The following is a 252,073-nucleotide window of genomic DNA, read 5'->3' as shown; positions in this document are numbered from 1 at the left end:
TTCACAGCGGCACTTGTCACATTCGATATCGCAGCACTTCTCGGACAAAAATGGGTCTCATATTGATCCAGTGCATATCTGGTGCTCCGTTAATGTATCCTTTACCAAGCCAAGCCAATATCATAATTATAATTTAGGTATTGTTCTAGTGGGTGCTGTAAGGTTGCCAGGGTATGAACCCTATCCATTCAAAGAAACATCCCTTTTGCACAGAACAATACAACAATCAATGGGACTTGACAGCTCTTGGCTTATCTCTCTGGGCCATGCTGGTCAGCCAGCCAGCTTTACCGCTTCAGTCCAATAGACTGCAACCGCACGCACCATTATTTCCCCTGATCCTCAAATGACAGGGCAAATCCTTGCTGTGTCCAGAACCAGGGTTTTTTTTCTCAGGTCCCTGCGATATACCCAGATCCAGCATTTTTCAGACCTCCCTTCCTGACAGATCATCACCTCACGGGTTTGTGCAAGCAAGTGAATTGCATATCACAATAAATAAGTACACGCATATGTACGAGGTGGTATCATATCAAAAGGTTTCGAGACTCGCTCTGTTTACAAGAAAGTACTTTATCTGTTTAAAAACTATCACTTTAAAAAAATAGTCCCCTCTCCCAGCGTTCCTGCCACTTCTGGAATACGTCCTGTCAAACACCCTCTGCGAATTGGCGCCGCATCTCCGCAACGGTGTCAAAAAGACGACGTTTGAGCTGGATTTCATCTTCGGGGAAAGTCCACAGGAGCCAAATCTGGCGAGTAGGGTGGGTGCGGAAGTGCAATCACGTGGCTTGTTCTCCGACGATCATCATGCACAAGTTGCCGAAAGTCTTCCTGATCCCTTGTCGTCTCGCAGCGATGTTCTTCTTAAAATGCCGTACGTCGCGTCAAACGACTCTGCGGCAGATGTGCCCAGTTTCACGCAGTATTTGCTCTTTGTTCTGACTTTCTGTTAATGATATAATCACACTCGTGGTGATGCACATGCACCAGTCTGCACAATTAGTCGAAACTTTTTTGATTCCACCTCATATATATCTGTAAATTGTTGTGGTAGTGGCCACCAATTTTCCCCTGGTAACACTAAAGACCAACTTATTGCTCGCTCATTTTGCCTGTTGATTTACTGGAACAATCTGCTTCGCTCACGATCCGCTCCCCAATCTCCAAACCACAGATGGCTTTTGTGCTGTTTTTCATCTTCTTAAAAAAAAAAAGAAATCTTACTTTATTGCTCCCCTGAAGCCAAATTTCACTGGGCAGTTGACCTTCATCATTCGCATTCATCTCAGCGTCTGGAGCACCTACGGTTTTAAATATTGCCTTTAGGGGGGTTTATGTGATTTCTGTACTGACCCCTGCACTCGTGTCAGGGCTCCATACACGTAACATGCCGCAGAGGCGAATCATTTCATTTAGAGCCGAGAGGAGCCGCTTATAAACAAGCTTGGACACGTCAAGAGAACGCAGGGATTTAGTTCTGCCTTCTGGCAGGGCTATATTTAACTGTGATCATCAGGCCATATGAAATAATAATGGAATCGTATGTAAAAGCACATTATCATTAACGAAGCCCAGGAAGTGAGAAACGCTGAACGATACTGGTCACGTCACGCAGAAGCATCAGAAGAAAGAGACAGAAAACTGAAAACATACACGTATGTATTTTTATCTTTCTGTTAGCCTTTTGAATGCATGCAGGGTGTGTTGGTGGGTGGTGGGGGGCTGCTGGATGCTGGAGTTAGGTGGCTGAGCTTCATGTTGTGTGGGCGAGAAAAGGAGCAGGGAGCTTTATACACCGAGCCCTGCACTGACTCACCCCGGTGGGCGCACATTCACAGAACAGCAGGACACCCACATCCTGGGCCCGACTACAGCTCTTTCTGGCCCCAGAGAGAAACCATACAGAGAGAAATCAAGACAGAAAGAAAGAACGAGAAGATGAAACATAATCACTCCCATAGCTGGGTATAAACAGCTCTCTGCTGGTAACTGCTTCGGATTCAGCAAGATCTCAGATGCTCCTTTTGAAATGTCGTGTATACGTGATATCGATCCCTTCTACAATGCAGGCTTTGCTGGAACGCAATTTTTGCTTTTCGAATGTCACCTTCTGCCAGATATTGACGGTGAGGTAGTGGGGAATTTGAATTGATTTTTGTTGCAGTATAGTAATCTTGGGATAACGCAATGCCAGGTTAGGCCACGTCCCAGGAAATAAGAATCTGCTTCCATTTTCCGTTTAAACACGTTCAGAAAGGAAAACAACTGGAAGAATTTAACAACAGAAATGCAGTACAGGTAGTCCCCGAAGTTTTTTCTTTAAATCTAAAAATATTCGCACTGCGTTTAAATTTCTAGACGATACGGTACGTGTCTCCCACCCTGTGAGATGCCTTACTCTCACCAGAGGTCAACAGAGTTCAGTTGTTTTAGTGTTATGGCGTATATTGTTTGTGTGTTTGGTGTTTCAAAGCCCAATTTTAGCTCGTGTCCTTCTTCTTTTTATCAACATTGTCGGACACTGAAACAGAATGCATCCGGCTCCGTCGTCCACTCGTGAACCGGCGCTCGTCCACACGCCCCATGCCAATAATTCTGTAAAGTTTATACATTACGGTGGTGTAAATTGCTACGTTTGCTAAATTCTTTTTTGTCATTTGTTACATTATTGACAAATTATAGTAAACTACCCCATACTGATCAGCATTCTTGAAAACTCCTGGGTAGCCTAGGTCTCAAATGACCATATTTTCAAGTTACGATGGTGTCATTGTAACGCATCTTGATCGTAACTCGGGGATTAGGTGTATCAGCAAGGAGGAACCCTTAATGGACGGCTAAATGCTTTGCTCTTGTTTTTCTCCCATCCTGTGCTACATTCTCCCCCTTTAGTCCTGGCACTGACAACAGCAAACTGATAATAAACTGGTCCAGTGACAGAAGAGGAGGAGGAGGTGCTGGAGGGGGAGATGCAGCTGCATTCAGAGGCAGACAGCAGAGCGAATACTAAATTGACAGCACATTTGTGGAGGCCAAGCAAGGCAGAAACCAAGCTGCACAGTGGCAATCATCAAGAAGCATATCAGCTCTCACAAAATGGTCCACAAGGTGGGAGAAACAGCAGCAAATGGACTCGTGCTTCGTGTTGACAAAACCCGTCTTCCTTGGCAGCAAAGCGTACAAGTCGCATCCCAAAGGGTCAGTAACAATTAAGGAAGATAATTACCCCCGCCCCCCTCCTCACAAGCGAGATGTTAGCATGGCATTGCTGCCCGTATTTTGTTATGAGGTTAATGGATTGTAACACATCGCGTTAAGATGTCAAAACGAGTTCATAATGGTATCTGGCGGAAATTGGAGTGTGTCAAATTGTTTGTTTATCTGGTGTCACTGTTTAGATTCTGTCAGATGTGTCAACACTGTGGCACCTGATCCTTTGTGAAATGTTATGGCAAAGTATTGAGTTCAACATCAGGAGTATGCTGGACCGGATGCCACTTTTAATTTAGCATCATTAAACCCTCCGGCGCTATTGTCAGACACGCATATGAAACGAGAGCATTTTTCTATCCATTAATTACATGGTTACATCCTTTCGACGCCAAGCAGAATACTCAGCAAGCAAAACAGCCGTCTGCGACTGAGTCACCCAGCAATTGATCTGATCGCTCCATTCTCCTCTACTCGCATAGAGCCAAAAAGGAAACAAGACAATGAACAACCCAGGTGAATAAACAAGGAAATTATTGCTCTTGGTTATGAATTTATCCCCCCCTCGGAGGAGAGGCTAGATTATCAGGTTTAGCTGGCTAGGCTAGCTTCACCAGAAGGGACCTCTCCTCCTGTCAGGTGGCTCGTGTGTTGGGGAGATAACATTTGGAAGTCCTGCATGCTGTTGTCAAGCAACCTCGACCCCAGATCCTGACTGTCTCAGTGGCTCCTGCAGACAGAGATGATTAATGCTTGGGGAGTGAGCCCTGCACCAGTCTCCGTCTCATCCATTGTATGCACACGGCCCGTCGGGGAAAAAGGGAATCTGAGCAATTAAAAAGGGACACCGCTGGCAAGGATCACATTACTCAAAGCCTTCAGCATGTGTAGGGGGGAGGTAGTGTGCTGTCGTAACGGTATTTGTGGGGGTTTTTTTCCCCACTTTTCCATCATCCATCCATCGCCGGTGTTACATCCTGTTGTCTCAGTGCCGTCGGAAGTCGCAAATGGAGCAGTGTCTTGGTAGGATTAGAATGAAAATGGTCAAGGTTATAAGGCAGGCAATGAAAGCCAATAAAAACTTCAGTTATGATTTGCGCTGCCCTGCCAGACACGTAATTGCAGAGTGGTAGGATGAGAAACGGGCTCAGGAAAGCGTTGTTGACAGCGTTCACGGCATGTCAAGTGTCAAGAAAACCTGTTCATACTTCGCTGGTGTTGACTGTAGCAAACTTGCCAGGTTTCCATCTGCAAAAAAAAAAAAAAAAAAAACATGAGATGGGCTGCTTTCGAAATGGATTCCAATTATCTGACTACTGTGATAATGGGTAACAAATCCCAATGATTATTCAACCTCGGCAACAAAGTGTAATTACATTCCATTACTTTTGAATTGCTTTCCATTTAAAAGCAATATGCAGATGTATAATGAAGAAGCATGCCACTTTTTCCATCCAGTGAAACTTTTCACTTAAGTCTACGGTAACAATCGGCTCCTGTTTAAAAAAAAAACCTCTTAAAGCGTAACAGGTTCCTGATTCATTAATATAATAAAACATAAAAGACTGTCAGGGATCCGCTTTGTCTGCATTGGTACTTACCTCCTCTGCCCTGGTGCCTCGGCTGCCTGTGTTTTGGTGTAATTTATAGCGCTGTATTCAGAGCTGGCAAAAAGCTGCTTTAATATTTACCTGAAGATTCTTAAATTATGGCTAAATAAATGCATTCATATAGTGTAAATGATATGCATGTAGTTCACGCTAAAAACATTGGAGACAGGGTTTCTATTAGGCGTGTGCATGTATACAAGTGTGCATTTTATCGAGACGCATCGTTTGTGCTAAACTTTTTATCATTCCGAAAGTAAACAATAATTTGCGACCAATATTTGATATGTAGATTGATTTTTCCCCCACTAAACTGTTTCTCGAGCGCGTTCTCGCAGCGCCATGACGTATGACGTGTCACAACACTACGGAGGCCGAGGCGTGTCCTGGGAGTCACATAGAATACAGATTAACATGGCAGAGGTAGAGCTGCGTCTGCACCTGGAGACAGAACACGAGTCCACAGTAACACGTTTTCGTTTGGAAACGCATATTTCTACCCGTTTTGGCCTCACACACATTTTTTGTAAAAACGCTCTCCAAATTGAAGAAATTTGAAAACGCGTTGAAGCAGAGGTCCAGGTTTGAAGATACTGAGGTAAAATTAACCTTGGGAACCTTGGGTCTTTTCCCATCCTAGTGTGGTCTTCATTATAGCTTGGTTTGCTTGCTTATTTAGAATATTTTTACACAATGGTATACTGTCATATAGCAATTAGAGAGAGCAATAAGAGTCTTCAAAGGCAGTGGAAAACCTGCAGCCACCATGGCATCCCTTGTGTATCTGTAGCATTATATGCCATTTAAACATCCCTGGCTGTTGCCTCTGTTGCTCTGGTCCCTGATTTCTCTCGGTCTCATCACTTTGTCTTCAGGTTTGGCTTGTTTGCCTCCACTTGTCCGGTTTCTATTGTCTCAAGAGCCAGCTGCAACACATGCCACACATCATAAATTCTTCACATTTGCATGTCCATAGTACGCCATGGCACAGCAACAAACCTGCGATCACACATTTTGTTGTTGCCTCCACTGCCAAATTTGGTTGCCTTTCTTGCCAACATAGCAAGTACACTAAAATGCTATTGTTCGAATGCATTCAGAATGATCATTCCACTCAGACAGTTTTTATTCAGCATTCATACCGACTACAATGGGAGAACCTTCAACTTTTTCCTCCTCTGTCTGTGCTTGAACATGAAAGCAAATCAAACTTTGAAGGTTGTTCATTTTTGTGAATATTACCAAAAACAATGGGACCACACTACAACCTCCAGAGAAAACCCCTAATTTTGCAAACATTGGGCAAGCCTTAACACCCACCCAAGAAGTACAATTGTGGGTCTGTCTGCTGGTTCCTTTTCAATGAAACCTCTCCTTGAATTTATATCCATCTCGACTCACCAGCTGTAACAGATGCAAGTGCAGGGAGAAGTTTTATTAAGAACCTACAGGCAGACAGGTCCAAGACTAAATCCCAAAATGTAGTCAAGAAACATGCAAGGTATAGCCAAGGTTCAAACAAGGTACTCTAGGCAAATCCAAAGAATGAAAAAGAAGGGTCAAAAACAGGCCATAAAACAGGGGGATTTGGTTTAGAACTCTGAACATTACTTCACAAAGGACAGGTACAACTAAAGCCCCGTCCACACGAATATGTTTCCATTTGAAAATGCATATTTTTCTCTCCGTTTTTGCCTTCCAGACTGGGACGCCATTTTTAGTCAACGAAAAATAGCTTCTTGAAAACGCCCTCATGATGATTGTCGAAAAAAAAATCCACATGATCTCACCCATCCTACTCTCCAGATTTAGCTCCTGTGGACTTTGCCCTCTTCCTAAAGATGAAGATCCAGCTCAAAGGACGCTGTTTTGCCACCATTGCGGAGATCCAGTGCGAAACGCAGAAGGTGCGGGACACGCTTTAAAAAGAAGACTTCCAGGACACATTTTGTGGCAGAAACACTGGAAGCGCTGTATTGCTATACAAAGGGGATTATTTTAAAGGCGATAGTGTGTAAATGTCAATAAATTAAAATACTAGAATACCCTAAAGTATTCCATAAACATTTTTAAACTCTTGTTGAAAATAGGAAATTTGACAAAATGTTTTGCACAATATGGTAAGAAAAAAGTACATATAAATACAGAAATACGTTGCCATTTTGCACATTTTAAATTGAATTTTGCTACCTCTAGCTTCCATACCATACAACTATCAGTTCTATAAATCTGTGACCCAGGTACCATTGTTATAAAAAAAAAATTAAATTAAAACACCATAGAAATACCCAGAAAAACCTCTACTTCTGCACAAGAAAGTAAAAAAAAAAAACATAGCAACATTCTTAATCTGCAATTCCATTTCTGCCTTCTGCTGCGATAAGTAAAAGAGAGACCAGAAGTAGGCAGTTAGCTGTCAGAAGCTAATCAGGGCTCATCCACATGCACCCTCCCCGTTCCTTTGTCCTGCTGTTGTTTATGTTTGATTAATTGCGGAGGCGTCCGAAAGATGTGGGAGGGGGAAACAGAGGCCTAGCGTCCCTAAAATAGCTTTCGCTAATGCAGCTCGGTGAAAGCTGTTCACTATCCAAACTGATTAATCACGCGGCCCATGGAGGAGTAGTTCCCCCCCCTTTTATTAAGTTAAATCATTCATTAATGTTCAGCCAAAGTCGCGATGTGATTTTCATGAAAGTGGACATGTTCGGCTGTCGTAGACTTCGACTTTGATTAGCGCTCCGTGATCACAGACGACTCCGGTTAATAACGCTCATGCGCCGAAGCTCGAGATAGAAACGTCTCAAGTGTATCTACGTGTTCTTAGGGGTGTTTATTATTGAATTAAAGGTCGGGATTAAAATAATGTCATGTAGTGATGTTTGAAACTAAAATAGTTTTCTTTGAAATAAGATAAAATGCATATTGATGAGCCCTAATGCTTCTGGAAGAACATCCTTTGAATAGATCAGACAAAAACTAGAGCTTTCTGGCACAGAAATAGTGATGTGGTACCTCAACGGTAAAGATGTTGGACTTCAAATTCCAGCACCACAAAGATGCCACTGTTGGGCCCCAACTGAGTCCTGCAAGGAATATTTAGAAAGAACTGCACCAGGGTGTGCCAGATTACACAGCAAAAGAACCGATCAGTTTCTTCCCATGATGGAGGTTAACAACACTTTGTTAAATCCACATGCTGGAGAGATGAAACGGCACAGAATAAAACATTTAAAAAAAGACAAAGTTCAATGTCTGATGTTTGTGTTAAAACCCAAATAAAGAACATTAATGAGACGCTGGAATGGTGAGGACTCGATGTGAGCAAGGTGACATTTTATTCTCCATGGTTCAAGAGCTCGTTCTTGACACAGACTCTCCCTGTCATTTGATTAACCTCGATTAAAATGTTATCTGCCGTTATTTGAAAGACGTGCAAAGTGACAGGAATGAGTGAAGCGGGATTTCGCCGTCGCTAGAATGATTTCTCTGATACATTATATGGACTAAAGTTTGAGTGAAGAGCTCATTCCATATTTATTCTCCATTTACTGTTATATTAAGCTCCGCTTTTCTGGTAAGATTTGTAGAGATTCTTATAGCCACAATATATACAGTATATATACAACTCAAAGCTGGAGCTTATAACCTGTTATACGACACATGGACGAAAAATTCTCCAATCTGATTGGTCAGACGGCTTTGAATAATCGCTTTAAAAATAAAAGAGTTAAATGTACATGTAAAAAAGTAGCAGAAGTACTCCTATCTATGAGCTTTGTCTGACAATATTCTTTGAAAGGAATTTCCAGTATGCAGTGTTTGTGGTTTGACCAGAACATTGGCAAGTCTGTAAGCTTGTGTAAAATTAGTCTACAGATTTCTCTGCTAGTTCGTCAAATATTACCATAACCCCCCTCTCGTCTGCTCATTTTCTTTCAGAAATTGTCCTTAATTTCCCTAGTCGTATGAAGCAAACGTGCATCTCGCCCTTGTGGTTCTCCGAGAACAGAGAGTAGAAGGTCTGACTTTGCACTACCTCTGCGGTCAGATACCCCCCCCATCCACCCCTACACCTTTCCAAAACCACACGCCTTTGCTTTGAGCCCCAGATAAAATAGATGTTGTGTTCCCGCTTACGCAGCACCTCGGTGGCTGTGTGTGGAGAGCACAGTGAATGCCTCCAGGTGCGTCCTCCTACACTGCAGTCAGCACATGCGGTATTCTCACACGCCACACAATGCTCTCAGGACCTGGGCTTAATAATAGGGACTGCCGCAAACACATTAGGGTTGGGATGGGGGGTTAAAACCCTAGGAAGTTATTTAGCATTAGGTATACACTGTTTAATCTATATCAAAGAGAGATTTCACACATACGAGGTTATATAAGTTTATATAAGTTTCGAGACTAGCTCGGTTTACAAGAAAGTACTTTATTTATTTACATTTACACACTATCGCCTTAAAAAAAAAAAAAATCCCCTTGCACAGCAATACAGCGCTCCAGAGCTCCTGCCACTTATGAAATGTGTCCTGGAAGTCTTCTTTTGGAAGTGTGTCAAGCACCTTCTGTGATTCATGCTGAATCTTCATGTTCGGGAAGAGGGCAGAGTCCGCAGGAGAAGCAGAAGTAAGATCCATTTCCGGAGAGAAACTCACGTGTGAGAAAGGCTCAATTACAGGGTGCTCACATGGTCAGAATATCAGACGTGGTAACACGTGGTCAGAATAGCCCCAATTTCACAGCTCCCATTGTACACAGGATGATCTTTCGGTACACTGACTTATGAACGTCGGTGCTTCCGGTGACTGTGCGTGCAGCCTTGTGCTGCCATCTGTTGGTGTGTTACAAAACTAGTCTCGAAACTGTTTGATACCATCTCGTTTACACGACTCTGAGATTCAGTCAGATCTTCATTTAGAAATATAATAATGGGGGACATCGTAGCTTAGATGTTAAGATGTTGGACTTTGGCTCCGAAGGCCATTAGTTCAAATCCCAGCCACACAAAGCTGATACACCTGGGCTCCTGAGCAAGGCCCTTTAACCTCACAGCTGTCAGTTGTATAAATAAAATCAATATAAGTTGCTCTGGATAAGCACTGTAAATGTAAATGTTGAAATTTGGGAACACAAAATAGAGCAAATAATTTTTTTATCAAATAGAGCTCCTTATTAAATAGAGCAGATCCTTCTCCTTCTGACAGGACCCCTCAAGACAGTTTTTGGCAACTTCAACCTCCCATCTGACAAACTTCAGTCATCTTGCTGTCTGACTCTTCTGAATTTTTTTACGATGACTCTTCCTATCCTACCTAAAAACAATTTCCAACATCTCTCTTATCCGTTCTAACCTTCACTCGATCTTTCTCTCCTCTTTAGCTCCCCTTGGACTCTGCCATTGATGCTTTTCTCTCCAAACTTATCCATGGACCTCCTCTGCCCCCAACCACTAAAACCAAGTCTTCTTGTCCCCCCCTTCTGCTTGTCAGAAGATTTGTGCAGCAATCGTAGAGAAGTCCGATCAGCAGAGAGGAAGTGGAAAAAAATCGCAACTTGACGCAGACCTCGACTCTTATTGTGCACTCCTGACCAAATTTCTTTTAAATGTGACTTTTGCTAAGACTGCTTTCTAAAAGGAAAAGCTCAAGGCCTCTGCACAAGATCCTCGTAAGCTCCACATCATCTCTTCACTATTTAACCCCCCTGCTCCACCTGCTCCATCCTCCCTGGCTGCTGAAGACTTTGCCTCTTTTTATGATAAGAAGATTCAAGAAATCTGCCAGACCTTCACTTCCTTCCCAGCAATGACAACACTACACAGCCAGGACACCCCTACTCCTTTGTTGTCAAGCTTCTCAACCATAGCAGAAAAAGAGATACTGCAATTTTCCCATTTTGCAATCCCACCACCTGCTCTCTGAATCCAATTCCTTCAACTACGCTTCAGACCATCTTACAAGACCTTATGTACAAGACCTCATCTACAAAGCCAACTTCATAACGATATGCTTTCCATTGGTTGGAAGTGTGTGGATGACCTCCCATGTGCTATAGAGTTCCAGTCTTAATGGGATGAATGTGAACACTGATTGCGCCCCAGGCCTCCTCACATCAACACCATCAGTACCTGACTTTACTAACACTCTTGTAGCCAAAAAGAGCACCAATCTCCACAAAATCTAGTGGAACATCCTCCCAGAAGATACACTAAATGTGTAAAGAAGTACCGACCAATCCTAGGGTATTGGGTGTCCACAGACTTTTGCGCATAAAACGTATCGACGGTTCAATACACCGCAGATCCAGGAGAGGAATATTTAGCGCGATTAATAATTTAGACCCTGGGACAGCGACTGCTCTTGTTACACCGCACTGTCAAACCAAACCCCCTGGGCGATTTTTTGATGGCTACCGTGTACGTGTGTGTGTGAAGAAATTGTGGTCACTCTAAACACCGAGATCGTACACAGCGTATGTACCGGATATTAAAGCAGACATCTTTTTATGTAGCTCATTGCCTCCCGCCCACAGCCCCAGCGCAAATAATTTTCTAGCGTCGAGAGACAAACAGAGGCAGCGCAACCCCGAAAAACTGCTGACACGCCGGCGTATGAAAGATTGATGCGGTGCGTCCCGAAGCCCGGCCACTTCTGGGAGCTGTTCCGCCACTCCTGAACGACACGGGTACAATCCCCCCGTGCGCTCGCCGACACTCGCTGAATGTTTTATGACTCCGGAGCGCCGGGGGATCGAAAGTACGGCGACGTTCGGTTTCTCTGCCCTCCTGGGGGTGGGGGGATTTGGGGGTTGGGAGTGTAGAGGTGGATTATAAGAGGAACATGTCTGTCAATTGTGGACTTGTCTCTTCTAGTGTCAGTGACAGGAGAGTGTTCGATGGTCTCTGCGATTCTGGCTTAGCCGAAGCTCCCTTTAAATAATTCAGCACCTTTTACGACCTGACTCGTAAAATAAAAAAAATAAAAAAGCATAGCCTGATCCAGCTTCTGACAGAACCCTGAGTTACACAAACTTATCGAGAGTCAAATGAGTTCGAGTCGCTCGTGTTTGTAGAAAGAAATCGGAGAAACTAATGAGTTCTTGTTGTTATTACAGGAAGGAAAAAAAAAAAAAAAAAAGCTCCATCTCGCCGTGGATTTTTAGCAGCAGGCTACGTTGACCTGTCTGTCGCTGCCATGGTAACATCGGAGCAGATCTCTGATGTTGCCTGCCAAGCACTGATATTTATAACAATCTCGAGTTTTTATACTCGATCATAAACGCCGTCTTGCTCCTATAGAAGGTCAGCTTCCAGCGCATGAAGTTCATAGAGGTTATGAAGAATGAGAATACACTTTGTTTTTGTTTTTTTTTTACAAGAAGAAGAGGGGAGGATTCTTCACTGTTCTGCAACAATGGAGAGGCCATGGATTTCAGAACAAATTGTGGGTGTGTTTATATATACATATATATACATATACTTTCTTTTTAACCGATTCACCCCCAAGTTAATAAACATCCTTAATAATAAACTAGTACAATATAAAATTAAATATCAATACTGGACCCTGGAGAAAGCTGTTTAATCACTTGTTTCCAAAAGTATTTGGACACCTGTCTTTTCCAGTCATACGTGATTCCTTAAACTTTTCCCACAAAGTTTTCCTTCATTTGAACCAGAAGACCAAAACCTGTTCCAATGCCAGTGCGCACAAAGCCAGCTCCATGAAGATTATGGTGTACATGAGTTGGAGTGGAAGATCTCCTGCTATCGAGCTCCAACTCTATTGGGGTGAATATGAACGCTGACTGCCCCCCAGGCCTCCTCATCTTCTCACCTACATTACTGAAGCGATCCATCCCTTATTTTTACCACGGTGAGATATAATATCAAAACCAGCTTCTGTGATAGATCAATAGTGAAGAGATCCAGCATAAATGTGTGTGTGTGTGTGTGAGTACGTCGTGAGGCTGGATTTAGATGCCGTGCTATGTTGCAGGCTTTGATGAAAGCAATCAGGCGTCTCCGAAAAATACACGTGGGCAGCACAAAAGCAGCCTCGCAGTAATTGCTAGTTATTAAAGCTGGTAATCACCCCCAGTGTGCAACGAGCTGTAATGAACTTCACTGATGGACCTATCTCAGAGGAACCGAACGTATTGTACATGCAAACGCTGGAGAAGAAGCGCGGGAAGACGGATAGACAGAGAGACAGAGCGAGGAAAGTAGGGAGGGAGGGAGTGGGCTGCGTCTTAATTTGAGAGTGCAGTAACACAGAACTCAAAGTGATCTCTCTGTCAGTCTCACTCTTTCTTCTCAGTTTCTCTCTCAATGTCTCCATCTCTCACTAGGTCTGCCTCATTCAGTCTCTCTCTCACTCTCATTGTGTCGGTCTCACATTCAGTTTTTCACTGTCTCACAGTCTCTCACTCTTTGCCTTCTCACTCTCATGTTGTCTCTTTTTTCTGCTCTCTCTCAATCCGTCTCACTCTCTCTCCCACTTTCACTGTCTCTCTCACTCTAACTGTCTCAAGCTTTAGCTCAGTCTCTTTTTTCACTTTCTCTCTCTTTCGCTCAGTCTCTCTCACTGTCTCTCTCTCGAAGTCTCTTTCTTTCCCAGTTAGTCTCAGTCTCACATTTTGCTCCTTCACTCTGTAACACTCTTTTTCATTCTCTCACACATTCTTTCTTGCTTTCTTTGTCTCTCTTACTCGATTGGGTCTCTGCCTCCGTTTCTCCTTTCTCCCTCGCTCTCCCAGTCTTTCTCTGTCTCACTCTTTCATTCTCATTCTCTGTCTCTCCCACTCTCCCTCCCTTCATGTGTTTGCCTGTTAAGGTCCTTCAGGGAAGTAATCAGGCTTGTAACCCCAGAAGTGTGTTTCCCCTGATTGGCACTTGAAGGGAATCAAGACGTCATTTGGTGTGAAACGCGGCCGCCCATGCGCGTAACGCCCGCGCACACGTCCACCCACGAGTGTCCTCCAAGCCCTGAAACAGCCCCTGGGTACCGATTTGCTCCAAATGATTCGAGAGAGGTTTCACTGCAGTTACAGCCTTATGGGAGAGCATTCGAGGTGAAGAAGAAGCCGTGCTGCATTCGATACTACAAACAAAGGATGTGTTCATGTTGGAGAGGAAGCAGACGTACAAAAACATAAAAATCATGAAATGTGCTCCACTACACCCCTGCAGAGGAAGAAGATGAAGAAGATGAGGAGGAAGTCTTACATTAAAGTGACCTGAGTGTCAGCGGTCATATTAACTCACTTGATTCGTCATTTCAGATTTAATTAACGCCGTCGCAATTCATCAACGTGTTTTTTCTCTCTCTCTCCCCTCCCTCTTTACAATTCCGTCCAGGGAATTCGATGGCTGGAAAACGGTGAAGCCATTTTAATTGCGAACGCGAACGAGCGAAAGCAACACGCCGCCGATTTCACACGTGCGTCAGCGCTTTTACCCCCTCTCACCGCTGCGATTCATAAATGCTGATGCATTCGATATCACCTCTACATTCCTACTCTCAGATTAAGCCATTCTCCGTACACACAATAACGTCTCTTATCGATCGTGTGTACTTCAACATCCTTTGTCCATCATCCTCACACCTAACAACATCCCCCTAATCGATCACGTGTCGAACATTAATCGCACATACCCAATAACGTCTCCTTCGATCTCACGTGTAAATCAACTCTCCATGTTGCCCAGACCAATATATATAAAATTCTCGTGTGCTAATCTGCACGATTTGCGTTGACGCGCTCCATTTAACGAGGCCTTCCATCCTCTTACAGAACACAAGATGGCCGTCGACGTCAAACGCCAGCGATATCAAAACGTCGCACCTCCCGCGTGGAGGCTCAGACCAGTTTGTAGTGAATAAAAATCGCCTTTGAAATGTTAATACATGGCAGAACAAATGAAACACGGCCCCTGTACGGCTGGCGGATCTGAAGCTAGCTTTGTCACAACGTGACGCGTTTTTTTTTTTCCGCGCTTAGCGTTTCTGCAGGGAAGAAAGACACCTGTATTTGCAGACAATTTGCACATGCTAGGAATTGAGTTCCCCCCAAGCCACCACCACCCCCTCACGCCCCCCCCGCCTGCCCCCCGCTCCAGGGCCTGGATACACCACGTGAACGTGCGATTTCATGGGACCGTGTTGATTTCAGAGCAGTTCACACCATCCACCCTTGGACAAGATGGACTAAGGTATATCTTGTTCTTCCTCCTTCCCTCCCTCCCTCCTTCTGTCTCATCCAGAGGAGGAAAAGGCGAAGGAGAGAGGAGGCGGAAAGAAAGCGAAGACAAAAATAGAATCCATTACTCCTTTATTACAGCCTATGGTCTGTTGCTAGGCAATGGTATCAGATTAACACTAATTATCATTTTATCACACTCACCCCACCCACACCACCTCCCTCCCTCCCTCCCTCTCCCCCTCTTTCCTTCCTTCCTTTGCAGACATTCTCTTCTTTCTTTCTCCTTCGTTCTTTCGAATTATCAATTTGACCAATGGCACCGAAGAGACTGTTGAGTACAATAATTAAAATATTTCTTTTATGCACGAAGGACGTGGCGAAGAGTCCCGCGGAACGTAACGCCGGGTTAAAAAGCTAAAAATAGGGGGAAAAAAAACCCTAATTCCTAAACATTGTGTCGTATATTTCCGGAAAGAGCTGCGCTTATAATGAGAGCCGAGCGACGCTTCCCTTTACTTATCGTGGAAAACGAGGCTCAGCGCTAATTAAAGGGGATGTTGGAAGGTGGCATCGACGAGACGTCCTGTATTCAATGTGTGAAGGGAAGAGAGGATGCTGTAGTGCACCTCCTCATCCTCGTCCTCTTCCTTCTCCTGCGCACGGTGTGATTTATTCCTGTGGAACTCTGCGGCGCCGGAGTAGGCCACAGCTCGAGGGCACTCGCGCACATTGTTCCGATCCTGCCCATTGTTTCTCAGTGCAGCCCAGTAATGAGAGTGTGCCGAGGAGCCGAGCGCAGCGCTGCTGTCAGCGTAAAGAATGCCGGCGCAGCAAGACACACACACATACACACACACACACACACACACACACACACACACACACACACACACACGCGCGCAAGCTTTTGTGCTCACACGGACATACAGACACATACACACCCCGAAATGTGCACAATTACACTAGAACAATTAGTGCATTGCTAGTTTCGTGTGTGCGCACACACACACACACACACACACACACACACACACACACACACACACACACACAGCAAATGCATATAAGTGTACACAGATATACTGACTATATTTATTCACTCAGACACAAATAAGCACACACACACACACACACACACACACACACACACACACACACACACACACACACGTGTGTATATAGACAAGGATGCACACACAAATACACTGACAATATAAACCTGGAGTGAGACACAAATGAGGACATTCACACACACACACACACACACACACACATACACACACACACACACACACACACACACACACACACACAGAAGAGAGGTAGAGCATCATCAGGGCACCCACACTGAACATTTCTATTCCACTTCCAGCTCCTTTTTTCAAAAACTGAAGCTTTTCTCTCACACACTAATGGCCGTGTGATCAACATCCGAGTTCAGATCCGTGCTAAACACCACAGCAGAAGGAAAATTGAAGGGAAAATTCAATGCTACTGCATCCAGAGACTTTATATACAATTGTGTGCCTTCAAGTTTGGAGTAACAGTTTGGAGAAGAAGCACATATGGCTGGAAAAGTCAGATGTCCCAATACTTTTGCCATTATAGTGTATAACTGTATGGTTTATGCAGCACCTTGAAGGAAAGTTGTTTAATTTCTTCCATGACTTATGACTTGATTTGGGGGTGAACTGGACAACCGACAAAGGAGGAAACCTGAATGGATATGAAGTAAATATTGACATTTACATTTATAGCATTTGGCAGACGCCCTTATCCACGTAGCGTTATCTCGGTTCTACAGCTGTGCAATCGAGGGTTAATTGCTTAAGGACTCATTAGTGACAGCATGGTAATGCAGGGATTTGAACCCATGACCTTCCAATCAGAAATCTAACTTCTTATTCACTATGTAAACTCTTCATAGGTCCTGACCTGAGCTCCAGGTTGGAACTGGGAACCCTGGAAGCTATAAGTTTGCAACACTCCTATAGTGTATAAGGTACAGAGATTGTCACACACACAAGCGAAATAGTCACAAAAGCAGCGGTGAGGTTTCGCACGCTGAGCGCCATTAAGCGCCATCCAGTCATTCTGCTGTGAGCTTCCTTTAACTCTTGGTCCAATTAGGTTCTAGGGAATGCATCACGGACCCACTAATATGCATGAGTGTTATTAAAACGGCAGCAAGCCGAGATGATTCAACGCTCCGTCACAATTCCGTTGGTTTCCGTTTAGATGATGGATTAAAGAAAACCTGCAGAGTGCAATGCAACCAGACAAATGAGGGCTTCTTAAAGAAAAAAACAAAACCAAACAAAAAAATGCCACCTTAATATCTAGACCTGGACCTGCATTCAAATACAGCAATGTAGAAATGCTTCAATTAGATTTCCCTTATATTAGCAAGTCAGGCTAAATGTGATTACTGTATAAACCGTCCTCTGAAGGTCCTCGATGGCCCAATTCCTGCTTCCGTGCAGCGAATCCCAGACTCTCCAACTTCCCCTCCTCCCTTCTTTTCGGCCGCCCAAAAACTGGGCTGGTGCTCACCTTGAAAATGAGCCGTTCATCTTTGATTTATTGCATCGGAGCAGAGAATTTCCATCTTCGCCCCCTGCAGGTTGTCACGGTTCTATAATTGGCCGAGCCGTGTGACCGACCTAGCCGGTATTTTTGGGCGGCAATGTTTGGGAATCTTTCCTTCATATCGCCGTAGCGCAATATCTGGGGGGGAAAAAAAGAAAAGAAAAAAACTAGGACACTGTACGTCGTCATTAATTGTCTTACCCTTTCTGGCACCCAAATGGTGGATGAGGAAGGAAAGAAGGGTGGTGATGGTAAGGGAGAGGATATGATAGAGAGAATCGAATGAGAACCCAGTGGGAAAGAGGAGCGGCTCAATTCCCTCGTCGCCAAAGAATAGCGAGGGTGAAAGCCTTCACTTTGAGAAAGGTGAGGGAATGGAAATGGTGTGGAACGTGGCGAACACAAGGCTTCGGAGATTTACCGTGAGGTTCCCGCCACGGCTGGCCTCGAAGTGTCACTTGACCGGGCGGCGATTCTTTTATCCTCCCCGCCTCATTGTGTCGCCTCCCCTGTTGCTGTGAAAGAATGTTTCCGAAGCAAATGTCATCCAGGTCTCTGAAGGAACAGGAACGTCGAGCAAACAGTCCATCTTCATAAAGGAATAGAAAAACGAATCGGAGAATATGTTTTTAGATCGAGCCACGCCGGTTTAAATCGCTCTCGGTAGACGGGGAACATGTCCACGTGATGTTGCTTCACAGATCCTCTACGTTCTTTAATCTTACATTTGGTTTATTGACTCTGCCTGGCCGCATCAATATTTCTGCTTCTCTCCAGCACTGTTACTCATTAGTACAGTTGTAGCCTTGTTCAAATGCTCGTTCAGTCACCGCAGGGTGCCCTGGGATCTCTGGGGGGAAAGAAACCAATTAGTTGTGGAGTATTTCGCGTTAATTAGACTCGCTCTCTGCGATTCACACGTCTGTTAGGACTTATATACACTCAAACGTAGACATCCTGAAGATTCCACATGCTCCGTATACGATGCTATTGGGAATGCTATGCTTTCCTGGGCGATCATTTGACGTGGTCATGTGATTCAGGAGATGGGCATTGGATGAAAAGGCCGATTCAATAACAAATAATAAAAATAAACCAACTCAGAGACACCAGGAACATTAACACTGATTAGAACTCAAACCCAGGCATGTGTGGAAGCTTAAAGATACATACAGAGAACCAGAACTAGTGTGGAAACCCCTAGTCTAGTGGTTTTTGAAAAGCACATGCATGTTCCTTTGGTTTCTTTGCACCAAACTCGGTCGTTTAACGCTTTGAAAATTTACTCTGACCAAACAAATCTATCAACATTCAGAGGTTCCCATTTAATGAAAAAATCCTCCCTTAGCATGAATACCAGCTTTACACAGACTCAGCATCCTGACAGTTCGTTTCTACAAACATTGAGCTGAAACACTTTGTTGTAAGACTTACCAAAGATGTTCTTCACTAGTTGGAGATTTTTTTTTTATCATCCCAGAGCAGTTCAATAGGAGTTCGGTGAGGTGACTGGGCAGGCCATTCCATCAGAGATAAGACTCCAGACGACTGTTTGCTCTGTTGCGCTTTAAAAACATAAGACACGGTTGGAGTTGATTAGTGATTAGCGAGGCCACCATGTGACATCCGAGGGCTGACGGGTAATGTAGTTTACTGCTGATTCTAGCCCATTTTTAAAGACAATTTCAACACTATCACTTCAATGATGCAGACGTCTAACCACCAATTGACTTTTATCACAATTTAAATATTTAAATATTAGCCTCATTATTGAAATGTGAAGAAAGATTATTTGGGTATTTGCAGGTAAGGGATCCTTTATGTTTGTCACATGTATTTTTTACAGCAGAGTAAAATTCTTTCTTTGCATATTTGAGCAATGTTATAAAGCTGGGGTCAGCGCACAGGGTCAACCATGAAACAGCACCCCTGGAGCACAGAGGGTTAAAAGCTTTGCTCAAGGGCCCACACAATGGCAGCTTGGCAATAATGTGGCTTGACCCCTCTGACCTTCCTATCAGTAACCCAGAGCCTTAACCACTGAGCTCCCACTGGTGGTGTGGAGTCGATTCTATTTTCATTTGGAGCTGTTCATCTTCACTTCTTGCTTTAGAATATATAAACAAGTCATATATTTAGAGTCTATAATAGTACTCCATATTGTGAAGAAGGAAAATGCATGGGTTCACAGTTGCCTTTCCTGCTGGAAAAAAATAAAGGTTCTCACCTTCACACACAGCCACACAGCTCACTCCCATGTCTGTTGTATAAAGAAAAAACGCTGGTGTGGTGAAGTGGTATAGTGCGAGTGTAGCTGTCGACAACATGCAAACTCGTCGCAAACTTTCTCATCCTTCTGCAGAACTTTTTTTTTTTCCCCTCAAGAGCCATCCGTTATTCTCTGAAGTGGTTTCCATAGCAACCCAGGAAGGCTAAAACATTTCCGTTCGCTGCCTGCTCGCTTCGGGGGAAATAAAAACCCAGAGTTAAACGAAACAAATTTTCTCCCGGGTTTCGATGGGAAGTAGAGAGAGGATTAAGCTACAGGTAATCGCGATATCTCACCTAAACAAGCACCCTTAAACAAACAGCCGAATAAACCTACTGAGCACGAATTAACAGAGGCGAGAGGGAGGTCTGGCGTGACGTACATCGCGGTCGGGCGTGATAAGCCGAGTTAAGGCGAAAACCACGAAAAATAAAAACTGTTTGACCGAACCCTGTCTATTTCTCAGTCCACAGGAGGTTAATGGAAATTTCACCCTCAAACATACTTATCGGCGTTCGCTCCTTCCGTCTGTTTCCTGCTCACCGCCCAGTGGGGGTTCGCGTCCCCTTGCGCCATTCCGGTGCCTCGGTAAGAATCAAACTGCACAAAAAACAGTGTGTGGAGCCAACAGTCAACATTTTCTGCACAAGCAGATGCACACAATGTAGAATTCCCTCGGTTGTCAGTCACAGTGCGAGCGCTGAGCCGCTGTGTCGAGACACGTCACTTCACCTCAGCGCCAGCTGCCTGCAATCATCGCGGACCCGACTCTCCGACACCGCTTAGCTGTTCGGGTGATGTCATGTGAAGCTTGAATGGTGGAGGAGCAAGAAGCAACTTTGAAAACTACTTTATGGATTATACCACAGCAAGGCCAGAATCCTGTATCATCAGCTCAGGAAGTAGTTACATTTCCATTTACAACGTTTTTTAGATGCCCTTATCCAGAGCGACTTACATTAATCTCATTTATACATGGGTTTAAGGGCCTTCCTCAGTGGCCCAGTAGTGGCTTGGTGTGGCTTAAATTCAAACTCAGGACCTTCAGGTCCAAAGGCCAAAGGTATAACCCCAAACTTCAACTCTGACAATCAGATTTATGACGTTACACAGACACAATTAACCAGAGCAATTTATATTAATCTTATTTTTACATGGGGTTAAAGGCCTTGCTTAGGAGCCTAGGAGTGGCAGCTTAGTGTGTCTGAGATTTGAACTTACAAAGTCCGATGCCTTAACCAGTAAGATCCCACTTCCTCGTTGTAGGTGCAAAGAAATCCAGGAACTCCTCTAGTTATAACATTCCAGTATAGACAGTGGAGGAGGTGGTAGCTTAGAGGAACAATGTGTGTCTCTGGTCATATTCTTTTGACAAGCACTGATGACTAACTGGCACATGGCAGAATCAATGTGGAGAAAAATCTCTTCCATCAGAAAAGTTGTAAATCCTTTCTTAGCATATACCAGTGATGTTAGGAAGCTGGGGTTGGAGCACAGGGCCAGGCATGATACAGCACCCCTGAAGCACAAAGGGTTAAATCCCTTGCTCAAGGGCCCAAAGTGGAGGTTGACGATACCAAGGCTTGAATCTCCAACCTTCTGATGAGTAATTGCGAGCCTTAACCACTGAGCTACCACTAGATGTGTAAAGTCTTCGTATTTTGGAGCTGTATATCTTTATGCTGTGGAATATACACCTCCATGTTCCACATGATAGTATAGCCAGGAACTCCTTAGTTATAACATACTAGTGTGGACAGTGGGGGAGGTGGTGGTTTAGTGGTTAAAGCATTGATCTAAAGGTCCTAAGTTCAAATCCAGTAAGCAACTGCAGAGAACTCAGTTGGATGAATGAGGTAATAAGGCATTCTGTATAAGGGGCATCATAAAACGCCATAAATGCCAAAGAAATTGGGACACCTGACATTTCCAGGCATATTTGGTTCAAAAAGTGCTATACAAATCAAATTGGACTGATATGAATGAAAGTGTATAGCTGATAGAGCAATACCCAGGACTCCAAACATAACAATAAACTTGTGGAAGCTAAAAAAACCTTTAGACATCTCAGATGTACACATGGACTATATTCGGCTCCATTCCCTCCCCGAGAACTCGAGGGTTGAGTAATGATTTCGTTTCGGATGTGCTGTATAGAGCCTATAGCCGCCACCTGCACCTGCAAGTGTTAAAGCTTGCCTCAGTGAGCATGTCAGTCTCACAGCTGCCTGTCAGCATCAGATCGCTTGACGGGAGCAGCAGGCAACGCTTTCGGCATGCGCCTCACAAGCACACGTGTGTATGAGCGTGTATGAACGTGTGTCAAAAATGGAAAAAAACAAAAAAACTGCAATGCATCGCTGCTTTCTTGTCGCTCTTCTCAAACTCCCGAGCAAGTGCCTCGTGAAAGGCGAGCCACATATGGCATTATCACTTTTGATTAATTTACACCCTCCCACGCTAGGTAGACATGAGGTTATTTAAAAAAAAATAAAAATAAAAAAAGTGCTAGCACAGGCGTTATGTTTTTTTTTTTTCTCCCACATGCCAGCAAAATGAGTTCATTATCAAACAAGATGGCGTGTGATATTTCATGGGAGCACTTGGGGCACACAATGGTTTGAATCTGAGAGACATGCCAAATGCATTGTGTGGTATTTTTTATTCCTTTGCCGATTCAATTAAAATTCACGAAAAACGACGTGAGAACGGCAGTACAACACGTACTGTGTGGTGTCAGATCGAGGGAAGTCTTATAACAACCCACACGAGTGTCACTAGAGTTAAAAGCACTAGAAGTGATATATGGGTCTATTCACGTTATCGGAGCACACGCCTTTAATAAAACGATCACGTCTGACGTGGAAATAAAGGAAACTTTGAAGGAAGGGAGTCACAAAAAAAACAACCGAGGTGCACTTAATTGATAGCAAAGATCTTTAAAAGATATGGGAAAACAATAGGAAGTTCGGTCGAGCCTGCTAATGAGACAGACGTGGATGAGAATCTGTAGAAATGGATCTTCAATTCACTTTATGTTAGCAGGGAAAGTTCTACACTTGTTGCCCAGCCCTGATTCCGACTTGCTGTTGAGCTGTTGTGAGGACCCGAGGCAATCATTGCCATCTACAATTACCACCACCTGCAATTACAGCCACCTTGCCCGCTTGTCTTAGCCTCACTGGCGATGCACTGATTAACAGAGCCGACTTGGGGGATGTTCACGCAAGCCTTAACCGCGGCTGGTTATGAAGCATGTCAAGCGTGTCAGGATATCGTTCTGTGCAAGAACTCAGCAATTACGGCTCATTCGAGTGCCCGCGCATTGAAGCTCATTCGCACGGACAACGACAAACAGCAGACGTTTAAATTAATTCGTTTTTAAAGACAGGGTGCGAGTCTACAGAAAAACATCACGTGGACAGAATGCAAATGAACGCAAGGAACTTCCAGGAGATGTAAATCAACTCTCGGCTTGTTCATTCGAAATCTTTGGGCTTCCTGCTCGCGTTACTTCCCGTTCCGTTCAAACTGCAGATTCAGAAAACGCTGACAACTTTACCAGGTCTCATTCTTGACGTATAATTTTCACTGAAAAATGTACCACTGCTCCGGTTGTCACCGTTTTATTCGTGTCGCATCACCCACCATCACACACACCTCTTGTTTTGTCTCGGGAGTGAAAAGTGATGGAGGAAAGTCAAGCCTTGAAACGAGAGACGGATGAGACTTGTGTTATTAGCACCATGTGCGTGAGCCTCCTCTCCACAAGGCCTGCTTTGCTCCTCAACTCAGGAAACTAATCTTCTCAACACGCCGTTAATGGCATGCCAGGAAGGTGTGAAAAAAAAAAAAAAAAAAGGTGTCTGTGGCTACGTGCGCAATCACACCTCCCCATGCGAACATTGTCACACTCTTGCATTCCTCACCTCCAATTAGCGGGAAGAGAAGACTAAATATAGCGTCCCCGGCGCTCTTCCAATCAGGTCGGACTGCGTGGCGAGAAACTTGAGTGCAAAGCAGCTTGATTAGTGGAGAACAAGTGTACAGACCGACCCTGGAAAGGTTAGGAAGTTACTTGGACAAGATTGATTCCATTCTGGAGGTAACAGTGTTTATCAATCGATGGGGGAGCTTTGAGCGCAGCGCGCAGCAAATCGTTGACCTGATTATCAATTGTAGGATTGACCGAGACTGAGGTGGTGACAGCGGTCCCAAGCCAGAACCTCTGTATGATACGACCGAGGCTGTGTATGAAACATCTCAAACAAGGTGACTTGCGCTTGCAAGTATCCATGGTGATGGAAGAGTCCGTCCTAGCAACGATGTTCATCTGACCTTAAGGATGACCAATGCTCACTCGAGCTTTGAATGTCTGATGGCATTGTCCCATCGATTCTGAAGCAAGAATGCATCAAGCCATTCATCCGAGTCGAAAATCCCTTCAGCGAGAACGTTGCTATGGGAAACCTCATTCATCAGAGCTTACATCCACCCCGAGAAGGAAAGGATGAAAAAAAAATGTGTTAAACAACTTTCACCTAATCTTACAAGCAAAGGTTCTGCTTTAATCACGGACCTTCCACCTGCACGCCTGGCTATTTAAAAGGAGGGCTATAGAGACGAGGTTCTCGGCTTCATTAGCGCCCTTGGAGGTGTGAACGTCCTTAGCCGTGACTCTGCACCCAGAGAAAGACTTTTTTTGTGCAGATTCAAGTCGATCCTCAATGGACTGAATGGTCACAGTGTATAACACTGGACTGGAGATTTATTCCTGCAGTCTGCATTCAACCCAAGAGAAATGTGTTACACAATGCAATCATTTATAATACGTAATTAATGCATTTTAGACCACAGCACTGCTGCATTCTAATTGTCCAATCACCAATAATCTCCGAAATTATTTGGACACGACCATCACACATCCAAACTGTTGCTACAGAAATACAAGGAAATAAAAGATTCAAAACCTGCTCTAGCATCATGATGGCTTTCTACACAAACTGAGAAGCTCAATGAAACCATGAGGCAGGAATGGAAGAACTCCAGTAAACAAAGCCCTGACCTCTGTGACCTCCTCAAGATCCTCAACCTCAATTGGGAAGAAATGGACCACCAAACGAACCTCAACATCAGTACCAGGACTTACTGATGTTCTTATACTCCATGAATGATCACAGATCCTCACAGCTGCACCCCGAAATCTAATGGAAAGCCTTTCCAGGAGAGTGGAGCTTATTAGAAGAGCAAACAGAGGGTAAATCTGGAATGGGATGTACAACAGGAACATATGGGCAGGATGGTCAGATGGGCATCAACCTGGGAGATGCTCGAGGGTGAGGCTAGTCATTAGAAAAAACTATCGATATAGAACTGTATAAATATCAATAAAAAAATGATTGTATGCAAGATTACATTTTATTCTCAATATCTCAGTATGTAATTAATTAATTATTTAGTTTATATTTTACCAAGCTTTCTGGAATTTTCAAAACAGTAAATAACAAAAAATAATAATAAAAATTAACAATAACAATAATATAAATAGTGATAATTTTAAAAGTAAATTATAATAAAAATGAAAATAATAATTATTATATTAAAATTGTACCAGTGTAAAGCGGACTAGTGATGGTGTAATCGACCTCTAAATCCAACGCCTCAGAGACCTGAGTCTTCTGAATGTGAAAGTGTGAGGGACGAGTAAATGTCTCGCCCTCGGCCTCCATCCTTCACCTGGACGAGTGTGCCAGCACCACACAGTTCTGTCCTGCCATGGTGAGAGGACATCTGCTTGTCCTGCCAGACTCTGGGCTATCTGCCAATCAGTCAAAAGGCAGCTATGGCAACCAGGCTGCAGCTCAGGCAATGTGCGCGCACACACACACACACACACACACACACACACACACACACACACACACACACACACACACACACACACACACTTTCTGAAATAGACTCATGGCTAAGCTTGCAATGCCCTAAATTTAATGACTCCTTATGGGCCATTCTTCAAATTTGCCTTCAGCTAATAAGTGTAATTACACACGATATCCACCTGGAAAAAAGGTATTGAGACACCTGACTTTTTTCCAGCCTTCTGTGGTTCTTCTCCATAAAGTTGAAGCCACACAATTGTATAGATGCAGGAGCATAACATTTTGCCTTCATTTGAACTATGAAACCCAAACCTGTTCCATCACGACAATGCCTCTGTGCACAAAGCCAGCTCAATGAAGGTCTGCTTTATAAGTGTTGGAAGAGGTGAAAGATCTTCTGCTAGAGAGCTCTGAACTCAATTCCATTAAACATTGACTGAATGTGAACGCTGGCTGCACCTCAGGCCTCCTCACCTCCATCAGTACCTACTCAAAAAAAATCCAGTGGAACATCTTCCAGTGTGGAGCTCATCTTAACAGCAAATGGTGACTAAGTGTGGAATAGGATGTTAAAGAAAAACATATCAATCTTATGTTGAGGTGTTCACAAATGTTTCTCCACAAATGATGTAAATTCCTACGTAAATATTTATTTGCGTGTCATTTCTCCATATAAGTAATCTTAATTACAAATTCACCCCCCAACACACCCCCCCCATCCCACACACTGGATTCAGCCGAACTGAAATACGCTGCGAAAGAGGAAGAACATCACCTAATGCAAGCTGCTGTCGCCACATGGTCCACGCTCTTCCTCTTGTACACGACAATCACACCTTTTTCATAATCACAGAGGCTCTGATTTATTCGATGTCAGCCAAGCAGCTAATTCATTATCGTCAGGTAAAGCTTTCGTCTTTCCTTCCTGTCAAAAAAAAAAAAAAAAAAAAAAACATCTGTGGACTTTACTTAGTTACAAAAAATTCTTAAAACACAGATAGCTGGTTTGGAGAGGTGCCTGGATTGATTATTTATTTATTTATTTATTACATTTTTTCTGTGGATTACGGGAAGCAGGTTCCAGTAAATCGACTTACTGAATAACCTGGAAAATCAAAAATGCAAACACAAATCCACTGATGCTCGAGTTTATTAAGATTATGCTGATGTAATCAGAAATTCTGAAATCTGATTGGTGGGAAGGCGTTTATTCAATTATTTCTTAATTAAGAAAACTGACCATACTACTTATTATACACACACACACACACACACACACACACACACACACACACACACACACACACACACACACACTAAGAGCCCTAAGCTATTTTATATATTATATATATATTATATATTAGCTAATATATTAAAATTATTGAGGTGAAACCAGCATATTATATTTTGATCAACATGAACATAAACAACTGACAATGTAGGAAACAGCAGACACTCAAACACAATGAATTAAACGAACGTACCAAAGCGTTTGACCACAGCAACAAGAAATGTTTTTATGATGTGCACATGTGACTAAATGATGTGGAAGCTGAACAAGTAGTTTTGTGAATTTGATCTGAGAAACGCTCCAAAGCAACTGAGAAAATCTGTAATTGAAAATGAAAAGGAAGGAGTCTCCAGTGTCGGTGCTTTGTACTAATGAAAGTTTTCCATCACAGAACAGAGAACTTTGCACCAATGAGACACGGCAAGGGAACAAATGTTGAGGTTGTAATACATTTACAATATATATTTTTCCATTTAATTTTATTTTGACGAATCACACAATCCAGTTATCATCTTCCTTTGACTCCCTCTGCCGTGTTTCATACCGTATACCCCTAACCGTAGAAACCTAGCAACCGCGTGTCGGAGATCTACGACTCGTATTTGCAGAGTGAATTCAATTCCTTTGCGAGATCTCTCACTTTTTCCCTTTTATCTGGTATAATGAAGAAACCAGGACCTGTAGACAGTGTAGCCCTCAGTAAGAGGAACCAGCCAGTCCTTTTTTTTGGTGATATTACAAGCCTCTTGATTTCCCACTGGACATGCCAGGACAGTTATAGTATCATAAAAATGCAGATTCTGACATTCTCTCTGTCTGCAAGAGAGGAAGGAGAGGAAGTAAGTACACAGAGTCTCACCTCGCGAGCTCTCGCTGTGATTAACGATGTGGAATTTATGATTCGGAACCAATAACCAATAAAGGGTACTAATTAGTTTCATATCAGAACCGGACATCATGGCTGATTCGATTTACACCAACTGTGGAGATATAAAGTATTGGGACACCTGATTTTTTCCAGCCATGTGCATTCGTTTGGTGAAACTGTTCCAACAAAATTGGAGAAAAGCATGAAATTTTTTCTTCATTTTAACCAAACCTGTTGCATGACAATGCCCCTGTGCACAAACCCACCTCCATGAAGATACATGGGTTGGAGTGGAAGAATATTTAATAATTCAATCCTATTAAACTCCATTAGGATGAATTGGGACGCAACGTTGAGCGAGTTTGTACCACAGACACAAAATGTGTGGGGTCACGTTGCGTTATAGTGTTTGATTGATTGATTTTTTTATTATATACGATGGCTCATGATCATTTTATTAGATATCAATCAGAATTTGACGAAAGTTCACTACTGAGAGACTCGGATAGTTTTCTTCTCAGCAGGTGTCTCGAATCACTCACTTTGTCTCCTCCTTGTCGTCTTCACACCTCATAGTAAAGACCTCTTCACCTTCTCGCAGGATGAAATCTCACTCCAGACCACTCGAACACGCTACAGTCGGAGTGCTGTTAATTCGCCGAGGCCACAATCACGCATCTGAGAAGATGATCTGAACCTCAGCTGAGGCTGATGCATGCTGGGAAAACAGGCCGTCTTGCTTTTCACTATATAGTGTTTTTTCCCCCCCAATAACTCGACTGCAGTAAAACCAATTCAGAACTTCAGAATAAAGAAAAGCAAAAGGAGAAAAGAAGAATGTGCAAGAATGAATTATTTGTTGCTCTGTTTTCCTCATGGAAATGTTTCATCTTTTAGCTTCATCCCGTTTTATCACCCTGTTAATCCAGAACATCCTCATGCTCGCTAATCATTTTTGATTCTTTAGCAAAAATGTCACAAAAGTTTCCAAACGAGTCCAAGAATGAAAAAAAAGTAAGAAAGGTGATAATAATAATAAAAAAAAAAGCTTACCTTTTCACAAACCAGACTAGGTGACATGCCCAGAACAGCAGAAAGGCACTAAGAACTCGAAGTCTCTCACATGTTCCTTAACAACCTGGCAGCTGGAAGACATCTGATTGGAAACCCATATCGCCGTGGCGACATCAGCGCGGTGTTATATTTTTAACCCTGCGAAAAGACAACGGAGCAGGGGTTCGGTGTCAATCACAAAGTTTTCGCTGGAGGAGTGCTGATGAGGCCTGCGAGTTTCACAGCAGTGACACATCAGCGCCTTGGAGCAGAGGCAAAAGCAAAGTTTTCCATCGCAGATTAAGTCACGTAGCTTCCTAATAGCTTGAGGCTTCCAAGCACGTTCCAGGAGAACGAATGGCACGGCTTCATTTAAACCCATTTGCTGATATAATAACCTCCATTCTTCTGTGAAGATGTTCCACTAGATTTTGTTTTAAAACATTGTGATGTTGGAGCAGGTTTGAGTCTCTAAGTTTAAGTGAAGCATCCAAAAAACGTCCTACATTTACGGCATTTTAGCAGCAAGCCTTCTTCCAGAGCGAAGTAAAAAGTGCTTCCAAGTTCTAATAATAAATAAATCAACACCCGTTCTTTAGATTACTTACATAGTTAACCATCAGCTTACAACTCTGTTAAGAGGATTTAAAAACTAGACAGACAGACAGACAGACAGACAGACAGACAGACAGACAGACAGACAGACAGGGTTGACAGACAGACAGACAGACAGACAGACAGACAGACAGACAGACAGACAGACAGGGTTGACAGACAGACAGACAGACAGACAGACAGACAGACAGACAGACAGACAGACAGACAGACAGACAGGGTTGACAGACAGACAGACAGACAGACAGACAGACAGACAGACAGACAGATAAGGTTGTCAGACAGACAGACAGACAGACAGACAGACAGACAGACAGACAGACAGACAGACAGACAGACAGACAGATAGATAGATAGATAGATAGATAGATAGATAGATATACCAGACAGACAGACAAATTTGATCTACAGTCTCCAGTACACTTACACACTCTGTTCAGGGTGAAATTGAACTAATCTGCAACGTCACAACAGGTGTGTTGTCATATAATTAGTATTTGTATATATATGTATGTGTGTGTGTCTGTGTGTGTGTGTGTGTGTGTGTGTGTGAGTAATTTGTAGTTTTTGTTTGTTGTCGATTTCGGCTCATTACTCTCGAGTGGACAGATGAAGAGCAGGAGACGGCGTAATACAGAAGATTGTTTGTGTGTTTTTTATGTTCAATGGGAAAAAAAGGGTCATGTGTAGATTTATGTCTGTGTGCTGAAGGTTTATCATGAATATTCAACATAACATTTCTATTGATCGATAGCGGCTGGTTCAGCTCCTAACATTTCAGTGAAATAAATAAATAAATACACACAAAAAAGAATTATATATATATATAATAAATAATAAAAAAATACAGGTAAACAAATACATTACATTTCAAAATATAGAAAGAAATAATAATAAAAAAATATATATATATATGTACATAAATAACTAAATAAATGCAAACCCATAGACAGACAGACAGACAGACAGACAGACAGACAGACAGACAGACAGTAAATGAATTACAACAAACACAAATAAATAAAAAAATAGATAAATAGATGATAATTTAAAAAAAATTATAAATAAAATGAAACCACAAAAACAATAAAAATAAATATAGAGCAATAAATAAAAACTGAAATAAATAAATAAAAACAGATAACGGATATTTATTTATTGATAAATAAATATCTACTCTTCCTCGTGTTTTTATCTGCATGTTCAGTCTACATCACATTGTTTCAGCTCCGAGGTGCAGTTGATAAATACCATGTGATCAGACTCTCATTAAAGCTGTTGGAATATCCGAGGCCGGGGTTCATACACAAAACCTAATAACTTCTGCTTTAGTCTTAATTTAACCTCGATTTTTCTTTTTGGAAATGAAAAGGAGAATTGTGCTTTATGCTTTTTTTTTCTTCTCCAATATCCTGAGTCTGATCTGCTGGGATTACCCGTCACATTCTCTGGCAATAAGTGCACAAAGGGCAATTGTATTAATATGCAAATGTCACTGCTTGGATTGTCTCCTGTTATTGCAAATTACAACTCTTTGATACACTATATGGCCGAAAGTATTGGGACTTCAGACCTTTTTCAGTCATACGTCGTTCTTTCCAAAAAACTGTTACTGCAAACGGGACTGTATGATTTAACTTCGTCCAGTGTGTGTGTGAATCTCACTGCTGTTATTACATACCTACATTATACCTTATACACTTTAGCCATCTCACTGCTTCCAGGATTCCCAGTTCCAACCAGGAGCTCAGGTCAGGGTCTGTGCAGATCCATTTAATTTCCATGCGAGTTCCCCCCTGGGTTGCCAGTTTCCTCTAAAAGCTCCCACAAGTCGAATTATAAATTAAACAGATTTCTCCCAAGACCAAAAGTATTGGGACACCTGACTTCTCCAGCCATATGTGGTTCTTTAAACTGTTTCCTTGTTCGAAGTGTGTGGATGTGAAATTTTCCTTCACTAGGAGACCCAAACCTGTTCCAGCATGAGTGTCCCTGTGCACAAAGCCAGCTCTCCATGAAGATCTGCTTTACATAGGTTGGAGTGAAAGATCTCCTGCTATAGAGCTTCAACCCTAATGAATGAATCTAAATGCAGACTGCATGCCAGGTCTCCTCACTTTATCTACATCAGTACCTGAATCTCTACGAATCGCCACAACATCTAGTGGAACATCTTCCCAGAAGAACGTTAAGTGTTCCTATAGTGTATAATACTTTTTTAATTTAAAAAAAGCTTGTGGTGTCACTACGTTCTCATATCTATACATTGTTCATGCAACCTCAGGAATTTGTTCTAGGTGTATTCTCCATCCATTTGCATAATTGACGGTGGTTACAGTCACACTGGGCACTCTGTCTGAACCCCAAGTCTTGTGTGTATATATATCAGTTTGAAAAATGGCCGTAAGTGAGAATTACCGATGGCAAATAGCATTCCTAATATAGAACTGGGATGAGGCATGGACTCTTTCTTTCCCTGACTTATTACTCATTAGAGGGGAAAAAACTGGGTTATAGGAGGCGCTTTATATGCCGTAGACGTAAAGCCCAAAGTCACCTTGGATTAAGTGCTGCTGCCCTGAAGACGAAGGAGTCCACCGGGGAAGCGTGCTCTTCAGCACCGAGAAAAAAAAAAATAAATGAATGCTGGATGTTAAAAAAAAAAAAAAAAAAAAAAAGGATAGAAGGGGTGGATTTCAGAGGTGATGGAGCCCCACTTTTCCCCTCTGCGTTTTCCCATTCAGACAATCTCATTATCAAACAAGGCAAATATCCAGAAACTGGAAACGCACGTGCACCGATCTCATTCAGAGCAATCTCAGCTGCACACTCTACACGCCTAATTCGCTCCATCGCTCATCAATATCATCCTCTCGCTACTATCATAACCTGTCATTATGTGCTGTGTGGGCTCAATAGTGCTCTTAAATTAGACCCGGCTGCCTCTCGAGAGCGGGGGAGGGGACACACTCGAGCCCATGCTGCATCGCCGTGGACGTCTTCATCACTGAGAACGGAGGAAACCTACGTTCAAACGATGACGCTGGAAATGCAACATAACATCTCTATTGATCTATAAACAAATAAATCAACAAATTAAACAAAAATGTATTATAAAATTTACAGAAATACAAATTAAATATATATAAGCAACTACCTAAAGGATGCATGACTAAATCAACACGAATAAAAATGTATAAATATTCATAAGTAACTAAATAATGTAATAAATCAATATAAAAATTACTAGAAATTGAAATTAGCTGCACAAAAACTCCCCCAAAAACTAACCAAATTAATAAATAAAAAATACTACAAATAAATAAAAATAAAAGTAAATAAACAGAAAAATTTTAATTAAAATATAATAAAAATAGAAACATCGATACAAATGAATTAATGTAGAAATAATGTAAAAAATACACACACACACACACACACACACACACACACACCATTTGATAAGCTCAAAAAAAAGATTTTATAAAATTTAAAAAAAGAGGTAATTTTTATTTCCATTAATCAATAAGAGATGGGAAAATAATGTTTTATTTATTACTATTAATAATATTAATATATACTACAGAACCCTGACAAAATAATGTGAAAACTCCAGACATTCAAACAAACAAATATCGAACTCATGAGAACCTTCAATCCTTTCCAATCCGATCCGATCCGATCTCCATTTTTCTTTCTAGCAGCTGTATGATGAGGTCTGAGCAGATGCTGCCACTGAACTGGTATAATGATGTATTCTCCCCAGAACACATTACTAAAAATGTTTTGACAACCATCAGCAATAAAACACACGCACACACACACACACACACACAGTCCAGCAAAATGCCAGCTAATGTCAAGCGGTTAAATATCTATTACCCAACGCGCTATAGACAGAAGCTCATTTACTCGGTAGCTGCAGGCCTACACATTATAGCCAATCCACCTTTTATTTATAGCAGATTATTTCGAGCCGAGAGAAATCATTCTTCCGATGTTTCCGGCTAATGAATCATACTGTATGGAACAACGTGACGAGCAGATACCTGAGCCTTCTGCCTCAAGTCAGACATCAGATTTCACCACATGTGTGATCCACTTGAGCCCCAGGACAATGTCAAACACTGGTTTCTGAATTGTGGGGGTGGAGCTTGTTTGATAAAAAACATACAATTACAGATTTGATAGTCATTACTAAGTCCTTCATTCCGCCTCCTCTTATTAAATTCATTGTTATTTTGATCATGGTCTAATCTCGGATTTATATACCATCATTTTTTGCCAAAACTGAGTGTATAAGTGCGTTTTAATTGCTTTTATGTTACACCATCTTGCAGTCGATATGTAGATATGCAATATGAAGAAAATCTACTGTACCTTATTTCTATCCCTTTCCCCTGCAAACAAGGAGAAGGAGCCGGTTCTGAAATTCAAGCTATGGTCCTTCAAACATTGGTGGACAGCTGAGCATAACAACTTTCAACACCCTGTCCCACATTCAGTGTTATAATAAGCTCCACTCTTCTGGTAAGATGTTCCACAAGGGTGTTCGTAAAGTCAGGTACCGATGTAGGTGAGGTGAGGAGGCCTGAGGTGCCATTCACATTCATCCCGAAGGTGTTCAATGGGGTCTGAACTCTAAAGCAGGAGATTTTCCAACCCATGGAAAGCAGATCTTCATGGAGCCAGACAGGGGCATCATCATGCTGGAGCAGGTTTGGGTCTCGTAGTTCAAGTAAAGGAAAAATTTCATGCTTAAAGAGATACTATACAATTGTTTGGAGAAGAAGCACAAAAGTCTGGTGTCTAAAAATGTAGTGTTTAAAGTGCATCTGGATTTAAAAAGCGTCCAATCCAAACTTTCTTCTGCTGGTGTTGTTTAGTTTTTCACTTTTATGAATCAGAGTATTTAAAGATCAGCCTTTAGCCAGGAAGGGTGTGTTGTAAATACTGGTATTTAACAAGTCTGCAAATGTCATACGGTACGTAGTAAAATACAAGCTTGTGGTTTAAATCGGACGGCTTCCCAGCCCCGTATGTCGACGATGGAACGGATCAGACTGTAACTAGACGTGCAAAACTTTTGTTCAGCACAAGTGAGTTTGGAACAGCCAAAAGAAAGAATTTGCGGTACAGTAAAACCAATACGTAGGCTTATAATTACCCCAATACCATTCAAACCAATCACCGGATGTGATGACTGCCCCCGTGGTTACCAATAGGCAGCAGATCCTAGTGGGTTGAAGGCATCTTTTGGCTTTTGCCAAATATAAAAATGTCCAGAAGCAGGAGAAAGAGGTGATTTAAGCTTCCTGTCAGCAAGCACATTCCGGGCGCTGCAACACCCAGCGAGGAACTTACTCTGTCTCAAGCAGTGAAACAATTCCAACTTTTCTCGAACTTCATGTCGAAGTTTACTGTAGAGGGGAAAAGAAATAGGAAACTCTGCAATATTTTCAACTACGTGCGGAAAAAAGTCAACAAGCTCACACGAATTGACGAACTTCTACACACCTGTTGAAGAGACGAAAGCTTTTCCGAGTTGGAAAACTTCGAAATGGAAATTAAAAGGATGAAATATTTGTCCGAATTAGGATTAAAAATAAATCGAAATAAATAAGTGTACAGATTGAAGATTATGGACACCTCGTTTGCTTCTTTGAACATTTCATTCCACATCCCCCCCCCCCCCCCCCCAATAATAAGCTCCACTCTTCCTTGATGATGTTCTACTAGATTGTGTGGAGATTCGTGGAGATTCATTCAGCCACAAGGGTGTTAGTAAAATTGCGTACTGATGGAGGTGAGGAGGCCTGGGGTGCAGTCACAAGGATCTTAATAGGGTTGAAGCTCCATAGCAGGAGATGTTTCACTCTAATCAATGTAAAGCATACATCTTTGTGCACAGACGTATCGTCATGCAGGAACAGGTTTGGGTCTCCGAGTTCAAATTCATGGTAGAGCATGCAAAGACTGTAAAATTGCGTGCCTTCAATTTCGCGGTAACATTCCGAAGAAGAACCAAATACGGCTGGAAAACGCAGGTGTCCCATAAGTTTTGGTCAAAAAAATTTATATTTATGTAGTTTATATCTAATTACGGTCCTAATAAATACGTTTCTATGCGAAAGAGCGAAATAAGAAACTGCATTGGTGTTATGAGTGACGATCTCCACAATGAAAAACCACGAATAAAGAGGGAACAAAACAGGTGCGAGACCCATTTGTATTTGAATTCAGAACCTCTGCAGCAATTTTGCTGCTTTTGTCTTGCCAAATTAGGAGCAGTTTAAAAAGCTGCCAATGAAGTGGAAGGAAAAAAAAAAGAAAACAGAGAAATGCTAATTATCTAATTGGGCAAAAACACAAGCAGGGTAAGTGAGCATGGGATGACGGTTTCTAGACCATTTGTACATGTAAGATGAGTGGAAAATGAAAAAAATATGGCAGAATGAATAAACATAGATAAAAATAAATGCCTCCACTTTCAGCGATTTTTTTTAATAATTGGGAAGAATAAAATTCAACTACCATCAGTTTTTGCAAGTTTATGCCAGAGGGGGCGCTGCTGTAAAAATGATTACGAGTATAACCTCCGCTGGAAGTAGTAGCAGCGTCAACCGACGTGCGCCTGCGGCCTCAAATCCCAGTATCTCACTGAGGAACAAAATTTCTCCAATCTGGTCAACGTTCAGTGAATCTAGGGTCAATGCTGTGAACAATGGATCCAGGACCATACCCTGGATCAGACACGGGCCCACTCATTAACAATTTTATAGCTATCTGAAGATTTTTGGATTAAAACAAAGAACTGGGAGGAAGTCCAAGTTGGCCAATATGGACACAGGAAGAATTAGCAAAACCCGAATACACACATCTTATTAGCCTTCTAAGCCATTTACATTTACAACATGTGGCTTACCGGGAACTCATTTCTATACATTTGAGCGGTAAAGGGTTAAGGACGTTGCTCAAGGGCACAGCAGTGGCAACTTGGTGGTACTGGGATACACTGAGAATCCCACTTCCTTCTAAACCCTGTAAATCGTAATCACTGTAGGCCTAAACACAGCCTATACAACAGTTACAAACATAGCAGCTTTTCAATTTGTCGTAACCGGTTTGCACGTAATGTTGGGACTGAAATCGTAAGACAAGAAATATTACAATACCGGATTAGCTCGAAGCGAAATCATTTCTTGATTTCGTTTTTTTTCCAAGTCCTGTTCTCGGATGTCACAGATGTTGATTGTGATATCTAGTTTCCCCTTTAATACCTTCTCGGTGGGAGGAAAGAGCATGAAATTGAAGCCGACAATCACGCTAGGTGCTTGCAGGAGAACTAAGGTGTCGTTCTAGTTCGGCAGCTTGAAGATTGCACTTCCTGACTCATTACCCCTGGGTTCTGCAAACCTCTCTATTTTCCTGTACTCGTGCGCTCGACTCAGTCTGAGAACTGTTCTTGCAGAACTGGTCACTAAGACCCATTAGGCACAAAGACGGAGTCTCTCGAAATGTGATTGTTTTCGCTCATACTCGCTGTACCTCTGAAGCGTTACTTTGTAGTGAATTTCTTACAAATTCCTCGTGCAGTATCGTGTCAGTCTCTATGTCTGGCTTTCCTAGTGTTGGATCATCTGTACATTCATGACTAATGTTTATACTGTAACCGCTTTCAGGTAAATCAACCTGCTTCAGCTCCCTGACAAAATTACAACAAACGAAAAGAAAAACAGATGATCGCAACAGAAGATCCTTCTAGACTTGAATTTATAGTGATATTGTCATGGATCAGCTTCAGAAACCTAAACTCCTATACTGGAGTTCTGAGAATGCTATTCTGACCACGTGCGTTACCACGTCTGTGATTTGGAACAAAGAGCAAATGTGAAATTCTGCATGAAACTGGGCGAATCTGCCACAGAAAGATTTGACGTGGCATACGTTTGACATGAGGCGATGCTGCAATTAGTCCTTCGAGGTGTTTGGGTGGCACGAGAGCTTCAAAAGCGCAAGAACATCAACCCGAGAGATCAGGAAAACCTTCAACGATCTCAACCCCTAAAAATGTCTAAACTGTTCGACAACTTGTTGATGATGATCGTTAGAGAACAATCCACACCATTTCATTTCTCCACCCACCCTACTTGGCGCATTTGGCTCCTGCAAGCCTGAAGATGAAGATTTAGTTTAAAGAGTGCCGTATTGACACCACTGTAGAGATCCAGGGCGAATCGCAGAAGGACATGCTTCAAAAAGGAGACTTCCAGGACACACTGCAGAATTGACAGGAACACTAGGAGCGCTGTTTGGCAAGGGGACTATTTTGAAGGTATAGGGTGTAAACATGGATAAATGATGTACTTTCTAACTGCAGGATGGAAGTCCAAATACCTTGGCCTTGCAAGAAAAATCGTAGCTCAGTCCTTTAAAAGAAAGGTCATGAGTTCAAATCCCAGCACCACAAACCTGCAGGGTCTAGGTGAAGATGCAAGTACCATCAACTCAATGGTTATGGTTCCGGACTTCTTAAAGGAAGGTTATGTGGTCAAATCCCAGCACCACAAAGCTGCCCCTGATTGAAAGATGGCCCTTGAGCAAGACTCTCAAATGTTCTTTTCTATAAATGAGATCACTCTGGATAAGTCGCTCTGGAACGAGGTTATTGCGATGACGTGTGTACCATCGGTACTGCAAAACGCATTGAGAAACATATGGACCACTGCAGCACTAACTTAACTTACTTTAGCTCATTTCCACCTGCCATAAGGGTGCTATTAGAAATGATCAAATATATGCAGAAGCAAAGAGCGAGCTGAAATGAAATTTTTCGGAGCAGAATTGATTGCTGCTTTCAAAGTTTGTCATGCTGTAAGGAAATCCTTGTGACACTCTGTCCTCTCGAAATCTGCACACTATGACTTGATTAGCTGGCGGCAGGGAGACAGAAAAACGTCTAATATCGGAAGAGCTGTCCGTTCACCATTCGACTTTAGATATGGCAAGAACTCGAGGTTTTCTCTAAAGGGAAACTCTGGTGACATTTCAAAAATCCATATACATTCTGGCCTTTTGAGAGTCAGACTCTTGGGGAGCTCAAGACAATTAGCAGCAAATCTGCAGTGCAGTGAAGGAAAAAAAAAAAAAGCCAGTGTGAGCCTTTTGTTCCTCCTCTACCTCCATGTGAAGCCTCGACAGAAAAACATTCACAGCTTGAAAAGTTGATGTGTAAGCTTAATGTCGCCGGGGAAAAACCCGGAGATGATTAAATACAACATTAATAAGACCACTAGATACATATGCATATGAGGGCTAATTCATAAACCATACAGTTTCTGAACCAGCAGGGGAGAAACTCCTGGAACAACAATATGAGGGACATATCTTATTTTATCTAGACTGCTACGAAAGGTCCTCAGACATGACCGCTGCAATTACACAACTCTGAACGCAAACTCCCTGAGGGAGCGGTACTCAAAATCATGCCTATAAAGAAGTAATGCTGCTTTCAGAATGGCATGCAACAGGAGATGCAAAGGATTTAGCTCATCTTCAGAGGAGCTCTTTCTCTTTTCTGTAACAGCACATTGGAGGATGGAATAGACATGATCCAGTCTAAATAGTGTGTCATATGGTGTCTACCAGTCATGGCAAGGAGAAAGCTGTGCAGGTTCTCCATCATGGAATGCCGCATGGATCCATTTAAAAAGGTTTGGAAGGAGGATAATAAGTTCCTGGACTCAAGATAGGATTATTACATTTGGAAGCTTGGATGGAAAGTAAAAAAGGATTGATCCCAAAACAAATTACATTTGCACTTGCATAAGATCAAAATTGGGAACTGTATGGGACTGTGGGATAAAGGCAAGAATGATGGAAGACTGTTGAACATCTGGGCCAAGGGACCTTGGACATTAATGTCTACAGCAGATGAGGATACCAAATTTCACTGTCGTTTATGGATAGCTGATCTGCTTCAACTGTCAGGGGGTTCCGTTATAGCAAGAGCATTACTGAATACCAAGATCTTGCCAGGCACCACAAACAGGGCTTTATGTTCTAATTGTTAAATTACATAAAAGCTCTAAAGCATCAACAGAAGAGAAGAAAAGAAACAGCACAATAAAATCTTACTTTCATGATAAGAAGCTGGGGTCAGCCATGATACAGGGTTAAGGGCCTTGCTCAAGAGCCCCAAGAGAGACAGCTTGGTGATACCAGGGCTTGAACCCACTGACCTTTCGTTCAGTAACCAAAACCCTCAACCACTGAGCTACATTCATTCATCCAGTGATCTCCAGTGACCCCAGAAGCAACTCGGCCCTCTCAAATCAAGACTTTGATGACCATTGTCTTTGTTCTTCTGAACAAGAAAGTACATTGAATAGAGGTCCTTGTATTGAGCTGTACAGAAGAAGATGACCACTCTTGACAAAGCTTTCAATAACTTTCTTGAGGCCTTGAATCTAAAAAGCTGGAAGCTGACATTCATATGGATCTATGGAGTTGTCAACCGAGGAGCAACGTTTTTCAGTAAATTGTTCCGTGAGACAAAATGGTAAGCATGGTGTTTAGATCCCACAAGTGGGCGAAGGACACAGCACGGGTATAAAGGTTTGATTCACCTTGCTTATATGGGGACACCTGGGTTTCTTGTGGTCATGTTCAGCCCCACATCCTGGCCTAGATACTGCATTCCTAGAACCGAGGTTCTGCTTTCTCATAGATGTATAAATCAGCTAACAAATCACTAGGGCATGCCAAAGATAACACAATAAGTCATCAGTGCATCTGCTTTCAGCACTTAGACAGCGTGCATCTGGATGTTTCATCTGGTAAGGCCACGTGCAAAAGTGACACAGGCATCAACAGAAAGCAGGCGGTGTGCTTGTGATTCATTCTATTAGCTAGAACGTGTATCACAGAGCTCAGGCGCACACAAGCTGTTTGTCCAAACTACTATTTATAACTCTCAGCCAAATCCCTGCATTGTGGTGGCACAAATTCTTCTTCTACTGGAATCATCGTGCAATTGAGGAATCTGGCAGTAGATACCCTGAGCTAGTCGCCTCACAGTAACTGTAAAGGATGCGATGGAGTCGCTCAGCTTGTGCTGAGAGGACGGAAAGGAAACGATGTCTGTGCTAATTAACACAAACACGTCAATACATGACTCTTTGAAAGATCTCAGCATGCACATATAGGTGTTTCTCATTGCTCTGGGGTGCTTCACAGGGGTGGAACAGAACGACCCTTGATCTCTCCATGAACACGGTTTCAATTTGTTTCATTAACAGCAAAAAAGAAACTCCTCGAGGGCACGTCTCATCGACTGATCTGCTCATTTACATATTATCGTTCCGTTCGAACTGAAAAAAGACGGCGCTTTAGGAATGTAAAGCTGTAGAGTCCTAGCGTCCATTGTCGCACGGAAACACCTGCTCCGTTCGTGGGAGACGGTTTTCCAGCGGTGTGTCAAATTAGGGGTCCTGATCTCTCCAAACACCGTCAAATAAATCTTTAGCTGTGTAGAATTTGCCTGTTTGCTTCCAAGATGAAGGGCAAAAGGGGCTTCTTCGGATGGTTAAGGGTTTTTTTTTAGCTTCTAACAGACAGTACGAGAACTTCCAGGGAAGAATAATGATGATGGAGCCTCCAGGCAGGAGGTAAAGGGAAAGGCCAAGGAGCTGGTTTATGGATGTGGTGAGGAAAGACATGCAGGGGGTTTGGATGAAACTTTTTGTTTCTTTAATCTGTTAATCATCTTCATATCATCTGTGGTAGTCATGTGACAAAAGGACTCTGACTTGGAACAGAGGACTCATGAAATAAACTACTCAACTCTGTTTCCTACATGACTTACAGGATATTTTGTGACGCTTTGCTCATGCGTCTCCAGTAGAAAATAAACAAATCGCTCTTTGAAACGACTCGTTCTTCTAAGTCACATTAAGGACTTGTTAAAAATGAACGACCCATCACTAATACGGAAATCTGCCATGGTGACCCCTAACAGGAGCAGCCAAAAGTACATAATAAAGAAGAAGAGGAGGAAGCCAACAGAAGATGAACCCTCTCGAGGGGGAGGTGGTAGTTTAGTGATTAATGCATTGGATCCAAAGCTTCAGAGTTAAAGTCCCAGCCACACCAAAGTACCACTCTTGGGCCCCTGAGCAAAGCCCTTAGCTGCTCAGCTGTTTCAGATAAATAAGTCACTCTGGATGAGGACATAAATAGCTTTCTGTCTATTTATAAAACCTTCCTGGGATTCCCCAAAATGGCAGGAACAAATGTACCTGGTGGACAGAACATGAATGTATGACGGATGCCCATACAGCCAGGATTTTATGAATTTATTTGATTTAACATGCTACGCATTCTTATACATTGGGTTAGCACAATGAGCTTTGAGGGTCCTAGCAGATATTAGGCAAAACCCTTCACCAGTCATGCAGTAGAACAATTCAAAGCCAGATGGAGTCACGTTACACGTGTGTTACTTACCGGATCAACTGCAGGCTCAGGTTCCTACATAGACCCTGACTGAGACTTTTTGTCAGGAACGCAAGCTCGGCTCTCGACTCCGCTTTAAGTCGTCTGCCGAGAATTGTTTTTTTTCTTTCAACGAGCCCGCAGTCATCTAAAGCTAATTAACGTGTGAGAGCGTACTAGGAATAGTTATAAAGCTGTGATGAATAAACTGGAGCGGGACGCAGAATAAACTGGTTAATAAAGTATTTCTGCAAACAAGGAATAAATGAGGCAAATAAAATGATTGGCAAATTTGAAATGCTTGTTTTTCCAGCACAAGTTCTTCCGTAATTAAGTCTGGATTAGTAGACAGCATCGTGAAGGGGCTATTTTCTCTTCCGGATTGGTCACTACACTCGTAATCCTGGCAGGCGATTTACTCCAAATCAGCTTTACTGCAATCAGGGTTTTTTTTTTCCCCCCAACATTATGTGGTTCTTCCAAATGAAAAAACACCTCCTAATTTTGAAACAATCACTATGCAGTAAGGATGTGCATCTTCATAACTGAGGCCAATGCGATTCACATCTTGACGCATAATCAACGATACATAACCTCTATTTTCACCCCTACCACAAAAGCAGTGCGATCCGATTGCAATTCAAATCTACGCAACTTAACCACACAATTCAATACGGTACAGATTTTTTATTTTTTTATTTATTTTTTTTTTACCTAAGTGCCTTCTAACTTCTAACTGTTTTAAGTACAAAAAAGAAAAGATGAGAAAAAAAAGAAAAGATGTTCTTTTCCTGTTTTGTCTCCTGGAAGATGCAGCTCTACCTCTGCCATGTTAATCTCTATTCTATTTGACTCTCAAAACAAATGTTGTGATACGTCAAATTCACGTATATGTTTTTTTATAGAGACCCAAACCTGTTCCAGTATGACAAAGCCCTTATGCACAATGCCAAATTCAAGATTTGGTTTACATGGATGGGGGGTTGGAATGAAACATCTAGAGAAGTCTGATCGCACCTCAATGTTCAAGAGTTACCCTAAAACCTACATTGCACCTATTTCTGAGGGGAAGTGATTTTGTTTCGTACTGACGACCCCAGGATCTACTGTATGGTGGTCTTCTATCATCAAAATTAGCCACTAATTTGGAATGCTGTTGCGAGACCCAAACCTGTTCCAACATGACGATGCCCCTGTGCACAAACCCACCTCCATGAAGATTGGACCGGAGGATCTTCTGAAAAAGCGCTCTGATATCAACCCTGCTGGAAAGAACTGAAATGCTGACTGCACCCCAGACCTCCTCACCTCACCTACATCTACACCCAAGCTTACTAAAGTACAACTAATAGAACATCTTCCCAAAAGAGTGGCGTTTTTTAAGATTAAGAGGAAACATATGGAACGGGATGTTTAACAGCACAGAGCAATAAACTGCTGCACGTTTCTACTGTTCAGCCAACCCAGGTTTTAGCACACGGTCTAAACGCAGCGAGAAAGAATTAGCCACTATTTACCCCACCTGACTCACATGGTTTCGGGTTAAAAACTCGTCCTAAAAATATTCCACGAAACAGATCTTTTTTTCCATTTGTAACGATGTAATCCATTGTCCGTAATGCACACCCTGGTGTTTGGCTCAAGCTCGGAAAAATAATGGGCGATAAAAACGTCGCTACAGAGAAGTCGATTAGTCTGAACGATTCCGGTGCTATAAATGTTTTTTATAAATGCGGGATTATTATTTCCAAGAGCATGAAAGAACACACTGAGGTTTTCTCGCTCGATGGATTGAAATCCGTATCGATTTATGTATTTAAACAAGTGCTCAAGCATCCAACCGCCAAAGACGGCTTATTATATTTGTGTGTTTGATTGATTTCCCCTCCCCCGACCGATATCGGAGTCAACGTTCAAGCCTGGTCCGGATGTCAGAGATGTTATGATGAATTATTACGGCGTTTAAGCAAAACAAACTGCCTGGGGTGTCACGATCGGTGAAAAGATACCTAGCATACGCTTCGCTAAAGCGCGAGAGCTCTAGGTCATGCAAGGTCGTGTTCTAACGAGCTGCCAGTGTCATGCAGAGTCGGTTTCATCCTCGCGCTGAAGCCCAGAGAAGGTCTGGCGTCAGTTCACACCCTGCAGGTGCACACAGGAGGGGGGGCCGGAGTGAGAGAATGACCACGGCAGACATCCGACACACACACCAACACACACACATTAAATGGAAAAAGGGGAAAAAGGAGCAAGGTTCAGACATTGAGCTGGAAGAACAAGGTCAGTAAAGTGAATAAACAGCGATAGAGGGAGAGATTAAATAGCGATGTCCAGTAGGATTGCTGAAAGATTGAGGTGCGGTGCGTGGGAGGATAAAGCGGGTCATGTCGAATGAATGAGAGTGTCCTTTACGGCATGTAAAGCGCTCGGCGCACAGCTATCAACACTCCAATTAACACCTTCAACTCCCTGCAGATGTCCTCCGAAGTGTCGAGGTTCACTCCTCTTTCTAAAAGAAGCCGAGGCGAGCCAGCCAGGAGGGAGAAGGAAAGAGAAGTGTAAAAAATGGAACGATATTTGACATGGCTTCTATATTTCCTGGCCCTGCCCGTCACTCGCCTCCGCACTCTCCGAGGAAGCCGGAGAGCATTCAGCAGACGGGGTTTAATGGCCACTAATGGCCTGACGACTGGGCTCAGACTCTCTCAAATTACCATGCCTTACTTCAAGCTTCGGGTTTTTATACACGAAGAAGAAAAATCTTTCATACACAAAGTATAGGGTTAATCTTTGAGGCTAGTTAGAGAGAGAGCGAAAAAGAGAGAGAAAAAGAGGGGATAAAGACACAGAAGGATAAACAGATAGATAAAGAGGGACAGAGAGAGAAAGAAAAAGACAGCCAGAGGGACAGAGATACACAAAAGAAAAATTAAAGACAGACAAACAGATAAACAGAAACAAAGCCAACAGAGAGAATGAGAGAGAGAGAGAGAATTAAACCCTGAACTGCATCACTGATTCCCACAGTGCTCTCACAGATCACTACATTCACGTTTAACACAGGAGTTCATTCAGCACTGAGAACTTTCAGATTTTCACTCATCCACCACTGATCATCTACATGTTGTGGTCAGAAGTATTTGAGCGCCTGACCTTTCTAGTTAGATGTGGTTCTTCCCCAAACGGTGACCACAAAGTTGGAGACACACAATCGGATGTGCATCGGAATTTTCCAAATGCTCCCTTCGTTTGAACCAGGAGACCGAAACCTGTTCCAGCACGATGATGCTTTTGTCCACAAAACCAGCTCCATGAAGAAAGGGTTTATATGGGAGTAGAAGATTTCCTGCTATAGAGCTCTAAACCCACTTGAACACCTTTGGAATGAATTTAAAAGTCATGACTACATCAGTACCCGACTTTAGTAACACTCTTGTGGCTGAAAGAGCAAAAATCTCCATAAAATCCAGAGGAACATCTTCCCAGAAGAGTAAGTGGTGCTTAGATAGATAGATTGATATGATATGATGATATGATATATGATATGATATGATATATGATAAAACACTTGTAAACTTGTGAGCACTTGTTTCTATTAACCGTTCCTTCACCTCCTGGAAACAGTTTTCCTCCTAATTTCGGAATTCCTCCAGCTAACACTTCTCTGGCCCACACGTGACTCCGTCTGAGGCTCAGAAAGTCAAAAGCAAGATCCCGTCTCTCATCGTGATTCAGGACGGGGTGCGGTTACGGCTCCATTTAGTGCGTTTTCAAGCGCAGCCGAGGTGAGAACGCTTTGCATAGGAAGAATGTTCAATCATCTGGGTGATCGTCGAGACCAAGTGACAGAGAGGAAGAAAAAACTTTTACAATGAAATGAAAAAAAAAAAAAAACTAAATCCTAGTTGGAGTTCACAGCTGAGGTAAAATGCCAGATCTCTGCCCTGAATGTCAGAATGTCTCAGATGTTCTCCGGCACAAACCGCCTGCTAATGAGCTCCTGCTTTTTTCTAATAACTCAGCTTTATTCTTTTCTTGCGTCAACGCTTTTTTTTTTCCCCCAAACCTTTTTTTTTTTTCAACCAAACAAAACATTTGTCAGAATAAAGTAATGCTAGACTGAATCAAGAAAAGCACCTGCTGTGTGGTGTATTTAATTAGACAAGAACATCTTAACGAGAGACTCGTTAGTCAAGATGTAGCTGTAATACAAGGGAAAAAAAACTTGAAATAAATAAATAAATAAAATAAGAAAGAAATGCGGCAGAAAAACCTACACAATGCTACAGGGTAGAAATCCACCATCCGTTGGTTCAGAAAGGAGCAGCAGGTGGAGAACACACCTGCACCCTGATCTTCATGAAGTAAGTTGGATTTCTGAGAACTGGTAAAGCCGTGGAATACAAGATCCTCAGCTGGTCTTTATGCTCACGGGATCATGGAGCTACTGCACATGGTGAACAAATATACGTACGACGGAAAGGAGCAATTACCTCACAGCTTCTCGCAGCTTCAAGAGAACAAACCAGAACCAGAAGAGTTTTATATCCAAATGCTGTTCTGGCTTTTATAAAGTCTTAATAAGAGCAGCACACAGCAGCTCCGATTCCTTTTCCTTTTCTCCACATAGTTCACACTGTTTAAGGGGCACAAGGACATCTTTTTTGTTTTAGATGGCAGGGTTGTTCTGGGGGACATCAGCGTTCTGTCTGTCTGTCTGTCTGTCTGTCTGTCTGTCTGTCTGTCTGTCTGTCTGTCTGTCTGTCTGTCTGTCTGCAAATCCATTTATCCAGCATATCCATCCACCTATCTATCCATCTATCTGTGCAACCAAAATCTTTCTCTATCCATTATATCTAGTTATCCATCCATTAATCATTTCCATCCATCAGTCCAATGTATCCATCCAACCAATATCTCTCTATCTTTCTCTCTGTCTAATCACCATTTCCATCCATCCATTCATCTATTTATTTATCTATTTACAATTCCATCTATCCATCTGTCCGTCTGTCCATCAATCAAATTTCAACCATACACCATATCTGTCTGCCTGTGTCTAATTCTATATTTATCCATCCATCCACACATTCACCCATCCATCCATCCAACCATCCATCTAACCACCTGTCCATCCATCCATCCATCCTATTTATCTGTCTGCCTGTGTCTAATTACTATATTCGTCCATCCATCCACACATTCACCCCTTCTTCCATCCATCCATCCATCCATCCATCCATCCATCCATCCATCCATCCATCCATCCAACCACCTGTCTATCCATCAGTCCATCCGTCCATCCATCCATTCATCCACCAGATCTATCTGTCTGCCTGTGTCTAATTACTATATTCATCCATCCATCCATCCATCCATTCACTTCTCCATCCATCCATCCAACCACCTGTCCGTCCATCCATCCATCCGTCCATCCATCCTATCTATGTCTGCCTGTGTCTAATTACTATATTCATCCATCCACACATTCACCCCTCTATCCATTGTTGATGTGTTTCTGCTCTATGCTGATGTTAACTCTGTACAGAATGACTAATCTGCAGTGTTGAACAGAAACTCAGAGGCGCTACCCTTACCTGACCCGAGTCTTCCTTTCTCTCTCTCTCTCTCTCTCTCTCTCTCTCTCTCTCTCTCTCTCTCTTCTTTCCTTCCCTCGAGAAATTTCATTATATTCCCACCGTGTCAGACGTGTCCTCATGTTTCACAGCAGGTACGCAACAGAGCAAAGTCACTGCTGCCTATGGACATTCCTGACACAGAGGTTAGACTTAATGACCAGAAGAGACGGACATATGGGGAGACATGAAGGCGTGATCTGCCATGGCTCAGAGCTTCTGAACAGCGCGTTAATGAACAGCAGTGCCTTCGTTTGGCACAGCTCAGCTCATGTCTGCCGTGACAGCCAGCGCACCTCGTTCTGCTGATGCCATGCATCTCCCACGCCCAAAAGTTTCTATAGCAGCTGAGACACTGACAATATCTGTCTCCAAAATAAAAAAAAAAGGGTGCCAGAAAAAGCTAGGTGTCAAAGCACATTCTTGTCCTTTTCTCCTTCCTGTTTTTGTCTATTTTTCACCTTCTTTCTCTCTCTCATAAGAAACGGCCAAGATTTCAGGATCTTGAGTGGGCTTCAACTTTCTGCCCAACTTCTCGCTAGAGAGAACGGGGAAAAAAAAATACACAAGGTTTTAAACGGATTAGAAACACGCGGACGGAAATAACGCCGCACACACGTCGGGCTCGTTTACACGTATGCACGTATGTATGCGCGTCAATTTGCTTTGGGAGGTGATTCAAAAGATCCTTTAATAGCCGGTTGTCCAAATTTGTTTAATCTGCCGCCTTTGGGCAGAAATCTGCCTTATGTGCAGGATTGAAATAAGCTTGGCCTGCTTGAGAGCTTTTTTTATTTATTTTTGCAAAGGAAAACAGTAGCGATGGCACGAAATAAAGACAAAAATCGTCCAATCCGAGATAGCAACCCTTATCAGTAACACCACAAGAGACGGAGCGTCGCCCTCCGACGAAGACGCGCAGAACACACGGCGTCGGATTATGCTAATCCGATAGGCGTTCCGATTCGACACGTTCCCCCTTCCTCTCCTCTGGCATCGGATCTTTTTCAAAAGAGAGCCATTCAGGTTCTTAATGGGATTACGAGAGAGCGACGGAAATCGAGCATTACCAGGGCTCGGGGTTTTTTTTTCCCAGTTTGAGGAGGGTATCAGACTTGTTTATTGCACTAGTTGTCATTCTCATCGATCTGATGTTGCTGACAGTATTATAAAAAAAAGGCTCACTTAATCTCCTTCAAATGACTTCAGCTGGAGGGAGAAGAGCAAAGAGAGACGGCGAGAGAGAAATATAATAAATCGAAGCGTGAGGGTCAGTCGAGGCGGGCGGTGGACGGTATCGACCGGGCGATTTCTATGCAACGGAACGTAGAATGGCTGTTATTTTTGTCCGAGTAAAATTGGGTTTGCACACATGTGGGCGTCAGTGTGTCATTAAGGGGCTGGCTGTTGCTCTCGGCTGCCTACTCGCTATGATATAGCCCTCTGAAGAATGGCGTAATCCTCCCGGGCTAAGCAGAAAAAAGCGGACGGAATGGTGGGAGGATGGATTGAGGAAACAGGATGGGATTGAAGAGTGCACAGAGAAAAAGAGAGAAAGAGAAAGAATGATACGGTTTCACCATGTTTTCTGGAGGGGGAAGGCTGCTCGCGTACTTGGAGGTGGAAGATGCAACTTCGTAAACAAGGTTTTTTCCACTAGGTGCACTGTTTCAGCGCCGAAAATGAATAATCGATGATAAAAAGCAATATGACGACCAAACGAGACGCCAAACTAGAGAACGAGAAATATTGAGAGCACATTTCAACCAATGAGGTTTTTTTATTTAGCATTATTACGAGTGAACTTTTAAGTTTATAAAATAAAAAGAACACATTTCAAGAACGGAAACTGCATTTATTTTCCCAAATCCTCCCCTGCATACACTTATCCCAGCTTTTCATTATTGGCTATCGAAAGATTCGTCAGTGCCTGAACCATATGAAGTCATCGTCATCATTGAACCGAGATCGTGATCGTCAATGACGGCCATCTTTGAAACATTAATGCCGTTCAGATGTCCGGACCGACTCGCGACATGTGCGCCACCTAGCAGTAATAGCCACTTAATAGTGCACGTAGCCACACTAGCAGGCATTTTATATCTGTAACATTAAAAGTCCCGGTTTGAGTAGAACACCCATATTATTATTATTATTATTATTTGTATTATTATAAACATTATTATTATTATTATTAAGATTTTTATTATTATTATTATAATTATTATTATTATTACTATTATTATTATGTTTATTATTATTAATATTATTAACATTATTATTATTAACATTATAATTAATAATTGTATTATTATTATTATTATTATTAATATTATTATTATTATTATTATTATTATTATCATTAATATTATTATTATTATTATTATTATAATAATAATAATAATAATAATAATAATTATTATTATTATTATTATTATTATTATTATTATTATTATTATTATTATTATTATTATTATTATTATTATTATCCCTGCAGCCATGTTTTTTCATTCGTCCCCAGTTTCTAAATATTCAACTTGAACAACGAGACACAGCTTTTTTTTTTTTCTGTAATTTGTCCCACAATCGGTTGAGCACACAGTGACAACTCGAAGAAGACATTTAAACAGTGAAATGTCAGCCTGCGAACAGGGCAAGCGGGTTAATTACCTTATTTGACTGTGCAGAAGAAACCTTGTGATGGCTGGCTAAGGGAAAAGGTATTAACGCTGTGAGCTCTAAAAGTTTTTGGAAGTCGAAAAGGTGTTGCAGAAATTTGTTTAATTATATACACAATGAACAGAAAATCCTTATACATGATATATATTATAAATATTATATACACACACATACATACATATAAAAAGATATACACACATTTCAACAAGGAACATTATGAGGAACTTTATACCTGCTCATTCTTCTCCTTTGCCAATCTGTGTTTGTGTGAGAAGCCTCTCTTTCATAATCTTGCATTGAGGAGTGGAACCTGAGCCGGTCTTCTGCTCTTCTGATCTGGTCCACGTCCCGCTCAGGATTTGACACTTCTGAGATGCTTTTCCACCAATGCTGTGGATAAGCTGACATCTGGAGTATTTATCTATCGTGGAATGGCCCAGTCTCAGCACCTAAATCCTTCTGAACGGCACTGAGATGAACCGGATCACAAAAAAGAAATATTTAACTAACAAACACCACCTTTGGTTCTACAAGTTTTCCAAGAGCCACAGCAAAGTATTTCAGATGAACATCTGGACTGAACTGTTAAATGCGTGAAGCTGTTCTTCATGCTTCTCATTTTAAATCTGAAGATTTCTAGATTTGTTTGGTCAAAGGAAATGTTCTTATTGCATCGAATCAGACAAGGAACATCTCTAGAAAGCTTTTTCGCATGCCCTATACACGTTATTTGGGGTCGCTCAGGACGTAAAGGAGAGCTAACAGGATTATTCATACAAGAGATTTCTATTGAGAAATCCAAGCCCTAGAGCAAAGCCAGAGAAAAGACCATGACTCGTCCGTCGTGTTTGATGAAAATCGCCCAAATTCAATTTACACATTATCCATGTCAGGCCTCTCTCTAATCTTCCAGCCTACCCCCCCGCCCGACCCCCGCGAGCGAAGTCCTACCCCGGGCCAAAGCAAAGGCAATTCTGGCCTTTCATGTGTTTTCTCTTCATCCTCCCAGCACTCAAATGCTCCGTCCCCTTTGAAGAATGAGCATCTCCCTTTCATGAGGTTGCTCTGAAAGAAAGAAAAAAAAAAAACCAACAACATTCAAACAGTCACACGGACATCTGCTTTGATGCGCTTCTTTTTTTCCGGCTACTTTTTCAACCTCGTAACAAAACATTTCCTCGTCGTTGTGTTTTCCATTTCTTTCAAAACGATGCTGTTACAGGAGCCATCAAGAAACTTTTAAAAAGTCTCGGTGTAGAAGTTTTGATCGCTCTTGTTGATCATGTTCCAGCAAAGGGCCATGAAAATGCTCCAGTCACTTTAACTGCTCAGGAACACGTTGATCCAAGTGGCGGACTTTTTTTCTTTTTCTTTTGTCTCCAGGAAGTTACAGCTCTACCTCTGCCATGTTAATCGGTATTCTATGTGACTCTCAGGACACGCCTCGGTCTCAGTAGTGTTATGATAGTGTAATAGATTGTGCGTCACATTCACTATTGACGTAGCAGCAGTATTCTGCCACTCCTGGGCCCCTGAGCAAGGCCCTTAACCCCATAGCTGCTCAGTAGACGAACGAGATAAATATAAGTTGCTCTGCCAAATGCTGTAAATGTACAAACGCACAGGTCTTGTTAACTGCATAGAGAACAATCAGAAGATCACGGAGGTGACTGCAGAACGAACGTCATCTCGACAGACGTCTGGCCATGAATAATAACATACGCAACGCCTGACTCAATACGCCCTTTTCACATAGTAGCCAGAGTGCAATAAGCAGCCCGAAATGATCCTCAATATAGAAGTGTTTGACGAACACGTCTCATATCTCGACGCACAGTTCAATATTGAACTATAATATACTTTAGAGGGATGCGAAGGACCAACATCAGCCCTATTTCTGTTTGCTCTTCCAAGCCTCTGCTGCCACAAAAGATCACATGGGGGCCTGATTACATTTCAAAATAAGACACCAGACAACGTTTATAGAGAAAGAATAGACAGCGTGGTTGTGAGATCGGCTCCACCTACAGCTTGGAGCCTTTCCGAGCCTTTTAGCTTGAATTCTTTCTGGAAGCTCAAGAAACTTTTTCAGCGCTGTAATGAATGTTGGAGAATATCTATACATACGCGATATGGACAAAATGAGATAAAAAAGTTGCAAAAGTTGGCATTTATAACAAGATGCATCGTTTTTTTTTATTTTTGCATCAGCAAAACCAATTTATTTATATAGGATTAGTAGATGTTAGTAGGATTTGCGACCAATCTTTTCTATGTAGATTGATTTCTCCTCGCTAAACTGTTTCTCCTGAGGCGTGTCCTGAGAGTCACATAGAATACAGAATAACATGGCAGAGGTAGAGCTGCATCTTTTTGCACTACAAAAGCGCGTTTGTGAAAGGGCCATGCGTTAGAAGTCCGTCTGAACCGGGGAATCGTATCGCATAGCATCGGTAGCTGCTTCATATGTATCTTTACGTCAACGTATCGTTGAATATTCATCCAAATGCGAATCACATCGGCTTAGGATACGGAGATACACATCCCTATTGTCAGGAATCCTGATTGTTTGCTAGGTGGAAACAAGGCCGAACCAATGTCCGGTGAAAATTCTTAAAAGACAAAAGAGGCAATAATAAATATTGTAAATCAAAGTACAGCATCAAGCAAAAAGCAACAACCGCGGCAAAGGAGAAGAAAATGACTTGCGTCAGAGTCTAAAACCAGTGAAAAATGCAGGTCTTTGCAAGGCTCAGAGTGTGTTTAAGTGGTAAAGAGGTAAATGGCAGGTGGACGCCCTCCTGGGGAACGGTGGTCTAAGTGAAACAATGAGCAGAGCCAGCAGGGGCTCCTGAGAAAGCTGGAACTCTCAGCAGCAATGCAGGTCAATAGGCTCTCACTAGTCTAAGCAAAAGCTGAGTGCAGCTACTGGAACAAAAGGTGCTTCGCAAACAATTCAATACTAACTTTTAGACATTGTTTAAATCAACAAAAACAAAAAAAAAAGGAAAAGGTTTTTTGTTGCTTGTTGTGGGGAGTAATGTAGAGCATCGATGCAGCTCTGTTGCTGCAGGGGGGAAATGAAAGCTTTACACATTTTTTTCTTGAATCTTCATTTTTTTAAATATATATATATGTGTGTGTGTGTGTTGGGGGGGTTGAAGGGGATACATCCTAAAAATACATCGTTGCAATTTTGCCAAAAAAACCCCAAACAAAACAATTCAATAAATCCAACAATATACGAGGAGGAAGATCAGAGTTTTCAGTGGGTTGTAATTTCTATATTAATGAAATCAACTTGGACCCCCACCTCCTGACCCGAGGCTCTAGTACCCACAAGAAAGTCCAAGCGGACCGACCAGAAACACTGAAGGTCTATGATCAGAAAACATCCCACTCTGCCAGAGTATTCTGGAAGACCTGCTAGATGTTCATTTTGATAACCAAAGTGAAGATGCTAAAAGCACTAGAGAAATCCTGGAAAAAAATGGAGATCAAACTAAACCACCAGGGGGAAACATGTAAAAATGGTGTAATGAAGAAAGAAATACGCCTGCAGTCAGGGTATCAGAACAGTGCAGACACACGTTATAGAGCGACAGAGCGTGACTCAAAGAGCTGACAATTGTCTGACATTTGACGCAAGCCTTGAAAACGCTTTTAGCGCCAAAACGTTTACGCCAACCAACAGGAACGAGGGTAGGAAAAAGAGCACGGAGCTGGAAAGCTGGCAAACAGGAACTGACAGATGGGGCAAAGAAACGTCACCGCAGCCTCTCGCTTCTCTGCTGCTTTGTGTTGGGAAAAGATAAACGATTTGGAACAGCGTGGAACATATTCCCTCGAGGAAAAAACCAGCGACGATGGCAAGACAACCAGCGAAGAGTGTCGGAGCGTCGTGTGACAGTGAGGCAAATTTGTAAGATCCTCAAACATAACAAAAGGACACAGAGTTTTAAGAGACTGAAAGAAAGACAGAGAGAAAGACTTCATGGGATAAGCCAATGTTGGAAAGAAATAGGATCCTAGGGTCTGGTATAATCCAGATTGATTTTTACCCTCCGTGTCCCCTTGCAGTGATTACGACTCCTGTGCCACTGCTCGCCATTTCACTGCAGAGCCAGCAGGAGAAACGCTCCCCAAAAAATCAATGCCTGAGAGCATGTGATATCTTTCGAGGAAACAACTTGATATTAAATACTATTTGTACAGACCACGACCATGCACTGAAGTCTAGTCCTAGAAGGAAAGTTTTGCGCTCAGGAAGGTATCAAGGGAATTTTGCGTTCTTGTGGTGATCTTGTGGTTCCTCCCACTCGCTGCCACTTCACGGTCAGCGGTGTCTCTCGACCCTTCGGTCGGCAGAGTGCCGACCAATTACCGGCGCTGTGCTCCAGAATGAGGATCGATCGCAGCCGTCTCTGGGGGCACCCGTGTCTAAAGAGGTGAATCGGCCCACCGGGTTTGACGTGCGCTTCGAAATGTCAACGTTTACGCCCGCATGAACCGCTTTGGGATTTCCAAGCGGTCACCTTGCGACCCCCTGGAGCTGTGGACAGACACTTTCATTTCACTTCTAATGCTAACGGGACGGCGGCCCTAATCAATATATATTTCTTCCCGAATATCCCGAGAGAAGACTTTCTTTAAACCAGAAGATCTTGCAGCATTTCCAAAATGATCAATCCATGGACAGGAATGTTCATCAAAATTTGATAGAGCAACGCTTTCAAAAAGAGCAATCCAAGGTGCTTTTCTCCGGAAGGCCCGGCATCTGTCATAATAATATAAACAGCAGCTACGATAATTCCTCTTCACTGCTCTTCAACCTATCTCGAGTCATCCAAAGATTGGGCCAGCTCCAGTAGTGAGACATCTGGTGAAGGTACTAAAAGAACCCTAACCCCGCAAGGATGTAGAGGTATCTAGAGGTTGCGCCAGCTCTAGTTGAATCCCAAATCATGTAAATTTCATACCTTTGAAAAGATGAACCACGACCCTGTGAGGATCCTGATCCATTTAGAGATGCACCAGCACCACTTCATAAAGATTTCCGACTGTAGAAAGGACATGACTCAATCACACACTATGAGGTGCTCATGATACAAACACTGAAGAGTGAGAACTAATGTTTTAGAATCACACTCACGGTGTCACCCGAATGATGAGGAGGTTCCCCATTTGAGTCTGGTTCCTCTCAAGGTTTCTTGCCCACATACCGTCTATAGACCCTATAGAAATGAATTGAATGGAATGTTTCTGGACATGCTTTTCTGTTTAGCACCGCTAAAAACGATCATTATTCCTGTTCCATTTGAAGCCGTTCACCTCAGACTACTCTTAAAGCAACAGCACCAGGTTTTTTTTTTTTTTTTTTTTACCAGATGTTTTTTGTTTTATGCACCATTCTGAGTGAAACTTTTTGTTGGGTTTGAAAATCACAGACGACCAGCAGGTTCTGAAACATGCAAACCAGCTCATCAAAAACCATGTTTAAAAACTTGTGTCTGACCTCCTTATGGTTGATATGAACATTAACCAAAAAATGTTATGCATTTTTCTCCTGCTAGATGATCGGCCAATGAGTGCAGGAGTTGCACTTCCATATAAGCTGTTGTATATTTATCCCAAAAGACAAGCAAACAAGCAATTTAGCTTGAATTCTTTCTGGAGGTTTTGAGAAAATAATCTTCCCCTACGAAAAAAATAGGCAGTGCATTAAATATCGGCAAACTGCAGAAATTTGTTTAGCGTTTTGACGAGTACGACCGTTCCATTCGCGGTTTTTCAGGACGAGCACGGTTGTGTAATACCCCACACCCCCTCCCCAACGCCACCACACAACGCTTTGCTTATATAATGGAAAGTTTGCTTTGCACAATGCCCCTGAGGTGTAGCGCTGAGAAATCTATAGCGTCGCTAACCGGAGGGAGCGTGCTCCCCCCCACGCAGTCCTATCCGTCTCCATTCAGGAATCATTTCATCCTGACACTAATCTGCATGTCCGCCTTTCACAGAGAGCATCAGGCAGGAGCCGAGCCATTTCTGAGTCGAAACCGTGGCCTCGTGTAGCTTCGCCATCACCAAACGAGGTCTCGAATTACGCAATTCAATGCCGTGTAGCAAACATCATCCCGTGCGAAAATAAAACCGTATAATAAAAATAAAAAAGTTGCTCGATGGATCCGTTCTTCTCGCTCCCCTACACGGGTCAGAAGCTCCGCCGCCTCAAAAACGAGGCACTCTTCCAAGTTAGGATGTTCTTAACTCGAGCACTTTCTGAAAGCTCGGCAGTTCCAGGACCTTGTGCAATTTTCGTTTTCCATGTAGGAGTCATGCTTTTCAAGAGCTTCAAATACCGTTAGCTCGAGAAGAACTTTACTAAAAGTTAGACCTGTAGTACAGGAGGTCAAGGCTGACCCAATCCTTCCCCCTTTAATGGTGCTCCAGTTTATAAAAAATAAATAAATAAATAAAGAGAGGAATAAAAATCCAGGATGGTGTTCTGATCGTAATTAGCCGATATGCCACTTTGCAACACCTACATTTGACAGTGAACATGTCCGGAAGCTGTACGAAGCCTGAGTGCGATCGGTGGCTAAGAATAGACGAGTATGAACAGAATTACTGTTACTTTATTAGCGTATATATATATATATACACACACATGAGTGGTGGACGAAATACACCAACCATGGACTTGAGTTAATGTAGATAAAATATTACTCCAGTAAAACTATAAAATTTGTACGTTTTTGTCACAAGATTTTTTTGCTCAATCAACTCAGTTTTTTAGAGAAGATATATCTTTTTATAATGTAGATGTTAAACTAAAAGTCTCCCTGAATGGAAATTCTTCAGTAAAGTACAGACACGTGAAAAAGTTACCTAAGTACAGTAATAAGTACGTCCCTCTGAAACGTATTAAAACGGCGTACCTCAAGTCTGTTTAGTTTCCGCCCTCGCACTTTGAGCGCAGTGTCACTTTTTTTTTTTTTTTTTTTTCTTCTTAATTAAACGGGAAAACACACAAAACTAGCGTCTCCTTACCAGAAATACGATTTGTAGTGTGTTTTCCGACAGTCTAGCAATATGGATTCTTTAGCGTTTTATTTCCAGCTTCAAGATTTTCCCCTGTAAAAAAAAAAATATTCGATAATTCCGCATGTGGATGGAGCGAATGAAAAAAGGATGGAAGTATTGAAGACGTGTTAAAGTCTGCTGAAATTAATAGAACAGTAGATTTAAAGTTCAAATATTAAATGTAAAACACACACACTTATACACACATCTGTTTTACCCAAATGGGGTCCAACAAATGCAAAATATTTGATTACATCTTTGCCAATTTAATCGATTAATCAATTTAATCAATATAATAAAAGTCTATTGCATCAATTCAATGTATACAATTTTTTACTCACTTTCTTTTTTGTATAAAATATTGTTTTGTATAAATAAAAACCAAGCAGGAATTTTATTAAAGAATGTTATATAAATTTATATATTTATATTATTATATAAAACATTTATTTTGCATTTCTTTTCCCCAAACTGTACTTAAAACCCGTGTACGCACCGAACCGTGAATTCTTTTCTACACTTCTAATATATAAATTCCACGCATACACTAAAAGCCGAATTTTATTTTAAAAAATGTGGGTCAAGCAGAAATGCATCACCATTTGCCAATTTTCCTTCATCGTTATTTTTCTTTGGCAGATTTGACTGTAAGCCTGAGTAAGGAGTCACGGCTCGTCTCGATCTCCGGCCCGATATCCACCTGTAACTCTGACCGTGGAGCGACGAGTCGCAAAGATTCGTCCGAGTTAAAGCCGCGAGGGCTGACTGTTACCGCAGCGCTCGATCACTACGGAGCGACAAGCGCTAGCGAGCGTGTAATCTGCCGTTATCCGGCCTGCATCTGTCTTCCTCCCTGAACTTATTTCAGCAGAACTGAGTCAGATTTGATTTATGACAAGCCTATCTGGTTTCAGGGGGGAAGGGAGGGGGGGCAGGTTGGGGTGTGTGTGTGTGTGTGTGTGTGTGTTGGGGAAAAAAAAAAGAAGATCCGTCCGTTCGAAAGTAGAGCAAAACTTTGGGAAAGATATGGGTTTGCAAATAAGTGCCAAAGTTGTTGTAGTAACTTGTTTGGCTTGGAAGCAGCACTGAAGAGGGAAAAAGAAGGCGGCTTTCAAAAGTAGAACAAAGCGGCGAAGAAAAGAAAAACTTCTGAACCTTCTTTTTTCCTCGTTATTTTATATATAAGCGCGTTCTGGATTCCTCAATATTGCGCACCATGTTGCCGTTTGATTTTGGACAGCGCTCGGCACGCAGAAAGGGAATTGAAAATAACAAGGCCTCTTGTGAAAAATCTGTCCATCGTCTCCGAGCCACCGGTGGGCGTGTATGCGATGCCACCCACACCGTTCCCTTCTCGACTTCTCGAGCCTGTGTGTGTGTGTGTGTGTGTGTGTGTGTGTGTGCCAGTATAAAATCGTAAGGAGACAAAAAAAAAAAAAAAAAAAAAAAAAAAGTCAAAAGGTTGGAAACCGAGGAGGGGTGGAGAGAGAAGTGCCGAGTGCTGCCATGGCAACAGGAGAGGGTGAATGATAAGCGGCGCTAGGAGTGTTAAAGCGTTTCTCAGCCATATCTCTGTTTAGGGAAACGCTACGGGACCAGGCAGCAGCCATCGATTCAAGCTGTGAATCGCTCTCCCACATCACTGATCTCATTGTGCCAAACCAACGATATCTCAAGCTGTCTCGCGTTCACAATTGTAGCTGAAGAAAACGAGGAGGCAGGAAAGAGAGAGAGAGAGAGAGAGAGAGAGAGAGAGAGAGAGGTGGGGGGTGGGGTGAGCTTCCAAAGAAGTGCTGAGAAGGAAACTTTCAGGTTGTGTCTTCAGGTGCAGAGTCCTTTTGTCATAATGCATGAGCTGAGGACGGCGTCCAAACGTGTCATTATTCCTGGCATTTGGAGAATCAGTTATTATTTTAGATCGACTCCAGGAGCAAGAAGCAGACAAACCCTACAACTGTTCACCAGGGCACTGTTCCTGCAGTCTGCTCCACAAAATCTTTAGCTTTCCTTCCTTCCTTCCTTCCTTCCTTCCTTCCTTCCTTCCTTCCTTCCTTCCTTCCTTCCTTCCTTCCATCTCTCCATCCATCTTTTTATCTGCATCCATTTATCCATCCATCATCCACCCATGTCTGTCTGTCTGTCTGTCTGTCTGTCTGTCTGTCTGTCTGTCTGTCTGTCTGTCTATCTATCTATTTACCTATCTACCTACCTACCTACCTACCCACCCACCCATCCATGTCTATCTATCCATCCGTCTATCTATCTATCCATCGATCCATCCATCTGTCTGTTTGTCTATATCCTTTTACCTATATCCATCCATCCATCTATCTATCCATCTATCCATCTATCTATCTATCTATCTATCTATCTATCTATCTATCTATCTATCTATCTATCTATCTATCTATCTATCTATCTATGTCTATCTGTCTGTCTGTCTAAGCAGCCATACCGATGTATTTCTATCCATCCTGCTACCCATCTATAGCTATCTGTATTTCAGTCTTTTTATCTGTATTCATCTCTCCACACAATCCATCTTTATATCAATCAATCGATATCCATCCATCCATCCATGTATGTGTGTATGTGTGTATGTATGTATATATAAATAGACCAGGAGAAACAGAAGGATGATGTGAAATGACTTGAGTCCAGGCCTTGTCTCATTCGGGACAATAAAATATTTTATTTGATTGTGTAGAACAGGTTTAACTCTGACGTCACGTTCATATCCGTTTACACGTTTTCTAAACGTTTATTAAATTCATACAACCGATCGAGCGACAACAAAACACGGAGCTGTGCACTTTAATAAAATGTGGACCTAATCTTTATCTGCGTGATGTTTATTAGCGGTTTTTTATATTTTGTGTCCTAACGTAAACCGGAGCGTGTGATTGGTCCAATACGAGCGACACGTACAGAGAAACGATGAACACGCACAACCATTCTGAAGAAAGAAAGAAAGAAAAAGTCCTCCTGGTTTATCTTTTCACAAGAAACATTGGTTATTAGTTACTCCATGACTTTCTCCTCGTTTCAGTCAACCCTAATATACACTATCCGGCCAAAAGTATTGGGACACCCGACTTTTCCACCACCCGTATGAGGTTCTTCCCTTCACTCGAACTGCGAGACTCCGAACCTGTTCCTGCATGACGGGTGCACCAAGAGAGCTCCATGAAGCTCTTTCACATGTATGGAAGATGTGGAAGATCTCCTGCTACAGAGCTCTGCCCCTATTGAACAACTTTTGGTTGAGTCTCCAGAAATCTCCATAAAATAGAGGAACATCTCTTCAAAAAGAGTGGTTATAAGGTTATAAGGTTATAATAAGAGCAAATGGGATGCTCATAAAGAAGCACATGCCAATTTAACGGTCAGGTGTCCACAAACTTTTGTCCATATAGTGCATATAGAGGTAGACATATATACATTTATATATATTTTTATATTCATATCCACAAATTTGATAAGAAGCTCCTACACACCAACACAGCGTCTAGAAAGCTTTTTCAGAAGATATATGGAAGAAAAATATGGAGGGAAAACTGACAGGCTGATATTAGTGAGAAGTGAACGAGTTTGAAGATCCATCAGAGGTAATAATGGTATTCCAATGGAGAAAGGAACGGGGCTGAAAGAAACCAATCGTGCTCCTCTAATTGAATTGGCACTAACTCTTCTTCATTAGATCTTTATATAGAAAAAAAACAATTAGAGTACTGATGCATCCTCAGACCCCTCTGCCACCCCCACCACCCCCCACCTGCGTTCATGCGTGCGGTAAAGATCTCCACCGGGTCACTTTCGCGTTCACCTTCGGGTTCCTCGGGCGGTTCTCCTCAGAAGAACGACGTGTCGGACGAGAACGCTCCGGCGAGCCGGTATTCTTCCCTCATGAGGACGCAGAAGAGGCGCTGCGGCAGGGCTTTGGAGTACGGCGCCGGGCGCGGGACGCACGTACGCAGCAGGATCTCCCGACCAGCCGGGGGTGGGAAATCCGGAACTCCGCCTCCTGTCGGCTTGCGAGCGTCCGGTCCACCTGCTCCTCGGCCGGCGTCTTCGTCTAACGGCGTCAGCAGAGCCGCCTGCGTGGAGCGAAAGAGAGAGACGGCGTTCAGGTTGCGAGACAACCAGAAATCAAACTTGTGAACGATAAAGTACTTTTCGAGCTGCTTCTTTTATTTAATTTGTTTATTTTCAGGATGAACTTCAATGAGTCCAACATGCTTGCTGTCGAAATTGCAAATGAAATGAACTCGGACGGCTTTAAAAAAAAAAAAAAAAAAATGTATTAATTTTTTTCGAACTAGAGAAGAAACTAAAGCAAAGTCGTGTCATTAATTTATTTATACATTTATTTATTTATAATTTTTTTTTCCCCAGTACAGGAACAAATCTCACTAATTAGCGGGCTGATTGCAAATTAGCGAGTGTCTTAGCGCATCCAGAAGATGTCACAAGATAATGAAGGAGTGGAGAGCCGCTAAGGAAACACTGAACAGACAGTGTCTGAAGGCTCGCTGGGAGAAAAGAGAAAGACGGACGTGTAGGCGATGTAAAAAGGCCAGGAGAAAGAAAGACGACAATTTTTTTTCCTTCCTTCTAATAGACCAGGAAAGACGGTGAAGTTCGGGAGGAGAAACACGAGGGCTTGTGGAGCACTTTTTAGACACTGACCTCCACGTCCAGGAGAAAACCCTGGTTGTTAGACGGTGCCTGGGAGAGAGATGACGAATATGGATGGATGGGGCTGGGGGGGGTTGGAGGAATGAAAAGGAAACGGTTCAAATAGACGAATGCGAACGCGCAGCACTTTGGCTCCGAGTCACCGAGCGCCGATTACCGACATCCTACACCTCTGATAACTCATTATGTACATTACTTCAATAAATCAGTGCGGGGGTTTTTTCCTGACTTGGCAACGAGAGAACGCCGTCGTAGCCAAAACAGTCCCAAAAAAAAAAGTTTCATAAATAATAATAATGAAATCCAAGCAGGAAGAAGCAGATGAGAGAGGATATTGCTTGTGGTTACCTCATCACTGGAATCAGCCAGCTTGGCAGAAGGTGAGAAGCAAGCCGTGTTAGGAGAGAGAACAATGAAATAAACAAATAAACAAATATAACAAAATCAAACACACAAACAACTACACACACAAAAAAAAAAAAAAATAATGTTTTTCACGTCCTCTATTACATAACAACCTGAAAAGTCTACATTACATACAGTCTGTGGGCAAAAGTATTGGGACACCTGACTCCATCCCCCACACTTATGTGGTTCCTCCTCAAACTTTTACCACAAAGGCCGAGATGCCCGTGGAACTCTAGGAGGAACTCTAGGAGGAACTAGGAGACCCAAACCTGTTCTAGCATGATGATGCTCCTGTTCCATGAAGATTCGGGGATGGTGGATTACAAGATCTCCTGCTATAGAGCTATTGAAACCCCTATGGGCCTCCACCAAATCTACAGGAACATCCTCCCAGATGATGTTCTTCAAAAAAAAAAAGGTACATACCAATGTTATATTCAGGTGTCCACAAACTTTTGTGCTGTGTGTGTGTGTCCGTATGTATCTCCAGTGTATTTTAGGAATGTTCTCGCATGCCATGCTCTCCACAGTGGCAGCCAAGGCAGATACGGTATTCAAACTCTGCATATGCGTCCGATGCAGATGCATGCATGCGCTCACACACACACACACACACACACACACACACACACGCACACACGCACACACACACGCACACACACACGCACACGCACATGACACGCGCGCATGCAGCTCCGTGTCATTCCTGTCGGCTCGTCCCTGACGACGTCTTTAAACCCGTCCAACATCTCTCTCCGCCTCTTCCCTTTTGTTCTTCTCTTCTGGCTACACTCCTCCTCCTCCCCCTTTCTTTTTCCTCCCTGCAACCCACCCAATCCCCCCTCCTCCTTTGTTTATCTCGCTTTCTTTTCCAAGAAAGCTCACCTCATTTGAATCCCCTGATTTCACATGATTTACATGAGGATGCTTGGGATAATTATTGCCTTTCTATTTCCAGCTTGGCAACACACAGGGTATAATTTAACACTCACACATACATCTTCCAGACGGGGGAAAGAGAAGAGAGAGAGAGAAAAAAAAAGAGGAGAACGAAAAAAAAGTAAAAGGATAAGAAAAGACTGATTGAGAGAAGAGCGAGCGAGCGAGCGAGAGAGAGAGAGAGAGAGTGTGTTTGCCCAAACAAACTTGATTTCAGAGAGTTCTTACTTGAAGAAAAAAGAAAATAAAAATAGACGTGTTGTTTTTTACGCGTCACACTTTACGTTGTTTTTTGGGGGGTTTTTTTGACGCTGGAAATCTTCGTAGGCCGATTTTCCTCGAGGATCCAAACTCGAAGAGCAAACGGCGTCGAAAGTTTGCAGCCGTTAGATCTTCGATGTTAGATCTTCGATAAACTCCTCTAATCTGATAAATGTCACCGCTTCGGCGAAACGTTATTTAAATGAAAATCCTTTTACTTTTCCTTTTTTCATCTTTCAAGCGTCCATGCTTATTAAAGTGCCACAATTTAACATTAATACAAAATAACCTCACAAGCAAGTGCTGAATTTGTGGATTGGAGCGTCTATAAAAACGCTTCAAAACCTGCCATGTAGAAGTTTCACGACTCCTGAGAGCTTGTTCTGATGTATTTCATTTCTTGGAGTGGTATGAATTCTTCTGAAAAAAGTCGGAAGAAATATGCGAAACCCTGAACAGATGCTCAAGCTGAGAATCCTGAGTATTTTAGTATGTAGTTAAAAGTTTGTGGACAACCTCCATTTTTTCTGGGAAGATGTTACACTAGATTTGTGTTCCCATTCCTCTAACGAAGGTTGAGTTGAGGATACCCGGGGTGCAGTCAGCGTTCCAATTCATCCCAAAGGTTTTTGTGTGTGGGGGAAATCATCATGCCTTCAACTTTGAAGAGGAACAACAGGAAGAAAAAAAAAAAAAAAAAAAAAAAAAGTGTCCCAATACTTTTGACCGAAAGTTCAAAGACATAGAAGTCTCTCTTTTTTTTTTTTTTAGAAAGGTGAAGGTTCTAATAGATCTTTTGATTCAATCGAGAGCATTAATTCCTCTGATCCAGCGTATCGAACACGGCGAACGTATTTATACTCTGTCCCTGGAGAAGGAAAGAAACAAAAAAAAGAAAGAAAGGAAGGAACAAAAACTATTATCTCGAAGGTCTCATCTTAAAAACAATCAAACCCTCCGTATTTATTTTGCGGAAAAAAAAAAACAATAAATAAAAAAAGAATTTAATAAAAAAAAGAGTGGGTGGGTGTTTTTTCTTTTTTTTTCTTCTGTTTTTAACCGAGCAGCTCGTCCAGCGTGTTAAATCTCCTCTGTGTCGCATTAAAGCGTTCGGAATGAAACCCAGATATCAGCTTTTCATTCATTTAGTTCATTAAGACGAACAGCTCTAAACAGCGAGAGCACGATTCGTTCTTTTCTTCGCTCTCCGACTGTAGTTTTTCGAGAATCGTTTACTATATGCTATTTGTGAGCTATGAGCTGAAGCGAAAAGTTTCCACTCGCTTGTGGTTCTTTTCCCTCCACTTGAACTACGAGACCCAACCCTGTTCCAGCATGAGATGAAGATATGTTTTGGGCTCTGATCTCAACCCTACTGGACACCTTTGGGATGCATGTGAACGCTGAATGCACCCCAGGCCTCCTCACATCCTTCTACAGTGACTGAATCTCACACAAATCCATCTTATACTCAGATAACTTTTGTCCGTATAGTGTGTGTGACTTTTTTTTTACACAAGCAACAGAACGCAAAGAAAAGCTGCAAGAGAAACAGGCAATCGGCTTGAATCAAGGTGCAAATCAGTAGCATTAGAAGGCTGTCATGCTGATTAAGCTCCGCCCCTTACAGACGGCTAATCAATAAACCGCTGCTTGAGTTTTTTTTTTTCCTTGACCCAGAGGCTGCAACGGTCTCATGCGAATCCAGGACTCGGGAAAACGTTCTCTAGAGGCAGTGTGTGTGTGTGTGTGTGTGTGTGTGTGTGTGTGTGTGTGTGTGCGCGTGTGAGATGAACGTTTACCCGCTGCGCGTTGACGAACAGTTTATGGATGATGGTGCCTGCCGGGCCCCGCCCCGCTCCGGTCACGCCCACCTCCGGCTCCTCTAACAGAGAGCTCACGAACCTGAGAGGGAGTAGAGAAACATTCAAGAAGAAACAGGAAACGTTATTTTTCTACATGGTAAACACACAGGTGTCGAGAAATCCGAGCACGGTTTAGAGCGAGGTGACTGGAGATGAACTGAGATGTAGTTAGATTAAAAACAATATACTTTAGAACTGCACTTGGGCTGGAAAGAGATCTTCTGTAGCTCAAGAGAAATTGTGCTTGGTGTGTTTTTATTTATTTATATTTTGAAAAAAAAATTATATATATATATATTTATGCCGAGGAAGAGCACCACAGATGCCTTATTTGCTTTGAGGATGTTGATGGAGAAGTATAGAGAAGATCAGAAGGAGCTGCATTGTGTGTTTGTGGATTTAGAGAAAGCGTACAACAGGGTGGAGAGAGGAGTTGTGGTGTTGTATGAGGAAGTCAGGTGTGTCAGAGAAGTATGTAAGGTTGGTGCAGGACATGTATGAGGACAGTGTGGCAGCAGTAAAGTGTGCAGTAGGAACAACAGTCTGGTTCAGGGTGAGGGTTGGACTACATCAAGGATCGGCCCTGAGCCCTTTCCTGTTTGCAGTGGTGATTGACAGGTTGATGGACGAGGTCAGACAGGAGTCTCCATGGACTATGAGGTTTGTGGATGATATTGTGATTTGAGTAGGGAGCAGGTGGAGAAGAGCCTGGAGAGGTGGAGATATGCGCTGGAGAGAAGAGGAATGAAAGTCAGTAGGAGTACGACAGAGTACATGTGTGTGAATGAGCGGGAGGGCAGTAAAGGGGTGCAGTTGCAGGGAAAAGAATTGGAGAAGGTGGAGGAGTTCAGGTACCTGGGGTCAACAGTGCAAAGTAATGGAGAGTGTGTTAGAGATGTGAAGAAAAGAGTGCAGGCAGGGTGGAGTGGGTGGAGAAGAGTGACAGGAGTGATTTGTGATAGAAGAGTATCTGTGAGAGTGAAAGGGAAAGTTTATAGGACTGTGGTGAGACCTGAGATGTTCTATGGTTTAGAGACAGTGGCATTGAGTAAAAGACAGGAAGTGGAGCTGGAGGTAGCAGAGCTGAAGATGTTGAGATGTTCGTTGGGAGTGACGACGATGGACAGGATTAGAAATGAGTTTATTAGAGGGACAGCGCATGTAGGACGTTTTGGTGACAAGGTGAGGGAGGCGAGATTGAGATGGTTTGGACATGTGCAGAGGAGGGACATGGGGTATATCAGTAGGAGAATGCTGAGGATGGAGACATCAGGAAGGAGGAAAAGAGGAAGACCAAGGAGGAGGTTCATGGATGTGGTGAGGAAAGACATGCAGGTAGTTGGTGTGAAAGAGGCAGATGTAGAGGACAGAGGGTTATGGAGACGGATGATCCGCTGTGAAGAAGAAAAAGAAGATATTTATATATATATATAATTACAATTAATTATTACAGTTTTTATTAAATTCAAATTTAAATATATATTTATTTATATATACATATATATATATATAAATAAATGTAATTATTTTTTTAAACACCACATTCTGAAGTGTTTAAAATTCCTCTCCTATAGATCATACATCCTAACTCGCTCTCTCCGACATCCTCCCAGGGAGCTGTAAAGTTCTCCTTAATGAGCAGGTTGAGCTTCTCCTGTCCAACCAACCCCCCCCCCCCCCCCCCCCCCAATCTTAATTCTAACCTCCAACTGGCCCCTGGGATCTAACGAGGCCGGAGAGCCTTTCGTGTGACATGACCCGGGCTGAACCCGTCAAAACCACGTGCCGCTCTTTCTCCAGACTTCAAGGTTCCGGGCAGGTCACCGGCCGCGTCGCCTCCTCCTACACATCTAAGCCAGTTCTATTTTGGGTCTTGCTTCGTGCAGAACAAACACGCATGGCGCTGACGCTCTGAGACGCAGACCTGGGCATCGATAATGATCTCTATCCTTCCAGCACCTGCTCGCCCCGATCTTTCAAAGGGATTCCGCTCGACTACAGGGATCTATTAAATAAGTTTTATCTGGTAGCTCTTGCCGGGGGTTTTGAAACAAAATTGCTCTTGGAAAGGAGATATTGTGGTTCCAGGACTCTGGAGTAATCTGTTGATCGCTGTTATTTTGACTCAAAATTGTAGCTGCAGCTAAGAAAAAAAATAAAACACCATGATGTGCTACAAGCTTTAGTTTTTTTTGTTTTTTTTGTTTTTTTTTTTAAACCATAACGAAAAGGTCACCAACATATACAGAGTTCTCTAACTAGAACGAATGGACATTCTGTATTATCCTTCCTTCCTCATGAAGTCTAGGGAAAGTTTTCCTGGATAAACTTATTGGGAATAATTTACAATTTATACTCGTAATCAATTCATTTCTGTGAAGCTGCTTTGGGAAAATGTCCATTGTGAGAGAAAAAAAAACAAACCCAATAGCAGCACCTTCCATTAAAACGGGTTGCCAGGTTTCAGCAAAGCCCCCAAAATACCACAACACACGAAACCTCTGCAAACGGCACACGAGGATTAGACAAGACCCTGTTTGCCTTTCTACAGCAAACAAGGTCAACGTGGTGCACACAACACTGCTGACAGTCCTGATCCACTCTAGAATCCTACACTCACACTCCAGAACAGAACCGGTTCTGTACATCACAGACTCACTGACTACACTTACGCTTTTGGGACCGTTTTACTGCGTATATTTAAACTATGTTCTTCACAGTTGAGGCAGCATTCACGCTGCCTCATCCCCATTATCTACAAACGCGTTCCATAGGAAATGTAAGCAATAAATAGGAAGTACGGGGTTGCCAAATCTTCAAGTTTTACCCTAATATATGAAAACCTACAATTTTTTTATATCTTGCTTCAATATTGAGAAGTGTGTATGACGTACAGAACCATTCTGTGTGAATGGTGGATTCTGATTGGCTGGAAGGGAGAAAACCGCGAGATAAGCGACAGTCCTTAAACAGAGTTATTTCAGTTACACAGCTATCAGGGGCTAAGGGCCTCGCGCTTAAGGGTCCAGCAGCGGGAGCAAGAGCTTCCGATTCGCTTCTCGCTCACCTAGCCGTGGATTATCTCTCACACACGAACCAAAAATATAAAAAATAAGAATATGTACAGCTCGAGTTCCTCGGTGTCCTCTCCTCGCTCTGCTTTCCCGAGGCCGAACTTAGCTCTGAGAGAGCGCGCCCGGGCGACCGTGGCCTCCAGCATTGTGATCTGGTTAATAACATCCTGCGAAGAAAGATTCCAAAGATTAGCTCTGGCATTCGAATTGTGTGTGTGTGTGTGTGTGTGTGTGCGTGTGCATGTGCATGCGTGCTCTATTAAAAAAATTTTAAAAAAAAGGAAGCGCTGACTCGTTATTACGCCTTACCTCCAGTTTCTTTAGATCGGGATTGGGATGACGGAGCAGCTTGCTGGCGTGAGAGCTGACCTGCGGGATGATTTTACGCACCGTGCCGACGTCCTCGACTGCCTCTGTGTGTGTGTGTGTGTGTGTGTTTGTTTGAAAGAGAAACAAGGTGATTATTTGAAACGTCGCCAGCTCCCTCTGACATGTATATGATGAGGGACTCGCAAACACTTCACAGGAGTCACCTTGAGCGCACTCACCTTCCTCCTTCACTTTGAGGAGAGCTGCATGGACGATGCAGGGCAGCAGGTGTCGCGTGAGGTCAGAGGGTTTCTGTACTGCCAGATACTGCAGCACCTACACAGCGCACAGATCAACACACACATTTTAAACGTGATATATATAGGCGCCAAGTTGCCATTTGTATTCGTGACAATAAAAAATGTCAATATTTCTATATAATTAGCAGTAACGTGCTCTAATTTTATTATATGGAAAGCGACCAATCATTTGTGAGCAATGTTTGATATGTAGATTGATTTCTGTTCGTCTCTACGGAGACCGAGGCGCATCCTGGGAGTCACATGGAATACAGATTAACATGGCAGAGGTAGAGCTGCGTCTTAATGGAGACACAACAGGAAAAGAACGTCTGGTTTTATTGCATCTGTTTTTATTTGTTTTTTTTTTGGAGTTTGATGATTTGCTGTCTGGCCGAAGTGAAGAAATAAAAGTGTCCTAATTTTTTTTTTGGATCGTTGAATCGAAATCGGATCGGAACCGCGTTAGTGGTGAATCTTATCGCATCGGTATGTATCTTTAATGTATCGTATTGTTGACTTTAATCCGTTCTGCATGGTCTTGGAGGTGTTCCCATCCCCATTTTAATCACCTATATGTCTAAAAATATATATAATAATAAAATACAAGTGTCACGGTGACCCGCTGGAGGCAACTCCAGACCGCCACGGAAAGCGTCACAGGCGAAATTAAATCCGTAAACGAATTCAAACCCTCGACTTTCCCCAAAAGAGCTCGCTGAAGGACACGCGGCGACGACGACCTTCACGCTGGCAGCAGTTCTCCTGAACTCGCCTTCAACTTGGCGCGTGGGAAAGGACACCTTGCCCACGCTTCCTCTTTTTTTTTTTTTTTCGAGTCCTGACCCACTTTGCAGGCTCGCATTCGCTCGGGACATTCGCTCGAGCCTGCATTTGATCACTGCAGCAAGCGGGTACGGATTTCTTTTCCTTTTTTTTCTTTTCCTTTTTCCGTCCTGCAGGTGGCATGCAGATGGGACAGGACTTCAAAGAGTCCTTGGGTCTGAAGGAGCAGTTTGCAGGATTTGAGAAAGAGATAACAATTAGCCAGATTCCCTTTCTCTCTCTCTCACACACACACACACACGTAAACGCAGTCCTTGAAAGAAATAGGGATGGTGCAGGACTGCTTTATATACACATTTTAAAGAGAAAAATGCTGTTCGGCTGCTCCAGATGTACACTCGCACCACAGTCTGTCAAATAGACGTCTTCCGCAATACTGCGAATTTCAGATTTCATATTCATCATCATAATATGATGAGACGCACAATATAATGCAGAACTTATGGGCCGCCAAAGTTACGCACCCTCTCGGCCTCTTTAGTTTCATCGAACAGCCGCCTCTGCCTGCGTGCCGGCGTGGCCTTGGCGCTCTCCCATGCTTCCACCCACATGTTGCCCGGGATCTTCATCCTGGCACTCAGCGATCCCTGAACCAGCGTCCTGCCCGCTTCATCGCTCACTTCCTCCTCCACGTAGTCTCTTGGCGAGTACCAGCGCACAAAATCCTCCAGGGAACAGCCGGGATTGGCCCCCTGAGGGAGTTTCGCAAACACACACACACGCACACAGAGAGAGAAAATATTCATACATATACATAAAAATAACTTGTGCAAACTCTTTTGATGTTCTGACTTGGACAGTGGATTATTTCGGAACGCTTTGCAAAACTATTCACACCCCAAACCCAGTCTCTATTATTACTAAGTTACTACACACTACACACACCCCTTTTCTCATAATGGATGGATGGATGGATGGATGGCTGGATAGATGGTTAGAAATAAATAGATAGATATATTATATGTTCTCAAGGAGCAATACTATGGCAACAAAAGTGAGTACACCCTGTGATAACAGCTGCACGTGAGATAAACCTGTTTGGCTCAGATGATGTCCAGAATGTGTGGCTACACCCTGGTGAGGAGAAACAAGAAAACCGTGCCTACAGTGAAGCATGGTGGTGGCAGCATCATGCGGTTCATTGAGGAAAACATGGATTCCAACATTCTGAAGCAGAACATGTCGCCCTTCCTTCAGAAACTGGGCCGAACGGCAGATTTCCAACATAATAACGACCCCAAACACACCGCCAAGAAGACAACTGCTCTGATGTGTAGGTGATGGAATGGCCATCAGCATGTCTCCAGACCTGAACCCTATTGAGCATCTGTGGAGCATCCTCAAACGGACAGTGTTGATGGAGGGATAACCATATAGATGCGTCGGTACACAAAGCCAGCTCCATGAAGATCTGCTCTACATGGGTTGGAGTGGAAGATCTCCTGCTCTAGAACTTCAAGCCTATTGGGATCAACTCCTCCAAATTACATTCGATCACAAAGGAAGCTGTTGAAAGATCTCCCTGTGAATCACATTGTGGATCCACTCATGAATCATGATCGACGCTATCGTTTATCCCTTTATCGTGCCGTTAAACGGAATCAATGCTTCGTTCATAAAGAGCCTCTGATCCTTCAATCCCACCCGGATTGAGAGACACGGCGGCGTCCTGTAAACCTGAACCCAAACAGGAGGAATAGATGTAAAATAAAAGTCATCTTTTATATGATCTTTTCATATATAAATCTATTTTACTCCTTTATTGGTGAAGAGAGAGATCGGCGCGTGAACGTTCCCCCGGCGATGAAGCCGCGAGCGCGCTGCCTCGTCAAGTCGCTGCCTTTGTAAATGAGCCGACTGACAAATTTCAGCGGCGAACTTTCTTTTTCGCCGTGACCTTTTCCGCCCGTCTGCGGAAGTCCTGCGCGTTCGATAATTACCGGGAGACGGAGCGACCAGACATAATGATCCGAGTTTTACAGAAACGAGGCGCCGCCGAGACTCGAGGGAATCAGACGAGAACGGAGAAAGAGAAAGGAGGAGGAAGATTTCTACAAGGATCGTTCCATCGCAGGATGATTCCCGGACTCGGGAGGATCGGTACCTGCTGGGATCAAACGTATTGGGACACCTAAGTGTAAGGTTGGCGTGAAAATATCGTTTCATATTTAGCCTCCATCTGCTGTTAGGAGAAGCTCCACTCTTCTTGGAAGTACATTTACGCCATTTGGTTTGGGGTTAGCTGGCTCTTATCCAGCAATTTAAAGTTCAGGGCCTTATTTAAGGGGCCAGAAGTTTGGTGGTGCTGAGATTTCACCTTATGACCTTCCGACCCAAAATGTAATGCCTTAACCACTAATCTACAACCTTCCACATGTTCTGATGTAATTAAGGACAGGAGAATTCAGTCTAATAATGTTAAGGTCTGAGCTTTTAATCAGGAGATCTTCCGCTCCAACCCATGTAGAGCATACGTCTCGATTTAGGAGAACATCCGCTCTTCTGGGGAAAAGTTCCACTGGATTTTGTGGAGTAAAGTCCGGTATTTATGTATTTGAGCAGGTTGAGCTTTATAGCAGGAGATCTATTATTCCAACCCCATGGAAAGCAGATCTTCATGAAGCTGGCTCAGGTCTCCAAGTACCAATACTTTTGAACAGACCACAATACTGAATATCACAAGGCCATATCCAGGTAACATAACAGATGTGTGTCGCACCCTGTTCGTCTCACTGAGCCCCCGAGTGACTGAGGAACACATGGTGTGAAGAGCTCTCGGGGAGGGTGGAGGATGGAGGGGGATTGGGGGGAGGGGGTGTTTAAAGCGCTGTCATTTGTTCAGTCGTCCCATTCATCATATCCATGAGTCTCCCTTCTCCAGCCGGAGGGAGACAGCAATTAAAGCCAAAATGCCAAATTATGCTTGGCTAAGCACAATTAAAAGCGGCGCTGTGGCTAAATTTAGAGGCCGTCCTCAACTAAGGGGGCCATTTAGTGCAATCGCCGAGCTCGCAGCAGTCGTCCTCGGCAGCCTCCGAGAGTTCAGTATACAGGGGAAGAAAAAAAAAACATTGGGGGAAATTAGAGCATTTTGTAGGACGGGAGGGTGGAAAAGAAGGTGGCGTTTCCTCGTCAGCTTAACGCCCCCTGGAGGTTGATATGATTAGAACTGCAAAAATTCTGTGGAAACCTGTATGGGAATTAACGAGAACAAACCGGGAATTTACACAATTGCAGGTGAGCCGAAAAGAAACAGGGAACACAAACACATTTGGTCTTTCAAACATTTCATCAAAATCACATGCACCTGACACAATTAGCGCCTGGGATACTGAGGCCACGCCCCCTATGTGCACCGCACATTTCTCCGTTATGTAACACCTTGAATTCTGCACCTAAAATGTTGTCTATCTTGGCAAGTATTTACGTAAATGCTATAAATATTACACGCGTGTACACGTAAAACGCAACAAACTTACGCTACAATTAAATAAAAAAAAAAAAAAAAAATGTAATTCTGTATCAGTTTGTTTACATTTATGTTGGTATACGACACGGTTTATACACGTCTCCCCACATTTGGAATTAATTCCCATAAATTACTGGTAAAGTTCCCAAATTCTTCAGTTGAAATTCCTATACAAATTTTCCGCCAAATTTGAAATATGACACAATACGGGAAAACGAGGAAACGAGGCCACACTCGTCGCCGCGCTTCCAACGCTTTTCTCTTGTTCTTTCCGAATTTTTTTTTATTTCTTTTCATCTCCCGGGACGGCGGAGAAAAGCGTTGTGGGATAAATCCGACATGCGAGGATGTAGCGGGTGGGATAAGGCGCATACGAAGATGAATAGGTGTCCTGCATGGGGGGGGTGGGGGGTCTTGGGAGCAAACCTCGAGCTCTGAGCTTTTACAAGCGCCAACGTTGAATTCCTTTTATTTTAGAAAGATGACGAACTCTGGAGATCGAGACCCGACGCAGAACAAGAAAACACGGATGTTTGATCTCGCCCTTTTACAATCGCGTCAGTGTCGAGATGTGGAACGATGTTTTATCGCCGCGGCTTCCCGACTCGACTTGGGCCTTCGGAGCGACGAGACGATAAAAACGATTTAGGGAAAAAAAAAGAGAGAGAGAGAAAAAAAAAAAGCAATTATCCCGCGAGTTGTTTTTTTATCCTGGTGCCTGGTGAATATTTTTGCGACAGATTTTTTTATTGCAGGAATGAAAAAGATGCAAAAAAAACCCCCAAAAAAACCCCACACTTTGCGTAATGTAGCTTAATCAGCTTATTGTCTTACCTCGAATCACCTCAGCATCCCACGCGCTAATTCATTACGCCAACTCCCTGATCCAATTCGAACGTTCGCGCTTTGCTAATTAGCCGAATCCTCGGCGGTGACAGAGATATCACACGCGATTAAATTAAGCACACAAAAGCGGTATGTACATTTATCCACTCGTGTGTGTGTGTGTGTGTGTGTGTGTGTGTGTGTTTGGATCTCTGAGACGGTCACGGAGAAAGAACGTTAGTTCGGAAAGAGTTAACGTGACCTCGGTCTGAAAAAGAAGAACGTTCACTCTGAGACTGAGACGAGCCTGTGGGTCTGTTGCCAAGCTACAAGGTTCGTTCACACAGAGAGGTGAGATCGACCTCGTGAACGCTGGAGATACAAAGAAACGCAGAGACAAAGAAACGCAGAGCAAGATGTTCTTACACATATAGGTGCAAAAGTTTGTGGACACCCGAGTTGGATTTTGCATTCCTAATCAAGTTCGTATTTTACCCTTTATAATTAACCTCCACTCTTCTGGGAAGATGTTGTGGAGACTTCGAGGTTTTACAGCTACAATTGCATTAGTAAAATCCTGATGGAGGTGAGATGAGGAGGCCTGGGGTGCAATCAGTGTTCCAGTGCATCCCACTGAAGATCTTCCAGGCCAACTCATGCTCACATCCACATTTCCTCCATTCTTCTGGTGAGATGTTTCACCAGACTTTATGAAGATTGGTCTTTGAACTTTACCACACTTTAAATCTGGACTGCTGCAAATTTCAATATCAAAGGTTTTTTAAACACTTTTATATCAATATCAAAGTGTTTAATACTCGAATCAACATGGACAAATATGGTGCTTTATTTAAACGTGTGTTTATTACTCATGAAACCAAACTCAACATAGAGCATGAAGACTAAATATTCTTGTGAATGTTTTAAATCTAAGTGTTGAAAATGGCGTAAATCGACGGAACTTTTGCTGTGTTTCCACACGGACGGTTTTAATGTGTGCACCAGGGCGGATTTCGGTGCCTGATTTGAGACTTGGTGCCATAAAACATATTTAGTGAGTCAATTTAATGTTCGGTGGAGTTTATTATTATAATTATTTAATATCAGAGTAAAGAAAGGGACGGCCTGAATAAACGCGTGTTGCGCAAAGGTTTTAATTTCGGCTCTTACACATTTATTTACCGTCATTTCCGGACTATTAAGCGTACCCTTATATAAGCCGCACCCACTGAATTTGACAAAGATGTTTATTTTGAACAGAAATAAGCCGCACCTGTCTATAAGCCGCACCTGTCTATAAGCCGCAGGTTCCTACACTGAAACTAATGAACTTTACACAGGCTTTAATGAAAGACAGTGTCTGTTACACGGCTTGTATCTAAACAGTAGCCTACCAAGAAAGTCATTGTTCACTGTCTTCCTCCTTCCTTTCACAACTATTTCTCTCTGGAGTTTATCTTTCAGCATCGTCGTGCGTTTAAAAATCACCATCGGTGAATCTTTTCTCTCGATGCCGTGCAGCTCAGAACACAGGTGAAGTGTGTTTTCATGCCCGGTTGTTTTCAGCATGACGAATGATTCGCATTTCCTGTAGACAGTCCGAGTGAGCGGCAGGTCAAACGTCAGAGGAACATCATCCATATTTATGATGTGGTGCGGCCCGATTCAGTGGGAGCGCATCTGATTTAATATAAAGAGTTTCATTGGTTCATCTGAACCCGTTCTGTAATTTCATTGGTCTAATGTTATGGGGCTCAGATTTTTGCTTGTGAAACCGGGAAAAACCCAGGAAAAATCCATAAATTAGCCGCTTCGTTGTTTAAGCCGCGGGGTTCAAAGCGTGGGGGGAAAAGTAGCGGCTTATAGTCCGGAAAATACGGTACTTGGTCAAATAGACATGAAATTTTTTTATATACAGTACAGACCAAAAGTTTGGACACACCTTCTCATTCAAAGAGTTTTCTTTATTTTCATGACTTTGAAAATTGTAGAGTCACACTGAAGGCATCAGGGGCTATTTGACCAAGAAGGAGAGTGATGGGGTGCTGCGCCAGATGACCTGGCCTCCACAGTCACCGGACCTGAACCCAATCGAGATGGTTTAGGGGTGAGCTGGACCGCAGAGTGAAGGCAAAAGGGCCAACAAGTGCCAAGCATCTCTCGGGGAACTCCTTCAAGACTGTTAGAAGACCATTTCAGGTGACTACCTCTTGAAGCTCATCAAGAGAATGCCAAGAGTGTGCAAAGCAGTAATCAAAGCAAAAGGTGGCTACTTTGAAGAACCTACAATATGACATTTTTCAGTTGTTTCACACTTTTTTGTTATGTATATAATTCCATATATAATTCCACATCTGTTCATTCATAGTTTTGATGCCTTCAGTGTGAATCTACAATTTTCATAGTCATGAAAATAAAGAAAACTCTTTGAATAAGAAGGTGTGTCCAAACTTTTGGTCTGTACTTTATATATATATATATATATGGTCACAGTTTGGAGAAGAACCACATATGGCTTCTCCCACTACGATGCATGCTTCTGTGTAATATTACGTAAGCCGGCATGATGGTACGTTCCCTCAGTCACGCCCAGAATCCAGATGTTCCCATTTATAGATTCTGCTTGCTAACAACCTACAATTGAGCCTCACTGAAAAAACAATAAATCAATTGTACCGTTTGCTTTTATTTATATATATATTTTTTAAATAAGACGTGTTCATATTCCTCGTTTTTTTTCACCTAAGACAATACTGCTGCAGCATTTTATCCTCGTTTTTGCAATGCAAATAAGACAACGGCATCTAAAGGTCTTTGTTTATGCCTGCAGTGAGAACACCAGCACCGGCTCGGGGGGGGGGGAAATGCGCTGGTTTGCGAAAATCCTTCTTTTTATTGATTTTTTCTTCTTGTGATATTTAATTTTGGACTGTTTTATTTATTAATATTCTTTAACTCACAAAAAAAAAAAACTAAAAAACAATAAACGCCGTAAGATCCTTTTGAACGTCTCGTTCCACATTTGCTCTCATAATAACCTCCACTTCTCTGAGAAGATGTTCCGGATGTTGGAGTGGATATTGGATTTGTGAGGTTTTTCTTAATACACGAGCACGTTAATAAAGTCTACGTAGGCCTCGGGGGTGGGGGGGGGGGGGGGTTGCAGGTCAGCGTGAGAAGAATTCATCCTGAAGGTGTTCCATAGATTTTTAGAGATCTAAAAGCAGATCTTCCAGTCCATCCCATGGAAAGCAGATTCACAGGTCTCCTGTGAACTTCCACCGCATGCAGTTTGTTAAAGAGCTACATATGCCTGGAAAAGTCCGGTGTCCCAACACATCTCACTATACATAAGGTTGAACAAAGATTTTGGACAAATATAAGTGTTTTGGCCGTTTTTTTATTCCATAATAAGACCTAAACGTTCCTAACTCGGCTGAATTATGGATGGTACGTGTTCTACCGGGTCGTTACCTTGAAGGACTCCATGTCCGAGAGCAGGCAGGCGCTCTGCATGCGGGCACGGAGATGGGCTCCCTCGGCCGACGTGCCCAGCTTGGCCAGCACCTCCGACTGCTCCTCCAGGACGTCTTCGGTCATCGGCGCCGGCTCCTGTGAAGAGGGAAAAAAAAAAACAACAATGTCTTAGCGAACACGATGATGCAGCCAGGACGGAGTTCCTGGAGAGGTCCAGGCCTCTAACGTCACACAATGGGACTTGTTTCTCCCAGGCAGAAGATCAGCTCAGCTTGATGGGACTGTCAGTCTTCTGATTCAGAGTTGATGAGCTTTACAGACTCGTTACTACATCCTGCTGTCCCTCAGCACGCCGAACCTCCAGATACACGTCTCAGGCTTAAATTAATGACCTCTGAGCTGCACCTTCAGGGAGACTGGAACCAAACCAGACACCATGAGCTTCCACAGAAACCACAAACTCGCTTTTATTAGATATTTCGTCACGCATGCCGGCCCAATTACAGGTATTTCTGTTTCACATGGATGTCTGAAGACCTACATGCCGCTCATGGCCACTTTCTTCCTCACCCTCATTTCTATTCCCATTCTTTACTCCATTCCACTGGAGTCCACATCCCTTACCACATTCTTCACCATTGCTTTCGCTCATTTTCTCACTACATTCTCCACTCCATTGTCCATCTCATTTCTCACTCCATTCCTTACTCCACTCTCCACTCCAATTTCCAACCTATACCTCATTCTCCACTGCACTTTCCATTGTGTAACTCCATTCTCCACCCCATTTCTCACTATTATTTTCTCCATTCTTCACGCTATTCCACACTCCACTCCAATCTCCAACCTATTGTCCATCCCACTCCTCCATTCTGTTCTCCATTTCACTGCTCACTCAATTTTTTACCAGTTCTCCACCTTATTCCTCATCCCATTCTCCACTCAATTCCTCACTCCATTATTCACCAACCCCAACTTTATTCTTCAGGAGATTCTTCACTCGAAGGTTTTTCCCTATTCCTCAACCCATTCTCCACCCCATTCCTCACTCTATTCTTTTCTCCATTCTTCATGCTATTCTTCACTCCATTCTCCATCCCATTCCTCAACCAATTCAGCCTTTGCTCAATAGTTCCTCAGCTGTTCTCCACCAAATTCTCCATCATATCACTCAGTCTTTTCTCCATTCTACACACCACCCCTCATTCCATTCTCCACCCAATTCCTCACTCCATTATCAAACTTCATCCCTCACTCCATCACACAACAATTTTCTCGCACTATTTCCCCACCCATTCTCTGTTTGTCATGGAACACGTTCGAGTCTTGCTGCTGAAGACCAGATCCAAAGGCGGATACTATGAAATTGAGTGGCTTCAAGATCTTCCCACTCCAAATCATGTGAAGCATATCTTCCTGGAGCTCAGGGGATTTGCACAGGGGCATCGTCATGCTGGAACAGTTCGAGCGAAGGGAACATTTCGTTGCTCCTGCATCCTAATCCGATCGTACGCCTCCCACTTTGAGGAAGAACCGCATGAGGGCGGAGACGTCGGGTGTCCCGATACATTTGACCTCCGAAAAGCTTTTGTAGGAAGTGCAGGAAGTCCTCGAAACCGCTTCGGACCTCGAAAAACTACTCTTCCTTCGTCCTGGTTCTAATAAGCCGAAAGCCCATTCAGGCCCCCACTGGGACCCAGAGCGAAGGAAAAGACGACAGAAAAAAAAGAGAAAAGAATAGAACTTTAGAGTGAGAAAAAAAAATAGACGCTGACAAATAAGATGCAACAAGACGAGCTTTAAAAACAGAAAAAAAAGTGAAAAGAGAGATTATTAAAGGGGAAAAAAAAGGAGGGACGCGCTTCAGATCTAATAAAGAGAGAGCTGAGGGAAAAGAGAAAAGGGTGTTGAGGGAGCGAGGGAGAAAATTATAGCAATAATGAGAGAGAGAGAGAGAGAGAGAGAGAGAGAGAGAGAGAAGAACAGGCAGAAGCGTGACAGACGGCAAACAAGATGCAAACGGAAAAAAGAGGGGGACAAAAAAAAAGAGAGGAAAGAAAAATGTACTACAGTACAGAAACGGCATAGCAAAAAAAAAGAACAGATAAAAAAAAAATCTGCAGACACTTTTTCATTCCTCTCTCTTTTCCTCTTATTTCTCTCAGACAAAACACCTGAGCACTTAGATGCACATCCCACTCCACCTCCACAGAAGCTCCATTCTCCTGGTAAGACGTTCCACCAGATTCGGGATGGTGCTTGAGGAGACTTGTGCGTGTTCACCCACAAGGGCACCAGGAAAGTGGCACCTCAGTGGTGAGAAATTGGGACTTCTGATCAGCAGGTCATGAGATCAAATCCCAGCATCTCCAAGCTGACCCCTGGACCCACCCCCCTGACCAAGACCCCTCAACTGGCATCTTCCAAATACCTTAAAACATACTGTCATGTTAACATCAATCAGTGAGGGTCGGAGCTCTACAGCAGGAGGTCTTCTACTCCGGTCTTCCATGGTGAGAGTATCTACATAGATCTGGTTTTGTGCACAGAAACAGGAAATAGGTCTGGGGGTCTCCTGATTTAGGTTAAGAGAAGTTCATGCTCCCACTTCCCAAAACCGTCGATACAAATCGTGTGCTTCCTTGTCTGTAGGATCTCAGGATGAAGCAGAAGTCTGGGAGAAGTCAGAATAACTTTTGGTTATATATAAAGTAATCTATAAAAGCCGATATCTCTGGGTCGGGGATGCAGAGGTGTTGCGGGCTGCACGCCTTCAAGACTCTTCGGCGCCTTATTTTAGTCGAAAACTTTCGCGATTTACGGCTCGAGTTGTGAAAAACGGCCACGAGGTGCTGGCAGAACGCACTGTTACCCATCTGTGCCCTACTTTCGCATTCTGATTAACTGCAACAAGACTTGTTTTTTTAACACCTCGAGCTGGAGCTCGTTGACGTCACGGCACCATCGTTATATTGAAAACTTCCTTTCTTATTCTTTTTTTTTAGGGCCAGCGACTGTGTATCTGAGCAGATGTTCCAAAACAAACAAAACTTCAGTTTGGAAAAGAAACCAAGACGTCTGTATCATTCTGCATGTAACAGCAGTATGCATTATTCAAAAATATTATTGTATGTAATGATAACACCCCATTCCATGTTTAGTCTCCGTGTACTGTTATGAGAACCTCCACTCTTCCGGAAAGATGTTCCACAGGATTTTGTGGAGATTTGTGAGATTCATTCAGTTACAAGAGTGTTTGGAGAGTAAGATAGTGATGTAGGTGAGGAGGCTCCTGGGGTGCAGTCAGTGTGAATAAATCATCCCTATAGGGTTGAAGTCAGAGCTCTATAGAAGGAGATCTTCCACTTCAATCGATGTAAAGCATATGGAGCTGGATTTGTGTAAGTGGGCATAAGTAAAATTTGGATACAAGTAAATGATGTGTATTTATGCCTGATAAGCAGCACGGCGCGAATTGTGGCACGGAAAAAACTTTGCTTTGAGAAAGAACCCTTGAGAGAAACCAGACTCAAAAGTCGAACCCATTCTCATTTGGGTCTCCTAGTTCAGGTGAAGGGAACATTTCTTGCTAATACAACTGAGTGTCTACAACTTTGAGGTAACGGTCAGGACATATGGCTGGAAAAGTCCCAGTACCTTGTCCAACCAACCAACCAACCTCCTTACTTCCCAACCAATCTAATTATTTACCCACCAACTTACTGACCAACTTCCTTACCAACCAACCAACCAACCTAATTATTTACTTATCAACCTACTGACCAACCTCCTTACCAACCAACCAACCTAATTATTTACCCACCAACTTACTGACCAACTTCCTTACCAACCAACCAACCAAATTATTTACTTATCAACCTACTGATCAACCTCCTGAACAACCAACTAACCATACAATCTTATAACCAACCAACTAAACCACTAAACTACTTCACGCTACAGGAGGTCAGATCTCCTCCTCATCTTGTCCTGTACTTCTACTACTGACTCACCTGCGTGACGGGTATGTAGAGTGGCTCGTTCGAGTTGAGCAGAGTCAGCTTGCCATGAGGCTGCAGTCGACCCTCGGGCTTCATTTTAACTACTGCTGCTTTAACCCCGTCCGAAGCTGCGTCCTTCATGTCCTCAGCGTCGCTCAGGCACTCGAAGAACTCGTCCTCGCTGTCGCTCCACGAATCGCAGGACTTCCCCGGGGACACCTGAGGCACCGGGAGGCCGTTATCGCTGGAAACGTCTTTCCGGAGCTCGTCCCTCACTTTCTTGTGCTCGATGCAGCAGTTGAGCATCTGTGTAGGAAAGAGAACTTGTTGAAATTAAACCTTTATATAAGCATTTTTATTTATTTTACAGGGATGAACAAATCTGTAGAGGAGCCCGAAGAAAAGTGGTGAATGGGGGAAATGCATTAAGATGGCATCTTCCAAATGCCACAAATGTATAATTGGAGTCTGGTGGGTCAGACTGATTCTTTTCTTTGTTGAAATTTATACTTACAAGCCACAACATTTCTGGGAGAACGTCCTCTGGACAAATGACACTTTAGATCTGTACATTTGTCTGTCAATGCCATCTATCCATCCATCCACCTATATCTGTGCCAATCTTTTAAATCCATCCATCCAACTATCGATCTACCCATCTATCCATCTACCTATTTATCAATTCACCCCCCTATTATCCACTTACCCATTCTGTCTATCTATTTATCCATCCGGTAATTCTCATCTAATTGCTCATTCTGTCTGTCTGTCTGTCTGTCTGTCTGTCTGTCTGTCTGTCTGTCTGTCTGTCTGTCTGTCTTCCTGTCTGTCTGTCCACCCAGTCTTGTAATTCTTCTTTCATCTCTCTCATTCAGCCTGCAGTCTCATGGTATATGAGTCACAAACTACTGTATCGAGTGGCACTAACTTTATGCATGCATGGAGAAATGAATAAAGCATGCCGAAGGATAGCAAATTGAGAAAGAGGAAGAGAGAGAGAGAGAGAGAGAGAGAGAGAAAGAGAGAGGGTGGGGGGGTAATGGTGGTTTGCCACTTATTTTATGACCATGGTACCGTCTGGGTGCCCCATTTTATTGAGGTGATTGCAGATAAAGAGGCACTTTCTGCTTCAGCTACTCATACAGATATTACTCCCATCTCTCTCTCTCTCTCTCTCTCTCTTTCTTTTCACTTTTCCTTCTTCTCCATCTGTATGACTTTATGAAATGGCCATCAGGGGTCTAGGGTCGCAGAGGGGCGTACAATTTCCGGAAAGTTTCAAAAGGAAATTCATCGGAGGAATTTTGGAAATATTCCAAGTCGGAGACTTACTTAATATTCATGGGAATTAATTAGAAATATGGGGAAATTTATAAAAACTGTATCATATACAAACAAACATTTGGTTCGGTCATAAGCCGACATGCATTCAACATGATACAGAAAAATATATAGCATCACTTGTCACTCACACACAGCACAAGGAAGTTTCAAATATAAATGTATGTAATATTTATGTAAATGACGTGAAAACTTTACCCAGATGAATTTTATTTGACATTACTTTGTGTGCTCAAATGCATGTAGGGGGCGTGGCCTCAGTAACCCTGCCGTAAGTGGTGATTGAAAAAATTGGATAGGAATTTGCCTTTTTCTTTTGGAAAAAGTTCCCTGTTATAGTTTCACCTGCAATTTAGTAAATTCGCAGTTTATTCCCATTAATTCCAATGGAAATCTTGAAAAAGAAAACCGGAATTTTGCAACCCTAGCCACATCTCGAGCCACGGAGCGACTCGGAGAAATGGATCAATATAAACAAATATAAGAAAAGATCACAGTTATAAAGGGTTACCTGGAGTTTTTGGTGTAGAAGGCAGCATCGAAGATCCGGAGGCCCAGCAGGCAACCTGGGAACGACACGAGCCGACGCAAAGAAGGGAGAGGAATTGAATAGCGGAAACAATCTGTCCAATAACCATTAATACAAAGACAATACGCGGAACCTTAACAATGGATCCGTTTGCGTTTCTCCTTTTGTTTTTTCCCACCTCTCATTAGCACACAATGAGATGGCAGGTCTGGAAAACCGGAGGGACGCGGGGTATTGTTCCCGTATCCGTTTTTCCGATTAGCAGGACGGGTACGGAGCTCTCGTCAGGCTCCTCTGAGATTTCATTGCCCATTCGGCCACCAGAAAAAAATTAACCGTGGAGACTTAAGTCCAAACCGAGGTCGTTTTAAAGTCGAGTGCCATCTGTCTCGTTAGTGAGTTATTTGAAAAATCAATTTTTTTGTGGGAATTTGGGGTTACCAACATCCACATCGAATATCGTTTAGTTTTTCCCTCACAAACCGAACGGTTTTGAACGGAGAAGATGCAAAACGGTGTAAATTTTCTCTCACTGATGTAAATGGCAGATGGTCCGCATCGGGTCTAGGGAGCAATTAGCAAAAAAGCATCGGCGCACAGGCGGAACGTGTGATATGACAAATCTGATGTCGAACCCAAATGATCAAGTATGACAAATCTGTTCGCACGCAAACAAACAAATAAATAAATGCGGACAATAAACGCGCCAAAATGCTAACCTTTAAAGCGCCAGGATGTAAACTAATCCAGGTAAATTTAATCCCGGAACGCTTGGTCTGAGGGACGAAGCGTGGTGATGTACACGTGATCACGTGTTGCGAAGCTTTTTAAATCAAAACGTTTCTTTGAATGGAGAATTGAATAAATATTTTACACTAATACATTTAAAAAATGTTGCGTATCAAGTCATCAAGGCCCCGACTTGCTTCTGCTTTTTGATCTCAGGTTTTAAGTCAAACACACACACACACACACACACACACACACACACACATACACACACACAATAAATCTGAGCACACACTCCATCACAATCTCAATCACATCACCATAGCAACAGTGAAAGTTAAGGATTGGCGTCTGGATTCGCTTGACGTCGTGTGAAGTCACTTTACCCGTAGATGAGATGATTGTTCTCCCAGCGATAGCGCATCTCCAGAACAAACTCCTGCCAGAGGTGGGCCACGGCTCTCACACCGCCGTGGTAGAAGTTCACCAAACACACGCACAACGCCAGTCTGTAGGTCAGGCAGTCCCACGGAGCCGACTTCAGCACGCTGAACAGGTTCTGCCCAGAAGAAACACACCACACATGCACATGAAGACATCCAAACGACGGAGATACACGTGTGGAATTTTTTGGTGAACAAAACAGAATTTTTTTTAAACATTGTTAAAACCAAAAATCTCTCATTTGGAGTCAACAGACCAAAGGACTCTGATCTAACGTCCATTCCTTCCGTTTCTCATCCCCATCACATCTCTTGTGCATGTCCTTCTTCTGAAATAATGCTTTCTTTGCTGCAATTCTGCCAGGAACACCTGACTCACATAGTCTGCCACTCATCTGAGAAATCGCCGATTTCCGAGGCTGTCGATTCTAAATCTAATAAACTTATCCTCTGCAGCAGAGGTAGCTCCTGGTCCTCTTTTTTGCTGTTACGGTCCCCAAACGAGCCTTTTTCATCATAGCGGTTGATGGTTCTAATACAGTTTTTGCAATATTTTAAATTAAGTGACCTTCATTTCCTAAAGTAATAAATGTTAATGTTTTTCCTCTTTCCTTCTTGTGTTTCTTGCCATAATATGGATTTGTACAGTAGTTGTAGCAGCACTTATTAAGGTTGTTGACTCTGTACTCACCCTTTCCTATGAGTGATAATGGTTGAAAGCATAGAAAGAAGGCAAGAAATGTCAAATTAATTTAAATGAAAGAATGCCAAGAGTTTGTTGCTCAATGGAGCTACTTTGGACAAGTGGAAAAAGAAAACATTCTGGGTTGTTTAACACGTTTTTCACGTAATGAAGTCTAGTAGACTAGTGTGCATTTAGAGTAAATTTTGAATGGTTAGAAAATTTAAGATACAGGAGCAGAAAATGTGTACATTTATATCATTTCATACAGTTAATCACACAAAAAGGCTTGTTTTTCTTTTTTCCCCCCAAAAGCACCACGATTTCAAGGGTGATATTGATTTTATACAACAGTTCCATTTAATATTAAGTGAATTTTGTTCAAATTGGCTGTTGGCACAGCACTGTTTTGCATCTCTGAGCAACACGATGATGTTTCGTTCCTGAACGAATCACCCGTTTAAATGATTCGGTTCAATCGCAAATGACTCGCTTATTAACAGTGACTTGCTGCTGGCGGTTTTCATTTTACATTCAAAGTATCTTCTCATTTTTTTTTATAATCTCAAATATCAATAATATGACAATACATACAATACATGTCCCTCGGAGCTGCATTAAACCGTGTGTAAATGCATCTAAACGCCACTTCAGATGCAGATTGAGTTTCCTCTGCATTGCAATGAATGATGAATTTGATGAATTTTGTTGACACTGATTTCATTCGCTTGGTAACAACCAAAAAGTGTAACTGACTCATTAAATGTAAGAATTTGACTCAAAAGATGATGCATACTTTAAAAAAATTATTATTTAAAGGTAAAAAAATGCCCATAAAATTAAAAAAATCTATTTAAACCTATTAAGATTGAAGTGTCACTGCTGTGAACTGAATTTGTTTGGGGTCCGCTGTCCATGGTCCTGAATGTACCAGCAATAGAACACATTTAGCAAAATATCGTCTAATTATCATCATTGATCAAACAAAAATATTTGAAATAAATTCGTTTTTTTATTAGTAGCGCACACCCCAATCGTGTGGCCTTCTCGAGCACGAATCACGTTTGTAGGCGTGTTTTTTTGACGTGTAAATGTTTTTGTTTTTTTAACTGTATGGCTTCTGCGTGAGCTCTAAAGCCGTATTGTTCTGCATGGTGTTACGTCTGAACCTTTATAGCTCTCTGATTGTTCACAGACTGAATTCACAGAGAGTCGTCTACGTTTTCGTTCCTGGTCTTATTGCTAACGTTGTTCTCAATGTGGACGCTCTACAGTCGGGGGAGAGAAAAAAGAAAACGGGGAAGCTTCATTAATTTAATGTCTACAGCCAAACCCAAATGCCCTCTGCTATTAACTGGTGCAGTGACACCATCAATCAAACTTTGGTTCCGTCGATTGTTGAAGCAGAGATTCACGTTTTTTTTTTTTTTATACAAAAATCTGTATAAATCAAATCCGTCTGAACCCCGTGTTTACACTCCATTTGCTCCGTTTAATAGTAACGAGGCGGGAGGCTCGGAACGCGGCGTGTAAATCGTTATCGCCCCCTGCGTCCGGGACACAGCGCATCGATTTCTATTAGTGAAGAGTAATGGAATCGTAAGCGGTGTAGATGAAAGTATTGGGACGCTCTCGGCCGTATGTGGATCCTCTCCAAACTGTTTCCATAAAGTTGAAGACATTTAAGTGTATAATTTAGAGACCTTAACATGTTCCAGCATGACAATGCGCCTGGGCACAAACCCAGCTCCATGGAGATCTGCTTTACATGATCATGAACCCCTTGCTGATCACCTTTAAGATCAGTTTCCATGCTGACTGCACCCCAGGACTTCGCATCTCACCTAAATCTACAAAATCTACAAACATTTGATGATTTGGAGAACGAGAAAGGGCTTACGTGGTCCTCCGTGTCTTTGTCCTGGTCGGTCTTCACTCCAGGGTTCGAGTGCGGCGCTTTCGCTTCGCTCAAATCCGATTTGTCCAGCGCTGCATCTGGGAAGAGATACTAACACAAAACACCTGCATTTAATCAGAGAGCACGTCTTTACCTTCAACTTCTGTACTAAAAGGAAATAAGCAGAAGAAGCAGATGATTTCTGATCATTACATGAGCAGGTGGGATGAGACTGAGCGGCTGGGTGCTGGTGCTGGGGGTTCAAAGCCTCACAAGGCAAAGCTCTCTCTCTCTCTCTCTCTCTCTCTCTCTCTCTCTCTCTCTCTCTCTCTCTCTCTCTCTCTATCCATCTATCCATCCATCCATCTACCAGGTGTCCTGATACTGTACTTTTGGCCATATAGTTTATTTTAGTTCTTTCTGAATGTCTGATGTCCCAATAATTTTCGCCATGTAGTATCTCTCTCTCTCTCTCTCTCTCTCTCTCTCTCTCTCTCTCTCTCTCCATCCATCCAATCTATCTGGTGTCCCAATACTTTTGGCCATGTAGTTTATTTCTTTCTGAATGCCTGTTGTACCAATAATTTTCGCCATGTAGTATCTATCTATCCATCCATCTCTCTCTCTCTCCCTCTCTCTCATTTCGTTCCACATGTAGTCCTCATTTCCAACCTCCACTCTTCTGGGAAAGATGTTCCTCTAGTTTTGAGAAAGTTCAGGTACTATATATTTAATAGGGCTAGAGCGCTCTAGCAGGAGATCTTCCACTCCAACCCATGTATGGTCATGGAGGTGGCTTTTATCATGGTGAAACAGGTTTTGGGTCTCGTAGTTTAAGCGAAGACGAAAATTTCGTGCCACAGCAACCAAAGACGTCCTACAGGACGAAATCACATACGGCTGGGAAAAGCAGGTGTCCCGATACTTTTGGCCGCACAGTTTGCGTTTTTGGTGTTTTTATTTTTTTTTACCCCCCACCCCCCAACACACACACCTTGATTACACTTTTTTTTTGGCCGATTGTCTTTTCTTCCTTCGGCTTCGTTTGTGAAACTCAATCCTACGCGATAGAAAATGTCAAAAAGAAATAAATAAAGGTATAAAAGCGACGTCTGGGTTTTATTACTGTAAAATACGACATATTTATAGCTGCCATTTCAGATTTCCAGCATGTCGGATGAAAACGGTTGAGCTGAATAGCGCTTTAAGCTCATTGCAAAGATAATATCAGTGACTAGACATCGATGTGTGTGTGTGTGTGTGTGTGTGTGTGTGTGTGTGTGTGTGTGTGTGTGTGTGTGTGTGTGGAGCTTCATATTGAGGATTTATCGCTCACTCGTAGGATGGAAATGGCAGTCAGAGAGAGAGAGAGAGAGAGAGAGAGAGAGAGAGAGAGAGAGAGAGAGAGAGAGAACACGTTTACATTCTGACCTGAATGAACATGTTCACGTTTATATGCACGTAATGCTGCGTGGCCACAAGCATCGGGACACGTGACTTTTTTGATTCTTTACCCAACATTGACATATGCAGCAGATGCTCTTATCCAGATAGACTTACAATGATCTCATTCATTCACCTGAGCAGGTGAGGGTTAGGGGCCTTGCTCAAGGGCCCAGCAGTGGCAGCTAGTGGTGGTGGGATTTGAACGTATGACCTTTTGATCAGTAATCCAACATCTTAACCACTGAGCTGCCGCTTCCTACATAGCATGAAACCTGTTCCAGCTTGATGACGCTCCTGTGCTCAAAACCAGCTCCATGTAGATATGGGGTGAAGAAAATCTCCTATGATGCAGCTCAACCCTTTTTTGAGGTAACCTTCTCACCTCACCTCCATGAGTCCCTGACTTCATGAACATCCTTTTGGCTAAATGAATTTCCACAAATCTCCATTAAATCTAGTCGAACATCTGCCATTGAGGACTACATATGGTAATGGATGTTCAAAAAGAAGCACATGGCAATCTCAGGTGTCCACAAACTTTTGCCTATAGAGTGCAATTCATTATAGTACATGACACCGAGTGCAATCGTGTGTGTGTGTGTGTGTGTGTGTACCAGTAAGATGGAGTTGAGGACATCGTTACTGAGCGGTGATTGGTCGTTACGGCGGTGGCGGCTGATGCGTTTGCGAGCGCTGTGCACCATGTTCGAGACCGACAGCTTGGGGATCGGCACGGCCGTGGGCTCCGTCAGCTTGGACAGCGCTTGCGTGATGTCACTGTTGTCTGAGAAATAAAAAAATAAAAAAAATTATATCATATCTGCGTATGCAATTTCTTTATGTTTATGTTAGTAAAATGTACATATTTGGTCAGTCTGACTAGAGGATTGTGATTGGATTGTGATTGGACGCTCAGATGTGAACTCAGAGAGGTGCGAGATGAATTGGACGTAATGGAGAAGAAAACGTTGAAAGGTGAAATTACTAAGGGAGGTTTTTCTCGCCACAGTCGCAATTTAAATATATGTGTACCAGAACAGGAAAACACCTCCTTTACCAGAAGTTGGTAGTACCTCCATAACCAGAACATGATAGTACCTCCATTACCAGAAGTTGGTAGTACCTACATCATCAAGGCCTGAGTTACTCATCAGGTAAATACACATCAATTTAAATAAGTGAATTTTTGTAACATTCTGTAAGTTTGCTTTGAGACAATATCCACTGTGAAGAGCTCGAGAAATACAAATTAATGTGAACTAAACTAAATCTGAATATATATAAAAAAAAAAAAACCAGTGTCAGCAGTTGAATCCAAAAGCTTAAATATTAGAAGAGCACATTCATTTATTCATTCATTCATTTTCTCCCGCTTATCCGTAATTCTGGTCGCGGGGGCAGCAGTCTAAGCAGGCCCCCGCCTTCGACTGCTGCCCAATCCTCACAGCACCGTCCCTTACGGTCCCTCCTGCAGGTGGTGAGCCCACGGGAAGGCGGCCCCACGTCACTCCGACGTCACGGACCTTGATATTTCCCTCGTAAGGGACCCCCGGACCATAGAGGGTTAGGGGCCTTGCTCAAGGGCCCAAGAGTGGCAGCTTGGCGATACCGGGGCTTGAACCCCCGACCTTCCGATCGGCAGCCCAGCGCCTTAACCGCTGGAGCCACCACTCCCCCGTTTACTCAATAAATATAGACAGACAGACACAGAGACAGACAGACAGACAGACAAATATAGATAGACAGACAGATAGAGAGATAAATAGATAGAGACAGACAGACACAGAGACAGACAGACACAGAGACAGACAGACAGACTAACTATTTTGGAACTATGAGTCTAGTTGGTTCTAAACAATCCTCAATGTACGTAAAATCCTTGCGCCACCCTGTACACTGCAACAAAAACGCAGAAACTGACCTTTGCCCTCTTCCTCGGCTGAACTCCTACCCAGGATCTCCTCTGTGGACTCCTTCCGGCTGCCCAGCTTGAGAAACTCCATAAGAAAGTCGCCTGTGGTTCACAAAGGTGTCAATCAAAACTCCTGGCATCAAATCAGTCCATTCAATTTATTCAACCGAATCGAAGCACCATTGAACCATTGATAAAAGCGTTCTTTCAGCTCGAGGGTTTCCTGGAATTAGTCCAAGCGTGCTGCACGACAGCAAACCTCGAGATAATCAACAAATAAAAGGTATTTGTAATAATTATAGAAATAAAGCTCATACAATAAAAAAGGAACGCTCAGCAACATAGAGGCAATTGAGATCACGATTTACAAGCTTTCGGGTGAAGACCGAGGAGTCGCGTCGACACAAACTTTTTTAAACACTTCTAATTTCGCACACTCAGCACTACGAGACGGCGAATTCCTCCGCGGGGAGCAATCAGACGGATGAACGGGACCCGAAGCTCCCTGCTACAATATCGAAGGCATTATGGGTACTCTGGTGAAGACAGGTGGACCTCTGTGAAATAGTGAAAAAAGGGATATGGTTGGGAATCTAATTGGTGGTGACTCGATACGGACCGAGGCTTTATTGCTGTTTTTGGTGCACAAACATCCAACTATGTTCCTGTTCCATTGTCTCCGTCTCCTCGCGTTATTGCGTTATACGGTCTCGATGGCTTTGTAATAGTTAAAAGTCTCGAAAGACAACGGATGTCATGGAAGACGGCCATTTTAACCGACTTTGGAGCTCTGCTGCAGAGCTGATCACATTTCAGTATTTTTAAGGCCCCAAGTTGAGATCCCAGCAGGGCTACGTGACATGTCCGCTCATCCACTCGTTCTCCTCGCACCACTCGTTCTCCTCGCACCTTCTTCCTGCCCTGCTGTGATGTTTACAGGAAGAAACCCTTTTCTCTTAAAGCTACGTATGGAACGGCCGGGTTTCAGGGTTTACGAGCGCGAGTGCGATATTCTTACCGAGCAAACACTGGGGATTGTCCGCTTTTCGCACCCGAACGGACCAGTGGGGAGCCTGGAGGGGGTCCAAATCACTGAGAGAAGAAAGAAGAAGATATACAGCCTCAGCAAATGAGGGGGAAAAAATCCAGCAACGCACAATTCAAGCAAACGATGAGAACCTTTAAAGGAGAACTTTCAAAGTTGATCGTTAAACAGACCCACGAGATGATTACTGAATCGCTTATTCCGTTCCTATTGGGTTCTTTCACTCGAGAAGACATGATATCATGATTTCATTTCCAGTACTGACATCGATACTGAAAACCAAGACCTTAATGATGATCATCTGCTTATCTTCTACCAACCTAATTATCTTCTACCAACCATTTATTGGTTATTTTCCCTTAATGGTTATCTTCTGCCAGATCATTAATGGTTATCTTCTACCAGATCCTGAATGGTTATCTTCTACCAGATCCTGAATGGTTATCTTCTACCAGATCCTTAATGGTTATCTTCTACCAGATCCTTATTGGTTATCTTCTACCAGATCCTTAATGGTTATCTTCTACCAGATCCTTATTGGTTATCTTCTACCAGATCCTTAATGGTTATCTTCTACCAACACCTGAATGTTTATCTTCTGCCAGATCATTAATGGTTATCTTCTACCACATCCTTAATGCCATCTTCTACAGACCATTTAATCTTCTACCAAACCCTTACCTTTTATCTTCTGCAATTGTACTGATTTGAGAAACCCAGAAGGTTGTGAGATCACGCCCTCAAGCACGGACAGCGTAGGAGGAAAAGGTTTAAAGAAGCCGCAATGATTTGAGGGGAGAGGATTTTTCATGGAGAATGGCGCCATTGTTTGCTCGAGCACCCTTCATTATTCTCTCACTCCTTATCTGCAGGTGAAGTATTTGTTGTTCTACTACAAAAAAAAGACCCCAAAAAAAAAGGGCCCTCTTTAGAAGTGCGAGTGTCTGTGACTCACATGCTGCTGAGTCGCTGACAGGAGGAGGAAGAGCAGAAGAACAGCGTTAACGCCGTGCAACGGCTCACTGAGCAGCAGCGCAGGAAAAAAATAAGCGTCAAATCATTCGGTGCAAATTAATTGCAGCTCAGGCGGCGTCCGGCTCCGAGCTACGAGGCTCAAACCCAGCATGCGCGCACACACACGCACACACACACACACACACACACACACACACACACACACTACCCTATCTCCACCCTTCTCCAACACCGTGCTCGAGCTGCGAAAAATTATTATGGGTAACAGGTTCTTCTGGAGGTGACAAAAAAATTAATTTGGCACACAGATCATCGGGGTGTTTTGAATTTTCGCACCTGCTGCATATTCATGCGTCGTCGCCCCCCAAAACACACACACACACACACACACACACACACACAGCGGTGATTACCACATCGCTCACATTCCAGCACTTTTTTTTTTTTTCCTCGATCATAAACTTCATGAAGTCGGTTTGGTGTTTCGACAAGCAGCTGCAAACATCTGGTACTTACGAGTAGACGTCGTTGTCCACGACTATGCCTTCGGTCAGGTGGGGCCAGGTGGTGGCGAGGTGAAGCTCACTGAAGGGTCGGGGGGAAAAAAGAAGAAGAAAAAGAAAAGAAAAATTTCACGAATTAAAAAAACGGCATCAGATCAAAGTGCGCATTTCGATCACGACGCGTCTTTTTTTTTTTTTTCTTTTTTTTCATATTTGCATCGTTAAAAAAGTTTCTGTTTACATCTATTTATTAGGAGCTGCGCTACACTATTAATATTTAGGAAGCCAATATTTTATACGTAGATTGATTTCTCCTCGTTTCTAAGGAGACCTGGTGTCCTGGATTAACGTAGAAAATTAAACTTGGATATATTTTTCAGTAGCCAATGGGCAGCTTGTACAGCAGTACAGATTTACATCCATTGTCTAAATAACCGCCAACAAAAGTGAGTACACCCTCAGTGATACCAGCTGTACAACGTGTAACCGTGCAAAGCCACATGTTCAATTCGTCATCATGTTTTTGTCTGTTAGACCAAACCATACACATTTGTGTATCATGTATCTTCTTCATCTTTCGGCTTCTCCCATTAGGGGGCGCCACAGCGGATCATCCGTCTCCACACACCCCTGTCCTCTACATCTGCCTCTTTCACACCAACTACCTGCATGTCTTCCCTCACCCACATCCATAAACCTCCTCCTTTGTCTTCCACTTTTCCTCCTTCCTGGTGTCTCCATCCTCAGCATTCTCCTACCCCATGTCCCTCCTCTGCACATGTCCAAACCATCTCAATCTCACCTCGTCTCCAAAACGTCCTACATGCGCCGTCCCTCTAATAATCTCGTTTCTAAATCTGTGTATCATAATGACCACTGGATTTCTGGATTCTCTGAGGATTTGAGATGTTGCTCTCCACCAAGATTTATTATAACGATTCATGGGGACTACATCTGGAATTGGAAGATCAAAAAGAAGCACAGATCATGTGTGTGTTTTGTATAAAACCTTATCGGATCCTCGCAAGCTCCGAACGGAAGTTTTCCGAACTCCACGCCTCCGACTTCTCCGGCGAGCAGGGTGTCGAAATCTGTGAACAAACCAAAAGAAAACCAGCTGTGACTGGTGGCGTCATCTTTCCTGCGGGGGGCGATAATAAGGATAATAACGCGGCGCTCGCGTGCCCTCGCGCTCCTCCCACATTAATCCATTAAGGTATAATTGGAAGAATATCATTAAGGCTGAATAAATATCTCAAGTGCACCTTAATACAGAGGTAAACATTCATGCCTTGATGAATCCGCTGAGTAAACAGCGTCTTACGGACACGTCGAACCGAGGGTGCGGAGACGAACGACTCCATGGCAACAATGAGGAAAAAAACTAAATAAAAAAAAAAAGGCTTTGGGGTGCAATAAAATAAAGAATTCAGCTCGGATGGAGGTGCAGGAGTGAAGCAGAGGTGATGTCCAGTTTAACGTTTTTTTCCAGAAAAAAGTGCAAGAGAAGGAAAAACAAAGGAAATGCGCAAAGGAATTAAAATGGAAAAATGGAAAGGAAATGAAATGGAAAGAAAAAGGGGGAAAAAACAAAAAGGAATCAGTAACAAATAAATGTTAAAAAAGAAAGAAAGAAAGAAAGAAAGAAAGAAAGAAAGAAAGAAAGAAAGAAAGAAAGAAAGAAAGAAAGAAAGAAAGAAAGAAAGAAAGAAAGGGCGTAAGAAAGAAAGAGAAAAAGGGTGTAAGAAAGAAAGGGCGTAAGAAAAAAAGAAAGAAAGGGCGTAAGAAAGAAAGAAAGAAAGAAAGGGAGTAAGAAAGAAAGAAAGAAAGAAAGAAATGGAGAAAGAAATGGAGAAAGAAAGAAAGAAAGAAAGAAATGGAGAAAGAAAGAAAGAAAGAAAGAAAGAAAGAAAGAAAGAAAGAAAGAAAGAAAGAAAGAAAGAAAGAAAGAAAGAAAGGGAGAAAGAAAGAAAGAAAGAGAATAAGAAAAATAAAGAAAGAAAGGGAGTAAGTAAGAAAGAAAGGGAGTAAGAAAAAGAAAGAAAGAAAGAAAGAAAGGGAGTAAGAAAGAAAGAAAGAAAGTAAGAAAGAAAGACAGAAACAAAGAAAGAAAGAAAGAAAGAAAGAAAGGGAGTAAGAAAGAAAGGGAGTAAGAAAGAAAAAAAAAAGAAAGGGAGTAAGAAAAAGAAAGAAAGAAAGGGAGTAAGAAAGAAAGAAAGAAAGGGAGTAAGAAAGAAAGAAAGACAGAAAGAAAGAAAGAAAGAAAGAAAGAAAGAAAGAAAGAAAGAAAGAAAGAAAGAAAGGGAGTAAGAAAGAAAGGGAGTAAGAAAGAAAGGGAGTAAGAAAGAAAGGGAGTAAGAAAGAAAAAAAAAAGAAAGGGAGTAAGAAAGAAAAAAAAAAAGAAAGGGAGTAAGAAAAAGAAAGAAAGAAAGAAAGAAAGAAAGAAAAAAAGAAAGGGAGTAAGTAAGAAAGAAAGAAAGAAAGAAAGAAAGAAAGAAAGAAAGAAAGAAAGAAAGGGAGAAAGAAAGAAAGAAAGGGAGTAAGAAAGAAAGAAAGAAAAAAAGAAAGAAAGAAAGAAAGAAAGAAAGAAAGAAAGAAAGAAAGAAAGAAAGAAAGAAAGAAAGAAAGGGAGAAAGAAAGAAAGAAAGGGAGTAAGTAAGAAAGAAAGAAAGAAAGAAAGAAAGAAAGAAAGAAAGAAAGAAAGAAAGAAAGAAAGAAAGAAAGGGAATAAGAAAAATAAAGAAAGAAAGGGAGTAAGAAAAAGAAAGAAAGAAAGGGAGTAAAAGAAGAAGGGAATGAGGAAGAATTTCAAGCAAAGAAAATTAAACTAAAAGGTAAGAAAAGAAGAAATAATGTGAAAGAAGGTGGTGGTGGTCATAGTAGTGGTGTTAATGGTAATGTGGTGGTCATAGTAGTGGTGTTAATGGTAATGTGGTGGTCATAGTAGTGGTGTTAATGGCCATGGTGGTCATAGTAGTGGTGTTAATGGTAATGTGGTGGTCATAGTAGTGGTGTTAATGGTAATGTGGTGGTCATAGTAGTGGTGTTAATGGTAATGTGGTGGTCATAGTAGTGGTGTTAATGGTAATGTGGTGGTCATAGTAGTGGTGTTAATGGTAATGTGGTGGTCATAGTAGTGGTGTTAATGGCAATGGTGGTCATAGTAGTGGTGTTAATGGTAATGTGGTGGTCATAGTAGTGGTGTTAATGGCAATGGTGGTCATAGTAGTGGTGTTAATGGTAATGTGGTGGTCATAGTAGTGGTGTTAAAGGTAATAGTGGTGTTAATGGTAATGTGGTGGTCATAGTAGTGGTGTTAATGGTGGTGGTGTAGGTGGAGGGGAAGGGGGCAGTTATAATATGATGGCCCTGAAGAAGAAGAAGCCCTCACTGAGGGCAGCCACAGTGGCAGTTTGAAGCCACACTGCCCCTGACCGCCCCTTCCTACCCCGTCTCTGCTTCATGAGCAGCACATGAAGACTTCTGCTCGAGCCGGGAGGAGACGTGGGAATGAACTGCACTGCACTGGGGTTCATGTGAAAAGGAAAAGCTTTCTTTTTTGAAAATCAGGTCTGAAAGGCCATAAATATCCCACAGATGATTTGACCACACACAGCTGTGATGTGTCTCGTGACTGGCAGCAGCAGGAAAAGGAAAGCAGCGTGAGTCAGAAGATATTTCAAGACCATTTCGAGTATCGAGGAATAAGTGAATGAATCAGAAGCAGATAAATGTGAAATAAATCACAATATCGCTGACGGAGTGAATGTCAGCTTCCGGTTAGCGATGACTCGGTGGCAGCTCGTGGTTTTTTTCTCTCTCGAAACGAAGCGAATAAAAGAAGAAAAAAAAATAATCAGCACACAGTGTTTATGTGGAACATCTGGAATACAGGTCCCTGTGTAGGCCGTTACTATAGAAACAAGCTCACTGCTGAAACTTCTGTCAAAACTGCTGTTCAACTCCTTCTGACCAACCGGATGCAGGAAACCTGAGAGGATGAACAGATTAAATAATCATAAAAACAAAAAACAGGTTCTGAACTTCCTCCATGTCGACCAGACAAATACGACGATGACGTGACGGAGGCGGTTTTAAGGAGGAAGGGAAGGTGTGAACAGCCATTATATCAACAAGACAGCGAAGGAAAAGAGTACAAAGCAAAGAAAAGAGGGAAAGAAGAGAACAAAAAAGAGTGGAAGGAAAGGGAAAAGTAGAGGAAAGAAAAGGGGGAGTAGGAAAGGAAAAGAAAAAAGTAGAGGAAAAAAAAAAAAACAAAGAAAAGGAAAGGAAAAAAGAGGAAAGAAGGAGTAGGAAATGAAAGGAAATAAAAGGGGGAGTAACAAAGAAAAGGAAATGGAGAAAAAAAGGAAAGAAAAGGAGAAGTAGGAAAGGAACAGAATGGAACAGAGAGTTAAGGAAAAAAGACAAAAGGAAAGGAAAGGAAAGAAAGGAACAGAAGAAAGAAAAAAGAAAAAGAAAGGAAAGGCAAAAGGAAAGAAAAAAGAAGAAAGGAAAGGGGGAAAAAGAGGAAAAAAATGAAAGTAAAAAAAAAAAAGAACAGGAAAGTAAACAAGGATAAGAAACAAGAAAAAGGGCGGAAAGGGAGAACAGGAAATGACAGAGCAGGTAATGAAAGAACAAGAGGAATTTAATAAAATATAAATGGAGAAAGAAATGAAAAGAGCAGGGAAATAAAATGAAAGGGGGAAGAGAATAAGAAAAAGAACAAACGTCAAAAAACAAAGGGGAGAAAAAAAAAGGATAAGAAACAATGAGATGAACCAGAATGAAGAGAAAAAAAACGAGGAAAGTAGGAAAACAAAAGACAAGAAAAAAAGAAAGGAAGGAAGGAAGAAAGGAGCGAAATGGAAAGGAAATAATAAAAAAGGAAAAAAAGAAAGAAATCAGATGGGGGGGTGTGGGGGGGGGGTGAAAATGAAAAGCTGCAGCTCGGAATGGAAATCTTTCCCGGTGTGGATCAGACGAGTGTGACGAGGAGGAGAAACACCTACCGGGCGGCTGCTGGGGCCAGGAGTACTGCTGCCAGTCTTGGAGGATGTAGGTGAAGCGGATGGCGATGTTGACGGGGGGCAGCGGTGTCAGCGGGCATCCCTGCGGGTTACAAACGTGACAGGAAACAGCAGAGAGGTGAAAGTTAGATGGAGAGAGAAAAGACGAGTGTGGAAAGTTCAGCGGCAACACCTCGAGGCTTTAATCCGAATATAAGCGGCTTAAAACATCTTAATTAACACGGACGCCTTTATTTGGCTGCACTCGTTTTTTCTCCCCCCCCCCACAGCCCTTCGGAGAAACGAGATGTGCATTCGTTCTTTTTTCGGCATCGGGAAACTTATCGCTCTCTCACTATTTTGGCTTTGAAGATATCCAGCAGGCCGGAGAGGTGGTTGTATTGGCTGGGAACTTTGCGCAGATGCACCATCTCGAAGTCGGTGCGAACCCCGGGGCCCTGGCACTCGCCCGCGTACATCTTCCTCCACTTCTGCTGGATCTGCACGAACAGCGGCACCTGGCTACACACACACACACACACACACACACACACACACACACACACACAGTCAGGAGCTGTGAGAAGGCCATATGTTAATTCTAAAAGTGAACATGAAGTTGTGCCATGGAGAAAACCAGCTCGAGTTCACACTGTAGAAATATCAAACCCATACGACAGGATTCAGAACAACTCACTTACAGAGAGAAGAACAGATTTACACTGAGAGCTGAACGTGTGAAGGAAAATCGGCAGGAAAATCCAGAGGAAAGACTGGAAATGTGGAGAGATTACATTTAACTTTGTGACTGTGCAGAGTACAAGTACAGAGCAGATGAAACACAGGAAATGTGGAACTAAATTGAAATTAAACCACATGTGGAATTGAATCGAAATAAAATGCAACAGAATGTGAAGTTGAATTGAAATGGAATAAAATGTGGAAATAAGATAAAATTAAAAAGCTACACTCTGAATTGAAATGAAATAAAATAGAATGTGGAGTGAATTCAAATGAAATAAAATGAAACCAAATGTGGAAATTAAATAGAATGTAGAATTGAAATTAAATAGAATGTAGAATTGAAATTAAATAGAATGTAGAATTGAAATTAAATAGAATGTAGAATTGAAATTAAATAGAATGTAGAATTGAATTAGAATGTAAAAATGGAATGAAATTAAACCACACGTGGAATTGAATCGAAATGAAATGCAACAGAATGTGGAGTTGAAGTGAAATGGAATAAAATGTGGAAATGAAATGTAATAGAATGTGCAGTGAACGTGGAGGAATTGAATTGAAACGTGGAATGAAATAGAATTCAAATGAAAAAAAATTAAACCAAATGTGGACTTGAAATGAAATGAAATAGAATGAAATGAATTAAAATGTGGATAAGAACTGAAATAAAATTGAAATGTGGAAATGAAACAAAACATGGAATTGAAACGGAACGTGGAAATGACATGCAACAGAATGTAGAATTGAATTGAAATGTGGAAATGAAATGAATTTAATGAAAATCTGGAAAAGAAATGAAACATGGACATGAACATGGAAAAAGAAGGAAAATCTGTAAAACTCCTAATATGAAAATAACAACTTGGCCATATAAAAGAATAAATATAGAAATAGAAATATGGAGGTTTGTGTAAACAGTAGTGACACTGCTGAGCTCCTGAATCTCTCAGAAAGAGCAGGAAAACACAAACCTGCTGAACACTGACAGATTGTGCAGTCACCAGCAGCAGCATTACTGTCTTTATTCTCACACACACACACACACACACACACACACACACACACACACACACACACACACCTCCCTTAAAGATGAAAATATCGTTGTTTTCTAAAAAGTAGTAAAAAAAATAAATAATCTATTGCATAAATAGATTATGCAATAATCTATTTACCCTCTTATTTGCTAATAAAAAGTGTGTGTGTGTGTGTATAATTTTAATAATAAAATATTGAGTTTTCTAATTCTGTGTTCAACCATAAAAATCAATCGTTAAATCATTTAAATTTATTACAGACTTAAAATCTATTATAAAAATCCATAAAAAAATGAAAAGATTTCTTTTTTTTATATTTAGAGCTTTTTTTTATATATATATATATATAAAAAGTTGCAATATTCCTTAAAATCGAATCAAATAAACAATTTCATTCATTATGGATTTTTAATACGATCATAAAAAGCTATTTGCAAAAATGTAGAAATTTATTTTCTTTGTTATATATATATTTTTTTTTAATGGTGTAAAAATTGTTTTAATTAAAATAAACAATTTAATTAGAATTGTTTTATTCAGTTATAATTAAAATTTCAAAACTGAGTAAAATTCAGTACATTTCTGTCATTTCTTTGATATAAAAAAAGTAAATAAAAAAAATTTAAATATATATATTAAGACAAAAAAAAAAAAAGGTTTGTGTCAGCGGATCGTCGTCAGATTTACTCCGACGTCGCCTCGGATACGAATCTTTCATATGCTGTAAACTGGAATCAATACAACCCACCGTTTTTTAATATGAAAAAATAAATAATTGATCCTGACCCGACTATTCGTTTGTCCCGAAAAAATGTGTTTGTTTTGAAAATAAAATAGCTGCATTTAAAAAATTATTTTGTTGTATAAAAGATAAAATGTTGGAAATTCTCATAAATGTTCAAGAAAATCTCCACACGGTCTGTGCAGAAGAAGCCAACAGCAGACCCTGTCCTGCCTCACGCTCTACTGGAGTATACGCATGAATAAATAATAAGATACAAAGTGGACATTTCCTCCTGAGAAAAAGCCTCCAATGAAATTCCCTTTGACTCCCATTTGAATTCCAATGTGAATTTTTTTTTGTTTTGTTTTTGGGGTGGGGGTGGGGGGGGGGGTGTTTGGTTATTCCGTCCTCGCCAAAAAAACAGCTCTTCCCGGGAAAGTGCCAAGCCAAGCACTTTTATCTTGATGAAGGGTGTTTATTAGGACCATCGTCCTGCTGGTCGTGTGAGCGTGACCGCGTCGGCTGAGCCACAATGAGCGAGCTCTGTTATCATCATCACAGCCCAACGCTTCATCATAACACAGAAATTATTGGGGGGTGAGGTGGGGTGGGGTGGTGGAGTTTGTTACTTTCTTCCACGTCGTTGTAGAGGAGAAGATAATGGAGGGAAGGAAAGAAAAGTGCACCGGAAATGAGGAGCGAGTCTCGAAACGCGTCTCAACAGAGCCATCTGGTGGTGTAGAAAGGTCAGGGACGCAGCAGGGCCGAGATGAGATCATCAGACTTTCAAGATCACATGGAGTCTGTTACATTACACTCCACACATAGATCGGATGGAAGGATGGAAGGATGGAAGGATGGAAGGATAGATAGATAGATAGATAGATAGATAGATAGATAGATAGATAGATAGATAGATAGATAGATAGATAGATAGATAGATAGATAGATAGGGTTAACAGACAGACAGAGAGACAGACAGAGAGACAGACAGTAACCCGACTGAACACCTCTGGGATGATTTTCTTTCTTTTCCTACGCTGACTGCACCCCAGGCCCCCTCACCTCTCTTTCAAATCTCCACAAAATCTAGTGGAAGATCCTCCCAGAAGAGTGGAGGTTAATATAACAACACCCGGGGAACTCGGTGGCAGGGAGTCGTGTGCCAGCGGTACGTGACGCCATGCAGGACGCATTTTGTTTCTGCATACGTTTGATCGATGATAAAAGCGAAGGTGCTTTGCCTCGCTGCGCCGTGATGCACTTTTCTAAGTGCTACAGATATCAGGGAAAAAAAAGCAGCTAAAAAAGGAAACAATCGCCTGCAGAAACGCGGTGACCCCCTGCGCCCTGCCAGCCTCTGAAAGAAAGAAGGAAAGCGAGTTGCCGGGGGCGACGCGTTCATCCTCTTGCATCTCAGCGGGATGTGTGCTGTAACCTATTGTAGAGCGTTGCTCTTGGAAACCGGTCGCCCGCCCACACACACACACACACACACACACACACACACACACACCTTCAGACAATGTAGAGATTGAACATGAGCCAGCGTGTAACTGAACGTTACAATAAAATAACGTGCGCAAGGTCACATTCAAGAGGTTCCTTGGACTTTTATTGAGAACCCTAAGGTTCTCTACTTAACCAGTAGAGCGTTCTAGGTAGAACGCTTGGAGACCAAAGAACCGTTTATATGCAAAGCTGATATTTTAATATTAAAATAAATATCAAAAATTAATTCGTCCCTAATGAACAAGCAAGAAAGTCCAGACATCGTGAAGAAGGAACCACGAGTACCCATACCCACAGACAGCATACTGATGGACAGTTTTTCCGGCTTCCGGTGTGCTGTCATTACGAGAGCGGCCTCTAGAGGCCAATCACTGATACTACGGGCTGTTTATTTTTAAATACTCGAGGCCGCGCACCGCACTGAGAGCGCTATATTATATTTCTTATTATTGTTTTTTTTTTGTTTGTTTTTTATATTCTGGACATAATCCTAATGCTTAAATATCAGGCTAATGGATGTGGACAGGAACAGAATCGGTACCAGTACGGACCCGTATTAAAGTGATTTTCTGGAACTTTCCACACACAGCAACACTCAATAACACATATCGTAACTGATGACTGTGGTTTGTTGTCATATTGATTATGTTCCCTGCTTGAAATTTCCAATTATACAGACATTTGTTAACACTCTAATGGTCTGGAACGGACAAAAAGTGTGACTTTTCCCAGTCGTTTCCCAAAACCTGGAGGCACACGATGTGTTCACATGAACTAGGAGACCCAAACCAGTCCCAGCATGACAATGCACAAAGACAGCTCCATGAAGATCTGCTTTACATGGCTTAAAGCGGAGGATCTCCTGCTCTGACCTAAACCCTATTGGTTGAATTGGAACCCTGAGTGCACCCCAGGCCTCCTCACATCACCTACATCAGTACCTGACTTCACTACGATGCCTGAGTGGGGCATCTTTTTCAAACAGAGGCTCCTCAACGATTCACAGAACAACAAAAGCAGAAGTTCTCCTGATTTTCAGACTTTCCTCAATATAAGTTTTAATGCCTTGCCTAGTACTCACCAGCCGGTGTTTCCCAAAGCGATGGAGACCGAACTGAGCAGCAGGTTGCACTTGGACTCGCTGACGATTGCTTCGCAGTTTGCGCCAGGAGAGATGACCACAAATTCCCGCACTCCATACCTACAGCAGAAACACGCAAGGAAGTTTTCCATGTTTCATCCTGCAACTTCCACCAAGAATGTACCATACCGATTAGCATCAGAGTAGCGTCCTTTATTACGAGACTGTCATTACGAGAGCGGCCTCTAGAGGCGAATCACTGACGACACGTGCTATTATGTTTTTATTTTATATATATATATATATATATATATATATATATATATATATATATATATATATATATATATATATATATATTTTATTATTATTATAAATCATATTTATTTCATTATTCAGTACTGTTGCCTCCCGAGTTGTAAAATTTAAGGAGTATAAAAATAAATCCTTTGTGTAAATACAACGATCCAGAATGGTCGAGATGTTAAAAAGCTCAAGGTAAAAGCTCAATGACGGTACTGACCATCTGACCAGGCAGTGCGCCCTCGGAGGAAAGTCATTATTCATGCACAGCAGGTCCTGCATGGCCAAAGGAAAAGCATCTAGGGAAAAGAAAAGAATGTAATGATAATTTGAGGTCTCGGAAATATGAACAACTTTGGTGAACTGGAGAAGCTCTCACACCTCATCACGAGACATTTCCAGAGTACAAGAACTGACAATGAGAGAAACGTACCTTCCTCGCTGTCCTCCTTCCCTTCGTTTTCCACGCAGTCCTGTTTCAGGTAATGATGCGTGATGGAAAACTTGAAATCGGCAAAATTGATCTCGCGTGACTTCTCCTCCCATGTTCCTGTGGTGTATTCTCCCTAAGCCAGTAAAAAAAAAATTGCTGGATTGCTGTAAATTCATAACGATAGTTTTTCCAGGTTCCGGTCAGCTGTCATTACGAGAGCGGCCTCTAGAGGCGAATCACTGACACCACGTGCTGCTTGTTTTTACACGAGAGACTGTGTGCTGCATGGAGAGCGCTATATTACATTTATTAGTTCTATTTACTAATTAATATATTAATTTCCTTTAGCACATTTTCATGAGTCAGTATTTTTTTTTTCTTCCACACAATATAATCTCCTTAATCCTGTAATGTATGTACAAAAATATGATCAAGTGCGGTGAAATTCTTACATTTCCTACATTTTAGCAAGTCCACGCTAGACTCCTGTTCTTCTCAATAACCTGACTTGTTCTCCTGTACTTGTAGCCCATCAAAGTCAAGATTGGACGCGTTTGTGAATTACGGAATGCTTTTCTGCTCCATGTACGTAGTGAACAATACAGCCTGAACTTTCCTGCCAGTTGGAAATCAGTCAGTGAACCAATGGACCATGAATCGATAGTGATGTTAGCATATGGAACAAATTATATCTTGCAGAAGTTACCTTTTCAGGAGGCTTGCCAATGTTACCACCAATCAGTTTCCAGTCGTTCAGCACTTCCTCAACTCGGGACACAAACCTGAAAAGGTCACGGGGTTAAAACTTGTTAGAATCACTTTTCTTTCAATTGAGGTTTTTACTGATTTGGTCTGTTTAACTATGAACTGTCTGTTCCAAAGTAGCTTTACAGACATGTGGACAAAAATATTGAGGCAAGAGCATTAGCAAAAATCCATTTCAATAGTTTTTCCGGCTTCCAGTCCTCTGTCATTACGAGAGCGGCCTCTAGTGGCGATTCACTGACACTACGTGCTGTTCGTTTTTACATGTAAGAATGTGCGCTGCACAGAGAGTGCTATATTAAACGTATGATTGATATTACATGTATTAATTCATATATTCTTATTTATGTTATTTAGCACATTTTCATGAATCAGTGCTGTTGTTTTTTTTTGTTTTTTTTTATTATCGATGAGCGTTCCAAGTCAAATGAGCTCGTTCATCCGACTCTTCTACAGAGACAATTTTCGATTTTCCAGGTGGAAATGTTTCACAAAATGACATGTTTCTACAGGTTGCATCACTTTGTCTGGGTGATGTTTTCACTACAAGCTGATGAAGTAAATGGGAAAAAATTAAGGTAATCAAAGGAAAGTGCATGAGTCTAAAGGCTCGTAACAACATTTCAGATCAGCAAACGCTGAATAGTCGGTATTGTTGTTTACTGACCCCATAATGTGAACAGACAGACAGATTTGATGGGTTTTTTTTTATTCTCGAATCTGATGATTTCGTTTCATACAACACTAAACCGGGAGGTTTTTATTCAAAAATGACACAATGGATAATAAAATCCTTTCATCCATAACATTCCTTTCCTAATTGATGTATTTACCAAAACAGTGGGTATTATTCGTCATTTCCAAACAGATAATGAGGCAGCAGGAGTCTCACACCTCCTGATAAAATGTCTTTGGTTTGTAATAAAGCAGGATAAATCAATGTCACGACTGAATTCTTCTCTCGATGTGAAGTTACAGTACACAGTAAAAAATTTTTATAAATATAAATTACATTTTTTATAAATAATCTGTCTGTCTGTCTGTCTGTCTATCTATCTATCGTCCCACTAAAGGTTTTTCCGACACTACGAATGACTAGAAAGTTGAGTCCAAATGGGACATTTCTGTGTCTAACAAAAGAACATGTGTAAGATGGAGACCAGACGGCCTGTCACTGTCTGTAGGGTGGGACTTACACTGCCTGTGGAGTCAGATTTACACGGTCTAGACACGGAACATACACTGTCTGGGGGTTGGATTTACACTGTCTGAGACAGGACATAGACTGTATATAGGTTCGATTTACACGGTCTAGGCACTGGACATACACTGTCTGGGCCGGGACATACACTGTCTGGGCCGGGACATACACTGTCTGGGCCGGGACATACACTGTCTGGGCCGGGACATACACTGTCTGGGCCGGGACATACACTGTCTGGGCCGGGACATACACTGTCTGGGCCGGGACATACACTGTCTGGGGCTTGTCTGGGGGTTGGATTTACACTGTCTGGGGCAGGACATACACTGTCTGGGACAAGATTTACACTGTCTGGGGCTTGGATTTACTGTCTGGGGGTTGGATTTACACTGTCTGGGGCGGGAAATACACTGTCTGGGGCTTGGAGGAATTTACAGGAGCGGAATTTACAGTCTAGAAAGCATTTCATTGGCTGAATGCAAAACTAGTACAGGATGACTCACTAAACTATTTGAAATGTTTTATATGTACATGTTCTCCAGTGGTGACAAAACTACAATTTTCTTTCTACAGTTTTTCTTACAAACACAAGACACTAAAGAACCAAATGTAACGTCTTAGCCTGTAATATATACCTTTAAAACGGTGTAGACTTTAAACCCGAGTACATTAAACCGCTGCTGTTTTTTAAAACACGACCTTGTGCACTACATCATCATCGCTTCAGCGTTTGGACTCATGACGTGCCACTCCTCTGGGAGTCTCATCAGCACATTCGCGTCAGGGCCCTAAATAAATGGTGCATTTCTATAAACAAAAGAATTGTCTAAATCTGCTCGAATCTGGTCCACAGTGAAATCCAGTTGCTGTCAATTTTTTTCGGGAATTGTATGAGAGCTGGGTGTCAGCGTTTTACCTCTCCCACTCGGACGCTGTGGTGAAATCGGTGATCTCAAACACCTCCGACTCAGGCTAGAGCAAACAAACAAACAGACAAACAAACAGACAAATAGGACAAATAAGGAGAAGTGAAATGGAAGAACATGACGGAGATGGTCTAGATTCAGGATCTACATGAAGAGGTGGCACTCACATCACTGTCCGCCGCCATGATAAACTCTGTTTATCTCCTCTGAACCTCCTCCTCCTGGTGCATTCTGGGAAATGGAGTGTGTGTGTGTGGGATGGGGGAGAGAGAGAGAGAGAGAGAGAGAGAGAGAGAGAGAGAGAGAGAGAGAGAGATGAAGAATGAGCAAGATGTAGAGGATGAGGAATATGAGGAGGATGTGAAACATGATGTGAAGGAGGATGATGAAGATGAAGGTTGTGAAGGAGGTTGATGAAGATGTGAAGGTTGTGAAGGAGGATGGTGAAGATGAAGGTTGTGAAGGAGGTTGATGAAGATGTGAAGGTTGTGAAGGAGGATGATGATGTGAAGGTTGTGAAGGAGGATGTGAAGAAGTATGAAAATATTTAGGAAGATGAGAAAGATATGGTGTTTTTATTAAAGCTGTTATAAGATTTTTGCCAAAAGACTCCATATCCCATAAGGCTCTGGCTCTACGTCATTTCCGGTATGAGATGACAGGTTTTCCGGCGGCTCTGACGGTGACAGCTGGGCCACAGGCAGTGTCGTGAGAGCGGCTGATTCTGGAGAAGATGCGCTGGTTTGACGGCTCCATCCCCGCGGCCATCGCCGCCTCCAAGCAGCAGGGCTCCGTGTTCGTCGTGGTCATCGCAGGTAAATGAGCCAAAAAAAATACAAAAAATAAACAAGCTAACTGGGTAACTAGCAGGCTAACGCTAGCAGCTAGCAAGGCCCCGGTTCAGCTCAACACTAAATCTGGGCTCGTGAGCGAACAGTGATGTTTCTACTTCAGCTCCAGTATATAATAATGACGCTCCATGAACCCCTCGTGTCCTGTAGGACACATCTGTAGTGCACTTGGGTGATTTAGGACACTTAAGCACTTCTGGGGTTCCTGTCAGCGAATACACGCACTTCCCTGCTGCAGTAAGATTTGGCAGTGCACTACGTGTCCAGAAGGAAATCAGGATTCAAGACGTTTAGATTTTAGAGGAGGTTCTGCAGCAGAGAGAAGATAAGGTCATGATCTGAAACGAGATCAGGACGTGCATCGTGCGACACTCGACTAGCTGTGGATTATTACCAAACGTATGTACAAAGATAGAAACCAGATCCACTGGATCCCAAACAGTCTGAGAAAGTAGAAGGATCTACAGATAGCCAGAGATAGAAATCAGATCCACTGGATTCCAAACAGTCTGAGTAAGGAGACAGATCTACAGATAGACCGAGATAGGAATCAGATCCACTGGATCCCGAACCGTCTGAGAAAGGAGCTGGATCTACAGATAGACAGTGATAGGAATCTGATCCACTGGATTCCAAACAGTCTGAGTAAGGAGACAGATCTAGAGATAGACCGAGATAGGAATCAGATCCACTGGATCCCGAACCGTCTGAGAAAGGAGCTGGATCTACAGATAGACTGATATAGGAACTAGATCCAATGGAACCCAGACAGACTAAGTTAGGAACTGGATCCATAGGAAACAAAACAGACTGAGATAGGAACCAGATCCACTGGAACAAGAATTGACAGAGATAGGAATTGGATCCACTGGAACCTGGACAGACTAAGTTAGGAATCAAATCCATTGGAAGTCAGACGGACTGAGAGAGGAACCCAGACCCACTGACGGACCAAGATATAAACCGGATCCATTGGAACCAAAACAGACTGAGATTGGAACTGGATCCACTGGATCTGGGACCAGGAAGGAACTGGATCCACTGAAACCCAAACAGACCAAATTGATCTCCTGGAAGCTGGAAGGACAGAGATAGGAACCGAATAGAAATCTGGTGGATCTGGTTCCTGTCGTAGCTTGTTAATGGATTCAGTTCTTATCTGGGTACGTGGATCTGGTTTGTATCTCGTTCCATCAGTCCGTCTGTAGCTCCAGTTCCGATGTTGGTACATGAATTCGGTTCCTCTCTCTGTTCCTTTGACTTCTACTGGATCCGGTTCCTATCTCAGTCTGTTGATCTCTCTGGGTTCTAGTGGATCTGGTTGCTACCTTGGTAAATGGTTTCGGTGATAATCCACGGAAAGTTACACACTTCAGGCAGGAGATCTTCCACTCCAACCCATATAAAGATGATCTTCCTGGAGCTCACTTTGTGCACAGGAGCATCGCCGTGAAGAAGAAGAACTATGGAAATATGGACACGGGACATTTTTCAGCCATATAACTTCCCGCGTGTTTGTCCAATAGGAGAGGACGAGCAGTCCAGGCAGATGTTGTCCAGCTGGGAGGACGAGAGTGTAGCCGAGCTGACCAACAACTGCTTCGTCGCCATTAAGGTGGACGCTAAAAGGTGAGGACGTCTAGACCGAGATTTTGGAAATGGATGGATGGGGATTTAATTCAGTTCCGGGTTTTTACATTTGAATGAAATCTGTTTTTGTCTTTCGCAGTGAGACGTGTGTCCAGTTTTCACAGATCTGTATCCTTTCCTGTCTTCAGGATTGCTGACTTTTATTTTGAAAGCGAAAGTCGAGGTTGTTTGTTTTTGTTTTTTTTTGTTTTTTTATCGTTCCCTTGACGTTACTTCCTGTTAGATCCGGTGGTGTGTATCCCATCCAGCTTCTTCATTGGGGACAACGGAATTCCCCTGGAGATCGTCGCTGGAGGTGTGTCTGCAGAGGAACTGAGGAACAGGATAAGCAAGGTCAAGCAGGTACACACACACACTCTATATATGGACAAAAAAAAAAAAAAAGTGCGTGGAGACACTTCTGAGATGTTCCAGATTTTGGTGTCTGCTTTGATTTGATTTCAGGTTAAAGCTCTTTAGCGGGAGATCTTCCACTCCAACCCATGTAGAGCAGATCTCCATGGAGCTTTTGCATAAATCGTGCTGGAAGGCAGGATTTAATATACTGATCTTCGATCTTGTGCTCTTTAGATCCACGCTCAGCAGTCCACCGCTCCTGAGGCCTCCATCCAGGATGGAAGTTCCTCTGCATCTGAAAGCCTTCCTGTACACTCAGATACAGCAGCAGGAAGCCCCTCCACCTCCTCTTCTTCTTCTGCTGCGTCTAAAGGTGAGACGTGTACAATAATATTCAAATATCAAACTTTTGCATGACAGCTTCTCGGTTTGCATGACCTGGTTTCGGGTGAAGCAGCACCACGTCTCACAAGCGCCCCGTCATTTCATGCTGAATCAACCTGAAAACGCTTTGGGTTTAATAGAATCTCTGTCCATGCCTATGGAGGAAGCAGGGGCTTCAGGTCATGTGACTCCAGGAGACGATAGAAGCCAGTCATCAGACGACACATCGCAGGCGTCCCAGGTGGAGGAACCGCTGGACACCAAGGTCGAGAGGTACGTTTTTGTGTACGCAGGTGTCATGATGGAACAATAACAACATCTGGATTACTTATCGTATACAGACTTATTTACTATATACGGAAATTTTGCAGAGCATAACATTGTTATATATGGCCGAATTCTTCTTATTCGAAAAGCCGAGGTTGCCTTCACCATCGCTTTCGATCCTGAGAACAGGAAGTGAACACGAAGTGATTTCAGTTTCAGACAGCAGAAATACGAGCCGCTCGCGTCACCTGCATAAAACGGTAAATCTGAAAAATCCAGTAAAGAACACGTACAAAACGACTGTGAAAAGAATCTCATTCTTCTGGACGAAAATGATTTTCTTCATTTTCCGAATTTCGCATATATTAAAGCTTGGTGTGTAGAAAGGCATCATGGGGTAACAAAATCAGCTGACATGATCATGTGACCTGTCCAAACACTCAGCACAGCGAGGGGAGTCGAGTGACGTGTTCGTCACGGCAAACGTGTTCGCCGTGTAGACACGTGACCCATGTAGGACATACATTTGAATATTTGTTAATTTTTTTTTCTTTTACTTAGAATAACAAAGAAACTGGAAGAAAGACAAGAACAGAAGCGGAAGGGAGAAGAAGAGGTAAACATCTGTGTATATATCTTTTTATACACCATATCGGCTGTAGGGGGCGCTTTTTAACAAAATCGAGCCTAATGCCGAGTCCTGTCTCTCTGCCAGAGCGAGATAAAGAAGGAGATCGAGCGGCGGAAGCTAGGAAAGGAGTTGCTGGACTTCAAGAAGAAGCAGGAGGACGACAAAACCAAGCGCTTGCTGGAGGAGCGAAACCGAGAGAAAGCCGAGGAGAAGGTGGCCAGAGACAGGGTCAAACAGCAGATTGCTCAGGTAGGTATTGGGAAAAAATAGGAGATTTTTACGTTTTAGGATGCACGTTTATGTAGCGTAATGAAGAACGAAGTTGTGGTGCCGTTGCAGGATCGCGCAGATCGGGCAGCTCGCTACGCTAAAACCCAGGAGGAGGTCGATGCAGTCAGAGCGGCGGCGCTACAGGCCAGGCAGGCCGAGCAAGACACGAAAAAAGAGACTGCGCAGAGAGAGAGAAGGTCAGTGGTTCCGCTAGGAAGGTCGTGAGTTTGAATCCCATCACATTGCCGGTATTGGGACACGGGACCTTCCCAGCAATATGCGATTCCTCCTAGAGGTCGACGGATGGATTCCACGGATACCGGCGGCTGATTTAATTTTAATATTTAATTCATTTTTAAAAAGGATTCTGGATGAAAAAACGAACGAATGTAACACTCCATGTAAAATTCAGAAAACGTGCTAAAGGAAATCACTGTGAAAAACAAACAGCACGTCTCGTAACGGCAGCGAACCGGAAAAACTATCGGTTTGTTTTTTTTTAAGGATCGGTGCCGATTAATCTGCAAAAAATTAAAAATCGTAAAGATTAATCAGCCGACCTTTACTTCTTCCCCAAGCTGGTTCCACAAAGCTGGAGACACTGTTGTAGAGAATTTTCCTTTGGAACATCTTTCCAACTGCAAATAGTTAAATCTGAAACGGGTGTTAAAAAAAAAAAAAATCCTATGGTCAGGTGTCCACACACTTCTATAAATTTATTTTTTTTCTCCTCCCTTCCAGCGCGATTGCCAGGATACAGTTCCGCCTACCTGACGGTTCCTCTCTGACCAATCAGTTTCCCTCGGAGACGAAGCTGCAGGAGGCCAGACAGTTTGCAGCTCAGGTCAGTCAATACATCGATCCAGATCCATCCTCTGACTGTTTCTGCTCAACAAGCGTAGAAGGTCCTAATGAAATAAAGAATCTTGACGAATTGGGTCTCAGTTATTTTTGCTTCTTCGAACACACCTGATTAGCAAAGTAGGATTGATGATTATAAGTGTAACAGGTGCAATTTGAATGTTATGAGCATCAATGCATCTGGTTTGTACGTTATGTTGGTCTACAAAAACACTACCTTGATTCTCACAGGAGGTCGGCAACAGGTTCGGCCGCTTCTCCCTGGCCACCATGTTCCCAAGGCGCGAGTTCACGGCTGAAGATCTGGAGAAGACCTTGCTGGAGCTTGAGCTTGCACCCAGTGCCTCCATCGTCCTGCTGCCGGTGAGCCACTAGTTCCGAAATAAATCGCCGTGCGCCATATTTACACGAGTCGACCATAAACGATTCGTTCATTTTCTACTCGAAGCTTCGCAAAATCTCCGTAGGTTATGTATAAGGAAACAGAAATGAGTCGTTCATCTCACGACTCGTCCAATCAGAGTCGTTCGTTCTTCCATCACGTGACTCTCACAGACGTTATTAAGGTGACTAAATGAACTAAATGACTCCTTCAAATGAAAGGAAAGATTCCTTCATTTTAAAGAACGGGATACGAAGAACCGATTCACTACAATATTCCGATCACTAATTTACACTGTGCGGTCAAAAGTTTGTGGACATTCGAGCACTTGAGCGTTTCTTTTCCACATTTAGTTCTCATCTGCTGGGAAGATGTTCTACTAGATTTTGTGGAAATTGGTGCTCAGTCAGCCTCAGTGTTAGAAAATGTAGGTACTGATGAAGGTGCGGTGAGGAGACTTGATGTGCAGTCAGCTCTATAGCAGGAGGAGATCTTCATGAAGCAGGCGCATGGTCATGCCTGAGCAGGTTTGGGTCTTGTAGTTGAAGTGAAGGCAATTTTCCATTCAAGATTTGTTTTGTTTCTTTCACCCTACAGCAGTCAGGAAGGCCTGCTAACACGGTCATCCAGTCCTCCAGCACTGGAGGTATCTGGTCATTTCTGGGCACCATCTTCTACCCTCTCCTGGCAGTATGGAGGTTCCTGAGCGGCATCCTCTTCACCAGCCCTCCTCCCGGAGACTCCGCGGCATCCCAGAACCCCCCACCGCAACAGCGTCCTTCAAACAGCTCCAGCTCCGGGGAACCAAAAAGGTACGCCACTTTGTCTCTTTCTTTCTGTCTACATTTTCGTTCATTTCGAACGAGATCTTTTAACATTTCTTTCTGGAACCTTCTTGATTTTGACCGACCCGTTCCCCCGGTGTTCCCAGAGAAGCGATCCGTAAGCGGGTCCTGGAAAAGCGGCCGGAAGATTTCAAACAAGACGGTAAGATCTACCGGCTGAGGACCCAAGAGGACAGCGAGGACGACAACAACACGTGGAACGGCAACTCCACCCAGCAGATGTAGTGCAATAACACCAATTTATCTTTCTTTTTTTTCCTTTCGGTTATTTGCCTCGGTTGTTTCCTGTCTTCTCTTTTTGAATCTAGGGCTACAATTTGCATTCTTTCTCCCTCTATCTATCCAAAATAACCCCCTTCATCTCTCCCTTGCATGGGTAGATCAAGCTTTATACGAACATCCACTACGTGCAGATTTCTTTTTTCCCCTGCTGTTTGCTCTCCAGCAGTGTTCCCACGGTAACGCCTCATGTGCAAAAGCAGGCTCAAATAGCTGCTGCCTTTTTATTCCATCTGTAACCTGTATGACGCGCTCTGAAAGGTTTCCAGCAAAACCGAGTGATTTCATGTCCACAGGGGTCTCGGTGCGTTTTATACGGAACCTCGGGCCCCCCAGGCAGACGAATGTTTCTACGCGATGAAAGCGGAAGTCACTTTAACACTGTCATTTAACTAAACAATAAAGATTTTTTTTCGAAAATCTGATTGTACATGAAGTTCCTTTTGTTATCAGACACTTAAACATGCTGGTGGAAGCGGAATGGTTTGGGGTTGTTTTGTTTTGGAACGTTCCAGAAAGTGGAAGGAATCCTGAACCAACATGGCTCCCATTCCATACTTCACCTCGCGCCATGCAGTTCATCGGGACTGCGGATCGTTGGAACCGACTTCACCGTACGATAAGATGATCAGAACGACCTACTGAACTGCTCTGGGATGAACTGGATCACAAGAAATCTAAAACTTTTTTCAGGGAAGTTTAACAAGAGGCACAGGAAGTAGCTCTCAGTCTCTCTACCTAAGAAGTAGCTCTCAGTTTCAAAAAGGTTGGTGACCCCTCATCTAAACTATCTAGACAAGAAAAATCATAAATAGATAGATAAATAAATAACCATGGAGCTACAAGTCCATCTATCCATCCATGACTTTCAGTTCCATTGATGAAGTTGCGCCGTTCTACCAGTAGATGGTGCTACCAATAGATACATATTGGATTTGCACACACAAATTTATGGCTGCGAAACTTTTTTCCTTACTATTGATCTCCCTTCTTTTCTGGGGTTTTATTCAGATTTCTCTGTGCAAGTTCTCTACAATAAACAACGTGTGTGTGTGTGTGTGTCTGATAAAGAGATTTCAAGTGTAGCTGCAAACCCCATGTGTGTGTGTCACTACAAGAAGATAAGAATAGGCCCAATTTGGATTGTCAGGGTTTTGAAAGTTCTGGTTATCAAACACAATTACAGTCCTGATTTTGTAAAATAACGCTTTCGAGGAACTGATTTTTAATGAACTTTCATCGTCAAACTGAATCCATGAGCTTCCATTTCTCCAGATGGATTTGACTCCGATATTCCAATAAATAAGACCAAGTGTGATGTTTAGATGCACTCTAACGTCTTATACACTCACTATTTGGACAAAAAGTATTGAGACAACCGCTTTTCTAGGTATACGTTCTTCTTCTCCGAACTGTCACCACGAATTTGGAGGCACAATTGTACAAGACGTCTTTTACTTGAACGAGGAGACCCAGACCTGTTCCAGCATCTCAGCTCCCTGTGCATATTCAGCTCCATGAATATAATGGGTTTAAGTAGAAGATCTTCTGCTATAGATCTTGACGCTGACTGCACCCCAGGCCTCCTCACCTCCTTCAGCACCATCAGGTGGCTGAATGGCCAGACATTATTTTATATGCCAATGATGTCACAACTTCCATTCCATGGATCAGGTTTGTTCAAAGATAATGCTAGGGTAACTAAACATGGTCTGGTCCTGTGGTTCTTTTAAAGCATCTTAGAAGGCAACATGAAGAACCAAAGTCATGAACTGAGGTCATCCCACTTCAGAATACAATGTTAAAAGCAAGTTTTAGTTTATTGTACAGACACACGGTCATATTTACTTTCAAATGAAACATTAATTTCACTTCCATAGCAGCACTCGAAGCCTCAAACCACTACAAACATTATGGAGTGGCAAGACCTTCAAGACAACCAGCTAGCTAGCAAACAAGACAACCAGCTAGCTAGCAAACTAGCCAGCCAGCTATACAATTAACCAATTGATTCTTAGCTAAATTTTTAATAAACGCAGATTTCCTCATAATTAGTTACACCATACACCAGCTATACAAACCCACTTAAAGCAAACTGAGCTCTGCTCCACAACACTCTTTTTAAACCCTGCCACTAATAACCATCAGGTGTTCACACTAACGAGCTCCAACTCCTCAATCAGGAACAACCCCCCCCCCCACAAGGTTAAAATGTCCAGCCACTAAATTTCCCATAATTCGACTTCAAAATATCGGTTTTGTGTATAATTTGTATATACATGTAGATTCCTCGATTCGCATCTGTGCATCGGCATACGAGTAAACAGCGTTAGACATCGATGTAAAAAAAAGTTTTATCCAATTTATTTATATATAATCAGTAGATGCCCTCGACTTTAATTCTTTAGAAAGTGATCATTTATTTGTGACCAATATTTAATGCGTAGATTGATTTCTTCTCGTTTCTCGAGTGCGTTCTTTCAGCACCGCTGCTGCTACGTGAATATGACGTATCACAACACTAAGGATACAGATTAACATGGCAGAGGTAGAGCTGCGTCTTTCCGCAGACACAACAGGAAAATAATTTTTGCACTACAAAGGACTGTTTGTGAAGGTTAAATACATTTATGATTTGAAGTTTGCTTTCTCAAACTAATAAAGATTTTCAAAATATCCCAAATCCAATCCCTGAATGATGTCATGAAAACCTAATGCAGTTTTACTGACTCATATCTTTGGACTTTCCCATCCATATTTGGTTCTTCTCCACATCTTCTGTAGATGGAAGTGTTTGGGGCTATTAATCCTAAATAAGGGGAATTGCAAAGTTACAGCATAGGAACACAATTTGGGCAAAGAACATCTAAAGGCTATGATGGTGGTCTACATGGTCATAGACATCGGTGGACTTTCTTGAAATATAAAGTGGTCTTATAAAAAAAATATGATCCACGTGTGTTACCACGTCTGCGATTTCATCACGGACAGCAAGTTAGATCAAAGCGCAAACATGGAATTCTGCATGAATCTGGGCGAATCTGCTACAGAGACGTTTGACGTAACATACGTTTGACAGACAGCGAAGCTACACAGAGTCGTTCGAGGCGTTTTGAGTCTCACGTGCGGAGGAACATCCCCGGAAGACGACTAGAAATCAGGAACGAGCTCAACCCCTAAAAATGTCGAAATCCTTCAGCAACTCGTGCATGTTGATCGTCGTAGAACGGTCCACATGATCTCATTTTGCCCCAGATTTCGATAAATAAGTACTTACTTGTCAAGTCAAGTTTATTTCTATAGCGCTTTTCACAACAGACATTGTCTCAAAGCAGCTTTACAGAAATCAACAGTCAAGGTGAATAGTGTATGTTTATCCCTGATGAGCAGCCGTGGCGACTGTGGCAAGGAAAAACTCCCTTGGATGTAATGAGGAAGAAACCTTGAGAGGAACCAGACTCAAAAGGGGAACCCATCCTCGTTTGGTAAACTCTAGAAACTCTGTAAACTCTTTTGATACCACCTCGTATTTTCATTGCTCCGTTTAAGCTGCACACTCGAATGTATCAGGCGTATTTTTCATTTTATTTAGTATTTATTGGCATTTATTACATACTCTAGTGTTAAAAAGAGTAAAAAACGAGTGCAGAGGTAAACCGTTAAGGCACAATATGATGTCTAGTGATTGCATAAATTTGAATTATTGTTGGAATATAAATATTGATGATTAAAATTTTAATATGACAATTATTCAGACATTCTTGAATTTAATGAGATAGTCAGGGTACGCCCCTGCATCACAGAACACCACGAAGATGAACGGGTTTTGCAAATTGTCCACGGCGCAGTCGTGCAGCCCAGCGCGGGGATCTTTGGGATCCAGAGGGTCCGGCTCCTTCATTCCTTTCCGGCTTTTACACAGTGACCCGCTCACAACTCGAGCTCTGTAGATATACTTCAGACCGGTCTCGTCTGGGTTAGAATACTGATCATAGCAGGAGTACCAAGCTTCTCTGGCGAAGTAGGTGCCTTCGCCGTGTACGACGGCTTCGAAAACAAATAGGAAGTAAGTTCAGTACCTGAGGAATAAACACTTGAAAGGGCGTGAAGAACTTTTCAGGACGTACCGTTTCTCCCGCAGAAGCTCCTGTTGAATCCGTTCTTGTTGATCTTCTGGCAAATTTCTTTGGTCGTCCCGTGATATAGAAACTGTTCGTTTTTCTGCTTGGGGTACTTTTTATCCACGGCCTGCTTCAAGACGCAGTACCGTTGCCACTGTGACTGACTCTGAATTCTGCAGATCTAATGATAAAGCGTTTATTGATCATTATTCAGCATTGCAAGTCAAGTACCACTAGATATTGATGGGGTTTTTTTTGTTGTTGTTTTTTCTCCAGTTTAGTTTTAACAGCAAAAACAGAGTTTGATTTCATTTTTCAACAAAAAAGTCTGTACTTTTTGAACTTCTTATTTCACATTTAGTCCCCATTTCCTGTTATAATAACTTGGGCTCTTCTGGAAAGAGAGATTTTGTGGAGATTTGTGTTCATTCAGAGAGTTCGTGAAATCGGGTACTGATATACTGGGTATAGGTGAGGTGAAGAGGCCCGGAGTGCAGTCAGCGTTTCAATTTCGATTAATAGCATTTGGCAGCCCATTTTTATCTTATTCATACAACTGAGAAGATATGGGGTTAAAGGCCTTGTTCAGGGGCCCAGAAGTGGCAGCTAGGTGTGGCTAGGATTTGAACTTACGACCTTCGGATCCAAGTCAAATGCATTAACCACTGAGCCAACACCTGCCAATTCATCCCACAGGGTTGAAGATCAAAGCTCAATTGTATAGCGATGCAGGAGAATCTAATTTTCCCTTCACTTGAATTACGAGACCCAAACCTGTTCCAGCATGATGATGCTCCTGTGCACAAAGCCGGCTCCATGGAGATATGCTTTGCATGGGTTGGAATATCTCTGCTATAGAGCTCTGAAACCTTCGGAATTGAACGTGAACGCCGACCGCACCCTAGGTCTCCTCACCTCACCTACACCAGTACGTGACTTTACTAACACCCTTGTAAATGAACAAACGTATCTAGAGGAACATCTGGGGCAGTGGTGGTCCAGTGGTTAAGGCTCCTGGTTACTGATCATAAGGTCAGGGGTTCAAGCCCCAGCACTGCCAAGCTGCCACTGTTGAGCCCTTGAGCAAGGCACTTAGCCCGGTCAGCTCGAGGGGCGCCATTACCATGGCTGTCCCTGTGCTCTGACCCCAGCTTCCAGATGAGTTGGGATATGTGAAATTGAGAAATTTTCCCACTGTGGTACGAATAAAGGTATAGCTTATCTTCCCAGAAGAGTGGCGGGAATTAAGAGCAAATTGGGACTAAATGTGGAATGAAGTCCTCAAAAAGCACATACTGTACTTATGACCAGGTGTCTGCAAAGGTCTGGTAATGTAGTGTATATACACAAAACGGTCTTTTTACCTCCACCACTTGGACAGGAGCGATGTCTTTGTGTACACTGGAGCGTACAAAGTCTTTCTCAATTTTCTTGTATTCTTCTGAATTTTGTGGAAGATCGATGACCTCTAGGTCATTTCCACTCATTTTGGACCAGGTTGCTGGAGATTGAATGATAGCTGAAAAAAAAAGAGAAAAAATAATAACTGAATAGCGTGTTAATTGGTTCCAAGAGCGCCTCATTATCACAGAGGGCTTTCAGTCCAAGGAGCAAACATCGAATAATTACCCGTGTCCGAGTCGACAAGTAGGGTCCTCTTGACCTTGCAGGTCTTCCCCTTGCTGTTTACAAGCTTCTCCTCTGTGAAATCAACGGTAAAGCTTTCGCCTTTGTCCATGTAGGTAAATTTCTGCTCTTTTTTATGAAACGCAAGCTCAATTTCATAACTAATGCTGGAGTTCAGCGGGAGCCAGGTCTCTTCTTTGGCGACCTCCCAGCACAACGTTTTACTCAGCCTCCTTTCTTCACCTTCTCGGAGCTCCCTGTTCTGGGCGGCCTGGATGAAGTTGTTGATGTTGAGGACGGTGTCTAAAACATCTTCCTTTTTCCCTGAAACGATCAGCTTGTCCTTGGCAGCCACAAGAACACGCACTTGGTTGCGTTGGCTGAGCTCGACAATCTTCTTGTTGTCGGCTTCAGGAAAGTTGGCCAGATGGTTGGACTGAACGTCCTTCCTGATCCACTCGTCTGAAATTAGATCATCTAGGAACTTTTTAATCTTGCCAATGTCAGCAGATGATGTTCCGTACAGGTCTACATGCGTGACTGGGAACGTCACTGAAGCAGTCTGGGCAGCGAGGCAAAACTTGGTGGAGTCTGATGTTTGTTGAGTAGGATTAGACACTTTTGCTGTCAAGAATGCACAAAAATAAAACATCGTTTTCTAAAAACCTCATGTTTCAAAAGTCTCACTGATCAAAGAGTTAAACCGAATCTAAAATTTACCCGGAGAGCGATTTTGGGAGATCCGTTTATACTTCTTTATGGAGTCCTCAAAATCGGAAAACATCGCGCTTTGGAAAATCACAATATGGACTGTTTTCAAAAACAATGGCACGTCGATTGAAAAATTCGCGACTGCATCCATCATGGCTTTCGCTACCTGACTTGCTGCCAAGTTTCCAGCTCCTGAAGAGAGCACACGCAACATTTGGTTTATATCAAGGCATTGATTCTAATATGCTGTCATTCATAACAAGAATAGAAACATTTCAAGAGTAGTTTTGTAACACAAGGCTGCAGCACATCTACCCTGTGTGGATAATTTTCCCAAGAGCATATTTTATTTCTTCTCCTGAGGGATATTCAATCGAAATTGAACGGTCCAACTTACCGGTTCCGAGAGCCGGGAATGCAACCGAATGAATCTTGTTTTCCTCACACAACTTCAGGACTTTATACATGCAGGCTGTGATCTCTTTCTCCTTTGTCTGGCCAACCATGTGGACAATGTGTTTAACTGGAAGGTTTCCAGCTGTTGTGAGGACCACGCCATCGCCGGGTTGAACACCTACATCCGGGGAACCGAATCGAGTCAAGTGGTTTTTAATTGTCATTTCAGTCATATAGAGCACACTGTAACGAAACAACGTTCCTCAAGAACGAGGTGCTGCATGACACATCATAAGACATCATGAACCCAAAGACCATGTAGCTTCATTGGCCTTTAAACAGAGTTCCTACACAATGTTTCATTTCAAAATTTGCTCTAATATATAGTGTTTCAGAAGGAATGAGAACGAACATACCAAGTTTTTTGCATTCGTCCACGACGGTCTGTCCAGCTGCTTTGATGATTGCGCCTGATACGCCTGAGAGCGATGAAAATTCATGATCGTCTATGTGTCTATTACATCTTGCACGTGAATGTAGCTATTTGTAGTGCAACAAATCACCTGAGCTTAGATTTAGGTTGGTATTGGTGCTGCTGACTATCGCGTCTGTCGTCTCTTTTGTGATGTCGCCGCAAAGCACTTTCACCTTGATCCGGCCGATGATCGCTTCCGTGATGCTTCCTGTAGATGAAGGTCAATTTAATATCTCAAACAAAAAAAGGGAAATCTTTCCTTGTGCCTATTTTTCGATGCCATTCTTACCACTACAGTCATCCTCTTCTACTTCGTCTTCTTCTTCTTCTTCCCAACTCCCTTCATCTAAGTCGTCATCCACTTCGGCATATTCTTCAGTGTCGTCAGTAAACTGCCAATATTGTTAACATTGTGTTACTCATACATACAGTATATATAAAAAAATATATATATATATACTGAAATTTGGACGAAAGTATTTGGACACCCGACCAACACACCGATATGTGCGCTGAACATCTCGTAGCATTGAAGGAAGAACTAGATCTGAAATAACACACCCCACTCTTCCAGGGGAGCTTTCCACTAGATTTTGTGTTAGTGAGATCAAGCTCTGATGTTAAGGTTTAGTTGGTGTTCCAGGTCATTCCAAAGCTATTAGATGGTTGTGTTTTCAACTTCTCAACTTAAGTCAGAATATCAGTTAAAAATGATTGTGTGCTTCCAAATTTGTGGCGCAATTTGGCGAAACAACAACATATTGATGTAATGGTTCGATGTCCACATGTTTTTTTTTTGTTTTTTGCCAAAGTGTCAATGTGTATGTAGATGTTTTCTACCTGGGAGGTAAGAATCCACTGATTCAGCCCTTGCTGAAAATCTTTTATAACTTCGTCTCGGTCAATGACGATATAAATGAGTTTGAGGGCGGTAGGGGCACGTCGAGACAAGTGGTCGTGAAAGCCGTGTAGCATCGCAGTAATGGAGTCCAAATTACTAACACCACCTCCACCTTTGGGAAAAGGAAATCAGATGAGAAATGTGTCCATGATTATATATAAAATTAATGCACTGCTTATAAACACCTACAACTATAATAATATCCAGTTCCAGACAAAGTGAAACAGCTAATGGAGGACTACATGGAGCAGATGGGGATGGTTTAAGATCTGTAAAGTTACTGAGCAACACAAGAAGGATGGTCTCAGACTGTAATTAATATCTACTTTAATGGACCACAGGTTGCATTTGTAATGAATGGATCTTCGGTGCCACCCAGATGAGGGTGAAGCTCCTTTTCGAGACTGGTTCCTAACAAGGTTTCTTCCCCATACCATCTCAGGGAGTTTTCTTTTTACTATTATAATTGTTAATCCATAGAGACAAAATTACAATTCTAAGGAATAAACTGATGACCACGTTATCTGAAAGTGCCATACAGATTAAAATGAATTGCGTGTGGTGAAACTTATAAAGAACACAACGATATGAATCCGTACCGGTGCCAACAGCAGGGAAGGAAACGGTGCTGATCTGCTTATCCTCACATCTCTCCAATACTTTGGTCACCCGTAATCTTGCGTCTGCAGCGGAGTGGGGTCCCATCATGTGAATTATAAAATCGCATTGCAAATCTCCAGCACTGGTCACCGCAACTGTATCACTCTTAATGGGACCTAAGAGGACAGTAATGAAGTAAATTTAAGAGACTTTTACTGTAACTTCACTACATTTAGTAGAAATCAGTCGTTCCTTTTTATTTGTAATATACTCTGTTTTACACGTGTTCTGATTGGCGCTCGGTGTATCTGCTGATCACCAACATACAGTTCAGCATCAGTTCAACATCAAACAGAACAATTAGAGAGGAACAAATGATGAAGAAACTCCAGACTCGAACTCGCCACAACACACGTGACCATTTTTGATTGATTTTTGTTGAAGGTTTTGGGATCATGATCATTTATTAGATTATAAATCAGTGTTTGACTCATCAATATCATTCGATTCAAAGTCGTATGATAACGATAATAGGAACACTATGGCCGTAATAAATCATAACACTTTGTATACTTAAGTACATTTGAAGGCAACTTTCGGAACTTTCAACATACAGTTTGTATAGAACGATGTTAAATTTGTGTTGGGATCGTCAGGAACTCACCATGTTGTTGACACTCTTGTTGAACTGTTGGTCCAGCAGCTTTGAAAATGGCCCCTGAGACTCCTGTACAAAAGGTGGCACATAGAACAAAACAAAAGCGTAATCAAAAGTTAAATAGTATAAATGAGACCTTAAATATATACAACAGTCTTAAGAATATTATAAATGTATGAGCTTGTAATTTGGTTCTTCTACTTCTGTTGCATATCTAAAAATCATTGTTTTGATATGATATGATCTAAAAGTTCAGGAGGTCAGAATATACAGCATGACTATAAACAAATCATAAGTATAAATCAAACACACCTCCTGCCAAGTTCATTTGGTTATTGGTGGTGTTGACAATACCACGGACGGATTCGTTGGTGATGCTCCCTTTTCTGATCTCGATCCACACACCAGCAATTCTGACTATAAGGGGAAAAAAAATCCAATTAAAAATGAACCTCTATAGAAAATTATAGTTGTTTCGTGGACTGTAAAGGACAGGATGGTTGTACCTTTATTTGCAGGCATACTGGTGGAATTAGAAGTAGTCTAAAAGAAAAAAACAAAACCAGAATATATATATATTTATCCAGAATAAATATGAATACTAAATCCACAAAATGACACATCAATGGTGTTAACCTTGCTATTCCTGTCCTTTAAATAGTCACTGTACGCATCGAAAATCTTCTGCTCGAACGCCATTATGGTGATTTTCTGAAGGCTGGACGATGTTGACCGTGCCAAATGGTTTTCCAATCCGGCTAAAATAGCCTGAATGGAGTCACTTGCTCCAATTGCACCTCTCCCTGTGAACATACTTCAGTTTATATCTCCAATATCTCCAATTAATATCCAAGTAAAATAATTCATCTGAAACCAGATACTCTGATCTTTTACCTGTGCCTATCGCAGGGACGGCGACTGTACCAGCCGCTGTAGTTTCGCACAGCTTCAGGACCGTCTCTATCGAGGAAGTGATATCAGCAGCATTGTTGGGACCAACCATCTGAGCGATGTGCTGACATGAAAGGTTACCTCCACTCGTCAATACCACGCCGTTCTCTTTCTGAGGACCTGCCAACGGTGTAGAATAACACATCAAATACTAAAGAACCGGACACAAACACAAAACACACTGAGATGAATTACAATGCTGGAACATCTCAAACCAACATCGGGACCTGATTTTGTGTCTGAATGACCATGAATTTCCAGGAGCACTGTCCAGAATCTTGTGGAGCATCTTCCCAGAAGAGTGTAAGTTATTATAAGGGCAAATTTAGGGTACTACTAGTGGATTGGGATGTTGAACAAGTACATACCAATAGGTAGAAAAATCTTTACATACAGTAAATAGTGATCATTTAAAAAAGGGAATGCTACTGGAAGATCTGCTTGAAGATATATACCAATCAGGCATAGCATTATAATATTATAACATTATGAAGTGAAGAACACTGATGATCTCTTTAAAATGGCACCTGTTAGTGGGTGGGAAATATTCATTTGGCAGCAAGTGAACATTTTGTCCTCAAAGTTGATGTTAGAAGCAGAAAAATGGCCAAACGTAAGGATTTTTGCAGGATTTCTTGTGGGATGTTCCTGGTCTGCAGTAGTCAGAGGAAGGAACAGTGGTGAACCGGAGACAGTGTCGTGGGCGGCCGAGGCTCACTAATGCACGTGGAGAGCGAAGGCTGGCTTGATCCAACAGACGAGCTCCTGTAGCTCAAACTGCTCAAGAGGTTCATGCTTGTAATGTTCCACGGGTCACGACTGTTTTAGCAGCAAAAAGATCTAATAAAAGTTCATTCAAACACCTTGGTGCCAGAACAGGGAGCAGTCTTGAAGAATGCCTTCATTGTAGCCTGAGAGGTGGTGGAACCAGTAGAGCAGTGGTACATGATTGGCAGAAGTGAGGTGCAGTGTGAGTGTGATGGACCATTTTTAGCATTGTAGGTGAGCATCAGTGTTACAGTAATTCCGCAGGAAATGAAAGTGCCTCATATACTTATTGATTACCGTGCTTTTTGCATTCATCCATGACTGAATTACCAGCTGCCTTCAGAATGGCTCCAGACACACCTAAACAAGTTAACATGACATATATGATATACAGGGCAGACATACAATTAATAATACACACTGACTCAGCATATTTTCCCCTTAACTGCTAGCACAAAGTTGGAGACACACAATTGTAAAATAAACTTTTCCATTCACTTGAACTTTGAGACCCAAAACTGTTCCAGCATGACAATGCCCCTGGGCACAAAGCCAGCTTTATGGAGATCTGCTTTGCATACGATGGAGTGGAAGATCTCCTGCTATAGACCTGCAACCCTATTGCAATAAATGTGAATGCTGACTGCACTCCAGGCCTCCTCACCTCACCTACATTAGTACCTGACTTTACAGACTCCCTTGTGCTTGAATGAGCATAAAATCTCCACAAAATCTAGTGGAACATCTTCTCAGAAGAGTGGAGAATAACAGTCAGGCTAAAAATAATGACAAGTTTGCAGTTTTAAGCTTTTTAGACTGTTCAATTACTATAGTCTCAAGTTTGTTGATGGAAATATAGTAATACTCGTCACATTATGACAACCGACCAATGTTTCGAGACTCGTCGCATGCTCTGAACGCGACTCGTGAGTTTTGTGCTTTCTGTGCATTTTAAGTCGAGTCAAGTTCCGTAACGAATTACCGACGAGTTCCGTACCGCGACATGGTTTACTTTCTGCATAGCCTTAGCTAGATAACTACATACCCTGTTACCTAGCAACCACATTTGCTCACTATATAAAACTGTAGTGCAAACATGACTTTATTCTGGAAGAGTTACGAAGCTACCAAATAGGATCGATTTTAATCTGCTGTAGGTTGTGGACTGTACAGATTCCAAATCTGTTGCCATATTAGATTTGAGGACTTACAGAAATCCGATTTGTTACTTCACCCCAAATTTTGAACAAACGGAAAACAATAACCTGCACAAACGAGGTTTTACATACCTGTATCAAGATCCAATGCTTTGTTGTTAGAGTTAACAATGACATCCACGGTTTCTTTGGTGATATCTCCTTTTTTGAGAGACACTCTCACTCCATAAACAGTAACTGTTTAGAATCGTATGTGTGAAAGGAAAACCAATAGCATGAACAATCAGACACTGTGACGTCTCAGATGAACAGTTACAATTGGGAATAACAAAATCATACCTTCTGTGTCCGATAATGGGTCAAGGTTTAGATTTAGAATCTTTGTTTGGTCTTGAGAGGTTGTTCTTGTTGGAGTGGCAGATTGAAAGCCCTGGTGACAAAAGAGAAGATTTCTGGACCTCAGTAATGTCCAAGCAACATGAAATTTAACAAGAAAAAGGGTGTGTGTGTGGGTGGGTGGGCAGGAGGGGGTGGGGGAAATGAGCACACATACCAGTTGAGCAATGTTGCTGTTGAACTCTTCTAATAACTTCATATCAGGTTCTACTACAAAAATGTTCTTTATATTCTTTGGGGAATTCTGTTGATCATTGATGAACTGCAGAACTGCATCTCTGATTGCCGTGCAACTTTCTTTGGCCGTGAACCCAAAACTTCCGCAGCCTATCGCCGGCATTGCGATAGAAGTATTGCTTGTAGAATCTGCTTTTTGGAGGCTATTCAGAGCAGATAACATCAGGTAGTGAGAGCTGAACTGTTGGCCACTCTCAGGCAACACGGTATAAACAAGGGTCTTGGCATTAAGATTCCCAGGTTCACTGAGGACCACCTCCCCAGAGAGCAAAGTCTGCTTTTCTTTCAGGAGTCTATCGAATACCACTTGAATATCCAAACCTGCGACCTGAAGAAAGTTTTGAGCAATAGGATTATCAAAAGCTAGTTTGCTACTCATGGGGCAGATTAAAGCGTCGGCTGGGAAGTGGTGCAGTTCATCCTCTGTAACTGTTAAAGTGATGCTGCTGTTTATTTGGTGGCTGTATTTTTTTGAAGGCCCAGGCTTTCTAGTTGAAATGTAAGCCTTGCAACCGCAATCCTTGGCTTTGGCTTGAATGTTGGCTTCGTGTTTAAGTATCACCTTAGATTCTCCAGCTTCAGAATAAGTATGCTTCTCAGTCAAAATGGAGGATGTATGCCTTTTCACAACCACTAGTACCTGCTGGATTTTTTCTTTCGATGTTGTAACTTTCAGACATGGAGGATTTGTTGTCATGCAACATTGAATGGTTACGCCAAGATTTTGGAGTTCGGGTATTTCTGCCAAGTTCAGGCAAGAGTCAGCAAAGCCGACTTCTTGCGTGGATTTAAGAGGGATATCTTTAGTTACCGGTGTCTTGTTCTCCAAATAATCCTTGACTTTTTTGGTAAGATTCGCCACCACTTGAGCAAATCCACAGATGACAATCTGTTCTGCAGAAAAAACGATGTTAACGTTCGGCAAATCGTGACCTAAATCCAGTTTCGTTTTGTTTAAAAAGGTTGCCCAGTGGTCATTGTTGATTACTGCGTTTACATCAGGAGTAAGTTGGATGACCTCCTCTTGAAGGACATTTATTACTTTGTCTTCTGCTTTCTTGATGGAATCTTTCTCTGCGACAATCCCAACATGGTCGCCTTTGTTTACAAATAAAGCTGGTATATGACTTGGTACAAAATGGCTTTGCTCAAATATCTTGAGATCTAACGACTTGAGAAACTTAAGCAAATCTTCCGAAAGGTTCAGTTGCTGAAAGGTAACGTTCTCCTGTGCTTGCCTGATGACCGCTTCAGCGGTATTTGCAAAATCTCTCAAACCTTGCAGGTGAAAAGTCAGGTTAGCTTCATTTATTCGAACTGTTACATCTTGAAGTTGTGCATGTACCCGCTTTTCTACCAACTCAAGTGTCTCTACTGAGTCAAACTGAATCACTTTTTCTACAGTGCTCCTTTCCACTTCTAGATCTTCAGCTGCTTTCTTAACAAGGTTCCGAATTTTGTCCAAGACAACAGTGACTTCTGTTTCAAGGCCGACTATTGCAACTTTGGTTTCCATGTAGGTGACATTAACATCAGAAGTAACTAAATCGGGGCAATCACGCTCTACTCTTTTCCAGACCTCAATCTCAGCTGGCAACTCGGCTTTGCTGTACCTGTTTAGAAAGGCTTGTGCTTCTCTTTGGGCTATACTTGCCCAAGTTGCCCCTAGTCGAAGTGCAGCTAAAGATTCTTTGTCCACATCCATCTCAAGGCTAATTGCTCCAGAAGATGTTTTGTCAAAAACTGCATTAGCATGAACAACCTTTAGTTTACTCTCAAACTCATTTTTGCACTTTTCATTTCTTTCGATAAAACCCAGGACCGACTCGTGAACAGTAACTGTGATATTAGTAGCTATATTGGACCACGTAGGCATTTCTCCTGTCAAAGCCTTCTGGAAATTGGAGTAAAAAAGTAAAGTGCTCAGATCTGTTCCGCAGAGATGATGTTTCCGCTTCACAACTTCTTGTGGAACTGTTTAGAAATGCAGAGGAACATCTGGTCACCATTTTAAATGTCAGTAACAAAGGGATTTCGAAGCATCGAAGCATAACGCTTCAAACTTCATGAAACAACTTACCATTGAAATCTTGAAAGGATATGACAGCACTCGTTTGTTTGTTGACCCAGATTAAAGACTTGACGTCACCTCCACCACTCTTTTTATGGTTTTCGAAGTACAGCGTAAGAGCATCTTCTGTAATTTTGCTCATATTCCCCTGTACCAGAACTGAATCTGTCAACTCTAAATGAAAGGCTTCAATCTCCATGTCCTGGAACTTTTTGGCTGCACACTTCTCAATAAAAGATTTTGAATCTGGAAAAATAATATGGTAATAAAATTATATCAATTTCTTCGTTGATTCAATCAGATTCTAATGTAAAAGGGATTTTGCTATAACTCATAACCTCCAAAGATTGCATATATTTATACGAGGGTGTTCGACGTTCAGAGAACATTCAGCGATTTTTAATCTCCTTCCATACCTGAGCTTCAACTTCTGCAGCTGATCTTGCTTAGTCATTTGGGTTTATTGTTCCATATCTCATACTATTATAAAACTTTTTTTTTTAGTTTAGGCTTAGTTTACTGCCATGACAGGCACTGAGAGACCTTTAACTTTGAAAAAATAGGATCTCTTTAGACTCCGCAGTCTCAAGGTCAAGGATCTCCTTCAGAAATTCCAAAATAGAGGAGAAACCACCCAACCAGGAAGTGTGGCGCCAGAACTTTCTCCAGCCCATGCTCATGCTCTCAGGTTCTTAATCCCACCAGTGAGGTGACCAGTTCATATTTCAAAAGCCAGTTTATGTTTTATGGGTCTGGTCTATGTTACCTTTAATTGCACCACACCTTAACGCTATCCTCCATCTTATAAAATGTAAGCAGACAAATAAGAACACATGACAATTATGGGCTAAACCTGACTGGGTACCATGTCAGCAGACACTCAAGTGTGGGTTCCATCCCCAGACCTTTCTCAAGGCAATTCTTCTCTCCAGTAGACTTTTTTTTTTTTTTTTGAGAGCAGCTCCTGGTGATGTGGTAATTTAGTTGTGTTAATTTGAAAGGTCGTACAATCTGGTCTTTCAATACACTTTACACTTACAAATACATACATTTATGACACTTTATTCCCATCACGTTCACAGATTAAATGGCATTGGCATCAAAAAGTTTCGAGACTAGTTTTGTAACACGCTAACAGAAAGCTGCACGCACAGTCACAGCGAGCACCGACCTTCATAAGTCGGTGTGCCAAAAGACCATCCTGTGTACATCGGGAGCTGGGGCTATTCTGACACGTGCATTACCACGTCTGCGATTCTGACCATGTGTGCACCCTGTCACCAAGCTCCTTACACGTGAGTTTCTTCCCGGAAACTACATGATCTCACTTCTGCACCAACCCCACTCGCCACATTCGGCTCCTGCGGACTTCTTCCCGACGATGAAGATCTAAAGGTCGCCGTTTTGACACCATTGCTGTGATCTAGTGTGAATCGCAGAAGGTTCTTTAAAAAGAAGACTTCTTATGATGTATTGCTGTGCAAGAGAACTATTTTGAAGGTGATAGTGTGTAAACGTAGATAAATAAAGTACTTTCTTGTAAACAGAGCCAGTCTCGAAAACTTTTTGATACCACCTTATATAAGGCTAGATAATGTAGTATGTTGTAAATCTGGAACTATACTGTCCTGAAACTAAATTTGAAGGAAGATCACTTATCATTGGGACCATTTTGCAACTAGTGGTCCAGGGGCTTTCATGAAGACTTATGACATCATGAGTTCCAGTACGCATCAGGATATTTGAGCTCAAAACTGAGCAACTTCTTCCAAGAGGTTTTAGCCATCCTGATGTCCCTATCTGTGACCTGCAGTGAACCAGGATCTCCTTTAAGTGCAAACTTGTTATACATAATAATAGAAAGAACCCAAACTCACAGTTGTCTTCATTGAAGATGACCACAATTCTCTCATCGTCTAATATCTCCCAGGTGTGCGATACCTTTGGACTGCAGCTTCCAATGAACATGCTAATTAATTTGCATTTACAGCTGTCTTTGAACCCAGACAGGATGAAGCGCCGTGGGTCCCGTTGCTCTGCAGAACCTTCTCTGTACAACTCCACAGTCAAACCAAAGTCATGCTTCTTTTTTTCCAGGATCGTCAATAAATCTAAAGAACGGCATCGAAATTTGAAGGGTCTGTGGTAAAGTACTGACATCATTTTTCATTTGATTGTACGTGATTAAGAATTCCACTGCATTTTAGTTCTCGGAATGTGGTTGATGGATATATAGCTCTGTTCAAGATATACAAAAGATCAACTGTACCTGACTGATCAGCTACTTTCAGGATCCATTTGTTTTGCCCATGTTTTGTGAATTCAGCCTTTTCTGTAAACTGTTCAAAATACATTGTAAGAATTTCTTTCTGAACCGCCTCCTCACTGCTGATAAGCAGACACTTGGATTTTGGGTTTTTTCCATTTCCTAAAGAAACACGCACAAAAAAAAAAAGAATTTGACTGACTTCTATATTTGGCTGCTTTAATATTGTTTAATAACTACATAATGAAGTGTAGCGCGATACCTTTTTGATCTTCGGAGCCAGGGGTCTTATATTACATGCAAAACACAAGAAAGATACAAAACACACAGATCAGGGCCTTTCTAACCACATTACAAGCCTATTCAGCAAATAAGCATAACCCTTTAAGGAAAGAGTCAATAAACACAACCACTTCCTCATTCTTCTCATTTATCACAGCTTTCGTTTACACACAAGCTGGAAAGAAAAGCCCGTAGGAATGCTCCTGTGCAGCCTTGACGTAAATCGACAGCTATCGGTTGCCCAATCGAAATAAAAAAAAACCTCACCTGTATACCTGTAGTAGCCACAGATTTGACTTGTGCAAGAGTTTCGGTCTTCGGTTTTTTCGGAACAGGCGGTTTAACCATTTCTTTCTTGGCATGCAACAGTTTCACGGACAGTTCAGCAACTCCTTGGGCTTTAAAATCGATTTTGTGCGTTCCTTGTTTGAGGACATTGTTCAAATCTGGAGTTTTAGGAAATATATAAAAAAACACATAGAAGTCAGACATCAGAGACATGAATATAAACTAAAATATTAACATTTAGAGCATATGCTTATTTATCTCATTTATACAGCTGAGAAGGTAAGGCGCTTACTAAAGAGCCCAGCAGCAGCTTAGTATTTCTGGGATTTGAACTCACAACCTTCTTATTAGAAACCCAACATCTTAACCACTTCCTATTTCACCTTGAACACTTAATTTTGGATGTATAACCAGTAAGTAACTAAGATTTGTTCAATATAACCAGAGTGTATACAAATGTTTAGATCCTTTCATACATGCGTTGGTTCTTGACACATAAATAACCTGTCAAACCTTTTTTTTTTTTTTTTATCATCACGTTATCATTCCGACTTCATCCATGACTTAAATAAAAAAGAGGATGTGTTATAAATAAATCAGTAACTGGGTGGAACTCGAGTGAGGAAACCCCCTCATTCAGTTGCACAAGTTCTGAATTACTGATTTGGCTTCGTATTGTAAAAGTTTTTTTTTGGTCATGAACAGAATAAATACTAATCAACAAATATGAAAAGGAGTGTATGGTTTATTGGTTTGTCTATTTAGAAGAACCAAGGCAGGAAGTGTGTGTTAGAGAAATGTTAGTCATAAATGCTAAAGTGTTTCTAATTATGAAGGAAAAAAAAAAAAGACCAAATTTCAATAATATTCAATTAAAGTATTCAACTACCTGTATCTAGGAGGTAGATAAGCAGGGCTTTCCTCTTGTTCTCAGGATGTTTTTGGATTTTTAAGACCTCTCCTCCAGATTTCCTCTTGTTTTTGAAGTAAAGCTCAAGTTTGGGTCGAACCACGTCCAAGTCTGCTGGAAGACCTTCAAGAACCAGTGTTTTCTCCTCCATGATTATTAGGACTTAGATATGAGCTGATAGACGTGTCATGGTCGTTAAATTAAGTAAATAAGGTTAAGAAGAAAAAGCACCCGAGTGTTAGTGTGTGTGTGTGTGTGTGTGTGCGCGCGTGCGTGTTGTTTTTTTTATAAATAACTTTCAATGTTACTTTCACTTTCACTTCAGGGCGCTGACTTCGGACTTCCTTGAAATCTCTCACCCTCTCAACACACTATTTTTGTTCTAGTTTTCAACATTGGTTTTTTTATATATACTGTAGATTATATTTATTAAAATCATCTGCTACTGTCTTCTGCTGGTCTCATGATGTCAGATAAAAAGGAGGACATGGATTATGAGGTAAGATTTTTCTCTACTACAGAAAAACATTTCAACGACACTAAATCTTAATTTCTGTAAGTCATTTATTTTACATATAGTATAAAATATACCATTATATATGCACTATATACATATATTTGGGTTCTAATGGTTCTAATTTGCTTGTTAGCCTTTAAAAGTTGTGTATTAGTGGAACTCGTGTTTAGCATTAGATATGGTTCATTGTTTAGTTGTTTGTTCGATGTTTTGACCTCACAAAAATGTTTGTTCGATGTTTTGACGTGATTTTTACCTCACAAAAATGTTTGTTCGATGTTTTGACGTGATTTTTACCTCACAAAAATGTTTGTTCGATGTTTTAATGCGATTTTTACCTCACAAAAATGTTTGTTCGATGTTTTAATGTGATTTTTACCTCATAAAAATGTTTCTTCGATGTTTTAACGTGATTTTTACCTCACAAAAATGTTTTTATGAGGTCAAATTAAAAGATTTAACTTTTTTAACATTAAATTTGATCTTAAACACAAACAGTGATATTTCTGGTTGAACTTGTAACAGCCACATTGACATTTAATGGTTTATTAAATTAAATATTATTAGCGAACTTATTTTTTACGTAATCTTTATGAATTTATGTTTTACGAGAAAAATATACACCCCAAGACAAAATCTGTTCGAAAATCAAACATTAGTCATTTTTGTCATTTTAGTAAACTAGTAAGGGACAATAGGTTTAGTCAAACCAGTTATTTATATGTTTGTTTGAATTTTATTTACTTTTTTTTGTTATAAATAATGAGCAATTTTCTTGTCTTGTCCTCCTCGTCATCCATTTTGTCCACTGAGACGTAAATACTGGTTATGATGAGATAAAAATGTGATTTGGGGTCATTTGGGGGTTTTGGTGGCCAAATTATAATTTTTTAACACCTGATGAAAAAGAAATAAAACCTTGATACGGTCGATTCGGTCAAACTTGTTGCCGATAATAATGATAATTTTTTTATTTTTCTTGATCATAAAACATATTCAAGATCTCAGTCTTAGTTGTTTGATTCCTATAATGTCTAATACCATTGCAAAGTTTTTTTTTTCGTTGTCCTTGTTGCCACTGGCTCACTCATTTGAGAGAAATTTATAGGCACTAACATATAAATAAAAACTGTATAACCTATTTATTTCTTTAAAGCTGCTTTGGGACAATGTCCATTGTTAAAAACCGACAAGCCACGGTTAATCACACGAACATAAATAATAGCAAGTGAAATCTAATGACAATTTAAATTGGGAATTTAATGATAGACAAACCCCAATATCAGCCTAAACTACTAAATTATTTAGTATTATTTTACCTGAGATAAAATGACGGTCCAACATCATCTATTAATTATGGTGGGATGAAAGTCATGATCATCAAGAAAGTACAAAAAAAAATAAAGATTATAAAAAAGTAAACTGCTGAGGAAAATGTTTGCTCTTCTTGCATTGGGTGCTTTGGGAAATACCAATGTGTGTAAGAGATTGTTTTTTCCTGGTTTTTCTGACGTTAAGCCATTTGTAGCACAGATTCCTTAATTTTATTATAATTTAGTTTCAGATTTATGACATTTGGCAGACACTGTTATCCAGAGCAACTTACAATCTCTCATTTCCACAGATGAGCAGTTGAGGGTTTAAGGAATTTGAACTCACCTACCTATTTATTCTCCTTTCTAACATCATGTGTCTTGTTCTTTTCTCAGAACGTCCCATCAAACCAGCAGCTGAGCGAGCTGGAGAAATGGAGAGTACGTTAACAATGACTACTTACGCCACATTTTTATTTAGAATGCACAACAAACCCGTCCAGTATGTTCGTGTACTTCAAGTGTATCCACTAGATTTGCGTGAATTCTGCATAAAACAAACATTTATCAACATTTAGCTCTGAGCAACCCTTTATAATAAGTGTTTATATAGGGAAAGGCACAAGGCTCATGATCATTATTAATATTATTATTCTCATATAGAAACTAGTGGAGGCAGCTGAGACTGAAAAATCTCGGTTGTTGTTGGAGAAAATGGACACAGACGACACAAAGAAAAAAGCCCAGCAGGAGACCACTAATGTCCTGCATGCTGAGGAGGAACTTGCAGCTAGTTTTAGACTAAAAATGAAGGACATACAGGTAGGATTTAATATTACAGGCTCTTTACTTTAGGCCTTTGATTTACATACACTGGGTTTTTACTTTCTTTAAGATGTTGGTTTGTGCATGTTATATTTATTATTATTATTGGTAGTAGTAAATTCATTGTTATACACCAAAATATGGCAAAAATTTTATTAACACTTCATGGAAAAAGTGTGAGCATTTCTCGCTTACTTGGCTACTAATTCAAAACATTTTTTTCTTTTTTTTTTTTTTTTTTTTTAGTCGGAAATAAATCATATAAAAAATACCAATCAGGATCTGAAGAACAAACTACAGCGCTGTAACGAGCAGCTCAAAGCCAAGAAGACTGAAATGGACAATTTACAGCAGAGATTTAAGGTACTGAAGGGTTGGGATTTGAGGTTGGTATGGTGAAAGAAAAAAAAAAAAAACACAAGGGGGCAGTAAAGAGCCTTGATTGGATTTTTTTGTTCTATAATTATGTCCAAGATGATAATTTCCAACTGTACTGGTTTTTTTTCCTCTCTATGTACCTTTTCTCAGATCAAAGCTCAGATCCCGGAGAAAAAAATGAAATTTACTCAGGTCGAACAAACGGAGGAGGATGAGTTCGACGAGCAAGAGCATGATGAGTACATCAGGGCCGTGTTTACCATCATCCAGAGACCTTCCTTTCTGTTGAAAGGTGGCGAAGCTCTCATCACGTTTGAGGAAGAGAAAGGTAATGATCCGTAATGGTAGAACAGATTTGGAAAAGAAAAAAAAAAAAAAAAAAAAAAAAGACGAATTCCCTGTTAAACCCTGGCAGTGGTTGGAATAGCTGAAATTGATTTACATCAAACTCGTAAAACCTGACGTTTTATCCATTCATCCACGTCTTTAAGTGGCCGATCAGATCCTCAGGCTGCCGAAGTGCACCGTGGCCTGCGACAAAACCAGGAGTGAAGTGAAGCCAGGCAACATTAATCTCGAGCCCTCTGCAAAATTCGAGGTATGGTGAGCTCACGCTTTGGTATCTTTTACTATAAAATACATTTTTATGCACAAAAATTTTGATGGACACCTGACCATAAGATTCATATGTCCTTTTTTTGGGCAACAAATTCCACATCAAGACCCCGTTCTAATAAAATCCCCTTTTCTGGGAAGATGCTTGTGGAGACTCATTCAGCCACAAGAGTGCTAGTTTTTAGCAGACCACTGAAGATCGTCCTTTCCAAAACCATGTAAATTATATCTTCATTGGAGCTAGTTTTGTGCACAGGAGCATTGCCATTCTGGAACTTCTAGAACATTCTATGCACAAATCAGGTGTCCCAATACTTTTGTCCAAACATGTATCATCTGGTTGCTTCTGACCTCAACTTCTTCTCCACAGGTGCATATTAGGGTGTCGAAGAAAACCATTATGTTCTCGAATGCTGATGCTGATCTGCCCGAGGAACGAATGAGAGACCGGTTGGAGCTGGGCTTCTCCAAACCGAGCCGTGGTGGAGGCGAGGTGGAGGGATTAGAATACGATGTGAAGAACGGAACGGGAAAGATTACCTTCCTCAATACTGGTGGTCTGTACTTTTTGTTTTTTTTTACATCTGTCTACCAGACGATGGGTTTGGTTCTTCTTGCAATGACTTAACCATTATTACTATACCGTATGCCAGACGAAGCTCCTATAGCCGATTTTTTAACACTAGATGGCAGTGTTATCTACGTTTATCAAATTCTAACATCCGTATTGTATATTAGGCACGGGCCAATCAAAATTCACGGTTTGGTACCTTGGTTTTAAAGTGATAAAAGTCAAAAGGAGGGATGGAATTGCTAAACAAAAAATTGCTTGTGTTTTTAAAATTTCTTAAACAATTGAACACGAATGGTGTTTTCAATGATGTGTTTTTTTAACAGCTGCATTATATTTATAGTTGCAGAGAATATGACCCTCAGGGAAAAGTTCTACTTGGACACCATTGGCGAGATGGAAGTCAACGTGGCACCGTTGTATGACTACCAGCTCAAGAAGTTTCAGGTAAATTGTTGTTGATGTTGATGAGAAGGTGTTCAAGGCCCCTGGTTTTTATACACTATATGGACAAAAAGTTTGTGGACACCTGACCATACAATTGGTATTTTTTTTTATTAATAATAATAATAATAATAATGGAATAGCCAGAATAGAATAGCCTTTATTTGTCACATATACATTACAGCACAGTGAAATGTTGTTCTTCGCATATCCCAGCTTGCTTGGAAGCTGGGGTCAGAGCGCAGGGTCGGCCATGATACGGCGCCCCTGGAGCACACAGAGGGTTAAGGGCCTTGCTCAAGAGTGGCAGCTTGGCAATACCAGGGCTTGAACCCCCGACCTTCCGATCAGTAATCCAGTGCCTTAACCACTGGAGCCACCACTCCACGTCACCACTCAATATTTTGGTCAGAGCTCTATAGCAGGGCACTGAAGATCTTCAAATCCAACTCTTGTAAAGCAGATCTTCATGGAGCTACCATGCTGGAACAGGTGTCCCAATACTTTTGTCTATATTGTGTATCAAACAGATTTCTCGACACGTTTTGTTTTTTTCAACATTCCCAACACACTGATTATAATGGGGTCAATCGGTCCAATCTGTTCCTCAGTAACCGATCGCTCTGCTCCCACTGCGTTCCTTTTTTAGACGTTCTTAGGGGTTCCAAAGCGCACCGTACTGCTCAGAGGTATTCAAGATCTGAGCGACGAAGAAGACATGCAGGACCATCTGGAGATCCATTTCCAGAAACCCAGCAACTTTGGAGGAGAGGTGGAGAGCATTAAGTACCTCTCGAGCGGAAAGAGACTGAGAGCTTTCTTCAGCGAGGACATCGCCGAAATGGAAGTCTAATAAGCAAAGACAAGCGGCGTCTCGGCGATTCCTATTGCAATGCTATTTCTGATCTTATCGTATTCGGCTTGGGTAAATTCAGGTTTAGTTTCATGAATGGCTTATGAATTTTAATGAATTGGCTTTTCTTTAAAAAAAAAAAAAAAACTACCCAAAAATGAGAATCTTCACTGAACATTATAATCATATGGATTTTTCTCTACAGAACAAATTTTTAAATGTTAAAGTATTAAAGGACCGCCAGAGAAAATATATAATTATGCTAATTTCCACTTTTAATCATGGGGATTTTTCTCTGCTTGACAATTTTTATGCCATGAAGTAAACCGTATTCTATTCCAAACCAGGGTGTTGTGTATCTGTTGTATGACAGTAAAAGTGTCCCTTTAAACGTTCACTTGAGTAAAAATAGACCAGCTTGCGAATGTACCTTAATATCCTATAATAATAAGTTCTATAATTTATTATGGCTATACATTTTCTATTATCATTTTTGTCACAAGACTTTTTTTACTTACTCAACTAATTTTATGTGAAAATTCTCAAACACCTGATTGATCTCCATTAGAATTATCACGATCCCAAAACCTTCAAAAAAAAGTTTTATCCATCATTTATTCCTCTCAATTTTCTGCTTGATGTTGAACTGATGCTGAACTGTATGTTTGTGATCAGTAGATACACACGAGCGCCAATCAGAATGAGTTCAAAACAGAGCCTGATTATTGTTTCACCGGTTACATTTTTGAAATGTAGAAGTTAAAGTAAACATCTCCCCAAATAGAAATACCTCAGTAAAGTACAGATATGCAAAAAAGCCCCATAAGTACAGTTATAAATTACATTTACTTCCTTACTGTCCACCACTGGTTGCTGTATAATTCCTACCACTAGGTGGCAGTGCTCATCTTTATTGTGTTACCACATACAAATTTGTATAGGATGTTCCTTCACCTGCACCAAGAGATCCAAACATGTTCCAGCATGACGATGCCCCTGTGCACAAATCCAGCTCCATGAAGATCTGCTTTACATAAGATGGAATGGAAGATCTCCTGCTATCGAGCTCTGATCAGGAATTAACTGGAACACTGACTGCACGTCACCTACTTCAGTATCAGACTTCCATGGCTGAATTAGCACAAATCTCAACACTCCATAAAACCACCATCTTCTCATAAAGATGGTGGTTATTATAAAAGTAAATGGGGAATAAATGTCAAACAGGATGTTCAAAAAGTGCACTTATGCTTACCGTGTATATTTAATGTAAAAAAATGTCAAAAAAGCACAACCAGTCCCATTAAAGTCAAATTCCCAGCATGAAATATTTAACCCCATTCCCAGTCATTTAAATAAGATTAAGAGCCTGAAGGTGTAAATATTTAATGCCTTCACAGCATCGAATTCGGCCCCCGGAAAAAACTGAATCAGCCGTTTTTTGGAAATTTGGTTCCTCTGCTGTTCTGAGCCTGCACAACCGTTCATGAAAACCAGATTATACAAGATTAGATGTCTTTCAACATTATGGGTCATCCTGAAAATGAGAAGGCATGCTATTTACCAAGCAAAGCAGATGATTGATGGTAGAACATGAGAAGGATGAGGATTGCTTGTGTATTATAACCTCCCATTCCACACTTCATCCCCATTTGCTGTTATATTACCCATTGAGAAGATGTTCTACTAGATTTGATGGAGATTTTGTAGAGATTTGTTCAGCCACAAGGGTGTTAGTAAAGTGAGGTACTGATGTAAAGGAGGCGAGGGTGCGGTCAGAGATCTTCCACATCGTCCAACCCATGTAAAGCATATCGTCATGGAGCTGGATTTGTGCACAGGGGCGTGGTCATGCTGGAACAGGTTTGGATTTTGGAGTTTTTAAGATGCCATTTTTGGTGTAAATGTCCTCAAAAATTCCTTCTGCTCTTCTGGGAAGATGTTTCACCAGATTTTTAAGTGTGCTTGAGGACATTTGTGTTCATCAGCCACAAGGGTGGATGTAGGTGAGGTGAGGAGGCCTGGGGTGCAGCCCAGCTTCATCCCAGTTCATCCAGTTCATCCGAGGGTTAGGGTTCATCCAAGGCTTAACAAGATTTTCCTATCCAAACCAGATCTTCATGGAACCGTTTTTGGGAACAGGTTCTGTATTTGTGGTCCAGTCCAGCTTTGTGGTAACTGTTTGGAGAAGAAGCAGGAAGTTCAGGTGTCTCAATACTTCGTGTAGTGAATAACTTTGAAAGTGGAAAATTCTGTTCCTGTCACTAAGCGGTTAAAAGTTTTCTACGCTTTGGTTTATTGAGAATGATTTTTTTGCAGTAAAATATGGTTCAGTCTTTGGCCCGAGGTACCGCTTTCATTTCTCCTTTACAAATGAGTCAGTAAATCTCATAAAAATGTTTAAAGTCAAGGTTGCCATAGAGACAAGCTACACAAGGTCGAAAGCACGGCTCTCTGTCTCGGAGATGAAGACGGCTAGGCTGAAAAGGAAAACAAGCACCGTGGGTCCTTTTTTTTTTTCCCTTCGCCCGCCACTAATTGTTTTTACTGACGATCCGTTAGGAATACGAATGCGCGATTGCATAACACGCAGCACGACACCCCGAGAGTACGAGCTAAAAACTCCTTCCAAGGACTGCACTCGCAGTCTCCGAGCTCTGCCACAACAGTAGGAAGGATTCAGATAGAAAATCCTACACTATGCAGTTCAGTCAGCTATCTTGATCACGCAGCCTGGAGTTTGCAGAACGGCCTGGAAGGACCTCTTGTGAATTATTCAGAGTGGAAGATGTCACATGAGGGAGGTGCTGTGGAGCATTATGAAACAGCAGATTGGCTTTAGGACAGCTTGAGGGGGTCAGACGCCTGCCATTAAAGTTCCACACCGGATGTCAATCAACTCACTCACTTTTATATAGTCTTATCCTACACACGCGAACGCAACTTGTTCCACCTTATACAGCATATCGTACAATATAAACCACTTACACGTAGAAGTCATACATTACAGGGCGTATTGTTAGAAGGAAATGATCAGGTTGCTGTGAGGTTTCCAACCCAAAATCTCCTGATACTGTGATGTGACTGCACACACTGATCAGGTAGAACATTATAACCACCTGCCTAATATTGTGTTGGTCCCCCTTCTGCTGCTAAAACAGTCCAGGAGCTCCTCTGTTGGATCGGACCACTCGGACCAGCCTTCACTCTGATCAGCCTTAGAGAAAATCTAATGGAACATCTTCCCAGAATAGTGGAGAAACAGCAACATGTGGAATGGGATCTTAAGCTAAAGTGTCCTCAATTAGCTGTTACCATAGAAAGTTATTCGTCTACTATATCTACCATAATGAAAGGTGTTAAGACTAAAGAAAAACACTTTCAACCAGATAGAAGAAGTTTCAAGAGAAATCCTGTTTTTGCAGCATCGGTTGAAGACCACCCTGGAAACAAACAAACAGAAAACCTGCCATAAAGCCGGGAAATGTTTAAAATATATTTGAAGCCGAACACATCATGGTTTCTTGGATCTAAAACTTCACTGGCAGTCTTGAGAAATCCATCACGCCATGGTTTCTCCAAGAGGCAGCAGGAAAAAAATCCCTTTGATTGTAGTTCGCATGAAATCGGACTCCTAGTTAAAATAATCCGGAGCTTATAAAGAGAGCTCGGCCCTCACCCTCCTCCAGACGTTTATAGGTCTGCGGAGACAGCTCCGTCACCGGGGAAGGGCGCTTATTATAAACGAGTTTCATTGGAGTGTTATTGCATGTGACTGCGCCGGTCCTATTAGGCACAAGCTGTAGGCCTCAGTGCTCTTTGCTTGATTTTGGAATAACAGTGACTTCACCCCAAAACATGGCCACTGCCAAGGAGAACCTTTCAAACGTGATCGGGATTAATGGATGAATCGGTTCTTTTGAAGGTTGTAAGCTCTTTTTTTTCCCCCGGGTTGAAAACATTTTCATGCCTTTGTTAATTCCTATAAATTATAATTAGCCATTTGGTTTAAAAAACATAATTCAGTCGGTTTAATCAGCGTCCTCACATGCTAATGTGGCCTGCCTTCGTTTTTTTTTTTTTTTGGCCTAACCGGATTTCACGCACTCTACGAGCCCATCATTAAAGTGCTCATTGACAGGGGATCAATCTGCCATGGCAACTGCAGGAAGACAGAATGGAAATGGAGTAATCTTTGCACCTGACTGGCTGATAACGCAGCCTGCTCCACTTCCTGAGTGGCAGATGTATGGAAGTCTGCTGTGTTGGAGATTGGAAATGCTAATGAGAATGTCTGCGAGGGGAATTGTCACTTTTGGCATGACGAGAAGTGCTTATCATTTCTCACACACACACACACACACACTCTTCACACTCAGAAAGAATCGCCCAGTTATAATGCCAACAGCTGACCCTTAGTTACTGGTGGAACGAAAATGTATGAGATTTGTTTCCACTATTTCGGTCAGAATGAGGTTCTTCAGTCATGTCTTCACATTTGGTTAAAATACACAACATGTTTGCAGACACCTGACCATAAAATTGCCATGTGCTTCTTTTTAAATTCCACATTTAATCCCTATTTGCTATAAAAAATAACCTTCTGGGAAGATTTTTATGGTCATTCAGACTCTGCAGCTTTAGTAATTTAGCACTGCTGTAGGTGAGGTCCTGCGGTACTGTTCTAATTCATCCCAATAGGGTTCAGGGTTCCACTCCAACCCATGGAAACCATATTTTCACAGAACTGTGAACAAAATTTCATGGCAACATATCCAATGGTTTGGTGTCGCAATAATTTTTTTCCCCCATATATTGTATCTTCTAGGCTTATCCGTTATTCATATCATTCAAACGCTAGTAGGATCCTGGAGCTAGCTAGCTAGAATCCATCTGCTCTCTGTTCATGATGAAATTGCAGACGTGGTCAGAATAGCACCAGTTACCACCATACTGTAAGTCTTAAAACTTTTTGATACCGCCTCCTCAAACCTTCCTTTCTTTTTTTTTTTTTTTTTTTTAATGGTGCTCAATATGGTTTTTCCCTTCTGTTAATGCTCCTCCTCCTTTGTCTTCTTCTTATAATGTGAATATTCCACAATACCTGGTAAAAATTTGGAACCTGCACCGAGTGTAATGTCTTTTGTGATTTAAATCCAGGTCTCATATTCTAGACAGGAACGTTCTTTACAAATGGAAAAAGCAGAATTTACTTCCTGTGTGCTTTTATTTTAAAGCCTAAAAGATATAAAACATTCAAATGGCTGTTAAAAAAACGAAAATTATTTTAGCTGATCGTTTGGCTTTTTTGGCTCGAATTCGAAGCCGTTCCGATAAAGCCCCGGGTAATCGTTAGCACGTGGGGGTATTACACCCGTACTGCTTCCTGACTGAGGTCCCGATACACACATGCACTCCCTCCCCGTATTTCCTCCCTCGGCCATGTAATGAGTTCCACATGCAAGGCTTTGACACCGTTCCTTTACAGCTCATGTAGGCCAAACCATGCCATTAGGTTTGTTTATTTGAATGCTTGCGATCTTTTATTTATTTTTTTCCTCTTAAAGCACACGTTGACTCACGTCCCCGTGAGAGTCCGAACGCTAAATTGATTTGTTTATGCACTCACATGGGTAAGTAAAATAAACTGGACTTTGAACATCCCTTTTACCGGCCTTACTTGGCGCTCAAACTATTTAATCTCTATATCTGTCTCATTTTTTTTTTTTTACATTTTTTTTTTTTTTTCCTAAAAAAATAAATAAAAATACACCACCTCAGAGTATTCCGCTGAAATCCAATGCAAACCTGTTTCTATTTAATTCTAGGCTTACAAAGCAGAAATGCAATTGGCGACAGGGTCAAATCCCCCCCAACTCCCCCAATTCTACTTGCCTGAAGACTGTGTGGGTTTCTGGATGATAGAAACCGAGTATAATTCGCTTGAACGGACAGACCCCAGTGTGGAGAAGTGATTGATTCGTTGGATGTAGACGGAAGAAAAGTGATAAAGCTGGTTGCTAGTAAAGGTTTAGTACGAAGGCCCTCGGCTAGACTCTCCATCAGTGCCAAATCTTTTCTCCTTGGCTCCATTAGCCAAAGCTGTTATGACCAGGTGGGTTCAATTCGTTTTCCTGCTAAACAACTTGCTCTAGTGGTAAATTATGACATCGGTGCTGGGATAACTGATTACAGGGCGGCGTAGTTCTTACCAAGGAGCAGTCTGCTAACTGGACAATTGAGATGATAGATTTTGCAGAATTGACCCAATATTCAGCACTGGACAGAGACTGATTTCCAGTGGTGTCTTGGGCTTAACTGCATCATCAAAGGGTGATGTCTAATATACACGATATGGACAAACGTATTGGGGCACTAGACTTTTCCAGCCATATGTGGTTCTTCCCAAAACTTTTTCTACAAATTTGGAGGCACATTACTGTATCGGAATTGTTCCTTCCTTTCAACTAGAAGCCGCAATTCTTCAGCAGTTTGAGCTACAGGAGCTCGTCTGTTAGATCGGACCACTGCAGACAAGAAACATCTCACAAGAGCTGCAGTTTTGGAGATGATCTGACCCGGTCGTATAGGTGTATATATGCCCCTTTTATTTCTTGCTTTTAACATGTGTTGCCCTGGCAGTACTCAGGCTTAAGGTTTATATAGATTTTTTTTGGTTTCATGTCATTTGGTTTTTCAATTCTATCCCTTGCTTTATGTTTGTTGTTTTTTTCTGCTCGTCTATGAATAGGAAACACTTTTAGGATCTGTATGAAGCACTAACAAAACAGCTGTGTAGAACATTTTGGACAAAGGACAAAACGATGATGCTGTCAGAGGGCACCAGATATATTTGACCCAATACTGAGTGAGGAATGTTAATAATATCTGAACACTAGAACCCTGAAGTTATTCATAAGCATGACCCCGATTAATCCCCCGATTCTTTCTCGTCTCCCCACTTAAGCCACATCGATTCTCCAATAACAAGTCTCTCATTTATCTCAAGGCCACGCATAATCAGGAGGGTGACCTCTGTAGCTCGCCGGTGTCGGAAATTCCACACTGACTACGGATCTCGGTTGTAATGTTGATCTTCTCGTCAGACATCCAGGTGCGGAGGCTGTATTGTTTTTCCTGTTCGGCAATTGGTGTCACCAGGTGCAACAGGAAAACCGCCAAATCTGAAGGCTGGTCTCGCTAATCTAAACATAATCACTTTCTCCTTTCACAGTTGATGCAATCAGATTGGACATTGGTCCCAGGCCACATCATTCCGACTGTCAATGTGTGCCTTGATTACACAACCGACTGGTTCCAAGTTCTGTCCTCATTATTTCCCTGAACTCACCACTTGCCCAGAGTTTATGTTTGGTCATCGATATCGGTGTAGAAGTCAAATCAACTGGATATCAAAACTCAGATACAGATAGTGACGCACATTTTTCGGAATTGTTCCTCTAATGAACACCACTGAAGTGCTTTTATCTTACAGTTTTTCTCAGTTGCTTTGGAGTGTTTTTCAAACCATTAATATTTGCACACAAGTTTCTGTGTAAGAATTCTGAGCTGAGGAGGTTATTTCTTCTTTTCTTACATTCAGGTTGGAAATCTGGTGCACTTTTCTGACCGAAACCATCAGGATCTTAAAAGGTCAAAAATGTACCCTCTACACTTTTTCTGCTGATTCCATCCCTGGTTTAGGGGCAGACAAAACTAATTTCCTAATACTTAAATAACAATCAAAAGACTGTTAAATTCTGTCAAAGGACTTGGGTATTAGCAAGGAAATGTGTCAGTGGGCTACGGAAAAAAAAAATCTGTGGTCAAGTTGTTTACCTTTATCCTTGACAACAGAGTTGAAGTTGCAATAAATTCTTTTCCAGACCTCTAAGTCTGTAATTGAACCATTTTTTTGGGTTCCATGTTTTTTCATGCTTCATCTTCATTATTCTTGTTGAGGTCAAAAGATTCACACAGCCAGGCAAATTCTGGTGTTAAAAAACCCCCATAGTTGCTTTAGCAACATGTTTCTTGTTACTGCCCCACTGCAGGGTAAAGAGATGACCAGCGCTGAGCTTGTGTAAGCTTCATAATTCATCCAGATGGTGCTGTCGATAAAGAGAACTAGGTCAGTTCCCCTGGCATTATGCCCAAGCCATGTTTCACTGCAGAGTAGGCATGCTTGAGATTAACACGCAGTTCCTCTTTTTATTCTACTTTACTGTGGATTAATATTGCCGCATCTTTTTTTAGACAACTGTAAAAATGCAGGATATTTCTAAAGACATTACATATAAATTCACATTTTAGCATGCTAGATGTGAAATCTGTTTTTCCTGAATGTTCTTCAAGGTCATACATACTTTCTATGTCTTTTAATAAGGATTGGGACACTTGAACTCACCAGCTGTATCCGGTTTCTCCCATACCTGTACCACAAATTCAAAGGCAAAAAACTGTATAGGACGTATTTAGATGTGGTAGCATTCAATTTAGAAGATTGTTAAATTCAGCCCTGTGAAAGTATGGAATAGAAATATTGGAGTGGAAAATCTTGAGTGTCCTTAAATAGAGCTCCACCCTATTGAACACCCACATCAGTATCTGACTGTACCTACAACCTTTGTTTCTGAATGAGCACAAATCTCCACGAGCACACTATCAAACGGAACATCATTTCGATCTAAACATCTCAGTTTGATAACTTCACAGTGTCAGAAGTTGATATTTTAATATCATTTACGACGGCAGAATCGAAAAACAGAGCAATCCTGAAAATGTAATATCTGGCCACCCAGGTAGTGTGTTAAATGAAGTGCTTGGGGCGGAAACACATCCGGCATAGCAAGAACTTTTAATCCCATTTGGAGGATATCGATGCTGCAAGCTTCATAAAATAACCTATAAAGTGAACCTTAGTGTTTCTATATCATTGACAGTTGTGAAATTGACTCCGCAGTCACATCGGGCTTCCTCGCCTTCCTGGTGTTATACTTTATATGTATTATATGCGGTGGTTTTAGCTCAGCAGTTAAGGCTCTGGGTTTGATCGGAAGGTCGGGGGTTTAAGCCCCAGTATGGCCACGCTGCCACGCTTGGGGCCCTTGAGCAAGGCCCTTAACCTTCTGTCCTTTAGGGGCAAAGAATGTTTGGATGCTTTGGCAAGTCTTTCATCCTCTAGTATTAGTATGATAATCTGAACCCTGTGGAACTACAAGTGAAACAGAACTTACCCTATAAAGAACGTTATGATCTCACCATTTTAGAGGCTGTAAACAGCCAATCAAGGGCTTCTGGATGTAGACCAAAGCTTGCACTGGGTGGTTTTGTAGTCTAAACCTTGGCCTGCGTTTCCTTCGCTTCCCTCTGTGAAATTGTTCTGTTCTTCTTGGTGGTCTGTGGCTGTGGCATCCCAGCAGCCCCGGCTGGCATTAAGCCTTTAGAAGAGAGGCGGCTGAGGTAGAAAAAATATCATCTGCAAGTCTCAAGAGGAAATATCCCCTTCCAGACAGAGGAAAAAGGAGAAAAGTTTATTCCAAACGAATTATGCAACTGTGGACAAAATTTCTATCATTGCTTTGATGGAGAAGTCCTACTTACGTTTTGATGATCCACTACCAGATGATCGGGCGTTCCTTTTCATCATTGAGGAAATGCCAAAAGTTTATCACTTTTCTCAGCGTATCGTTGCACATATCCAGGACCCCCACTGTGCTCGGGTGTAGAGTAACATCATTCTGCCTCCCACTCATTCCTTTTAGCACCATGAGATGGTGAGATGCAAATATGGGCTTGAGGAATTGGCACCTCGAACCTTATATAATGACAGATTTAAAACAAAAATGACAAGAAAACCATGCTATTTAAATCAATCTGCTATCTATAGTAAGCAGACTGCTAATACGACACTTCAAGACAAGCCTGGGATGTGTGAAAAGTGCTCTGCTGGGCTTCACTGTTGCTGAGTTTTCATGTTTCGTTCAGTCTTGAGGTCCTGAAGCAAGCAGAATCAAATTGGGGGGAAGAAAAAAAAAAAAGCGTAATCTCGTAACGTTAATTCCCTTTGGGCAGATATGTATTTTTTAGGTCAAACCAATATTTGGGTTGAAACTGCAAATAGTTGTACTTTCTAAAGTGCATACAGAAAAAAAAAATGGACAATTAGTTTCACTGGTATTTATTAGTAGGTACTAATCCAGAGAGGTACTCTTGGCCTTGATGGAAAGTAACACATTTGGGCAGGTATCACTTCTGGTAGGTACTTTCACCTTGACATGCACCACTTTTGGTAGGTACTAACCACTTTGGCAGGTACCATTCTGGATAGGTACTTTTGGCATCACACATTGATGGGTATTTACCAATTTTGGTATGTACCACTTTTTCAGGTACCACATCTGGTAAATACAAACCACTTTGCCAGGAACTAATCATTTTGGCAGGTACCACTTCTGGTAGGTACTAATGACTGGTACCACTAATTTGTAAATACTAACCCTTTTGACAGGTAACACATTGGATAGATGAATAATTACTGTACTTTTGGCACCAAACAATGGGTTAATGGGTATTAACCATGTTAGTTATGCATAACTTCTGATAGATACAAACCACTTCTGGCAGGTACCACTTCTGGTAAGTTCTAACCACTTTTGGTTGAAGGTACCAAACAGGTAGAAGTTGCTAGGAGAGATTCACAACCTCGGTGTGAAACTGCAGAAATTTGCATATCAACATGAACCAGAATCTCAGAGATGTTTCGGAAATTTCATGCTATGAAGAACTGAGAACAGAGGGAGTCCTAACTAGCATGAATATCCTTTTACTTCTAGTGAGTTCATTACGCTGCATTAGTTTGTGCCATGATTTCACTGATACACAAGATAAAGTTGATCGAATGGCTTGGTCCTAATCCCTTTCTCCCACACAGACTGCTAAAGGAATTTTCAGATTGAGTTAGCTAGATTAGGTTTGGTTTAGCTTGTGTTTTTTTTTCCCGACTAAAATGCTCTCCAAAAAGGGGTTACATTACACTTAATCATAGTGTTTGCTTTAGCTGTAAATATGTGTTCAGATTTCTAATTGGAAGTATATTAAAGGAGAATTTGCAGCCCCGACTGTAGTGCAAGTCATTCTGTGTTTTATAATTATAATGGTTTAATTCTTGCATCCGTCCTGAAGAAGTTCGTCATGTATCTGCTCAGAATAATAAATCCCAAAGACGTGTTTGTTATTCCTTTCTCCGGTTGATGGTGAAAGAACAGTGCTGAACTCGGCGGGTGGGCGGCCGTGCTGCCGTGACCTTTATGTCCTCGGACTGTAAACAATCCGGCAGTTAACGTGCAAAGGATTCCAACAGCAACAGCAAATAGTCGAGCTTTCTAAAATAATTACGGATGAAAACATGGCCTGGCATGGTGATACGGGAAAACGATCATTGACGAGGCTTTCGCTGTGACTCACTTACCACCCTGAAGTTGATTATTTTCCAATAAGAGCAAATTCTGTAGTGTTTTTTTTCTTTGGTTAACAAGACATCAAAATTTACTGTACATCCTCTTTCCTGAAGATTTGTCCATATGGAAGAACTTTACAGTGAAAGTTTTGCCTGAACAAACATCTCCTGATTGAAAAAGATGTGATATGAATTATATCTGGTAGTACAATCAGATCTGCAAATTTGCTATGTACCAACTTCTGGTAGGTACTAATCACTTCTGGTAGGTACTATTAACTTTTGGTACTAACCACTTTTGGTAGATCCCAACTGTTTTTTCGGTAGATACTATCCAATTTCTGTGGGCACTAACCATTTCTGGTATCTACCAACCACTTTGGGTAAATACTAACCACTTGTGGGTATGGTTCCCAAGTAGGTTGTTCTATGTTCTGACTGTCATTAAACGCAAAGCAAAATGGTTGCATCACTGTAAAGTGTATGATGCAACACTCCTTATAAATGAACTCAGACTTGAATAATTGTCTTCAGTAAATTACAAGAGACACACGCTCATAAATCATCAGCTCCCGGGTCTCTTATAATTCTGCATCTGAAACAAACAAACAGCAGAGAATTTCTGCACAATAACGGACACATGGTGCGAACAAACAATGCCAATTTTTTATTTATGACTCAATAAAATTATGCACATTTTACCTCTTGCGTTATGCAGAACAGAAAAACCAGAAAGCATCATGATGAATAGCCTTTCCGTTATTGTTTTGTAGTTGTGGATATTCTTCTTTTTAACATCTGTTGGACACATGATGCTCAGTAATATTCCTTGTGACCAGGTTCCTTATTAACTGTAGTCAAAATGCGTCTGTGTATGAGAAGTTTGTTGGGAAGGTTTTCCTGAGCTGGCACTGAGATCCTGAAGTAGAACCTCTCTGTAATAAATCCACACAGTAGAGTTTTTTACGAGACGCGGAAACTCGAGCCGAGGCTCCAGACGTTCCCACGGGCAGCCGCATTCCTCAAAACACAAGAACGCTATGATGGAAAAAGGCGGGACGCACTAAAAGGACATGTAAAATGATCAATCGTGTAAATCGAAGAGTCGTAGCATTGAAGAGCTGCTCAACAAGCAGATCCTTGTGTTAGGAACGGCGTACACCGGTTCAGAACAGGAGCTAAAAGGTCAAACTATGTTTTTTTATTCGGGCTGCAAGAAAACTGGCGGTATTTATTTATGCGGTGAACTTTAAAAGTATTGGAACGACAAGGCCGGTTCTTTTGTTCTGGATATAAAGTAAAGACCTGGAGATAAAAGATTTGAAATAAAAAAAAAGATGAATATGGAACAATATGATCCTATGCTTATATTTCATTTATTTGAATATTTATATCTAGACGTGTTGAACAACAGAAAATGGCACCTCTGGTGGCAAAAGTGTTTAGCCAAAAGTATTGGAACATGTTGGTTGAATAGCCTTTGCATTATCTACAGACCCAGTAAAATGCTGATTACCTTTCACAGATCTGAGACCAACATTAAATGCACACACTAAAAATAAATGGCATTTTAAATGGGATCATAGCTTAAACAACAAATTACACGAAATAAGATTTTTTCATTTGAACAATCGCTGGGATCGAATTATTTACACACGATGCCAGTTAGCTCAAAACTAGCATCAATGTCTATTCACAGAAGGAAAGTTCCCAAAATGTCAGAATCCAATTTCCATTGAGCATATTTTGCTGTACTCTAATACTTTTTCCCTCTGAGAGAAACTTTTTTAATTCTGTTGATTCTTTTAAAAAGGTTTTTAACCAAGTTAACCCACAGACACATGTTTTGGCAGTGGTCATTATCTTGCATTTAAATTTCATAAACACGATGTTTTTGTCGACTTCTGATATCATTCTGCTACCATCATGAGCTCCATGATCATCAAAAGATAATGAGTGAGCCAGTTCCATACATTGCCATCAGAGCCCAACCTATGAAACTACCACCCCTGTGTTTTCCAGCTGATCTCATATTTTGTGGATCATACGCAGATCCTTTCCTTATCCAGAATTGGGGTTTTCTATCATTTTAGTAGAGGTTGCAGAACGTTGTTTTGCTTTAGCTGTAAATGTTGCTTCTCTTTCACATAACGCATCACAAGTCAACGTTATAAATGTAATAAATGAAGAGAAAACCTATTTTTTGTTTAACTTTGAGCAAAACCGACAAGGAACTCCAGGTCAATGGAAATTGTTTGGCCCTTATTTCCTCCCCTAATCAGTTTGCCTAAAAAATCTAATTATTTGTTTGCAGTTCTGTCTCCTCAGGTTCACAAAAGCCTCAAATGTAAACCTTGTTTTAATGTACGCTGGAGTGTTGAAAGGTTGATCCTATCTTGCTCCGACCCTTTTAGAAGATATCATGGCAAAAAACACAACCATTAAATAGTACCAGGTTTTATATATAGCTCACATTGGCCTGGGTTTGGGAACAATCTCGATCCTGGGGAGGGAGGTAGATTTTTTCCCCCCTCTATTCTGTGGTTCTCTGCAAAGCGTTCATGTGTCAATGACTCCAGAGGCAAAGAGAACATTTTCCAGAAAGGCAGCCAGCAAATAATATCCGTTTTCCTCCTAAAAGCTCACGGCTGTTTGGCTGTTTTAAAGGGGAATAATACTGTCCACTTGATTAAAGGTTGATAAACTCTTGAATAAAAGGACCCAGGCCATGATTTGGACTTCATCCATTTTTTTGTAGACACATGTCCAAAGAGCAGAAACAAATCACTGACTGTTTTTCCTTTTAACCTTTAGCTCAGATAATGACCAGAGAGAAACACCTGACCATAGGATTAGTATTTGAACATCTCATTCCACATTTAGTCCCTATTCACTATTATAATAAACAATTTGGGGAAGAACCACATATGGCTTGAAATATCAGGCGCCCATATGTTTTTGTCCATTTAGTGTTTGTATATAGTATATAACAAAGTCCAAAAGTAACAACGGAGCCCATAAACCGATCAAGACACCATAGACTATGGCCCAGAAGCACCACCAGGGAAATAAACATGAGATAAAGAGCTCTCCAAAAGGTGAGGCTATAAACAAGTACTAAACAAGATGACAAGGAAAAGCTGTGAGTAATTAGTGACATGAGTCAGAAAGAACAATACTCAATTACATTCCAGTGCTCATGTTAGTTCTCTCCAGTGTTCTGTATTGTTGAAAGATGTATGATCACATTCTTAATAAATCACCCAAATGAGGATGGGTTCCCCTTTTGAGTCTGGTTCCTCTCAAGGTTTCTTCCTCATAACATCTAAGGGAGTTTTTCCTTGCCACAGTTGCCACGGCTGCTCATCAGGGACAAATTCACGCCATTCACCTTCACTCAACTTCTGTAAAGCTGCTTTGAGACAATGTCTGTTGTGAAAAGCGTGACTTGACTTGACGTCATTTGAAGGTTTAGTGGCTGATGGGAAAAGTAGTTCATAATCTTGAGATCTTATATTCGTATCTCATATTGCAAAATTATATTCCTCCATTCTATTCATATTAATTGTAAAAAGAATTCAGAAGATTCATTGTCATTGATGTTAAAACATCTACAGATTTCATAACCGAGGCAAAAGGGACAAAAGAAACGGGTTGTATTTCGACACTTTTAATGGACGAGTCACGAGCTTTGTTTGGTGAAAGCATGAGAGTATGTCTGAACAATCAGAGGTCAGGACAGCGAGGCTCCTAACCAAAGCCAGATGAGTAAACGTTGCCAAAATATGCCAATGCTATAAAAAATAAAAAATAAAAAAAAAACCCCACAAACATTCGCCAACTGACTGTGCACTTGAGAAATGTTTAGTTATATAAAGAAAAAACGTGTAATTCAGGGCAATAATGCAAAGCATATGGTTGGCATCATAATTGCATACTGTAATATCCCCTGATTCGAGTCTGTATTATGAGAAAATAAAACGGCACGTAAAATCGCGGATACAATGACCATGTGTGTGTTCTTTTTCACATTTGGACACGTTTCAGCTTTCCGAACCGGTCCGTACCTTGTCCTAGTCACAAGGGGCTCAAATGTTTATACAACAATACATTCCATGCCCGGTCGCAGGTTTGGATGTCTGGCGTGTCTGCTGGAGAGTTTAAGACTCTGTGAAACTCAGAGAGAGCTGATCGCATTAAAAGATATCTGCAGAGAGAGAATTGAAAAGCATGGTGGTGATGGCAGCTTGGCTTGAAATGGCTTGTTTATTTGCAAAAGGTCATAACGAAAAGTTCCCCTACAATCCTTTGCCATGCAAACAAAGCAGTTACGTCACTTTTGCTAAAAAAAAAAAAAACCCTCACAACAATGCTACCAAGTCCAGGATCAAAGCATTCTGGTATTATTGTAAAAGTCAACACTTAAAGGTGAATTGTTAATCTGCATAACAGGTTGCTGCGACATGGGGAAAAGAAAGAGAGCGGAAATAAAGTCAATTATTAAAGCAGAAATTAGAACGATAGGTACAAGCAAAAAGCACTAGTCTATCAAAAGTTTTAAAACTTACTCTTAGATGTAAATACAGGAAACTAAGACTTTAAGACTGCAAGATATACAAACAAATCCAGAATCGATGTTAAAATCAAGGTCAAAAGCAAAACAATAGGCTGGACTTTAAAAAGGCTTAGGCAGCAATAAAAACAAAAGGATCAAAAAAGGCCGTTGCAATTCAAGCGTTAGTATCATCAGAAGAACAAAAGACAAGAACCGGGTGTACACTTCGCAATTTTCAGAATGGGGTAAATAGTTTGTAGGTTTTGTTGGATTTTTCACCAACCAGCTTGTCTTATCAACAACAACAAAAAAAAGATTTCTCACTTTCACTTATTTGGAGTTTTTTTCCCCCCAATCAGTTCCACTTTCTGTAATAATCCCAAATGTCTAATTGATGGTGCCTTGTATACTTTACTCATCATGAACCTCTAATTCATCCCTGAGTCCTGACCATGTCTTTATCTCCTTCTCAATGCCAGACTTTTATAAATGCAGGCCACACTTTGCTCGATGCCTTTGTAGATCTCCTTGAGCGCTGGAAACCTTCCAAGCACGACCTGTAACAAAGCATAACCTCAGATATGGAGTGGGTTTTGACCTCTGCAGTAGCCACCAGACAGTGACGAGACAAGCATCGAAAGAGCCAGGGACGTCTCTGACTCACAAACCACAGGTCGATAAACTCAAATGAACCCTGAACCGATATCGCGTTCTTGCGTCTGGGTGCCAATTTGCTGGCGAGGATTAGCAACCAAAAGACAAGAATATTACAATGAACCAAGCATTCGTTCATCTCATCACTGATGCAGTTCTACTTTTCAAGCAGCTAATATACATATTACACATTATAAGTAATCATCCAGTTGAGGTTCTGTTCATAGCAATGAAGAGTTTTGCACTCAAGTGTCTATCAGTGACCTCAACCATGATGGATCTACGAGGTGGTCTCAAAAAGCTCTTGCTCCCTTGCACAGTAATAATCGCATTGATTTTGGGTTTCATTTAAAACCTTGAGCCTTTGTAGGAGGACACTTTTAATTATTGAAAGTTTTCCCTGAAAGCCTGATGACAAACACAAAACACAGAGGTACCTGCTCTGCTCCTGCCATTATCACTGTGGTTCACAAGCTGCATGTTTGTGGGCCAAAGATTTCCAGGAAATTGTTTTAACCGATGGAGCAACATCCTGTTTTCCATGTAAATGCCTGGATTTTGTAACAACCCAGCTAATGCCAAACGCTCTCCTTCTCTCAGGCCATCTTCTTTCAATCCTCCTATTCGTTCACATGGATCACTTTCCCCCATAAATTACAGAACATTTCTTTCCGGTCATCCATTCGTCTCTACACTGAAACCCGAAGACAGATGGAAATTACATGTTGAGAAGTCTGGGTAAACATTTGCTTGTCAAACGTATACCACCATTATATAATCCTAAGAATATGTCTGCTCCGAAGCTACACAAAAAAACCAAGATTTGAGATCTGGACTTTTTTTTTTTTCATGTAACGAACAGGAAGCGGATGCAAGAGCAGAGGTTCTTTAATAAAGTGTTCATGTACAAAACACTAACGAACACATGAAACTTTACCAAATTTCTGGCGTCATGAGAAAAAAGTCCAACGAAATCAAAATGGAAAAAATTTAAGTTGAGGGATGCGAGTGATGAAAGGCGAAAAGGATCTTGTCTTGCCCAAGATTATGTTTTTCCAGAATTAGGAAATTGAAAGAATAAATGTCCACCAATTCCTGATATAGGAGGTGGTATCAAAAAGTTGAGACCAGCTCTGTTCCTTCCACTTTTTTAATATTTCCTGGGAAGGTGTATAATCTGGTGTAAAATCCATGGATGGAAAAACTTGGCCATTCAGTATAATCAGGTAGTCAGGTGACCTCATTGTGTACATAACGTGAACCTACTGTATAATTTAAATGAGTAATGTTTGGCCAACGGAAGCGACCTCGGATCATATCACTGCCCCCACAGTCTTATACGGTTAGGCATAATCAGTGCATCATCTGCCTTTCTTCTTACCCTGATGAGTCCATCACTTTAAAACAGGGTAAATCCGGACTCATCAAACCACATGACCTTTATATACTGTACATTGCATATTCCATAGGTCCTTCGGCCTATCCATCAGTGTGGAAAAAGCCATCCATGCTCGAGTTAAGCTCATGTATTATTTCACATGTGGGAGGTCCCGCTGGTAGACTCGCCATTTAATTATGACATGACAGTTTGAAGAATGTTGTATTTCCGTCGCTCGGGGCGGGTCAACAAGTTTGAGGGGGTACTTGTCAATGCGCCCTGCAGTTTCGGCTCTGCAACTTGTGTACGTTTGTTCATTTTTATAAAAGAGCAACAACAACCCAACCTAGGTTTTTCTCGATCTACCCATTTCCAGTAATTAATAAATCCTTCGTCAGCTACTACGCTTTTTTTTTTTTTTTTTTCTTGCAGTCATTGCCAATGTTCCAGTTTGTCATTTGCAGTATTTCCAGTCTCCACACGGACCATAACACAGCACCGAGGTGACATTTCACTACTTTGTCATGTACAGACGGCCTAATTGTCACTCGGGTTTTAATTAGAATTTAATGAGCGACACGTGTAAAAGGCGACTGAACAAATGAGGTGACGGATCTGAAAAGCTTTCTCTCTTTGTTCTGCTGGTTAATTGGCACATCCATCATAACGCCGGGGGAGCGAGGGAGCCATTTACTTAGCCAGAGTCCAGTGTCAACGCAAAAGGTCTCTTTGAAACATGACATTAACAAGTCTGCATTGGATTTTTTTTTTTTTTTATGGATATCAAGAAATATAGAGGATTCATACATTTTTTTCAGTCCTAATTTGTTACGTTGCAACTGTTATGATGCACAGCCTAATTATAAAATAATAAAGCATTTCTGCTTTCCAAACTTCCTTTTATCCTTCTCTCCAAATCTCTATCCATACTTCTAAAATTCCAGTCACCCATACATCCATCTTTCCAAAGTATGTATGTGGGATGAATTGGATTTTATTCCAGCTTTAACACTTTTAATGAATCAGACCATCATTTTAAATCTGTGATACAAAAGCTTTCCACTTTAAAAAGTTGTGCTTGGTTTCTCTCTTACCCCCCCCAAAGTCTTCACCCCCCCCCCCCCCCCATTCCTTTAGAAGGATGAAAGGCCACCTACCTTCACCAGGATTGAAATATCATCTCAGTTCTATTTGCAACCCAATGAACATGAACAAAGAGCCTCTGGCGCTCTGTGTGTCAGAGCACAGGATTACCATACGATACGCCGCAAAAAAGAAGACCCCCCCTCCGCCGAATGCTAACGATCCATGAAAATGACTTTGTTTTCACTCGGAAAAAAAATTATGTTTACTATTGCTGGTATTTGATTTATAGAGATTTGAAAGAAACACTCAGTAGATTGTTTGTAATATAAAGAACTTGTACATCTGATTACTAGCTCATCCAAGACTGCTATAAAGGTGAAGGTTATGAGTTTAGAAGCACAGAATCTTATGCTCGGGTGTCCACAAACTTCTGGTGTATTAGAAAAAAAAAAAATGTGCTTTGGATAATAAGTGAGTGAAAAACCATATTTGTCGAGATCACTTTCTGCTGAGTAAAAGCATCTGTTATGGAAAAATGTTCTTCCTCACAAACATCTGTCTCAGCCTGTTTTGCTACGGGTTTTAGTCTCCTGACGTGATCTACAGGTTATGGTCGAGATAAATAGAAACACGTGTAGGGGGGAGAAAAAAAACGAAGAAAAAAAAGCAAAATGGTATGTTGTGAATGTCGGTGCCCTTGATGGAGCGAGGTCTTAAATAGAGGTCTGGAACAGCCTGCGTTACAAAAAAAAAAAAAAAAGACTGGGATCTCCGATAAAAATGACCGTATTACTGCTGCTCGTCTTTAGATAGGAATCATTTTTCCCGCTCGACGTTGGACCGATGCGGTAACCGTTCACGTCATCACGGTGTGATGCAAAAATCTCCAAGAGAGCTTCATTTCCGTTACATATGATTAAAGAGGCTGACCTCAGAACAACCTGTGAAATGAACTCATCGTATGCATTTTTCTATTTATTTCCCTGAGATGCTCCGATACGTCAAAAGAATTCAATCGTCTGGTCATGTTTTAGCAGATTACAGTTTTACATATCTGGCTTCAATACAAAAACTTAAAATTCAATATTATTCCTAATGAACAGATTATTTGTTCATACACTATATGGACAAAAATATTATTTAACCATTATTTTAACCATATGTGGTTCTTCAAAGCAGCTTTGCGAATGAAGCAGAATTTAAGAATGAAGGTGAATGATGTGTGTTTATCCCTGAGGATGAAGCCTGGGGGAACCAGACTGTGACACGGAAAAACTCGCTTAGATGTTATTAGGGAGGAAACCTTGAGAGGAACCAGACTCAAAAGGGGAACCCATCCTCATACTTCTACCATTTTTCCTCATGCATTTGTATTTATATCTGGAAGTAAATGTGCAAACTGTTACCCACTATATAAAAAACGTCTCAAAATAATTATGCTTTGGTTTGAGTCAAAAGGCCCAGATTGCTGTGGAAAGCTCCATAATGCATGCAAGAGAATTGTCTCATTTTTGCCCTTTCGAGTGAATCCGTTGGAATTTGTCGTTTGGCTTTGCATTCCAACATGGAGACCGTGACCACCACCATGCACCACCCAGTTAATAAAACAGCATGCCTTTCAGCTGACGACGGAGATTCAAGCTTCGCTTCAGCAACATACATTTTCCTCCACTGTTCTATCAACCAAACAAAAATATGTAGGATGTCCAGACACAACAACCCAAAAAATGCTCCCATTATTTTGACTGATCAGTGTGCAGTGTGTGTATTAGAGTGTGTAATGCAGCTCTAAGTGCTGTCTAGAGTCAGGGGGTAATTGTAGCCTTGTGCGAACAGACCGCATTAGAATGCATGTGATTATCATACAGTTAGCAGGAGGAGCAGGAAATCATAGCTCATCCAGAAGGAACGTTTGGCACCAGAACGATGGAGAAAAAAAATACTATCACTTTGTGTGGTTGGCTTTCTGGAAACGGCGTGTCGTTTGGTTGGTGATTGTTAGTAATTGCTATGGACAGAGTCTTTCTCCTTGACAGATTTTTTTGGGGGGAACAAATGGTCATTGTGGTAAAAGCGATAGATATTTCATCAGTTCTGCATTTCTCCACATATTTAGGTCGAATTCTCAAAATAAAACATCGCAGAATCATTTCATCGTTGAAGCAAATTAGAGTTACTCCTGATGCTCCTCAGCAATTCCATTAATGTTTAATTATCTTAATAAACTCAAGAGCTTTGCGTTTATATTCACCGTCTATGTGAACTATTTCTGATCAATCTTGAAATGATGCCACATGACTCACACATGCTGCCATTCTGGGAACGTATGATCTAACTAACAGCCCAGGAGTTGGCATGGTGATTTCACATTCACATACATTGTAGTCAAACCATCTGTGTCTCCAATAACAGTTGCAATGATCATATGATGATAATAATCCCTTCATTTGTATAATATATATAATAGACATGGTCTCAAAGCAGATTTAGACAGATAATTAGGTTATATAAAAGAATATATATATATATATATATATATATATATATATATATATATATATATATATATATATAAAAGCATTGGTGCATTGGCATGAACGTTATGTGATGCCTCAATTTACGAAATTGTGCATCATATACAAGTTGCATTTGTTTCATGATGCATCATTTAAAAAATATTTGATATTCATTTAAAATGCGCTCTACTTGTATTATTTAGAAATATGATATCACAACACTAAGGAGGATGAGGCGTGTCCTGAGAGTCACATAGAATACAGATTAACATGGCAGAGGTAGAGCTGTACCTTCCTGCAGTCACAACAGGAAAAGAGAGATCATTTAATATTTTGTATTTTCGCACTACAAAGGCGTGTTTGTGAGAGGGGCCATGCGTTAGAAGTCAGACAGCACTTAAGTAAACTGATGATTCGATCCAATGTCTGAACTCAAGACATAAAAGCGGGCTATCAGTAACATAGAATTTTGCATAGCATCGTATTGTATCTGTTGCATCGTCTTGCATTGTGCATAAGATATCAATGCATTTCTAACAATTATTCTGTATATCATTTTCACTGGTGCAATAAATGTCATTCCCGCTGACATGCTTTACAGATCACAGCCTCGAGGTGATGTTTTCCCAGCATTTATAATAAGCCCGTGGCATTTACGGACCCACACACCAGAGTGTACAGACTTCATTTCCATTGAGCGTCGAGGCTCGGAATCTTTTAATTTTTACACAAAACTGTAATTATTTCCCGTCCATCACCCTGGAAGCAATTTAACCGCTCATTTTGTGCCTGTGCGTTTTAAAGCAGTCCTGATACAACAGCCATCGTCTCGTTGCTGCCTCACAACATATGCGACCTTCAAACAAACACGAGTGACGTTCGTTGTTTTCCGGGACCGGGGACACGGCTCAGTAATCGCTCGCTATGCTAAATATACACTGCAGGCAGCTGGCTGGGAGTGAGATCATTTCCAAACTGACTGTCAAGTTAGACGACGATAAGAGAAATATCACACAGGCATGCCTATGTTTTATTGTTTAGTACGCAACAGTTCGTTTCAATGATCTGATAAAAAAAAAAAAAAAATGGAAATCATTACAATCATTACACTTTTTCACACTAGTTGAAGTAAAGAATTTTGGGTTCTGGCATGAACTTAAGTAAAAAGTAGTTATTATTATTATTTACTATATAATCATCATTATTACTACCTGTTTTAGTGTCACGCTGGTAACTGAACCACACGTCATTAATACAAAATAATTTTAATTGTTGTTTTCTAATGAATGTATCCAGGTTGAAGATCCACCATATAGAACACAAGCAGAGAAAAGATGATGATTGGGTGATCAGGAATGTCTCTGTTCTCAGTCATGTTCTCATCATTGACTCCCTCTGTCTCATCCACTTTAACCCCAGACTTCATACTGCCTCCTGCCTGCTCATTGTGAGCTTCAGAAACTAGTCTACATCTGTGGTGTGTGAGAGACAGGAAATGATACACCAGCGGTAGATTGAAAAAGCCACGCAATGACAAGAAACGGGTTGATGGACTGAAAAGGCTGCGCAATGAGAAGAAAAAATATTAAACTCAAGGAACGAGGCTGGTTTGAAAATGTAAGAAGTAGAAAGTACAGATATTTGTGTAAAAAAAAAAAAATGTAATGAGTGAAATTAAAAAGTTGTCAAAAAAAAGTAAGTAAAAGTTGAATACTGATACCAGAAAAATCTACTTAGGTACAGTAACAAAGTATTTGTACTTCATTACTTTCCACCTCTGGTAGTAGTGGTGGTGGTGGTCAGTGGTGGGCCGCGCATTTGATACCTGGGCCTCCAGTGAGGACGTACCCGACTTAATCCACCTCTTAATACCAATACTATCACATCGCAATTATAGAAACCATCAATACTGTACAAAAACGCAATATAACAACGTGTGGCATTACAGAGAGAGAGAGAGACGTTTCACATATGGAGGGTGAATATCATTTTACTAAAGCAAGAAACCCAGTTAAGACTCCAAACCTCTACACTACAACCACAACTGTGCACCTACAACATCTGGAGCAGTTCACAATTAATATTTGTCTAATAACATGACAAAAACATAAAAATGTAAATAAAATCCAATCTACTCACCAGAGATGCAGACTCATAATTTGCAGCGCTCCTCAGAGGCAGTGATCCAGTGGTACCGCTCGTATTCACTGATCTGGAAGTGGAGAACAAACCCTTTTCCAGGCTGAGACACGCTAGCTAGCTTCGTGGTCGGCCGACCCCCCCACGATGTCTAGCTTTTCTTGAAAATTTCTTTTTAATTATGCCTGAGACCAAATTAATTTCTCTTCTTCCATAGGCGTAAAAAAGTCTATCTCAGATGTATTAATGTGTGCAGAGCTACACACGTGTTTACGCAGTTACACAGTTTCCCTCTGACCAACCAATCAGAGGACAGAAAAATGCTGACACTATTCTAGGCCAGCTAGCTGCCCTGTGACACGAATATGAAATCTGATTGGTTAAAGAAACAGAGCTATTTCTTAAGGAAACTATGGTAAAAAGGCCAGCAGTACTGACTTTGAAGGCCCCAGGCAGATTAGATTACCATGGCAGGACATAGAGGCTAAAATCTGATTGGACAAAAAATCACTATGTGGTAGTAGTAGTTTTGGTGGAGGTAGTAGTAGAGGTGGTGGTGGTGGTGGTGGGGGTGGAGGTAGTGGTGGTAGCAGTAGTAGCGGTGGTGGTGGTGGAGGTAGTGGTAGTAGTAGTTTTGGTGGAGGTCATTTGGTGGAGGTGGTGGTGGTAGTAGTTTTGGTGAAGTTAGTAGTAGTAGTAGTAGTAGTAGAAGCTGTAGTAGTGGTACTAATAGAAGTAATAGTAGTGGTGGTAGTAGTAGTTGTGGTGGTGGTGGAGGTGGTGGTAGTAGTAGTGGTGGTGGAGGTGGTGGTGGTCGTAGTAGTAGTAGTGGTGGTGGTGGAGGTGGTGGTAGTAGTAGTGGTGGTGGAGGTGGTGGTGGTGGTCGTAGTAGTAGTAGTGGTGGTGGTGGAGGTGGTGGTAGTAGTAGTAGTAGTGGTGGTGGTGGAGGTGGAGGTGGAGGTGGTGGTGGTGGTGGTAGTAGTAGTAGTAGTAGTGGTGGTGGTGGAGGTGGTGGTGGTAGTAGTAGTAGTAGTGGTGGTGGTGGTGGTGGTGGTGGTGGTGGAGGTGGTGGTGGTAGTAGTAGTAGTGGTGGTGGTGGTGGTAGTAGTAGTAGTAGTAGTAGTAGTAGTAGTAGTGGAGGTGGTGGAGGTGGTGGTAGTAGTTGTAGTAGTGGTGGTGGTGGTGGTGGAGGTGGTGGTGGTAGTAGTAGTGGTGGTGGTGGTGGTGGAGGTGGTGGAGGTGGTGGTGGTGGTGGTGGAGGTGGTGGTGGTAGTAGTAGTGGTGGTGGTGGTGGTGGAGGTGGTGGTAGTAGTAGTGGTGGTAACAGTGGTGGTGGTTTAAACCTACACTAAATGTTTTGTGCAGTGTTGGGTAAACCAAACAGCCAACAACAAATACAGTATGTTTTGTCATTTTATACCTCACAGATTAAACACTAAATCATTCTTACTGCTAGAAAACCGCATCAATACAGTATTATAAGGAGTATACAGTGTAGTATAAGGAGACTTGAATCAGTTTGAGACTGAAAACTCAGGGATAAAAACACTCCACAGGGAGGAGTCGAGAGGCCAAAAAAGTAATTTTCTTCCACCCTGGCAGCTGAACACAGTCATGATACTTCTGCATACAGAAACCCAACAGATAATAACAAATAACGATAATGTGTTTCGTGTTGCATAGCAACAAAATGGAACCAGTGATTGCGGCAGAAGAAGCTATGGATATGCTCTTTTGCTCTTTCGCTTTTATTTTATTTGCTCTGTAAACTGTTGCGTAAATGTAATCGAACATTCAAGATCAATATTCATGACAATCGAATGATGTAATAATGTTGGGTTGCAGTAAAACGAGCAGAATAATTGGCAGTTATTGCAGTTTTTACAGAACAGTAGTTTCGACTGTAATTAATCCAACGCTTTCCCAGCGATCCATCGAGTGCCTCAGGGTGACGCTGAAGTTGTTTGAAGGAAGCTGGGGGAATTTCAGGTGGTGTAATCACATTGTTAGACAGAATATCAGTGGAGCCATCGCCTGGAGTTTTCAGGGAAAATGGCTTTAATTTATTTCCCATTAAAGCTCTGGTCTAATTTTCTGGTAGAAAGGGGAACGTCACATGGTTTTTAAGACCTTCCAATGTATTGTTGAGTCTCGTCCATGTTAGTGGCGGGTTTATTAGAGCGCAACTCTCTCGCTTGTCACTAGGTATTGAGAGCAGGTGGCTTTTTCAGGTGGAAGATTCAACAAGGGATCCCAGGTGTTCCACAGAAAACTGAGTGGGCAGACATTATTTCAGTCATCGTCCCATCCAGCCATCTGGTTCGCTCACTTTTCCTTAACCAGGTTTTAGTGTTTAAATGGTCATCTTGATCGCCACCAAATCCAGTCTGGAAATGTATCTCTATGAAGAGGAAATTGTTTAACTCAATTGATTAAATATTGGCTTGGGTTTATTTGCACTGCATAATTTTTCCATGTTACTTCTCTTTTGCTCACTTTCTTTTAAAAAAGCTGATATTTCCTGATTTGTCAAAACACTGCCCAGTTTATGATTTAATTGTCTGTTATTACTATTATTATTATCATTATTATTATTAGAAGTAATAGTAGTGAGAGTACTAGTATTATTAGCAGTAGTGGTCCATAGCATAATTAGTGGTAGTATTTGCAGTAGAAGTAATAGTAGTAGTAAAATTTTAAGTAGCTGTAGTGATAGTACTAGAAGTAACAGTGGTAGCAGTAAAAGTATTACTACTGTAGAAGTAGAGGTGGTAGAAGTAGTACTTGTAGTAGTGGTATTAGCTGTAGTAGTAATAGTAGAAGTATTTTTAGTAGCTGTAATGATATTAAAAATAGTAGTAGTGATAGTACTAGAAGTAACAGTGGTAGCAGTAAAAGTATTACTACTCTAGTAGTAGAGGTGGTAGAAGTAGTACTTTAGTAGTAATATTAGAAGTATTTTTAGTAGCTGAAATGATATTAAAAATAGTAGTAGTAGTAGTAATGATAGTACAAGAAGTAACAGTGGTAGCAGTAAAAGCATTACTAGTAGTAGAGGTGGTAGAAGTAGTACTTGTAGTAGTACTGGCATTAACTATAGTACTAACATTAGTAGTTGTAGTGGTAGAAATAATACTATAATTAGAAGATGTATTAAGTAGTTTTTAGTAGTAATACTAGTAGTTGTAAAAGTATTAGTAGTTTGGGCGGTAGAGGAAGAAGAAATATTAGTATTAGTAGTAATAATAGCAGCGATAACATTAATAGAAGTACGAGTGAAAGTACTAGAAGTAACAGTAGTGGTGGTAGTAGCTGTAGGAGAGATAAAAGTAGCAGAAATAGTACTAGTATTAGTAGTTGCAGTAGTAGTGTTAATAATAATAGTATTAGTAGTAGTGGTGGTTTATAATTTACATGCAGATTTTGTCGATCCGGTCGAATTTCCGAGGTGGAGATGATCCGTCAATAGTCTTTTCTCACACTGATCTTGCAGAACCTCATGAAATTTTTATAACGATTATTACTTGCAGTTGAGACGCACACAGGAAAAAAATAAAAATAATCAATCATCCAGATGACATCCAAAACATTGTTTTCTGCTCAGAAACGATGCCAGGTTTTGTCTGGGAGGGTCTTAGGGGGAACGCCGAGCTCTGCGTCATCCAGGTTTGTATTTTAAATCGTTCCAAACAGCAGTTTTTTTCTACTCTAAAGAGCCTCAAAGGCATTTTGAGCAACTTGCAGGGTTGAAACGTGGTTTTTTTTTTTTTTTCCTTTTAAGGCCAAAACAAAAACAGACTGTTGCTATAGTTACATCCCCAATCACGGGAAATTGCCATCTGTGATGTATGGCAAAGAGCTTGAACACTCGAACACACCAAATTACATCTATGTTCTCTTTTTGGCAATATCAGGGCATAGATTCACTCCAACACACAAACAAAACATCCCCTTGTGTTACGTGATATCAGATTTGAAAATATTCACAGAAGAAGAAGAAAAAAATCCTCTCTGTGAATTATCGTGTGCAGAACTTTTAGAGCGATGGTGTTTTTCCAGTCGTGAGTCAGAGGAAGGAATTTCAGGGAGATTTCTCCTTACAGATGATGAATAGCTGTAGGAATTTACAGAGGCTTCATGCCAGGGATAAAGTCCTACACCGCCCCTGCTGCCATAATCCACCTCTACCTCCATATTTAGCCAGGCTGAGGCATTCCTAAGGACGGTGTGATGTTCCTCTGTGAAATTCCATATATATAAACAAAAGTTTTGAGACACCTGAGCATATGATTGTGCTTCATCCCATTCCACACTTAGTATCCATTTACTGTTATAATAAAACGCTTCATTCTTCTGGAAAGATTCCACTAGATTTTGTAGAGATTTGTGCTCATTCAGCTGATGTAGGTGAGGTGAGGAGGCCTGGGGTTCAGTCAGCATTCCAATCTATTCCAAACGTGTTCTATAGCAGGAGATCTTTCACTCCAGCTCATGTAAAAACATATCTTCATGGAGCTGGCTTTGTGCACAGAGAAACTTCAATACCACCACGTCTAAAGACGTCCTGAACAATTGTGTTCCTCCAAATTTGTGGTAACTGTTTTGGTGAAGAAACGCATATGGCTGGAAAAGTCAGACGTCCCAATACTTTTTCTACAGAGTGCATTTCAAAACAACAGACTATTCTGTTTCTATTGATGCCGTTTCCACACCTGCTGGCTCACAATCACGCGTTTCTTCACCAGACCATTCTTTCAGTCTTTTTCAACCCCATCTGGCTTTTCTTCCATGTCTTTTGTGAAGCTTCAATCTTTCATTCAAATGTCCATCTGCTCCTGTTGGCAGAAAGGACATTTTTGGGGTTGTGTGTGTGTGTGTGTGTGTGTGTGTGTGAATACACAGTCATTAATGCTTAGGGGACTCCTTGAAAGTTTGACAGGACAAATAAGTTTATACCTCAATATAAATCGAATATAAAACAATCCTAGATGTTGCATCTAACTAAAAAAGTGAAAAATAGAGAAATAAAATGAATTGAAATATGTAATTTATTTATTATTTTAAATATATTAAAGTATTTTAAAACATTTATTTATTTAAAAAAAAATTTTATGATTTTAAATTTTCATTGCCAATTCAACAAACATTCATATATGGATATAAACGATATATATATAAATTATTTTTATTTATTTGAATATTATAGATAGATAGATAGATAGATAGATAGATAGATAGATAGATAGATAGATAGATAGATAGATAGATAGATAGATAGATAGATAGATAGATGCACGTTTGGTGGTCTGTTTTGGTTGATTTGTTGTTGTTTGTTTGTTGTTTGGTTGATTTGTTGGACAAACAGAGCACTCAGACAGCATTTTGCACCACTTTGTGTGTGTGTGTGTGTGTGTCGGGGGGGGGGGGGGGGGGTGAATGGGTTTTACATCAGGGGGTCTTTTGAACCCCTCTTACTATATTTGTCTGTCATGCTAACCATTATTGAGGTGAGCCACCATTGAAGCAAAAACAAATCAATGCGATCCATGAACCAATCGATTCCTTGAAATTGATTATCATCTTCTTTTTCCTTTGTGTCCCTCATTACATTGTGAGTCCAGGAGCCTTTGATCAGGTTACATTAATTATTTTGTCCTTTGGTGTTCCAGGGGACCCATAAATTATCACTGAATTCAGTATTCAGTGGTAATGGGAGGTTTTGAGGGGCGAGACAATAGCAGGAAGGTTCTAACTGTACTCCAGGGTTGATGAATAGACTCCCATGTGGAATATTTCTGGAAATTCCACAGTCACTTGCGCATTTCTGAACATCCTATTTCACATTTAGTTCAAATTTACCACTCTAATAATCTCCAATCTTCTCATTCTTTTAAAAAAAAAAAAAAAGGAAGACCAGTATGTGGTGTGGTGGTTCTTCCCCAAAGGTTCTTGTTGTCGTTACCACAGGTTTTCATTTTCCATTCAACTAGTAGACCCAAACCTGTTCTAGCATGATGATGCACAAAGCCAACTTCATTAAGATATACTTTAAATTGATTGGAATAGAAGATCTCCTGCTATGGAGCGCTAAACCTTATTGAATGCCTTTGGTACCTGGCTTGAACACCACTGTGGCTGAATGAGCACCAAACTCCAAAATAATCTATTCTGGAACATCTTCCCAGAAGAGTGGAGGTTCTTATTACAGGATATGGAGAGTAGATGTGGAACTCGAACATAAAACTAGCTTCCAATCCATTCCGGTGTTTTCTATGGTTTCTTCTGGATTGACTGCAACCCTGATTGGAATAAAGTTCTGCCTAAAGATGAATGAATGCCCACGTTTTGGAAAGAAAGAAACACTTTATATATTTCAATAATTCTGCTATTTTGGTTGTAAAAAAAAAATTTCTCATTTTAAATTTCCCTCCTTTGCTAACCATGGAATATATTTCCAATGAAATTCCCAAAAAAAATCCCAAAAAAGCCCCTTGTTGCTAAAGATTACAAAAGAAGGTAATTTTCTTCATTGGTTTCTTTTCAAGCGCTCAGGTTCCCATAAAAAGGGTGCTGCAAATGATTGCTGGCAATCGGGGGCGCTCTTTCTGTGTGTGTATGTGTGTGTGTGTGTGTGTGTGTGTGTGTGTGTAAACAGGCAATTTACTGGAGTGAAAGGAAAAAAAAGGGGTTGGCTGTGTGTGTGTGGGTGTGTGTGCACGCACACACATTCGGGAAGCAAGCTGCTGCTCATTGCCTTCACATGGCATGAGGCGAGCAAAACAGGCTGCAGCACAGGAGCAATGCTGAGTGACTGAACCTTTTCAGACGAGACGGAATCGAAAGATCGAGTGATCCAGTGACCGTGGGATGCTGCGCTTTTCTCCGGACTTCCTTCTGACCTTGATATCTTTAAGGACTATTGCTTTAGATCCATGAAGGACAGTAACTCGAGCCTGATGTCTGGAATGGATGCCAGTCAGAGTGTGAAGTGTAAGATAGTAGTGATCGGGGACAGTCAGTGTGGCAAAACCGCACTGCTCCACGTCTTCGCCAAGGACTGCTTTCCTGAGGTAATCTCCTGAGCTTCTGCACGGTCTTCTGTGAATGATCTTCTGCATGTTGGCTCTGCGTTGTAGGGCTTTGTTTTTTTTTTAAAGTGTGGAGTGGAAGCAGTGGACACAAAGTTGTCCCACTTGTCCTAGGACACTCATAAATAAAATTAAAGACTTCCAAGGAGACATTTATGGGGTAAAGAGCATTATGTATAGCAGATACATGCTCCTCAACAACTACTAATAACATTCCGAATTACTAGGGTACAAAGGTTCCTAGTGGCCCCCCTTTAACCAAGAAATGTGTGGGATGTAACCTTCCGCACTTCTAGAAAAAAACAAAAAGGGGTCTGGTTCATTGCTTAATTTGGTACCTTAGTGAAAAAAACTCCTTTGAGTTCTCCACATTTCTAAATCCATTGTAATAGATTGATTGTTATATCTGCCAACTCTTACAAATCTCCTCGTCATTCCCATGTAGAACTACGTCCCGACCGTATTCGAGAACTACACGGCCAGTTTCGAGATCGATTCCCAAAGGATCGAGCTCAGTTTGTGGGACACGTCAGGTAAGTTTGCATGCTAACTACTCCAAGACGATAATCAAGGAAAAAATAAAACAAATGCATGAAACCTTGACTGGAGCGAGGTCTCACCGAAAGGCACATTCTCGAACACTTGCTGGCGTGATTAACGCCGTTTGCTCGCTAGGTGTGAAAATGCGAATGCTCCGGGGGCCCTTTCGAGGTGCTGAGCTAGCCTGGAGACCTGAACTCGTTTGAAAAGGCACGCAGGGGCGACGCTCTGTGGAATGCATGCGATGCAGGGTTGGGTGGTGTTCGTTCGTCAGGGCAGGAAGAATCTCCTTAAGAAACAGGAGAGGGAATCGTTCGCTTCTGCAGTATGTATACCAGAACAAGATGTAGTATGGAGGCATTTCGACAAGGAAAATTCACAGCTGAGGAGCTTCGTTTCAATCCAGAACATAAATCAAATGTTTCTGCATGGAAACTTTTGTGGATAAATCAGTCACAGCACGTTCTCGGAGTTTTGGTTTGACTCACGTATTTAGCTTCAGTTAATGACAAATGCATTCGAGCATGATGTCAGTCTGTGCATGCTCTGACTCTGCCAGCTGTCTACAAAAATCTTCTGCTCTGGTCTCGGAGGAGGGGCAATGAGATCTCTGACCCTGTTTCTTAGCTGATTTCAGAAACATTAAGATCAGTGGATCGCGGCTACGAACATGGAAAGTGTTTAAATGTACACGGTTTAAAAATGGCCAGCACTTGTTTTCTGTGACTGCAATGTTAATTCAGAAAAAAAAATGTTTTTTGTAAAATACATTAGAAATGGTTGAAAAGAGATCAATATTTAAGGAATATGTTGCTGGTGGCTGTTAAAGAGTTCTAAAATACAGCTGTCACCAGACCCTGAATGCACGGATGGAAATCCCAATGGACATGTATAAAAAATGGAGCCAATCACAACATTTTATAAATTATAAACTGGAGCAATTGGACCAAAAAATTAACCAATTATGCAACATCTTAGAGACCTGATATTTTTTTTTTTATAAAAAAATTATTAAAAATCACTGCCTATAGGAACATATATGTTTTCTCCTAAATGTAATGCATATATATATATATATATATATATATATATATATATATATATATATATATATATATATATATATATATATATATATGGATATACTGATCTTTTCACGTGTATGTAGATGTATGTGCAATCGTATATAAGTGTAATCACTTGTATAATGTCTGACGTACGTCTGATGGAAATACGGTTTCTATTTCTTTAATAAAAAGTGCATTCGAAGCCGTGCAGGATAAACAATTCAGGGTGCACATTCGCTTGGGTCAAATCACTAAACCTGTGCTTTGTTTCTACCATCTGCTTTTCTGGTAGAACAAATTTAATTAAAGTGTTAGAAGATAACCAGAGATCTGAATATGAATAGCAAAACACAGTGTAGCTACTGAATCTGAACAATTGCATGGCCTGTAGGTCAGAAGTAAAAACAACACCCGGAGTGATACAAGACGTTCTTATGGTCTCCAGGATTTTTTTCTAGTGTTCAACAAACAAACTGTCTAGTAATTGTTGCTTAGTGAAGTCGTGAATAGCGATGAAGGTCTAAAGCAATGGTTCCCAACCCTTTTTTCAGGAGAACCCTGAAACATTAAAGATTTTTAACACGTTCCAAAATAAGTTCGTGTTTTCCTTTTATCGCATTCTCCCTGGTGTTTTGCCAGAATTTCTCTTTGCTGCGTCTTTTTTTTTTTTTTTGTAGCTACGTCTGTACAGTATGTTTTCACTCTTGCGATACGCTGCAGAAGATTCTCGGCGTTAATGACATTTCTCTTTTTAATTCTTTCTCTTTTTAAATAGTCAAAATGTAATTTTTTATTGTGCTGCTATAAATTAAATAAATAAATACTTTTTTTTAAAAAGGAGTGCGCCTGGCGCCCACTAGAAAATCTTTAACGACCCCTACTGGTGGTCGTGACCCCCCGGGGTTGGGAACCAGTGGTCTAAAGAGTCATCATCAAATGGGAATGTCAGACAGCACATAAAGAATGATATAATATTCTTTAGTCTTTGGTATCGAATAATAATAAATAAATTGTATTTAAAGGTGCCTTACCAAACACTCAAGGACCTCGTATAATTGAGTGATAATCATAAAAATCAACACAACAAACAGCAGCTGCGTAACTTAAAATTAAACACAAAAGGCTAAACAAAAGTTTTAAGCCATGGTTTATAAGAAGTCTAACAGTCACTGTCTCATATAGCTTGTGGAAGTGAATTCCAAAGATGCCCCATAGTGACTAAATGAACAGAAGGTACAACAATGAAAACAGATGAAGATCTAAGAACATGCTTTGGGATGTAAATGAGTCATTCTTCATAATTCCACTACCTTGTGTCCTTTCTAAAATAAATAAACTTCGTTGGGGCAAGCAGAAGATGATTGAGGCTCTTGGTCACTGACCAGAAGATTGGGGGTTCAAGCCCTGGTACAGCCAAGCTGCCACTCTTGGGGTCCCTTTTAGCAAGGTCCTTAACCCTTATTCGAAGATGGATTTTCACAGGTGTTATAAAGTACATGTGACTAGTATAAAGCCCCTAATACATGGAAAAAGGACAAAAGGCTCTGGTTCCTTTAAACCATTCAAATTAGCTGGGTTTTTTTGTTTCTAAGTTTCCTTGTTGAACCTTTCTGAGCCCTCTTTAGTGTTCGACAAGAGAAAGTGCCCCATGTCCTGGTGTTAATAAGCCGGTATGTGGAGAAAGATTGGAAGCAGTAATTAAGATCCACCAATTTGAAAGTAGGTTGGAACAAAGGGCAAGCTGCTGGCTAATTTTAGCTCTGTTCACATCCTCACGGCGTTTTTCTTTTCACGGTTTGAAGCACTCTCTTGAGGGGTTTCCTATTGCGACGACATTCCTATTGCTTAACCCACTTCAGTGCAGGACTCTGGACTGCACCAAATGCCTCGAGTGGATATTGTTAGGAAAGCCGCAGTGAAAGATAACACTGGAATGGGGGGAGGGTGGTTGTAGAAGGAAAGGGGTCCAGGGATTCCTGTTTCGAAGAAGATAAATGTGATCTCAAATCACGGTGCGCCTTGAAGTGACCTCTGGAAAGCAACAAAGGGGATGTGTTCAGTGTTTGTACCCGAGACGTGAGGTGATTGTTTCAAGCAAAACCTAGTCATTCCAGGTTACAGAGGCTATCCAGATTCTATTGTTCCCAACTGATAAGGAAAACAGATCAGTTCTCGAGGTAGTTGTGGGTGGTCCAATGTTCACGCCGAGTTGTTCGCTCTGTTTACACACCAGAAGAAAGCAATAGCTGATGACCCTTTTGTTGGGGTTGTTCAAAGACCAGCTGACGTAACATTACAGGATTCAAAGAAAGGATACTCTTGGAAAAGTCAACTACATTTTGTCTCCACTTGGTGTGAAGACAAACATCTGCATTGTTGTTGATTGCATTGGCTTGCATTATGATGATATTGGTCGAACTATTGGTCATTGTTTTAGTTTATTTTCGTCATTCAGTCCATTTTTTGTCATTTAGCTCCATTCTTCTAAAAAGAGGTTCCACTGGATTTTATGGAGATTTGTGCTCATTCAGCCACGAGTGTCTTAGTAAAGTCAAGTATTGACGTGGGTGAGAGGAGGAGACGTGGAGATGAATCTCAATTCATACCATACGTGTTCAATAGGGTTGAGGTCGACACTCTATAGTAGAGCACAGAGGTATCGTCATGCTGGAGCAGGTTCGGGTTTCCTTCTTCAAATGAAGAGAAAATGTTATGCTCCCATATCCAAAAACGTCCTAAACATGGTGTGTCCCCAACTTTGTGGTACCAGTTGGGGAAAGAACCACATATATTTGGAAAAGAGTTCCAATATTCTTGCATTTGAAGTGTATTTTAGCCAGAACTTAGTAAATGCAAAGGTTTTTTTTTCCAGATACTTTTGTGTCTCAAATGCAAAGATCTTATGGGAGATGCCCTTATTTAATTTGATTTTACAATTACTTATACATTGAGCAGTTAGTTGAGGGTTAAGAGCCTTGCTCAAGGGCCCAGGAGTGGCAGCTTAAGGATTGGAACTAATAAGCGTTTAAATCAGAAGTCCAATATTTTAACCACTGCCCAGTATCTTGAAAGATTTACGATCCAGTGCAGCTCGAGTTGTTCTTCCAGAGCCACACACTGTTGTTTATTGCGTCTCGAGTGCAGACTTCATATATCTCGCCGTTCCTTTGTGCTCCTGACATTGATGATTAAACACCCAACACCTTCTCGCTCCCAAAGGAACATTTGTTTGAGAGATAGTTGCAGGCATAGAGGGAACAAAAATCCCTTCTGTGTGCTGTGTTTGGAGTCAACAAAGTCTCTTCCGTCTAAGAGGACCCAAAAAAAAAAAGATTCCTCAGATTCCTGGCTCTGGATCAGCATTCCTACTCTAAGAACTTGAGTTTCCAAACAAACTGAGTTTCTTGCCAGTCTCAATTGTGACCTAGAAAACCATGGAGTTCAGTCGCTTCCGAGAATTTGTGGACTGTTTCAGGACATCGGTGGTTGGAAGCCTGAAAACGTTATGGAAACGATATTTCCTTGTTTTGGACACTTTCTTCTCTCTATAGCTTCTCTCTCGAAAACACATTTATCATTACTTTTAAAAGGTTTAGGATGGAGAATAAAAGTCTGCAGTTTGAACATTCCATTCCACATTTAATCTCCATTCGCTGTTATAACCACCTCCATTATTCATAGATGATGTTCCACTAGATTTTGTGGAGATTTGTGGCGGTTCATTCAGCCATAAGGGTGTTGGCAAAGTCAGGAAGAGATGTAGGTGAATTGAGGAGGTCCAGGGTGTAGTCAGCGTTCCAGTTTATTTAATAGAGTTGAGTTTAAAGCTCTATAGCAGGAGATCTTCCACTCCAACCCTTGGTTTTCCCGTTATAACAAAAATTGCATAATTATTCATTTCCAAAAATTGGTTTAGGAGGAACCTAATTCCAATCAGGGTTTTGGTCAATCCAGAAGAAACCACAGAAAACACCGGACTGCATGGGAAGCTAGTTGATTTTATGGCACCATACACACACATTCATACACTTGTGTAGACCTCTGGTTATTTTATGTAGTCGGTCTGCATTATTATTATGAGATTCATATTGTTTTAATACCACGTGTCTCAACGTAGACTCGATGTGCTTTTTGAACGTCCCATTTCATATCTATTTTCCATTTCCTGTTATAAGAACTTCCACACTTCTGGGAGAGATGATGTTCCAGTAGGTTTTGTGGAGATTTGTGCTCAATCAGCCACAAGGGTTTGAAGAACCATATGGCTGGAAAAATCAGGTGCCTAAATACTGGTCATATCTTTGGTCATTTAATGTAGAAAGTTGGATTTCATCATTCTGGTTTTCTTTATTAAGTCGTTTTTTAAATATATATTATTTGTTGGAAAGGCAATGGGACTGTGGTGGCACATCACTCTCCAGAACTTGACTGGAATTTGCCAATAAGCTTTATAAATTGTTGCAAAAAATCCACGTCTGGACATCTTCACTGTTATGTGGTTAACCTCAATAACGTCAAATGGCTTTCCACAGAATAAAGACGTGGTGTTCACAGTGGTGTTTTTGACTTTTCTTCCAAAAAATACACTTGTATCCCTGATTGAACTGTGAGAAAGTCTTACTAGAACTAGGAAGATCATAATTCTATGGAAAACGTCCTCAACAAGGCGAAAGAAACTAGACCAAACTCACCTGTAGACCTTTGTACTGTACAGCCAATGATGAATTATTTTGTTTTTACAGGATCGCCGTACTACGACAACGTACGCCCGCTGTCCTACCCTGACTCGGACGCGGTCCTCATCTGTTTCGACATCAGCCGCCCAGAAACCCTGGATAGCGTTCTGAAGAAGGTCTGTACCGAACCCAGATGTTCTTTGATTTGTCCATTTGCTCTGTTGCTACAGAGCAGTAACTGATGTTGAAAGGTGTGTTCACACTGTCATCTGGATGGTTTTACCCGGTGGTCAAGTGGTTTATGGAGAGAGTCTAGACTTTAGAGGGTCACACAAAAGGTCATATGAGGTATAAAGGGAATGTGTGGGAGGTCTGGGCGCTTTGCTTTGATTCCTGCTCGCTCACATGAGGATAAGGAACGAGGGGTTAATGGGGAAGCGTTTGTATGTTTTTGTTTTGAGAGATATGTGGTCTTGGTAAGGTCGAGAGGCCTATGACCTATGACCTGGGTTATCCCTGAGATCATGGTGTGCTTCACAGTGTACCATGCAAAGTATATGCAAAGTAATGGCTATAACTGATAGTCCTTAATATTCCTTTTAAAATGAGCAATTTGCTACAGTTTATTAACAAATAATCAAAGATCCAAATCAACAATGTTATATGGAATAAACAGATAATTTAAAAAATAGATACCAATGCATATACAAAGACCATGTTTACGATCATATTGTATAGTCATCCTTAGTACCAGCCTGGTCAGTGTGTTGAGGGTTTTATTCAGGCTACTTTCTTATCCTGTATATATTGGGAAATTAAACCAAACTAACCATTTACATTCAACATTTGCTCTTATAATAAATGTTCATTCTTCTAAGAAAATGTTTCACTAGATTTTTGGAGTGTGCTTGTGCTTGAATTGGTGCTTATTCAGCCACAAAAGTCTGATATTTGTGTAAAACGAGGGGCGCATTCAGCCTTCTAATTGATTCCATTGGGGTTGAAGTCCATTCCAATTTACATAAAGCATATCTGAATCGAGCTGGGTGTGTGCAGCGCTCATGCTGGAACAGGTTCGAGTCTCCAAGTTCATGTGAAAGGAACATTTTATTCTACACAATCCAAACACAATTGTACGCCTTCAAGTTTGTGGTAACAGTTTGGAATGATTTCAAAGGAGTCAATTGCAGCATTTCGAGATGCCATGAGAGAAAATGGATCAACCTTCAGTTTGAATAAACTCTAAAACATAGTGTAGGAATCTGAGAAGAGTTTCTCCTACTAGCGTGAAGTATAAACATGTCTGCAATCGAATAAATCGAATTGACACAACATGACTTCAGACACCATGAGGCATAATTGTTGAATTTTTGCTTGCGTGGTCCAGGCATTGGAGTCTGGTAGCTCTGCCTATTTCCCTTTAACCGTCGTGTCCAGTGAAAATTTTCATCTTGTCAACACACTACTTATGCATCTATATTTCAAAATGGCTCAGAACAATGTGATCTGGGATGCAGTACAGGATTTTCACATGTTTTCCAGAAGTTTTATATTTGGGATCGAAATGAGAACATATGGGGGGTGGAAGCTTGGTGGTTAAAGCAGTTCAAATCCCAGCCACATCAAGCTGCCACTCCTGGGCCCCTGAGTAAGGCCCTCAAACCCCATAGTTGCTCAGTTGAATGAAATGAATGTAAGTTGCTCTGGATAAGGGCTCTATATAAATGCTATGATTTCTGTTTCTAGTGGAAGGGGGAGATCCAAGAATTTTGCCCCAATACCAAAATGCTGTTGGTGGGCTGCAAGTCGGACCTGCGCACAGATCTTAGCACCTTGGTGGAACTTTCAAATCACAGACAAACCCCAGTATCATATGATCAGGTGAGCGCACACACACACACACACACACACACTATACTCATGACCACCATCGTAACCTTCTATCATCACGCAGGGATCAAACATGGCCAAGCAGATCTCGGCTCCATACATCGAGTGCTCGGCGCTGCAGTCGGAGAACAGCGTGAGGGACATTTTTCACGTCGCCACGTTGGCCTGCGTCAACAAGAACAACAAGAACGTGAAACGCCAGAAGTCTTCCAGGGCCACCAAGAGGACCTCGCACATGCCCAGTAGACCTTATCTGGAGTCGGTACCCTCGGACATGCGTAAAGACAAAGCCAAGAGCTGCACAGTCATGTGAAGGTTCTGGAGAACACGAACGGGTGTGGAGGAAAAGGGAGAAAGAGACGGCCTGTTCAAACGAAGCAGCGAGGGATGCAGGACGATGTCTTTGCACTTTATGTCCTTCTGTTTGTGTGTGTGTGTGTGTGTGTGTGTCCATTCTGCCCAACCTGATGTAAGCTAACCAAAAACAAGAAACGTGGCAGATGATGGAAGGACATCCACGCTTATACAGAATTCAAGTTTCCCAGAGTGGAAAATGGAATCATTGACACTGCTAGGACATCAGTTTTCAGGTCTTTGGATGCTGATTGTGTGGTATCTTTTGTATTTTTCACACAAATGAAATGGAAAATGGTCAAAGGGAAGCCACGTCGATCCGGCTGTGGAATTCTTCCCCACTAAACACAAAAACAAGGCACTTCCCAGACAAACACTGTGGCTGTTTCTTTTTTTTCTCCCCCAATTATGTCTAACCCAGACAGGATTCCTGTAGGTTTGGAGATATCAGGAGCTTTCTATGAGTAGTATCTTTGTAGTGAAGCAAACCTCAGAACTAGTGCTTGTGTTTCTCTTCTTTCTTTTAAAAAAACAAAAAAAAAAGCAAAGCCAAAGAAGTGTCATTGTGTGTCATAGTGCCAGGAGTTTCCTGCTTAGACTGTTACGCTTTCTTTGTTCGGTCTTCAGCGTTTTCTGTTTTGTCGGTGGTAGTTCTTGGGCTTTTTTTGGCTTGAGTGGGAACCATTATGAGTACTGTGTCCAACTCCAGTGCCTCCCTGTGTTCGTGTGTGTGTGTCGGTGTACCCAAGCTTTTTCGCAGCCTGGGCTTTTTTTCAGTATTGCTTGAGACTCTTTAAAATACCTCTGCCTAATCCATCAGCATTTGGAATTTCCTGTAAGAGAATCATCTCGGCTATGCAATGTGCTGACTTCAGCCTGTTTGGGCAAAAAAAATAAAACAAAAAAAAGAAAAGGCTGGCTTTGGAGAAAACCTGTATATCCTCTTTGAAGAAACCTAGACTTGTCCTTATTTTTGATCTCTGTAGCATTGCATTGCTCACGCAGCCTCAAGCACCAGTAGATCCAAACTTGAACACAACCTGGTTATGGGATCCCAATCTACACCTTCCGGATTTCCTTCATTCGTGAAAATACTGGACGTTGGTACAATCAGTCCAGATCGATGCCGCATTTTTTTTTATTTTATATTCTGCTTGCAGGTCCATGCCATGAATTACAACATCCAGTGTTTAGCTGTGCGTGTTTATTATGAATTCTTTTGAAAATCCATTTGTATGTCTGTACCGTATGTTTCTGCAATATTTATTATTTTTCTCTTTTGTAATAAAATGCAGTGTACAGTGTGCATCGCTTTGTGCTTTTCGTTTCTTTCGTGAAGCAGTAATTCTAAAAGACTTTTCACACTTTCAAAATGAGATGAATTACTTCTAATATTCAGAATAATCTGCGATCTCCAGAGTACTGCACAAAAGCATATTCAGCGTTTGTTTGATATAAAGCACTTATTCCGCACATCTCACACGTCGCGGTTCCCACAATGAAACGCCATCCATCTTACGCATAAAGGGTATGAATATCTTCTCAAATATTCCAAATAATCCAAGCAGAAGTAAAGAAAAAAAAGGATATTTTTAATAGCGTGATTGACGACTCGAGAATCCGATTTAAATGAGGGTCATCAGACGTACGCGGCACGGCTTTTAAATCCACGCTGGAAATAAAACGCCCCTATTAACTCGGGCACGCTGGCCGATTTGCTGCGAACAGAGCGCTGCTGATGTTCGCGGTGGAAAGATTTCATGCCTGCCCGATGTTTGCATTGTGTGAGGAATGCACCACGGATCTGTGCGAGCTTTGAAGGATTACACTTGCAGCTGCTGAACGACTAGTCTCCGAACAAAATACTATCACATCGTATAGGAAGCGAAAATGTCTTTAGACCCGGATAGCCTTTTTTTGGTTGAGTAAATCAGACCCCGAATGGTCTATTGTTTGTCTGCGTGACGCTTAAACAAAATTAAATGCACACAATGCCGGGCTTATCTTCATTTTCACCCGTATTCTATATAATGGGCTTGCTTCGGTCCATTGAAGAAGAATGAAGCGCTCCGAGAGCCAAGCGTCTGACCTTATCTTTTGCACAATCACTCTCCCTTACTCCCCTACTTCCAGGCTTTTATAAACAAAGGCTCGCATGGTGCACGACGCCTCCTGTGGAATTCGAGCCATTATTCGGAAAACTTCCAGCCCCCACGAATCCACCACGGACACCCGTTCCATGTCTCTGTGATGGCCTTTCTGCAGTCTCACCATCCCCCCATCCGACTCCCCTCCGGCGTGGCAGGAGGCGAACCAGTGCCCAGAGACAATTTTGAGCATATGCTTATGTCTCGCATCGCAAAGCATCCGATTGGCTAATGGGAAAACCGTTTCCTCGTGCGTTCGCCATCAGACGCTTTGGAAACAAACAACCTTTTTTTGTTTTGGGAATCTGCGGATTCGGAGGCAAATTTGAATCGTAATTACATGCGATTTTAATCAGAGATCCAAAGCGATTTTTCAGCTAGTCCAAAAATTCTTCGTTCCAGCTAATCAGGCTCTTAATGTTCGGTTTCGAATACATTATAGGGACACCTGAGCGTAAGATTGCTATGCGTTTCTTTCCCCTCCCCCACATTCACTTCCGATTTGTTGTTACGAGAACCTCCACCCTTCTGGAGACCCCTCTCAGGCACAAGAGCACTTGCAAGGTCTGGTACCAGCACCGTTACTAGGCGTACGCAAACTACGCCAAGCGTGAACAGCTAGTGAGTCACTCGACCCATTTAAATGACTGACCTGCTGAAGTTGAATATACATTTTATATGTAAACATACATAAATTCAGGCAAGTTTGCAATTATTTTTTTTTTTTTATGTGTTTAACCTTTTTTTATGGGAGGTTGCGAATGATTTGTATGGTGTGTTTGTGGGGCATTGAGGGTGGAGCCATTGGGGCAACAATCGCCCAAAAACACTAGAAACAACAGGTATGTAGTTGGTGACAAAGATGATGTTTAAAAAGAACTTATCTGATTGTCAGGTCTTTATTGTATAACTTCAGTCCGTATAGTATCAGTATCGTATACAGGTAGTCACAGAGTTACGATGGTTCGACTTTTTGCCAATAGCAATACGACTAAATTGTACAATTAGTTAATATCTGAATGCAGACGTAGCAGCGTATATGCAGTACGACACATTGGGACAAATGCTTTACTCTCGCCAGTGGTTGGCATTTCCCCAGGTTTTTAAGGCTTCAGAACACGGCATGATGTTTCTCTTAAACCGTTTGTTTCTTCTAGGGAGGCTTTCAAAAAAAATCATCGGAATTAATTTCCACTGTTCAAGACGTCACCCGCTCTGCAAGCTTTACACAACATTGTAGTTTCAAATCTTCCAGCAGGAATTAAGCAATTTGACACTTGTCTGTTTTTACTGTGGGAATCTTCAACTGCTGTGGATCTCAGCCGCCGTCCTCTGCTCCAACCCGGGCAAATACTTTTTTTTTCTCAACACTCATACAAACCGAACGCGTAACTCAATTGAACGCAGCTGCGGGTAAACAGATTTGTATGAAATCATAAGCGTGATACGGTCCAGATGTGGATTTGTGGGCTTGGCAGATTGTAGTTCTAGTGAAAATAAGCTAAAAGACATCTTTATGATACATTGCAACATCATTATATTATTTTGTACGTGAACGCAACGAGAGATTTAATAGCTCCGGCAACCTCACGGGAACGGGGTTGCCTGGTTTGACCTAAAGAATTTCAACATTAATAATAATAATACGCTTTAATGGATAAAGGGCAGTTACTTAAAAACAGAGGGAATCGAATAGAAAAATGCAGGAAAAACATTGTGTTTTCAGAAAAACGTGGAAAAGAAAAAAAACCTTTGCATTGAAGGATGATCAATGTTAGAACATCCCGTTCCACATTTAGTCCCCATTTGCTCTTATTATAACATCCATTCTTCTGGGAAGGATTTTGGAGTGTGCTCCTGGAAATTTTGTGCCCAGTAAGAGACCAGAGGCAGGTAAAGATGTAGGTGAGGTGAGGAGGCCTGGGGGTGCAGTCAGCATTAAATTTTATTGAATTTTAAAGCAGGAGATCTTCCACTCCAACCCATGGAGCTGGCTTTGGAAAAAGGGGCATTGTCATGCTGGAGCAAGTTTGAGACTCCAAGTTCAATTGAAGGGAAAATTCAATGCTACAGCAATCTAAGTCGTCCTACACAATTGTGTGCCTCCGACTTTGTGGTAACAGTTTGGAGAACAACAACAACATATGGCTGGAAAAACCTGGTGCCCTAATACTTTTTTCCCTATATAGTCCAAGTTATATGCCCTGTTCCTTGGACCTACAAGGCAGTATTTTCATTTCTGGCAAATCGCACTAACAGACCTTAAGTTTTATTATTGAAGGTATTTCACACCACATCTAAGAGCTGACATCAGCTTTACTGCCTGATGGAAAAGTCAGGTGTCCCAATACTTTAGGCATAATGTGCATGGTTAAACGTTACAGTAGCCAAAAAGTTTCAAAAGAAAGTCGGTCGTTCGAGAAAGCAGCATAAAATTTTGCAATCAAAATATTCTTTATATCGTGTTTTAGGGTGGAGATTTACAAAAATTGGGGTTTCTACCAAAAGCCTGCTGCGATGTTTGATGTTCTTTGGACCAGAGAGAAAAAAAAAAATAAAAAAATCAGATTGGCAGATTTGTTTTTGGATACGAGGAGAAATACGAACTTCTGCGAGTCTCACATTTGCATTTCCTTGAAGCCAGTCACTCCTAGTCTGGTGTCATGGTAGCATGCTCAAAGAGATATTTTTACCTTCCAGCAGAACGTAGACAGAGAAGGCAGACGAAGACGCAGAACATGAGAGATTTCAAAATGTCACTCTAATTTCCCAAGAGCTTTGGGGCTTCCCTCATCCTCGAGGCGTCGAGCGGAAACGTCCCCAGTGTTCTTTTTACCCCTGAAAAGAGATTTCAAAGGGTTCAGATGCTTTTTAACGTGGTTTCGCTGTCATTCGTTAAAAAAGTTGGGAATCGTCGGGAATGCTTAAGCACGAGACTCGATTCATACCGGCGCAAATAAAGAGGTTTCGTTTGCCTGTTCACCAAACCTGTCAACGGTTTATTATAGCTAAGGACGTGTCCACGTAAATGTCTTGTTGCTTATTTCATTTACATTTAGACGAAAAGTGGGCGGAGCTTGTTTCCGGAGGGCTGAAATTGATTTGAACAGCCCATTCCAAATTGAGTGCGTATTTGCTTTTAGAACACTGTATAAAGCATCCGAAATTTCGGGAAGATGTTCCTTTGGGATTTTGTAGAGAGTTGTGAGATTTCATTCAGCTACAAGGTTCTTAGTAAAATCAGGTACTGGTGGTGAGGTGAGAAGGCGAGGAGGTCTGGGGTGCACTCAGAATTCACATTCCTCCCTAAAGGTGTTTAATAGGGTTGAAATTCTATAGCTGGAGATCTTCCACTACAACCCATGTAAAGCAGATCTTCATGAATGGGGATTTGTGCACAGGGGCATCATCACGCTGGAACAGGTTTGGATCTCCTAGTTCAGGTGAAGGAAAAAATTTTATCTAGCATATCCAGATACATCCTACAGTTTGGAAATACACAAGTTAGATGTTCCAATACTTTTGTCCATAGAGTATATAACTGTACATTGTACTTTGGATATGGTTTGTGTGACGGAACATTTTTGAGTTAGTATGTAAGCGCTGCTACCTATTAATCATCCATAATATCAGTGTCTCATCGGTGGCAATATATATATATATTCATCATCTCATGCAGATGGAGACGAAGCGCTTTATTTAGACATTGCATGCTGGTTTAATGAAATAAATCTGAGCACCTGTTTAATGACTCATCCATCATCTGATCAGAAAAGGGACAAAAAAAAACAAGAGCTTACACACCGTGCTGATCATAAACCTGCAAATGGAATGACTGATGCATAGGGTTCATCGAACATGAGCAGACAAGCGTATGGTAAAAAAAATTATAAATAATAATAATAATAATAATAATAATAATAATTTATATATATTAAAATATATATATAATTTGACGTTTACCAGCTAATTTAATCTTGTCGTCAGGATTTTGTTCCACGTAATGCAGCATTTTTATTCATTTACGCTCTAAATGAATGCTACACCGACCTTCAATTCTGTGATGACGTGCTTTGACCTTGACTTTGCCTGCACAGTAATTACCATTGGTGTATAGGTAGAGTGTATGTGTGTGTATGTGTAGAAGCTCAAGTCTCTAATTAGTCTGGACTGCATTTCCCAAAAGATGGTGTCCGACCACTAGACTGACAAGGAATACATCTGTGTCAGTCTGCCCACTTTCATTATGTTGCAAGTTAGTGACATGTTTATGAAGATATGTATTTGACTTGCAAAGAGAAAAGCAGAAAGATGTAAGATGTGCATTTGTTTACCATATCACAAAGTCTCCATTGGTGGTCTAGTGGCTACGCTTTCACAGGGTTACTGTTATGCCTTTCTGGGTTACTGATCATAATGTCGGGGGGTTAAAGCCCCAGCACAGCCAAGCTGCCACTGGTGGGTCCTTGAGCAAGGCACTTGCCCCTATCTGTTTTCGCAGTGTTGTACCTCCAGAGCTTCCTGACAAGGAGGGATATGTGAAAACAAGGTGGTAGCTCAATGCATTGTTTGGAAGATTGGGAGTTTGAGGCCCATCACTGCCAAGCTGCCACTGGTGGGCCCTTGAGCAAGGCACATACCCAATCTGCTCCAGGGACATCTAACCTCCAGACCCTGCATATGTGACAACAAGGTGGTAGCTTAATGGGTTACTATTTGGAAGATTGTGGGTTCAAGCCTCAGCATCAACCCAGCTGCCACTGCTGGGCCAGTGAGCAAGGCTCTTACCCCCTATCTGCTCCAGGGGTGTTGTATCATGGCTGAGCCTGTGCTCTGACCCCAGCTTCCTGATTAGCAGGGACATGTAAAGACGAGGTGGTAGCTCAATGGTTAAGGCTCTGAGTTACTATTTGGATGGTTTGGGGTTTGAACCCCAGCACAACCAAGCTGCAACTGTTGGACCCCTGAGCAAGGACCTTAACCCTATCTGCTCCACTAACACTGTATCATGACTGACCCCAGTGTCCTTATATGCCAGGATATTAGAAGAAAACGTATCACTGTGTCTACTCACTGCGTGTGAAACCAAGCGGCAGATTAATTTTTAGACAAATTCTAGAGTCTCAGATTTCCGGAGCGTTTTAATATTCTTGGAATCTGAAACTATCACAACTTCGTGAGCCAGATATCTGCATTCAAAGTGGTCAGCGGTGTACCAGAAAACAATACCCTGTGTTCTCCAGGGCACTGATGGTATTGAGCTCTATTGTTTAAGCTGCAGAGCAGAAAAGCAGCCGACCATTGACGATGTATTTTAAGAAATGGGCTCAGGATGCCACAGCCCTTTTTTATAAATCCAAGCATGGAAAGTTTGGACTTGCACTGATCTGGAACAAACCTGTTTTGCTTCCTGTATTTTTATGAAACTTATGAAAGAAATAATACTTTTTCAGACAAGAGCATCTAAAGGAAACTCGCTGCATCATGTGTTTGGTGATCATTTACAGTGCTTTCTCGGGCTACATGCCCAGAAACTGTCCAGGTACCAAAGACAGGTACGTAATGCAGAATTTTTAACCGGCAATAGGATTTGTACCAACGGATCTTGTCTGCTCATTAGAATCTGAGGCCATCAGTATCAGTAAGGCAGAGATCTCTGCTTCTTCCAATGTAGCATCAATGGTTCTGGCTCAAGGTTTAAACTGTTGAAAAGTTTTGAGGTAAAATCCGAGCAGCAACAAGCTTGCTATATATATATATATATATATATATATATATATATATATATATATATATATATATATATATATATATATATAAATGGCATAATTAGAAGTCGCTCTATATAAGGATGTGTTCCAATTGCTATAAATAGGTTCCCACATGGGTTTACCTGATTTACAAATGAGTTTGTGAGAGATACTCGCACCATCCTCTGTTTTCATTTTTCCAAATAAATCATTGAAAGATGATGCAAATAGTTTATGTGCAAATATTTGGGAATGTTCCTTCGAGAGTTACTTCAAGGCAAGAGATTTCAGGTTTTCTCGCACTCCTGATACCAGCAAAGTCCTGCAATCTACCACCACTAATCAAACTAGAATTGTGTTTTACATCATATAGACTTGACTGGATCCTTACATACGGTTGATCAGAGATTTGCGAAAGAATTGAGACACGATTGAGACAACAATCATGATGACGCTCTCAAACAGACGCAGAACCTCGAACCTGACTGATACTTGCGGTTTAGCTCTGACGTGCTGGTTGTATGAGAAGATACAGATTGAGAGTGTAAATAATGTTGATTGTGCTACTACTTCTCCTGCATGCATAAACCAGGTCATCTCACCACCCAGGGATGAATTATTTTTGGGGCAAGGAATAGCCCTAAAAGCTTTTGATGCATATTAATACCATCACTTGTACATAATACCATACTGTAACATTCGAGCACTTTACAGAGGTATTCATTTAGATAAAAAAAAAAAAAACAACAGAAAAAACGGAAACCGAGTTAAACCTGAGATCATCTGCGTGTGGTTATAAAATACAGTATCTCTACATCCCGAGTTGTGCTCATTACCGAGAAAACCATCGATCCATAAGACTTTGAAAAATGACGACGAACCACAGATTTACAAAGGCGACGCGTTTACAGTAACTGTACAAAGATGTAGGACTATAATTGTATCCTCCAGCTTTGTGATTCATTTAAAAGCTGACTTTCTGTGGTTGAAAAAATACTTTTAAAGCTCTCAGATAATTCATCAAGAAATGAATAGCAGAAGTGCACATTTTGCAATATAATAGGTTGAAAACAAAGATGGTGAAAATGCAGACATCGTGGTGCACCATAGAGCAGTACAATGAATAAATTTATTATAAAATGAAATTCACGTGAAATAATGTAATCACTGTTTGTATGTACGGAAATTTCCCGCAACACTTTTGCATTTCCACTGAAAACTAATTCTGCGCTGCGCTAATTCTGAGCTACTTTTATTGTGCGTTTAATTGCCCGTTCCTCCATTCTTGCCCAGTTCCTATCGTGCCTGAAGGTTGAGAAAATAATTTACGCTGCTTTTTTCCCCCATTTATTCCCTACCATATGTTGCCTTCAGGTCTGACCTCCAGGTCTTGGTCTCTCTGGGCCCATCTGCTCCCCTGCTATGCCAGTCGTGGCCATTTTCCAGATTGTTACTAGGCAGAATCCTGGCACCGTGTCCTTGGTTGTTCCCCCCACTGGTTTGGCATTTCGACTCGCTGTTTCTCATTTGGATTAGCGGTATTTGTCATGAACGGTGCTAGCAAGCATGCGCAGGATAATACATCGTGGAATAAACAGAAGACGTCTCCGAATGAAGGATGTCCCTAATTTTGCATTTGAAGCATCAAATTAATATACGATGAAAAATGTATCCCAGTGCTGTGAAGCCATCACGATCAAACAGATCATTCTGATTCTAGCGATGCTAGATACTCGTGACTAGCGCAGTCCGGCAATACTCTCGTGAAATCTTTGTTCAAAATAAATTCAATATTTGTTTACGAAGGAGATGTCAGTCCTGCTTCTCTACTTTGTGTCACTCTTTGTACCAAGCAAGCGTCGTCTTCTTTCCAGCCCCCCATTGAAATGGAAATTCCCCCTGCGAAAAATAAACCTCTGTCGACTGCATCCTGCTGTGCCTGTTCATTTCGGCTTTCCATAATCCCTTCTCGGAGACGTAGAAGCTGGACGTGGACGTGGACGTATTCGGTCTCTTCGTCTCGTACTCTTGGCGACCAGCTTCACCTGGACCGTGCGCATGAAACTCGTGTTTTCTCTTTGAAAAATGCTTTTCATTAGAGCTCAGCATCTACATCCAAGGTTTCGGTAAGGATCTTGTACTCGGCCTCATCTGTCTTTGTTGGAACATCAAAAAAAAAAAAAAAAAAAAAAGAAGGAAAGTAAGACAAAAGATAATAATCCCCCCCTGGAGTGGGCTCGACTTGCTGACTATAATTTATTTAGATTTATTGGAAGGACCAAACAGCGTCCGGGCTTCATGGAGGCACGCCAAACTGTGGCAGGATGGTGGGGGGTATAGAATAAAAAATAAAAAAAAAAGACCCCTCAGGGTAGGTTTGGGAATTATAGCGAGATGGGGAATTTCAGTGAATTGCACATCCTTCCGTATACCTCTCTGGTCTTCTTCTGTCCCCCAGCTGCAACGCATCCATGCATGGGGAGGACTAATTATGTTTCGCTCCAGCTATCTGCATGTTTAATAAGCAATTATGGCACCACTGTGCTGTGCAAATTGACAATTTGTCGGCTGTGATTAATAAGGCCTGTCGCATTATGGACTGAAACCAAACCTTGGCACCGTTTTAGGCCATTATCCATGACTTATACGGATATCGGAAAAGATTTTGAGACATTTAAAGGGGGATTATGCTGACGCTCGTATGTCTATCTGGTACCTCGATGGCTGCCTATGAGCCGTGACGGATCAATGACACTTTTATCTTCAGATGCAAAGCATGGCGTTGCGTGGAAATGACAAATGGTTATATCAGGATGTGCGTTCACAAAGATTCGACAAACAATACCCCATAATAACAACGTAAAATAATATAAATAGGCAAAGATTTTAAACCATAATAACCTAATAATATAGCCTCAAACATTGTCTAGTGCAATCAGATCTGGAACTTTATCATGTAGCACAAAGACAAACTTCTCAAAAAGCGACAGAGCAAATGCTCAGAAGTCTGATAATACAGGGTTGGGAGTGTTGGTGATTAATTCAACACACAGTCAGAATCTGGCGAATCAGAATCTGGGTGGGTGGGAGCTCTGTAGAGTGTAGGAACTGTGCTCTTTGGCAGCCATCTTAGATGGTCATGGGGTTTGCTTTGACCCGACATTCTGGGACTGAATTCGGCTTTTTGACCGCATATTTTATATCCATCCGCATCATCGTTTAGAGGAACTTGTGTACTGAAAACGCCATCAAGCGCAAAAATCCTTCAGGGCAAATGTTTTTGCATCAACAGAAAGAAGAAAAAAAAACGTTATCTTGAGGAGTTTGATCTTGACGTGGATCTTGGTGCTACGCAAACCGTGGAGGTTTTTAGAACTTATATGACTATATATTCATCCACAACGGAGTGAAAACCATCCAACAGAATACCCTGTTTTTGACGAGTGGTCAAACGAGAGAAGAAAGCAGATGAAGTTGTATTGGAAGGTCAAAAAAGGGGAGAAGTTGGAGAATTCAGCTGCCCATTAGTTACCGTAGAAAAGAACATCCATGCTCGAGGCGTAAAATGCCATAGAACTGGCACTCGGCATCTTTTTTTCCACCACGCGACAGCTATGTAAAGACTCAAAGGACACAGCACATGCTGGGAAGAAGCCCTAATGGACCATGATGTTTATTGTCCTGCACTGACTTTCATAAATGTCCTACAGGCCCCATAATTCCTCTCCCTTTTCTTTTTTTTTCCAGTCTGGGTACATGTTCATGCTCCAGTAATGAAATTGTTCTGCCTTGTAATAAATGACTTAGAAGCCTGCTTACCATGGGGGAAGCTACTGGCTTTATTCGTCTGAAACTTGTTTGTTTTTTAGATATATAAAAATGTGATTCGATGTGATTCGCATATTGATACGATGCATTAAAGATGAATGTGGTACGGGTTGTTCCCTTTTGTTGGTGTTTTTTTTCATTCAGACATACAGTAAATCGTCAATCTATTTAAATGGCTTCTGACGTCTAACCAGACGCTGTTTTCCTGTTGTGTCTGCAGGGAGGTACTGCTCTACCTCTGCCATGTTAATCTCTATTCTATGTGACTTTTAGGACACGCCTCCTTCTGCCTCAAGAAAGAGTTTAGCGAGAAATCGGTTTACATTGAAAACAAAATTATTGGGTATTTAAAAAATAATAAAAAGTATCACGTATCTACTAATAATTATATATAAATAAATTGTTTTTTTACTGATGCAAATATGTTCAAAACGATGCATCGTGATACATATACCAACTTGTATCTGATGCACACTTTTTAAAAATCGATGCATCGCATCGTTAACTTTTGTGCTGATGTGAATAAGTATATATAGATATTTACACACACACACACACACACACACACACACACACACACACACACACACACACACACACACACACACACACACACACACACACACACACACACACACACAGAGGTTGATCTGTTACTTGAGATACTGCAGCGCCAATATCCTAAGTAGGAAAGCGGGGTTTTAGACTCAGCCTGACATGTTTGAACTCAGGATCTGTGTGCTGACTGATAACAACAAGCAATTCGCATCCTCAAGTCCATATTTACGACTCGACGAACATGAACAAAGAGACAAAACCGTGGCCAAAAAACACACTGACATGCCATGAAACACACATATGACACACTGACTCAAAGCATTATTATAATGATGAAATCAATGTGATGAGGCCTTGGAATATGATGGATATTATGTCAAAGAGAGAAAGAGACAGAAAGACGTTTCAAAGGAAAACACAGGGTCCACAAAATGCACATTAATTGTCTTGGTCTAAAACAGGATCAGACTTAGTCTGTAGAGCCTGATACACCTTGTATTTATGAATATCCGTAAACAAAAAAAAACCCCACAATCTTCATGCAGCATTACATATCAAACACTAATTCATTACGATGCACCAGATGTGACTCGTCAGACTCCGAGTTTACGAGGAAGTGATGAAGATCTTCCGATGAACTGGATGACTTTGTTCATGTGTCTTACTTTGGATTGACAAACTGCTGACAAATTGAAGGAATAAATCAAACTAACATGGTCGCCAGATGGTAATGAAACAGGAATTCAACACTGATCATCCAGATAATGTTCCCTTAGTTGGTGTTGTGAAGATGTCTAGAGCTAAAAGCTAATTTGGAGGTGGAGTCCTCCTGGAAGAGATCACACCCAATTATAGCCTGTAGGCGAGTAGTCGGGAAAGACATAAAAAATCCCCAGATCCAAAACCCCCCCCCAAAAAAACCCTGAACAAATGTAGATAAAACAGGTGCCATAAAATAATAAATTAGTGTTTTCTTGGAACGTCTCGCGAACCCGTTGCAGATACGGCGATACCCAGTGCAAGGCTGTCAAAGGAGATATAAAAATACGCGAATATTTGCGAATAGAGGCGGAAACGAAAAATCTGCACGAGGTGCCGTTTTGGAAACGAGTCAGAACGTTAGATTTTCTGAAAGCAGATTGCCTGGAGGGGTAGAAAGTGTGCCAAATTAGGCGGTTGGTGTTTTGCTGCTGCGCTTAGTATCTTTTGCCAAGCCCTACATGGAAAAACAGCTTGTGGCAGACGTGATCTGGGGCTTAAATGTTCCATGAGCCTTTATTGTAGCGGCGGAGCCGTGGTGGGCATAAAAAGAGCCCCGTCCTGATTTTTCTTCTTTATTTTTTTTAACTCCTGTGCCACTTTGATCACTTGCACACTTCTGACACAAGGGCGCTCGATGGCCGAATAGTTCTAATATTTTATATTTCTGAATATTTGAGCTGAAGGGCCAAAGTTTTAGGATTTGGTATTGTTCATTTCATTGAAAAAACCCTGACTAAACAGTGTTTGGGTTTTAGCGTTGGGTAGAACAGTGTAGTGTCTGTGTACTTTGTGTGCACAAGACAATTTGAGGCCAAGAGGGATAGTATGGCTTTGTTGGATCTGTAAGCAGTGGGGAGATGGTTGGTCGTGGCATTGAGAGGCCGGGGGGCTCACAGAGGTGCCAGTGTACAAAGCTGTGGTCATGTGGTGAGGAGGACGTTTTGTTGGAGGCTTTGCAACAAGAGTAGGAAGACAGAGCCTGATCATTCTGCTGCTGCCACAATCATAGCTGTATATAGAAATGAATTTGCCCCCAAGCTTTGACAAGTTGATCGATTATAAATTGCAATCCCCCCCCCCCCCCCCCATTATGAAGACCGATTTTAATTTGATTCAACACAACACGCAAAACGATGCAATGGAAAAAATAGGATGTTCTGCAATTTAACATGGTACAGATACAGTAGTTCGCTTTGATTTCTTTAGCCCTTTTACAAACATGCCTTTCTCTTCCAAAAAATATAGAAAAAGAAATTAAACCGTATGTTTTTCTCCTGTTCTGTTTGCAGGAAGGTACAGCTCTACCTCTGCCATGTTAATCTGTATTCTATGTGAATCTCAGGACGCTCGAAAGACTGATATCAATATTATTGGTGACAAAAGTATCGCACATCTACTAATACTTGTATATAAATGGCGATGCGAAATCGGTAAATCTTACCATCTCTAGTGTATATAGTAAACTTTTGCTCCAAAACAACCCCAACCATTAGGCTTCCAGCTCCATGTTTGACTGTGGGGGTGGGGCAGTCTGATCACATCTCTCCTGGTCTCTGTTTTACGCAAGTTCTTGCACAGGCATACCCATGTTTCTCAGGGTCGATAGAAGACTTTACACTTTTCACAGATTTCACTTGATGGAAATATGGATACATTTGTACATTTCAACCAACCAAACCACGGGTATGTTCTCTAGAAAATCACAAATCCTGCAACTGAAATCATTCAGTCGTTTCTCCAGCCAAAGAAAATACAATTCGAGTTGCACGAGCTTTTCATTAGTGTTATACATACAAAGCAAAATGGCAATAAAGCACATATTCGTATGGTTTAAATCCAGAAGATCTTGATCCTGCTCTGATGTTAGGCTTGGCACAGATGTACTCGTTTCCATTTTAGAATTGGAAGTCGGCAGCGTGAAAAACTGATTTTTTATTTTTATTTTTTGTATTTTGTACGATCCCTGGAGTCATAGAATCAACTGGCTGGGCCTTAAATGTCAAATATTCTCGCGAGCGCTTTGCACTGGGTTGCTTTTGTGAACACTTGGCATGTCTTTTAATCTCCATAAGCCAAATTTGAAGAAAGATGCTTGGAACGACATCGTTTTTTCCATTGCTTTTTAATTTATTTTGGTTTATGACGGCCAGATGTTTGAGTCGAAGTAAGCTCTACTCACCTACCTTAAATGTCTTACACAAAATGTATTGGAATAGAAAGAGACATTTCTGTCCTGGAACATTCTTATCCACCAGCCCCTTCTACTCAAATACAAGATGCTCATAACCTAAATTTGGTGCATATACACTAAAACAGTGTACATTTACAAAGGGTCTACAACCATTTTCAGCTTTTACAGTATAGTACTGCTATTACCAAACACGGCACCCTACTGTAAAATCACGTAAATGTACTGCATCATCTACAGCAATATACCCCACTTTTACTGCTTTCCATACTAAACATTTATTATTTAAACAAAATTGCACAATTTTTGATATTTAGACAGTAGGAAATATAAGAAATACTCAGTTTTGAAACTTTTTAAAAGCAAATAAGCACAAAATTGCATTTTATGGGCATGTAAACTGAAAACTCAGCTATAAGTTTAAAAACAGTAAAAATAAACATTTTGTGTGTCATTTCTGATACAAAACCAATCAAATTGAAAATTAGAATAGAATAGAATAATTAGAAATGCTAAATAAATGAACAGAACTTAATTTGTGAAATAAATAAATAACTGACAGTTTACAGAGTGCATTGTTTCTACAGTATGAAGCTATATTGAAACAGAAAAAAGTGCATATCATAGCATCATGTCCCGGTTTTTTTTAACTAGTGGAAAACCTTCCTAGAACAGAGGAGCTTTATTCTGAGGAACTCTGGAGTGCAATGGTCAACGAACACATGGTTGTGATGGTCAGGTGTCCACAAAACTGACCGCAAAATAGTTTTTAGGACTAAAACAATGGATGCAGATTAGCAAAATAGTCAATATCTTACAATTAAAGTCAGATGTTATCCAAGATTAAGAGGGCACAAAAAAACAAATATTTTTAAAATGTTTCTAACATCCCAGCTATGTTAGGAAGCTCAGAGACAATTCTTTCTTGCATTTGAATGGTTATAGTTTCCTCTGAGAATAAAAAAAAAAAAGACAATGCAGCTTTAAATGCGCTCGCACTGGAACACCACCCACACTGGGACATTTGGCTTTTTACAAAAGTAACACTCCCATGCAATGACTATGAAGCTGGGAATGCAACTCAATCCACGTTAGATTTTTTTTTCCCACCCTGTAGAACAAGTCGAACGTCTCGAAAATGACCAGCTTATTTAATAGGTCATTCATAAGACGTGGTTTCATTCAATTAAAATTTTTCAGTAGAGCGCTTAACAATGGACATTGCCTCAAAGCAGTTTTAAACAGATAAAACGGTTATAAAGTTGCATGAAAGAATGTAGACGTTTGTTCCTTATAATTGTAGGTTTGTCCATAATGAGCGAGCCAGTGGCGACTGCGGTGAAGAAAAAAACTCCCTGAGAAACCAGTCCTCATCAACCCCGAATGTCCATTCGTTACCGACATCATTGTTCAGTGACGGGCGCTGTTCATGCAAACTGTGGTCCTGAACCATTATAGCAGACCGTTGATATTAATTCCAGTCCAAATCTATCCTCAAAGTTCTTGAGTTGATCAATAACTTTGTAGATCTTTAGGCTGTTGATGTGGAACCATCGAATGGTCTCCGATTGAAGAGAAGCGGTTTAGACACAAGTGAAGGTTCCTATCTAATATTAACGCTGGCACTAAAATGAGGACTGTGGAAGCTGAAATCATCTTTTGACACTACAGCAAAACAGGACAAAGCTGGAGGAAATAAAAGTGCACCAGAAGGAAGTAGATGTTAGAGGCAGGTGGAAGGCAAAAATGCCCTTATGGGTTGCAGTTTCCTGACCCTGCTGTGAATTCGTTTTAAAACCTCATGACACCCAGCGTCTTACTGAAGACATTTGTGACAGCTTGTGACAGTAATTTTCTCCAGGTAAAGTCTGACAGTGGCGTGACATGGTGACAAAATACAGACAGACAACAAAAACCTGAAAAAGATCCTTCTGTAGTGATTAAGATTTTCTTTGTTGTGTAGATATATAAATATAAAGTAGTATATAACGTATATAAAATACTGTTACTAGATTTGTAACGCATTATGGCCCCTTTAAATATTACCTTAAGCTCTATGTGCTTTTGGAACATTCTATTCCTTTACTCTTCTGGGAAGGTGTTCCACTAGATTGGGGTGGAGTCAGCATTCACATTCATCCCAAAGGTGTTTAATAGGGTTGAGGTGAGGGCTCTATAGGGGGAGATCTTCCACTCCAACCCATATAAAGCAGATTTTTATGGAGCCGGCTTTGTGCACAGCTACGCCGGAACAGGTTTAGGTCTTTTAGTTCAAGCGGAACTTGGCGAAGAGCCACATATGGACTAAAGATAATCCACATGACTCAGAGAACAGTTCAGAATTTCGGGAAGCACGAACAGGAAACTACACGATAACAATGAATCTAACGGTGTAAACGCTGCAATATTCTTTAAATAGATTACCATTTTATTGCGATATTCAAATTCGTCTACCGGGACGTGACCGAGCTTCATACCGAAGCTGTTCTCTGATCACATCAAACTGACCACCGGATACAATTTGCTTTTATTATCTCCTTCTTGTAGTGGAGATTGCTGGGAGCAGTCCATCTCTGTCTCACAATTTACTGGCCTTTTCTGCAAGGGGTATGGAAGAAATATGACTTATGGGGTTTAGAGAGGGTCCTAAGAGCAAACGCAATGCGATCTGGTAGACTGGAAGAAGGATCCTGGAGTGTTTGCAGATTTATTTGGAGATTGTTTCTGATTTAATATAAATTGGTTTTATATAATAACCATTATGACTCTAATCTCTGTATAGTCGCCTAATGATTACTGGACAATACCTCATCACATTATTTACACATGATGTGAGCATGTATATGCATGTGTACTGTATTGATATTTGCACTTCAGGATAGATGCGAACTGCTTTTTAATTTTTATGTACACAAAATCTAATGTGTTTAATATAGTTGATGAAGCTGAACCTCTTACACAAATACTCAAATACCTTAGTGGCTGATTATGATTGTATAAACTAGATGGCGCATTTGATATTTCTCTACACTTCTTTATATTTATTCCTTAGCAATTCCCTAAAGCACCAATCCAAACATATTTCTTCGATTATGGATATGAATACGAGACGAACAGGAAACTTTTGGCTCAAAAACCATATGCTTGGTAATTTAGCTTATTATGAATCAATAAAAGAGGATTGATTTGGTAGGTTTGCCTACTATTGAATAATCCAATGTAAAAACTGAATCTAACTTAGCTAGCTAGCATTGTAGCTGTTTGTTAGCAGGGCATGGAGGGTTCCTTTCTCAAACTGTTAGCACAAGACACAATGGTATAGGATGGTTTGGAATGTTGTAGCATGACATTTTCTTTCATGTGAACCAAGAGTCTCAAACATGTTCCAACACTTCTGGGCACAATGAAGATATGCTTTAAATGGGTTGGAGTGGAAGATCTTTTGCTATAGAGCTCAGACCTCAACTCCCAAAACAATTTGGGATTACATGAAACGCTGACTGTGTGTTATTGTATTCAACCTTGTTTTTTGCTTTACCTCTATATTCTTGTTTGTGTGGCTTATATGGAAAAACGCAAACCTTTCTCTACTGGTAAACAACTCTTTCAAACTGCATTAGAATTGACAGATTCTTTCAACCACGTTTAGACCTCTTCCAAGAGTGGTGCCACCCAAACCAATAAAACTCAACAGCCGGTGTTTATATAAGGCCAGGCTACTGACTTGCTCATTAAAGCCCTAATCATTTGCACCTGACTCCAGCTCCAAGCCTGCAAATGCATTCCTTGCATTGCATGCATGCTTTAACTAACGGATGTCAAACCGCATCAAAAAAAAAAAAAACACCACCCACCTTGAACTTCAAAACTAAACCAAATCCAAGTTGATGGGCAAAAATATCTATCTATCTGTATGTCTGTCTGTCTGTCCGTCATACAGTCACTATACACACCTCTGTCTGTCTGTCTGTGTCATACGGTAACTATACACACCTCTATCTATCTGTCTGTCTGTCTGTCTGTCATACATTCACTATACACACCTCTATCTGTCTGTCTGTCTGTCTGTCTGTCTGTCTGTCTGTCTGTCTGTCATACAGTCACTATACACACCTCTATCTGTCTGTCTGTCTGTCTGTCTGTCTGTCTGTCTGTCTGTCTGTCTGTCTGTCTGTCTGTCTGTGTGTGTCATACAGTCACTATACACACCTCTATCGATCTGTCTGTCTGTCTATATACAGTCACTATACACACCTCTATCTGTCTGTCTGTCTATATACAGTCACTATACTCACCTCTGTCTGTCTGTCTGTCTATTATACAGTCATTAAACACACCTATCTGTCTGCCTGTCATACAGTCACTAAACACACCTATCTATATGTCTGTCTGTTTGTCTCGGTCTGTCTGTCTCTGTCATACAGTCACTATACACATCTCTGTCTGTCTGTCTTTCCATTATACAGTCACTATACACACCTCTGTCTGTCCGTCTGTCTATTATACAGTCACGATACACACCTGTCTGTCTGTCTGTCTGTTATACAGTCACTATACACACCTCTGTCTGTCTGTCTGTCTGTCTGTCTGTCTGACTATCTATCCTTGTTTAGAATAAAAGCCAATTATTAAGTGCAAAGGCAAGAACTTAACTTGCAGTGCAAACAAGATCCACATAAATGTTATATTACGATCGTTTTTTTGGAACAGACCAAATCAATGAATTCACATGTTTCTGATGAGTGTGAACACACATTTCGATCTCTCAATACTTTTGCTACTACGTTTAGTGTAAATGCTTTGATTGTACAAATCAGTGAACTGAATTCAGTGTTTTTCAATTAATAATTACTGAGAAGGAACTAAAAGTGCACTAGACATACAAAAGTATTTCGTCATGAGGTCTTTTACAGTCGTATGCGGTTCATTTACGACAAACCTGAAAGATAATAATCCTTTTTGTTTCACTTGAACTTGGAGACCCAAACCTGTTCCAGCATGACAATGTGCACAAAGAGTGCTCTATGAAGATCTGCTTAACATGGATTAGATTGGAAGATCTTCTGCTCTGCCCTTGTATCTGAATGAACACGAATCTCCACAAGCACACTCCAAAATCTAGTGGAACATCTACCCAGAAGAGTGGATATAATGTGAAATATAATGTTTAAAATCACACCCCAACCTTATGCTCAGGACCTTTTATCCATATGTTGTATTTATATACCAGGGGCTCCACTTCCTAACCTTATGGAACACATTTTCTTGCTGCCATTATTGAGAAGAACATCAATCTCTGCCACTTGTTTCATATGAACTCCGGTTCCGCTTTATTTCTCCAAGGACGAAAACAGATATAGAGTTCGGCAACATCCGGTATTACCTGTAAAGCAAATTATATACGTGATTGATGACAAAGCGGTGAGATCACATCATCTGGAGGTTTTCAAGTGATGTGACATCTTTCCTATAGAGACTACAAAGTGTTTCAGCTGATTTATGTGGAGGATTTCCAATGTCCATTTTCCATTTAATAGAGTAATTCAATTGAATTCATTTTTCATATGGAGAGTGATTTTAACAATGGTGACGTCTCGAAGCGGCTGAAATAAAGCGTTTATAGAGTTGGAGAAAAGAACGTATACGTTTACTGCCTCGCAGTTCGTTCCTTATAATGGTACGTTTATGCTGAGCGATCCAGATACGACAAGAAACATTGAGCTCAAATAGGAAACTAAACCTCAGCTGGGTGGCACCGAATGACCTATAGTAACCTCCTGGGTTGAGGAGAAAAAAAAAAAGCCCAAAATGGCCAAAATAATAAAAAGATTTTAATGATGCTAACAAAATTCTGCTAAGAAAAAATGAGCAAGAATAAAAACACTCCTGTGACTTTTCATGTGCCACCATGTTGCTCATTGCTGGAGTGTGCTTGTGGTGATTTTCTGCTCGTTTACCCAATGGGATTACAATAAAATAAGCAAAATAAGCAATTTCAACCTGACAACGTCTTCCAGATATACTATTGTGGACAAACGTATTGAGACGCATGACTTTTTCAGGTATAGGAGACACAGAGGACCCAAAAATTGAGATGATGATGTGCCTCCATTCGATTTTTTGAAGGAAAGGTCACTTCATCTTCTTGCTTATATGATAATAGAAAATCCGCATCCAGGTCCGGACGCACAAAATGCACATATTTCAGGTTTCCTAAATTGGCATTCACCCTATACATACATATACATTTTGTACATTATAAATGATTCCTTCCTCATCTTTCCTCTATCCAGGGTCTTGTATATTATTATTGCATTGCACAGCTGTAGCTCAGGCATTTCAATGTTCACTGACATTTTATGCACATGACTTAAGGCATTGGATTTCTGACTAGAAGGTCATGAGTTCAAATCCCGCTGGGCACTTGAGCAAGATCCCTTACCCTCGACTGCTCCGTTGTACAAAATGCGAGAGGGGCATCTCGCAAATGCAATAAATGAAACCCGAGACCTCGTTGGACTCCAATTAAGGACAGTTCGTCCACGACTATCCTGAGGCAGAAAACTAAAGAAGGAGAACATCTACTTGCGCCTATGAGGAGGAAGCCAAGATGCTCTTAATGACGAGTGTAAAACGAGGGAGTGTTTGTAAGCGTATGTAAATGTAAAATAGATTGCTGACCCTTTTATGGCGGCACTTTGCAGGCTCTCGAGGGAAGCAGCCAGTAATTAATCCCGATTACACGGCGGAGGAGTGAAAACGAGAACAAATGTGCGAGTACGAGTTCCAGTTGGAAAGATGAGGAGTATTTAAGCGCATTTGAGCCTGTGCTTTAGGCGGATCTTTAATAGAGAAACTCAAATCGAGGCTACTGGCTTTAGAGCATCTTATAACAATTTTCTTCTGGTTTTACAAAAACAATGTGGTATTGCTGATGCATGTACTTGTATTCATCTACACTATATAGACACATTTAGTCCCCAATTTGCTATTATGATAAGCTTTAACCTTCTGGGAAGATTTGGAATCTGGAAGTTGGAGTTTGCTGGTGGAGATTTGTTTTTAATTAGACACAAAGGTATTCGTTCAATGGGGGCACTAGTGTAGGCGAGTTTAATAGGGATGGAGTTCTAGCCCAGAAGATCTTCCACTCTAGCCCATGTAAAGCATATCTTCATGAAGAACAGGTTCGGGTCTCCTAGTTCAAGTAAAAGGGACAAATTTAATGCTACAGCATCCAAAAACCCTACCCTTAACCCATTAGATGTTTTTTTCTCATTCTATAAGATAAACATCATCTTTCGGTTTCTCACATTAGGGATCTCCACAGCCCACCTGCATGTCTTCCTTTACCACATCCATAAACCTCCTCCATGTTCTTCCTCTTTTCTTCCTTCCTGATGTCTCCATCCTCAGCATTCTCCTACTGATATACCCCATGTCCCTCCTTTGCACATGTCCAAACCATCTTAATCTCCCTCACCTTGTCTCCAAAACGTCCTACATGCACTGTCCCTCTAATAAACTCATTTCTAATCCTGTCCATCATCGTCACTCCCAATGAACATCTCAACATCTGCAGCTCTGCTCCCTCCAGCGCCACCTCCTGTCTTTTACTCAATGCCACTGTCTCTAATCCATACAACATCTCAGGTCTCACCACAGTCCTATAAACTTTCCCTTTCAGTACATTTTTGCAGATATACTATAAACATATGTACAGTAAATAAATATAAAGGCTATAGCAGTGAAAAAAAGATCAGGTCGAGTTGAAGGTTTTACAAACTGTCAACGTTCTCCGGTGTCCACATCACTCCATCACCAGCTGGTTGGAGGTGTTGACAGCATTTCAACCCGAGGAATGTTTGTAGTCGTGTACCGCATGGAGAGCGATCCCTATAGGAAGAGCGTGTCAGTTTATTTAATACTCGGTAGGCGAAAAACCTGACAACCCTCTTTACCAAACATTCTTGATCTGAAAGCTGGGCGCTCTGGAGCTGACCCTCGGTTCAGAAGTTGGAAAATATCTCTCCCGGTGGAACGGTGAACACTGTGTTAGGAGGCAAAAGAAAGTTTCGAGAAGAGCTGGAAAACCAGTTTCCATTTCAAACAACCAATTCGGCAGGTCTTATCAGATGGCATGCCGGCGTTGGAGATAAGGCACAAGGAACTTGTGTTATGGAGAATGATAAATGGAAAGGAAAGAAGAGATGAGGCTCGGTCTCTGCAGTGCTGAAAATGAATAATGAACACGTGATCTTACTAGCCATATGTCGTTCCTCTCCAAAAAATCAAAGGCACAGAGTTGTAGAGGACATTTTTGGATGTTGTAGCATGAAATTTTACCTTCATTTGAACTACAGGACAAAAACCTGTACCAGCATGAAGATATGGTTTGGAGTGGATGATCTCCTGCTCTAGATCTCTGACCTCACTCCTATTGAACATGAATGTTAACACTGACTGCACCCCAGGCCTCCTCACCTCACCTCCCTCAGTACCTGACTTATACCCTTGTGGCTGAATGAAATCTCACAAATCTCCACAAGCTCACTCCAAAATCTAGTAGAACATCTTTGCAGAAGAGTGGAGGTTATTATAACAGGAAAAATTGGTACTGAAGGTGGAATGGGATGTTTAAAAAGCACATCGAAAATCTTATGCCCGCCAACTTTTGTGTGTATAATGTATTTATCATGAGTTATATTGTAAGAGGAGGAAACACTGTGACCCAGTAAGATTATAGAACAAAAAGCGTGTGTGTACATCAAGAGTTCATTAATTGCGGCTTAATTAAACAGCATCAGCTGGTCTCCATGTCCCAGTTGTAAAATACTGTGTGTGAGATTGGCATCAGATGTAACGCCACCTAGCTGTGAGGCATAACTAGTACCAGCGGGGTGATTCCAGTGCCAGCCAAAATAATCAAATGCCCACATCCTGGCTCTTGCACAGCCTTCATTTTCCACAAAATCACCAATCACAAGCACTGGGTTTTTCTTATATGTGACTATACACAGTCTTTAATTCCTCTATTTCTTCTAAACCCTCCTGAATGAATGATGGGATGTTTTTGGAGTTACAAGGAAAACGGGCTTTTGTCGTTTGGGATGGGATCGGGATCTACATCGGTGAATGGTTGGCTTTCAAAGCGATATCTGGCTATTCATTAGACTGAAAAGGGATGAATAGGGAAGTTCACGCGAGAATGTGGTGGAAACAAAACCCAAACAGAAAAGATACTCTCCAACCAAAAAGAAGCACCTGAACATTCAAAGGAAAAACCGAACAAACAAATGTTTTCACAAGCGCTTCGATTGCAAGTCATGGCTGGTCATATGGAGAATAAAATAGAATGATTATAAGTAAGATCCTTTTGAAAACCACATGAATGAACAAAGGAATGAACACTGATTTCTCTAAAAGTCTAATAAACGTTCCTTAAATATACACGATCTGGACCAAAGATCATGGACAACTCCCCAGTGTGTATGTGGGTTTTGAGCTTTAAATTCCACCTTTATTTCCTGTTCTATTGAGCTCCACTCTTCTGGAAAGATGTTCCACTAGATTTTGTGGAGATTTGTGCCACAATCGGCCACAAGGGTGTCAGTCAAGTCAGGTTGAAGATAAGGGTTTGAGCTCCATAGCAGGAGATCTTTCACTCCAACCCAGGAAAAGAATATCTTTATGTAGCTGGCTTTGTGCACAATTGTGTTGCTGGAAAAGTTTCTCCTAATACTTTTGTGCATCTAGTCTTCTAGTTCACAACATTTCAGTGTCTAAAAATAGTTCAAATGAGCTCTAATACTATCGAGAAGATGCTAACGTTCCCCTTGTGTTCACACTGTAATCGAGGGTTTTGTGGCATTTTTTTTCTAACAAGAACGTCACTATGGGTTCTTCATCCACAGAAGATGCCCCTGAATTTATCGATCCTGAATCTTGACCCTCACATCTGCTTTCCATTTCGGCCGCTCCAAAGCTAAGCCTCCTCACAGCTGGATTCTCAAAAGAATGCTCTAATCCCTGAGCGATCATTTGAACGTTTGTTTTTGAAAACCCATCAAATTCACGAGCAGGATCGGCAGGAAGGGCGTGTCGAGGGACCTCCAGGAACGGCCAGCGCTACTCGCTCAAAAATGGCAGCTGCGCTTGCCCCGCGTGGGTGCCGCATTAGCCGCAGGGGATGCTACGGCTTGCCAGATTCGTTTAGCTTTCTCAAGCTTTCAACTCCAGTGTTTCGCTAGGTTTTTTTCCCCCTCCACACTAAAAGACCGCCATGAGGCTTCATCAGGGTTGTGCAAGCATTGATCCGAAGCTAACATAACCAGCACCTCCCCGCAGTGAGTGATCCGATTTGCGAGGCGAGTTGAGAATGAGAAATGAAGAGACTCTTGAAGAATTGGTTGAAACAGAAAAGACAGAACGTTGAAAGAAAACCAAGCGTCAACTCCAAATGGTCCAAATGGTCTGAACACCTGAGTAGAAGGTTGGTGCTTTTTGTGCATCTCTGTTATATTGAGCTCCAGTCTTCTGGGAAGATGTTCCACTAGATTATATGGAGATTTGTTCAATTTTATCTCATCACAATGGTGTTCGTAAAGGTACTTAAGCAGGTGATGGGGAGGAGTCCTGTGGTGCAGTCAGTGTTTTAATCATCCCAAAGGTGATTAATAGGGTTGAAGCTCTATAGCAGGAGATCTTCCACTCCAACCCAGATCTTCATAAAGCTGGCAGTGTGCACAAGACATTGTCATGCAAGTTTGGGTCTCCAACTGTAGTTTAAATTTACATTCATGGTATTTGGCAGAAGCCCTTATCTAGAGTGAGGCAAATGGCAACCCGTGATGTTCCTCAGTGATGTTCCTCCAATGTTTTTGAGAGGAAAAGCAATATTTTACACATAGTGTGTTGATAAACAGAATAGTGACATCAGACTCATGGGAAATAAGTGTTCACCTGCAGGAGCTCCGAAGGCTGGAAGCGTTGCGTGCTTGGAAAGCGAGATGAGAAGTAATTAAATATTTACTCCCAGCAGATTCTTTAGGAAAGGGTTGAGACACATCCTTAGTCATGTAAATGGATGGACGTTGGCTTTTTTTCTAAAGAATGTAATGAATGTACTGGATTTGATTTCCTTCCTTCCTTCTTCCTTAATGCTTTTTTAAGGAAGATGATGCTCCTCACATCTTTCCTTCTCTCCTTCCTTCTATCTATCCATCTTTGATTGACACCAAATACTTCATTCATGGATTCTTTCTTTTCAACCAGCTTTTCATGAAATACTAATATTTCTTCTTTCCTTTTTTTCCTCAAGACCTTCCTCCTTCTTTCCATTAAACACCTTACTTCCTTCTTTCCTTCAGGCACCTTCCTTCAGTCCAACCATCTTTCCATCCTTTCATCAAATACCTTTCTACCTTTATTCAAAAACTTATCCCATTAAACAACTTCTTTCCTTTTTTCCCCCTATCATCATTCTTCCTTCACTGCTTCTTTCCATTCAGCATCCATTCCCTTCATTTCTTATCAAGCATGTTCCTTCAGTCCAACCACCCTTCCTTTCTTTTACCATTCCATTAGGTACTATTCTTTCTTTCATCATTCCTTCCATTAAATACTTTATTGAACAGTCCTTCCTTTCCATCAAGCACCTTCTTTCATTCTTTACTTTCTTACTTTGTGTGTTCCTCAAGGCTCCTGAACCTCTTATTTGAGTAGCGCCAGGCCCGTGGACCTAAACACGATATTAAACGTTTCAAGAAGCTACGAATCACAAGTGTGGATAAATATGGCGCCTCAAAATCTTCTCTCTTTAGATTTCTGATATTCGACGGTCAGAATGTGCGTCAGAAAAGGGTCCAAGCACTTAGTAAAAGGAAGAATGTAAAATCAACTGTGGCCATTCGGAAGTGTGAATGAAATTACTTTCATAAAATGGATTTGCCCCATGGCAATAATTTCCACACCAGCATCTCATTTTTCCAGATGACTTCCATGCCACATTAACACCCATGCCTTTCCCATTTATAACCCCCCCCAACATACACACACACATATACAGGGCTTTCAATTTGATGTTGGCTGACAGATTACACCCCACGACACCTACAAACTGCCTCAAAGGTCAGTCATTGGTGGGAAATAATCATGCTTTGCAGCCTAGCAGGAAATAAGTCCTGTTTGCCAAGATATCAGGCTTTTTCTGACATATCTAGGTCTAAAATGTCAGAGAGATAAAATCACAACACTGGTAAAACATCAGATGACATCAGATTCACCAGACTGCCTCGATCCTTCAAGAGTGCCAGTCACGTCCCACCTCGTGAAGATTATGGACCTATGGATGATCATGGAGAAGTAGATGCCGAGTGTTTAAAGGCCCTGGCATGGAGAAGCTGATGCTGGATCTATGATGATCACAAATTGTTCTGTATTGTTGAAAGATTTATGACCAAACTCTTGATGTCACCCATATGAGGATGGGTTCCCCTTTGAGTCTGGTTCCTCTCAAGGTTTCTTCCTCATATCATCTAAGGGAGTTTTTCCTTGCCACTGTCGCCACGGCTGCTCATCAGGGACAAACGCACACCATTCACCTTCACTGTTGTTTTCTGTAAAGCTGCTTTGAGACAATGTCTGTTGTGAAAAGCGCTATACAAATAAACTTGACTTGACTTGACCATTCCATTTCTTCCCAAAGGTGTTCGATAGATCTTTCACTCCAAACTATGTAAAGTTCAAGGATCTGACTTTGTGCATTGTCTCAGTTCAGCTTTAGAATCATCTAACGTCACACCCCATTCCCAACCTACTCCATGGAGCAGATCTATTAAACAAAAGACACTGAATGAAACTGCGGGATGTCGGAGCTCAGTCCATATGATGTTGGACTTTGTGAGTTTAAATCTCACCACCAATCTGCCACTGCTGGGCCCTTAAACAAGGCCCTCAACCCTCACCTGCTCAGTTGAGATGACGAGATGATTCCAATGAAAACTGTAGCTTTTACATACACTATATTTCCAAAAGTATTGGGTCACCTGACCTTTCCTGCTATATGTGGTACTTTTCCAAAGCTGAAGGCACTCAATTGGAAACTCAAACCTGTTTCAGCATGGCGATGCCCCTGTGCACAAAGCGAGATCTGGTTTACATGCTTTGGAGAGGAAGATCTTGCTGCTATAGAGCTCTGATCTCATCCCTACTAAACACCTTTGGAACGAATGTGAACGCTGAACGCACCCCAGGCCTCCTCACCTACATCAGTACCTGCCTTTCATAACACTCTTGTGGCTGAACACAAATATATATAAGCTCACTCCAAAATCTAGTGGAACATCTACCCAGAAGAGTGAAAGGAATTATAAGAGCAAACTTGGGCCTAAATGTGGAATGTGATGCTCAAAAATCATCATAAATCATGACCAGGTGACCCAATACTTTTGGAAATATAGTATAGAATGGAAAAAGGTTGCAGGTAAACCCTTAACGATCCCCATTTGCCGGCGTATCCCCCACCTCTCCCTCCCTGCGTTCATTTCTTCACTCTTACCATAAAGACGTCAGCTGCAAAGATGGATCCGAAGATAATTGAGGTCTGAATTGTGTGTGGCGCTGACGCGACTGCCTGCACCCTCGGGGCTATAAGCTGTAAATGGCTCTCTGTAGGACGCCGAATAGCATCAGGAAAAAAAAGAAAGAGAGGCGTTGAAGATTGATGATTATGAGATGAAATACAAACGGGCCAATATCTCACCTGGGCATGTACCGAAACCTCAATCACAGCATTTAATTAATAACACTTATTAGGTTGTAGTGGATTATGTATTAAATGGAACGAAGTGATCCATAAATTAGATTTAAAAAAATAAATAATTAAAATGTGATGCTTTTATTTATTTATTTATTTTTACTGTGGATCGATCTGATTCGTTCTCTGAAAAAAATGCTGTGCATATTTATTGAGATTGATACGAAGGTATATATAATCCCAGTGAAAGATCAATATTATGTAAATCCTACGAGGCCATGCATTATATTATTTTTCTCTTTTTTTTTCCCGTTATCACGACTTACATACATATGCAGAACTTAAACATGCATTATTGCCCGTTCAATTTTAATACCCATCAAACAGCATTAGCAACTCTCATATTAATCTAGAATCTTAACCTCTAGGACTACCTGACCTCCATTTTGGTCACAGGTTCTCCTCTGGCAGAGACTAGTTTTGCAACACGCCAGCAGAAGGTTGCACGCGCAGGGACAGGGAGCGCCGATTTTCCTAAATCAGTGTGCCAAAACACATCACCTTACCACGTCTGTGATTTCGTCACGGACATCAAGAACAAACGTGAAATTCGGCGTGAAAGTGGGCAAATCTGCAACATTTGGCCCAATTCGGGGCGTTCGATGTGTTTTTAAAGGCGCGGTAGAACTTCACCGGAAGACGATGAGAGATCAATAAGACCATCGATGAGCTCGAAACCTTTCGGTAACTCGTGCATGATGATCGCCGGAGAACGATCTGCCGCTGTCGTCAGCGTGTCATACGGAACAGTCCGTGCGATCCTCACGTGTGATTTAAACGTGCGGCATGTTGAAGAAAAAAGCAGAAGATCAAGAGAAAACAAAGTCGCCATCACGAGATAATTACAAAGAAAAAAATACTAAAGCGCATGCCCTCTCAGGACTTCTGTACGATATCGATGCATGATCAGCATTGAAAAAAGAAATGATCGTAGGCTGGTGTCGATGCGAGATCTCCATTTTAACTGTGTAGGATTGAGAGGTCACTCTTGGCAACAGTCTGAGCACACGCTGGCTTTCTCTCGGTTAATAATGTTTGCTGTGTAGCGTATCGCAGGATGAATTATGCAGGAGGAGAGGTCAGGCACACGGGTCACCGTTGCCCATCATCCCTGAGGCAGCCGTCGTGGGCAGATGGAAGAAAAATGCGCTTGCGAGCATCGTGATAAGCCTTTTATATGAAGCCTTGCGTATGAATGCCTCTGGTGTGTTGAAGCTGAGCTGGTAATGAGGTTGGCTGGTGAAAGCTTGACTTTCAGCATGGCGGTGGAGGTGGTGGTGATGTCTCACGGTTTGCTTTAGGATGTCTTGAGGGACTCGCTGGCATTTTTTCCATTCCTAGGAGGAGGCAATGGGGCTGAATGGATGATCACCTAAGTGAGGTCAAGCATGAAGATAGAGTGCACGCACAGTCTCGCCCAAAGCATTCTAGAGTTTTTGGTACACAGTATACACACACACGACTTTCCCGTTCTCCATTTACATGGATATAAACGAACCTGGTGCAGATGGTAGTGCGAAAATCCGTGTGCATACTGTACGTGGACTCGAGTTGAACTCGGACGTGTCGGGACATGCCTAATATTTTACAAAGGAAGAGCAGATACAGGATATGAAGTGTTTGGCCTGCAGCAGACACACACACACGCTTCTGTAAATAGAATCTGATTGCCTGGAGACATCATTATAAGGGTCAAATCTGTGTGCTTATCGAAACTGGTGCTCGTTGCTCTCGGTAGCTGGGCCGGTCAAGCTTGTTTTCTTCTCAGCCAGCTCACGATTGCAGTATCAGAAATTAGTGTCGCTGAGGATAGCAGAACCAGAAATGCTATTGAGCAACATACTAGTAAGCAAGCGTCTGTGAGCATGTGAAGTTACTTGAGTTGTCCCTCAGCTCTAATTAATCACTCAGCCAGAGACGTCTCTACTGAAAAACAATAAACAGCTTCGAAGGAGCAGAGAACATGATGGCTTTAATTGGTATTATGGACAAAAGTTTATCTACACCTGGACATAAGTCCCTAGTTCCTGTTATACAATTTGGTATCAAACAGCAAGTTGGAACAAGAGCAAAAGTGAAATTCTGCCTAAAACTGGGCAAATCTGCCACACAGACGACAAACGACGATACTTCAACACGCTTTTAAGGGCTCAAGAACATCGCTGGAAGACCACGAGAGATTGGGAAGACCTTTGCGAGCTCAACTCCCGAAATTGTCTAAATCGTTTGGCAACTGGTGCATAATACGGTCTCGCTTCTGCACCCACCCTACTCGCCAGATTTGGCTCCTGCGGACTTTCCGATGAAGATCCAGCTGAAAGATTGCCGTTTTGACACTATTGCGGATATCCAGCTCAAATCGATGAATGTGCTTCCAAGACACATTCCAGAAGTGTCAGGAATGCTGGGGAGCTCTGTATTGCTGTGCATGGGGAGTATTTTGAAGGCGATAGAGTGTAAATGTGGATAATCTCCTGGGAAGATGTTTCACAAGAGTTTGGAGATTAGTCCTTATTCAGCTACAAGGGTCAGTAAAGTCAGGTGTTGATGTAGGAGAGAGGAGGAGGCCTGGAGTGCAGTCAGCATTTACATTCATCCCAATAGGGTTGATATCAGAGCTTTAATGCAGGTAAAAACATATCGTCATGGAGCTTACTGTGTGTACACGGTTATCGTCATGCTAGAACATGTTTGGGTCTCCTAGTTCAAGTGAAGGGAAAATTTCATGCTACAAGACGTCTTATACAAGAGAATGTGCCTCCAACTGTGTGATAACCTTTTGGGAAGAACCACATCTGGCTGGAAAAGTTGGTTTTCTAAATAACTTTGATTATATATTAGATATCTGGGAGCCATTTTCAGAATAAATTTCACGCTCCTGTAATCGGGGAAATCGCCGGAGAAATTCCGTTTGCGAAAATGTTTTTTCCCCATCAGGGGACTTTTCCTCTAAAAAGTTCATTTTATACGCAGCTTATCCTTGATTGGAATTTGCATTTTGCGCATTATTGCCTGGTGGTGACTCCGAGGTGTTGGAAAAGCCATGCAGTTTCGTATTTTATTTTCCCTACAACAAAAATCATTGACATCAATGTCAGTATAAGTACAGATATTGAATGTCAGCGGTGGGAAAGAATAATTGGTGGAAAATATAGTCTTAGCTAACATTTGATAAACGGACCGGCTTGTGTGTTCATCTCCTCTGTCTGCTTTATTGCCATTTTTAAGGTGTTGTATCGACATAATGCCGGTTTCAACCTCTACAAATGTCAAGCAGGCATGCTTCGGTGCTTCCTGTTGAAGGATGTCCTGGCCAGCGGCAATCCGCAGCCGCATTTCAGGTTCAAGGTCTCTGATCTAATCTAGGTTATAAAAGGATAAAGGAAAGAAGGAAAAAAAAAAGCAGAGGTGGAGAAGAAAATATTGTGGTGTCCAGATGAAAGGAAATCCTACACAGACCTGGGTTCTGAAAATAGAACCAGTTAAGACAGACAGACAGCTCTTTGAATCTCATTCATCAAAATGAACGAATCTTTGAGTTTAGTTCATTTCGTACCTTTGATCAGAAATAAACTAATCGATAAGCAGATCCTCCAACACGTCTACATGAACAAACTTTGACAATAGTTCCAATAATTGATATCGGAATTTTATAACTGCATTGCGTCTATAGGAGTCACGTAATAAAAGAGCGAACGACTCGGACTAGAAGAGTCGAGAGGGGAACTACTCAACTACCGTTTCCTGTACGCAACCTTCAGAGATTTTGTGATGCTTTGCTCATGCGCATCCAGTGGAAAATGAACGGATCACTGAGACTGCTCGTTCCTCTAAATCGCTTTGAAGATCCGCTCAAAATGAACCAATCACTCTTTGAGATGATTCGTTCTTCTGAATCCCATTAAAGACTCGTTCAAAATGAACAAATTCTTCATAAATGACTGCTCACTAAAGCACAGCAATGCCCTCGAATTTCCACATCCCAAAATCCAGTGGAAAGTTCTTCCAGATGACAGGATAGAGCTTATTATAATGAGAAGATGTTCAATGGGGACATATGAGCATGACAATCGGGTGTCCACAAACATTTGTCTGTACAGTGCATGCTTTTTTTTTGGGCTGTTTGCAAGAGAGAAAGGATTTGGAAATGTAATTGACGAAGAAAAACCCTGGTAATGGACTCTCGAGCTTGTGAAAGCACATCTCGGACCTAATGACCCGTTGTAATTGCACATGCCCATTTGCCAGTCCTGATCAGTTCATCTGAGACAAGTCCAAGTAAATTCATGTGCGATGTGAAACCGAGGAAAAAACTTGGCTTAAACTTGAATCGCGTCGTTTTTAACACGGTTGCTGCCTCTCTGCTTGCCGTGAGACCTCTGACGCAACGAGAAATCTGGGATATTAATTAAGATCTAATCAGGGGTGAATCTTCACACTGATCAACTGCTGTGTTACATAATCGTTCTTATTGCCTATGAAATGAAAAGAACGATACGGCATCGACCTGCCCCGAACGAGCAATTAGCAAAATGATAGCGTTTCAGCGTTACAGCATCTGCCACCCTGAGGGACAATGGGCCTTTTGGCTGTTCAAAAACACACAAATGTTGTGCTGTAATAGCTGTAATATTTATCAGGCTTTAGGAAAAAAAAAAACGCTAATTCTGAAGTTGTCGTTGTTTTATGCTAGGTCTTTTATTAGCCCCACCAGTTTGCTTGGATTGTGTAGGACCGGCATTTATTCATCCATTCCCGTCATTTTTCTTCTTTTTGGAGCCAGCAGGAAAGCAATAACCACATCTAAGTAAGTAATTTAAGTCCCTGTGTCCTCTCATTCGAGCTTGAATAAGCCCAGTCGCGGTAGACGACACAGAAGCAAGAAAAGGGGAAACCTGCCAAAATGTCAGCGGGACGTTTTTGAGAGGAAGCGGCAGTACATTAAACAGCTCTGCAGGTTCGATTACAGTCCACGCCGAGCGACTCGATGGAACCCATCACCGAAGGTGTGAAAGTTACACTTTTGAAGCAGAAAATACATACCGCCATAGACGGTTAAAGGGCGAACTCATTAGTAGTAGTGATTTTTTTTTTTCTTTCCCTAAAACAAAAGTCAGGTCGTGCATTTCACACCAAGGCCTTCAGTAACGTAACGTCTATCTGAGTCAATCCTGCTCCTAATCTCATCATTATGACACCTCGGCTACTAAAGGCTACGATCTCATACGGTGAGAATAAATGCGATTAAGCAAAAAAAAAAAAAGAACACAATTCAAGACATCTCTTTTCACTGGAGCCACAGCCGCACCGCCCACATATGTCATCTCTAGCAGAAGCATCGACATTAACCTCATGAAATGACATTTTGTGCCAGGAAGGAAAACCGCAAAAGTGTAAATGGTTAATGAAAAAAGCTTAGCAACTCTTTTGAACTGAAATGTCCTTATAAGCATTTCTGCAACCGAATCAATTTCTTCTCCTCGGTCAGCCGTTAAATCCAAACAAATATATTCAAGCTTGTCCCGGTGGCTACAGACGCGGTTTAGACATGAAAATGCCGCTTTAGTGGACCCCAAAGTCAGAAACCCGCAAGCTGATTGGTTAAAGCAACTTTAACCAGCAACAAGTTACACAATTAGACCAGTGCTTGAATTGAGTCAAGTCTTATGGGGAGTCCCCCAGATGTATAATTCATACATTTTTTAAATAAAAATTATCTTGGGGACTAGTCTATTTTTTTTTTACTTGTCATCAGGTCCCTAATGCCTTATGGTGGCTCCCGGATCCCCCCAGCCCCCCCCTCAATTCGAGCATTGAACTAGACCATATTGGAAAAGCCTTTCCACACCAGGACTCAAACCCAGACCTCCTTGGTTATAATGTCTGGTATCATTAAGCTACTAGACCATGTGGGAACATAAAAGTACATAGCATTTGCTCATTTCATCCAACACCTAACTGTGCTCTGTGTCTGCTTACCTTGTATTCTATAGACGGCCACAGCGTCTGCAACCTTGATCCCAGGTCAGATTTTGGATTTCTGCTGACTCGTTGAGCTCCTGGGGTGGCTCGCCAATTACTGTACGCTTTGAGATCCCAAAGGTGTTGATCCCTGAGCAGTTCCTTTTGCAAAACGTGATTTTAAAATCTGATTAAATAGAAACTCTAACCTAAACTTGCTCCTGGGTTTAAGATGATTCCCTGTGTTTAATTGCATACATGGTGGATTGGCTGCCATCTGGGTATATATTCCAACCTTCTGCCCAGTTTGAAGTCTATAGGAGCCCTGAGTGTCATATAAAGTGCAGATAAATACATAAAGCAAACAAACGCTTACCCTTAGCATAACCATGAACCAGACAGCAACCACAGCCAACACACGTGAGAATTATGGTGAGGACTACAGACTACAATGCTAATTAGTGGTAAAAAAGAAACAGGTGTGAGGGATGAGTGACATATGGTCAGGTCAAGTGATGTGATGTGTGAAGGCTGATGGGAGATGTAGTCCTGTGGCTCAAGGCTTAATCCTGTCCATGAGTATAAAAAGTAACTTGTATTTGTAAAAATGAACTGTTTAGAAGTATTTTGTTTATATTTAGGACTAAAATATAACACAGATAAACAAAGGAGGGAGTTTTGGGACTGAATGTTTTCAATTGTAGCTTTCTGATGAAGGAAAATAATATATTATTATAATAAAAAAAATTGAATATGTATAATAATAATAATAATAATAATAATAATAATAATAATAATAATAATAATAAATATATAGAAAAGTCTAGGTTTTGATGGGAATTAAAATACTAATTAGGCATTTAGAAGTACACTATTTGGACAAAAATATTGGGACACCTGACTTTCCCCACTGTGTTTCTTCTATGGGCACAGACTTACAATGATAAAGAACAATCGTCTTCATTCTTTATTACCAACTTTATCCGTGTAAAGTTGCTTTGAGACAATGTCCATTGTTAAAACTGCTATAAAAATAAAAATCAACTGAAATTCCTTAAACTGCTCCCACAATCTTGAAGGCATGCAATTGTATAGAACATCATCGGATGCATAAACCTCACATGAACCTCTGGAAGACCTCCTGCTATTGAGCTTGATCGAATTGATGAATTGGAACACCACCCATGTGGCTGAATGAATCTTACCCAAAATCAAGTGGAACATCTTCCCAGATGGGTGGAGCTTAATAGAAGAGCGAATGTGTAAATGGAAAGGTGTACTTCTGTCCAAACCGTGGACATTTTCACCAAAACCGTGAAAATTGAGAGCTACAGAAAGTGTTTATGTTTAAATTACGGTAATGCTAAAAGTATATGAATATGTACTTAAAAACCACCCGGGATGGATAGTCTGTACGTGTGAACGCTAAGCATGAGCAGTTTAATGACTTCATGTTCAGACCCACAGCTGAAAAAACAAGCGTGTTAGTACCCAAGACCCCAAGAAGCCATTAGCAATTCACAGAAATCGTTTCAAACTGTTGCTATGAGGCTAGCGAGAGGTTAATGTAAGCAATGTGGCAACCGACAGCGCATGTTTGGATAAAGTGCATATTTATGTGCAGCGTGGGTTTGGTTATACGCTTGTGTCAGCGCAGTGGAATCTTTCCCGGGAACACTGGGCAAGACGCAGGAATACTCAAAAACAACAGAGTACAAGTCTAATTCTCTGCTTTCTACTACAAATACCATTACAAACTATTTACATTTATGATATTTGGCAGACTTACATTTATCTTATTCATACAACTGAACAGCTATGGGGTTTCTCAGGGGGCCAGAGCTGCTGTTTAAACTGATGACCTTCAGCTCCAATGCAAAAGCTATCATCTCCCCATCAGCTATCACTTATTCATGATTATTGGATCATGAAAACCAGTATAAACACTTATTGGAATCTGGTTAATGGGATCCTAACGGTCCAAGTTGGTGGAGATACCAACATGTGAGCTCCAAACTTAACATGCCTGCAACAGAAGACAAGAAATTACCAGTAGAAACCCACATGGGCTAAAAAAAAAAAAAGGTACACAAGGTACATTTTCCATTAAAACCATTAAAACCATTATAAATTCAGTAGGGCTAAATAGTTCAGAATTTTCTTGGACTTGATCAAATTTAAACCAATCTACACAATATGGGAATTCTACACAATATCACAATCTTCTGTGAAGATGTTCCACTAGATGTTGGAATGTGCTTTGGTTTTCATTTAAATCACAAGGGTGGATGAGGAGGCCTGGGGTGCAGTTTTCGTTCCAATTTATTCCAAAGATGTTCAGTAGTGTTGAGGTCAGAGTTATTTAACTGGCCAATCGAGATCTTCCGCTCCAACTAATGTGATCGGGTTTTCATGTTAAACTTGTAATAACATGAACAGTTTTGCTACGATGGCTTTACAACTGTGGGAAGAACCTTAACAATGATGGAGCTTTAGAATGAATGAGTATTTGGTGTTGAGGATGAGGATGGGTTTCCTTATGAGACCGGTTCCTCTCAACCCAGGTTCACTTGGTCCTGCACTTTATTACTAGTTGGCTCAACATCCTGTTTGCAAAACAGAAATCAAGGACAGAATTTATACACACAAGGGGTTAGGGATTTATTTATTGCTTTATATTTATTTACAAAATTCCTCAGATATGGAGAAAGCCTAAGCACAGTTCCTGAAATGATTGTGGTCCTTTCTTCTACGTCCTTGATGTATGTGTGTGTATCTCCTTGCTGCTTGCCTGCTCCTTGCTTAAGAGAGAAATCAGGCCTGGACTCAGTCATGAACGCTTCATGAATTCAGGTCTCAGGTTCCAACCTCAGTGCTGTGGCATTTCTGTGATTTATGGTATTTTGTGAAACCATCTTGAAGGAATCAATGGATAAATTGGGACAAAAAAAATAAAAACCATGCTTTCAATCCTGATGGGAAATAAAATCCAAATACCAACACGTAAAAGAGTTTCTGTTGGTTCTTCACATCATCGAACAGGTTTTGGCCTTGCTTTTGTGCAGACACGACATGGAATCGTGCTCGGCTCTGGCGGGAACCTGCGAAGATCTCTTGGTGGCCCTGGAAGACTTGTGACGTTTGGCGTTTTTGTTGCTCTTGTTGACGCAAGCCAACGCGGCCACGTGGAAAATGTCTCTCACGCTGTTCTCCGACTGCAGCGCGGAACACTCAATGTAAGGAGCTGAGATCTGCTTGGCCATGTTCGAACCCTTCGAGAAAGAGAAAGAAGAATCGTTTAGAGATCCGTATTTTTACCTTTCATTTCTGAAGGGTTTCTTTTCCTTACCTGATCATAGGTCAGAGGCAACTCGTTGGAAAGCTGCACGAAGGTTGCCAGGTCTGTACGCAAGTCTGACTTGCAACCAACCAGCAGCATTTTGGTACTGGGACAGAATTCCTCGATCTCACCTTTCCACTGCAAAGAAATTCCGAGTAATTATTGGAGAATGAAAATGCTCATGGTTCAGTATGATGTGATTTCATGGCTTTAGGAATCCATTGTTGCCTGTTGTAATCGCATTAATACATTCGAAACACATATGGTCCATCATATGGTAACGTAAGGATCATAGAAACCTCACAAGCCACTGCACCATCGTGGCATGTCACATGACTTTTCCACACTTTACGTTCAAATTTATTTCCATTGTGGCCAACGAGATGCAGCAAACATCTAGCCGTATAAGCAAACCAGTGGCAAACTAACCATATGTGCACAAAACCAGCTTCATGAAGATATACTTCACATGGGTTGGTATGGAAGATCTTCTGCTATAGAGCTTTCACCTCACCCCTACTGAATGTCTTCGGGTTGAAACGCTGACTGCACCCCAGGCCTCCTCAATCATTACCTGACTTCACAAACACGCATGTTGCTGAATAAGCACAAAATCTAGTGGAACATCTTCCTAAAGGAGTGGAGGTTCTTGTAATAGGGAAATGGGGACTAAATGTGAAATGGGATGTCCTGTGGAGAAGCAGTGCCTCCCTAATAGAGGAACAAACCTCTGTTCCTCGTTCTCCTCCTGACTCCACTGGCATTATGTTCCATCTCAGTGACATCACAGGTCAAAGGACACATGACTCTCGACCCCACAAAAGCTCGCCGTCTCTCTGCAAAAACGTAAACACGTTCCTCTTGTTCGGTTGCCTCACGTGTGAACACCATTTCAAAGCGTTCAGCTGAACCTCCTACACTTTGCATCCTGGCCTTTTCAACTCGCTACAACGAGACCCAAGAAGAACTCGAGCGTCTGGGCTGTTTTTCACAAACCCACTTGACCCGAGAACACAAAACCCGGCCTTGTGAGGACGTTAATAAGAGCTACTGTCCTGCTCTGACTCAGCAGAGTGAAGAAGAGTTCACTGGGTACAATCGAAACCAGAATTGAATTGTATAAGGGGTGCAAAGGGGTGGAAAATTACTGGTAAATTTCAGAAAATTTCCATGTAAATTTTGTACATTTAGTCAGTTTATTTAATCAGTTTATTTCCATTAATTCTCGTTAATTCCTATGGAAACTTTCCAGTCTTCAAAATCCCTGGAATTTTGCAACCCTAATAAGAATTGTGGTGCTGAAGCATACTCACCTTCCTGAGCACGTTCTCCAGGGTTTCCGGTCGGCTGATGTCGAAACAGATGAGCACCGCGTCTGCGTCGGGGTACGAGAGCGGACGTACGTTGTCGTAATACGGCGATCCTGCAAAATAAGACGGAGGTAAATCATTTCCAAGAAAAATTACGTGGCAAAAAAAATTATGGAGTATATATATATATATATATTAAATACATTGGTGTACAATGTAGACATGTCCTGGGTCTGTAGTACATCTATTTTTCTTTGCTTCATCAGTACTTTGACAGAACCAAACCCTTATATCTGTTTACATTCTATACCTTTTAAGATCACGGTCTCTAAGAATCTCCTCCTAACAATCTGTATACCAAATTTAACCTCAGGTCTTTTTACAGTTAATAAATGGCCAATCTGGCATCAATAAAGTAAAGAACCTAAGAAGCATGAAGAATATATGCAATGGTGTTTCAGTTCACCCAGCATGGCGATGCCCCTGTGCACGAAGCCAGCTCCATGAACATATACTTTACAGCTTGGTGTGGAAGATCTCCTGCTGTAAAGCTCTGAATTCAGGATGATTTGGAATGCTGACCGCCTCTTCAAAACTTGACATATGTATTAACGCCCTTGTTGCTGAATATGTCCACAAGCACATTCCCAGAAGAGTGGAGGTTATTAAGACTGCAAATGGGGACCAAAATAGGGTATTTTTTACCTCAGGAAAATTTAATAGAGCAAATAGAGAGAGTGTGAGAGAAAGAGAGCACAGTAGAGTGCAGGAAAATCCTCTGTGGGTTGGAGGAATGATGAACAAGGTGGGAGGAGAAGTGACGTCTGCACTGCAATGAGAACGAATGCTATGTTGTACTACACATTATATTTGGAGGTGTTCTGCAGCGTTTCCATTGTGTCCTTACAGCACACAGAGTGGAGTGATAGAGGCGATCTATCTATCCATCCATCCCTTCCAAATTTATAGGCTTTAAGTTTCACTATAATCTTTGTTACCAGATCTCCAGACCTGGTAAAAATAACGACTGGAAGTTTGTTCCAAAAAAGGGATTTAGAGGTACATATGTAGGAGCCAGTGATTGAGATTTAATAAGACTGTATATTAATATAATAAGGGGCAAAACATTTTCGGTACATTTCTGGAAACTTTTTATGGGGACTTCATCTGGAGAATTTGGAAAGTATTCCAATGTGGAAACACCAGGAATTAATGGGAATTTTTGCTGATTTACAGGAACTTTTAGGAATGAAATAAAAATTTGTGGAAATCTATATAAACTGTATCAAATACAAAACATAAATATGAACATGTTGTTTGGCCAACTAATACAAATGTTAAAAAATGACGAATGATGAAGGAATGCACTGTGCATGTAGGGGGCGTGGCCTCTGTAGCCCAGGTGTGTTGTGTGCATGTGATTGATGAATGTGCAGGTAGAAATTGAATTCAATCTGGATGTTTAAACCAAAATTATCCTGTGAGATTTTTTTCCCCAACCACATTTTTGTTCATTGTTATAGGTTTACCAACTGGTAAATTTCCAGTTTATTTTCATTAATTCCCATGGAAAGTTTCCAGTCGATAATTTCTGTAATTTACATTTGGTCCACACTGAATGCTTCAAAAAAGAAGACTGTGGGTATCAGTTAAATGTACCAATGAGGGCATCAATGTGTGTTACTATGAGGTTAGACTGGCATCTAAAGGCATGAATTGAAATCCCAGCACCTGTTAATTGGGCCCTTGAGCAAGGCCCTTAACCCTTAAAACTGCTCAGTGTATAAATGAGATATTTGCAAGCTCTAAAAAAGGGCTTCTGTTATATAAATTTTTAAAATCCAACAAAAAATTGGATTAAAGCAGTTAGAGTTTTCCTGGTATAGGCTCCACGATCCCGTAATTAATTAAATAACATTCATAACTATTTTCTGAAAGAAAAACATCCTAAAACTGTAATTCCAGGATCTCATGCTGGGGAATTTGGAACATGACACCTCTGGGAAACTCCCTTCTCCACCATGAAGGCTCAACTTGATTGTCAGCTCGAACAACGTAAAATATGTGGAAACCTTTAAGGAGTGTCCCTCAACGGTTACAAGTAACGCTTCAAGAAGATTTTTCCATAAAAACCTGCTAGTCAACGAGCCAATCATTTACAGGAAGTCAAAACAATTACTCTGTATACACCAAGTCAAAACCGAGACTGGGACGTGTTGGAACAAGAAAGAACCCTCATCTGAATATAACCCAAACAGATCCACAGACAATACAAGGTGAGCTTCACAAAGCCGTGCTATGACGTCATTTCCCAGACACGAACAAAGCAGTAATATTAAAAAGACTTGGTCTGTAACTAAATCGAATAGTTTCGAATAGCTGGTGTTATGGGGCGAGGAATGTCTTCATGGTGTCACAAAGGGCTGAGCGCATTCCACAAATACAATGCAGGATATAACAGATATATAGTATAGTATTAGATATGCTTGATGGTATTCCAGACTGTTATCCTACAATGGGGGTGGCATGCCGGCGAATTGTTCTAAGCTTTCGAATCTTGATAACGTTATAGTTATACAAATCCAGAAATCCAACAGAAGGAAAACTGCCAATGTGGGTTGGATGACATCATTCGGACTTGACAAATAAAATGACACCAACCGATTATGGCCATTTCCCGGGATTATAGATTATGAGAAGTTATTCCTAGTATAATGACCCACTGGGGAATTAAAGTATCCATTTAAGGCAATACAACTTCTATTCCAACCATTAAAAACCATTATAAATTTAGCAGGACACATAGTAGATGGGACTTTTCCCATACCTTCTCACTGTACTGTAGGATTTCCCTCTGCAAGTCACTGGAAACGGAGAAAGAGAGCATACGCATACTCTATTCACTTGTAAAACCGGGTTAGCTATCTATTCTGGGAGATGACTCTGCTCTAGAAAGCTAGTTAGGACTCCAAAATGAGTGCAAAGCACAGAGATCGGGGCATCAGCACTTCATACTTGATTTACGAGCCAATTTTTCTGCAGCCTAATACATGAAGAAATGCTGTTTTTTTTTTTTGTTTTTGTTTTTTGTTTTTTTGGTGTGTGTGTGGGGGGGGGGGTTTGGGGTTTTTTTTTTTTAAGCAAAGGGTTTTGCTGTAAAAGCAAGTCTGAGTCGAGAAACAGCTGTTTTCAATCAAGGAAAAAAATTCCAGCTTGGTGGACATGCAGACGCCCCTGGAATTTCCTGGCAAATCGAACACAAGCTAAATCTTAGGTCTCGTTGTAACACACTCTGCCATTGCAACAAGTCAGAGTAATGTACGTTCTTCGCAGGAGTCTGGGTCGCCTCAGACGTTTGAAAGAAAGCAGAGGCTCGATGTGTTGATCTCACTTCCTGAATACCGCACATTGAAGTCCTTAGAGACCTCAGAGAAACAGCAATCAGCTGGAGGTCACACATGGGCCGACCTCTGAGCGTTAATTCGGGGCCGGACGAGACGAGACTGGCACACAGCTGTTGGGGCCAGTTCAATACAGCGAGGTAATCGCTGGGGTTTCAGGAGAATTTGTGTGTTGTTGCTGGAGAACGTAACGGATGCTTGAACCATTACAGAGCGCTGACACAATGACGTGGAAGTGATAACTCAGTAGTTAAGACATTGGACTTTGGATCATAAGGTCATGAGTTCAAATCATAGCATCACCAAGGTAACACTGCTGGGCCCTTAAGCAAGGCCCTTAACCCTCAATGGCTCGGTTGTTAGCTGCTCTGGATAAGAACATCTGCCAAATGCTATATATGTAAAAAATAAAATGTGTTAGTAGCACCTTTGGGGAATGTGGTAGCAAATTGAGGCGTTGGACTTCTGAAGGTCACGAGTTCAAATCCATGCCACACCAAGCTGCCACTTATGGGCCCCTGAGCAACGGCCTTAAAGGGGCATAGCTGCTGCTATGAATGTGATAAAAATGTTAGTCGCTCTAAAGGCTTCTGCAAAATGTCATTAATGTAAAAAAAAACTCAGAATGGCAAAAACATTCCGTTCTGTCAGAAGGTTTTACGTTTATCTGTAAGGTCCAAATTGAATCCTTCTGACTGAGGCAAGTTTGGCTTCATTCAGCAAATATAATTACACAAAACCCACAGAGATAATTTCATACAAATTCTTAGACGTATGGAAACAGGATGGACTTCGCCGGGGGAATATGATATTCTTACAACCTTTCGACAAACCCATCCTCGCTCAGTGCTTCCAACATTCCAGAGGAATATCATCATCCATATCTGGGATCTCACTTCTCTTCGAAAGGAAAGAAATACGATGCTCTGGCTGTCTGAAATGTCTCGTTCACTCCGAATTGAATATTCGTTAATCTAAACAAACCCGAAGAGAAACGAAAATCAAAGCGTTGATTTTCAAGACTCTCTTCTATCATCTACAGACCTTCTAAAATCCAAAGCCTGGTAGCGTTATGCTCTCCTAACAACCTCTTCCACAATACCATGATCTCATTGTGTCTACATCAGTAGGACTAAACTAAAACATGTCTCCAGATTTACAATCCTGCTAGTCCACATCTCTGAAAATCTGCCCTGGTGCCAGAATCCTTCAATTCTTGTTGGGAAGGACCAACAGCATCCATAATTTTTGAGGAGACAAGAACATCATTGGGAACATCCTGGCATTGAGAGCAACTCCATGGTGCATCAATGGAAAGCCTTGGAAAAGATCATAAAAAAAAAAAAAAAAACACCCAATGGCGTTTGAGCAGCTTTACATAATCATATAATCATCAGGAAGTCCTCATGCCCCAGTCACAAACTAACATCCTTCCATCCAGGAGGAGATACAGGACCACCCTACTGATCTCTACACCACACTGTTAGGACCCTGATGTCCCACTGATCTATATGTCTATTCTTATATATTAGTACAATTCCTATTAAATGGAGTTTTAGCAATCAGAGCTGCTATGCAGTATGCACTTCTCTGGAAGCTAGTCATCTTACCAGATGTGTCCCAGAGGCTGAGCTCCACTCGGAGAGCGTCGATCTCAAAGCTGGCTGTGTAGTTCTCAAACACCGTCGGCACGTAGTTCTGTTAAAAAAAAAAAAAAACGATGTTTGGACATGAAGTAAAGATGTTATTGCAGCACACTTTCTTGTAGTTCAGTGATTTTATACGCTGATGCTGGACTTGTGTTATACCAGGGGTTCGCATACATCATCTGACTTGCAATCCAGAAATATCCTGTAGAAACATTTCAGAAACAGCAAAATATTTTAGAAGCTATTACAACTGGTATCGCATATTATTTCTATAAAGAAAAAATAAAGTGTGTGGGAGGGATAAATTAGCTACCGGACTTATTAGCATGAATACGGTACAAATCTGATCGAGAATGCATTCAAATTAGATAGATAGATAGATAGATAGATAGATAGATAGATAGATAGATAGATAGATAGATAGATAGATAGATAGATAGATAGATAGATAGATATTTTGTATCACAAAAAAATGCTTTGTATTTTTGTAGCGTTAAAATACTTCGTAAGAAGAAGTTCTACATAATGACATCATCTATATAATGACATCATAAAAATGCGGCCTCTGATTGGTTCCTACTCGTTTTTTTTCGACTTTTTGAACAAAAAATTGATCCATATGTACTGTTAGAAGGTGGTGAAGGTACGTGCAGATGCCAGCTTTCATATAGGCATCAAATGATTGATAAATATTTTAATGCCGAATATTGCACCCTAATTAAAGTAGCTGTTTAGTAGGATTATAATTTTGCGAGGAACAGATCATCAGACCAGTTGATGGAAGTTTTCAAAGAAATGTTATGCTCCCTTTTAAAAGTATTTTTTTTATATTTAAAAATTGTAAGTTTATTTTGATGGATGGATGGATGGATGGATGGATGGATGGAGATGATTAGATTAGATTAGATTAGATTAGATTAGATTAGATAGATAGATAGATAGATAGATAGATAGATAGATAGATAGATAGATAGATAGATAGATAGATAGATAGATAGATAGATAGATAGATAGATAGAGTTGATCCAATAACTTCCATGCAAAGTTATGGAGAACTTTTCATTACCAAGACGCACGCACACGCACGCACACACACGCACGCACACACACGCACGCACACACACCTCCGGGAAGCAGTCTTTGGCGAAGACGGTGAGCAGGGCGGTTTTGCCGCACGCGCTGTCCCCCACCACCACCATCTTACACTTCACGTCCGGCGCGTGCTCCATCCTCCATCCGCCGCAGCTTCTTCACTCGCGTCCAGCGGCAACGTGGAGCGACGCGATCGCGATCCGCCGAGCCATGTCACACCATCACCATCACCATCACCTTCTCACCACCATGTCTCATCACCGTGCCGTGGAGATCCCGGCGACACCGGTTTACTTTCCTCCGGGCTCGTGGACGGTTTGCTGGTGAACAGGATCCAACACTCTGATGTGCGTTCTCCAAATGCAGCAGCTTCTGCCTCTGCTCTCCGTTCCTGCTTTTTATATGACTCTTAACACCCCCCCCCAAAACACACACACACACACACACACACACACACACACACACACACACACACACACGCGGAGCCTCCCACTTACACTCTGCGCACTCTTTCTCTTACTTGTTACATTACACTAGTTTCGCAAGACTACATCCGATATTATCGATATTACCGATATTATCGATATTACCGATATTTAACAAAAATAGTAAAAGACTCATCCTCACCACACACACACACACACACACACACACACACACACACACACACACACACACACACACACACACACACACACGCGGAGCCTCCCACTTACACTCTGCGCACTCTTTCTCTTACTTGTTACATTACACTAGTTTCGCAAGACTACATCCGATATTATCGATATTACCGATATTATCGATATTAACGATATTTAACAAAAATAGTAAAAGACTCATCCTCACCACACACACACACACACACACACACACACACACACACGCGCATTTCAACACTGTGCCACTACAAATTTTTTATTTTAATTTAGCAATGCCAAATCAACCCACAAGCATATTTCTTGGAGGTGGAAGAAAACCAAAGAACCCCAAGGAAACCTGGTCAGACGAATGAAAAACATGAGGAATCGATCCGGGAATCCAGAGTGCAGAATTGCCTTCCAGACAGATAGATGAAAAATATAGTGGACAGACAGACATTTTAGAGATATGACTGAACTCCAGTGCTTCATTTATAGAGATCCCACAAAATATCGATTCAGCGTTTTAATAATAATAATAATAATAATAATAATAATAATAATAATAATAATAACAATCTCTCTGTATCACACAGATTCTCCAGTGCGGCAAAAAAAAAAAGAGAGAAAACGAGGAAGGTTGAAATGAGAGACACATGTATGTGTGTGGTTTTTTTTTTTTCCTCCTCGCTGTGGGAGAACGTCCTTGATTCAGAACAAAGCCGACAGCAATGGAAGCCACAAACATAAGTCAGAAAACCTTGGTATGTAGGTTGAAATGAAAGAATCGCACTTCTGAAATATTTTCATTTTGCCCAGATTAAGATGATATAGAGAGGCTTCAAATTGTTATTATAACTGAATCAAGATGGAAAGACAGCAAAAAAAAACATTGTTTTTCGCCCACGAAAGCCTCCTCGTTATGGTTCGTCATAGAAACGCGGCTCTCCAGATAACAGTTACACATTCATTTGTCGAGAGAAGACACTTGAGACAGAAAATGCTGAGCTTGCAGTGCACTGTACTGCGGTCTGTGATTCATCCTTCTTTTTCCTGTTGCCTTATTGTCATTGACAAAAGGAGAGAGAAGAGAGAGAGAGAGAGAGAGAGAGAGAGAGAGAGAGAGAGAGAGAGAGAGAGAGAGAGAGAGAGAGAATATTGTACTTCACAGCGAGCTGGATGACTTTATCCTGACCCTGGCGTGAGGAAAATATTAATTAGCCTCAGGTTCTTGTGAAACAGGTATCTAAAGTTGAGCGCACAGATGCCATTCCTGGAGGTTTGTCATGCTGGGAACCATGACGAAGCAACCGTCTATGACCTCCGGGAGAACATCAGGAAAAAACTATGTACCGTGGAAGCTGAAGGATATTTCAAGAATAAAAAAAATGGGTCATAGGATATAAAAAAGCGTTCAAATCCCATAGCGTATGAATTAAAGATCAACCATACAATATGGTCACCTTGGAAACGAATCAGGAATTAAACAAGAGAGGAAAAAAGTCTAGTTAGAGATCATTATCTACTCAGTTCAGAAGGAGTAGGAACCAAAGTGAAAGTCAATATGGTACAGATGGTTCACGGTGCCTTTTTCTGACTTCTAACAAATATATAAATATTTAAATAAATAAAACCAGGAAGGTACAGCTCTACCTCTGCCATGTTAATCTGTATTCAGTGTTTAAATCAATCTGCATTGAGGATATTTGTTGAAAAAGTGTAGCACATTTACTCGTAATAAAATATAAATAAATCGGGTTTTAGCGACGTGAATATACTTGTATCTGATGCACACTTTTTAAAATCGATGCAGCACATTGTTAACTTATATATAAAATGCGATAGGAGATGAGATGCTACAACCATCCATGGCCAGGGGCCGAAGGAGCATTATTGATTGTGTTGTCTGGGTGGAAGAGATGTTTATTACCCTCTCCCTCGTCAATCGCAGTGACACCAATTGTGGATGTTGTATGTGAAAGAAGGACCTGTGAGCCGGAAGTTCTTAAGGTGTTGGATTTCCGCTCAGAAGGTTGAGTTTCAACCCCCGCACCAACACTGTAGGTAATACCCTCCCCAGTGAGGAGCTGTCATATGATAAGGGAGAGGAGAGCTTGGGGATGGGAACTGGTAAGTGAACAGATTCGGTTCAGTGTTATAAAAGTACCTGGTTCTTGGCCATGTATACTGACAAAACCTACCACGCTCTCAGATGGACACCAGAAACCCGGGTTTTGAGACTGGTCAATGCACATCGATCTCATAAACGGATAATGGATTGGCTCTATATAGACGACAAAAGGTATGAAATGTCTAAAAAGTCTACTTTCACATTGACCCTCCAAAAAACTCCACTCTTTGAAGAATCTTGTTAAACCTCAACCTCTGTTTTCTTTCATTAGCCATCCAGCTCAAAAGCCTCATGAAGATGAACTCCACATATTTCAAGTTTAATGTTTATTTTAGACCTGAAGGGCCCCCATGTTTGTCTCAGTCAGCAGCAGTCTGAAGGCACAACCCAGAGCAGGAATGCTAGAAGGCTGGACAGCTGCCAGACATGCCGGGCTTTCTGTTCATGCTCCGCCACTCTATCCCTTATGCACACATTCATCTAAATGAGAACCGGCTCCTCCTGAGGTCTAAAAAGATCCTCAAACAACACAAAATGTGTAGAGGTTCAAACGAGATGAAACCTCTTGGCCCACCATTTATCCTAAAACTCAACCATGTGGAGCATTTTTTTTTTACTAGCATTTTCTAGTATCAGAAAGGGGAAGTGACAAACAGCAAATTTGTTAGAGCTGCAAGGCTGTTCTTCTTCTTCTTCATCGTCATCATCTTCAAGAAATGAACAAAATTCTGAATTATATGGGATTTTTGGTTTTCAAAGAAAGAAAAGTAGCAATGCATTTGGAGTTTCTGTTGAATTCCAAAGCCGTTTGTGCTCATTTGTGTGGATATTTATGTGGTTTTTGAAGGTGTCTCCGAATAAAGAATCTGTGGTTCACAAGCTGGTCTGGGGTTGTGCTGACAAAACGCTGAACCGATACAAAGCAAGAGAAAAAGACAGAGGTAAGGGCAGAGGAAGGTCATTCATCCAGTGTGGAAACATATGGTTTTAATAACACATATGCATAAGCAAGGGCGCAACCATTTATTCAAAAAACAAAAGTGCCTCCAAACCTCCAAAGTGCCACCAGAATATACAATAACAAACCAGAAAACTTGAGGAATTTCGAACTGGGATGCATAGCTCCGCTTGGGAAAAAAAAAGAAAACATCAGTTACCAGGTTGCTCGAAGATTTCCCACCAGTCTTTGCTTGATGTGAGCCAAAAGTTCATTGCTTCAACTTTGTTCTCACAGGTTTTTGCACAGCTGAGATTTCACAACAGGGGCCCCGCCTAAGCCAAGATGCATGCTGAGGTCGAAGAAAATGAACCGCAGTTAAACAAAGGCGAGTCAAACACTGTTGCTGAGACAGAGGGTTGCGAGTCAAACACAGATGTAACAGCGCCTCTGTCTTTGTACATGACTGCATGTCCAAGCAGTTGGGAGGTGAAGTAACCAGACCATAGAAAGCGTCTAGGTCATGCCATGCATTTAGTGATATCAGAAACCTGAGCACATCCTGACTACCACCTGTTACTGTCACTGTCACATTTTGCAGTTCTTCCATTTGAGGTTTAAGGACAGAAGGGCTTTAGGTATCATGTTGCCAGCTGTGTGGTCAGGAACTGCAGTGGCATTTAGCTGAATGACTGATTTGTACATGATTCTGCAACATCTGCACAGGTCCTAATAGACACACCAGTACACGATTTAATTCTTATATGGTCTAGTATTGTCCTGTAGTCTTTCGTTTATCACATTAGCAGTACTTGCACTGCTTTTAACAGTTAAACAGCTGTTGTTTGTTTTGATATTAATGATTATTTTTTTTTATTAATACGATTTTGCACATGGAATGATGGAATAATATTTACATTGTAATTATTGTGGAATTTTGATCATGCATTTTTTTTTTTTACACATAATAAAGGCACAGTGATACCCTCAGTGTTCATTGTGCCAGGTGAAGATGATGCTGAATAGCACCGAGTGGTAGAACAATTACAGCATATTTTTCTACAGAAATTGAAGGACCAGAGTCTCCTGAGGAAGTTCAGGCGACTCTGTCTGCAGAAATATGCTGTAATTGTTCTACCACTCGGTGGTAGGGTTAGGGTCAGCATCATCTTAACCAGACACTTATGTTTATCCACCTGTGTGCCCATGATGCTGATTGGGCTTAAGGGCGCCCTCTGCTTCCTAGAATCCACAATATACTGTACTGTATAATATACTGTACTTTCATCACACTGAATGAATAAATCCAGCATTGAAATGTAACAGACTGGAGTCCAGATGCAGACAGATGTGTATGACCCCTGGGCATGTACAGGAAATGAACAATTGCACAAGGCTCCCTGGGAACTCGCTGCATCAGTGTCAACGCTCAAACCCATTTCTCCTTAAAGAGATCTTTTGCCAAGATTACAGAAAAAAAAAGACAGGTTCCAGGTCATTGGCTTATGATTTCCTGCACAGGCCTAATGAGCCGATCTTCTGCACTCAGGAAATGATGATGAAGCTGCAGAGATATGATTAATAGCCATGTGTACAGACTGCAATCTCAACAGCATTTGGCACGGAATAGGATGTTGCTCCGCATGCGCGTGTGATCATATAGCCGGTTGTTTCAGCAGCAAAATATGTAGAAAATGGAAACATTTTGCATATTCTGGAAAATGACTAGTAGAAGGTTTTCTAGATGGAATAACATTCACAGAGGTCACAGATATCACTAGTGATCAATGTGTTACTCAAGACTGACCAGATCATTATTTCTACCGCAAAAATAAAAAGGATACAAAAGATGCATGAGGGCAGTAAAGTGCAAGCAAAGGATCACTGATTGGCCACATAGGAATAAAGAAATCGATCAGATGGTTTGGTAATTGTTCCACCTGACTCAGTTATTGTATGAAGACAACCTGTTTGAGACTTTTCCCCCCTGTAAAGGGTAAGACTATCTGTTCTCAATTGACTAGCTGGCAAATTATCCGGAAACACAATACTGTCAAGGAATGTTACAGGGTTTCAGAAGACTTTGTTAAACATGCCGTTGAGATCATTTCAGATATCGATACTGGGGTCATTAAAACTTCCAAGGATCTTTTGGGAACATGCTTCATTAAAGGACTGGTGGAGATATACCAAGCATGTAACAAGGTCAAGGTCAAAAACAAGTTTTGATCCACAGGATCAAGAAAGTCAGAACCAAGCAAGATCCAAGAGTCTGAGAAGATCAAGAGCAAGAAAAGGGGGGTTTTGTTTGTACGTATATACAAGGTGGTATCAAAAGGTTTCGAGACTAATGGTGCTGACCGGTTCTATTCTGACCACGTCTGCAGTTTCCTCACGGACAGCGAGTCAGAACAAAGCGCAAACGTGAAATTCTGCGTGAGACAGAGACGTTTGACGTGACCTGCGTGTTTCATGAGCGGAAGAACGTCGCTGGAAGACGACGAGAGATCGGAAAAACCTTCGCCGACTCGTGCATGATCCAAATATACAATATATGAACACCTCAACATCTCAGTCCTCATTTGCTGTTAGTGGTAACCGTTTGGACCAGAACCACATACACCTGGAAAAGTCCATCTAGTATATCTGTGCTACTTCAGCATCATTGGCAGAAGTTACACCAAGGACGTGAGATAATAGCCACAGGGAGATGAAATGGAAAAAAACCCGGACATGTTCGCAGTCAAATTCAGTCCTGAGTGTCAGAAGAGATTTACTTTACTGTCAACAAGAATGACACGAGGTCACATGCACAAAAAAATAAACGAATCTCCAGGCTCCGAGACGCCTTGCAGCTTTATTCCCTCTCGCACCATGTGATCACTTCTGACTCAAAGTGCCAAAGTGGTGACAGTGAAACGTCCTCAGACTTTCACCAATGAACGTCTGAATAAGTGGTTAGCGATAAATGTTTGCCTCCAACCCGATGAGACTCAAACACTGATTGGATAAAGCATTGTTTACAGTTTTTTCTCAGATGTTTTGGAGCGTTTCTCAGATCAGAAATTCTCAAAACTACTTGTTCAACCTTCACATCATGTCGTCACCCGAGTGTCTGCTGTTTCCTACAATATCAGTCATTTATGTTCATGCTGATCAAAATATATTATACTGGTTTCACTTCAATAGTTTTAACCCCCAAAACATCTCGGCATCAGTCCATTGTATGAGTCATTAAATGCAAAATGTTTAAACCAGTTGTCATCATCTGTCATCTAAAATTTCTATTAAACTTTTTTTTGTAAATGTGTTGAATTGATGAATTGTGCAGATGAATCCTGAATGTCACTAATGAAGGCGAGTGAACGGCATCAGATCAACCAATAATCAACATATTCTTTAAAACAGGTCAAAGGTGAATCTTCAGTTGGAGTTCGAATACAGACGGAGCAAAAAACAAAACATCAGTACAGTACAGTAAAAGTGTGAATCCTGTCTGGTATCCTGCAATCAACGTAAATCAAATATGTCACAGATAAATGAATTTGCGCTGCTGAAACTCAGATACCAAACAGAAGGAAGTCAAATTGTAGTCACTGTAATCCAAAGTCGCTGTGATCCAAACCATAGTTTATATCAAGAAATCCTGAAACTGTGCAGCATCATACTGACCACACGACTAAACATTTTGATTTTGTCTGTGAACAATGACAAATAAATCTTTCATTCTGATGGGAATTAGACGTTGACACAAATACTGAGAAAAAATACATGTTTCTTGGATTTGAACTCGCCACCTATAAATCAGTAGCCCAGAGCTCAGACTGCTGGATGATATCAAAAAAGCTCTTTAAATCCCAAATAATCGCCTGGACTGCCTCATAGACACACAATGTTGGAAAGAAATATTCTATGTAGACAAAACTATTGGGACACCTGACTTTTCCATTCATATGTGGTTCTTCTCCAAACTGTTACCACCAACCTAGAGGCAAAAAAACTGTATAGAATGTCTTTGGGTGTGGCGGCATTACAGTTTCCCTTTTAACTCAAACCCGAACATGTTCCAGAACATGTTTCCCTCAAAGCCATCTCCATGAAAATATGGGTTGGACTGGATGATCTTCAGCCATAAAGCTATTCTCAAGTTCTCAGGACAGGCCCGGGATCCACCACAGTCCTGAAGGATGTGCGCTTCAAGAGAGTTGATCTAATCTCTGTGTTTCACCTTCTGGCCCTTGGAATGCTAGCCATCTTTTTCACTGCGGGCAAATATGGGTACTCGGTCAATGTCATTGTCAGGATGATTTTTTTTTTTCATTTGCTTCCATCTATGTGTTTTTTTTTGATAATGTAGAAGGAGGTCAGGAACAAAAAATACATTCGGATGAAGAATTCTGCATTTAAAAAAAATGCTTATTGTATGTCTTTTCCAATCTGCCTACGACGCATCATACAATGTCGACTCATTCTGTAGGCTTTAGAAGCTTTCATGTGGTGACCCAGAAATGCCATATAAATGTGTACTTTGGAGAAATGGCCTGTTTTTTTTTTTTTAATTCGTCTACTCCGACTCAGCATTTTTTCTCAATTCCCAATTGAGAAGGAAAAAAAAGGCAAAAAGCAAAAGCATTCTCAATTCCTGCTTGGAGGAATGAATCGCTTGTCATTTTGGGTAAAAAAACTAAAACTGTGTTTACCTTTCTATCTTGCCAACTGATTGGCAAATACCTTTAATGAATGTCCAAATACCTTTAATGAATGTAGTTTATGTGGTCAATATCTTCACCGTCTGTTTTCCAGGTGGTGATGAACGGCTCAGCGGTTAAAAATGTAGCAGATGTTTCTTGCCAATGGACCCCCTGATGATATTATGAGTTCTGGAGTGTTTAAATGGTGGGGACATTTTTTTTTCCACCAGGCATTAAAGCTGATGAAAGCTCTTGGATGTGGTGTGAAATACCTTCAATAATAAAACATAAGTTCTGTTAGTTCGATTTGCCAGAAATTTAATTATTGCTTTGTAGGTCCAAGAAACAGGGCATATAACTTAAACTACATGGAAAAAGGTCTTGGGATACGTGGCTTTTTCCAGCCATATGTGAATAGGACAATTGTGTAGGACGTCTTTGGGTGTGGAAACATTACGTTTTCCATTTATGTCAACTAGAAGATCCAAACTTGTTCCTGGATCATAGTACGCCTGTGCTCAGGCCTCCTCTCTTACATCAGTACCAAGTGGTGGACTGTACGGAAGTAAATGTAATTCGTTACTGTAATTAAGCTTTTTCACGTATAAAAGTCAAATATTTGATGTTTACTCAAGTACATTTTGCAAAATCAGTCGTTCCTTTTTTGTTTACGAGGATAAAAACATAACCGATCGAACACGCAGCGATCCACCAATCAGGGTCGAACTTTGAATTTGATTGGCGCTTGGTGTATCTAATTATCCCCAAAAATACAGTTCAACATCAACTCCAGAATCGAACTCACCACAACACACGTGGCCTGATTTACACCATTTTTTGAAGTAGTTGAAAAGAAGGTTTTGGGCTCATGATCATTGTATAAGAGATCAAATCAGTGTTTGAGTGATTAATATCATTCTATTAATAAATCAGTGTGCTGAGAGTATTAGTACAATATCCATACAAGGTACAAACAAGAAAAGCCATTTACAGTTACTGCTATGCAACTGCATTCTCATTCAGGAAAGTATAATGTTGGCTCTGAAATATTGAGCAGTGTAATATTATGGGACATCCTCTCACTTCAGAACGCTCGAACGATGCATCTAATCCACCGCCAGCCCATTTTAATAAATTCCCTCAGCATGCATGGAGATTATTACGCCATTAACAGAATACACTCACAGCCTCTAAAATGACCCGAACGAGTCGAGCTAATTATCACATACTGCTACACTTCAGTAAACATGCGCTGCTCACGTCGTGACTCAGCTCCGAGCTGAAAATAATCTGCTTCCGATGATACAGGATTGACTGGGTGTACAGTACTTGATGTGTTTTTCCCCCTCCTAGTGCTGCTTTGGCATGAGATGAAATCGCAGGACCTGAACTCATACACTGAGATAACTAAGGATAACATAATACAGTGTATATACTGGTAGTGTAGAGATATACAAAAGATAAACTAGGATATGCAATGCATACACAAGAGATAATCGAGAGCAGGATGCCACGATGATTACGGGAAGTAAAAGCACAAAAATCATTCTAAAACCAGTCCTAGTGTAGTGTAGAGTTCTGGAAGCTCTGGTGCAAATGACCCTGTGCGTGTATTTTGCAGTGAGTGGCTGAATATACGCCGTGGTATCAAAAGGTTTCGAGATTAGTTTTGTAACCCGCCAACAGATGACAGCACAAGGCCGCACGCACAGTCACAGGGAACACCGACCTTCATAGGTCAGTGTGTCAAAAGACATCATAGTGTGTACATCGGCGAAAGAACCTTATGAGAGATCAGGAAAACCTTTAACAAGCTCAATTTGCGAAAATGTCAAAACCATTCGGCAACTTGTGCATGATGATCAGCCGAGAACAATCCACTGCCATTATCAGTGTGTCATACGGAACAGTCCAGGCGATCCTCACATGTGATTTAAACATGCACCATGTTGCCAGTACCGAAGTCTGCCAAGAACTCTGTGAGTGTGCCATGGAAGACCTGTCCATCATGTTTAGGATTATTACCAGTGCAGGAACTTTGGTGTACGTGTACGACCCCTAGACAAAGCAACATTCTTCACAGTGGAAGCACCCAGGCTGATCAGCAGCTAAAACAAGTGCATGATCAGCATCTTTTTTTGACATTTGATGCATGGTAAATCAAGAATTTCGGCCCCCAGGAGCCAGACTGTCAATAGCGAGTTCTACTGCCAGGTTTTAAGGTGTCTAACGGAGGACATTCGGCGAAAGAGTCCATTGAATATAACGACTATTTTTACTTCTCTTTTTATGAAAGATCTCGAGTGGTCCGCTTCAGAGCTCCGACTTAAACCTTTTGAAGACCTTTGGGAACGTTGGAACATTGTCTGCACCCCAGACCTTCTCACTTTTTCTCACCTACATGAGTAGCTGACTTTTCCAACACCCTTGTGGTTAAATGAAATCTCAAATAAAACCTTGTGGAACATCTTCCCAGAAGAATGGAGGTTCTTATAACAGCAAATGGAAACTAAATATGGAATGGTATGCTCAAAAAAATCCAGAAGAACCATCTGGTCAGGTGTCCACAATCTTTGGTCCATATAGTATATATTTAAGAGACTTATCTCAAACTCCAGTTCCAAGAAAGTTGAGAAACTGTGTAAAATGTGAATAAAATCTGAATGCAATGATCCTATAACCCCATATTTAATTCACAATACAACAAACATCAAATGTTCAAACTGAGGGAATGTGCGGAAAAGCGATATCCTCTTCCGCCCTTCTGTAGAAAAAGTGTGAGAGTTCAACAACTATATTAACTTCCCTTTAGAGGATTTCCACATTTGGGGAGGACAAGATACTAATCCTTCCTTTAGACACCACAGAGAGAGGCGGGGGGCAGGGGGTGTTGGGGTTATTTGAGGCCTGAGAAACTATTTATTTAGCTTTTTTAGTCTTTTCTGCAAGTCACACAGGATCCAGAGATTTAGTCTGAAGAGAAAAGTATTCATTCCATGGTTCATTTTTGATGTTTTGATATAGTTATGTCTTATTGTGTCTAGAAGGAAAAGTTCAGTAACTGATCCCACAGTGGCACATCAGAAGAAGTGTATTATTTCAAGTACATAATCCTGCTTAGCATTAGCATTGTTCAACTAGCTAGCATGCATACTAGCCACCTAGTGGTACAATATGTACAGTAATTAAAATAAGGTGGACACCAGACCATGGCAATGTGTGATTTTTTCCATATTTGCTGGGAGATTTGTGCTCCTTCAGTGGCCTGGGGTGCGGTCAGCATTCACATTCATCCCAAAGGATTTCTGCTCTGTAGAAGGGGATCTTCCAGCATGGAAGTGTGGAAGAACTACAACAAGAACATCTGCGATAAAGCAAAAGAAACCACTGATGATCTGAGCTGCTGTGAATTCGGACGAACACTGCTGGCCTTTGTGCATTAATAAGTGTTATGTATGAGGTCAGTAATTACAGTAGTCATTAGATTAGTGCCACAGGGATCCTTATAACATACTGTTCCAGCGCACAACAAAAACACCACTGTGGTCTGATGATCCACTGCTATGACACCGACGACCTTTCGGCATAATGGGAACGCGGGTGTCCACAGATTTGCAAAACCAAAGCAATATCGTATCATTCTATATCGCTTGAACATACAAGGCAAGCAGGACCACGCGTGCCAAGAAAACGTATTTCTACAACATTACTAATAATTTTCCTTCATCTCAGATCAACAAGTCCTTTTTTTTGTTTTTTTTTTGTTTTTTATCCTCAATAGATTTTGATGAACTCAATTTCCCGACTTTTTTTTCTTTCTAATGCATCATTTCTTACAAAAACACATTTAATCCAGGAGATCAGGAAGACGCTGAAATCTCAACCCCATGCTGTTCGACGTTGGAAGCTCGCTTTGTCGTTGGTTGCTACTCGAGAAACCAACTTAAAGCGTTAATGTGAAAAGGTGAGAAGTGTTTATGTCAAACAGGGACTTTTAATGTGACAGGTTTAAAAATAAATGCAATGGCCAGTGTGTCCTATTAGTGGTTGGGGGAGCAGGTGTCATGGTGGTTCCCAGTTGATAAAGTGATATTAGGATGTCTGAGGATCATTTGGGCATATACTAACATCTTCCCTATGATGAGGCTTTCCAAATTAAACGTGTGGAAATGTAGCAGGTCAACTCAAACGTCACTTGAAAGTCCAAGCCAGTTTGACTTGAATGCGCCTTCATACTAATAGGGGTGTAAAGGAGAGGAGTAACAGTTGTGTTATCCCCATCACATTTTAAGGAAAATTCAATTCTTGAAAATATAATACTACGGATCATTTGGATTTTCCAGTGAATATAGTTTTGGAAATGTCTATGCCAAACATGTAATGGACTACTATGTTTTATTCCAAAAAATTAAAATAAAAAAGGTGTGGGGGATTGAAATCACTTCATCATCTCTTCTGCAACCAGACATGCTAAAAATTCATAATGCAAGACATCTTTGATGGCCCTTAACCCCCCCCCCCCCCCAAGCTAAATGGCAGACAAATGGCAAACAGAGTGCCTCTAAAAAAAAAAAAAAAAAAAAACCTGAGTAACTGAACAACCTTAAGGTAGCGCAAGCAATTCCCATTACGGCTCATTAGAGAAAGTGCAGTGCTACTGTGTTGAATCGTGACCCTTTGTTGGTAAGTGTCCCTTCGGCTATGGCTACGGTCCGTGTGGGCCGAGTTGCCCGCGGGCCATTGATCGGATTGACGAACGATGCCTCCCGTAATGGAATTCAGTGCCTGAGGGACACGTGGAATAGTCCGAAAAATCTCTAGGGACGTTGATGGGGCCTGGTGAAAGTCTCTGCAACTTCCGAGTAAATGTATTCCGGTGTCTGTTCAGGACAGCATTAGTCTAAATCAACATTGACCCCTAATGGAGGTTGTTTGACGATCTGCCACGCTCGATGAGAATCTATGAGAAGAAACGACGCATGGTAGAACTGCCACCAACCTGGGAACACCATAATGGTCTCGTCTTTTGGCCAAATGATTTATAATTACTCTACAACGTCTTTCGACACAGTTTTTTTTTTTATTCCCCTGTGTATTATAATGATGTGTAGATGAAACAGACGGAAAAATCTGGTTGGAACGTTCCCTGGATTTCTATACTGTCCTGTGTAAATCAACATGATCTGAACTTTACATTACAACTTAACAAACTCCTGGTGGTGTTTTTGTGGAAATTATAGGTATTGACAGGACACACACACAAAAATCAGCCTGAACAATTCCCTTTCTCCAAAATAATTGTAAAAAAATGAAGGTCTAGTTATCCCAGCAGTACACTTTAATTGCTTTCTACGTTCAAGTCAAAAAGCGTGACTTTCTAAAATTACAAGGAGAGGAAACGTTTATTTTTCCACATACTCCCCTGCTACAATTATCCCAGCATTTATCTAACGCCTTTATGGATCCGACGTAGAAAGATTTGTCTGAACCATGCTCAAACATCCAGGGAACCACCACGATTGGGATCGGGATCGTTACTGACGCCCGTCTACTAAACGTTTACGCCGTTCAAATGTCTTACAGCGGCTGAGCATCTCATCACAGTACTGCACTCAAGTTTTCTGTCGGGTTTTACGCCTTCGTTTACGAGAAACTTCAGCACCATGCGCTGTTTAACGCGGGCGCTAACACAGTTGTCTGCCAGGACTTAGCATTTACTACTGCATGTAGAACCGCCATGCTAGCATCCATTTTTATAATTGTAACATTAAAAGACTTAAACGCCCTTCGTATCTACGTAGCCAAATTGTTCAGACTGGATTTATATATATATTTTCCTTTTTCCCTGTTTATCCCCTTAGGTAGCGCAAGCTAATCTGCCTGGTTAATTACTTTCGGACGTGTTTTTTCCAGAGGCTATAATTATATGGTTCTGGTTGCCACCATAATGAGCTCATCAAGGCAGGAGTTAAACTCTGACCAGGAATATTGATTTCGCAATCTCACCAGAGACACAGACAATAGAGTTTTCAAAAGAAAAAAGGTAAAAATAAAAGAAATTGTTTCTGACCCAGATTAATGCATAGAAGCTATCAGACACATACAAAAGCTGTTGGGCGATTTTTATTTAATTGCTGCTTTAGATTAAAGGAAATCATTTCATTATTAACTAGACCAGTTTTTCAAGCCTTGGACAAAGAACACAAAAGGCTTTCGCCACGCATTAATGCGGTACTTCCGATTCCTTACATGACACATGGCACACGTCCACGATCGCATTGTGAAGAAGACCTGAATTATGGCAATTAACATGCTAATGCACATGCTCCTCTGAGAGTTTTCCATATTGCCAAAACCGTGCAACGCATGTAATTTCTTGTCGAGATTGAAGCCCGCGATAAAACCCAGGCTAGCATGTCAAACGGCACATAGGTGGACAGATACTGATTTAATTAGATGTCGTTTAGACAACTTGGAGAATCTATTTTTATCTGAATATCAAACCGCAGGTGTTCAACTTATCAGATTTAATATCCACAAATGTCTCAGAAAAGACATTAACTACAGATCATATATTTCATAGAGAAAATTCTATATTACTGGACGTACGTCAATTTTTATTTTTCATTTGCGTAAAATAAAAAATTAATTTTCCCATGGTGAACATGAATTCAGATTCTCCTCACGTTATTTACTATAATATTCAGCTAATTTAAGACACCCCTCCATTGTAACCGAATTTAAGACACGAGAACAAAATCAAGGCAAAAAGCTCATTTTTACACCCCCCCCCCCCCCCCCCCAAACAAAAGGCTACCGAAATCAACTTATAAAGGATGAAGACTCCTGCAAACGTCAAGACCCAAATTAGACTTGCGACGTTTCCCGAGGACAAGAACTCATACCTCATGCTAATCTACAGTGTGTGTATTAAAGCTGTGATCCACCTCCTACTGAGGAGACTTCTCTAGAATCAATAATAGGAGAAACCATGTGACGAAATCAATCACATCAGACAGATATAGACAAATTAGGAGAGAAAGGAGAATCGAGTCTAGTAGGAGAATAGGAAAGAGTCTACAGATCCTGTTTTTTTAGGAAAATAGGAATTAAGGAGGTTGTACCTTTTGGTAAATATTTCAGAAACTTTTGGAAATTCGGTAATCAGGCTCAGATTTGGTGAAAGCTCAGCGTTTTAGAGAACAGGCTGAAATCAAGAACATGAGGCGAAACAGGTTGATGTGTTCATGAAGACCTTTTATACTCTGTGTGTGTGTGTGTGTGTGTGTGTGTGTGTGTGTTGCAGTGTGTGAGTGATTGGAAGCAGGTGTGCCTCATCAGGAGTTCAGCGACTAAATTATCAGTATACTGAAATGCCTTCTGACTTCTAACTCATGGCGTCTTCACATACATGCCTTTGTAGAGCAAAAAAAAAAAAAGATTAAATAAAACTAGACATTTCCTGTTCTGTATCCAGGAAGTTACAGCTCTACCTCTGCCATGTTAATCTGTATTCTATGTGAATCTAAGGACACGCCTCGGTCTTCGCAGTGTTGCGATACGTCATATTCACGTAGCAGCAGTAGAAACATCTCCATCTACATAGAGCATATTGATCACAAATTATTGGTCGCTTTCTAAATAATGAAAGTATAGCGCATCTACTAATAATGATATATAAAATAATCTGTTTTACTGATTTGTTCAAAAACGATGCATCGCGATACAAATGCCAACTTGTAATGCCTATTCTTTAAATCGATGCATCACATTGTTAACTTTTATGCCGATGCCAATTGGTCAATCTTTCGTCTAAAGCTAAACACACAGAGAAGATGCTAGTCAACTTAAACGCTAGCTCCATTCAGATCACACCACAGCCTGGAGATCCGTGACCCCCAGCATGCCCCCAGCCTCTGATGACACGGGGGAACGCTCTCCTGACACCATGAATCAGTTCATAAAACCGTGACCAGCAACCGTCAACGTCAATGACAAGCCGCGTGGAAGTCACGCTCTGAAGGTCACTCGAATGTCATCACCACGTTATGAAGAATGGGGGGAGGTGGAGTATTAAAGATTCAGTAGATTGTAAGATGACATTTTTAGCTTGTTGTTTTGTTCAAAGAAAAATAAAAAAAAATGTATCGAAAAATTGCTTAATGAATATATTAGTACAATTATTGATACACAATTCAATATCGGCAATAAAGAACGGTTTATTTTCTAATCAAAAATGCTAGAAATTATTATTGCACACATTATATCACATAAAAATCTCTAGATGATTCAGATCTGTTCTTACATGTTTTCTTTTGCTGCCATCTAGCGGAGAGGAGTGTAAATTGCAACACCCAAGCAGTGAGGCCAGTTATCTATTCCACTAATCACACACTATATGTATTGGGACACCGGACTTTTCCACTCATATGTGGTTCTTCCTCAACCTTTCACCCCAAACTTGGAGGCACACAATTGTACAGAACATCTCTGGATGCAGAAGAATGAAATTTTCTCTTCACATGAACTACGAGACCCAAACCTGTTCCAGCATGACGATGCCCCTGTGCACAAAGCCAGGTCCATGAAGATCTGCTTTACATGGGTTAGAGTGTAAGATCTCCTGCTATAGAGCTTTGAACCTCAACCCTACTGGGATGAACGTGAATGCTAATTGAACCCCTAGGCCTCCTCACATCACCTTCCTCAGTAGCTGGCTTTACTAACGTCCTTTTGGCTGAACGAGCACAAAATCTCTAAAATTAATAATTACTGAATTAACGTCAAATGAGATAATTCTGAATGCAAAGACGACTGGATCAGAGCAGATCTTATGGGATGTTCCTGGTCAGCTGTGGTCAGTATCTATCAAATGTGCTCCAAGGAAGGAACAGTGATGAAGGAACGTGTGGTCTGATCCAACAGACGAGCTCCTGTAGCTCACTGAAGAAGTTCATGATGTTCATGTTTGATGGGTTACGACTGTTTTAGCAGCGAAAAGGGGACCAACACAATATTAGGCAGGTGCTCATAATGTTATGTCTAATTGGTACATATATACATACACATTATAAAATTATATAATATATTATATAAGTATATTGTAACATGGGGGCGTCTATTTAAAGGCGGAGCTCAGCTCTCCTCTTCGCCTTGAAGGGCGCGTATGTGACGTCATCAAATGGCGACCCAAGAACCTTGAGGCGCATCTAGTTATCTTTCTAACCTGGTTTAAGTTACACGGGACAATACAGGTGAGATCAGATATACACTCGGGATGTTTTCATGCGTGGGGACTGTTTAAAGGTCGTGTATCGTTATAATAAAATAAAGGACAGTGTAATAATCATGTAGTAAAGTTAGTTTTTCATGAGGGCTAGCATGGTATGCTAATAGCTGTGCGAGTTATCTTTGATAAAAAAGTAAATAAACAGTTGTCTCCTTTATCAGCTGTTTTCTTGAGGTATGTATTATTTAGAAACTTTATATTTACATTCTGGTAGTATTAAGGATTGTAGAAATTAATTAGAAATTATGTTTACACTCATATTTTACACTCTGGCATGTTTATAATTATTGTTGTTTATTATGAGTATAATATCTTCTAATATCTAGATATATCTCATGTCTAAAAGGTATAATATCTTTTTTATTTTTATCTGCAGGTGGTGTATAAAAAGGAGAAGCCCAACAGGATGGCCAGCGTAAGTTCAAATCTTACCTTCTTTTTGGAAGAATTTAATTTTTGATCTTTGATTCATCCATCCATCCATCCATCCATCCATCCATCCATCCATCCATCCATCCATCGAAACCGAATAACTTGTAGGAAACCTGCAAGAACGTGACAAACTCCACAGTCTGGAGCTATAAAACAGCTTTTGTGCTATTCCCAATATAGTAAAGCTCTGGATTACGTTTTTTACGTGCACTGAAACCCTAAGCCTGAAATCTAACTGCATTTTTCTCTCCTGCAGGCGCTCGGTAGCAGAGCCAGAGTGGTTACATACCTGCCAGGGCTTCACGTTCTTGTGCAACGTATAGCAGGGACCAGACGTTTCTCCAACCAGGGTCACGTGAACGTCACGCCTCCGGATGTGGGTGTGTGTGACCAGACGAATAATTGGATTTATTCATTGTAACACAACGAAGGACAATTTGGAAGTTAATAGAAATAGACATTGTTATTAGCGAGCGTGTTTTTTTTTTTTTTTTTATATGCATGGAAGCTGATCATAGCTGGAGGTTTCACATCTATTTCTGGATATTAATGGAGTCATGTATAATTTGTAGATGAGGTGGCCAAAGGTTTGTGGACACCTCAGAATAATAGAATAGTTTTGTGCTTAGATTTTTTTGGCCCGGATTGACTTATTTTGAAAAATAAGTCAAATAAGCGTGTGTTCTGATCCAGGAGTGAGGACGGTGTGGCCGGATGAGACCATGGGTCCGTTCGGTCCTCAGGATAAACGCTTCCAGCTGCCCGGGAACGTCGGATTCGCCAGGCAGTTAGAAGAAAGCACACCAGATCATAAGTCCGGCCCGGTGCTTACGGCTCTCTCGGACCTCCTGACGGCACCGTCCAACACCGAAAGGCACGAGTTCATTCTGGCACAGTTCATCACCGAGCTCCAAGTAAGGAACCTTCCTGAGCACCACACCTACACAGCGTTCCAGTTCCAGTCAAACACACACACGGCTTTCTTGGTTTATTCTTTTCTTTCCAGGAGAACACCGAAGGGTCAGCGGTGCATCGGGTCGACAGCACAGAGCACTATTTCGACCAGTCCAGAGTGGAGTGTGCTATCCAGTCATGCCCAGAACTGCTGAAGAAAGGTCAGTGCTAGACCGTTTGTAGCCACTAGATGGCAGCAGACACCCATATCTGAAAAGGCATCAATTAAATAGGTGCAGAGGCATGCAAAAGTTTACACACCCTCAGGGCAACTTTACGGCTGATACCCCGACGTTGGGAAAAGACCTTTTTTTCTTTTACTTTGGAGTTTTTTTAATCTCAGAATCGTTTGGAGAAACATTAAACGAGTCGTGCAGATGTTACAGATGTTTGGTTTTGTGCAGACTTTGCGTCGATGTTTCCAGAAGCCCCGTCCAGCAGCATGATGGTGCTGACTGTGACGCAGAGAACGGACAACGACATGACCGCCTGGTCTGAGGAGGTGGACCAGGAGAGGGAGCAACTGCTGGCTCAGGTGAGTCTCACACACACACAGGAACTGCTCAGAAACTGGTAAGGGAACTGGATGGGGAGGAAATGAAAGAGGAACCTGGGGGGGATGCAGAGGAACGAGGGAAGGAACTTGAGGGGGATAAGGAGGATCTGGTGAAGAATTGGAAGGTTCTTGGGGGTAACTGAGGGATGAACTGATCAGAAACTGGTATAGGAACTGGCTGAAGAACTGAAGCAGAACTGATGAGGCTCTGGATTGGTTAGTTTTGCAGCACAAGGATTTTCTTCCCCAACATTTTATGGCACACTGAGCTGATGCTCCAGATTGGGAGCAGGTGTGTGTGTGTGTGTGTGTGTGTGTGTGTGTGAATTTTTTAGCAGTGTGTTTGCTCTAATTGGCACGATCCCAATCCTTAGTAAGCGAATTGTTCCTTTTATTGTCCGTCCTCTGGAGTTAATTATTTATTTATTTTATTAAACACACACGTTTCTGCACGTTTCAGGACTTTATCAGCCTCGTAATCACGTGTGTTCTGTGTGCAGTTCATCGAAGGGGCAAAGGAGGTCTGCCACGCGCTGCACACCGAGGGCTTTTGGGCCGACTTCATCGACCCCTCATCTGGACTAGCGGTAAGATTACAAATCGATCCATGTTAAAATCCATCAAACACTGAGCAAAAGTATTGGGACACCCATCACTTGAACCAGAAGATTTTTCCCTGGGATGAAGAGTGAATCTGGTCACATGGTCTGGTGTCCACAAACTTTTGGCTATAACGTGTTTTGCCTTGTATTAAACGCTGCTACATTACAGTCTTTTCTTCACGTGCAGTTCTTCGGCTCCTACACCAACAACACCCTGTTCGAGACGGACGAGCGATACCGCCACCTCGGGTTCCAGATCGAAGACCTCGGCTGCTGTAAAGTGATCCGTCACGTGCTGTGGGGCACGCACGTGTTCGTCGGAAGCGTTTTCACCAACGCCCCACCCAGCAGCCACGTCATGAAGAAGCTGCAGGGAAATTAACACGTGTCCGTGAACTCCGTAGCGAAAACTACGGATGTGCCGTTATGCCTGTAGGGGGCGTATTTATTTTTGTTGATGATAAAAAAAGAATAAAATCCTTGCTGCTTAATTTGGGTGTATATATAAAATATAAATATATATTCTCAACAACACACACTGTCTGGTCAAAAGTTTGTGGACACCCAAGCATAAACACACCATTCTCAATTTGCTCTTATAAGAACCTTCACTTTTCTGGGAAGATGTTCCATGAGGTTTTGTGTGAGTTTTATTCAGATACTATGGGTGTTAATAAGGTCAGGTGCTGATGTAGGTGAGGAGGTCTGGGAATGCAGTCAACGTTCACGTTCATCTTGAAGATCTTGGGGCTGTGTAGCAGGAGATCTTCCAGTCTAACTCCATGTAAAGCAGATCTTCATGCATCTTCAAGCCGAAGACGTCCTGTACAATTGTGTGAACCATATATATGATTGAAAAATAAATAAAAGGGGCGGGTGTCCAAATACTTTTGGCATCATGTTTTCAGTACTATAGATTTTTTGAGGTCTTCAGAGTTTCTTCGAACCAGTTTCAGGTACAAGACATTAATCGCACAACCACACACACACACACACACAAAATGCACATACACAACATGTTCAAATATCTGATTAGCCTCAGGGGTTGAGTGAGGTCATCACTGCTGGGGCTTTTGTCGCAGTGGAGCAGATGCTCCTGCATGATTAGCATTCATTAACCCTGAATGGTCTCGTCCAGCAGATGGACTCCAGTCGCTCTCCCTGCACAGTTACAATTGCTTAATGAAGTCTCTTTGACTCGGGGTCAAATGTAGAACGGATTCGTCACTGTAAATAGACGTCTCCTGTGCAACCGGAAAACAGACGTGTTCTTAGGACTGAGAAGAAAAAGAAAAACGGAACAAAGAACTGGAAAACCACTGGTCCACTGAGCCTTTTCTCAGATCTTATCAGCATCTCAACAGCTACAAGAGCGTTCTGTGAGAGCTGAATTCCAGGATGAGACGTCTGTAGGTTCTGTTAAAGAAATCCAGTTTCACATTTTGTTTCCATTTGCTGTTCTAATCAGCTCCAGACTTTTGGGAAGATGTTCCATTAGCCTTTATAGAGATTTTGTGGAGATTTATAGGGTTAGTGCTCTAAAACAGGAGCTCTTCCACTCCAACCCATGTAAACCAAATCTTCATGGAGCTGGAACAGGTTTGGGTCTTCTGCAGCATCCAATCTTTTTGGGAAGAACCATGTATGGCTGGAATCTACTCACCCTTATGGATCACTGCTCCTTCTGAAAGCTGGGATCTCCTCATGCTCCTGGATCACTGCTCCTTCTGAAAGCTGGGATCTCCTCACACTCCTGGATCACTGCTCCTTCTGAAAGCTGGGATCTCCTCACACTCCTGGATCACTCCTTCTTCTAAAAGCCAGAATCTCCACACACTCCTAGATCACTGTTCCTTCTGAAAGCTGAGATCTCCTCATGCTCCTGGATCACTGCTCCTTCTGAAAGCTGGGATCTCTTCACACTCCTGGATCACTGCTCCTTCTGAAAGCTGGGATCTCCTCACACTCCTGGATCACTGCTCCTTCTGAAAGCTAGGATCTCCTCACACTCCTGGATCACTCCTTCTTCTTAAAGCTGGAATCTCCACACACTCCTAGATCACGGTTTCTTCAGAAAGCTGGGATCTCCTCATACTTCTGGATCACTGCTCCTTCTGAAAGCTGGAATCTCCTCACGCTTCTTCTGAAAGCTGGGATCACCTCACACTCCTGGATCACTGCTCCTACTGAAAGCTGGGATCTCCTCATGCTCCTGGATCACTGCTCCTTCGAAAAGCTGACTAATATGGATCAGGTGCTGTAATTAGTGAAGGAGGGAGATCACCAGCTTCGCACGTCCGCCTCTAACGTGTTCCCACATGCGCCTGAATAATTCAGTGCACACATCAGAAATGGAAGTCATACATTTTTAATGGAGGTTGGAGATCTGGGTCAGGGTTTCTGCTTGTTATTCTGCATGAGATCTGAATAATTTCACTTCTCAACCAGCTTTTTGTAATAAAAGATTCGATGTGTGATTTTTGGTGCTCACAATTCCCCACATTATAATCGTATTAAGCTGATACACTCTATGGACAAAAATATTGGGACGCCTGAATATGGCTGAATAAGCACAAATCTCCACAAGCACACGCTAACATCTAGTGGAACATCTTCCCAGAAGAGCGGAGCTCATTAGCACAGCAAATGATGAGAAAATGTGGAATGGGGTGTTCAAAAAGGAGCACATAGAATCTTTAGCTCTTGTTTTGTGTATCTACTGATCACCAACATACCGTTCAACATCAAGCAGAACATTTAGAGAGGAACAAATGATAAAGAAACTCCAGACTGGAATTCGACACAACACACGTGATTTATTTTGAAGAAAGTTTTGGGCTCATAATAATTGTAATAGAATTCAATCAGCGTTTGACTCATTAATATTCAATTAATAGATCAGTGTGTTGGGAGTCACATTTGAGTTAGGATTGTTTTTGGATTTTAAAAGTAAAAAAAAAAAAACATTTGAGCTGAAACTTGTGCAGCTGCTTCATTTCCATCAATATTGTAAATTCGACGATATGTTTGGTTGCTGGTTCTCGGTAAATTGGCCGTCAGGATGCGCCCGATTGAACAGGACAACCTGGTGTCACGGGTCTGCTCCGCACAATGGAACGTCCACCTAACTGGACTGCTTTCCTGTTTTCCGAGACTGGCACGCTGTAACTCCGGAGTGCCAGCTCCTGTTGTTCTTGGGCGGTGGGAGACATTTCCTTTCGCCCTTTATCACAGTTTAACCAGAGATGTAAGAATGCACAAGAGCTACAAAGAGAACAGAGAAAAGGGTTTCCCATTTTCCTGAACTCTGTAGTTTATCGCCAAAAGTATTGGGACACCCAACTTTTCCAGCCGTGTGTGCTTCCTTTAACAAAAGACTTTTACTACGAAAGTTGGAGGCACACAATTGTATAGGACGTCTTTGGATGCTTGGATTAGACCCAAACCTGTTCCAGCATGATGAAGAAAAACAGCCTCATAATTAAGACTCAAAATGAACTCTTTCTCCATCCTTGGAGATGGTGTTGAATCTACAATGATCTCAGATGTTGAGCTAATTTATGAGTTGCTCAGGAGCTCCAGCTGATTGTATAAGACTGAAAAGACATGAATCACAATCACACACTACGGTGCTCATGATATTTCTCACTGTTTGCAATGTTTTAATGATTTATAATCATATTCATGGTGTCACCCAAATGAGGATGGGTTCCCCCTTTTTGAGTCTGGTTCCTCTTAAGGTTTCTTTCTCAGAACATCTAAGGAAGCGTTTTTTCCTCTTAAATTGAAATTTCCTCAAGAATTGTAGATCTGCTTTGACACACTGTCGATTGTGAAAAGCGCTATAGATACCACCAAGCTCCAATCAATACAAGTTCGGAACAGAGCAGGCTCTACCCTGATTGGTGACTTCAAGCGTTTTTCAGCGTTTAGGTTTACTTTATCCGCTCATTAATAAATAAAGGCGCGACTGATTTCGCTGAATTTAGTTGAGTAAAAAGTACGATATTTGAAATGTAGTGAAGTTAAAGTCCCATCAAATGGAAATACTTCACTGAAGTACCTTAAGTACAGTAAAGAATGACATTTAATTCTGGAAGGAAGACGGAAATCACTACAGGAAATATAGTGTGTTTTTGTAAACGTGTGAAGTATTTTTACCTCAGAAATCTGGAGTAAAACGTAATTAATGTTGCTCGTGTGGTAATTAGCATGTTGTCGTCGTCCAGCGGTCTACGCAGCTCGTTTTTTTCAACTTCCCAGTGCTTTTGAGCAAAATCCAGGCCTTTACTATGACCTGCGCACCCTTTTCCATTCGGCCCAGTGTGATCTGCTTGCTAATCCTGTTAGCTCGCTCATTCTCTTGCAAGAATTTCCTTTAATTAAAGAGTGGATTAGAGCCGGCTAACAACGGAAGGCCCGGAACTGCTTAGATATAGTGAAGGAGAGGAGGGTGATGTTTGGAGAAGGCAAAAAAACACTGTAGCAATGAAGCTGTAGTGGACAATACATTCAGTTTTAACTACTTTCAGCTAGCGTACTCGTCCTGTACAAATTTTCAATATGAAACATGCTATAATTCCTTATATTATATACTTTCTGCAAATATCTACAGATGTATTGGGACATCTGAATTTTCCAGCTATATGTGTTCCAAACAGTTGGAGTCACACAATTAGTGTCGGACGTCTTTGGGTGCGGTGGAGTAGAAGATCTCCTGGTATTGAACTCTGACCTCAAGCCTGAGCTCAAATGTCCTCCACAAGCACAGTTCTAACTGGAACATCATCTCAGAAGAATGGAGGTTATTATAACTGTCAAATTGTCTATATTTTGAACACATATCTAGTGAAGTAAAAAATACAAGTGCCTCCGGCAAACAGCTTTTTCTTGGGTAAGTCCCTTTAGATCCTGGGAAGTTCAATTCAAAATTGAGGTTCTCAAAAACCTGCCCTATAACCTTTCTGTTGTTGCCTTTGCTGTATGCTTCAGGTGATACTTAAGCTAGAAAGTAAATCTGCATTAATTCTTCACTCAGCTCTCTATGCTTCCGCCACCATGTTTCACTATAGTGACTGTATGGCTAATTGCTGTACCTAGAAACGACACGAAAGAAGCTTTTATTGTCATGTCAACTATATATTGCTGATACAGTGAAATGAGACGTTTCTCCAGAAACCTGGCGCTACATAAAACAACATACAGCTACATAACAGACTAAGTTGTCCAAGCCACACAAAATGCATCATGTGCAACCTAAAGAGTCCTTTAAGTGCCTGTTTTTTTACTTTTACTTACTATAAGAGTGGCTTCTGTTTGGTCATGACTGAGAGTATTTCTAAAATGGATATCCCTTCAGAAGGTACGATAGAATGGTTACTGGGTCCTTGGTTGCCTTCTTGACCAAGATGGAAGAGTCCTGGTGGTTCCAAAACCAATTCCATTTCCCAATCATGAATTTCAATGTGCTCCTCTAATGGTTTTATCTTCCTACCCAGCTCAGCGTCAATATCTGTACCCGATCTGATCATGGTCATCGTGCCCAAGATTTCATGGCTTCGTTTTGGCCTGAAGTGCACTATGAATTGCAGATCATTTTTCATGATCTTTTCATAAATCTCACCAGCATACCATTCTTTAAGCCGCTATCTGCCACTTGTAATGGAAATCCTTGCATCGCTTTCACACTTACATCATGCTCCGCCTGCACCCTATAAAACCCAGCCGTCTGAGTTTCCTCCACCCTTCAACTTCTCACACTGATAACAGGTCACATGATGTCTGTTTCTCTCAATACACGATTGTTAGGGCAGAAATAGCAACATGTTCGTACTCTGACTTGTCGTTTTCAGAAATGTCCTTGAGGTTGAGCTTTTCATTCATAGGCAGAGGTGTATCTTTTGATTCGACGGAATTTCAATTTCAGCTTCATCTGCATGACTGGCGTCCATCTTGTCCGTCTCCATCTTTCTTTCTTGTGAGTTTAGTGCGTTTGGTCTTCGCCAGTCAATCAATCAAATTATCAATCAATCAAATCAGTGCAGTAGTTTCTGGGCCGCTTTCATTATTTTTCATCAAAAAGCACATGTAATACGTTACGTTCCACCTCTGTTTATAGTATAGCAGCTTGCCTTTTTAAAATATGTCAGTGTTCTCGATGCCTGTCAAAAAATGTGCATCTTCTTTTTGTTTGGGTAAAAGCGAAAAAATAAAGTCCAAATGCAACATTTTTGGAAGGCTGAAGACCGAACATTTTTGGAGCAGGGAAAGTTCCGGAAAGTAAAAGGAATCCTAAAAAAAACATGGCTTCCATTCAATACTTCAACACCATGAGATTCCGTCTGGACCGCGGCTCATTGGAAGCGACCTTACCGTACGACAAGACGATGAGCCGAAGCGTACGTCCCAGTTCCTTAAGCGGTATTTAAAGAACAAACAGTCGTTTGGAGTGTCATCTATCATGGAACGTCCTGCCCAGTCACCGCACAATAAATCCTATTGAACAGCTCTGGGATGAACTGGATCGTGAAGAAATCTAAAACTAGTGAGGAACATCTAGAGGCGAAGTTGTTTTTATTTTGCTGCAGGAGGATTTTTCACTGAAAATAAAGCAGAAGTAAATCCTGGAAACAGCATCGATCATTAGCAGCAAAGAAAACAGACTGTTTTGGTAAAAGACTACCAGATATGGTAGGCATGGTGATATATTACTCCCATTAACTTCTAGACGATGCATGTTGAACATCTATACTCGTATCATGAGTCGGCTGTGGGTTGATTTTTCACCCACAGCGCAACCAAAAAAACAAAGCCTGTGATTGTTTCCATCTCTGGTCGATCTCTTCTCAAGCTGTGCAGCAGTTGTGCTTAAAATCTCAGCATGGACATAATGAACAGGATACGCCGCCACTCTGCCAAACAATAAGGGTCATTCTTTGGAACCCTGACAGGGTACCTGAAGTCCAACCATGCAACAGGTCAGGATCATTAAAATCATCTTACTGCTCGTCTGGAAGGCAAAGGAAATTGGCTGGCAGGAAACATCTACTTAAGATACAGAATTGACGTTATGGTGGATGTGGGTGTAGCCTAAGATCAGGCTCCATCATCGGGAAGGTGAACAAGTTTATTTTGGCACAACAGAGCTGATTTTCACTCTTTTGGGGAGATGTTCCACTGGATATTTGTAGAGATTTCTGCTCGTTCAACCACAAAGTCAGGCTTAGGTGGAGCTCTATAGCGGGAGATCTTCCACTCCATTGCATTTTCTTCATGAAGCTGGCATTGCCATCATGGAATAGATTTGGGTCTCCTAGTTCAATCAAAAGCCAAATTTGCTCTGCATCAAAGACGTCGTATAGAATTGTGTGTCTGCCAAAAAATCTGGTGGGGAACCACAATATCGTTAATGAGTCAGGTGTCCAAATACTTCTGATACCACAGTGATTTGTATAAACTTTTAAACCTTTCAGCCATTAAAGGAACAAACCAATTTAAGTTTCATGGTATCGGTGAGGTTGTAACATGAGACCTCAAGGCTGAAACAGAATGGAATTCATTCTCTATTCAAGGTAACACAACTGGAGTCAGATTTTCACCTTCGACCCCGTGAGTCGAAGCGCAAAAAAGGGTAATCTTTCTCCTTTCTCACCAAAAAGCAATGCAGAATTGTTGTAAATCTTTCAGTCCATGAAAAAAAAAAAAGAACCGGACCTGTCTGTGCGTAAATCCAGGTCTTGAATACAATTCTCTAAAGCCCAACCCTACCAGACGAAACCTAACGACCAATCAAAGAAATCCGAGATTCCGTCTGTGCGGTGACACTAATATTTCAGGTTGATCGATTTCAGAGCACCACCTCGTTGTAATTGTTACACTGTGAAAGCAGGAAGAGAGGTTGGGCGGGTTTTGTTTCCCGACAAAAGTGCAGAGATAACAGACACAGACCTCAAAACCAACACACTGTGGGCTTTTCTTTATCTCGCCGTGGGTCAAAATAGCGGACGTAATCCGAGCACCGGGAACTGACGAATCACAGATCACGTCACTGGGTTGAGGTTTGCAAGCTCAGAAGGGAGAAGACTTCAGGACTAAAAAGAAGGAGTAATATATACCACATTTATGGCAACTTTGCAAACGGGGTTAAGGGTTAAGGGACTCACTCAAGGGTCCAGAAGAGGCAGCTTGGTTTGAACTCGTGACCTTCTGATCCGTAGTCTTAATCCCTGAGCTCCCACCTCAACACTATTGTCTATCCATACCGTATGTAAATTCTGATGTAGGTGAGGTGAGGAGGCCTGGGGGTGCAGTCAGCATCCACCAGTCTAATGCAGTATGGGGTCTCCTAATTA

General features: G+C 41.4%; 7 protein-coding genes and 4 long non-coding RNA genes across 14 annotated transcripts; 4 read left to right on the top strand and 7 right to left on the bottom strand.

The window, feature by feature from the left end:
• Window positions 1–13,410: 13,410 nt before the first annotated feature.
• LOC310723918 lies at window positions 13,411–22,389 on the bottom strand. The gene is made up of 5 exons (XR_014532865.1): window positions 19,843–22,389; window positions 19,050–19,180; window positions 18,037–18,130; window positions 14,932–17,753; window positions 13,411–14,875 (listed from the first exon to the last, which is right to left on the bottom strand). It is a non-coding gene; the product is annotated as an uncharacterized lncRNA (long non-coding RNA).
• Window positions 22,390–60,161: 37,772 nt separating this feature from the next.
• On the bottom strand, window positions 60,162–108,471 carry rab3gap1 (RAB3 GTPase activating protein subunit 1). 3 transcript variants are annotated; one of them, XM_083537327.1, is made up of 26 exons: window positions 108,241–108,471; window positions 107,371–107,434; window positions 107,194–107,249; window positions 105,015–105,090; window positions 104,309–104,441; window positions 104,096–104,174; window positions 103,573–103,692; window positions 98,831–98,996; window positions 98,478–98,577; window positions 94,472–94,553; window positions 93,476–93,544; window positions 91,958–92,031; window positions 90,949–91,041; window positions 89,642–89,811; window positions 87,585–87,692; window positions 84,946–85,118; window positions 83,813–83,867; window positions 81,973–82,266; window positions 77,957–78,094; window positions 70,653–70,880; window positions 69,283–69,379; window positions 69,044–69,147; window positions 68,786–68,901; window positions 65,598–65,700; window positions 62,536–62,556; window positions 60,162–61,586 (listed from the first exon to the last, which is right to left on the bottom strand). In XM_083537327.1, the coding sequence occupies exons 2-26, from the start codon at window positions 107,386–107,388 to the stop codon at window positions 61,341–61,343; spliced, it is 2,919 nt and encodes a 972-aa protein (XP_083393453.1). In that variant the 5' UTR covers window positions 107,389–107,434; window positions 108,241–108,471; the 3' UTR covers window positions 60,162–61,340. The 3 variants fall into 3 exon arrangements, with proteins under 3 accessions (XP_083393453.1, XP_083393454.1, XP_083393452.1); XM_083537328.1 differs by lacking the exon at window positions 62,536–62,556 and having other exon boundaries at window positions 108,241–108,306; XM_083537326.1 differs by lacking the exon at window positions 108,241–108,471 and having other exon boundaries at window positions 107,371–107,496.
• On the top strand, window positions 107,609–114,379 carry ubxn4 (UBX domain protein 4). 2 transcript variants are annotated; one of them, XM_083537372.1, is made up of 13 exons: window positions 107,609–108,018; window positions 109,581–109,683; window positions 109,784–109,812; window positions 109,928–110,037; window positions 110,275–110,413; window positions 110,565–110,697; window positions 111,253–111,307; window positions 111,407–111,571; window positions 111,662–111,789; window positions 112,334–112,436; window positions 112,685–112,816; window positions 113,433–113,647; window positions 113,767–114,379. In XM_083537372.1, the coding sequence occupies exons 1-13, from the start codon at window positions 107,937–107,939 to the stop codon at window positions 113,903–113,905; spliced, it is 1,533 nt and encodes a 510-aa protein (XP_083393498.1). In that variant the 5' UTR covers window positions 107,609–107,936; the 3' UTR covers window positions 113,906–114,379. The 2 variants fall into 2 exon arrangements, with proteins under 2 accessions (XP_083393498.1, XP_083393497.1); XM_083537371.1 differs by having other exon boundaries at window positions 107,636–108,018; window positions 109,928–110,046.
• Window positions 114,380–116,304: 1,925 nt separating this feature from the next.
• Window positions 116,305–117,243, bottom strand: LOC310723920. The gene is made up of 2 exons (XR_014532867.1): window positions 117,095–117,243; window positions 116,305–116,892 (listed from the first exon to the last, which is right to left on the bottom strand). It is a non-coding gene; the product is annotated as an uncharacterized lncRNA (long non-coding RNA).
• A 282-nt stretch (window positions 117,244–117,525) lies between these two features.
• Window positions 117,526–133,066, bottom strand: parp14rs3 (poly(ADP-ribose) polymerase family member 14-related sequence 3). The gene is made up of 26 exons (XM_083537277.1): window positions 132,753–133,066; window positions 131,843–132,021; window positions 131,556–131,580; window positions 131,297–131,455; window positions 130,905–131,138; window positions 129,037–129,273; window positions 126,877–128,930; window positions 126,663–126,753; window positions 126,456–126,560; window positions 125,464–125,526; window positions 124,342–124,518; window positions 124,084–124,250; window positions 123,954–123,990; window positions 123,760–123,864; window positions 123,454–123,516; window positions 122,789–122,965; window positions 122,129–122,301; window positions 121,578–121,680; window positions 121,377–121,496; window positions 121,230–121,292; window positions 120,815–120,991; window positions 120,427–120,609; window positions 119,710–120,330; window positions 119,445–119,599; window positions 118,087–118,261; window positions 117,526–118,006 (listed from the first exon to the last, which is right to left on the bottom strand). Exons 1-26 carry the CDS (start codon window positions 132,922–132,924, stop codon window positions 117,711–117,713), a joined length of 6,111 nt encoding a protein of 2,036 aa, XP_083393403.1. The 5' UTR covers window positions 132,925–133,066; the 3' UTR covers window positions 117,526–117,710.
• Window position 133,067: 1 nt separating this feature from the next.
• Window positions 133,068–138,632, top strand: nmi (N-myc (and STAT) interactor). Its single transcript, XM_083537389.1, has 9 exons — window positions 133,068–133,272; window positions 135,000–135,044; window positions 135,267–135,425; window positions 135,675–135,791; window positions 135,957–136,134; window positions 136,298–136,404; window positions 136,792–136,978; window positions 137,336–137,439; window positions 138,086–138,632. Exons 1-9 carry the CDS (start codon window positions 133,237–133,239, stop codon window positions 138,287–138,289), a joined length of 1,137 nt encoding a protein of 378 aa, XP_083393515.1. The 5' UTR covers window positions 133,068–133,236; the 3' UTR covers window positions 138,290–138,632.
• Window positions 138,633–143,830: 5,198 nt separating this feature from the next.
• On the bottom strand, window positions 143,831–213,170 carry LOC310723852. The gene is made up of 5 exons (XR_014532809.1): window positions 213,077–213,170; window positions 212,719–212,862; window positions 147,893–148,106; window positions 146,129–147,793; window positions 143,831–145,984 (listed from the first exon to the last, which is right to left on the bottom strand). It is a non-coding gene; the product is annotated as an uncharacterized lncRNA (long non-coding RNA).
• LOC310723858 lies at window positions 150,209–162,581 on the bottom strand. Its single transcript, XR_014532814.1, has 3 exons — window positions 162,076–162,581; window positions 150,450–150,682; window positions 150,209–150,342 (listed from the first exon to the last, which is right to left on the bottom strand). It is a non-coding gene; the product is annotated as an uncharacterized lncRNA (long non-coding RNA).
• LOC310723244 (rho-related GTP-binding protein RhoE-like) lies at window positions 168,699–178,994 on the top strand. The gene is made up of 5 exons (XM_083536024.1): window positions 168,699–169,145; window positions 169,609–169,696; window positions 175,513–175,622; window positions 177,193–177,327; window positions 177,401–178,994. The coding sequence occupies exons 1-5, from the start codon at window positions 169,008–169,010 to the stop codon at window positions 177,647–177,649; spliced, it is 720 nt and encodes a 239-aa protein (XP_083392150.1). The 5' UTR covers window positions 168,699–169,007; the 3' UTR covers window positions 177,650–178,994.
• A 2,166-nt stretch (window positions 213,171–215,336) lies between the features above and the next one.
• Window positions 215,337–223,922, bottom strand: rnd3b (Rho family GTPase 3b). Its single transcript, XM_083537268.1, has 5 exons — window positions 223,525–223,922; window positions 222,362–222,449; window positions 217,354–217,463; window positions 216,050–216,178; window positions 215,337–215,972 (listed from the first exon to the last, which is right to left on the bottom strand). Exons 1-5 carry the CDS (start codon window positions 223,627–223,629, stop codon window positions 215,727–215,729), a joined length of 678 nt encoding a protein of 225 aa, XP_083393394.1. The 5' UTR covers window positions 223,630–223,922; the 3' UTR covers window positions 215,337–215,726.
• A 17,095-nt stretch (window positions 223,923–241,017) lies between these two features.
• mmadhcb (metabolism of cobalamin associated Db) lies at window positions 241,018–244,213 on the top strand. Its single transcript, XM_083537265.1, has 8 exons — window positions 241,018–241,143; window positions 241,555–241,593; window positions 241,867–241,990; window positions 242,304–242,524; window positions 242,617–242,725; window positions 242,969–243,099; window positions 243,621–243,707; window positions 243,910–244,213. Exons 2-8 carry the CDS (start codon window positions 241,585–241,587, stop codon window positions 244,102–244,104), a joined length of 876 nt encoding a protein of 291 aa, XP_083393391.1. The 5' UTR covers window positions 241,018–241,143; window positions 241,555–241,584; the 3' UTR covers window positions 244,105–244,213.
• The last annotated feature ends 7,860 nt before the right edge of the window (window positions 244,214–252,073 follow it).

Source organism: Silurus aristotelis (genome assembly GCF_946808225.1).
Source record: "Silurus aristotelis genome assembly, chromosome: 3".
In the NCBI taxonomy this organism is placed as follows: domain Eukaryota; kingdom Metazoa; phylum Chordata; class Actinopteri; order Siluriformes; family Siluridae; genus Silurus; species Silurus aristotelis.
This window is presented reverse-complemented; position numbering and strand designations above follow the sequence as displayed.

Coding starts and splice junctions, on each gene's coding strand:
- rab3gap1 (XM_083537327.1), bottom strand. Junction 104,442..105,014: donor TTGGCAAGCCTCCTGAAAAG/GTAACTTCTGCA, acceptor TTACTGGCTTAG/GGAGAATACACCACAGGAAC. Junction 83,868..84,945: donor AACAATCATCTCATCTACGG/GTAAAGTGACTT, acceptor TGTCGTTCCCAG/GTTGCCTGCTGGGCCTCCGG.
- ubxn4 (XM_083537371.1), top strand. CDS start 107,937: ATGCGCTGGTTTGACGGCTCCATCCCCGCGGCCATCGCCGCCTCCAAG. Junction 110,414..110,564: donor TTCTTCTGCTGCGTCTAAAG/GTGAGACGTGTA, acceptor TGGGTTTAATAG/AATCTCTGTCCATGCCTATG. Junction 112,817..113,432: donor CCTCCATCGTCCTGCTGCCG/GTGAGCCACTAG, acceptor TTCACCCTACAG/CAGTCAGGAAGGCCTGCTAA.
- parp14rs3 (XM_083537277.1), bottom strand. CDS start 132,924: ATGGAGGAGAAAACACTGGTTCTTGAAGGTCTTCCAGCAGACTTGGAC. Junction 121,293..121,376: donor CAACCTAAATCTAAGCTCAG/GTGATTTGTTGC, acceptor CATCGCTCTCAG/GCGTATCAGGCGCAATCATC. Junction 118,262..119,444: donor CTCCTGTCCAAGTGGTGGAG/GTAAAAAGACCG, acceptor CTTTATCATTAG/ATCTGCAGAATTCAGAGTCA.
- nmi (XM_083537389.1), top strand. CDS start 133,237: ATGATGTCAGATAAAAAGGAGGACATGGATTATGAG. Junction 136,135..136,297: donor CACGTTTGAGGAAGAGAAAG/GTAATGATCCGT, acceptor CACGTCTTTAAG/TGGCCGATCAGATCCTCAGG. Junction 137,440..138,085: donor ACCAGCTCAAGAAGTTTCAG/GTAAATTGTTGT, acceptor TTCCTTTTTTAG/ACGTTCTTAGGGGTTCCAAA.
- LOC310723244 (XM_083536024.1), top strand. CDS start 169,008: ATGAAGGACAGTAACTCGAGCCTGATGTCTGGAATGGATGCCAGTCAG. Junction 169,146..169,608: donor CCAAGGACTGCTTTCCTGAG/GTAATCTCCTGA, acceptor ATTCCCATGTAG/AACTACGTCCCGACCGTATT. Junction 177,328..177,400: donor CCCCAGTATCATATGATCAG/GTGAGCGCACAC, acceptor ATCATCACGCAG/GGATCAAACATGGCCAAGCA.
- rnd3b (XM_083537268.1), bottom strand. CDS start 223,629: ATGGAGCACGCGCCGGACGTGAAGTGTAAGATGGTGGTGGTGGGGGAC. Junction 222,450..223,524: donor CCAAAGACTGCTTCCCGGAG/GTGTGTGTGCGT, acceptor TTTTTTTAACAG/AACTACGTGCCGACGGTGTT. Junction 216,179..217,353: donor TGGAGAACGTGCTCAGGAAG/GTGAGTATGCTT, acceptor ATTTCTTTGCAG/TGGAAAGGTGAGATCGAGGA.
- mmadhcb (XM_083537265.1), top strand. Junction 241,991..242,303: donor CGTCACGCCTCCGGATGTGG/GTGTGTGTGACC, acceptor GTTCTGATCCAG/GAGTGAGGACGGTGTGGCCG. Junction 242,726..242,968: donor CCCAGAACTGCTGAAGAAAG/GTCAGTGCTAGA, acceptor GGTTTTGTGCAG/ACTTTGCGTCGATGTTTCCA.